General features: G+C 44.3%; 3 protein-coding genes and 1 non-coding gene across 4 annotated transcripts; 1 reads left to right on the forward strand and 3 right to left on the reverse strand.

Annotated features, from left to right (window-relative positions):
- Positions 1–11629: 11629 nt before the first annotated feature.
- ARNT2 (aryl hydrocarbon receptor nuclear translocator 2) lies at positions 11630–153168 on the reverse strand. Its single transcript, XM_033166824.1, has 19 exons — positions 152857–153168; positions 119621–119732; positions 114284–114331; positions 107711–107924; positions 104585–104798; positions 81818–81920; positions 77390–77455; positions 74975–75060; positions 56198–56274; positions 46648–46782; positions 45223–45297; positions 41149–41294; positions 34128–34200; positions 33000–33123; positions 25194–25293; positions 18136–18274; positions 16496–16661; positions 13128–13264; positions 11630–12551 (listed from the first exon to the last, which is right to left on the reverse strand). The coding sequence occupies exons 1-19, from the start codon at positions 152885–152887 to the stop codon at positions 12453–12455; spliced, it is 2145 nt and encodes a 714-aa protein (XP_033022715.1). The 5' UTR covers positions 152888–153168; the 3' UTR covers positions 11630–12452.
- TRNAA-UGC lies at positions 72028–72100 on the reverse strand. The gene has a single exon. It is a non-coding gene; the product is annotated as a tRNA-Ala (tRNA).
- Positions 153169–207350: 54182 nt separating the features above from the next.
- On the forward strand, positions 207351–209159 carry CTXND1 (cortexin domain containing 1). The gene is made up of 2 exons (XM_033167990.1): positions 207351–207452; positions 208394–209159. Exon 2 carries the CDS (start codon positions 208448–208450, stop codon positions 208625–208627), a length of 180 nt encoding a protein of 59 aa, XP_033023881.1. The 5' UTR covers positions 207351–207452; positions 208394–208447; the 3' UTR covers positions 208628–209159.
- An 8499-nt stretch (positions 209160–217658) lies between these two features.
- On the reverse strand, positions 217659–245911 carry FAH (fumarylacetoacetate hydrolase). Its single transcript, XM_033167333.1, has 14 exons — positions 245754–245911; positions 241153–241263; positions 240383–240504; positions 239122–239171; positions 235287–235377; positions 233986–234083; positions 233095–233147; positions 231403–231502; positions 229851–229981; positions 228741–228816; positions 226352–226398; positions 225613–225714; positions 222464–222581; positions 217659–217925 (listed from the first exon to the last, which is right to left on the reverse strand). Exons 1-14 carry the CDS (start codon positions 245832–245834, stop codon positions 217849–217851), a joined length of 1257 nt encoding a protein of 418 aa, XP_033023224.1. The 5' UTR covers positions 245835–245911; the 3' UTR covers positions 217659–217848.
- Between the last annotated feature and the right edge of the window lie 2160 nt (positions 245912–248071).

Below are 248071 nucleotides of genomic sequence, written 5' to 3' on the forward strand. Positions count from 1 at the left end.
ACAGTGCTCTCGGAAGAAGAGCCCTCTTGACGTCACAACGCGAGGAAATTACTCATCCTTTATTTTGCAGATTTTAGGCTTCGTTGATATTTTCTCCCCTTCCCTCCAAGAGCTTTGCCAATAGGACTCTGGGTAGGGCCACATACAGTAGGTCAACGTTATCTATGCTTATTTGTTCTGTTCAAATATGAACTGGGAAGGCAGGAACACCACCTGGTTGCAGCTCATAGTGGTTAATATTTTCATAGGTGCAGCCACACCAATCGCATCCTGATTATTCAATCTCGCCAGCAGCATCAGCATTCAGAGCAAAGAGAAAGGAGGTCATGAAAGCAGAAAGGAAAGGATGGGTGGAACTGGAAACAGGCATGCTTTATCTTTCCCAGTGGAGCAACTTCCTTTTAGCTATTTGGCAGGCCTTACAAGTGGGTTTCATACTATTTTCTCTGGTACATACCCTCCAACATTTCTCTGGTGAAAATAGGGATGCCCTATTCATAAATAAACAAATAAATATACCCCACCTTCCGACTGGGTTGCAACAGCTGCTCTCGGCAGCTTCCAACATATATAAAAACATAGCAAAACATTAACCATTGGAAAACTTCCCGATACGGGGCTGCCTTCAGATGTCTTCTAATGGATGTATAGTTACTTATCTCCTTGGTTAAGGGGTCTCATAACTCCATGCCCTCCAACATTTCAACAATGAAAATAGGGATTTCCTAAGGGAAAGACAGACATTCCAGGATCAAATCAAAACTGGGATGGCTTCTGTAAATCCGGGACTTTCCCTGGAAAATAGGGACACTTGGGAGGGTCTACTGGTATGGCCTCAGTGGCACAGCTTCTGCTTTGCATGCAGAATGTCCCAAGTTAAGTCTCTGGGATCTCCAGGTAGAGAGATCCCCTTGTCCAAAACGCCAGAGAGCCACCGAGCAAGATGAACCAATGTTCTGACTCAGTATAAGACAGCCTCCTGTGTTCTTGTTGTATTTCATACAGTTGTCCTACTCATGATTACTTTGTGATGTGACAAGGTCAGGCCAAGAGTTTTTGAGCCAAGCATTGGGTTTTCCTAATAAAGAGTCTTTTATGAAGGTGGATGAATGTACTGGTATATTGGAGCTCTACGTAAACATGGGAACAGAGTGCTTAAGAACATTATGACTATTGCTGTTTATTAATGTCTATTCATCTGTCTCCTTGCAAAAAGTGTCCCAAAGCAACTTACAAATGGGTAAGATGAAGCTAACATGAAAGGAACTAATACTACAGCCCGGGAGTCATTTTGGACTCACAGCTGTCCATGGAGGCACAAGTCAATGGGGTGGGAGCTCACCCCATTGCGCGGGTTCGAACCACCGACCTTCTGATCAGCAATCCCAAGGGGCTCAGTGGTTTAGACCCGTGTCCCTTTCGCTATCTGACATCAGGCAGGCCTGCTAAAAACATATTGTGCTGCAGGCCTGTATTTAGAAACCTGCTTTATAGAACTTTATAGAACACTGTTGGGTTACCAGGACCCCTGTGCAACCTGAATTCAATAGCATACCCTCCAACATCCCACTGATCAAAATCAGGACACTAATTTTTTTTGGTCCCGAACTCTCGCGGAAGCCAGCTGATGAGACACAAAAATGAGTGTCTTTTGGTCCAGTGCTCTGCTGCAAGGCAGCTGACTTGCGCTAGAGTGCCAGATCAAAAAATGGGACATTCCAGGATCTGGTCAGAAACTGGGATGGGTTCTGTAATTCTGGGGTGTCCTGCTCAAATCCGGACGCTTGAGGGGTAAGCAGTAGTCAAGGTTGAACAAACAGTGCAATGATCAGTTCTCCCTGGAAGACGTGGTTAGGATGGAATCATTACTGCTAACACTTTAGAAACTGGCCTCTCTTTAAAAAAAAATAATGAAAGAAAGCAAACTTCTATAGGCCACCCAAGTTTGGGAAAGTACAGAGTGGAGACAATGTGAGGTTTTCAGGGTTGTGTGATTTTGAACAATTAAAAAACACAATTGCTTCATTTGAAAAAGCAAAATGAACCTGGGAGGGAATTTCTGGAAAACTGTTTCTGCCCTAAATAAAAAGACACACTAACACAATAATTAAAGAAAGATGATGGCGGTCATGTGCCAGGAGCCAAGTGAAGAGACGTTCCAATTTACAGCAGCTCTTGGCTGAGGAACCTTCTCAGGCTCCAGGTTTTCTACTTTTGTTTTCTCGTTCAATCTGAATCATACAGTCTCTGCCTTACACTTCTCCGCTGATTGTTTGCTTATGTCATTTAATGCAGAAACTGAGTTAAGACAAATTTGCATGGACAATGATTTTGCCTGCTGTGAAATAATAATTGTGTTCCTATAACCTCCCTCTCCTGCAGCTTAGAAAAGCTACACCAGCTCAAAAGGGACTAAACTGAATGTTGGGGTCCCTCCAGAACCATGTCTTATTGCGGCCTTATTCTGCAATATGTTCTTGATGCAAGAATAGTGCATTAAAAAGGTAAAGGGACCCCTGACCATTAGGTCCAGTCGCGGACGACTCTGGGGTTGCGGCGCTCATCTCGCTTTATTGGCCGAGGGAGCCCGCGTTTGTCCACAGATAGCTTCCAGGTCATGTGGCCAGCATGACTAAGCCGCTTCTGGCGAACCAGAGCAGCGCACAGAAACGCCATTTACCTTCCCGCCAGAGCAGTACCTATTTATCTACTTGCACTTTGACGTGCTTTCAAACTGCTAGGTTGCCAGGAGCAGGGACTGAGCAACAGGAGCTCACTCCGTCACGGGGATTCGAACCGCCGGCCTTCTGATCGGCAAGCCCTAGGCTCTGTGGTTTAACCCACAGCGCCACCCACTGCATTAGCGATGGGTTTATTCTGCTTTAAGGCTATCTATACTTCCTTTTGTGCTGTGTTTTGCAGGCATAGGCCCACACTTTAAAGCTCCCTGTCCGAGCAGCATTTTGTTTTGTTTTGTCCTGGTGCTTTCCCTATATATATTCCCTACACTTAGAAAAATGTCATGCCGTGCATAAAATATAGAAACTTCCCAATGAAGGTTTTCACACATCTAGTTTTTTCTTTCCGTGGGGGAATCATTTAGATATGCAGCCTCCTTCCCTCCCAACATCTTGCTGCCAGAAATGGTTCTATACTCCAGAAATGTCTTACCACTCAAGCTGCTCCATGGGTAACTTGGCTTTGTTGAACTGCTCTTTAGTGACCCCAGAGCTCTCCTGCTTAGGAGGACTTTTGCCAGCGCCAGCTGCAATTGTTTCGGTCCAATACACTTGGGTCTAGACTGATTTGGCATTGATGCAATTTGGCTCCGTCTCAACATCGCCCGTCTCCTTTTATTTACACACCTGCCAGCTCAGAGCATCTTCCTTCTCTTCTGCGTTGTTTTCTTAATGAGTCAGTGTTGTTCGCACTCTTGCACCACTGATTGACCGGTCTCGCCCCTTGTGCAGTCTGATCTCACATGAGAGAAAGCATCTTGGTGACCATCCAAGATGAGCATGGGAACGGACTGATTCACTTGTAATACCCAACTCTGGGGGCAAGGATCACTGCCTTAGCCATCTCCAGGAAGAAAGTGGCTGCGTTTGGATGTCACAATAAAACATAGTGTTACGAGTTTGTGGGGTGCGAGACACCCTAAATTCCTGGGTCCAATAAAAGTTAGAATTAATCAAAGTTCATGGAGTTAAACTGTGCCAAGTTTAATGGAGTTAAACTTATTTTCTAAGCTGAAGGAGCGTCTCCACCCCCATCATTCAGCCCGGACACTGAGATCCAGCGCCGAGGGCCTTCTGTCGGTTCCTTCACTGCGAGAAGCAAAACTACAGGGAACCAGGCAGAGGGCCTTCTCGGTAGTGGCGCCCGCCCTGTGGAACGCCCTCCCATCAGAAGTCAAGGGAATAAACAACTACCTGACATTCAGAAAAAACCTGAAGGCAGCCCTGTTTAGGGAAGTTTTTAAACTGTGATATTTTAAATGTATTTTAATGTTTGATGGAAGCCGCCCAGAGTGGCTGGGGAGACCCAGCCAGATGGGTGGGGTACAGATAATAAAGTATTATTATTATTATTATTATTATTATTATTATTATTATTATTATTATTATTATTATTATTATTATTATTACTATTATAGAACTATAAGCCAGGCCAACCTGGTGATCCATTGCTGAGTGTGGATCATTAGGGGAGCAAAGCCTGAGAATGGCAGAGTCATTAACAGGATGCGGGTGGGACTGTGGTCTAAACCACTGAGCCTCTTGGGCTTGCCGATCAGAAGGTTGGCAGTTCGAATCCCTCCGACGGGGTGAGCTCCCGTTGCTCTGTCCCAGTTCCTGCCAACCTAGCAGTCCGAAAGCATGTCACTGTAAGTAGATAAGTAGGTACCGCTGTGACAGGAAGGTAAATGGTGTTTCCGTGCACTCTGGTTTCTGTCATGGTGTTCTGTTGCGCCAGAAGCGGTTTAGTCTTGCTGGCCACATGACCCGGAAAGCTGCGGACAAACGCCGGCTCCCTCGCCTGAAAGCGAGATGAGCACCGCAACCCCATTGTCTCCTTTGACTGGACTTAACCGTCCGGGGTCCTTTACCTTTTACCTATGCAATTAACAAAGCAATTACTCTGTGCCAGATAGCCATGGGGTGTGAGTCCTGTCTTTCTCTAGATAGGTAGTTAGAAGGAGACAAAAGGCCAGAGTTTTTGGGATAACAGTTGGCAGTGATATACTGGCAACAGCTGTAGCAGGCTGTAAAAAAAAAAAAGACGAGAGCATGGCCGATTTCTGTTTTGTATCCAAGGCAGCAGCACCTATGGGAGAATCAAGAGACGCTCTTGTAGTGCAATGCTAGGAACCTCTCCGTTGGGAGACTCAGGTTGTATATATGTGTAAATAAACCATTGATCATAAAGACATCACAATCTCCACTGTGCCTCATTTCCAAAAGGAAACACGAACCCCAGGTAAGCGTCTGGAACCCCTGGAATGTCACACTGATGTGGATATTGGTGTGGTGTGTAACAATAGTTTATCGCTGGGTAGCATTTATAAAATGGTATGTGCATCGTTACAACCACCGGCACCTGGGAGATACTTGCCTGCCACCAGTGTCAAAGCAAGGTTCAATTGTCAGTCTGGATGGCTTCTGCATGTGGAATTTGGGGAGCGCATGTCATCTTGTCCTTTGGCCAGCAAATTGTATTGGATGAGCCCTGGTTCCAGCTATGAAAAGACAAACCAAGCACATCTTCCAGGGAAACACAGCTGACATGAAATGACACAGGTGGCATGTTCTGGTCAGGGCAGATGAATGTAGGACAGCTATATTCCATTAATTGGAATAGATGTCCACAGTGTATTTAGCAAATGCTGCAGCACTCAGTGCAATGGATGCACAGCATTTAGGTCAAACCAAGATAAGTCAAAGGGCTTCTAAGGCTAAAGGGATTTGATGTGACCATGTTTTATTGCCTCCCTTAGATCATAGGGTGGTCATGAGAGGCCATTAAGAGGCAATTCTACTTCCGCCACAATGACCATTTTGGATTAGCTGCCGCTGCAAAATCTGATGCTACTTTTAACAACATTTATGTGATTTAATTTCTTCCCTACTCATATACATTACACCTTGCCCTCTCCTCCATTATATATATTCCTTCAGTGGGACACCACCCTCCCCCACACTGTATTTTGAGATTGGTGAGCGAGTTCCTGCTCCGATTTCCATCTTTTAATGCTGCTTTTGCTATTTATTAGCACAGCTTTCTCAGTGGTGACCCCATGTGGGAGGCATCACTGCCTGCCTTTAGGAAACACACATAAACTTACCCATGCCATCCAGCCTCTGAGGCAGTTGCTCAAAAAATTGTGAAATGTAGAATTAAAAAAACTCACAAGCAAATTACGGAATAGTAGAATCCTATGCATTTTTTACTTAGAGGTAGATCTCACTAAGATCAGTGGGCCATGCTAGTAAGCATATTTGAGATTGCAACCTAGATTGCTCAGTCAATAAAATTAATGGGTTGCTAGCGCTGTTCCGAGTACACCCATTAAAATTAACTAAAATGATGGAACTTAGGCCAATGGATTTTAATGGGTCTACTCTGAGGACAATGTAGATGGATACAACCCAAAGATCCCTTTCTTTGCATTAGAATCAAGAACATTCACTACATCGTGTAGAGGTGGTGCCCATAACTTTTTATGGAGAGACGACATGATAGCTCATACAATTACCGTATTTTTCGCTCCATAAGATGCACTTTTTTTCTCCTAAAAAGTAAGGGGAAATATCTGTGCGTCTTATGGAGCGAATGTTGGTCCCCCTGGAGCTGAATTGCCCAGGAGCCAAAAGAGGATCATGCTTTTTATTTTACAAAGAGAAAAGGGGGTGTTGAAAGGACCCCGCTCAGCAGCTGATCAGCAAGAGATCGGGAGAGAGATAAGAGTCCCCGGCTCCCTTTCAGCCCCGCCCTCCTTTGTTGAATGTGCTGCAGGGGGAGGTTGTTTGTTTCCCCAGCTACATGTGACTGGCTGATTAGATTATCTGTCTGGAAACTGTAGAAAAGGCTCCCTTTCCTTTAGAAGCTGCAGAAATGTGAGTTGAACCCCATAAAAACGGGGCTTTTCCTCTTTGCTTTTCCCCCTTTGCAAAAAAACTGCAAAACTTTTAGCTGATCCTCAAAAAACAGGGTTTTCCCCTTTACAAAAAAGCTGCAAAACTTTTAGCTGATCCTCAAAAAACCCAGGGCTTTTCCCTTTGCAAAAAAAGCTGCAAAACCTTTAGCTGATCCTCAAAAAAACGGGGCTTTTAGAGGAGGAAAACCAGAAAAATATTTTCCCCAGGCACCTAGTTGACCACAGTGAGAGCAGAATGTTGGACTACATGAGACTTTGGCCTGACCCAGCAGGCTCTTATGATGTTCTCAGGTATAGGAGAACACACAGTGTGAGGGACTTCACAGGGAGCCTTCTGGGAATCACATGACAGTGGTAGGTGGGCAAAAATGGGTGGATCAATAGATGCGAGTCTTACCTTTGTACAGTTGGCTACATTCCAGCCATGCGAAAGTCAGAAATTCCTACACTACACCCACCTCTCTCCACACTCCGTCAAGGCAGGCAAAGGGGCATCATCACATTTCAAGGGCACTGTCCAGCCCCACAAAGGCACTCAAGGAGGGTAGGAAGCAAGACTGCCAAGGAATGTGGCCTGGGGAAGAGACCTGTGGGATGGCTTGATGGTTGTGTTTAGCTCTCAGGATGGAGGTTCTCCACCCCTGCATTACACGACAGCAGCAGTTAACAACAGCTCGTGATGCTTTATTATTTTAATGAAAATTTAAAAGGCAGGTTATTAATTATACAGACACACAAAACTGGTCTTGCTATACAGAACACTTAGAAGTACAAAATACAGTTTTATCCACAACACAGTTCCACGTTGACACCAAAGGGCTCTAACAGATACGGATGCAAATGGTGGAAAAAGTCAATTAAAACACACGCACACACACACCCTTGGCATATATTTTTAAGGGGCAAAGGTATGGCACATAACCTGAAGCTCTGAACTGAGCACTTTCAGTTTTCAATGAAAGAGAGTTCCAAATGCCTGCTTACCTCTTCCCTGCTGAGGTCAATGAGGATGATCTTGCCATAGTTAAGCACATTGTTTTCAGTGGGGAAAATGCTGTTGATAATGCTTGGCGTTCGAAAAACGTTTCCTCCTTGCTCCCACCTAGAAAAGGGCCTGAGCTACACTTGGATGAATCTGTCCATCTTGGTTTCACTCAGGTTCTCATTTTTCCTATCTTAAAATCAGCGCAGATTCAGTTACAGTTTGAAAATTCTTTGTTTTAAAAAGTCCTTAGGAGAAACTTGCACTGAAATTGTGATGAAATTTCATAACATACACGTTTCTATGCAATGTACACACTTTTATTTTTGCAAAGCAATTTTCTTTAATATAAGGAATTTTTGAAGTAACTCTATTCTATGCATACTTTACCCTGGTATATGCATTTTTGTACGCACTATTTGTTTGGGGAACTGCACCACAAAATTTGGAGACATGAATTTCAAAGGATGGGTGTGTTTTGTTTTGCGTATTTTCAGAAAGTGTGAATTAGCTATGTCCACCTTTAAATGTGAACTGTGTTGAATTCTGCCCACCCCACAGGCAGAGCTGAAGGATCAATGGCTGAGCCAGGGTAGAAACCAATGTCTCGGGATGAATGGGCAGACAAAGGGGTGGAGTCAAGAGAAGGATGAGGCAAGAAGTCATGGAAGTCAGAGCCTGCCAGAATCTTGGGTTTGCTGGCTTGTCAGATCTCTGCACTGGTCACATGACAGGATGTGATCAGACCAGCAAATACATTTATTTAATATACTTAGAGGGCACTTTCCCAATGTTCAAAGCAGTATATGATAATAACAACAATTTAATGCAACAGCAGCAAATAATATTTACTGATGTAGTCCTCAACCAACAAATCCCTGCCCAAAAGTGTTTTTCAGGCCTTATGGAAAAAAGAGCACATCATATTTAAAAGCATGTTATCTGCAAGTCTTGAGGCCACTTTAGCAAAATGCCTCCTTTTCACTGTTGCAGTTTTAACTGCTTGTCATGTGGACAATTCAAGCAGGGCATGATCAGCTGACTGCAACTGACACATGGGTTGGATATAATTAGATAGCCCTAATGGGATGCTCGAAGTATTCGAAGGATGCGGGTGGCGCTGTGGGTTAAACCACAGAGCCTAGGGCTTGCTGATCAGAAGGTCGGCAGTTCGAATCCCCACGACGGGGTGAGCTCCCGTTGCTCGGTCCCTGCTACTGCCAACCTAGCAGTTCAAAAGCATGCAGTGCAAGTAGATAAATAGGTACCACTCTGGCGGGAAGGTAAACGGCATTTCCGTGTGCTGCTCTGGTTCACCCGAAGCGGCTTAGTCATGCTGGCCACGTGACTCGGAAGCTGTATCCCTCGGCCAGTAAAGCGAGATGAGCGCCGCAACCCCAAAGTCGTCTGCGACTGGACCTAACGGTCAGGGGTCCCTTTACCTTTTAACTAAGTATTCGCTTACCACTCTTTCCCCTTAAATCAATGGGGCTTTAGTGCTGGATTGGGTTCAATAGTATGAAAAGTGCTTAACTTTGGCTGGATCATGCCAGGAGTTACTATGAGCAGAATGGCCTGTGTCCATGCAGTTGTTAATCCAGAAAAACAGGTTTGACAATTTAGCTCATATTTTGCTCCCATGTTTATAGCAAAACATTACCATTCTACCCTTTGCCTACCCACATTTAGCAACACCTTCTGCCCCCTTCCCAGCCTAAAGAGCTAAGGGCCAGCCCTGCTATTTGATTTCTAAGTTGAACACAGCCACAAAAACAAACTCGCCAACTCTCAAACATCTTGCGAGGCTACAAATCAGACAGTATGACATTGATAAGGCAATGATGGCTGCATGGCCAAGTAACTTTTGGAAGGGAAAGGAAAAACAAGGACACAGGGTTGTATTCAATGTACCCCAATGCAAAATGTTCCATTAGCAGAAGGATTTCTTCTCGCACAATGGAATGTTCTCTCCTCCTCCTGTGCTCCCTAAATCGGTTCTGGGGTTTTCTCCAACCCTTCAGAGCAGATTTGGGGATGGCATGGGGAGGGGATGAGAGGAGAAAAAAATTCCCACTGCACTAGTGTTCATCCTTGAACCAGTGCAACTATTTAGTTGAGTGCTGTCCAGTGTGTAAAAATACACATTGTGGTAATAGGAGAAATCCAACATGGCGGTTATCACTGCACCAGAAATGAACTAGAAGCTTAAGTAACAATAGACTTGCTAAGAGGTACCTGTAATTACATACCGTGCTTTAATGCAAAGAAAGGAAATCAAACCAAATATGGAAACGGATGATTTAAATTATGGGTGGAACTACATGTTACACTCAATGTGAGACTTCTGTTGAAAATGGCACTGCTGCATCAGGCATATCAGGCTCATTTGTAGAGTTGGATGAGTTTGTCAGATTCTGGTTCTTCACGTTTCTCCTTTTCCTACTCTTAAGTTCATTTCTCCAGCAATTTGCAATGGGGGGGGCGTGGAATCCTCATTAAAATTTGTCAGCATTTTAGTGCTAATTTTTCCAAATATACACATTTCTATGTGCGTTTTCGAACAATATACAAATTATTGCTGTTAGGGAACTGCCCTCGGCAGGGTGGAAGGTCTTGTCGATGTACCGACAGCCCCAACACCTCCTCAATAGTGAAACCTCTTCGAGCGGGAAAAGCGGCACCTCCTCCAGCGGGGAGGGGCAGGCTGGAAACAGCCAGGCGAGACAAGGGCTTGGAGATGCTGCTGAGAGCCCCAGCACGCCTCATGAGTTTCGCTCCGAGGGGAGCACGCCACTTCCGTCACCCCAGTTGCGCAGAGGGGTCAAAAGGAGACTGGGGAGGCGGCGCTTTGGGGTGCCTAAATTCTTATGTTGGGGTCACAGCCGGAAACCGGCACTCCTGGATTCTGCAAGTGACTAGGACGGTCATGTTTTCACGTTCTCTGCACTGTCAATAGTCTGCACCAATAAACTGTTAAAAGACATGAGTAACTCATGCCTGGTTACTCATGAGCAACTGCAACGCAGATCTGACAATTGCAATTTCCCTTAACAAATTGCATGCTTATGTGTCATTTTCACTAATGCATGCATTTTTTATGCACACTTTCCAACAATTTATGCATTTTTGTACGCATTTTCTGTCTGGAGAAACTCCATTGCAAAATTCAGAGAAGTGTGAATTCCAAAGGATAGTTGTGTTTTGGCAGGCTTAATGGTACAGAAAGCATGAATTAGGTTGGTTTCTCATTTAAATTCAAATAAAATGGCTAATCCCCTTATTGTAATGCTGCTGCCTTTTTCTGCCCCAGCTAGCAGTAGCCAATGATGGGCAGGAAAGCATCCCATAATATGACCTCATGGCCATAGATAATTGATCCTACACATTACAGCTGAGCAGGGCTGGGGGTGAAATTTGATTCTAACAGTTGCAAGTGGGAGATTTGACAGCAGCTCCAAGTACAGAGTTAACATGTCTTTCCACCTTCCATTCGATAAGTATTTTGAACTAGCCTCTACAACAGAAGCAGCAGCACCATAATTTTGTTAGCTAAACATGGCTAGGAAGCAAGTTAGGCTCCACATTAGAACCTGCCCAATTCCAGAAAGCAATGGCCCAACACAGCTGCTGACTACAGCTATTGCTGCAATGTTACTTGCCAATTTCTTGCTTAGCTTAAAAAACAAACAACCCGCATGTTTTGTTTGTTTTCTAAACCACTTTCAAGTAGTATTATGGTCACAATCCAGCTGCAGGGTGCAAAGGAGCACTGCACAGAAATGTTATCATAATGGTTTGGGCTTAGTGTTACAAGCAGATGAAACCATACATTTCCAAAGCCACATTAATTTATATAGCCGATGGAGTGGTGTGCAGAGCCTCAACAGGCATATAGGGATTTCCCAGCGAAATAAATGTGCTTGGACTTGTAAGCCCTCCAAATATATTGCTACCTTCTTCCGGCACATTTGTCCCTTCTCATGGACTTCCCTTGTGTACGGCAAAATAAAAACCCAAGATCCGGTTTGTACAACACCAGATATACAGATAGTACTAAAATGTACATACATTCAAGCCTAGCTGTGTTAAAATAAGATAGTAAAGGCGCTGGAATCTCCTGCCAGAAAGGACTAGGTTATGGTTACACAACCTTACATTCAAACTGGCCTAAAATGACCATAAAAAGGATCAAAATGGCTTCAATCTCTGTTGTCATGGGGTGAGGGGACCATTTGCACAACCAGGTACAGACCTTCTCAGCTGTTCTGCTACCTTTCCAAGAACCACCAGAATGGAGCTCGCTGACTGCCCCGCCCCCCGTGGTCTATGGGCCACAGCTAGGGAGCCTCACAACTAGAGGTCTTATCTTCAAGTAGCCAGCAGAGGACTGGAGTGCTTATTTCATTATCTGTTCACACAAGCAGCTTTCTCTAAAGGGGGAAGTTAGAAATGGTTCACATTCAAATATTAAAGAGCCGAGAGAAAGTTAAAAATCAAAGTGCCTCCCCGCTCGTCCCCACCCCCCACCCCACCCCAAGCTCAAAACCCTACCACAAATGGGGATGAAGTACAAAATGAATCCTGGTGGCAAATGCCAACCAGGTGGCGTTAGGTTATTTCATTAGAACTTGCATGGTCAGCACTTGGAAGGAGAGCAAGTGATTATCTGAAGTATGAGAAGGGGGGGGGGGTTTCTTGTTTTATAGCTTCTATGATAATGTTAACACAGGGAAAGCAGATCCCAAACTACCCTGGTATGCTGATTTCCTTTCCCAGAATGTCCTTTTCAGAGGTTATCTGGCTAGGTAAAATTTACTCAGAAAATGGGGGGAACATGCCCAAATCAGCAAAATCTTCAATGTTGTAATTGCCGGTTCCTTGGGTTGGATCTCCTGGAATAGGCAGCATATCCTGGATGATAAAAGAAAATGAAAGGGGAACGTGATTTTTCTTGTATCCTTATCTAGGGCTAATCGCCTTTAGCATCTCCCCCCTTTGTTGCTTAACTGTACAGCAGGCTTCCTCAACCTCGGCCCTCCAGGTGTTTTTGGCCTACAACTCCCATGACCCCTAGCTAGCAGGACCAGTGTAGTCTCAAAACATGAGGAGGGCCGAGGTTGAGGAAGCCTGCTGTACAGCAACTAATGGCAAAAGCAGCAAGGAACAGTCAGCTTGCAATTTAAGGAAAGATGTGCCCTGTGCAAAATCTCAAGACTGGTGTAGCGCATTGCCAGCCCTGCCAGGTAAGGCTCACACCTGTGTAGGGCCACTTAAACCTGGAGCTGGCACCAAACTTCAGTTTCCGTAGCTCCACATACAGCATCCTGCCACTATCTAGCTTGGATGTGACCAGATGACCGACCATTTCTATCCATAAGGAATAAACGATATTTGTTGACAGTTCGCTGCCTTTTAACAGGACCCAAAAGGTCACCTGCAAGAGACGGATCACCTTGCCATTGCTGAATCACGGGTCCAGGGACTCACCTGGAACACTTCTGTCTGGCTGGTTTGCTGGTGAGGGTGCTGCTCGCTGTTTTGCTGGTTGTGATGTTGGCTTTGCCACTGGGACCACACCTCCGAAGGCCTCCCTTGGAACTGTCCACTGCTTTGGCTGCTTTCAGCTGAAAAATAAAATAAGGTTACAAGAGTGGGTCTTTTAAAATGTACTTCTGCATTTCTTTTCTTTTTCTGACTAAAATAATAATAATAATAATAATGAAGAAGAAGAGTTTGGATTTGATATCCCGCTTTATCACTACCCAAAGGCCTTTCCTGTGGTGGCTCCCCAGCCCTAGAATCCCCTTCCAAAAGAGATGTACTGAAGCAAGACTCTGCAATCATTTAGCAGGAATGTGATACCAGATTTAAAAAAAAGAAAGTTATGCAGGCATGACAGATTTTTAGGAACTTTGCTCTGTATTACTGTATCAACCAATGAGATGGGTCGGAAAGTACGCTTAAAGACTGTATTTCACTGGTTTCTGCTGCTTAAATCTGAAAGCTGCCATAAGCATCTTGATAAAGTAGGAAGGTTATGCTATATCTTTAAAAAGTTACAATAATTACATAAACATATAAATAATATTCATCACCTAATCCCACTAGTCTGAAATCAAGGATTGGGTCAAATGCGTAATTTTTTTTTTATAATTTTAAAAAAGAAAGCCAAATGTCACAGCTACAAACTGGTTCCGTATCTGTACTTTTGTGCAAGAGTTAAAATGACTCCTTTTTCTTAATCATAATAGTAATGCCCTGAATAAACAGAGCACATGCAGAGCAGCTGCATCTGGAATCCCAGCAGTCGTGCGTGGGGAGGGCAGGACTTTAGGGCAGAAGTCAAGGGCCTCACTTACTGGAATGAGCAGGAAGCCCCCTCCCCACAATGCAGGTGGGCTGACTTGACATATTTTAAAATGTGAAGTAATCATATGCATTATCTTCTGAAGAGCAACCCCCACAAGACCATTAGGGTAAAGGGGACCCCTGACCATCAGGTCCAGTCGCATCCGACTCTGGGGTTGCGGCGCTCATCTCGCTCTATAGGCCTAGGGAGCCGGCGTTTGTCCGCAGACAGCTTCCAGGTCATGTGGCCAGCATGACTAAGCTGCTTTTGGCGAACCAGAGCAGCGCACGGAAACGCCGTTTACCTTCCCACTGGAGCGGTCCCTATTTATCTACTTGCACTTTGACGTGCTTTCAAACTGCTAGGTTGGCAGGAGCTGGGACCGAGCAACGGGAGCTCACCCCGTGGCAGGGATTTGAACCGCTGACCTTCTGATCAGCAAGCCCTAGACTCTGTGGTTAGAACGCTGTGGAATCCCATAGGGAATGTAATTTGCCTGCCCAATCTCAAAACCTTGCAAAACCCACCCCTACCAATTGCATTGGTTAAATCAATCTCATCTGGCCCAACCTGGCCCCATCCCTGGACAGAACAGCCACTTTGAAGGAGAACATCCTCCACAGATTCTGGAAGGTGCAGAGACTCAGACTTTGGTGAATCTCCTGTAAAAGGGAAGAGAATTTCAAAGCTGAGAGGCACCCAGTGAGAAAGTCTCCCTGTGTCCCTTGAGCTCATGGATGGTAAGTTAAATAGAGAATTATGGCCATCTATTATTTGAAAGGACCCAATTCGTAATAACTGAATTAGGAAACTTGAACAAGGTCTGGTAAGGTCAAAGCAAAAGACCCTTCCTCAATGGGAATATTTTGGTCGAGTTTTGAGCTTCTCTGTGTGTGACTTAAAAAAACCAAAACAACAACAGTAATAATAACCCCCATGCTTACGGGAGGCTTTGGCATCTAAGTGATCCCTCTTCACCTTTTGTTCCTGGCACTCGCGTTCAAACCGCAGAAATTGATTCATAGCCTGTCCTGAATTATCTGCTACAAACTCCGGGCTTGAGAGATATGCTCCTCAGTTTGCTGACGCGAGAAAATATAAATTCAAGCTCTCCCCACTCAACACAACAGCATTTACTCCAAGTGCAAACAAACAAAACAAAAAAAAGACTGCCAGGTTTCAGGGCTCAAGGTGGATGGACTTTGTGATGACCAATGAGCACCATATATATCCTATAGACTGGGATAGTCAGCATCTCTCTCTTGCATATGTTGTTGCAACACAATGCTCATCATCCCTTTGCTCTGCTGGCTGGGACTGATGGGAGCTGGGGTGCAACAACATATGGAGGGAACCATGTTGGCTGCTGCCCCTGCTTTAGATGACTGCCTCTACATACACACACACACACACACACACACACACACACACACACGAAGAATGGATTTGACTATCATCTTTTAGGCTTGCAGATGTACAGTCGTGTCTCCTACTCATTTCTCTGCATTTATATCCCACCTTTCTTCCAAGGAGCTCATATGGTTCTCCCCCTTCTCATTTTATCCTCACAACAACCCCAGGTTAGGCTGGGAGAGAATGCCTGGCCACAGGTCACCCAGGAAGAGCTCCATGGCTGAGTGCTGGATCTGAACCCTGGTCCTTCAGCAATTATTCCTTCACTGCGAGAAGTGAGGTTACAGGGAACCAGGCAGAGGGCCTTCTCGGTAGTGGTGCCCACCTTGTAGAATGTCCTCCCATCAGATGTCAAGGAAATAAACAACTATCTTACTTTTAGAAGACACCTGAAGGCAGTCCCATGTAGGGAAATTTCTAATGTTTGATGTTTTATTGTGTTTTTAATATTCTGTTGGGAGCCAGATAGAGTGGCTGGGGAAGTCCAGCTAGATGGGTGGGGTATCAATAAATTATTATTATTATTATTATTATTATTATTATTATTATTATTATTATTATTATTATTATTATTATTATCATCCAAGTTGCTTTCTGGTTGTGCACCCTGGCTCCCCAGTTTAGTCAAGCAAGCTACATGCCCACACCGTACATATAAAGCACATGACCTTCCCCCAAAGAATTCTGGGAACTGTGGTTTTTAAGAGTTCCGGGAATTGTAGCTCTGCGAGGGGGTAAACTATGGTTTCCAGGATTCGTTTGTGGAGGGGAAAGGGAAATCATGACTGTTACAGTGGTACAAATGTGCTTTAAAAGTGCAGATACTGTCTAGCCTCCTTAACTGGCCTTTCTGCTTCCTGGGCCCTCAGATCACATGAATCGTGACAGCTTCACATCATAGTTACACTCAGGTCTTGCTTGTGGGCTTCCCATTGGAACATCTGGTTGGCCACTGTGAGAACAGGATGCTGGACTAGGTGGGCTATGGACATGGGCCTAATCCACAAGAGATACGTTCGTAGTAAGTCGAAGAGACCTCATTGTACCTCACCGTGCTTTTATTTTAGGCAAGGCAGCCGGGCTTGATACCTACCAAATCCTGCTGTCCTGTTAGCTAAGCTGGAGTAGGCATTCCCGCTTGGAGAGGAGGTAGCAGGACTGGACAGGGGGCTGTACGATGCTGGGTCAGCAGGGTAAGTGTGACTGGTTCCAATTGCAAAGGGAGAAGACTGAGCCTTGCCAGACTGCGAAGGAATTTGCTGAATGGGAGAGTGAAAGACAACAACATCGAGACGTTATCATCCTTCCCGCGGCATTTGACCCAAGAACAAAGTGGTGCAACAGACTTCAATCTTGGCACATCTATTTGCAAAACAAGTATCTTTACAGAGCTAGTTAGGTGGGTTGCTGTGCTCCAGCAACATGGGTACTGGGCGGTTTAATTTCAAGAAACCCAAAGCATAGCTCTGTGCTACAAACTGCTTGTTCCCTCTCTTCCCAGGCTGATGGTGGGGAACCCCTCTCAGTCCGAGGGCCACATTTCCCTCTTGGGTGGGAATGGGGGGGGGGGTGTCACATGCCATTGGCCAGCCAGACCAGAGGCAAAAGTGGATGCAGCAATGAATATAAATGTTACCTTTGTACAGCACACACACAATCACACCACATCCTCCATCCAGGGAAGGAAGAGGCATTATCAGAATTCAAGGACACATTCAGCCAGGCTTTTTAATTTTTTTTGCCAAATTGCTTTTATTGCTTTTCCAAATTTTACCTAAAAAGGTAAAGGTACCCCTGACCGTTAGGTCCAGTCACGGATGACTCTGGGGTTGCGCGCTCATCTCGCTCTATAGGCCGAGGAAGCCGGTGTTTGTCCGCGGACAGCTTCCGGGTCATGTGGCCAGCATGACCAAGCTGCTTCTGGAGAACCAGAGCAGCGCACGGAAACGCCGTTTACCTTCCCGCCTATTTATCTACTTGCACTTGACATGCTTTCGAACTGCTAGGTAGGCAGGAGCTGGGACCGAACAATGGGAGCTCACCCCGTCGCAGGGATTCGAACTGCTGACCTTCCGATCGGCAAGCCCTAGGCTCTGTGGTTTAGACCACAGCAACACCCGCTCTGTGGTTTAGACCACAGCACCACCCTAAATTTTACCTAATCAGCCACAAATTAAAATAAATTTAATATTTTTTTTTTTTTTTTGCAAAAAATGGTTTCCTACACTCTGTTCTTGATGCATCCAAATTTTCCTCTTGTTGTTGATTTATTTTCCTAGTTGCTTCTAATACACATTCCGTCAAACTTACCTATCCTTAACCATCAGTTATTCACTTGTCAATTGCTGCGTGTACAATATTTCAACAATTGCAGCACAGTAACCAAAAGTGAGGCTACTCCACAAATGATCAAATCCACAATAAATCAGTAATTAACACATCCAACCAGGCTAAAGCATTCTGTGTTACAAATAGGGCCAGTGAGAGATGGGGCTTGGGGTTTGTTTCAAGGACCAGATCGAGAGGCCTTGAGGACTGCCTCTGTTCTCTGCGCCTGAGGTTCCCTACTCCTCTCCTAGGTTAGCCAGTGCTGGCTCCAGGCTTTGCGAGAGTCTTTAGGAAATATGTATTCAGGAAGGCCCCTCTCAGAGTGAGACTCCTGTCTCTACTGCCTTCTCTCTTCGGGCCCAGGAAGTGAAACCTTTTCTATAACTTTTCCTATAACTCTCCTACCTGTCCTGGAAATGGAGGGCGACTTCCCGTCCAGGCAACTTGACTCTGATTTAGCTGGCGTGAGATCTGGGACAGGTTCTGACCAGCCGATGATGACGACTGGATGTCGTTGACGCCGGGCACGTGGACCACAGACGAGCTTCAAAGGGAGAGAACAGGAATGAGTTTGACGTTATAAGGATGCTCCACGGGGTTGCAGCCAATGTTACTCATAGAATAGACCTAACAAAGTCAACCATTACTTTTGGTTCATTAATTTCATGGCTCTGAGTAAAATGCTGTTGAATACAACCTGCTGTTTACAAGAACACCTGTAATTAGAGTTTGCAAACCTCCCAATCAACCAGTAAACCAGTTAAACAAATCACGTTTTGGGACTATAACTCAAATGCAAAAAATGCAGACTATTACTTTTGCTGCATTGAACATCTCAGAATAACCCTTTGATCTTAAGTAAACTTCTTCCTAGGACTCATGGCAATATTTTAAAAGTATACAGGGTTTTTTTAAATTGCCTGGTATTGGGTATCAACCAACAATGAAGATAGAAGAAGAAGAAGATATCTTTATTCGGCCATAAGCCCACAACAGAAGTAAAATAAATAAAATGAAATAAAATACATTCAGATTACAAAAGCAAACACATTATGAACATCGACACAGCAATTAAAAGAGTAATACACCCAGTCATCTCAATTTTACAGGTAAAATGATGACAATAATATTACAAGGCCATTTAAGCTGGAATTATTGAATAATATATATCAATATTCTTGGAGTGTTCCATGGCGTCTTTTATAAGAGATAGCTGAAATCAAGAATCTAGCAACCTGTAACGTTCTTTGGGGGATTGTATCTTGCAACAAGCAAGCCAATTGTGTTTCAGAAGGATTATCAGCAATTTCCAAAATAACTGGGTTCAAAATTCTGGTCCGGGGTAAGATATATAATGGGCATTTAAATAATATGTGATGGAGCGACTCTATTGATTTGTTATCGTACGTACGTAAGACTGAAATTTTGCCATTTGAAAACCTATGGCTCATAACATTTGATGGAAACGCGTTAAATCTTGCTTTAGCAAAAGCAAATCTATGTGATGCTACAGATAAAGTAGACAAATATGATGGAATCTGGAAGGTTGGCATAATGCCTAGATTCAATGGGGAACAAGTCCCACCACCTGTTGCGAGGTTTTGCTGTAAATCTACATCATCCAGTTGTTGCCTGACTACCCTTTCGGCTAAGGTGAGATCTAACTTCATGACCTCAGATGGCGAAATGCCATACTTCAAAAGTCTAGAGTGGATTATTTTTGCCCATGGGCTAGTGAACTCATCTCGCCAGAGACACTGAATAAGGTAATAATTTGGTAATTTGTGCCAGAGGGTTAGCCAGTAATTAAATACATGCCTCCATAATAGAGTGTCTAAAGAGGGGACCTTTAATTCAAGGCGGATGGAGGAATTACTTACACACGAGGGTAGTTTCAGAAGGCGCCTCAAGAAAGTGTTTTGCACTGTCTCCAGGGGCGTAAGATTTACAAGAGCACCCCATAACGGGACAGCATATGCCATTGTTGCTATCACTTTAGCATTGCACACTTTTAAAGCAGATGGCACATGTAATGCACCTTCAGAGAAGTAAAACCGCAATAACGCGTAAATGAGTGCTTTGGTCTTATTTTGTAAATATGCAATGTGCGCTTTCCTTCCCAAGTTATGTTGGAAATAAATTCCTAAGTATTTAAACTTAAAGACTTGCTCGATTTGTTTCCCCTCAAGCTCCCAATTATACAATTTGGGGCTTCTAGAAAAGATTAACACTTTAGATTTAGCATGGTTTATAGAAAGTAGATTAGTTTGGCAGTATAAAGTGAAGATCTTAAGGGCCCTCCTTAGACCTATTCTCGAGTATGAGAGAATCACCGCATCGTCCGCCTATAATAGTAACGGACAGCGATAGTCAGCAAGGCGAGGGGTGTGAATCGCTATTTGGGATTCGGCCAGAGGTGTTCTCATGTCGCTAATAAACAGGTTGAAAAGCAAAAGAATTAAAAAACGCCCCACAAGTTCATCTTCCTCAACTTTCCTGCCCTGCCAATGCACCTGTTGGCTGGCTCCAACCCTTGCTTCTCCCTGCTTGCAGAGCAGGCCCAGGGACCAGATGCATCCCTCCAGGCCTCCCTATCTGACTCCTAGAATTCATGGGAGCTGGAATGAGAGGCAGGACACAGCAAATGCGCTGAGCTGGAGCCACGTTGTAGTTAACTTACAAAGTCTGCCAAGGTAAATGTGGAGAGCCAACTTCACTAGGAAACTGCAGGCAGCTATCTTGGAGCTTGAAATGTGAAGATTGACTGTTTGTTTTGTATTGTATGATTGTATTGTATGATGGGCGCAAATGCCGAATAAATAAACCTGTGTGATGGAGGGCTAAAATGCACCCGTCTGCCTCCTTTGTTTATAGTAACAGGGTTTGTGAGATCTCCAGCCGAGGTTAGTCTCACTCTAGCGGTTTACCCTTGGTGTAATTTGGTTATCAGCCACAGCAGCCTTCTATCAATGCCCCAGCGTGCTAGCTTTTCCCATAATATTTCTCTTTCAAATCGATAAAAGCAGCACACAGTTGGCATCGGTTAGAGGTTGAATATTTCGGCACTAGGTGGTATAAAATTACAGTATGGTCGATGGTAGAACGATTTGGCCTAAACCCAGCTTGTTCATCACCTATCAGTTTGGAATCGTCAGACCATCGGGTCAGCCTGGATAACAGAAAACGGGCGTAAATTTTTCCAATAATCGATAATAGACTGATATTCCGATAATTCCCTGGGTCCTCTGGGGAGCCCTTTTTATATATTGGTATTATGATGGCCTCCTTCCATATTCTAGGTATAAGCCCAGTAGCATTTATTACATCAAAAGTTTTGGCTAGAATTTTGGCCCACCACTCAGGGTATAGTTTAATAGCCTCTGCCGGGACTAAATCGGGCCCGGGGGCTTTGCCTGGTTTCAGCTGTGAGATTAGTTCAACTATTTCTTCAGGATCGGTATTTGGCCAGATGGGTAGCTGTCTAAAGAGTATGAAGATATATAGAAAGCTGAAGAGGGACCCTGATAAGGAATTAACAAGAATCTAAGTACAGTGGTCCCTTCGGTTGCAAACAGGATCTGTTCCGGAGCTCTGGTCGCATCCTGAGGAATTTGCAACTGGAGGTGCTGCTTCTGTGCGTGGCAAAACCCAGAAAATACTTCCGGGTTTGCCACGTACGCATCCCGAAGGATACGTAACCGGAGGTGAACGCAAGTAGAAGTACCACTGTATGCACACAGATACTTTCAGAGTGTGCAAGAGGAAGGAATACCTGCCTTCAGAGATGCCCACTGCCCATTCTTTCTGCAGAAGTCACTAATCTGGATGTGCCTACCGGAAGGAAGTATTAAACCCGGAACAATTACTAGTGCAGAGATGCAACAGGCAAGTTCATCTGAGGATGAACCAATTCAGCAATGTTTCTGAACATTCTAGTCATATTTGATGGAGAATTGCAGCAGAATTCCCCACCCCCCCGGTTGGTTAAAGGGAGGCGTTGGCCGGGAGCAGGGAAATACACAAAAACAGACATTCTGGGCTTGCAAAACACTCTTAATTATTTAAATTATTTCTCATGGTATGCTACCACTGCACTCATGGCACACACAAATGTACCCTGGCAGCAATTTTGGGGAATTTCTCTAGTAACGGAGCCAGAAAATGCCAACCGAGGGAGAAGCATAAAGGAGCATAAAGGAGAAGATGAAAACAACTCTCCCCCCTGCCTTTTGCAGGTGTTTTTAAGCTCCAAGAGACCCTCCTCAGCCTACATGAGCACACACAATGGCTAACAGTCTTCTTAAGCAGAGCCGTGCAACCTCCATTCCTTCATTTTACATGGATCAGTCCAGATACAACCAAAGGCTGGTTGCAATTAATATATTTGCTATGGTTGATATTGCCTCCTCCTGCATTGGTTTCAAAAAGGATGCTATTCATAATTGCAGAATGCCCCCAAAGTATACTTTTTCTACAAAAGAGACACAAAACGTTTTGTTTTTTGGAAAAATAAACCCCACAAAAAGTGCTATGCAGCAGCCTAAAGGATAACTCCTTCCTCACTTCTCAATTCATGATATATTTTCCATTTCCACTTTATTCTCTGCAGAAAACAATAGTAGCAACATACAGCATTTCTTTAACAAAGGCCAAAGGTTCAGAGTGCTTTGCAGGCATTCTCTCTGTCGTACTTAAAACCTTTCTAGAGTGGCCATAGTTCAGTGGTAGAGCGCACACTTCATACAGGTCCAATTCCTGGCACCTCTAGGCAGGGCTGGGAAAGTCTCCTGCTTGAAAACTAAACATGTGCTCTGTTGCTGAGCTACGGACCCTCATTGGTGGGCAGTCAGATGATGTGGCAAAGTCATGTGCCCCAGGGCCCATGTGTAACATTTTGAGGGTCATGGGAGGCAGGAAAGACCCACCCAGCATGTTTCTCTGGACCAAGTCCGCACGCCAAGTAAATCAGATCACTGTAACAAAACAGTGAGAAGACGCAGACCACAGTTCTCACAGTGGTCAACTAAGATGCCTGTTGGAAATCCACAAACAGGACCTGAGCACAAGAGCACTTTCTTCCCTTCTGTGGTTTCCAGAAACCAGTATTCAAAAGCATACAGCCTTAAGACTGTGGAATCACAGAGTTGGAAGGGGCCACGAGGGTCCTCTAGTCCACCCCCTGCAACGCAGGAATCTTTTGCCCAAAGTGAGGCTCAAACCCACAAGCCTGAGATAAAGAGTTTCATGCTGTACCAATTGAGCTATCCCAAGTTGAGGGGTTGTAGAGTAATAATATCCAAGCAAACTCAGAAGTAAGCCCTACTCAGTTCAATGGGACTTACTCCCAAGTAGATGTGTGTAGGATTGCGGCCTTAGGAAGCCTCACCATTACAGACTTAGAATCTTTAGATCAAAGAACCTGGAAAAAATAAAATACACAACTACTTTGTACTGCATGATCGCTGTCTTGTTATGACTTCTATGACATGATGTACCTTTTTGGAATTTCCCTGAATGGAGGATTGAATCTCGTTCAAAATATACTAGCTGTGCAGTTATGTTATGTTATGTAATAAATTATGTTCTGTAATAAATTTGCCATGTACAGCTTACTAACACTACAGAAAAAGGAAATCAGAGATCTTCTGTGCTATGTCTGTTTTCATGATTATGTAACATTCAAAAGCAAATACGGTAAATGTTTATTAACGATACCGGCCTCACTTTTATGTTGCAGGAAACACCCAACATAATAGCATAGAAATATATACACAACTTTCAGAGAAGAGAGTTCAAGAATCCCAAACCTCAGAACAGCCATGGGAAATTAGTTGCACTGTAACGCAGCCCTAGCTTCACATATCGGATTTAATTAAAGCGTATTTTAATACTGGCAATATCCTCTAGGGCTACTTACTGGTTGCTTTTTCATTCAGGCAATAAACATCAAGTAAGGTTTTTTCTTTCCAAGAAAAGTGTTTCCTTCCCAACAACAACACTATCAATTATATGCTATAAACAAACCACACCACACTCATTTCTACAAAAACATAGCTGGCGTTTGATTTCTAATTCCCTCTCCTGTGCACCCAACTGGTGAATGGTGTGCTCCCGCACCCTCTCTCTTTCCTCACTCCCCTTTCTTGTTCATTGTTCAGCCTGCGTTACCTTTCTCGGCTCTGGAATTTAGGGTCACTGCACAATCCATTGAAATCCTACTTGAATAGCTGCATGAGTTACAGCTGTTTAATGTGCATTTAGACGATGCACATCTGTGTATAAGAACAGGCATTCCTTTTTTGGAAGAGGCATTTTATCCGAATGAGAGAGAGAAGGCGGTGGTGTCTGCCGCCTGCAGTTTTTAAAACCACGGTTCCCAACGTGGGACACACGCCCCACAGGGGGCAATTTGATTTTTAAGGGGGGGGGCAATTCGAGAATGAGTTAGACCAAGTTAATGGCCTTTTAGGCTTCCTCCATGTGAATAGAAGTTCACTTTTAGAATAATAAGAATTATATGTCATGGGGGGTGGCAATCAGGATTTCAGAGATGCTTAGGTGGGGCATGGCCCAAAAAAAGGTTGGGAACCACTGTTTTAAAACTAGTTGTATAAAAAATTATATCACACACACACATAAAAAATACAATCATTTTGATTATTATTCTGTGTTCCTTTTAATGTTTTTATATTGCTGAACGCTGCAATATATGAATATTTTTCTAAATAAAAAAGGGCACTTTTTTAATCAGGCAAAAAGTTTTTAATCAATTAATCTAACTAATAAATCTATTAAGCTGCATCAGACTTTACCTTGTATTTCAACCCCCCCCCCCCCCGGCTGTTGTTACTATTATAATACCCCTCTTTTGGTTTGCTTCCTTTTCTATCTTGCTCCTCCTCCTCTGCAGTCCCCTGTTAAGCTTCTTCTCATTTTGTCTTAATCCCACCCCCACCCCCCGCATTCTAATGGCTGTCTTTTCCAGGTGTATCCAGGTGTATCCAGGTGAGATCTTCACTTTTGCGCCCTGAGCCAAGTTTATTAGTCATTCTCTAAAAAGGCATTTACGAAATTATATTTTTAAATTTTTATTCCAAACTCAACCTTTCAGCAAAGACCCTCAAGAAATGGCAAAAAATGACTGTAAGCTATATACATCAGGGCAAGAGACCTAGACTGCGACTTAACTGTATTGTATCAACAGTCCCAGAAGGTGAGCACAAATCAACTACATTTGCAAAAACACCATGATGCGGCCCATATACAAAATTTCAGATCCCGAAAAATCCTATTTAGCAGATAATTCCAGGGCAAAGTGATTTCTGGAATGTGGCCACAGGGATTCTTTCCAATAGGGAGAATTAAGCCATGATGCTGTTAAGAATCAAGGGCCGTCATCATCTATAACACTTGCACAATTGTGTTTCCTTTCTTGTGATTCATTCTGCTGCCATGTACAATACCTGAACGACTTTCCAGAATGTCCCGGCTGGAAGGGGCTCCCTTGAGAGTAGATCTGCTGGTTACCGGCTGTGGATGCTGAAGGCATCATCTTTTTATCTGCTGCAAGAACAATCACAGAAAAAGCCATTTCAGGATAACGGGATGGGGACGCCCAGGAAATGCACATTGCACAGCAATGGGAAAATGGTCTCTTGTAGCAAAACAACAACTACAACAAAACGCACACAACCAAAACCAAAAGTTGGTAGGGCTCCCTTTCAATGATACCATTACAAACAATGTGGAAATTAACAACTTGCTTCAGGTCTGATGGGACAATCTTGCCCTCCTGTTATACCAGTTATATGTGCAAGGCTGCTACAGACAGGTCAATTTTTAACCACATTCCTTTAAGAATAACCCACCAGGAAGCTCTGTGCATCCCATCAAAACTTTGTGTGTGTGGGGAGGGACTATGACCAGCCAGGGGAGAAGCTGAAGAAGAGACGCTGGAGGTAGAAGAGGAGGTCTTGTCGCTGTGAGTCCAGGGCTGCCTCTGTAGGTGGGAGCAGTTGCACCCATCCTGGAGGAGCATGCAACTGCACATACAGCAGGCTCGTAGAGTCAGAGCCTCATGAGTGAGCACACCCTGCCTCATCTTTAAAAGCTTGGCGGGAGGTGCATGGCAGTTGTTGGGACATCTTTGTAACTTCTGTTTGGGTCTTGCCATTGTCATATCCCTTGCCTTCCCCACAGATCCTGAACTCTTGGCTCCTGGACCTTTTCTACTGAGCCTGTACTGCTATTAGCCTGAATAAAGATCTGAATAAAGGCTGCTGGCCTTGTGTTGCGGGGCAGGAGTCTGACAGTAAGACAGCTGTAACATCTTTTAAAAAGGTGTGGCGGTGGCGGGGGGTGGGAGCACCGCTGCAGCACACACTCAATTACCCACGTAGCACTATCTCTGTCTGTTGCTTCTCTGCTTTGGGGAGATGCTATAGTTCAGTGGTAGATCACATGCTTCTCATGCAAAAAGTTCCAGGTTTAATCCTTAGGCAGCCAGTGATGGAGAATACCTCTATCTGACTAAGACCCTGGGGTGTCCCTGCCAGTTGGAATGGTTAATCCTAGTGTAGACAGATGTACCCATATGTCTGACCTGGAAAAAGCTTCCTCTGTTCATTTTGGACCTTTAATGGGGAAGTAGAAACAGTGCCCTCTCCAGCTGCATCACTACAATACAAAACGTACAGTACATACAATTTGGCACCTTTAAATAACACTCAAAAGCTAACATCTACAGCAGCTGCTTTGTGGCGCGATGACTGAGCATGTTCCTTCTATGCACAGGGTTCTGGATTCTATCCCTGACACCTCCAGTTTAGAAGGGTGAGGCACGCAGGAGGTGATGGGAAAGACACCTCTATGCTGGAGGAGATTCTGGCAAGCTGCTGCCAGTCAGAACAGACAGGGATGGACTAGACAGAAAAGGCTTGAAGGGCCGTAGCAGAGTGGTAGAACTTGTGTTTTGCCAGCAGGTTAAATCCCTGGCATCTCCAGGCAGGGCTGGGAGAGAACCCTGTCTAGAAGCTGCTGCCAGTCAGTGTAAACAATACTGAGCTAGGTGGATCAATGGTCTGCCTTGGTACAAAACAAAATAAAAAATAATAAAAATCCTTCCAGTAGCACCTTAGAGACCAACTAAGTTTGTTCTTGGTATGAGCTTTCGTGTGCATGCACACGAAAGCTCATACCAAGAACAAACTTAGTTGGTCTCTAAGGTGCTACTGGAAGGATTTTTATTATTTTGTTTTGACTATGGCAGACCAACACGGCTACCTACCTGTAACTAACTTGGTACAAGACAGCTTCCGCTGTTCTTAAATAATCGGACCTGATATAAGCCTGTGTTGCTTTGCTCAGAAGCCGCAAACTATTCTCCAAACCCACGAGGTTCAAAATGTGAGTTTCTGTGCAAGAGTTGTGACACGGGCACAACAGAGCCAGCAGCTGAAGCATGTGAGGAGAGGTCTGGCCTGGCCACCAGCATGCGTATGCTAAAACAGCCATTTGCCTGGCTCCTGGAAGTGAGTCAGAGGCAGTTAAAGACTTAGTTGCTGAGCAGGGATGGATCTAGTTCAGTTCAGTTCAAGCTTATTTGTCTTCTTGGCCTTCGGCCATTAACAAATTTCTGGAATATAAAACGCACTGCAAACAACAACTGCAACGTTACATAGAGCCGCAAATTGACCTGAAGACATTGCACAACCATTAAAAAGCATTTCCTCAGAGCTTGATCTCAGATATTTGGAGATGAGTCGGTGGGCAGCTGGAAGGATTTAGCAGCTGTCAAAGCAAAACTGGTGACACTACAGCACCGTGTGGAGGTCAAGGTGTCAGGGCTGCAGTCCTTCACCCCTGGGTCCCCAGATGTTGGACTGCAACTCCCATCATCCCCAGCCAGCTTAGCTATTGGTAGGAATGATGGGAGTTGTGGTCCAATGACATCTGGGGAGCCAAGGTTGAAGACCAGTAGGTTAGAGACTAGGGAGACCCAGTGTCAAATCCCCACACGGCATGCAGCTCCCTAGCTGACCTGGGTCAGTCATTCTCTCTCAGGCCTAGCTACCTCACAGGGTTGTTGTGTAGATAAAATGGGAAGAGAGAATTCACTGTATCACCTTGAACTCCTTGGAGGAAAGATAAGGGGGAAAGCTTAATAAATACATATAATAATTTTTTAACATGACCTCTTTGTTTCTCAATGTCAACTTTGTCCATTAGACTCACATACATGCCAAGGCTTCACAAACTGCTAAACAACTTCTGTTTTAGATTTCCTAAAATTGGACACGAACACGTAGTAACATTTGTCGTCATTACTGCAGAAAGGAAATCCCCCGGAAACGATTGTATAAAAAACAAATGAATGTTTTGTGTTTGATCCAGAAACTACTCCAAGGTGCATGAAATGAAATACAAGTTGGGTAAAATGAAAACTACAGCATATAAGGCTCTCAAATTCAAATTATTATTTTTATTGTTGTTGTTGTTGGTTATTTTTCTCACAGGGTGACCCAACACAACTTACATAAAAACCAGTTCAGAACAGCCAATAAAAATCTAAAAACACAGCTAGAGAGATAAAACACCTCAGGGCTTATAAATTCCATCCCACAAAAGAAAAACCACAATGCCACCCTGAAACTAAAAGCCTGGGTAAAGAGTAAAGCCTTTGCCAGGCACATGAAAATAAATTAAGATATTGCCAGGCATGCCTGCCTAGGGAAAGCATTCCACAAGCGGGTGGGGGTCACCACCGAAAAGGCCTGCTCTCCTATTGCCACTATCCCTTGGAAGGGGCACACAGAGAAGAGCTTCAGATGATGATAGCAGGTTCGCTGAAATGAAGCGGAAAAAAATGGACGGAATGAACACACTGCGGACCCTCTTTTTGAAGCAGCATCATTCACTCTCTCTCTTGCGCTGATGTTCAGTGGTTGTGAGTGCTGCCACTTACGTTACCAAAATGACACTGCCTATGCCCAAGAGGGAGGCACCAGCAGGCCCAAGTGGTTTGCAGAAGAAGAACAAAAAAAAAATTAAGGGGGGGGAATACCTTAATGGGAAAAACTCAAAGACATCCCAGTAGGAAGTAAGCTAGGTCAGTGGCAGAGCACCTGTCTTGGATGCAGAGATGGTCCCAGGTCCAGGTAGGGGTGGGAATGCTGCCAGCTAGTGTAAGGAACTCTTGAGCCAGATGGACCAGTGACCTGACTCAATGCAGTATGTTGTTTGGCCATCCAATTGTTCATCATATGGAAAGGCAATGGCTCAGTGGTACAGTATCTGCTCTGTATGTTTAATCTCCAGGTAGGGCTAGGAATGTCCCTTTGCCTGAAATTCTGGAGAGCCACTGCAGGTCACTGCAGACGATATTGAGCTGGATGGGCCAATGGCCTGATTTGTTAGAAAGCACTTTCCTCTGTTCTAGTGGCAATGGAAGGTTGACTGGGCATGGGGAGGCAGAAACAGGGTTTTTTTGGGGGGGGATGGAGTGGCTTGAATCCAGAACAGAAACACTCTGCACTGCAACATCTGCTTGTAGGTCTCACTTGCTAGGCCAAGCTGTGTGCCTACGGAAAGCCATCTAGTGAGGCTTCCCCAGAAAATCTGATTTCTGGTATTCAGCTGTGTGTTTGCACAGAGGCAGGGGGTAGAGGGAGAGTTCCTTATTTTCGAATTTGGACTCTCAGCAAGTGCAGAACTTCTGACCTCAGCCCATGTCCTCAACAGTTTTATATATATAATCCGTCTCGTAAGACATGCTGCTTATAAACATATGGCTCTTTCTTCCTGCTAAGATACGTGCTCGACGGCTGCAGAGCAAACGTCCCCACCAAGATTGGCCCCTCTGCCTGAGCTTGGACTATTTGCACAAAACCAGTCCAAAATCAACACAATGCTAAATTGTGCAGGTTTGACTGTATATTTTTGATCACACCTAAGTGAAAAAGGCGACTTTTTATCATTTAAGGAAAAAGGGACACGGAATTATTAATGGTGCCTTACCTAGAGAAAGCCATAGGTAGAACTTATTAAACACACACACACACACACGAAAACATCTCTTGTGCCATTCATCTAAGTCTTGTAGCCAACCTCCAACCCTTGCATATTTCGCTTAATTAGTTCCTTCCTGGTATGCAAGACTCATACAAACAGCAAACTATAGTTTGCACTTGCCCTGGAAACTAGGATCGAATCCCAGTTTTGCAATCCTGTTTGCGGGAAAATGTAAATAATAAGAACACAGGAAGTTGCTTTCCACTGAGCCAGACCATTGGTCCATCTAGCTCAGTGCCTCTTCAGGGTTTCAGAGAGGAGTCTTTCTCTGCCCAGCTCAAGATACCAGAGATGGAACCTTTTGTATACAAAGCATGCACTAGGCCAGTGAGCTGTGCACTGTCTCTAAAAACAGGAAGCTGCCTTATACAGTCATACCTTGGTTTTCGAACAGCTTAGTTCTTGAACGTTTTGGCTCCCGAATGCCACAAACCCAGAAGTGAGTGTTCCGGCATGCAAGCTAATTTTGGAAGTCAAACATCCGACGGGGCTTCCGACTAGCTGCAGGAGCTCCCTGCAGCCAATCAGAAGCCGCACTTTGGTTTCCAAACTTTTTGGAAGTAGAACCGACTTCTGGAATGGATTCCGTTCGACTTCCGAGGTTCAACTGTATTGTTGTTTCCCCCCATTCAATCTAGCCCAGCATTGACTACTTGGACTCTCTGTGGTTTCAGGCAGAGATCGATGACATCCCCCGCTATCTGATCCACTGGGTAAAAGCGCCAAGGACTGAACTTCCTTCATGCAAAGCATCTGCTCTCCCACTGAGCTATGGCCCCTTCTCCAGAATTTGCCGTTTTGCCTCAAACCAGGAACGAACTAATTAGGCTAAGTGTGTAAGGAGAGGAGGAAGGTGGTGTTGGGAAGAGAGATAGCCTGAGAGCAGGGGGTTGTTAGGAGCACAGGAAGTGTATTGGGTCAGACCAGGCTTCCTCAACCTCGGCCCTCCAGATGTTTTGAGACTATAATTCCCATCATCCCTGACCACTGGTCCTGCTAGCTAGGGATCATGGGAATTGTAGGCCAAAAACATCTGGAGGGCCAAGGTTGAGGAAGCCTGTGTCAGACCATTGGTCCATCTAGCCCACAACTTGTCTATACTGACTGGCTATAGCTGTCCAGGCCCACTGCTACCATTCCCACAATTCCTCCGATATTTGGGAGCCTCCATGCAGCACGAGACAATAATTGCTTGGGATGACACAGACTGATGCTGTAGGTTGGAATCTTGTTGGTTGCTAATGGACCGTTCCTACGGTGTCCCAGATCGACTTTGAAAAGTCAAGGCAGGGTGAGATAAGCAGAACAACAAGTTCAGGGAGACCTAATGTTTTTCCCTGTTAGCAAAAGGTCGTTGTGTACCTAGAAAGGACCCCTGGCGGGTATCTCCTCATTTCTCTTTAGCTGCAAACAGTGGGGATGTTTTGGACTTAGCTGAGAGCTACTTGCACGGTGATTAATTCAAAACAAATGTAAAAACTTCATCCTCAGCAGGAACAATAAAAAGGGGAGAACATCACTTCTTTAAACTGTTAGTGAAAAAACACAGCACTCCTCCCGCCCAGGAAGAGACTAGGCTTGTTTATGGATGGAATTGCTACTTGCAGTACAGTTCTCAAAAAAAGCAGAGACATCACCTTGCCGACAAAGGTCCGTATAGTTAAAGCTATGGTTTTCCCAGTAGTAATGTACGGAAGTGAGAGCTGGACCATAAAGAAGGCTGATCTCCGAAGAATTGATGCTTTTGAATTATGGTGCTGGAGGAGACACTTGAGAGTCCCATGGACTGCAAAAAGATCAAACCTATCCATTCTCAAAGAAATCAGCCCTGAGTGCTCACTAGAAGGACAGATCCTGAAGTTGAGGCTCCAGTACTTTGGCCACCTCATGAGAAGAGAAGACTCCCTAGAAAAGACCCTGATGTTGGGAAAGATGGAGGGCACAAGGAGAAGGGGACGACAGAGGATGAGATGGTTGGACAGTGTTCTCGAAGCTACTAACATGAGTTTGGCCAAACTGCGAGAGGCAGTGAAGGATAGGCGTGCCTGGTGTGCTCTGGTCCATGGGGTCACGAAGAGTCGGGCACGACTGAACGACTGAACAACAATAAGTACAGTTCTCTAGCAGGCTGACAGGCACTATTTGAGAAGCAAGCCCCTTGGTTTTCCCTTTTATTAAACTTAACTTTCTTTATTAATCTGCTGCATTGTAAAGCTTACCTATGAGACCAGAGTTACATACTGGGAGACTTTTGCTGAAAGCAGCACAGAATGTGGTTGTAAGAACTTGGCTAAAATGATTGACGGACTGCATCTAACAGTGTTTTACTCAGAGCAGACCCATTGAAATTAATGGCTATGGCTAACATAGGTCCATTAAGTTCAACGAGCTTACTGTCAGCAGAACATTGCTGGATACATTCCTTTGTTACTGCCTAGGCAAGAGCCTGTGGCTCAGTTGCAGAGAATCTGCTTTGCATGCAAAAGGTCCATGGTTTAATCCCTAGGTAGGGCTTGGAGAGAACCTTGTCTGGGGCCCTGGAGAGGTGGTGAAGACTGTGCTACTTGATCATGGTGCCATCAGACTCAGATTTCCCCCTTCCTATAAGGAAACTGAATTGCTTGGGGCCTGGTAGCCATCCTCAGCAACTAGCCACTATAGGGACACGGGTGGTGCTGTGGTGTAAACCACTGAGCCTCTTGGGCTTGCTGATTGGAAGGTCGGCGGTTCAAATCCCTGCGATGGGGTGAGCTCCTGTTGCTCTGTCCCAGCTCCTGTCAACCTAGTCATTCAAAGGCACACTAGTGCAAGTAGATAAATAGGTACCACTGTGGCGGGAAGGCAAACGGTGTTTCTGTGCACTCTGGCTTCCATCACAGTATCCCGTTGCACCAGAAGTGGTTTAGTCATGCTAGCAACATGACCCGGAAAGCTGTCTGTGGACAAACGCTGATTCCCTCAGCCTGAAAGTGAGATGAGCGCCGCAACCCTATAGTCACCTTTGACTGGATTTAACTTCCAGGACTCCTTTACCTTTACCTTTTTTTTTTTACTAGCCACACCCCCTGTCCCACCAAGGTATGCACACTGGAAGGGAGTGTTTGGTTCAGTATCTATTCAAGATACAAGTATTTTGTCAGAACAGAGGATCATAAATAGCAGCGATACAAATAACAATCTTAAGAGAAGAGTTTACTTACTAGTAGTTATACCAGCGAACATCTCGGCAAACCTTGGATCCCTCTCTTGAGAGAAGATGGCATCAGGCTTCTCCACTGGCTTCCCACCCTCATGAACGTTAGACTGTATACTTGGAACAGGTACCTATTTGCAGCAGGCAGAGAGAAGAAGGAAGTCACATGCCCCTTTACGGCTAAGCTTCCACCTTTTCAAACAGCAGTAAGCTTCAAAATTCAATTTTTCCAATAAATGCACTTGATTTTTCTGTACTGCCACAGAGCAACTCTGGCCCATTTGAATGCTCTTCAGGATATGAACCAGGGGTCCTCTGTGTCAGGCATTCATTCCCAAACTACGGCTTATCATGTAGCAGCAAGTATTCCGGTGGACAGGGAGAAAGCAGTGGTTGATGTTGCTGCCATGTGACTGCAAACTAAGCCATGGTTTGGCTTAGTGCTGCATCAGAACTTGGGATAAATGATTTGTTTCTCCCAAACAAACCATGAGTGGCAGAGCCAAGAACAAACCTTGGTTACAGCTCATGGTTTATTTGGAGTGAGACAAACCACAAGCCTGTGTTCACTTGTAATGGCTAGATAAATCATGGTTTAGCTCTCATGACTGTGATTTTCTCCCTGTGCAACAACACAGTTGCTTGTTCCCAGTGGGGGAATCATATAGTGAACAGGATGACATCACTACACCACAAAGCCAATCAGATTGGGCTAGGGGATGAGCTCACTAAAGAAGAAGAAGAAAAAGGGTTTGGATTTGATATCCCGCTTTATCACTACCCATAGGAGTCTCAAAGCGGCTAACATTCTCCTTTCCCTTCCTCCCCCACAACAAACACTCTGTGAGGTGAGTGGGGCTGAGAGACTTCAGAGAAGTGTGACTAGCCCAAGGTCACCCAGCAGCTGCATGTGGAGGAGCGGAGACGCAAACCCGGTTCACCAGATTACAAGTCTACCACTCTTAACCACTACACCACACTGGCTCTAGTATTGCTTAGTATTATGGGTAGACAAGGCCAGTATGTGCTTGTTCTGTTGTTTAGATTTCCAATTCCTGCCTATTTTTATACATAAATCCACAAACAAACAAACAAACAAACAAAAAGGGAGTTCACCTTGCCAGGTATGTCTCACCTGAGATAAGTCGTATGATGATAGCCCATCTCTCTGGTGTACTTCAAGCTCTGCTTGTTGTTGCTGAAGCTGCCTGGAAGCAGGAAAGAGAAATTGTTGCTGCTGGTTCATTCGAGGCTGCAGGACTATATTTATCAGACAGGAAGATTGTCTGGCTGGCTGTGACTTGCCAGCTTAATACCCAGTGTGTGCCTCCTTGTCCTATACCCTCTTGGTCCAACCTGTTCACCTTCCCCAGTGATAAAGCAAGCATGGTTTTAAATTTTGCTCCAGCACAGGAGAGGAAAGATGGGTGACTGGTGGGACCAGGAAGGAACAAAGCAGGAGATGTCTGGGGTATGCAGAACCATAATTAGAGACATGCAGGTGTTTGTAACCTTCTCCCCCTGTAAGGTATTCCAGCAATAAATCATTTTCCAATTTAAAGAAAAGGGCATTTGGGACAGGAGCAGCAGAAAACCTGAGCTCCTGCTTCTTTCCGGCAGGCAATTTTAGAGTTTTTTTGAAGTTGTCAATTGCAACCTACTAAGATTGAAGGAAATAAAGCCATCTGAATGCATGAGGGGGCACCCTGTGGCTGATAGCCTTAATCCAATTAGGAAAACTTTGGAAGTAAATTAAAATGTGCAGTAGCAGGGTCCTCTACATCAAAGGAAACTGACACATTCAATACAGGGGAGGTGAAATGAATCAGAATGAGGAAGAGAAATATGTCAAAAATGCCTGTATAAATCTCTCGGATGCAGACATAATCTGTGCCCAGTGTCAGGTGCTTTTTAGGAAATGCCAAAAGTCAGTTTATTTGAAACCAATGAGGTTGGTTCATAAACCATACAATTTTCTCTCCACATGAATATTTCCAGTTGGCATGGGTCTGCCTTGGGTCTGTTACCCAATTAAAGAAATCTTAGTCCATTAATCGCATAAGTTTGAATTGACCAACTGATTCTTTAATCAATTAGATCTGCATAGATTTCTACGCTCATAAAATCAGCTCTAAAGATGATGGCATACAGTGCTCTCTCTCTCTCTCTTTTAAAGACCATCTTCAATAATATTTGTACTGCTCACAGAACCCCTTGCACGTTATCTATCAGGACAGAAAATAAGAAATTGGCTCCCTTCATACCCCCCTCTTATAATACTAAAACCCTGGTTTAGCCAATGAAGCTGAAAGGTGCATCATATCCAGGACAGACTTAACATGGCACACGTTATGGAATCTGCTACTACAAGATGTGGCAACAGCCACCAATTTAGATGGCTCTAAACAAGGATCTGAGGATTTCATGCAGGATAAGACTATCAATGGCTATTAGCAATCATCGATTAGCGATCAATGGTGGTATGCCTCCGAACACAAGTTGCTGAGGAGCCACAGTAGTGGAGGGGGCATCAATTCTGTGGGCTTCCTAGAAGCATCTGGATGAGTCATGGTGGAAAAAAGGATACTAGTCTGGATAGACTCCGCACAGTTCTTCTTATGGGTTCTTATCATATTACGAGGACACCTCTCTCATTCCACTTTAGTGTTTGTGGGAAAGGGGCATAAAGCCCACTCAACATCATCTGGTCTCCTATTTTGGATGAAACCAGTGCACTTGCCATGTTTTCTTCCGCCGAAAGTCAACACAGATGGGAATGTTGTGGGAAGGCAATTTTTTTACATGGGACTCTCCTTCGGAGCAAAACAAAGCACAAAGGACTAAACATTAAACTCTTTGCTTCTCCAGGAAGTTCATTTTGGATGGTTGTGCCCAAAATAATCTTTATTATTATTATTATTATTTTCTTTTGCAGGGAAATAAGTGAACATTTGAACCTAATGTTTAGTTGTCTTTCCACTCGGAAACCAGATCTGGAAAGCTGATGGCTTCCAGCCGGAAGGCAGTATCAAATAAACACAACCAACTAATGCAATCTTCAGCTCCCCCTACAGCTCTCTGTAAAAAAAATCAAATCAAATAAAAATCTATGCATTTGCTTTATTTTTTTATCTGTTGTTTATGGATAGCTTTTTCTCCCTGGTTTCTATACAGATGGTCTCTTGATTTTTGGTTAGGGATATATATATTTTTAAAAATTAATTCATTAATTCCTTCTTTTCTTTTTTGGGGTCTGAGTGTTCTTAACAGAAAACAGCACTCACTAAAGAGATTTATTATTGAAGTACATTTATATCCATCTGCCTCCATTAACAGCAAATCCCAGCCTACTGATATTTGCCAGGAAAATGTTATCGTTCACTCATTATTTCTTCCCTTTTCCAGTCTGAGTGTTCTTATCAGAAAATAGCAGTCACTACCAATATTTATTATTAAAGCAAAATTTTATTTATCTGCCTCTATTAATAACAAATACCATTCTAAGGGAGTATAATGGGTAACTGCACTTCGTATGTAAACAGTTCCTAGAAATGCTGTGTATCGAACTAAAATAACTGCACTTAAGGAGGCATCACATAGCTTCTGAGAAATGTTGAAATTCTGGTTAGTATTTAGCTAGGCCCAATGGCAGAGCCAGGGCTAACACCAGGTTTGAAGTGATCCTGGGTTTACCCAGCAGGGGCATTTCTATATTTATTTAATCAATCAATCAATCAATCAATTTTTTATTATTTATACCCCGCCCATCTGGCTGGGTTTCCCCAGCCACTGGGAGGCTCCCAACCGAATATTAAAAACACAACATAGCATTAAACATTAAAGACTTCCCCAAACAGGACTGCCTTCAGATGTCTTCTAAAAGTCAGATAATTGTTTATTTCCTTGACATCTGATGGGAGGGCATTCCCAAAGGGTGGGTGCCACTACCGAGAAGGCCCTCTGCCTGGTTCCCTGTAACCTCACTTCTCGCAGGGAGGGAACCGCCAGAAGGCCCTCGGCGCTGGACCTGAGTGCCCAGTCTGAACGATGGGGGTGGAGACACTTCTTTAGGTATACTGGGCTGAGGCAGTTTAGGGCTTTCTCTTCCCAACTGACACCAGGAAGCCACTATGCTGATTTCCCACTATACTCCAGATGCAGCATAATTTTATAAGGGGTCCCACCAGAGCGCTGAGGACTCGGCAGCTGCCCAAGGATGCTTGTGCAGCACCTGTTAGGTCACAGCAATTCAACCAATGACCACCTTAGGATAAGAGTAACCCCGCCAATTGCAGTCCGAGGCCCTGAGCCATCCATCACTGTCAGAAAACTGCTTGGCTCATTTCGACAGAGATGTGAGCAAATGCCAACCGGGTCAGGCTTTCCAAGGTTCATGGACGGAGCTCTCAAAAGAGGAACAATCTGTCAGAATTATCAACATGTGGAAAATCCTAGCTCCTTCTAATATTTATAATTCTACAGGCACATCTTTCCGAAAAGAAAAAGAAAAAGGAAGGGCTGCCACATCCTCTTTGACATTACCATTTCACTAGGAAAGAATAATAGCAATGCGTTAGCCGGAGACCTTGTTAGTAGCCAACCACCATATTTGGGCAACAAGTCGGGCTTGTTTTGCGAAGCCAACAGAGCATAGCTATTAACAGGATCCAAGGAAGGCCCCTGCGGCATCATTTCTCTCCGAATGCACTACCGTGCCTATGTATGCAGCCTTGAAAGGGAAACGCTGGCAGAACAGTCAACACCGGCTAATTTAAAGGCCAGATTCTTGAAGCCTTCTGGACGGTGCGGAAACAGAAACTTGTTTGTCAGAGCTGGCTCCTTCTGCTCCTCCAGTTCGCTGATGTGGAGGAGACATTGATTTATTGTCAAGTTCCTAACCAGTACTTGGACCCAAGTCAGGCCCCTCAATATGACTTAGCAATCAAAACAACATTAACGTTTAAAACCGCATTAAAGGAGAAGGGGGAAAAAACAACAACACACAATAAAAAAACAGCAGGCATTAAAAAAAATCGGGGGGGGGGGGGGTTGAACCAGCACAGAGATCTTGGAGGATTTTAAAAAAACAAAAACAGTGACACCACAAGCAGTTTAGCCACCCACCTCCAAAGTAAAACAGAAACATTTTCCCATCAGCCTTTTAAAAAGAACCACTAGCCTGGAAGGCTTCCATACAGACAAGATTTCCACAGTGAAGGCAATATCACTGAGAAAACTTTCCTCCTTGAGATCCACAGTCTGGTCTCAGGTGACAGAGAGGTCACATCCACAGTATATATTGGAAGCACATGACTTCCCCCCAAAGAATCCTGGGAACTATTGTTTACCCTCACAGAGCTACAATGCCTAGCACCCATTGCAAACTACAGCTCCCAGGATTCTTGCGCGCGGGGGGGGGGGGAGTCATGTGTTTTAATTGCACTTTAAATGCACAGTGTGGATTTAACATGAGAGCAGCTGTTCAGGCCTGCCATGAGGCCTCTCCATCTTCTTCCGCTCAGACTTGTCTCACCTTGCTCTGGGAAAAGGCCAAGGTGGTCCTTTCTCCAGAGCGAGGCATTCTGGGCAAGATGGCAAGGAGGATGTCTGCATTGCTGCAGCAGCTACAAATATTTTAAAGCTTATTTATTTTTAAAGCTATATATATATATATATATATATATATATATATTATATATATATATACACACACACACACACACACACACACACACTTATATACTCGAGTATAAGTCGACCCAAATATAAGCCGAGGCACCTAATTTCCCCACAAAAATGTGGGAAAGCTTATTGACTCAAGTATAAGCTGGTTCATCTTTGCCACTGTGGTAGAGGAGGAACGAGCAGCCCAAAGCAGCCCTCTGGGCTGCTCCTTCCTCTTCCTCCTTTGCTGCTGTGGAGCTCACCCTGTTGCAGGGTTTCGAACCGCCATTCTTCTGATCAGCAAGCCCTAGGACTCTGTGGTTTAACCCACAGCGCAATGTTCCCTTGTGTTATACAGAGAAGGCTGGGATCCTGTCCTGTTTAAGCAGGAGCCAGGGAAAGTGAGCACCTGTGGGGTTTTAATACTTCCTTAACTGATAGGCTTTCTGCCTTCTGGGGTCTAAAGTTTGCATTTATGTGAGCAGTTCAGGAATGGAACAAGCTGCCTGGGGAGAGTAAAGAACCACCGTTCTTGTACACTTCTTAAGGAATGGTTGACTTGAGTATAAGCCGAGGGCAGCTTTTAAAGCACAAAAAGTGTGCTGAAAAACTAGGCTTATACTCAAGTATATAGGTATATATAATCTGTTTCAAAAGCCTTCCTAGCTGCTTTGGCAAACCACCAGCATGCACACTGCCACCTCGCCAAGAATGCCTGACTCTTTTGAATTACAGTGGTGCCTCGCAAGACGAAATTAATTCGTTCCGCGAGTCGTTTCGTATTGCGAAAATTTCGTCTTGCGAAGCACGGTTTCCCATAGGAATGCATTGAAATTTAATTCCCATAGGAATGCATTGAAATTTTCGTCTTGCGAAGCATGACCATAGAAAAATTTGTCTTGCGAGTCACCTGAAAAATCGCGAAACCCTTTCGTCCAGCGAGTTTTCGTTGCGCGAGGCATTCGTCTTGCGGAGGTACCACTGTATATACCCAACACATGGAACCTAACAATGGGGAAATGTGAATGGACTCTCTGCACCCTTACTAGAGTAAAAAGTATTTTTACTTTTTGGTATTGATGAACTGGAAAAATAAAAATGCAGCTCCCTTTTATGACTGGATCAAAGATATGTGCAAAGTCGCTACACATGAACAGGACAAATTTAATGATATTTGCGATTCATTTTTATAAATGTCATATCAGGTTAAGGTCTAGTTAACTACAGTACCAATCCCCCCCCCCCTTTTGTAATGTACATGATATTTTTTTCTGGGTTTTCCCCCCTTCATGGATACTATTTCTTGCTGCTGCTTCTTTTTGTGTCTTATCTTACTCAGTGCACTTGTAATTTTGAACTTTTCTTTTTCAATAAAGAATATAAAACAAAAAAGAATGCCTGGCTCTGAAGGGGGATACCCTAGTCTCTTTCTCAGAGTGAGGCAATGAGAACCAGGGAAGAGAGGTGGAGATCTCATTCCTTATTAGGTTGGCTTGCAAGTGTTTCCATCATCCCATCCACTCCCTGCCTGCACTCATGATTTTTTTCTACCAACGGAGGACAATACTTGAAGGATCAGATAAAACTGTGCCATATGGTCCACTGAAAGCTTATGCCACAAATCTGCTAAGACTTTTTAAGGCACTGTATGTCCCTTTTTCAAGTTGCAGACCAGAAAACTTGGGAAATGGTTGCTGGATCTCCAAAAGCATACATGGGATTTCATAAACTTGGTAGAGTTGGGAGGGACCCCAAGGGTCATCTAGTCCAACGCCCTGCAATGCAGGAATCTCAGCTAAAGCATCCATAGCAGGTGGCCATTTGATTGTGCAAAGCAACCTTCCTTCCCAGTGTATCATTAAACAAACAAACCTCGCAGCAGGGATCAGCACCAATGGGGCTCGTTTGGACCATACGGCTTGCCTCTGGCCCTGCTGAACTCTGACACCCAGGAAAAGGAGGATCATTTCACACATTACGTTTTTTTCTAGGTGCATGTGTAACATGCCCGCCCGCCTGAGCGTACGCATTAAAATGTAAGCACGAATGGAAACACATGCATCATACAGGTACAACATGTCAGTTAAGATGGATTAGCTGAGCTGTCAAGGGAGGGACATAGCTTAGCGGTACAGCATCTCCAGTGTGCGTAGGAAGACTCATGATAAATCCTCAGCATCTCCTGGTAGGACCTAAAGAGGTCGACATCTGAAACCCCAGAGGACCACTGCCTGTCAGTTCAGACAATACTAAGCTAGTTGGACCAGTGGTCTGACTTGATATGAAAGAGTTTCCTATGTTCTTAACGACATTCAGTGAGAAGCTTGGGTTTACTGTGTCATAATACATGGAAAAGGCTTTAGCAAGGCCTAGTGCAGTCGGTATAACTTTCATCTTTAGAAAACCACAAGGAGCAGGACATAAAAGTGTTTTGGAGAGGGAAGGCAATGGGGAAAAGCTGTAAATTTAAGGGTGTGAAACACGTACTTTACTTAGTGTTGGTGCAGATGATGTACTCAATCTCGTCCGAATAAGGGTTCTGAAATGTGAAGCTGCTGGTCCGGATTAGCATCCATTCCCGGTTCTTGGTACGAAAGCGATACATCACAGACAGCACCTGTCCTTTCAGTTTAACAACTGCAGAGGCCATTGTAAAAGTCACGGAGAGAAGGTGGCAGGGGTGATATCAGTAACTGATATGGCTGTGCTCCAAGGAGCAATATATGTGATTGTAGGGGAGCCTATACAGCAAAACGGAAAGGTGCTTCTCTCCTTTTGCATAGTTTGTAGATCTTCCAGGTGATGAGGCAAGCTGCTTTTAACGCTGAAGGGTGGCTTGCCTCATCCAGGCAAAAACGGCAGAGAACATTTTGGTAGACAGATCCCTTAAGTACAGATAAGCACAAATGGCTCCTTTGTGGGCACTGGCATGGATGGGTGTTGGTACCACAGGCCCTTTTCGATATACAGTTCACAGTTCAACCTTAACACCTACTACTGTACTTATTTTTCACAGAAATAACAGACAGGGCCTATGAATCTTCAAGGCATGACCTGCCTTGGCGTAAGCCTCAGTTTCAAGATGGCCACCCACTGTGGAGTCCTTTCCTTTAGCCATTTGCATTGGGGTTTCCAAATAAGACTCATTCCATCTTGTTTACCTGAAGAGAATTCACATCCTCACAGCAAGTCATTATTATATATATTTGCATTTGTATCCTGTTCTTCCTCCCTGAAGTTCAAAGAGATTATCTGCTTCCCCCGCCCCCCTTTAAACAATCCTATGAGAGTGAGAATCGTGGCTGAATAGGAATTTTGAACCCAGGTTTCCCAGTTCCAAGTATGGAGATCTGTCTACCACACAACACTGCCTTTTTGGATTAATTGGTTGAGGGACCTGCTGTAAACTGGTTGGGGATCTATGGGTGAAGTGGAATCTTCAGTTCCAATAGAACAGGCAGAATTGGAAAGGAATTTCTTCTTCTTTTCTTTCCCAGTTCCCAGAAATTCAGGCCTGGGAGAAACACCCCCCCCCCAAGAGCTCATGCTTTATTTAAAATAAATCTCTAGCTTCAATCAGATGAGCCATATCCTTTGAACAACAACTTTCTACTGCCACACCCAACAATGGGATCGTAAAATGAAACAGAACAGTGTGCAAATGGCCAGCTGAACTGTTTCCTAACGGGTATTATTAGATAGCCATCCTCTCCAACTTTTGATACAAAATTCTCCTTGTTGTTTTTGGCCTTCAAGTGTCTCATTCAGACTTAATTTTTCCCACCCCTGACGAACAACTTTATCTTTGACAGGAAGTAAAAACCCTGAAACAGACACTGGCCAAACACTCCAAAATCCCTCACCGCACAGTCTTGCCTTAAACAGCTCCTGATAAGGCCAGCTATTCGAAAACATCTAATTTTCAGTGGCTTATTATACCCACTGTTAATCTTCTAACAACGTATTGATTGTCAGGGCCTTTGATGAGATAATCTCAGAGTTGTATCTTAAAAGGCTCCCTGCATAACAAATCACAGAAATTAAAACAAAATATTGGGAGATCAGTTGCTTTTCTGACTTTATTATTATCACCCCACTTTCATTTTTTTTTAAGCAAAAGTTGTAGCTATGGATAAATGTCCTTAATAGAACAAAACATTTCTGAGTTGTTGTTTTTTTGCAGATCTTCAGAATCAAAAGGGATGGGGAAAGGGTAGTGATCTGAGCAGAGTGGGAAAAGGTGTGCAATAGTGTGGACCCAACATGGGCTGAAAAAAGTAAGCTGGCCACCAATCTGAATGAGCAATGGTGATGTACATAGCTTGGCACTGGTAAGGAATAGCAGAACTGTTAGAATTTGAATGGTGAACAACGGCAAGAAATAGCCTGTAAAATAGCAAGCCAGCAGCAACATGAATGTGGAAAGGAAGGTGACTAAGCTATTGCACATTACCTAGGATTCAAAATACAATTGCAGTAACTATTCAAAAACTCAATCCTTGCAATAATTACACATCCCCTTTGGCTGATAAGATCCTGAATAAGCAGTGTCTCTCTTTCGCAAGGCAAAAATATTTTGGGAGAATAAACCAGGAATGGTTTTCACCCTTTATATATTGTTGGAAATACAACAGCAGGGGTTATTTAATAAGTAGCCTTGGGGTTAATTCTGCTAACTGTTTAAGTCACCAGCACCCTCTTGGTTGCCAGCGACCAGTCAGAATGCCATGGTTCTTGCTGGTGTAGCTCGCGCACTGATTGGCTGTGTAGTTCTGAGGGAGTTTCCTCCTGTATGTGCTGTTGAGTATCTTCCTGCTGTGAACTAGGCATGAATCCCTAAGAAATATAAAACCTCTCTGCTTAATGAATCCCTAAGAAATATAAAACCTCTCTGCTTATTCGTCCTCCTATTATTTACTCTACCCGGTTTACTTTATCCAGTTTCCTCTGAACTTCATTTGCGTTTTTCAAGCCACTCTGCTAACTTATATAACCCATTAAAATTAGCCGTCCACATTTCAACTGGAAAATTTGAATTCCAGTAACCGTCCGAAGTCAATACATAGTACTCGCTGTTAAATATGGCAAGAAAAGCATCTGGAAGGTGTGACTGGTAACATGCCAAACTGCTTGGCAAAACACATGCTGGATCAATCAGATTCAATTTGTCGTACAATGACATGAATTCTGATTATATATCACTGGTGCTCTAGAAACCCAAAACTAGGCTTGGAATTGCTTCCACATGTTTGTATGTTTCTGCTGGAGAATCTTTATGCTACATTTGAATTCTTTGTATTGAAAGCCAAAATATTCAGAAACTATACATTTATTCGTGGTGATTTTAAGTAAACAACTTTTAAAAAAAATCAATTATATCGTAGGGGTGGTATTTTCTAAACATGTTAATTGACAGCTTAAGTATGTTTGGCCCTGTTTAAATTGGCAGGGAAACACCCACTGACTCCTGCAACGAGAGTTGAGCCAACACAGCATTTATTTCAAAACGTTGCCTTTTATAAAATTTGGTCTACAGCCTCAAGTAGCAACAAGGGACAGTGACCTCTTCGTGGTGGCTCCAAAGCAATGGAACTCCTTCTGCAGGGATGCCCGCCTCAGTTCTCCCCTTATGGCCTTTAGGGATATTCTTACTGTTCTTTTATGGCAGGGGTGAGGAACCTGTGGCCCTCCAGAGGTTGTTGGACTCCAACACTCAATGGATTCAGCCAGCATGGCCAACGCTCAGGGATGATAGCAGTTGAATCCCAGTAACATTAGCAGAGTCACGGGTTCCTCCTCTTTGGTTTATTACAACTGCTTTTAGCCATTTCTGCCAATGGATTCCATTTGTTTTAGAAAATGTCTAAGGAAACACAATGTATGACATGACCTCAATATGTTGCGAGTTTCCTTGTCTCCATGGGCCAATGATGTGGGATGGGAAGGGGATAATTCAGAGCACAATGACATTGCATCACATGTTAAATTCCATCAGATGGTATTTGGTAGACCTACACTGTGGCTTGGCATGATGTAACCTAGACTATTGACTTGGCACAGGCCACTGGTCAATTTTCTTTTTTCTTTTTTTTTACAAATGAACATGGATTCATACTTGATTTTTCCACATGGAAGCCCAACACTGCAGTTGCTGCACCACACTGGTACTTAATATTCAAACTACAAGCCGGTGTTGTTGCTTCAATGTGATACCAACCCCTTAGTGCCACCACTGGTGTAAACACCACGTGTGTAATGTGATTGTACAATGATTGTTTAAGGTAGTAATCCAACAGCCATTTGTGTGTTTATAAAAGCTAATGTGATTCATGAGTGAGTCTGTTTTAGGATTTTAGCATTAACAGAGAGAGAGAGGACCCAGGCTACCTAATATACCCATTTTTCTTGTTATTATAACCAAGGGTTATATATTTGTCTGTCTATATTATAGTTATATATGTATAATGTATCTATACACTTGGATAACACAACACCAACAGTGCTGGTGTTAAAAGTAGTATAGAGCAGGATGGGGAATGAGGCTCAGTTTCTAGGTAAAACATTACCTGCTGGAAGCTCTCTCTTAAATGGCTTTGATCTTCTGGATGGCAGAATTCTATAATGTCTTTGCCCAAAAGGTCCTAGTAAAGCATCCACAAAAGGAGAAAAAAACAGCAATGTAAAAATGACAAACCAGTTTCCAGACTCCATAGGGCATCAGATAAGCTTCAGTATCAGTATAGCTACTATAGATAGACCCAGAGACAAAATGCAACAGTCACTCTAAGCAGGATTTGTATTCTTTCAGCCTTAAGACCTATGCAGTGAGAGTACTATTATTATTTTTACTTTACAGCTACTTTTCTTCCAAGTAGTTTAAGATGGCATACATGGTTCTTCCTTCTCCCCCATTTCATCCTCAGAACAACCATGTGGTGTAAGTTAGGCTGAGGGGAAAGTAACTGGCTCAAAGTCACCCAGTGAACTTCATGACTTGAGTCGGGATTTGAACTCTGGTCTCCCAAGGTCCTAGTCCAACACTCTAACCCAGGGGTTGTCAACCTGGTTCCTACCACCCACTAGAGGGCATTTCAGTTTTCTAGGTGGGCGGTAGGGGGTTCTACGGCACAAGCTGAATCCTCCTTCCATCGAGCACTGGTGGGCATTAAGGAAATTTTGCCATCAAGAAAGATGCATTAGTGGGCGGTAGGTATAAAAATGTTGACTCTCTAACCAATACTTCACACTGACTGTATTCTGCAGTAAATTGCACCAATACGCTAATTTATATGTATAGATGCCTCTGGGAAATCAAGATGGTGGGTGGCTGAGGTCTCATCAGAACTGTGCTTTATGGTGCACCCAAAAGCAGTTTTTAAAAAGTGGGGAAGGAGTAGGAATGTTGGGGGCCCCTGTAAAAGACCCAGGGTTTGGAAAGGCTTGCATTCAGTTAGGGTCCCATATGTCAGTCTGCATTTATTGGTGCAGAAAGTATTGATCTGATGTGTAGAGATCTTTCCTATTCTAATTAATTCAAGAGGGTTCTGGAAGTTTCTCTGTGTGAAAGAAAGAAGCAGAAGGTTCATGATGTTTGGGTTGTTCCTTCAGAGAAGCTGAGTACAGCTGGTTTAAAGATTCTAAGAGCTGTTATGTAGAGTTGTGATATTCCCTGAAGCGCAAATCCAGACAAAGTTGTTGAGGCCCCCCCCCCCCGCTTTATTTTTATATTTTCTTGAAGTTTTTGAACATGTTTTGGGAACATCTCCCTCCCAAATCTATGTTTTTGGCCTTTTAAAAAATTATTAGCCCCTCTTGCCATACATCCGGGTTTCCTCGGACATTTTGCTGATTTGCCGAAAATCCACCCAGACGCCATTTTCCTGCCCGATTCCCGGACATGTCTGGGAGGACCCGGATGTATAGCAGCCCTACATTAGGAGACCTCTACTTCTCCCGCAGAGCGACAGTTCCCACAAAGGTAATGAGCAGACCTGGGGTTGATAGCCAATGACACTAATGCATCTTGGATCCACAAAGGTGATGATTCCGTCTGAGTTGTGTCTGGACAAGAATTCCGTGGGGACAGACATTCCATTCATGTCCATGCACATCGGAGAGCTGGTAACCTGGGGGGAACAATATGAGAGGCTGAATTCCAGGGAAAAGGAAGAAGATCTCCAAGTAGAGTCTGATTTCTGCCTGCAATAATATCCCAGTTTTTAAACTTTCATCCCAGTCATGTGATTTCCCTCCTACAGCAGGTAACACCATTCAAACACATAAGCAAAAAAGTACAAGGGATATCTAGCTTCCAGCAGAATTAAGAAAGAATAATTCACAGGCCGTTTTCAAGTTGCACTGTTCCAAGTGTCTCACACAGTAAACAAATACCACACAGAAATAAATCTTAAGTCAACACACTTATTATAAGATGATTAGGACTCTCAGGATGTCAAGTGTTTATCTGAAACATCAAAGTAAAGTGGTTTTGTTTAAAATAATCAATGGTCTTTGAAAGCGATCTAAATAAACCCTGGAGTTGAATTTTAAAATAGTTTTATTACACTTTGAGCTATGCAAACTGTAATCAACCACATAAAATAAAAGTCAAAGAGTTTTTTTATATATAAAAACATTGTATGCAGTGTTTTCATGTTCACATTGCCTCACATTTACACACAATATTTCTTACTGTTTTAAAACCTGCAGGCAGAGGTGGAACTCTCACTCAGCTACTCTAGAGCAGGGGTTGCAAAAATGGCACCCACAGCGGGAAATTCATCTGCAGAAGCCTTCTCAGGTCCCCACAGGGTCCCTTCCCCTCAATGAAATTAGGCTTGAAAGAATCATTCTTTTGTAGCCAACATAATGGGTGGTGTTGGGGTATTTGGTTGTGAGAGGAGGAAGGTGTGGCGTCCACAGCAGTTTCTCCAGTTTGCAAATGTGCCCACAGGCCCCAAAAGCTTGGTGACCCCTGCTCTAGAGGACTGGGCCGTTGCTGGTGAGGACCTAACCCTTTGTGCTGTCCAAATGTACTTCACATTAACGGAGGCACTTTGAGCAGAACTTCCCAGGCTGAACACAACTTCTTCTCTGCCCCAAAGCAGCTCATGGGATAGAAGTGCGACTTCCTTCATCCATGCCTTCCTCCAAGGAATGCAAGGATCATGTTGCAACTAATGGCTGCAACTGAGGGTATAGCTACATTCAAACAATGCAAAAAACGAGCCAAGGTGAGACTTGAACTCATATGCTCTCCCCATCCTGCCTTCTGCATGCAATAACTATAGAGGGTCCCACTTCTGTTTTTAAACAATCTACAGTTCCATGTAACTTCCAAACTCAGGGAAGTGTGAGTTGTTTAAATTATGGTTAGTATTCATTAGCCACAACTGAACTGTGGTTACAGATCCTGGCTTGTTCTGACATCATGGTTTAAATAAACCACAGTCCCCAGAATTTGGGCATCATGCAGAACTGTGGACAGTTTAAAACTGAATGTGGGTGAAAGAGGAGAAGGAAGGAGGAAGCTCACCGTGGCCTGTGTGTATTTCATATTTAATTTTTTAAAAAAAGGACAAAGTATAGACAGCCCTGGCTGATAGCATATTTAAAGAGCAGTCCACTCTAACCCTTTCTTGTGGCAGCAACATGGCCACTCAAGAGTTCTGGGAGTGCAAAGGACTTTACGATGAAATCAGCAATTTGTTTTTCAAGCTGCAAGCAATATCTCTTTCCTATGACCGCTTCTCCATACCCCACAGTGCCAGATCGGTTTTTCAGGTACAGACAGCACGTACAATGTTCCTTTCCTTTCCTTAAAACTGTCCCCTAAACAGCAAGTGTCAGGATGTCAGTCTAAGGAAAAACAAGACTTCCAGCTGAATGATTTACTTCCTGGGGGAAAAGAGTTCATCATTTCTGCTCCCTCCAACTTCTCTGCAATTAAACCTGCCCTTATCCCATCGCATGCCATGATCTCCTCGGCTGCTCACAGTGAGCCTTATATAAGAGATGTTTGGTTGCTCCATATGGACAACAGTTTGTTTTGGCAGCTGTATCATCTGCAAAACACCCACAATGGCTCCCTTCATCTCCATTACTTTGGGATCTTCAAGTGTGATTAAGACCACAGTGCAAAGGTGCACTTCCTTGGAAGTACGAATGGGAGAGGAATTCGATTGTTTGCATTTCAGTGAGAAATCATCTATTTTGCACTTCTCAAACCAACATGTGAACTGAAACACAACTACCCTTAAAAATTTGCACTTAGAATCATAAGAATTGGAAGGGATCCCAAGGGGTTTCTGGTCCACCTCCAAGCAATGCAGGAATCTCAACTAAAGCATCCATAACAGATGACCATCTAATCTCTGCTTAAAAACCTCCAAGGAAGGTAGGAACTTCTCCAAGTTTTGCAATGCAGCTCTTCAGCTAAAAGGTGTGTACAAAAATACATGTATCAGTGAAAATATATATACTGTATATAAACACATTATATTTTGGTTAATTGCTTGAAAAATACATACGCCAGTCAAAACTGCATAGAAAAATATGCGCGATAAGAAAAAAGTGCACTAAAATCTCAAGATTTTAATGAGGTTTGATGAGGAAATGTGGAAAACTGAATTTAAGATTGGAAAATTTGGGAGAAGTGAAATTGACCTTCGTCCATTCCTACTTGGAAGTCAGCTCTTCCAAAACCAGTGGGTGCAATAACCGAACCAAGCCCTTTTCAGTTGCACGTCTAAGGTGCCACCCATACTGATGCTTTTTGAGGGATTGCTGTGTCGCGGGCCCTTCGCCCTGTACAGCCCACCCCCGGACGTTTTACGGTCTATGAGTGCTGCACCAACGACAAACAGTCCCCAGCTGCCGCCCTTCAGACTACTAGCTGGATCCTGCTTACTCCATTCACCACAGACGAGGATATTGTGAACTAAAAAGATGTTTATTGCGTACAAAGCTTGTGGTTGCTGATAAATAAAAGGTTGTTCAATAAGCTAAAAACAGTTGTCCTATACCGGCCTAATACCTCTAAATATTACCGGCCTAATACCTCTAATAGTAAACTAAATATCAATAACAACGCGTTTCACAATCTCTTTATCCTCTCTGCTAACATCCACCTAAGACTCTAAACTCCCAGCTCTATCTCTTGACTCACACTTCAACTCCAACTCTAACTCCCCGCACTTAACTACCTCCTCCTGCCCACACTTCAACTGCCTTACTGCCCACTGGGAGGGGTTTTATACCCAGGCTAAGCCCGCCCCTGAGGGTTCTAACTGTCAGAACATTTAACCCCTACCTGGCATGAGGCTAGTTCTCCACATACCTCCCCTTTTTAGGTTTGTATCAGAGGAGTTACTAGCCAAAGTATCCCTCTGATACAAACAACATTTTTAAACATCGCTATATACATTTCCTAAACAAACATTTTATAACTCTTACCTATATTACCTAACTATGGCATAATATTACATCTTCAGTAAAAGTACATATAGTTGTGAACATTATATACAATAGTTCATGCAGCATTAGGTCTTTATTGCAAGAAAAACCGTAACTGTCCATTTTAACCTTTGCCTTTGGGTCTTCATTATAAGGCGTCTGCGATGATGTTTAGGATCCTTTCACGCTCCTTATCGTCCTTAACCGTCGCAAGAAGTATCTTTCTCGGGGCACCAGTCTTTTCTCTGCCAAACGTGATGGGATGTAAGCTGTCTTCCCTGGCCAGATGACACAGTCCCATTCCAATCTCTGCACTCGAGGCGTCTGTAACGATTGTGGATCCCAAGCTGGGTAGAGTCCTTGTTTCTCAGGGCCAAAAGCGCTCTTAGTTCAACCCTCCCTCCTTCAGGATCTCTGTTAAATGTTTACGCTCGCGGACTTGTACACACATCTCCAGGTCATCATAAGCTGCATAAACACTGGTTGTCGGGCTTTTAAATGCACTGGGAACTATTTTCAGAAGTTTGTGTATATCTTCTTTTTTAGTCAGCTTGCTGAAGCTTTCTAGACAAGCGTGATCACCTAATAAAAATAGGCTAAAAAGCTCTGATTGCTTATTGCTCATAGCAATCCCTTGTTGTCAGTTCATCTTTGGTCTGTATTGATTTATCAGTTCCCACTTCGAGCAATTTGAAGACTATTTTTATGCCTTTGACGTGGTAGCCCTGTTAATGCTGTGTAACCACATTCATTTTGGACATTTATTTGCGTTGCATGAGCAGCAGGGTACCCATCCTCCCACCACACAATCTCTAGTGTAGGAAACACTTTCACTTTCATAGAAAGTCGATGGGACCCCATGCCAGCTATAACTTCCAGTACGTCTTTCTTTCTATCTTTCCAACTGATGAGTGGTTTATCATAAATTTGACTAGTTGTTCTAACTGATCTCACAGATAGGTCACTGGTCATATTGCAGGTAGACACTCCTTTACCAATATCACAGGCTTTTTCAACAACGTGACTATTGTAGTCTAGATTGGGTTCATGGTTTAGTGACTGGGTTGGGTTTATCATATTCACCTGCATGACCCGCCTCCCTTCACCATGCTGAATTATATTGTTTATATCATTCATTTTTGGAACGATCTTACAAGGACCTTCCCCTGTCAGTTGTAACTTGTCACTGTTTATTGGTCTGATTAATAAAATATCTTGTCCTGGCTCAAAAGATCTCTCAGGTGCTTTTTGTCATACCAAACTTTCTGTTTGTGTTGAGCAACCTTGCACTGTTCTTGTAATTGGCAAGTATGGCACGTTCGACAAAATAACCTTATTTGCTTGCCCATCCCAGGCCAAAAGAAATTTTGGGACACCCTTTGTTTGGTTCTGGTGATTCCCAAGTGACCTCCAAAGATACTGCCATGTGCATGTTGTATTATCTTGGTTCTGAATTCAGTAGGTACTATCAGTTGCCTGTGGATCTCATTACCCCCTCTATTAGGCTTTAAAAGAATCTCCCTGTATAGCAACCCATTGTTGACTATAAACCGCTCCGGGCTTTCAGGGGTTAATACTGTATTCACGGCTGTGGCTTGAAAATATTTCTGTAAATCTGTATCTAGTTTCTGCTTGGCTGCAAAACTAGCTGCTTGACTATTTGTAACTGGCATTATACTTGTATCTTGTGTCAGTTCAGCAATTGTATCAGGCCTTTCCTCCTGAGGTAACTGTCGCAGTTTTTGTGCCCTAGTTATTACAAATGCACTCTGTACATGGTCAAGGAGATCCCACCCGATTAACATTGGAGCTGGGATTTCTGGTGAAACTGCTACTTGCCATTTTCCAGACCATTGTTTATATGTCAGATTAACTAATGCGACTGGCAAGATTTCTGGCTGTTTTGATATTCCTTTTAAACTGATTGTTTTGCCTTTAATAAAGTCTTCTGGCTTTAACAAATCAGGATGTACAATACTAATCTGAGACCCTGTGTCTTTTAAGCCTTTATATTGTTTACCATTCACCCAAATTTCTTCTCCTGTTTTGTGTAATAGCATGTCATCTTGTTGAATTATATAGCACCTCACAACTTGGGCCACTGGTAACTCATCAGCCTCTGACTGGGCCTCGGTTGCCGTGGCAACCATGTTGGCAGTTGGCTCTGTCTCCACAGTTTGGACACAATATGTCTGCTTCTGAGGGATATTATTTGCACTCTTAGTTCTGATTTCAGTTCTACAGTCCAGTTGTCTATGGCCTTTTTTCCCACATTGCCAACAGATTAATTCAGGCCTTTTACCCTCACTATATTTATTTACTTTTCCCTCAGTCCCCCCCGTTGTCATAGGCGTGTTATGGGGAACATTTGCATTGGCGGGAAAAATTTTCTTGGCCGTTTCTGTGGTAAACTTTGTGGGCTGTTGCATTCTCTTAAATTTATTTGTTTCCCACTGTTTGTCCTTATATTTTGGGGCATCATAAGCGTGTTCTCGGATTTCATTTATTTCATCTGCCAGATTAGCAGCTTCCCGGATGGTTTTAGGTCGTCTTTCTTTAATTAAATACTTCAGATGGGTATTAATCGTGTCATAAAATTGTTCTAATGCGAACACCTCTTTTATTTTCGCCACAGAATCAGCACCCTCCTGTTCTAGCCACTTGTTTAAATAATTTGTAGTTTTAGCTCCTAGTTGAGCAAATGTTTCCTCACGCACTTTTGTTATTGTTCTAAATTTTTGTCTCAGTTGTTCTGCAGTAATTCCGAAGACATAAACCAACCGTTTAAATGCTTCAAAATCTTTAGATTGATCAGATGGCATTTGAGAATAAATCTCTGTTAATGTTCCACTAATACGCGCTCTCAGTATTTGCATTTTCCTCATCTTTTACTTCAAAATCTTCGCAAGCCCTCTCAAAAGAAATGATAAACGCTTCAGGATCGTCTTTATCTTTGAAGTCAGGGAATCTTTTTAAATCCACCCTGCTAGGATTTTGTGTGGAACTATTGTTGTTGTTTCTATTTTCTACAGCTGATAATTCAAGTCTTTTCATTTCTAATAAATATTCTCTTTCTTCCCGTTCTCTTTCTCTCTCAATAGCTAAGGTCATTTCTCTTCTCTTTCAGTTCTCTCTCTTTGCCTCAGCTTGGAACTTAATTCTAATTCCTTCAGTTTATATTCTTGTTCTAACTTCCATTTCTCAAATTCCTCTGAGGCTTTAAAACTAGTCCCCTCAGCAGGATTTTTGTTAACTGTTTCAGTACTGGTTTCTTCCATCTGGGAACCCCATTTTCGTCTTCAGAGCTTTCTACTTGTGAGTCCTAAGAGCTGTTTTTGTCTTCCTAGGTGGCATTTTCTATTTATTTGGTGGTATTATTTCTGTACTTAAAGCAAGGATGTTTCAGTTAAACTATTTCTTCAGGCTCAGTTTCCCCAGTTTAGGTCCAAAGTCACGCCTAAAGTTACCTCAGTGCACTTTATCCAGCATACTTTTCCGACCTCTCACTATAAACCTTTCTGCCTGAAAATAGTTTTCAAACGCAAAGTATCTTTGTAACTCTCTCACAATCTCACAGTCTTAGGCGCTATCACACCACACCCTAGGGCCAGGTAATTCCTCTCTGAATTCCCCTTCCTCCCTTTCCAGGTGTATGCGATCCCCTTCCTGACTAGATTGTAGAGTCTCACAGAAGTTTGCTTAAATCGTCTTTAAGCCTCACACTTTCACACAATGCGTCACCCTTAAATCTTTCTTGTACCTTGGCACTTCTTGCCAACACTTTAGATCTTTGATCTCAACGTGACCACCACTTTATGACTATCTTTCGTCCCGCCGCTGCCACCACTTTAATGTCGCGGGCCCTTCGCCCTGTACAGCCCACCCCCGGACGTTTTACGGTCTATGAGTGCTGCACCAACGACAAACAGTCCCCAGCTGCCGCCCTTCAGACTACTAGCTGGATCCTGCTTACTCCATTCACCACAGACGAGGATATTGTGAACTAAAAAGATGTTTATTGCGTACAAAGCTTGTGGTTGCTGATAAATAAAAGGTTGTTCAATAAGCTAAAAACAGTTGTCCTATACCGGCCTAATACCTCTAAATATTACCGGCCTAATACCTCTAATAGTAAACTAAATATCAATAACAACGCGTTTCACAATCTCTTTATCCTCTCTGCTAACATCCACCCTAAGACTCTAAACTCCCAGCTCTATCTCTTGACTCACACTTCAACTCCAACTCTAACTCCCCGCACTTAACTACCTCCTCCTGCCCACACTTCAACTGCCTTACTGCCCACTGGGAGGGGTGTTTTATACCCCAGGCTAAGCCCGCCCCTGAGGGTTCTAACTGTCAGAACATTTAACCCCTACCTGGCATGAGGCTAGTTCTCCACATGCTGTATTCATATTTTTCACAAATGCAACTGTCACTCAGGGGTAATTGTGCATTTCTTCATCATGCAACTGTGTGACACACATCGCTGACGGTTATAAAACCTGTGCGGGCAGTGGGTGGTGTTTGAAAGGTATTTTTTACGCAACACGGTCATTTGTGTATAGAATGTGCCAGCCTTTTCCTGCTTTCCCCGCTTAATGCATGTGCACTTCAACATAACTATTTAATATTAAATGAATATTGAGGTGATTCTCAGGCTGAGCCCCCTGCTTGTCCTCAATAAGGAGGATGTGATTTGGGTTAGGTTGCAGGAGTGTAGGAAGAGCATGGTGTACTTTTGTGTTCCTTGGCTTCATTTTTGCCGCTGGGAGAAGGACCTGCACATAGCTATTATCAATCCGTCCGTACGGACAATCGAAAAATTGGGTACGTAATGTATGGTACAATGCACTAATGAACACTCACCACAAACATAATCTGTAGCACCGGCAACATTTTCCATTTGTGATTTCTGACCGCAGAGAACTGTGCAATACAGAGTGTGTTGAAAAAAGACCCCCTGCCTGCCAAAAGGAGGAGGAACTTGGAATACAATCACAAACATCCCCCTCCTCTCCCCAGCGAACAGTGAAGGTTTAGGGAAATGGGCTTCAAATTAAGCACAGCTGCAGAGGTCCACACTGAGAAGCAGCATCCCCACCAAAAATTCAATAAAAAATACGGCCACCTTCAAGTTGTTAAGATCAAGAGAGATGATAAAACATCCATCCCATAGATTCACTCTCAGCCGCCTGAGCTTAAAGTTTAAAAGATGGGAGTGGAAAGGAAAGGGGTGGGAATGATGGCAAATCGGTTGGGCAGGACTGTGTGGTTGGTTCACGTGGAAGTACAACGAGAACACAAGTAAAACAGCCAGCATAAAACATCTTCTGAAGAATCCATGTAAAACAGGGGTCCCCAACCTACGGCCCATGGGCCAAAAGCGGCCCATGAATCACCCCGAACTGAGCCACCCGCTTGGTGCACCCCTGTGCGCTGCTCTAAACCAGTGTGGTGCGGGGACTCTCTTCCGCGGCTCCGGAAATCGCTTCTGCGCATGCCCAGCTGCCGGAAATCGCGTCTGCACATGTCCACGGCACCGGAAATCGCTTCTGTGCATGCTCAGAAGCCCAGAATCACACCTGCACAGGCGGGATTTCCAGCGTCTGGGAATGCGCAGATGCAATTTCCAGTGCCACTGACATGCACAGATGCGATTTCCGGCATCACACTGCGCCGGCCCATGGAGGATCTCCGCGGGAGTGATCCGGCCCATGTCCGGTAAGCCTTGCCGACCCCTGATGTGAAAAGTAGCTTCGTCTTACAATTAACTGCATCTCATGTGGAAGCACCAGTATAACAGTTCCACACACACAAGCTAAGGTGCTGCCCTCCAAGGATGAAGCCACCTGTTTTGTATAATCAGGGACAAGTTAACGACTGCTGCCAACGCAATGAGTATGAAAGCCTTTACTTTCAAACAGGCAGGATTAATGATCAGGGTATTTGAAAGGGCACTGTTGGATTTCGACAACCTCTTGTGAAGGCCTGTTGATCACATCATAGGTGAGATTTGATGTGGAGTTCCAGTGGTCCATGGCATAAACCATACAGACACCTTTGAAAACATTTTAAAGCATTTACCTGAAGCCTCCCAATTGCCACCAGGCAATATTTGCTGCCTTGTCCCACCTCGGCATCTTCTTCTGGTATAGTCATTCCTAACAACAACAACAACAAAATAATAATAATAATAATTTTACTGTTACACAGTTTTTTTAAAAAAAAACATTTGTACACTGTGAATAAGGTGATAAGAGGCTTTCAAGGTTTATTTTGGTTTAAGATAAGCACAGAGAAAGTCAGGGAACGAAGGAAATAATCCAGCAGAGGCTGGGTATTTCCTTTTCTTTTATGGGGTTCCCACTTCACGCTAGCAGTTTATATAGCAACACATTTTCGCAAAAATTATTTTCATTTTAATTAAGTGCTAGCTGTTGCATTTCAGCTGGTTTAATGTATTTTGTTGACGTCCGAAGTTTGCAAGCCAAACTGACGTGGTCAGAAATAAGCATCGCTGTGATCAATGAAGATTGCTCCCAGGGTGCATTCGTGTATCACACTTGCTTCATTAGGGCACTTTTGTTTTTGTTTTTTTGCTTTTACTGTAGAACAAGAACTCTGCATTTTCTTTAAAAAAAAAAAGAAAAAAAAAGGGATCACCAACATATTCTGTCATACCGAAAAGGAACCAGCAAACTGAAAAAATATGTGGGTGTTTCATTACGCTTTGTGTGTTTCCAACCTTTTAAACAGGATTTTATGTTCTAAACATGAAAAGAATTGAAAGGCATTCCAGAATACTATTTTTGGTGCCTCGGGGTTGCACAAACAGGCGATGTTGGGTACATTAGCTGCCCACTAGTTTTCTAAATCTTTAACTAATCAGATTACCCAAAATGTGTTTTGGGGCCATAAACTTCCTACAAATGCTTGAGTGATTCTAAGCTATTTAAAGCCCCATTCCCCAGAGTTTCTTAGATTCACGTCGCACAAGAGTTATGAATTGCTCAGAAACATGTTGTTGTTGTTCAGTCGTTCAGTCGTGTCCGACTCTTCGTGACCCCATGGACCAGAGCACGCCAGGCACGCCTATCCTTCACTGCCTCCCGCAGTTTGGCCAAACTCATGTTAGTAGCTTCGAGAATACTGTCCAACCATCTCATCCTCTGTCGTCCCCTTCTCCTTGTGCCCTCAATCTTTCCCAACATCAGGGTCTTTTCTAAGGAGTCTTCTCTTCTCATGAGGTGGCCAAAGTACTGGAGCCTCAACTTCAGGATCTGTCCTTCTAGTGAGCACTCAGGGCCGATTTCCTTGAGAATGGATAGGTTTGATCTTCTTGCAGTCCATGGGACTCTCAAGAGTCTCCTCCAGCACCATAATTCAAAAGCATCAATTCTTCGGCGATCAGCCTTCTTGATGGTCCAGCTCTCACTTCCGTACATTACTACTGGAAAAACCATAGCTTTAACTATACGGACCTTTGTCGGCAAGGTGATGTCTTTGCTTTTTAAGATGCTGTCTAGGTTTGTCATTGCTTTTCTCCCAAGAAGCAGGCGTCTTCTAATTTCGTGACTGCTGTCACCATCTGCAGTGATCATGGAACCCAAGAAAGTGAAATCTCTCACTGCCTCCATTTCTTCCCCTTCTATTTGCCAGGAGGTGATGGGACCAGTGGCCATGATCTTAGTTTTTTTGATGTTGAGCTTCAGACCATATTTTGCGCTTTCCTCTTTCACCCTCATTAAAAGGTTCTTCAATTCCTCCTCACTTTCTGCCATCAAGGTTGTATCATCAGCATATCTGAGGTTGTTGATATTTTTTCCGGCAATCTTAATTCCGGTTTGGGATTCATCCAGCCCAGCCTTTCGCATGATGAATTCTGCATATAAGTTAAATAAGCAGGGGGACAATATACAGCCTTGTCGTACTCCTTTCCCAATTTTGAACCAATCAGTTATTCCACATCCAGTTCTAACTGTAGCTTCTTGTCCCACATACAGATTTCTCAGGAGATGGATGAGGTGATCAGGCACTCCCATTTCTTTAAGAACTTGCCATAGTTTGCTGTGGTCGACACAGTCAAATGCTTTTGCGTAGTCAATGAAGCAGAAGTAGATGTTTTTCTGGAACTCTCTAGCTTTCTCCATAATCCAGTGCATGTTTGCAATTTGGTCTCTGGTTCCTCTGCCCCTTCGAAATCCAGCTTGCACTTCTGGGAGTTCTCGGTCCACGTACTGCTTAAGCCTGCCTTGTAGAATTTTAAGCATAACCTTGCTAGCGTGTGAAATGAGTGCAATTGTGCGGTAGTTAGAGCATTCTTTGGCACTGCCCTTCTTTGGGATTGGGATGTAAACTGATCTTCTCCAATCCTCTGGCCACTGCTGAGTTTTCCAAACTTGTTGGCATATTGAGTGTAGCACCTTAACAGCATCATCTTTTAGGATTTTAAATAGTTCAGCTGGAATATCATCACTTCCACTGGCCTTGTTGTTAGCAAGGCTTTCTAAGGCCCATTTGACTTCACTCTCCAGGATGTCTGGCTCAAGGTCAGCAACCACACTACCTGGGGTGTATGAGACCTCTATATCTTTCTGGTATAGTTCCTCTGTGTATTCTTGCCACCTCTTCTTGATGTCTTCTGCTTCTGTTAGGTCCTTTCCACTTTTGTCCTTAATTGTGGTAACATACTCAGAAACATACTTTGGCATATTAGTCAAGTGGATTAGAAAGCAAGCCAGTATTTTGAAAAGAAATTCAATTCAAAGTATTTTAATCTCTTCTATATGGGCAGTAGTGTATGTGTGTGTGTGTGTGTGTGTGTGTGTAATAGAGAGAGGAAGGGAAGGAGGGAGGGAGGATTTGGGGCCCCCATGTGCACAGCACCCTCACCTGGAAGAACCAGGCCATGCAAACAGAATTCTCTTGCATCTGAATTTTGAATATTCTGTGCAAAGTGGAAATTGGAGCACTATAAGTCTGGTGGCCCCTCTTGCTGGTTGTGGGGCCCTGGCATTGCCCAATGCTCTCCCTTAAATATCGGGCAACAACATACACGTTGGCAGATTTGGCATGGGTGGAGCTGGTTGAGAGGTAACAACAGCAGGTTCTACATGTGGGTTTCCGACAGGCATCTGGTTGGCTCCTATGAGAACAGGGTGCTGGACTAGTTGGGTCGTCGATCTGATCCAGCAGTGCCTTGGCAAACGTGTGAGCCTTTGGCATAAGTTGAAGAGCAAGAAGTAAAGGACAGTTATTCTTCAAAGTTACATGAATGTTTTGTGACCAGGTGGAATGGTTGCATGTCAAGGACCCGATCCCTCCCCCAGAGAAAGAAGACACAAGACACCATATGTAAGGTTCAAATTGGGCAAATAAACGACCACAACTTTATTGGTTATGGATGTTGAGCGGTATTGGCTTAGGCATTGGATCAGCCGACTCTATCCGACTCCAGTACGTCGTGCTGGCAGTCCGGGAAGGGTTAACCACAGATGGGTGAGCCCCTGCTGCTGCACATCAGCTAGGGACTCACCCTGCGATCACCGGCATGGGGCGTGCCTGGGGCCCTCACCTTCCACGGCTCCGGACAGTGGCCACGCCCCACCAAACTCCTTTACCGAAGTACCCTTCAGCCATTTGGGGGGAAGTGATGGCCAGTCCTCCCCCCCCCACCTTTCTAACCTACCCTAAAATCCAATGCCTAATCCGCCAAACCAGCAGTGCTCTTATACAGCTAGTGCCTTGGCAAACGTGTGAGCCTTTGGCATAAGTTGAAGAGCAAGAACTAAAGGACAGTTATTCTTCAAAGTTACATGAATGTTTTGTGACCAGGTGGAATGCTTGCTGAGGGTAGCAATTCTGGAAGAGGAGGAGCCATGTGGCGTAATGGTAAGTTTAGTGAGCTGGTGTGATATACAGTGGTACCTTGGTACTCAAACAAATCGGCTCCCGAATGCCGCAAACCCGGAAGTGAGTGTTCCGGTTTGCAAACATTTTTCAGAAGCTGAATGTCTGATGTGATTAAGTTCGAGAACCAAGGTACCACTGTAGTATTGTTTGGCATCAGAGATTTTCCTGCTGCTGTTGCTCATGCACTATTCTCATCACCACGGCCTTAGCGCAGCTGTCATCTTCCCGGTATAGTCACATGTATGCTCCCCAGCCAGTGGGGGAATCATATAGTGAACAGGATGACATCACTACACCACAAAGCCAATCAGATTGGGCTAGGGGATGAGCTCACTAAAGAAGAAGAAGAAGAAGAAGAGTTTGGATTTGATATCCCGCTTTATCACTACCCGAAGGAGACTCAAAGCGGCTAACATTCTCCTTTCCCTTCCTCCCCCACAACAAACACTCTGTGAGGTGAGTGGGGCTGAGAGACTTCAAAGAAGTGTGACTAGCCCAAGGTCACCCAGCAGCTGCATGTGGAGGAGAGGAGACGCAAACCTGGTTCACCTGATTACGAGTCTACCGCTCTTAACCACTACACCACACTGGCAAACAAAGTCCGTCGAACAGAGAGAGTGCAGTGCAAATGATCAGGCAGACATTTTCAAAACACAGTTTGCCTACTGTGAATGCAAAGAAACATAAATAAATGTCCAAAATTGAAACCTTGTTGAGAAATGAGGTTTTCGATAGATGGAGCTCTGGCGGGGGGTGGGGGTGGGGGAGTAGATTAAATCTAAGTAGCAGATACTATTAAAGCAACACCATGCTGGAAAATTTATTAGCTGTGCTATTCCATCATACGCACAACTCATAAGAAATCAAGTAATAATTGGTCTGGTATTAATCAATTCATGACTCAATAGACTCGCTAAACCTTTCAGAGCAAATATATATGCCAAAAAAATTAATCCAGTCACAACTCAAGTGCTACTATTGGTAAAAGTCCACCATTTACATTTCTGGCTTGGGGGGGGAAAGTCGTTATTCTCCTGGCTGATAGCTGTAAATAAGTAACTTTTGAACATTAACAAGGATTTAAGGTGGATTACCACTTTTGTAATGTTATGTATAATTTTGCATACATACATATATGGGTACACCAGGAAGACTGATGCCTGCCCATTATTTCATATTGGAAACAAGGTTGAACCCAAATGCCAGCCCCATACACCCCATTTCACAGCACTATATGGGTGTGGTATTTTGCATATCGTGCAATGGGCAGAATTTGTTGTCATTGTGGAAGGGGGCTTACTGTTTTGGGTATGTATGTAGTGCTTCTATTTAAATGGCAGTAGCTATTTCTAAATATGGATTAGTCCATGCAATTTTATTTTATTTTATTTTTGCAGACCTGTCTTCTTTTGCCATTTTTGGCCACTCAGTTCTTCCACAATCTCCTAATGTCCCCGTCCATTTGCAAATATTGAGATAATATCATTGAGCACATTTTCAGGGCTGTTGTAAAGATGGCTGGGCTAATGTAGATAATATACTTTGAGTAGTCAAAGGCTAGAGGCGACGAGTGTTTGTCTTTGAAGAGTATTGTGAGTGGCTAGCACATCAATCTGTTCCACGCTGTGCTAGTTTTCTGCTTACATGGAGGTGAAGAGGAGGGGTGTGGGTGGGTGGGTGAGTGTGTGAACATTAAATTTCCTACCCAAATTGGTTCAATTGTTTCCTCCATCTCCCGCTACTTAGGCTGTTTACACACCATACATTTAAAGCACAATACCCACCCAAAAAGAACCATGGGAACTGTTAATTTATTAAGGTCACAGGGAACTGTAGCTCTGTGTGGGGTAAAAAGTCACTGAAACAAAAATGGGAGATGCAGGTTGCTGGACTATAAGGCTCTCGAAAGAAACACTGGTTAAGCAGTAATGGTAAACAGGGCCAGCTCAAGACATCTTGCTGCTTGAGGCAAACGGGGCAGGGGACGCTCTGTCTATGACACAGATGTGCCACAAGTTCTGGAGCAAGGTGTCCATTTCTAAATTCAATAGATCCCACAAAATCCTAAGCAGCTTGGCTTTTAGTGGGGGAAAGCTGCTAGTCCTTACGATTTCACAGAACATCAGTACGTAATGGGACAAGATGGCACCCCTCAGTTGAATCTTACTTCAAAACAAGCAACGTCATAATAATGTTCTCCTAGTATGGGGATGGGGGTGAGGGTGATGGTTCTGTGGCACATACAATTCAAATCTCCAACGGAGGGGAATAGCCAGGGGGCATAGGAGGAACAGAGAAGGCTGCCACAGCTGCTTCCCAGTATCTGCCGCCTGAAGCAACTGCCTCACTCTAATAGTAGAGCCGGTCCTGATGGAAAACAGAACCTGGATGGCTAGACACAAAACAAAAAGTGACAATTTGGAGAGAATTAACTGAAAAAGAAATATGTGCTTTTATTTTATTGACACTTGGGTGGGTTGAGGGTCTTTCTGTGTGCGACGTGCACTTGGGAACTCTCCGGACGGGAACACTAGTCTTGGCTTCGCTTTAACACTTATAAGACTTCCTACACACACACTTTACAGTTTCTCTCAACCAAATATTTTCCATCAATTGTTATGCGATGAACAAAACCGATTAGGAAAAACATCATATGGACTGCATAAAAACTCATTTCCTTCTCAGAAATATGAGATCCCTTAATTGAGCGGGATGAAGGGGAAACAAAAACTTTTTAAAATTAAATTTAGAACGACAAATATTGAGGAATGGGGGCATTTCATTTCTGCACTTCGTGGGCAGGATTAATGCAACATTTTATACGAAGTTAGTATGTCCAGCCAAGCAGACAAAGCAAACGGATGATCAAAGGTCTGGACAAAGGGCTCATTTCATAGAAGGCGTCTCTTCCTACTAATGTCCCAGTGCTCAGTTTCACAATCTACCATAACATGCATTACGCATGTTATAATAACCTACTGAAATAGCCGGATAACAAGAGTATGGGTTTTCATGAGGCAATTTTAAACATTTCCCTCCTGGGGTGCAGAATTAACACTCACTTAAGTTTATTTTGTAGGGCAATGGGGTTAAAAACAAAACAAAACCCTACATTCAGCTAGAGGAAAAACCTTTCCACATAAACATGCTAGAGCTCCTTGGCAGCCAAGGCCACATTCACAACATACATTTAAAGCATGATAAACAGTCGTGACTTCTTGCAAAGCATCCTGGGAGCTGCAGTATGTTAAAGGTGCCGAGAGTTGTTAGGAGACGCCTTTTTAGGGTTGCCATGTGTCCTCTTTTTCCAGGACACGACCTCTTTTTCAGGTCTGGTTGGCACATGGTCCTCTTTTTCCTGGATACGACCTCTTTTTCAGGATAAAAATTTCTGTCTGGGCAGATTTTTAAAAATTGGCAAAATGTCCAGGTTTTTTCTTTTGTTTTGTTTACGGTAACCCAAGAATTTTTTTCTGGTGCATTAGACTCGGATCTAAGGCACCCGGCTAAGCTAGCCTGCAGCAGAGAATCACAGCAGAGTAGCATCTTAAACAGGCCACATACTGTGTAAATCCCTTCTCTTGTGGCTGAACTAAAAGGATGCTGGCTCAGCTACAAGAGGAGCCTGGGAGGGCAAGAGTTAACACCCCTCTGCCCTTAAGGAGAACCCATATGTACAGGTTAAACAGTTTAATAAATTGTTCAGTGCACACTTATGTTCACAAAGATGTGAACGTGAGCCCAAATACTTTCATGTGGCAAAATGTATTATTATTACAGTACTATTTTGTTGTTGTTGAAAGTTAAGAACATTGCTACTAGTGATATATCACAGCTTCTATAGCTTACATATACTAGGGGTATTTAAAATCATAGAGTCATCATAGAGATCCATAGTTCAAAGTCAAGAAATGTGTTCTCTTTTTTGCTCTTCAAAATATGGCATCCCTACTTTTCCCCTCACAGAGCTATAATTTCCAGAGTGGTTCAGCAATCAATCCCTTTTCACAGGGAACTCTGGGAATTGTAGTTCTGTGAAGGGAATATGGGGGGTCTCCTAACAACTCACAGGCGGAAGAGTCATGACTGTTTAAAATGGTACCATGCTGCTTTCAATGTTCGGTGGCCCAAGTCAATCACTGAAACTCATCATACTGTGAAAGGTTTTCAGGCATGCTACTAATTACATTTTTATCCTTGAGGAGTTCCAAGGAAACAGAGGTTATCCTTCCATTTTATCCCCGCAACAACCCTGTGAGGGAGGTTAGGATATCTTTTTTGGGGGTGGGGTAGGGAGAGGGTCAAGGTTATTTAATGAGCTTTAAATGTATGTGAGGATACTATGAAGATATTTCACCATAAGGAACTGGATGCTAGCAGCTGCCAGGATCTCTATAGCATAACAGTGGAAATAGTTATAAAATCTGACTATATCCTTATGGTATAAAAATCTCTGGAATTCAGTTATTGCAGAAAAAAGTGAGTTACGGGTCTCTAAGGGACAGGAAAATCCTGATCGTTTCTATTCAATATGGTGGGATTTTATTTCATATAGTTTAGTTTCAGATTTACAGATACTGTATCTCTCCCCGCGCCTCCATCTGGAGAAATATGGCTGTCATGGTTTAAGACTGGGTATTATTATTTAATATGTTTAGGTTTTGTATGCCTTGCCCTAATAATGGATGCATTATTAAATTTTTGTTATGGTTGACTTGTCTCTATGGTTCCATAATAATTTGAAAACTGGTAAAAAAAAAACATTGCAAAAAATAAAAGTTAAGTCCAAATTTGAACCCAGGTCTCTCCACTGGAGGCTGGTCCATTAGGGTGAAAGGGACACTGTCCCACCAACCTCCATCTGCCCTCAGCCAGCCCCCCACCTGTGTCCCTGTGCCAAGGCATAATGACTGACTGACTAGGTCATGCATGCCCAAAACATGACCCCCAAATTCCTTATATAAAGGGTTTGCGGGCTTTTCTCAAGAGAGGTGGCCACGGAGATTGAAGTAATTATCATGAGGTAGTTCTGGAAAAGAGCCGACGCTCTGCATCTCCTTCCACCCACGAGGAAGACTTCAAGGAGTGTGCCAGCCTTTTTCTCAAAATGGACGGAGGGAATCAAAGAGCCCCTCCCTAGCGTAATGACCTCCAGACAAAAGGAGGTGAAAGACTGTGAAATTAGGTCATCTGTTTGCTCGCTAGAACAAGCGTCCTTGTGACTCTGATCTCAGGCGCATTCAGCTTTGGGAAGAGGTTGGGGGGGGGAGAGATAAACCAACCCTCTACCTAACTCCCCCAAAACCTGCTGCTAAGTGTATTTTGCTGTGGGTGAGTTGGGGAATGTTTTCTTCTTCTTTCCCTGAAACTCTTATTAGCTGCCTCCCGTACTGCTGGAAAGCTGAGTGTGTATCTAGATGATTCTGAGACAAAGAAGTCTGGTTTCATTTAGCTTGGAGACATCTGTTTGGTACTATATAAATAAATAGCATAGGACCATGAGGAATGTTTGGCAGGCGAAACACGTAAAAAATAGATAGAGAGATGAGGATAGAGGAAAGGGTAGTCTCTGAGAGGTCAACGCCAGATCTGGGCACATGCAAGTACTTTGGTCATGAAAGGTCAGGATCTAGGCTTGGTCTACAAGGCAAACTCTAGGTTTGTGGGGGCCCTTAGCACAGCGTCCCCCTTAACAGAAGTCCCTTAAGAAGACAGCAGCCTGCTGATGAGTCCCAGGTGACTTGGAGTTACCATCTCAGCTTTTTACAGTGCCTCGCACTGATGTAGCATTGTTCCATTCCCTCCAACATTTCTCTGAGAAAAACAAAGACCTCCTATTCCACATCCTCCAACAATTCTCCGATGGAAATAGAGATGTCCCCTCCAACATTTCTTTGATGAAAATGGAGACATCCCCTCCAACATTTCTCAGATGAAAACAGGGATGTCCTATTCCAGACGCTCCAACACATCACCAATGAAAATAGGGACGTCCTAAGGAAAAGCGGGACATTCCAGGATCAAATCAGAAACCGAGACGGCTTCTGAAAATCCATGACTGTCCCTGGAAAATAGGGACACTAGGCGGGTTTGTTGTTCTGGGGCACTGTGGGAAACTTAAATGGCAACACTAAAGGAATCTATTTTAATGTCCCACAATGGTACATTGGGGTGCTCCTCCGCATTCTGGAAAATTAAAATGGCTGCTCATTGGAGCACCAGAAAAGAGGCGGCAGGGAAGCATCACCTCTGGCACATGCAGAGTACAGAGCTGAGATCCTGGTGCAGAATTAACAGTATAGTTTGGACTGAAGGTGGGGAGGACCACATATCTAAAAACGTTCTCTGGCTCTGATGCTACGATAAGGAAGTTAATGGAAGGGAAATCTGCTGCTTCCTTCTTAAAGAACACAAAAAGAGCTCTGCTGGATCAGCCCAAAGGCCTATCTAGTCTGCTATCCTGTTCTTACAGTAGCCAACCAGATGCCCCAATGGGAAACCCACAAGCAGAACCTGAGAGCAACTGCTCTCCCTGCTTGTGATTCCTAGTAGCTGGGATTCAGAGGCACAATGCCTCCAACAGTGGAGGTGGAACACAGCCATCATGGCAAGTAGCCATTGGCAGTTCCCCCCCTTGCAGCCAGCTGAGACTCTGAAAAAGCTCTCAAAAGCCTGAGATAGGCTTTGGAAAACTGCAGGCCAGTTTGCAGGGTATGCAAAAGGAGAACGTTTCAAATTAATTACTTGCGCTAAATACCTCAGAGACAAACGCTGTACATATTTAGCTTCCAAAGAACAGTAGCAACAGCTATTCAGATACGAGGAGCTTGCTTTGGATTCCTCGGTTTTCTGGTGTGAATCCAAGGAGAAGCAGCGAGGTGGGGCCATGTTGGGGCCTGCTTTCATGGTTACTGGCTCCAGCGTTCAGAACAGGTTGTTCTAAAGTTTCCCGCAAAGCAAGCCAAAGCCAGCCTTTTGCTGCTCTCCATACCTGAACTTAACAGCTGTAGTTTTATTACAAGGCAGAAGAAGATGAACAAATTCAATTTCCTCTGCGCTTAATTTTATTTTGTGTGCTGGGGGGGCAGGCTAGGGAATTAACACGTCACCACGGGACTCCTGGGCTGCATACGCACCATACATGTAAAGCACATGGTTTCCCACAAAGAATCTCTGGGGGCGTAGTTTGTTAAGGTGCTGGGAGCTGTAGCTCTGTGGTGGTAAACTACGGCTCCCAGGGTTCTTTGGGGGGGACGACTCACGTGCTTTAAATGTATGGTGTGCAGGCAACGTTGCTAAAAGCTACACAGTCAAAAAGGCCAGCTTCCTTCTTCTGAGCAATTTATGGCAGGGGTGGTGAACCTTGAGCCCAGGAGCCAAATGCAGCCCTGCAAGCCCCTCCGTCAGGCCCTTGGAAAACTCCAGGGCAGACCCTCCTCCTCACAGCTACACCATCTCTCCCCAAGCCACACACCTCAGCAGCCATGCTTCACACCTTCAAGTATTTTTGCCTGGCTGTAATGTGTCATTGAATTCTGATAATGCCTTTTGCTGCCTGTAAGGTAAAAAGGTAAAGGACCCCTGGGCAACAACTGGGTGTGGCACTCGTCTCGCTTTTCAGGCCGACGAGGGAGCCGGCGTTTGTCCACAGACAGCTTTCTGGGTCATGTGGCCAGCAGGACTAAACTGCTTCTGGCGCAAAGGAACACCATGACGGAAACCAGAGCGAATGAAAACGCTGTCTGCCTTCCCGCCACGGTGGCAACTATTTATCTACTCGCACTGGTGTGGTTTTGAACTGCTAGGTTGGCAGAAGCTGGGACAGAACAACAGGAGCTCCACCTGTTGCGGGGATTCGAACCGTCGACCTTCCGATCAGCAAGCCCAAGAGGCTCAGTGGTTTAGCCCACAGCACCACCCACTGCCTGCAAAGGTAAAATTTGCAAAGGTAAAATTTGCAATCTTTGCTACCCTCAATTTGCCTCTGGCCGTGCCCTCTACTGGCATGCGGTCACCAGAATGTTGCCCAGAAGTGAATGCAACTCTTGGTTGAAAAAGGCTCCCCACCCTCTGATTTACAGTAAAGTAAGGACCCACAGACTCTGATACATATACAAGGCAAAGTAGGGTTGTAAAGTTGCAAAGTTCAGCCCTGTTTTAAGTAACACCCAGTCCAAGGAAGCATTCAAAGTCTTGATTATTTTTGGACCTCTTGGACCTGGCCAAGATTCTCCACTCACCAGGGCGAAAGGGCCGAGATTCATCAAAGCACAGGAATAGAAACATGGCTTCCAGGCCTGTTAGGCATGGATAGCCTTTGTCCTTGCCTTAAGCTTGAAACCTGCCCGGGTTGCTAGGCATGAAAATACTGTAGGTCTGCGAGGAGCATATGCACAGTGTCATCAGGTTTCATAAAGGCCCCAATGGCTTCCCCTAAAGATGGAAAGCGCAAAAAAATATTCCCCAATGAAGTTCTTGGAGAGAAAGGGACTTTGGAGGCTCTCCCCCACCCAAAAGGCTGCATGCCCCCTGAAAACACGGCTTTTATTAGCCTTCACTTCATTTCATCTTCCCAGCCGTACATTTCTAGCCCACGCCAGCAGCGAAATGGTTCTGAGGCAAAAGGTGGGACAGAGAAGACTCACATTGGCATGGAACATCAGAAGTCAATATTTTTCTTGGCTGCTGCTGCTGGAGTGGCATAGTTGCCTGATAACTTTTTAAGTAAATGTAAGCACTTGCTCCCAAAACTACCCTCCTGCAACCAGGGGTGGGAGTATCCTTATGATAAGCAGGCAGAGCTACCCCCTTAATCTGGCCCAACTTCAACTCACCAGTAGCCGGACTGAAGGAAGTGGGATGAGGCTGTTGACAAGACGGTCAGCACTTGCAATTGATTGATTGCTAGCTAGCTAAGCTTCGAACCTAGGCTGCTTCTGTGGATTTAGCAACCAAATGGGCTTTTATTCCAATTTCTGCTTGTCCCTTTTGACGAGAACCAAGGGTTCCCAAACTATAGTCCACACAACACCAGTTGTCTGCAAGTTTCGTTTAGATCAGGGTTTCCCAAACCTGGCCCACCAGCTATTTTTGGACTACAACTCCCATCATCACTAGCTAGCAGGGCCAGCGGTCAGGGATGATGGGAATTGTAGTCCAAAACCAGCAGCAAACCCAAGTTTGGGAAACTCTGATTTAGGTGGACCTGGAGGGTCTGAGGATTTGTGGCTGAAGATGGGAGACGGCACAGGGAGCCAGTGTGGTGTAGTGGTTAAGAGCGGTAGACTCGTTATCTGGGGAACCGGGTTCGCGTCTCCGCTCCTCCACATGCAGCTGCTGGGTGACCTTGGGCTAGTCACACTTCTCTGAAGTCTCTCAGCCCCACTCACCTCACAGAGTGTTTGTTGTGGGGGAGGAAGGGAAAGGAGAATGTTAGCCGCTTTGAGACTCCTTCGGGTAGTGAAAAGTGGGATATCAAATCCAAACTCTTCTTCTTCTTCTTCTACAGCCCTCGCATTAAATATTCATAATGACTTTTTAATTGTATTTCATTGCTTTTATTCCTTCCATTGTATCACGGTTCGAATACAATGAAACACAATATATAAGAAATAAAGGAAGCAGAGGAAATATGATTAACTATCATACAGGATCACAACACATTCCAATTGAGGTAACAGGCAGAAAAAAACATTAAGTGTTCCACCAAGACCAGGGGCCGGCAACCTCCGGCCCATGGGCTGGATGCGGCCCACGAAGACCGTTTTAACGGCCCACAAGCTGCCCGCTTGGCAAGTCCGGCACAGCATTGGGACTCGCCAAGTGGTGCCAGAAATGGCATCTGCGCACACGCAGATACATGAAACCGTGTCTGCGCATGCCCAGACTCCGAAAACAGCTTCTGCGCATGCGCAATTTCCGGCGTCTGGGCATGCACAGAAGCGATTTCCGGCGGTGTGGACATGTGCAGACGCAATTTCCGGGATTGATATAAAGTTTCAGGTATGGTCCATGATTATTGGCTGAACACTGGTAAAAGACCACAGCATGCAGAATATCCCATATTCCACCCTGCTAAAAGGACCAAGGAAGAAAATATGGGAAAGACTGTCTGAAACCCCATGAAGCTGCTGCCAGTCAGTGCAGGCAATACTGAGCTAGGGGGATCACTGGTCTGACTTGGTATAAAGCAGCTTCTGGGAAAAGCTGTAGCTCAGTGGTTAGAACACCTGCTTGACATGCAGAAGGCTCCAGGTTCAACCCCTGACATCTCCTGGAAGGGCTGAGAGAGACCCCAGTCCTGAAACACAGAAGATCTGCTGCCAGCTGTAGTATGTAACACTGAGTTACATGGGCGACAGAACACCTGCTTTGAATACAGAAGGACCTGGGATCAATCCCCGGCATCTCAGTTAAAATGATCAGGTAGTAGGCCATGGGAAGGACCCCTGCCCTCTTATCCTGGACAGCTGCTGCCAGCCAGAGTAAAGAATAGTAGCTGGATAGACAAAAAGGCTTACTTGGTACAAAGGCTGCTTCCTGTGTGCCTATTGTTTTGCCGACCTTTTCTTTTAAAACCAGTTTAAATGGTGGGTGTTGTTGTTTTTTTTGTTATTTACAGTACTGTAATCCAAAAGCGAAATTGAAACGGTTTTGTGATTTACAATAACCCAACCATCTTCTTAAGTGCCAGCTGGAAGCACAAAGGAAGGGTTCTGACCTCCCCCTGCCCCACCGCACTTTCCATAGCTGCAGCACACACGGCAGCCATGTGATGTGAATTAGGTTCGTTTGGTTTAAGAGGCTTCTGAAATGCCAGAAGAACGTACTGTGTGTGCCATCTACGTGCATGCACACACAGTCACACACACACACACACACACACACACACACACACTAATCAAGCTATCTTTAAAACTGTCAAGAAGATGCAAAAGAGAATATAGCACTACCCACCAGAAATATGTACAGCCATAAGTTAAAATTGGCTAAGAGAGCCTATGGCTGTAGTGTGATTGGGATGAGGGCATTTGCATTCTTCGGGGAGGAGGGGGGGGCAGAGAAAAGAAAGCCGCCACCAGTTTGTGTTTGTGGTATGTTCAAACTCAGGCAACGAAAGGGCAAGATAACTCCAGTTCTGATTCATATCAGCAGGAGCTGTCAGAGGGAAGATGAGTTCCTCAGCTCATCCAAGTGGTAAGGTCAGCCAAACCACCCCTTAACAATGCTGGATTCTCCTCTTGGTCTCCTGTTGTTTTTCACATTTTCCCATATGGAAATATTCCCATGCGAGCGATTGAGTTACTGGTGTGTGTGTGTGTTTTGAACAGTGCAATGGACCAAGAAAGGGGAAAAGAAATGTCATTCCCAGAAGCCCTCATTCAAAACAGGATTGACTTACTGCAGAGGTTATAATGCCTAGGCTCCAAAAAGCTACTTTGGCTAACTGAACAATCCATGACCTTTTAAACTATTTCTGTCTTTGTCTCCTTATTGTTGTTTGTTTGTTACTGTGTTATGTGTTTTTGTGTTTGTACATTGTAAACCGCCTTGTGATCCTTGTTCAAAGGAAGGTATATAATTAATAATAATAATAATAATAATAATAATAATAATAATAATAATTGTTGTTGTCCTGAGACTCTTAATCTCAGGGTCATGGGTTTGAGCCCCACGTTGGGCAAAACATTCCTGAATTGCAAGGGGTTGGATGACCCTCATGGTCCCTTTCCAACTCTACAAATTATATTCTTCTGTTATTCTAAAATGTACATACACAGACACACAAAAGGGAAGCATCTGATGGGAAACAGAAAAAAGCAGAACTCATCTCAAGATGCTGAAGAGTACTGCATTCCTATTGATACCCAATGTGGTTCAGCCAGAACATTGGAAACTCCCTTATACCGAGTCATGCCATTGGCTCATCTAGCTCAGTGATGTCTACCCTGATTGGCAGTGGCTCTCCAGCGTTTCAGAGAGAGGATACTCCTAGCCCTATCTGGAAATGCCAGGGATTGAACCTGGGACCTTCTGCATGCAAGGCTGATGCTCTATCCACTGAGCTACAGCACCTTCCCTAGTGTGTTTCGGCCAGAACACAGGGCACTGTCTTGTACTGAGTCAGACTGAGAGGGAACAGGACGTCCTGGGGGGGGGGGGGTTTATGCTCAAAAGCAACAGTTCTGAAGCAAATTGCAAAGCAAAACTCTCACTGAATTTGAACTGGGTGCTTTTGAACTGTCTAGAAGGAGACACAGAAGTTACCTGTTCTGGCCAAATTGCAATGCTCTTCATCATCAGCACTGCCCCCCCCCCCCACAAATGCTGTTATCACAAGCTGCCTGTGAAGTGCCACTCAGTTCCAAAACTGGTTTGACATCAGAGATAAATGGCTGTTGTGTGTTGAAGAAACAAGGTCAACCACGACAAGCGAGAAGCTGAAGAAACAGCAGCCTTGTGTTTATTTACCTAAGTCCTCTCCCTCCAGAATGGTCTCATTAAGGAGTGGTCAGTGGGGTACCCCTCCAGAGATTGTGGACTACGACTCCCAACCAGCATACCTGACATTCAGGGATTCTGGGAAGTGCAGCCCCAAAAATCTACGACAGCAACCTGATGGCTATCCCTGAACTACTATAACTTAAGCCACATCTGCACCATACGTTTAAAACACTCCTATACCACAGAATCCTGGGAACTGTAGTTTATTACGGGTGATGGGAAATGCAGCTCAGTGTGTGGGAGTGCCCTTAACTACAGTTCCCAGGATTCTTTGGGGGGTGGCGAACCCATGACTGTTACAGGGCTTTGCATGGTGTGAATTGCGACCATAGCTAGATCCCAAACTTCTGCATTTCCACACCAGTTCAGCATCAGAGGTGGCTGCTGGCTGGGGACAGAGGGCCAAGGCATGGCTGTGCAGCTGGACTGCCTCTTTCCTTTGCATGCATTGCAATATCCCATTGGAATGCCAGATTTTTTCCAAAGAAAAACCCTACTGAGCCCATCTGAAAGCTTGGACCGGACTGCGGATGACGAGAGCTGACCTGCCCATAAGGATGGGTGAGCTGCAGGCTGTTTGCCCTGAAAAACGAGTCCTTCGTGGGGGCCCAATCAAACATCAAAAACCCTTTGGGGAGAGGGGTGTTCAATGTTTGATTGGGCCAATCGAGGGCCCCCACCCATCAGCTCAATTCCTTCTCCACTCTGGTCACGTTTCACTGTCCAAACTGATTTCCCATTGCCACCTCCAGGCCCAATTCTTTCCCCATTCACTTGCCTGCCAATACATCCCTGCTCAAAGGGTGTGTGTGTGTGTGTGTGTAACAGCTCAGATTCCAAAGTACAACTCCCATCACCCTTTGCCATTGGCATTTTCAGGCAGTGATATTGGGAGCTGAAGTTCACTCCCCACCAGTCCCAAGAGGAAGGAGATGTTGCAATGTTAAGACATTGCAAGAATCTATGGTTTTAATAGATTTAATGAGGGTGAAAGAGGAAAGCGCAAAATATGGTCTGAAGCTCAACATCAAAAAAACTAAGATCATGGCCACTGGTCCCATCACCTCCTGGCAAATAGAAGGGGAAGAAATGGAGGCAGTGAGAGATTTCACTTTCTTGGGTTCCATGATCACTGCAGATGGTGACAGCAGTCACGAAATTAGAAGACGCCTGCTTCTTGGGAGAAAAGCAATGACAAACCTAGACAGCATCTTAAAAAGCAAAGACATCACCTTGCTGACAAAGGTCCGTATAGTTAAAGCTATGGTTTTCCCAGTAGTAATGTACGGAAGTGAGAGCTGGACCATCAAGAAGGCTGATCGCCGAAGAATTGATGCTTTTGAATTATGGTGCTGGAGGAGACTCTTGAGAGTCCCATGGACTGCAAGAAGATCAAACCTATGCATTCTCAAGGAAATCGGCCCTGAGTGCTCACTAGAAGGACAGATCCTGAAGTTGAGGCTCCAGTACTTTGGCCACCTCATGAGAAGAGAAGACTCCCTAGAAAAGACCCTGATGCTGGGAAAGATGGAGGGCACAAGGAGAAGGGGACGACAGAGGATGAGATGGTTGGACAGTGTTCTCGAAGCTACTAACATGAGTTTGGCCAAACTGCGAGAGGCAGTGAAGGATAGGTGTGCCTGGCGTGCTCTGGTCCATGGGGTCACGAAGAGTCGGACACGACTGAACGACTGAACATGGTTTTGGAAGCAGCATGGGGGAAAGAGGCTACTTTCATCCCACAAGGAGATGCTGCGCTGCTGCTACTGCTTGCCTGGAGCCCCAGGTAAGCTCCCTCCACCTTGGGAACCAAAACAAGCTGGCAGCCTTGGGAATAAGCAGCATTGGGGTGGGTTACACTCTTAAGTTGGGCTGTAACACCTGCCTAGATTCAACCTGCAGAAATAAATTGGGGACATTTGGCTATGAAAGCCCTTGTACTTCCTGAGAACATCCCCTAGACCCAGGGGGCACCCAACCCTTTTGGGAGCCGTGGGGCACATCTGGAAATCTAATAAACTGTCGTGAGCACCAAGAAATTGCCATTTCACAGAAGGTGAAGCTTAGAACCCTCTCCCCAAAACACCTATAGTAATCCAAAACAAATATAACATAGACCCCAAAAAAGCAACACTCCCCACAAAAGTCAACTACCCCACCAAACAACATTATTATGATTAGCAGGGGCCCTTGATGGAAGCCAAAGTGGGATGTTATGGGCTGGTTGGGTACGGAGGAATGGTGGGAGGAACCAGCTGGGGAACCCGCAAGGGAAGAAGGCTCAGAGCCCAGGGAGTGGGAGTGGGACAATGATGAGTGGTCAGAGGGATAAGGCTGTCTAGGCATGGATATGCGCCCGTCCATTTCAGCAGAACATAAGGAGACACTCCCCAAACAAAAAAGATTCATATAGAAAGAATTAAATATGTGCCTTGCCTATTTTACCTGCCGGAGGCCAGGCTTTGATGTAACCAGTACAATGAACCACAGCATATTGGGCCTCTCCTTCTTTCACCGGGCCAAGGCCATTCCTAAATGGAAATAAACCACACTTGTATTATGTCATTAAGTTTGTGATTGACAGAGCTCAAAGGAAGCATTAAAAAAAAAACAACTCAAGAGGACTGTTGCTATTGCCACAGTAAGGCCAAACTACACCCATCTTCAAATTATGTTATCCCTTCCATGTATAAACCATTACGAACATCCAAATAATTTTTCATGCTCCTCAACATTGCCTCAGTTTGGAGTGGGAGGCTGAATTATGCCCCTCTCAATTTTGAGCCCAAAGTTCTCATTTAGAGACTTTTGTGGCAGCACTAGCTCAATTAAGTCGTCACACTGAACCACAGTTTGTGCTAACCATAGTTAAGCACCCTAAACATGGCTTACAACTGCTTGTCTGCTTCTGTTCTCTCTCTAATCAGCACTTGGTTCTCTAGGTTGCAGTGACATCTGGAAATGGAGCAACAGCCTTAACTATAGTTTGTTAATTCAGGAATCAAGCCAAACCATGGTTTGCAAACCTACTTCAAGCCACCATTTTCAATTTGAATTTGTTGGCCAACTGCAAACTGTGGTATTATTATTATTATTATTATTATTATTATTATTTATCATTTCTATATCAGGCATAATGCCAAACCTTAAAGCTTCCTTCACCATGGTTTGACGTGATGATTGAATTAAGCCACTAGTTCAATAACCAGTATACAATTAGAACAGACTCCCTAGGGCAGATGGTGGCATAGGATGGAGAAAGTGTGTTCATCTCCCTTCCTCCCAGTTCATTCACTGATTTCACTCAAAAGATGAACACCTGGATAGCGTATAAGATTAAATCTTAACTACCTAAATAGGGATGTAACACATTGGCATTTTAAAAATTATATTTCTAATTAAATATACTTAACTAAAGAAATGCGCAGGCAGAGCTGTGTAAATCAAAGGAACAGGCACACCCCACACTTGAAAGAACCACAGCCTTCACTCGAACGCAGAGTGAGAGCATGACATCAGTTCTTTGCTCATCGTAATTCCACCCTTTTGCCAATTTGTTAACTCAATTGCTCTGCTAAAATTAAATCAGCACGTTGGCAAAGTTACTGAATTCTTTAGCTTCCACATATCAAGCAATTAACACTCTTTTCCTCACCGTGCAAATATGACCACTGGCCAGCGGTAACAGCCCATATGAGCTTGTCTTCCTTATTGCAAATCACATCACTATGTAGTCTAAGGTTGGAAAACTGGATGTGGATTAAGTGGCAATGTGGACCCTTGAGACACATGCGCAGAAGAGTGCACAAGTGCAGGTGGCTGTTTGATGAATAGGAGTTCCACACGGGTTGCATGGATAGAAGAACCAAAATGTTAATGAGCATCAGGGGAAGGCACCTTGCCCCATCTCTGATCTGAACACTACCATGCATAAGCGGGTTCAAATCAGGGTGGATAAAAATCAATGTGTTTTTTTTTTTACAAAAAATAAAATAAAATCTGATTTTTTAAAAATTTAAACTGGATTTTTTAAAATAAAATGCTTTTGGAGGAACAATCTTTCTAAAGATAGATTTCTATTTAAGTTACATTATAGTCCAAAGGCTATTCATCAGGAAATAAGGATTTGTTTTAAGTTTTTCATGTGTACTAAACCTCAGTCTAAAGTTTTTTTTGTTTTTTAATTGTTTAACCACATCAGTTAACAAACATGGATACATATGCTACAATGTTATTGTTTTAGTTAAATAAATTGCTTAAATTGTTTTTAAGTAAATGATTATTTTTCTCCTTCCAGTATATTACAGCAGAAAAGTTGTCCCAATATCAACAGTTAACTTATTAAACCTCACAATAATTTCATAATTATCTGTCAATGTAGTTCTAATAGTATAACCAAATCAGTAATTTTGATATAACTGTAAAAACTACTCTGAAAACTTATAATTCCAAAAATGAAACCTTCATCTGGTTGTAAATATTAAGATTATACCAGCAAGAATGAGTCTCTCTGTTAAAAATTTGATTTAAATAAAGTCTTACTGACTAGTGATTTAAATTGTGATTTAAATCAAATCCACCCTGCTTCAAATGCAGGGGGTGGGAATGACCCCGCTGTGTCTTAAAGCTGCAAACGTAAATATACTCTGAGTCAACCTTAAGAGAAGGGAGCCCACTGAATTCAATGTGACTTAACTTACACACAAAGTCCCACTGATTCCAAGAGGACTACTCTAAGCGTGGCTAAGTCTGGATCTACCCCAATGTCTACTCTGAAAAGCAACAACTCTCCAGGGTCCCGATAGGAGAGCTAACAAAACGGGCAACTGGATGGTGAACAAGTGAAGGAAAAACACCTACCTGTATCTTTTTCGCATGGTAGTTATTCTGTTTAGGGGCAAGTGATCCAGTGGGGCATTTCCACACCTGCAAGCAAACCAGCACATCAACGAGTTGAGTAAAAACACTTGATTGAAGAGGGAAGGGGAGAGACAATACCGTATTGGCACGAATGTAAGCCGCACCCGAATATAAGCCACACCTTTAAAATTCGGGGGGGGGGGAATAGACAATACCCGAATATAAGCCACTCCCTTACAATTCCGCGGGCACTCACACCCGTACTATTTTACCGTATGTCTGTTTCAGCAGCGATATCGTAAAAGCCAATTTTTGTAAGGTCGCAAATTTAAGCTACACTTTAACTTTTTATGGTTGGAATTCGAGAAAAAAGTGAGGCTTATATTTAGGCCAATACGGTATGGGCCGTCAGGAACCTTTTGGGCTAGATGATTTTTAGCAAACCTAAACGGATTGAGAACTGTAGGCTATTTTTCTTGAAACCGTCTGTCCCTTGATCTGTTCCCCCCAATACACCTGCTGCCTTCCAGATGTTCTGGACTGCAGCTTCAGCCCCATTGCACTATACATTTAAAGCAGTATTGTTCCACTTAAAATAGCCATGGCTTCACCAAAGCATCCTGGGATCTGTAGTGTGTTAAAAGTACTGAGAGCTGCTAGGAGACCCCCTTTGCGCTCACGGACCTACAGTTCCCAGAGTGGTTTAACAACCAATCCCTCTTCCCAAGGAGCTCTGAGAATTGTAGCTCTGTGAGACTATTAGCAACCTGTAGTTAGGAAGCTATAGTTCCCACAATTCTTTGTGGGCGAACCATGACTTTTTAAATCAGTATAATAGTGCTTTGAAGGTATAGCGCACATGGGGACCTCTATCAATCCCAACCAGTATGTTTAGTTCAGAACAGTTCCTGGAGACACCAGGCTGCCCTAGATGTTCCAATTGTTCAAATTAGGGAGGGGTAGGGAAACACACACCAGAGAACCGTAACTCATAAAAGAAAAAGGGTGAAATACAAATTGCACAATCAACAGCAGTTTGGTAAAGGAGTTCCTAGCCCACGATTCTTTTTTACTAGCCCATAATCATTATTTTTACAAGCCCTATGCCTGTGTTAGTCATTTTGTGGTGAGCTGAACGAAAACAAAAGAATCTTCTGATCTGGAAACGTTCTCCCTCCCGAGTGGTCACCTGGAAGGGATCGATTTTATCTCCAGGTGGCTTGACTGTTTGGCAAGACTGACCAGTAAATATAACAACTCAAAGAAGTTCATTTCCAGTACTTGGAGAGTGCACACCACAAGCATTTTCAACTAGAGCTGAGCTGGAATTCATCTGAAGACATTTATTTCTGAGGAAATTTCTGAGATCTTTCTTTCTTTCTTTCTTTCTTTCTTTCTTTCTTTCTTTCTTTCTTTCTTTCTTTGCCTTCTCCCCTCAGCCCCGCAAAAGAATAAGGTGACTTTACAGAACTTTCTCCGAATATTTGTCACCTCTTCTTTCTCCTTTGTACTGTCCTAAACACCTTCCTAAATACTAGGAAGAACTTTCTGACAATAAGAGCTGTTTGGTAATGGAACAGACTCCAATGAGGTGGCAGACTCTCGTTCCTTGGAGGTTTTAAAGGAGAGGTTGGATGGTCATCTGTCATGTATGATCTAGTTGAGATTCCTACATTGCAGGGGGTTGGACTAGATGACTGTTGGGGTCCCTTCCAACTCTACAATTTTATGATTCTGGAAAGATACAAAATGGCTGCCAGCAGTTGTCATTGCAGGAAGAACCACCTCTCCCCATACAAACCAATCCAGACCCTGCACTTGTCACCCAAGGCCCTTCTCTATGTCCCCACTCCCCAAGAAGTTTGGAGTGACAACACAAGAACAGGTTCACCTGGTGCTACATGTCTTTAGGCACCAGGCAAAAACATTCCTCTTTACTCAAGCCTTTGGCCATTAAATAATCAATAGCCTGGAAGGGGGGGAGAGACTGTTATTATGATTATTTAATTATGCTGCCTAGTATTCTGCTCTGTGTTTTATATTATTACGCCCCCTAAATTATGTTCTTAATGGGTTTTTTTGTATATTGTGGATACCATCCCTTTGCCGTGTCCCTTTGTCGTTAGGATGAGGTTTTCGAAGGTTGTCAGGGGTCTAGTTGCTGCTGATTTTACTGCTGGGTTGTTTAAGAGGGTATGTAATTGGTGTTGTGCTAACCAGGGCATTTGGGTGTCTTCTAGTTTGTCCTGTATTTCCTGTGTTGACAGAGGTTTGTTGTTTTTTATAAAAGTCTATTAGGCGATATAAGCCTTTGGTTTGCCAGGTTTTTATTTGGAGGTTTTGTGCTGCATGGTGGAATAATGGGTGGTAGGCCAGGGGAGTTAGTGGGGATGGGGTTGGGGATAGTTTGTTTGCTTGTTTCTGTCTTCCATGTTTTGAACATGGTTTTTGTGTACCTGTTAAGTGTTGTGGGTATTTTTCTTAGTTTGTTTGGGAGGAGTGGGTATGCTGTGGTGCAGATATTTTCAACTGTGTCCCTCTCTAGGTGTATCCATTGTTTGGTCTCATCTTCTAGTATGTATGGGATTATGTGGCGTATTTGGTTGGCACTGTTGTACACCACCCTGAGATCATTAGGTAAAGGGTGGTATAGAAATCTAAGAAATATTAAATAATGACGACGACGATGTTCAGCACCTCAAACTGAAAAAACAATTTATGAGATAGAATGAGTAGAAGAATCCCAAATATATTCTGAGGCCAAAGAATGGCTATATCATAACCCACAGACCCATGGGATGTTTAATTGCTGCAAACGCAATTTGACCGAGACAACAAAACATTTAACGGGCAGTCACCTAAAATGTTTGAAAATTGCAAAATGAAGATGTTCTCGAGATTTGCTCATCTGCTAAAATTAGTTGGTGATTAATTCCTCTTGCCTTTCAACATGTTTTTAAATAATAACATTGGCTTGTTGTGAAACACAAACACAGCCCCCATTTCCATTCCATTCTGGAATGTTTGGGCCCTAAAGTGCTGGTTTCAATAGTCACACATTAGGATGACACAAAGGCTCACATTCCGGTGGTGGATTTGAATCATTTTTTTCCTCCTGAAGAAGTACAGGGGAAAATTAAGTTCTGGTAAACACAACTGTAGAAAGGATATGAGCTGTTGGTTCTTTTATACAGAGTATTCTTTTATTAATGGCAGAAAAATGCAAAATTCAGATTTATTGACGTAATGAAAGCAGGCACTAGAGAGTTCACTGAATAGCATATGCTACTCATGGGTTGGCAACAATCCACCTTCGTAAAATGATGTGTTTGTTGCACATTGAAAGCAACAATCGGACCTCTTTTTCATGGCCTGCTGAACCATCAATATGGAGACTTGTATTTGAATGGAAACTTGACATGCTACGGAGCCAGGCCACTTGTCCATCTAACTCAGCATTGGCTGTACTGTCTGGTAGTGGCTCTGCAAGGGAGGAGCAGGTAGTGGTTAGGGGTTGCTGCTGCAAGGCAGAGACAAGGTCGGGGCAGTGATAGTGCAGCAGTGGAGCCAACCCAGAGTTCCCTCCAATGTTCCTGAATTTTCCAGACCTTGCCATGCCCTCTCACTAGTCCAGTTTGCAGCTTGGAGATGCTGGGAGCTGATCCTTTGACCTTTTACATGCCAAACATGGAGATAAAATAGAACCCTTCCAGGTGGCCACTCAAGAGGGAGAACGTTTGCAGATCAGAAGGTCTATCACGGGGCCATAGACCCCTAACTTTGCCAAGCATTCATGTTCCCCATATTTTACTGCACAGGCTGAATTCAAGGGAAGATACCCATCAATGTATCTGGATGCTTTTCGGTTCCAAGGGTCTGCAGGAAAGTCCGTGGACTTTATCTGCTGTCCAATGAAACCCTATTAGAAGTTTATTTGTTTTTTTAGAGGAACAATTCATAGGAATCCTTGCTGGTTTAGGGAAACGCCCCTGCCCTCGCTATGTACAATGGACACCCACGTGTTTATGGGAATCCCATAGGAGGGAAATTAGGGTATTTGTTTTGCATGCAAAAGCTTCCATGTTCAGTCACAGACATCTCCAGTTAAAAACAGAGGTGGGGAACCCTTTTCAACCCAAGGGTTCCTCCTGGGTACCACACACAATTGGTGGGCATAGCAAGAGGCAAAAGTAGGCAGAACAACAAATCTAAATTTTACCACTGCAAATTGGCAACGCCACTCAATTTAACTCCACCAAATCCTTGCAGTACTTTCATCAAGTCTACCCCAATATTTTGCAGCTAGTCTCCACTGGAGGCTATTCCACCATATTGCTGCTTCTGGAGGCACACAGCAGCAGTTCAGGTCCAGATGCAACAGTAATGGAAAAGCAATGAAGCCCTGCATGTTTGAACAGAAGGGTATACCTCATTCTGCATATGAACGACCGCCTCGATCCCATGCACATTCTCATTGAAGACTGCTGGCCCTCTTTCTTCACTGTCCCAGTCTTCAAATCCAAAATCCTCCCTAAGAAGATCGAAGAGGAGGGGAGAAGGAGAAAACAGGGAGAAGAATGAGTCACAAGCCTACCATTTTCACTCACTCACCCACAATCCCCTTTTCTGTACCTGCTAATCTGCCATGGAGCCCAAGTTTGTAGTGAAAGATTCTGGGGGCATATATCTCCCATACATACTAGCAGGAGATAAAGGACTAAAATCAAAACAAGCGTGCGTTTTGTAGAACTGTAATTAACCAATGAACATGACTTCAACAAGACCATTATTCAAACCTTGATAATAGTAAAATGTATTTCAAATAAAGCAATTTAACTTTTTTTTTAAAATTATGATCAAGTCACATACTGGAAAACTTAGAAAAACCCCTCCCTTTCTGCTCCCAATGCTAGACAGTTATGAAAGTCGTAATTGCATCCATGTGACATTCTGGCATGAGACACCTTAATGAAGCATGCTACCCACAGTCATATTTTTGACAATTACATATTCACTTTGGAATGCATTTAGAAGATGCCTCAAAAGATTGCTGCACAAGCCAGATCTTGCCCTGAATTATACCCGTGCAACCCCGTGACCTAGTTTAGAGGTGTGACTCAGAAGACAAGGGAAAAGATGACAGTGATCTCAAACAATCCGGTTTTCGGTTGTTACATTTCTTCATCCAGAGGCGCAAAGGGCCAGTTCTCTCCCTGCAGCTGATGAAGGCAAGAGTCATTCAAATCAAATTCCGCAGGAATCCCTGAGGCATGAAGGTTAAACAACTGGTACATGTTTAGCTGAGTGCAGGATCCACTCTGACCCCCCTCCTCACAATTTTACAGCTATCGTTCATATCCCCAAAGGAGACTGCTAGGTTCAAATGGGGAATATACTCAACGGCGCAATGTCCTGCATTGGATTTGGACAACATGTTATTTCCTATCTCCACATTTCGTTGTCTCCTGCATAGAGACATCTGGGAAGGTGGCTTCATCAACTTCCTCATTATGCAAGCAGGATGTCAGGACTGGACTGTGGGCAGCTTTTTGGTGTGAGCCAAGGAGCCTATGCAAGCAGTAACTAAAAGCAAGTTAGAATCAGAGGACAAGCCAGAAGTTAAGATCCAAAAGAAACCCAAAAATATAAGGTCAAAGCATAGTTTAGAAAAACGTTGTTGCTCAAGAAAAGCTCAACTGTCTCCTCTCCTTGACCATCAACTCTTGGACAACATACTCAGCCAGTCATGGATTAACATCCTAATCATTTTAGATTTCAGCCTCCCTCAGCCTGCCATGATATGGGCCTCACTCCCACTGCATACAGAAGGATGCAGGAAAGAGCATCAGTCAAGTGAGTGCAATCTCAAAAAGTATCAGCTTCTCCCCAACTACTGAATCAAACGTTGTACCACAATGCTCTCTCCTCCCTTACTAATTCCACTCCCCACTCAATTCCATCTGTTTTCTCATCTCCCATTTTTAATTTCCAAGTCCTGTTCACTGGTGCATAGTGAACTGCAAATCAAGAACAAATAACAGCACAGCTGCGTTCCACATGAGAGGCTGAGCGCAGGGAGGCAGTAAACTTTGTTCTGATTACGATTCTGTCAAATGACCACAAAGCATTCATCTTTCTTGTGGGCTTCTACAACTGAAGCGCTACTTGTAACGGATGCAAATTCTAAGACCTCACATGAGCCGCATCGGTGCAAGATATGGATTAAAACCTGGTCACAATGCATCAAGGAAATATCAGTAAGGAAACACTGCAAAATGTAAATACAGATTCATCTGATTTGATTGTTGTTGTTCAATCGTTCAGTCGTGTCCGACTCTTCGTGACCCCATGGACCAGAGCACGCCAGGCACCCCTATCCTCCACTCCCTCTCGCAGTTTGGCCAAACTCATTCCAGTCGCTTCGAGAACACTGTCCAACCATCTCATCCTCTGTCGTCCCCTTGGAGTTTGCTTGGGGGCAGGAATTGCCTTAAAGCTGGGGGGGGGGTTGAAGATTCCCCTGTTAAAATGAAACTGTCGAAATCACAGTTCCTAAAACAATACACGAACCAAAGCAAAGCTAACATGTGAATTTTGCACTTCTCTGAAAGTTGTGGTGCTGTTCCAAAAACCAATTAACGTGGACAAAAATGCAGCATGTGTTAGTGGAAAGCGTGCATAAAAATACACTATTAGTGAAAAATAACATACTAAAATGCATTATTTTGGGAAATTAAAATGTAAAAAATGTGCATATTACGCAAAATTGAATGCAAAATGTGTACACTAGGAGAACGTTGCACTAAAATGTAGATGAATTTTCATGAGTACTTGTTTTTAAATTGCAAACTGATGTGAAAACGTAGAGTACTGAACTTAAGGTTGGAAAAATAAAAATGGAGAGATGGAAAGTGACAGATTCATCCACACCTGCTTCACCAACCTGGTGTCCATCCAGAAGTTTTGGACTACAACTCCCATTAGTGTCAGTCAGCATGGCTGTGAGGGCTAGGGGTGATGGGAATCATAGTCCAAAACATCTACAGGCAGGTTCCTGCAGGTTGCCTTTACAGTCTTTCTCAATAAGGGCCTCCTAAAGGTAAAGGTAAAGGACCCCTGGATGGTTAAGTCTATGGGGGGGGGGTTTGACACTCATCTTGCTTCAGGCCAAGGGAGCCGGCATTTGTCCATAGACAGCTTTCCGGGTCATGTGGCCAGCAGGGCTAAACCGCTACTGGTGCAACAGAACACCATGACGGAAACACTGTTTACCTTCCTGCTGCAGTGGAACCGATTTATCTAATTGCACTGGCATGCTTTCAAACTGCCAGGTTGGCAGGAGCTGGGACAGAGCAATGGAAGCTCACCCCATTGCGGGGATTTGAACCACCAACCTTCCAATCGGCAAGCCCAAGAGGCTCAGTGGTTTAGACCAGAGGCTCAGTGGTTTAGACCCGTGTCCCTCCTAGCAGCTGTGCTACAGTGTAAAAATAAAGACTCCTCTAAGGGTGAATTCATTCGTACTCTGGTCCACTTCAAAAGTACAGAGTAATCTTGCCTTTACAAGCAGTTCAGACCTTTTGCTCAGTACTGTCTATCTGGAATGTTACAATTGTTACATGCTCTCCAGCAGAGACAGGTCATTCCACAACCTGCTACCCAATCCACATAACTGGAAATGCCAAGGGGGTTGGTGGGTGGAAGTATTAGCCTTCTGGGTGATCAAACGAATTGCCCATCACCTATCCCATCACCTATCCAGAAGTATGAGAAAACACCAATTTAACCGCCTACCGTATGGTCCACTCTACTGAACAATGTAGCAGCGAGGAAGTGACATACAGAACTTGTCTTATCAGCTCCTGTGAGCAGGGATTTCCTCTCCCTCCAGCGCTGTTCCGCTCACACAAACAGATAATTTGCACGAGTGGCTAAACACTTGTACCGGCAGTTAAATGCTCATAGTTGACCAACAAATAGGTAAATCCAAACATGAGAAATTTGGATTTTAATAGACACATGTTGGCTGGCAGCTTCTGCCACAACGATTTCCTAGGACCTTAAACGTTTCTCCTAGATGGAAGGAGCACTGGGTCCATTTCCTGGTTTGGTACCTAGTCCAGCATGACAGCACTCGTTCCATCATCACAAGAGAGGCCCATAATCAATGCAGCAGCTGCACAGCCCAAATTATATTGCTCCTTGCATCATAGACAAACAGTGAGCAGATGGCTAATAAAGAAAAATAAAATACTGTCTTAATTTAGGTCTAATTTATAACAGTGAAAATTGTTTTTGAAAGCCCAGGACTGACATGCAGTCTGATATGAAATCAGCAATTAACCAGCTGTCCTCCCTGCACCCCAAAAGTGCCACTGTATGACAATGGCTGGCAAGGTGCAGGAAATATAGTCTGCACTCGATGCCCCTAAAGTGTTTAACGTGGCCTTTAATTGCTTTTTAGAATTCCAAGAATCCAGTTGTGATTCTGAAGTGTCTAGCCCTCAGGGGGTTTGGGGGGGGGCAGATAAAGCTGCTAAAAGGAAATTGCAGCCCAGTAAACTATTTGTGCGTTTGCATCAGTGGACTGCAGCGTTCCTATCAATCCAACATCATTCACAGGAGCATCTGCCCCCCATGTAATAAATATAATGCTGCTGCAATAATTTATATATCCATCTGGTGTTCAATGTATTTTACATCCATTGCCTCAGTTACAATGACCCTGTGAGGCAGGTTAATGTTACCCTCGTGCTGCAGATGGCACGAGGCCAAACTGGTAGAACAAAATGGAAGCCGCATGTTTTGTTCCCCAGTCTAATTTTGCAGAGTTTAGTCGCAATGCCTGGTCTTTTCCTGCGTCCACTCCACATAGCTGGCTGCAACTGAAGAGCAGGGGGAGGAGGAAAATGGATCTAGTTGATGGGCCAGATCCCTCAATCCCCCACTCTTCGTGGAGGCCAACTCTGACAAGTGGCCGAAACCACTGGCCTGTCAATCACCTGACATCACAACCAAGTCAGGCGATTAACACTTGCCAACGTTCACAGAGGATTTCTGTAATGGCTGCTCAGTTGATGGGCAGTGACAGAGGCCTCCTTTTAAGGACTGCGCTGTGAAAAACACATTAATAAGATGCGGTTAATGTTGCATCACTTTACGATATTTAATATGGTCAGTCTGATTAACACCTATGGATATTTTACACAACTTACCATATTTTCCTGTGTATAAGAAATTAAGTTGTCTTGCTTTTTTGGAGGGTGGGGGAGGTCACTTCCGCCAATCTCTCACCCGCCTGCCCGCCACTGCCAATCGCTTGCCACAGCCTCTGCCGACCGCACACCTTGCCACAGCCACCAATTGTCTGCCCGCTCGCCGCCACCAACAGCCCACCCACCTACTTGCCGCAGCTGCCAATCGCCTGCCCAATCGCCACAGCCAATCGCCAGCAGGCCTTGGCGCAGCCACCAATCACCCGCCCAATTGCAGCTGCCAATCTCCTGCATTAATCGCACGTTCCCCTCTCTGCATTCACTATCTGTGTATCAGACGACACCCCATTTTTTTAAGCAAAAAGCATCGTCTTACAAACGAAAAAATATGTTATGAATATGATTTTCTATGGTGATATGAATTAGTTTGTTGTTCTTCCAGTGTCCCTGAGGAAAGTTTAGAATGAAACACATTAGGCAATTTACCATTTTATTAAAATTCCCTACATTTTCCAGTATCCCTTTGATACTTCTTCTTCCCTTTCCCCACCTTATTCCCCCCCCCCCCCTATCAGCTAAGTTCGACCTGAGGGATATGGTGGCTCCCTGTTTATGGAATACTCTCTGTAGGGATGCATGTCTGGTGCCATTACTATCTGTTCTTAGGTGCCAGGCAAAATATGGTCTTATTTACCCTAGTCTTTGGATCTTAATCTTCTCATCATTTATTGTGGTGGAGCTGGACCTGGTTTTTTAAAAATATACAGGTGAAACTCGAAAAATTAGAATATCATGGGAAAGTCCATTTATGTAATCAATTGTTTTCATTAGCTGCTGGAGTTTAATATATGAGATAGACTCATGACATGCAAAGCGAGATATGTCAAGCCTTTGTTATAATTGTGATGATTATGCCGCACAGCTGATGAAAACCCCAAAGTTGAAATTGTTGATTTGGGGTTCTCATCAGCTGTACGCCATAATCATCACAATTATAACAAATGAAGGCTCGGCATATCTCGCTTTGCATGTCATGAGTCTATCTCATATATTAGTTTCACCTTTTGATTTGAAATACTGAAAGAAATTAACCTTTCCACGATATTCAAATTTTTCGAGTTTCACCTGTATTACTTGTGTATTTTAGGTTGTTTTACACTTATTTTTAATGTTCGTTTTTGTAAGTTGCTCTGAGTTTCCTGTTTTAAAAAATGACTAATAAATGTAATAAATAATAATAGTGGTTCTTTGCCTTACATACCCTAGTGAATTCATGGATAGGACAAGACCTGAAGCCAGGGATTCCTAAATTGCAGGTCACCTGCCAAACACTCTCCACTTGGCTCCTCGGAATAACCAAATAACATATATAAAAGAACACCCAATATATACCAATGTTCCTTTTATCGCTTTGCAACACTTGAGATGGAGTCCATCCATCAAGTGTTGGATTGCCCCCTTAATAGTGGGGGATTCTTCCCAATCTGGCTCCAGCCCATCTTGACACAATAGAAGCACATGTTAAACACAGCCATGTTGAAGTTTATAGGCCGATAATAAAATGCAGACCAGGTTTTATTGCCTAGGTTTCCATTCTCTTCTACAACCCCCACTGGGCATCTAAATCTAGCTCCTTTTCAAAGTCACCCTTCTCTCTAGGATTCCTAGATTCTATGACACTTCTTCCTAGCTCCAAAAGATAAAAGAAGAAAAAACAGGAGGGAATATAGAGCACACTTACAACAAGCCAGCTTTCATCAGGTGCTCTAAAATAGCACATTGTAATTTCCTGATCGTTGAAGAATTGATGCTTTTTAATTGTGGTGCTGGAGGAGACTCTTGAGAGTCCCATGGAATGCAAAAAGATCAAACATATCCATCCTTAAAGAAATCAGCCCTGAGTGCTCACTGGAAGGACAGATCCTGAAGTTGAGGCTCCAGTACTTTGGCCACCTCATGAGAAGAGAAGATTCCCTGGAAAAGACCCTGATGTTTGGAAAGATGGAGGGCACAAGAGAAGGGGACGACAGAGGATGAGATGGTTGGACAGTGTTCTCGAAGCAACTGGCATGAGTTTGGCCAAGCTGCGGGAGGCAGTGGAGGATAGGGGTGCCTGGCGTGCTCTGGTCCATGGGGTCATGAAGAGTCGGCCATGACTGAACGACTGAACAACAAATTTCCTGCTTCCCAAGGGGAAAAAAATATTGATTCCCAATTTTGGGGAAGGGCTGTACTTCAGTGGTAGAGCGCAGGCTTTGAATACACAAGTTCCCAGGTTTAATCCCCAGGTAGGGCTGGGAAAGTTCCTTGTGGAATACCTTGGGAGATGCTGGATGGACCAATCTGACTTTGAATAGAGCAGCTTTCTGTGTACGTTGCAGGTAGTACCACTGCAGAAAAACTGTGCATACCTCATGTTTTAAAATAAAGACTCTGTATCAAAGCAACCCAAATTTTGCAAACTAAGAAACTCTATAGCTTTCTCACCTTTTCCAGATTCACCCCACCCCCAAGATTTTAAGAAACTATTCTGCACAATGTGTTCTGCTTTGTTAGTAACGCGAGCCTCTGCAGGACACACACTTCTCGTTCCCAGCCACTGCAGATCTTACCCAGCCATCTCTCTGCCTTTACAAATTCTCACACACTTTCAAGCATGTCTTTGTGGCCACTAGGGATAGAAAGGTGCTTTTCAAAATAAAGAAAGTAGCAGGGGCAGTCTTTGGTCTTTCAAATTTCAGCGGCGCCCTGTACAAGGGCAAAATTCAGCATCCCCCCCAACCTCTCTGAGAGCCAGTGTGGTGTAGTGGTTCAGAGGGGTAGACTCGTAATCTGGGGAACTGGGTTCGCGTCTCCGCTCCTCCACATGCAGCTGCTGGGTGACCTTGGGCTAGTCATACTTCTTTGAAGTCTCTCAGCCCCACTCACCTCACAGAGTGTTTGTTGTGGGGGAGGAAGGGAAAGGAGAATGTTAGCCGCTTTGAGACTCCTTTGGGTAGTGATAAAGCAGGATATCAAATCCAAATTCCTCCTCCTCCTCCTCCTCCACTTCTTCTTCTTCTTCTTCTTCTTCTTCTTCTTCTTCTTCTTCTTCTTCTCTCACCTTCCATTCTGCTCAATTCACTACAGTGTATAATTTTTGTTTTATAAATAAATAAAGCAAATAAGCTTGCAGGAATCCTTTTGTTTCACAAACAGCCTTCTTAAATTCTCCACCTGGCAACATGCAAGCCAGGGACACATAGAATTGTAGAGTTGGAAAGGTCTGCAAGGGTCATCTAGTCTAACCCCCTGCAATGCAGGGATCTTTTGTCCAACGTGGGTCTCGAACCCACGACCCTGGGGATTAAGAGTCTTGTGCTCTACACCTGCTGCGATCGAACTGATAGCATAACACTTAATTATGTTTGGCTGTTTCAATTCTGGTCAAGATCCCAGACATACAGCAAAACCATGGTTTAGCTAGCCCTAGAGGGCATACAGAAGAATTCCAGCATGAGGTGGAGAACTGCCATAACCATGGTTTGCTGGCCACAGACATTAACACTTTGCCTCCATCAGCACAAATAGCTTTTGGCAAACCACCTTCAAGCCATGGTTCCACAGCCTAGTTTTCAGCCAACCTTTAGCAACAACAGAGGAAAACCAACTAGGGTTATACAGTATTTCTGTAAAACAGTCCTTAATTTGTGTAGAAAAATCACCCCACCTTCTGCAGCAGAACTCGGTGTCCTAGTACCTAACTATGAAGAAAGAAAAGGAAGCTCAATCTTCCATCAATTATACTGACGCACCTCAACCCTTGCACCCTCCTGATCTTCTGCCCTCCAGCTTTCCCTTCAGTTGATATAAGAAGACTGACAAATTAGTTTGGTTTGGACAAGATAACAAAAGATGGCTTTGTACTCCAAGAAAAATACTCCACAGACTGCTCTGAAAAGACAAACAGAAAACAGGAATGAAAGCTACCAGAAGAATCTTGGTAGGATCCAAAAACATCTTTCTCTTGGTGCAAGAAGAAAAGGTGGGGAAGTGGGAGAGGGGAACCCCCAAGACAGAGATGTAGCAAAACAAGAGGAAATGGTCAAAAACAGGAGCAAAATGTTCAGCAACAAATGTTATCTGATGTGGTTCCAATTAGAAGTGGACCTCTGGTTCAAAGGCTGGCTGGATCAAGTACTAATTGACATCTGTGCTTCTAAGAAACATTCTAGTAACCTTCAATGACACGTCTTGTTCTTAGTCCCTTGGACAATGTCTAGCAAGAGAGCAGGGCAGGAAAACAGGGGGTTTCCAAAGCAGAGGTGAGGGAACTTTTTTCCGCCTGAGACCACCTTCCTTCTGGACCACCTTCTGGAAGATACATTCATTGGTCAACCTAATCCAGAATCATCAACATGGTGTCCTCCAGATGATGGGAGGAGTCCCATCAGCCTCACCCAGAATGGTTGAGGGATGGTGGTTAGGGATGATGGAGGGCAACACAGCTGGAGGTCACCATGTTGGCTATCCCTGACCTAATCTCATGGGGCAGATACGTAGTTCCACATACAGGCTACTTTGGTGATAGTGGTGGAGATGTAAGGTTAATTCGCATCCTACTTATTTATTACTATATGCAAACATGCATGTCTTGTCTCTAATTTGATAGTTTATAAGCTTCTCTACAATCATAATGGCACGGGTGGCGCTGTGGGTTAAACCACAGAGCCTAGGGCTTGTTGATCAGAAGGTCGGTGGTTCGAATCCCTGCGACGGGGTGAGCTCCTGTTGCTCGGTCCCTGCTCCTGCCAACCTAGTAGTTCAAAAGCACGTCAAAGTGCAAGTAGATAAATAGGTACCACTCCGGTGGGAAGGTAAACGGCGTTTCCGAGCGCTGCTCTGGTCCGCCAGAAGCGGGTTTGTCATGCTGGACACATGACCTGGAAGCTGTACGTCAGCTCCCTCGGCCATTAACGTGAGATGAGCGCCGCAACCCCAGAGTCGGACATGACTGGACCTAATGGTCAGGGGTCCCTTTACCTTTACCATCATAATCATAATGAGCACCCCAAAGGATCATCCCAAAACAACTTTAGTTTTGAAGTAGATTAAAGCAGTTGCATGAGAAGAAAATGTAGACATTTGCATTTGCCTAGAAAAAAGGAGGAGGAATTCCCACCCAAGCTCTTCCAAGCTCTCCCAAAAGGAAGGATGGGAATGTATAGTATCCTTTATTGTAACAAACAGGAAAGGTTGCAGTGTGTGTGTGGTTCTTGTCAGTTTGCATTTCATAGTACAGAAAGTATTGCTCTGATGTGCAGAGATCTTTCCTATTCTACTTAATTCAAGAGTGTTCTAGGTGGTTTATTTCTATGTGAAAGAAACAGGCAGAAGGCTTCTGATGTTTGGGTTGTTCCTTCTGGGAAGCTGAGTACAACTGGTTTAAGCTGGTTCTGCTATCCTTTCTGTCAAGGTCATGCTGACTATAATAGTCAGGCCAGAAGGAGCCGGATTCCTCACTTTCTTTTTCTATCTCTTTGTTCTAGTGCTCTGTTCTGTGTGCTATAGTGTTAAGGTTTAGTCTTATTGTACATTCTTGTAAGTTTAGGTTATGTCTGTTGCAACAGGATTATGGACTGTGCCAATCCTGAATGTATTGGATTTGTGACCATTTATGCTCACTTGCCTTCAGTATCAGTAAAGCTCTGCTGGCCTATTTTGGGGGGAACTCTGCAATGTGTTTAAGTCTTCCTCAGCCTTGCTTGACAGTTCTCACAACACTTTCTCCAGTTTGCAAATGGCCGGTAGCCCCTGCAGTGTAGTCTGACCCTTACACATAACTGTAACATGGGCAGGTGCGGAGAAGACACACCTGTCCACACAAACATCCAACGGGGAGCTGGAGGCGCCAACATTTGCTCCTCCAATGAGAGCTGACACAATGGAACTTTATTTTACCTGCCCCATATCAGCCCTGTCAATGGACCAAGGATTATTCCTGCTTGTTTTCTGTATGAACCAAAACATTATCTGTGTCGTAGTCCTCTGTCCCTCCTTCTCAGTGCTTCCAAAACAAGGCAAACTGTAGCCAACCGCCATGGGACCCAACAATCCACCACCAACCCAGTTCTCAGTGGAACTGTCTGGCTCTCCATGTGTTCTGGTGTTATTTGCAGTGACCTCATTGGATTGCAAAGGAAAGAATGAGGGTGTGTGTGTGAATGGACATTGTATAACTTTTACTGGCATGGTGTCCCACTGCTCCGAGGAAGCATGGATCCTTATCAAGGGCAATAAAAGCAAAATGAAACATGACTGAAATGTAGCATAGTTCAGGGATATTTATAGCTGTTGCTGGCAGCCACTACAGCTGAACTGGAGCAAGGGAATTGTAAAGGAGCTTTTTATGTCAGGTTTTCCCCCACCTCTCCCTCAAGGATGCCCGTTCCAATGTTTTCTTCATCTTGCTCAGAAGGCTAAAGGGACTTTCCAAGTACATATGCCTTTTGACAAATGGACCAAGGTTGTGTCATTCCTCTAAACATTCAGAGCGAGCAAACATAATTCCTATGAAATTATGGAATAAAACATGGAACGTGATCCCACGGGAGGCAGTGATTAGAGGATTAGATACTTTCATGGAGGATAAAGCCATCAATGGATGATAGCCATGATGGCTATGCTCTGCCTCCATGGCTGGAGGCAGTAATGCTCCTGAATACCAGTTGCTGGAAACTGCAGGAGAAGAGAGTGCTTTTGTTCTTGAATGCTGCTGGCTAGTTTCCCATTGGGGCATCTGGTTGGCCACTGTGAGAACAGGATGCTGGACTAGATGGCCATTGGTCTGATCCGCCAGTCTCTTCTTACATTCTTAATTTAGAAAAAATATTATGGGTTCCTTTGGGGTCTTGCAGTAGAGCAGATTTTTCAGAAAAATACCCTCTCCTATCTTGTTGCATATATCGCACCCAAAAAGATACACAGTGCTGGAAAGAAGGAAAGCTCAGAATTCATATACTGAGTTTAAATGCCGTTGGGTCTGGGAAGAGAGAATTATTGCATCTCAATAAAGTGATCTAATTATCACAGATTTGGAACTTAATCTAGAACAGGTATGGGAAACCTTTGGCCCCCCAGACGTTGCTGAACTACAGCTCTCATCATTTCTGGCCATTGGGCATGTCTGCTGGGGCTGATGGGAGTTGCAGGTCCACAACATCTGGAGGACGAAAAGGTTCCTCACACTTGGCTTGGAACATAGTTGTTCCTACCTTCACGGTACCATTTCTCCATGTTTTGTTAAATAGACCCCCTGTGAGTTTCAGAAGGCTCTAAGGTGTCTACTATGTGCACAAAGGCCTTGTTCCATGAAAACCTCAATCAAAGCATGAGGGGGGAAATGGGAAGCTCTCGTGTAATTTAATTATAGATGGACAAGTGCTTTGAAGCTGAGCTCTAATCAAAGCTATAGGAGCTTAAATAGGATAATGGTAAGGATACTGGATTCCTCAAGCTGACCTGTTTGCAGGGGCGTCGCGGGGGGGCCCCGGGCAGCGCCCCTGCTGGGGGTGACACACCGGGGGGGCAGCCCCGTCCACTGGGCTTTAAAAAAACTTTTTAAACTTTTTTTTAAAATTCTTTTTAGGCTATTTTCAGCACTGCCGGGGTGGAGCCGCAGGGGCGGCCAGTGAGGAGGGGTGTCACCCCCCCTCGCTGGCCGCCCCTGCTGCTCCACCCCAGCAGCACCGAAAATAGCCCCCCTTCCAGCGGCGCAGCTCAGCATGGAGGCAAGGGGCGGGCCAGCGAGGTGGGGTGCCACCCCCTCCTGGCTGGCCCGCCCCTTGCCTCTTTGCCGAGCTCCGCTGCTGGCTGGCTTGCGGAGCCGGGGCAAGGAGAGGGGCCGTCCCTCTCCCTGCCCCGACTTGCGCTCCACCAAGGGAGCCCGGGCAGCGGATTTGGGAGTCTTTGCAGCCCGCAAAGACTCCCGAATCTGCCTCCCAGCACCCCTTTGTGTAGCGGCTGCTCACGCAGGCACAAGCAGCCGCAGCACGAAGGGGTGCTGCCACCGGGCGGCGGCTTCGGGAGTGTCCCAAAGCCGGCGCCCGGCGCCCCCGGGGGGCGGGGGGGCGCATGCGTCATGACGCACGCACGCACCGCAATGCCCCGCCCCCAGGGGTGCCTCTTGGCTTCCCGCCCCTGCCTGTTTGTGTGGTATTCAGGTCTGTTTTGCTTGCGCAAAGTTTACAGTGGTCAGATTATGCCCAGTCTTTCCTGATCATTTGTCCTGATTTATTTGCAGGGATCTTCTATGACAACAAGTATTCAATCCCCTTTGCTTGTGTAGTGCTTGTACTTAGAATCATAGAATCATAGAGTTGGAAGAGACCACAAGGGCCATCCAGTCCAACCCCCTGCCAAGCAGGAAACACCATCAAAGCATTCCTGACAGATGGCTGTCAAGCCTCTGCTTAAAGACCTCCAAAGAAGGAGACTCCGCCACACTCCCTGGCAGCAAATTCCACTGTCGAACAGCTCTTACTGTCAGGACGTTCTTCCTAATGTTTAGGTGGAATCTTCTTTCTTGTAGTATGAATCCATTGCTCCGTGTCCGCTTCTCTGGAGCAGCAGAAAACAACCTCTCTCCCTCCTCTATGTGACATCCTTTTTATATATTTGAACATGGCTATCATATCACCCCTTAACCTTCTCTTCTTCAGGCTAAACATACCCAGCTCCCTAAGCCGTTCCTCATAAGGCATCGTTTCCAGGCCTTTGACCATTTTGGTTGCACTCCTCTGGACACGTTCCAGCTTGTCAGTATCCTTCTTGAGCTGTGGTGCCCAGAACTGGACACAGTACTCCAGGTGAGGTCTGACCAGAGCGGAATACATTGGTACTATTACTTCCCTTCCCATTAAGTCAACTGTTCACCCCATGCTTTTCGATACCATTCCCCCATCACTTCTCCAACTGCAATAGGTCTACTTAGTTTTTGCTTTTGAAGTTGATTGGCTGTGCTAGGGTGACAGAGCGCTTTAATCCACTTTATTTGTGTTAACCCAAAGTTCTGGCTTGCACTGGAATCCCTCCTGCAAGAGCGTGACAGTCTGAAGGCACCCACTCTATAGACACATTCCTGCCTAGGAGGAACAAAATCTAGCAGCGCTGAGCTCCAAAACACTTTTCAGGCTGGAACAAGGGCAACTGGCCAGCGTATATGGAAACTGTTACTTTTTTATATATCTTTATAATTATTAACTATGCCAGAAAGCTCATAGAGGCTCATAACTCTGTTGAAAAACAGGTATCACGTGCTGATGTGGTAGTGTTGGGACAGCACTGGCCATTTCTACATCCAAAAGGCAACAACAAAGCTAGCCAGGCAAAAAGTTCTAAACTTGCCATTCTCGTCAGTATTTAAGCTATGTGTACTGTTAGTTCAAAACCTCTCTCTGCTATTAGCAAGTGGTAATTTTGGTCAGGCTCCACAGAAGCACACATGGGATTCACTGACATCCTAAGGAGAGCCCAACTGGAAGACAGCCCATCTAGTAGAGTAACTTTCTCCCAAAATTGGCCTATTGGGAAGGCAACAAACAAGACCATAAAGGCAAAGCTCCCTCCCGCATTGCTCTCTTTCCCTCCTTGAGAAACTGGCATTCAGAGGTACATTGGTTTTGAACACATAAGCTCTATTTCCATGCGTTGGCCGAATTATTTTTTTATTTTGTTTGTTTAATTTAAAAACACATACCCCACTTTTTGCCATCAAGGTCTCAAAGTGGTGTAAAGTGATTCAAAAATATACAACGTACAGAATTTCAAAAGACAAATTAAACCTCAGAAATTTGAACTAGAACACGAGAATTAAAACAAAACAAAAAGATGTAGTCACCTTGCAAATAGTCTGGCCAATTACAAGGCACCTTCCTATTCTATATACTAATGGCAATCTCATCTCCGAAATATGGATTCTGATGTAGCCAGAATCGCACCACACAAACACACACAATTAGTAATCAGTGGGCTGATCCCAAGGTTTGCACAAGTACAAAAGAAACTTTTAGAAAGCAAAGCATAATGGAGGGAAGGAGGAAGGGACAATGACGGCTGAGCAAGCTCAGTGGCCACAAAATGCTGTCTGTCTGTTGAGAGGAAATGGAGTTTCCTGGAAGAGCATATACAGGGGTACCGCGGTTTAATAACAGCCTTGTTTATGAACTATTCGGTTTACGAACTCCGCAAAACTGGAAGTAGTGTCACGGTTTGTAAACTTTACCTCGGTCTACGAATGGAAGCCAAATGATGGAAGGGCACCAGTGGCTGGAGGCCCCATTAGGGAAAGCGCACCTCGGTTTAAGAACGGACTTCCGGAACGGATTAAGTTCGTAAACCGAGGTACCACTGTAATTTGGTGTCAAACTTGTCAGGATACAGTGCTTACTTGTGTTCCCCTAAAATCAAACCAACCATCCTTCATTGCTATTGAACACAAAACAATTCCACCTTCGCGTACCTCACATGAAGATTCTTCCAGCAATCTTCTATTCAGAAGTTTGCATGTATCAATAAACTTCTAGTCCTGATCTTCCAAATAACGTTACAGATGAGATTTGTTTGATTAAAAGCACGTGTGTGCACACCCACACCCACACCATACTACAGGAATGTTTTAATGGCACACGGGCATGTGCATATACCAAGGATTTCCCCAGCTTTTGGATTGGCACGGGTCCTTCCTATATGCAAAGACTCTGCTCTGTCTCTAAAGATGTAGTTCCCATCCCTGCGGAAAAGGAAACTCACTGGGCATAGTCCTCTGAAGGTTGTATCATGTCCAAACCAGCCTTGCACATCAGGCAGCTGCTTGTATATCTTTATGACCACCTGGGACTGAAAATGGGAAAGCTCCAGTATCGCAAGTTCCCTCCCTGACACCATTGTTGCTGGAACTGGGAGTGATTCCGGAGCTGGTTTTTATCCGGCGGAGCTTTGATTTGGCGTTGACTTTCCTAGATACCGCTATGCTTCAAAACGCCGTAATCATATTGGGAAGTGCCTCCGGAATAACCAAGGCCTGTTTTGTTTTGATAAATGTGCTGCCCGTTGAGAATGGAAGACAATTGCCAAAATCAGGAGCTACCTTGGGAAATCTGCCACACTTTGCTACCTCAGCATCAGCGTCTAAGCCGGTGAAGTATTGGGGTGGTGGCTTGACAAACAGCAGCAATTATTTAATCTTATTCCTCTTAATTTTTCAAATCTGCAAAAGCCTGGACACTTCCTCGGGGAACTGCCTATATGATCTGAGAGCTCATAGAATATCCGTGCTGAGGGAAACCAAAAAGGTAGGAGGCTCCTGAGTTCAAGGGCATCCATACCTCTCTGTCCTGGACAAAGGTGCTGAATAACAGGCAAAAGAGGGCAGGGGGAGGGGTTCCCTTAACCCTAATAGCCAATACAGGGCTATATGGACCAATGGTTGGATCTGGTAAAAGACAACTTCTTTTGTAAATTATCGTTTTCCTCTACACCAAATGGCATTTGGGAAGAAAAAATCACAAGTGTAGAAACAGCATTGGAGTAAACAATATTTGCAGGAAAGGCCTTATTTGATCTTTAAAAGGACAACAACAAAACTATTTCCAAATTTCCATCTCTGGTGCTATTTATTCAACAATGACTAACAGCGTCCTGTAGAACCCCCTCTTTATAGCATCCTTTTTTTCTGGCCTGATGTTGCAAATTGCTTCAAAGTTGCTCCACTGATTAGTTAATCCTGCACCGCGCACAGACAATCTGACTCCACGGACAACATCTGGATTCTCTCTGGGTGCACAAACTTTGCTTTCTAACAGCATTCCTTGCAAGCTGGACATAAAACTGAACCCGGGTGCAGCTGCTGAAGCTATCAACATCTGCAGTTCTCATGGCTTCCAAATGGAAGGTTTCCCCCCGCCTCTTGTCCAGATCTCTGCAAACTCCCTACTGTTTTACAAGGCTCGGATTCCAATATTACAGTCTAATGCTTTTTGTGCAAAGTCACTGCAGAACTTATGCTCTTTAATTCAATAAAAGGCGTCTAATCAAAACAAGCCAGTCTTCACCCTCTATCACTGTTTCCATTATAAAAGCTTATTTCCTGCTATAGCTCCTCACAAAATAACTGTGAATGGGGAGCGCAATCAGGCTCGTGCCAAGCAAAATAAGATTGGTTAAATCTGCTTAGTCATGCTTTTCAGTTGCACAATAGGAAAAAGGAGCAGATACTTTACGTCTTTCATCAACTGTTTTCCTGAAACTTAAACCTATCGAAATGTCTCCAAGGAGACACTACAAAGCCACAAGCTTGATTAGGGGAAGAGTTCACAAAAAACCACATTATTCTCCTCCAAAATTAATCCAGATGGCATAAATCATACACACTAATATGGATTAGAATTATTCCCCCCCCCCAATCAGTCCTTGAAAACCAGCAACTGACACTAGGTAAAGGTAAAGGGACCCCTGACCATCAGGTCCAGTCGCGGACGACTCTGGGGTTGCACGCTCATCCTGCTCTATAGGCCGAGGGAACCGGCATTTGTCCACAGCTTCCGGGTCATGTGGCCAGCATGACAAAGCCGCTACTGGCGAACCAGAGCAGCGCACGGAAACGCCGTTTACCTTCCCGCTGGAGCGGTCCCTATTTATCTACTTGCACTTTGACGTGCTTTCGAACTGCTAGGTGGGCAGGAGCTGGGACCGAGCAACGGGAGCTCACCCCGTGGCAGGGATTCGAACCGCCGACCTTCTGATCAGCAAGCCCTAGGCTCTGTGGTTTAACCCACAGCCTGTTATGAAAGAACACTCAACATGGTATATCTTAGAAGACCATGGAAGTAGCTGTCTTGCACAGGCGGATGAATTGTCATTTAGCCTAGTAAGGGACAGGGAACCTGTGGACCTCCAGATTTTTGTTAAACTCACAATTCCCATCAGCTCCAGGGATGATGGGGAGTTTTAGTCTGGCAACATCTGGACGGCCACAAATTCCCCAGCCTAGCCTACTAGAATCACCTCTTTCTCATGAAACTCCTTTACATATTCAAATCTTCTGAGTCTCTGCTCTACATTCCCACCACCAGCTGTGGTAAAGGAAGCAGGTAGTTGAGACAGGACATTCTTAGTGGTGGCACCCATTGTTTGTTTTTAACTTCACCATAAGCTGCCTTTGGATTTTTTTGTGAATGAAAGAGATTGAAGGTAAGAATTCCTTAAATAAACACATCCGGAAAACACACACAAACATGTTTCACTTCTGAGCTATGCTACCTGCCTTAACGTGCTTCACATATATTCTCTCTCCAAGCCTTACAAACTGTTCTCCCCTTGCTGAAGATCTGAAAAAGGCTCAGGGAAGCACCATTGTTGAGGGGCAGGATACCTTCATTGCATGCAAAATGTCTAAAGTTCAGGAGAAGGGCCATAGCAAAGTGGTAGGGCAAGACTGTACAGTTATACCTCGGTCTAAGAACAGTCCTGTTAATGAATGATTCGGGCAATGCACTCCACAAAACCGGAAGTAGGTGTTCCGGCTAGCGAACTTTGCCTTGAAAGACAAATGGAAGCTGACTGGTGGAAGGGCACCAGCGGCGGGGAGCCTCATTGGGGAAAGCGTGCCTCGGCTTAAGAACGTTTTCGGTGTAAGAACGGGCTTCCGGAACGAATTAAGTTCGTAAACGGAGGTACCACTGTAAATAAAATAACCAGCAGTTCCATTCTCTACAGCACTTGGGACATGCATTTTCAGGTTCCACGTCAAAGCACTGCTGCAGGCAGAAGAAAACAAAAAACTGAACCCAGTTGGTTCCCTGAATGGCCTTTATATCCTGAATAGCTGCCAGTCATGGAGAACCCTTTGAGCACATTCAAGTTTCCGGCAGCCTGTGGAGAACGGGACGTTTGTGTGTGTGTGTGTGTGTGTGTGTGTGTGTGTGTGTAAGAAAAGAAAAAAGCCAAAAGCAAAACAAAACAGCTGGCTACACAACAACATGCTCTTCTTTCAAGGATTCTGCTGACCTTTTCTTCAGTACAAAACTGGTTTCCCTGGGAAGAAAAAAAAGTATGAGAAAGGCCCAGGGGCTGCCCAAATGGTTTGCCAAAGTTCCGAGTTCAGGCATCCATGTAGCTCTCCCTTCCGTTCCTCCCCAATCCATTTTATTTGATATCGTTAACCCCACTGCTCTCCCACAGCTTGCCAAACCATAGAAGTAGAAAATGAAACAGTTGCTTATACTACCCATTTAAATGTTTCAGCAGTTCCCCCAAACCAGCTGCTTTAGCCCACGAGAGCATGCTGGAACATGGTTTCATTCTCTCTGGACAACTGCAATGCCAGGCTTAAGTGGACATCATGTGTGATGGACAGGGCCCCAAAGGACAAGTAGGTCTTTTCCACTGTGCTCCCGACAAAACCTACTTCCTGAGTAGATGGAGTCTAAAGGGAACGGGCCATAGCTTAGTGGCAGAGCATCTGCTTTGCATGCAGAAGGTCCTGGGTTCAATCCCAGGCATCTCCAGGTAGGGCTTGGAGAGACGCATCTCTGAAACCCTGGAGAGCTGCTGCCAGCAAGCTGTAGACCACAGTGAGCTAGATGGTCCAGTGACCTGACTCAGTGTAAGGTCAGATTTCTTCGTCCATGAAGCACAATTTGACCGTAAGTGAGGAGATGGTTGTGATGTTCCACTACAAGGTGTGGTGATGGGCACGGGCTTTGAAAGGGGATTTTAGAAACTCTAATTTAGGAGTGGGGAACCTGTCATCCTCCAGTTGTTGTTAAAACGACCATTCCCTTCAGCTCCAGCCAGCATGCCAAAGATCAGGGATGATGCAGTAAGGGACCAGCACAATCTGCAACATGGATGGGAAACCTCAGTCCTGGGGGGGGGGGGGATGTGGCCCTCCAGGTCTCTCTCATAGAATCACAGAGTTGGAAGGGGACCCCGAGGATTATCTAGTCCAAACCCCTGCAATGCAGGAATATGCTAGGGCTGGGCGATATATCGTCCAAAACCCATTTGAAGTCCATTATCATGATATCAATTTCATAGTTTTTGACCTGGCAGTATTTCGCGAATCATGAAGTGTGTGTGTTATGCAAAAATCGCAATGTGGGACAAACCATCAAGCCAGCCAACACCTCGACATAGCTCCGTCTATATTTCAGACATTGTGATATATCAGTATATTGCGATGTTTAGCTGGTGACATATCATTGTAGACAGCCTGTGGTACACAACATGGATGGGGAGTCAGTGTGGTGCAATGGTTAGAGTGAAGGCTTAGGACTGGGCAGACCCAGGTTTCAAACCCTGCCATGAAGGATGACCCTGGGCCAAGCCATTCTCTCTCTCAGCCTACCCTACCTGGAAGGATTGTTGCAAAGACAACATAAGAATGATGAGGACCACATAAACGGCTTTAAGCTCTCTGGAGGAAATAATGTAATAAATAAAATGAACAGAAGCACAGAAGAAAACCAAAGGCTGTGTTAAGATATACAGCATAGCGAAGAGCAGGAACGCTTACACTGCCAAACAGCCACATTGCCAAGAATTAGATCTTTTCAAGCCCTTTTATAACTGCCCGAAAGAATATTTTTACAGCATATATATATATATATGAGAAAAAACAGACTAAGTTCAAGGTCACAATCATAAGGAAAAGGAAGTTAAACCCATAAACAGAATATGGAATCATAAAACAGAAACAAAAAACATGTACACGAATCTAGAAAGACAAAAACTCTCTCTCACACACACACACACACACAAACACAATTAGATGGAAATTCAGTCACGGAGCCAAGTCGATGGGAAGGCAGCCGCCAAAATAAACTTGAGACAGTGGCTAAGATAAAAAGGATAACCATTATAAAGCACCTACATCAGCATTAAACCACCAGAAAGAAAATGTCAGACTGCCCCTTTGTCCTCCTTGACCTGAATTTCCCATTAAAACCACAGAAGAAAAGGCCAATTTGAACGGGCCTATCTTGTCCCCCTTCTTAAGGGCAAACAATACATTAGATTATTCACACTTCAATAGAAAAAAAAACAATCCCACAAAACAACTTGCTTATTTAGAAATAAAATGTAGTTATATCAGCAAAGATGGAGACTCATCGTAGCCAGAGAGAGAGGGGCAGGGGAGGGAGATGAGAAGCCCAAGTAGCCAATTATCTAAATTTTCACAATGAGGAAGACAGCAGAGAGATGCAGGCAAGAAGCATGGGCATAGCCATGATTTATTGGGGGGTGGGGTGGGGCAGGATTCATATTAGGAGGGGAAGAACCTTAGTTAAGTATTAGTTAAGTATTTAGTTAAGTTGATTTATTTGATTGAGGTGGGAGCAGATACCCCCCAGCCAACGCCCATAGTGAGAAGCAACAGTGGCCAAAAAGGGTAGGAAGGATATGTTCAATTTACAGTCACACCTTGAAACAGGCATGCTCTGGATCAGGGCCCTGCACCTGCACTTTTCTTCCAAAGAAAAGTAGCATTTTTGAGCATTTTCTTTCTCTAAAAGTGTGAACAAGCTGGTTCAGATGATAATAGCTCAGCTTAATAACTAGAGATACTGCACAAACCTTTTGTTTACACACAGAGTGCCTGTACACATGCAGCAATTAAATCAGGAAGCCTCAACCACAGTTTTCCATTTTAGCCTAACTAAGAAATGGTGATCATCAGCTTTGGTTACCAACCACAGTTGGCTGCAGAAACCACTAGGAGGAAACCTTGATGGCCTTGTATAACAACTATCCCAAGATTGTTTCCTTGGCTTGAGCAACTTGACAATGAGATAAGGTGACTAGCAGACTCGCCTCACCTACTCAAGAACCTGACCATCAGGCGTGTTTGGACCATGTACCTTAAGGTTGGATTACTGGTTGGGGCATTTGATGTGGAGGGGGGATGACCATACCATTTTTCTGACCCGGTCTTCTTTTCTGCTATGTGGCAGCCTCTTTGTACTAGGCCACAGCCTCACGGCCGCCATTTTGTGAATAGTGCCCATGTAACGTTTGAAAATTCCCTTCAAAAATCGGCAACATTCAAAGCAAAGATGCCAGAGCACGCTGGAATATCACACAGAAAACAGCCAAAAACTTTATACTGCTTGAAAAGAAAGAAGAGAACCATCTATCTATGGCATATTACCCCAGTTAAACTAGCAAAGATGTATAAGTCTGATAATAAGTGTTGGAAATGTAAGGAAAGTGTCGGTACCTTTTATCATATGTGGTAGGAGTGTAAGAAGGTGAGGGCATATTGGGATATGATATATCATGAATTGAGAAAAATGTTGAAGTATAACTTTGCTAAAAAACCTGAAGCCTTTTTACTAGCTATTATAGGTACAGACATTTTAAAAACAGGATGTTAAACTTTTCCAATACGCAGTGACTGCAGCTAGGATTTTGCTAGCACAAAGGTGGAAACAAGAAGAAATGCCAACAAAAGAAGATTGGACAGTGAAATTAATGGAATATGCAGAATTGGACAAAATGACGGGAAGGATCCGGGAACAGCGGGACCAGAAATTCATCAAAGACTGGTTAAAGTTTACGAACTATTTGACAAACAATTCGCAGTTGAAAACGCTAGTAGGACTTCAAGAAGCTTTGTAGTTAATGTGTAGAAATATTATTGTAATTATGGCAGATAGAGTGAGTAAGAGATTTATGATAATGTAAGCAATGGTAGATCAAAGAAGTATAATATTAAGATATAATTCTGAATGCCATGTGGAAGGTCTGAGGGAAGTCATGGCTATGATAGCCAAAACTGAAATGAATGTGAATGTATATTTTATTTTTTGTAGCAATTTAGTATAAAATAATAAAAAATTATATGCAAAAAAGAAAAGAAAAGAAAGAAGAGAAGAGAAAAGAAAGTAAGTTCTGTCCTGAATGCCAAGCGATAGGTGCGCAGCTCAAGGAAACAGCTGACCTGTCATTGAGTTCTCGGATGTGCAGAGCTGCTCCCTCAGCTTTTCCACGTCATCGGGGTGAACCTGTTCATACAGAGTGCTTCCAAACCACTCTGACTGGGGCTGGTTGAGAACAGGAGTGACAGAATCAGACACGTAGATCACCCGGCCTGTCTCAGCAGCAACAACGAAGAGGAAGCCATCTGCAGCTTCAAGGATGAGGTGTTTCAGTTCCTTGCCAAGAAAAGGAGAAGAAACAAGTAATTTAGGGAGCAAGCCTAAATAAATGAAAAGCAGTTTTTTTTTACCAGGAGTACATAATTATTTTTGTGTTACTTCTTTTCAACACTGAATTCATTTCCATTAGCAAAGGCCGGCTTTTGTCGGACAACGTACTTGGATAAAACTGCAGTAGTTTAGTAAATTGCTTTGTTTTATTCTCATTCAGTCTGCCATTCCTGCTCACTGGGCTGCATTCAATATTCCCTGTCCACTTTCGCAAGGACAAGTACTAATGTGGATAAACAGAGGAACCCAACACAGCAGCTGTGCTCATGGAAATTTACTGTGTTGTAAACAGCTTTGAGATTTTTTCTTTAAAATGTAAAGCTGTATAGAAATGAAGTTAATAATAATACTAACAACAACAACAACAACAACAACAACAACAATAGCAAGTCAGGATATCAAGTTACATTTCAAATGTAAGCCAATAGCTATAGTTTCTGGTTGCACATGTAACAGGAAACTGTGGTTAAGAGCAGAATCCTGGCTTGTTCACTTGAAGAAAAGAGCACTCTTTGGGCATGGGTATGTAGCTGCATGTAGCTGAACACTATTCATTTATACCATGGCTTATTAAGTCAGGATTTGATTGTGTGAATTTGCCCGGCATCTTGGTTTGGTCATAGTGCTAACTCGCTGATAGGTGGAATCTGTGGCCCTCCAGATGTGATTAGAAACCAACTTGCTTTAGCCCCAACCAAGATAGCTTATGATGGATCCCTGGCCTCACGAAAGTCAAAGGCTACAAAATAAGCAACATCTGGTGGGCCATGGGTTCCCCATCCCTATGCTAAACCATGGTTTAGTGTTCCATGTATGAGCTCCCCCTCCCCTCCCCTTCTGTAAGGAAGTCATAAGCTTTTGTCTCCAGCTAACCAGAGTTTGCTATTATGTGCAAATCTGGAACTGGGATTAGGCTTACCTGTGGCACCCCCAACCCCCACTCTTTTACACATATACAATCTTCTCATTTAGATCAAATGCAGGGGAGATAACTCTGGGCCACAGATGAAGTCACATATATGTTTGGCTTACCTTACTGGTCTCCACGGATGAAGAAGTATACCAGTGGTTTTCAACGAGTGTGCTGTGGCACCCTGGGGTGCCTTGAATGATGGTCTGGGGTGTTGCAGTTAACACCAGCCTCTGTCCCTCTTTCCTTCCTTCCCTCCCTCCTCTGATACCCTCTTGTGTCTTTGATTCCCAAAGGTTTGCACAGCTGTTTGTTGCAGCAGCCCTGGCTACAAGCTACCAAGGAATGGTGCCTCTGGGGATGGTCAGGTGGTGCTTCCCAGGCCCTGTGGGGCAGTGTAAGGAGGCACTCTCTTTGGGGTGGGGCAGGTCAGAGACTGGGGTGGCAGCTGTGGCTGCCCAGAGGACTCCCAAGGAGGGGGAAGAGGAGGCTGAGGGAACCCTCCATAAGGGAGGGTGTTTGAAAAAGGCTGCCAGCTCAGCAGGCAAGGGGTAACATAACTGGGCTTCTGAGCCCCACAGGCTTGCCACAGAAAGCTGGTCAAGGGAGCCATGGACTCCAAAAGGTTGAAAACCTCTGAAGTATACAACCAAAGACTTAACTACGCAGAAGCCATTTCCCCAAACTAGTGATAACACAGAAACACTAACAAAACTAAAACTAATACGAAAAGGGTGACACTCATTCGAGCTCAACCCACAGCAACCAAAAGCTCACCGCAACGGCAAATATTTTTTTATGGTGCTTCTGAAAATGCTGACATGTGTCTGCAGAGGAAGGGAGTATTCCACAACTGTGGAGCAGGTGTAGTGAGTCCCATGTGCACATGAAGTCCCCTTCATTTTATCTTATGTTTTTAATGCAGACTAAGATGTTTTATGCATATGCCGCCAAACCAGGAAGTGCAAGTCTGGGGCTACACATTCTCATGACCCTTGCAGCACTCTGATGAGGTTCAGGCAACTTCCTTGCGGGGGGGACTGCCAAGTACCTTATTCAGAATCCATCCTGGCACCATCCTCTGACTCAAGAGAAGGAGTCCCTCACATCCAGCCTCACAGAAGTCTACAACACAAGGCAATGGCCCTATAACCAGCCAGTCAGCTCTCCCAGGAGCTGGAACCTACTATACTCCCCCTTTATCCTTTGTCAATTTGTACAAATCGCCTCGCAATGCAACATCGCAGTGATGTAGACTTCTCTCCCCCCGCTCCCTCAAATACAATTCCATGGAGCAAGGAAACCAAGACATGCCATGTCACGAATAATGCTATACAGAAGAGGGTCGGGGGCATATGGGTCTGTATCTAAATGTTCTCTGCTAGTGCAAGGGCTCATTCACAAGCAGACGGGTGAATTTCAACACTGAGCAACAGGGGAACCAAATGCAACAGGTGCACACAGAGAAACCTGCTGTGCAACTGATTGCACAATCTATTTCCCCAACAAAACTACCGGCATTCTCTTGCACAACGACGTCCTGCTAGCTTAAAACATTTCACACCAGCAGAGGTAAACCGCTAAGTTACTTGAACTTAGCGCTACACCAGATACAGTCCATGGCTGACAATTTCAGCGGCAGCTGTGTGTTTCGTATCACACCACCCCCAAGCATGGCGAACATCTGCATCACACTAGTAGACGGAAAGACTAGTAGACTGGAGACTGAAAGGCGCAGGGGTCCCAAAGGCCGTTTCCACCCACTGCACAACAACAAGTCTAGATCTGCCATCCCATCAGGGAAGTGCAGTGAAAGTGGGGCAACCTTTGACTGCGCTTCTCCGTTGCTGGCAAACAGATGCTTGCTGCCGTGAGTGTGAAACTGCACTGAAGGCTCCCACCCCTTCGTTCAGGGCCACGGCCTTCCCCCCACCAAAAAGCCACCCACCTGCTCAGTGAGGAAGGAAGGCTTATATGCTCCATCGGTAGATTTGTTCCCAGTGCCCCTCATGGACTTCATGTGTGACACTGCCATGCGGAGAATGGTCAGCTTGTCAGGTTTGCGCGCCAAGGCGCTGCAGGTGGGCACCATGTCAGAGAGCTCGGTGATGTACTGGGTCATCTTGTTCCTCCTGCGTCTCTCGATCTCACTATGGTTCTCCCTAAACGCACATAAGAAGGAGCAAACCGAGAGAGAAAGCGAGATGCTGTCGGTAAAAGATGCAGTGCTTGGAAATCGTTACAATAGTCAGAGCATGTAGGAGGGTTGCGTCACACTCTAGCATGGCCAAGAGACGGAGAACCAAAAGGACAAGGCTACGCAGAGTGTCGGGAGGTCCATTCTTAGGGGTTCCAAATATGTTCTATGGGCCAGTTATTCCCATTGTCCCTGGCCACTGTTCCTGCTAGCTAGGGATGATGAGAGTTGTAGTCCAAAAACAGCTGGAGACCCAAGTTTGGGGAACCCTAAGCTAGGGCAACTTTTCCCAACCAGGTGCACTGCAGATGTTGGTAGACTACAGATCCCAAACCCTTCTTACCATTGGCCATGCTGGCTGGGCTGGTTGGAATCCAACAACATCTGGAAGACACCATGTTGAGGCAGCTTTAGCACCACCCCAGTGATGGCCCTGCATTTATCCTGGTACAGCAGGGATGGGATACCTGTGGTCCTCCAGGTGGTTCTGGATTTCAGCTCCCATGAGCCTCAAACAGTATGAACAGTGGTCGAGGATGATGGAAGCTGTGGAGGGTCATAGGTCCACCACCACTGTGTTATAGCCTTCTTATGGCTGCCATCCTTTCTTACAAAAATAAGCAATGGTTTGGCAATGGGTGGTCCAATTTCCACCAAGAGGGAGAGATTCATTGCACCTCCCTCCCCACATCACACGTCAATGTCCCAGCCTGTCCAAGCCATGCCATGTTGGTAGAAAACAAAAACTTATTGGGGCACTTTTCACTCAGGGACTTTCGAAGTGCATAGCAAGGTAAAGCATTTTTTGTCTTCGATTTTGCATTTTGGGAAAACTAAGGCAAGCAACCCCAAGCCTAGTGATTTCTGACAGGCACAGGAGCACGGATGGAGACCCCCTGTCCACAAAGCCTGGTTTTTTAAATGGAGGAAGTAGATCCACGTTCACATTTATTTGCATGGGCAGATCTTCCTCCTCCACTGAAGTGAATGGTGCGGGTCTCTGCAGGCCGGGGAGCTCCATGCGTGCCTTGAAGTAAACACGGAGCTCGACATTGAGACAATAAATTGGTGAACACTTGGGTCACGTAACCACTTCAAGTCCAATCTGAGTTGGTGGGGAGAGAAGGGAACCAATGGTTTCAAAGAGAGCTGTAGCTTTACAAAGCTTGAAAATGAAGTTTTGAAACACTTATAAATAGGACTCCCCAAGCTTGAGCCAATCTGTCCAGCAAAAGCTTATACCAGTTCAAAGAAATACTATGTTCAAAGCAAAGTGAACTCCATGCTATTTTTAACTGCCCCCAGATAACCCAGATAAGAAATTCAGCGATTAAGCAGTATCAAAATAGCTCAAATGAAAAATAAATTATGCAATATGAAAAGTCAAATTCTGCAACATGCATAAATTATACAACTGAGCAGATTTTATTTATATTTTAGTTGCATAATCCATTCTAGTTTGGCAGATCACAGGGAGGGGACAGGAAATTATGGAAAGTGGTGAAACTCCAGGCAATCTAAGCAGGACTGGAAATCTTTATCTCATCACCCCTTCCTTCAGCTTGCAAGGTTTATTCAGGCGTTGCCCTTTCTCAGGAAGCACAATTCTGCACCTAATCACACATTTTGTGCTTTTTGTGCCCAGAGCCATGCAGGTTATGATGTTCAAACTTGTATCTTGTTAGTAAATGCGTTGGATTGTAAGTTCTTTGCAGGAGAGAGGCAGGACCAATAATATTGGGGTGGGGGGAGTCACTCTAAAATTGCTAAAAAAAACATTTTGCATTTTGTTCCAAGAACTTAAGTGAGGGGCAGCTATAAAATGAGGAGGAAAGGATAAAATGCATCCCAGAATTTCTGCCAGATTTTAAACATAGAATCCCTCCAGGGAGAACAAGAGAGTTCAAACAGAAATTTTCTATAAATATATGTTCTGAAGGCATTAAAAACATATATCACAGAGGGCATTAGTGCATTACGCTGAAAGGGTACCTGTGGTGTGTGGAGATGTGAGCTGAGTATGGGAGAGACAGAGTTGTGAGAGGTATACCTTGGTATACCTCAATTTAAATGCCCAGCATGCATGATAGTTACCTCTCACCAAAACCCTTCTGCAGAACAAGACTGCTTAATTGCATTGATGGCATCCAAGCATTGGATGATGCCTCAACAAAGGAACAAGGCATTGAGCACCATACTATCTAAAATGAGTGATAAAGCCAGTGTGGTGTAGTGGTTAAGAGTGGTAGACTCGTAATCTGGGGAACCGGGTTCGTGTCTCCACTCCTCCACATGCAGCTGCTGGGTGACCTTGGGCTAGTCACACTTCTTTGAAGTCTCTCAGCCCCACTCACCTAACAGAGTGTTTGTTGTGGGGGAGGAAGGGAAAGGAGAATGTTAGCCGCTTTGAGACTCCTTCGGGTAGTGAAAAGCGGGATATCAAATCCAAACTCTTCTTCTTCTTCTTCTTCTTCTTCTTCTTCTTCTTCTTCTTCTTCTTCTTCTTCTTCTTCTTCCAGGGTTCCAAACAGAGATCTCTCAGAATCCAACCCATTGGGGATTGAACCTGGGATTTTCTGCATGCAAACAAGCGCTCTGCCACTTTACCCTTCCCTCGATAGCAGAGATCTCCCAGAGCCCACCTTCTGAAAGCACAGACACATTTAGATACTGCAGTGACGTCTTTGCTGCATATCCCAGACACCACTGCCCATGGTTTCATACACAGCTTCCTACGCATTTCCTTTAGCGTTAAAAATCATTTTGCCTCCCAAAAATTGCTTATCCAGGTCTAGACAGTGGCGGGAAAGTGATTTGCAAGATGCAAGCAAGGAGCTAGGCCAGCTATTCACTCACTGGGTGGCAGTAAGTGAGATCCTGGCCAGCATAGAACACAACTGGTGCATCTAGCTCAGCATTGTCTACACTGACTGGTAGCAGCTCTCCAGGATTTCAGACAGGGTTCACTCCCAGCCATACCAGGAGAATCATAAAACTGCAGAGTTGGATGGGACCCTGAGGATCATCTAGTCCAACCCCCTGCTATGCAGGAATATGCAGCTGTCCTGTATGGGGATTGAACTTGCAACCTTGGCATTATCAGCACCACGCTCTAACCAACTGAGCTACCAAGAACTGAACATGGGACCTTCTGCATGCATAGCAATTGTTCTACAACTGAGCTTCAGACCTTTCCCAACTGCCTCCCTATTTATCCCAGCTTTTTTACATCCGTTATTTTCTGACTGTATATTATAATTGTTAACGTTCCAATATATGCTCTGGCAGTTATCCGTTTTGCTTGATGAGTTTTTAGCTTGTTTTTGTTCACAACTTTATTTTTCATTGAAAAGCTTGATTCTGTTATAAGACAGGGTTATCCCTCACTGTTCTCTCAACGCCTACCTTGAGTATTTTTCCTTATCCCCAGAGATTTGATCATCATACCTATAAAAGAAAAAAAAACAATAATAAATAGGATTACAGAGGACAAGCATGACAAAGATATCACCATGTACTCACGTTCAGCCAGATGGGCAGAGTATAAATCATAAATTTATTATTATTATTATTATTATTATTATTATTATTATTATTATTATTATTTACACATCTGGCAATCTTACAATTGTCTTGATTCAAAATGCAATGGCAAACCATAGTTTAGTGTTATGTGCACAGTCTCAGATTCACACATTCCTTCCTCTAGTGCAACCATGAAATGTAAATTAGCAGATTCGTTTCCACTTTTAAACTAACCACAGTTCCCTGTTACATCAAAACTCGGAGAACTGTGGTTAATTTAAACCAGAGGTAGCCAACATAGTGCTATGTTGGACCACCATAGGCATTAGCCCCAGCCAGCATGAGCCAAAGGTTGAAGGTGATGGTAATTGTAGTTTAACAACATCTGGATGGCACAAATTGGATTCTCTTAGTTTAAACTATGGTGAGTGAATAGGCTAGGGCTATCAGCCAGTTTGCTTGAATGAGCCACAGTTTAAATCAACCACAGCTTTGATGTAATAGGGAACTGTGGTTAGCTTAAAAGTAGTTGTGGTTGCTTTTCATCTCCACCTTGCAGCTGTATCAAGGGGAATGTGGCAGCATTTGGTTTGCCGTGGCTTGTGCAAGCAACACTGAAACTATGTTAGAATATTTCATCTGAAAAGGCCCAGGTGCCATTTTAGGACACTTTCCGTTGTCACACACACCTGACTGTGGTTCACATTAAATAACACCATATATGTGATTTTTTTTCAACGTACAAAAGTTATCTTTTATTAAAAAGAAAAGCCATAGGGCTTTAAATACATTTCAAATTTTGCCATGATGCTGCAATTAGATTCACTGAGCAATGCAAAAATGTGAGCCTAAAAAATAGCAGTGAAGAGGTTGTTAACTCTGCATGCAGCTGATGGATCTAAGAGCTCCCGGGAAGCTGTTAAGATAAATGCTACTTTGTCATTCCATTCATTTCAAGAGAAACTGCTGTCTCAGGCTGTGCGATGACAGTGCAGTAAAATTGCAGTTATAAAAGCTTACAAAGTTTGACATATTACAGAAGACAACCCCTGGTCATTCTGATTTACTTTCAATACACTGCAGCACTGTAGGTTGCCAAAGCATAGGAAAATTATTCTAGCATCCAAATAAACCTACTACATTGAACTCTTCTGTCTTGAAATTGGAGAGGCATAAAATTCTCTAATGGAATAACAATAGGGCTGCAATGCTGAATATATTATTACAGTGGTACCTCGGTTTACGAACTTAATCCGTTCTGGAAGTCCGTTCTTAAATCGAAGCCATTCTTAAACCGAGGCGCGCTTTCCCTAATGAGGCCTCCTGCTGCCGGTGCCCTTCCACCGTTCAGATTCCATTCTTAGACCGAGGTAAAGTTCTCAAACTGGTTTTGCAGAGTTTGTAAACTGCATTGTTCTTAAACCAGTGACTGTTCTTAAACCAAGGTACCACTGAAATTGTTTTTACTAGTAAGTTTTTTAAAAATGATTTGAAAGATGAAAACATTGCCAGGGGAAATTAACAATGAGAATACTCCATTAATTCTAATTCAAAAATATAGATTGATATAAGCAGTCCTTATGTCCAAAGAGGTGCCTAAATGAGATTGACGATTATAAGCTGTGTAATTATTATTATTATTATTATTATTATTATTATTATTATTATTAACAACAACAACAACAACAACTATTGTTGTTGTTGTTGTTGTTGTTGTTGTTGTTGTTGTTGTTGTTATTTACCCTGCCCATCTGGCTGGATTTCCCCAGCCACTCTGGGCGGCTTCCAACAAAAGATTAAAATACAATAATTCATCAAATATTAAAAACTTCCCTAAACAGGGCTGCCTTCAGATGCCTTCTAAAAATCAGATAGATATCTATTTCTTACTGACATCTGATGGAAGGGCAGTGAGATCATTTGACCACTGAGTGGGTGGTGTTTGATCTCCAAGCCTTGTAAAATAAGGCCACATTTACACCATAAATTTAAAGAGTGTTGATACTGCTTTAAACAGTCATGGCCTCCCTGAAAGAATTATGTGAGCTATAATTTGTTAAGGATGCTGAGAGGTGTCAATCCCCCTCACAGAGCTACAATTCCCTGAGAGGGGTTGATTGTTAAACTACCCTGGGAACCGTAGCTCTTTGTTAGGAATAGAGATTTCTTAACAACCCTAACAACAAACTACTTCTCCCATAATTCCTTGGGGGGGGGAGCCATGGTTGTTTAAAGTGGTATCATAGCCGCCATAAGGTTCACAGAGTTAAAAATAATTTATAAAAAGTACTCCCTCAGAAGAGGCACATCCTGGGCCTATGTATGAGGAAAATGGGAATGTCACTTTTAAGGGAATGTCTGCCATAAAACTTGAGTGCATCATCTCAAAATCTTTAGCCTGTGCTCAGAATCTGTGTTAATTTTTAAAAGTTGCAAAACCCCAAGCGGTGTTTCAATTACAATACTACAGGGCACACTTTTGGCTTCAGAATTATCTGGAATATAGGGAGACTCGGACAGACTATTCGTTCATTCAGCTAGGATCATCCGCATGCACAACAGGTGATCTATCACTGAAGCATGGCCCTGGTTGCATTGTTTTCTCACAGGCAAATTTATGTAGAACTGATGGATTAAAACTCGTATGCCTGACTGGCGATGGCATCTTCAACTGGCAGCCCTATTATTAAGTGTAATAAATTTCAGCAACAACCCTGACAGACCAATAATTCAAATTTGTATGCTACCTCCATTAACACGTCCCTTTTTGGAACCCTTTAAAAAAACAAAAAACCTCACCTTGAAAATTTGCTGGGTCCTTCACCATCTTCATCATCAAACTCCATCCTGGTGGGAAAGAAAAAATGGTAAGTTTTCTGAATGAGTCATTCTGATTCAAAGAAACAACAGCTTCAATGTGGCCTGTTTCTGGTTTTTGATATTGAAAACCCTTCTTCCCCTTTTTCTGTTTGCTAGTGCTGCTTCCAAAAGAAAAGAAAAGAAAAGAAAAGAAAAAAAGACTGGGCTAGATTTGATTAGCAGCCCTATCCAAATGCCACATTTTAATGAACTAATTCAAAACAGATACTGCATGGCCATGTAAAGGATTCATTCTACCTCAGCCCAGTCCAGTTTCCAAAAACAGGATTCTAAGACCTCCTATGACCTTCCCATGTTTCTTTAGTTCCTGCTTCCCACTTCCAACTTCCCAGAAGGAAGGAGGAAGAAACTGATGGAAAGCTGGTCAGCAGCTCCCACCTAGAGTTTGGCTCTACCTAGACTCTTGGTATGTCCAAGGAGCTCTGGGCAGGAGCACATGACCAGTGCGGTCCCCAGAGCATCCTTCTCAGGGAGTTGTGGGCCCAACTCTCCTCAAATCCCAGACCAGTGTCTTTGCCCACATGATCTAGTCAATGAACTCTTGTTCTGCTCTCTAGTCACCATCCGGAATATCTTAACTTTTCATGGAAGAACTCCAAGAACCCAAAATAAAACTCTTGACATCCATGTACCCTTTTTTTGGCTGATGTCGCCTCCTATGAATTCTAAAGGGTTTAAGAACAGACATAACTCCCAGAATGCTGTGCGGTTTTATAACTGTAGGGAAACATTTGCAGCCATGTGGAGATCAGAAGCCAAAACCCACAAGATATGAGGAATGCTTAGACCAGCCTTCGCTGACCTGGTGCCCTCCAGGTGCTTGAGAACTATAACTCCTTCCCATCAGCCCCAGTCAGTATAGCTGATAAGAGTCGCAGCCCAAAAGGTCTGAGGGCACCAGGTTGGTGAAGGCTGTCTTAAGACTTATGCTACCCTGGTTTATTTTTTAAATTCACCATTCATTTTAAATTCATATTCTCCTTCCACCCATTTCATCCTAACAACCACCCACTGAGGTAGGGTAGGCTAAGAGAAAGTAATTGGCCCCAGGTCACCCAGTAAGCTTCATGGCTGAGCTGGGATTTGCACCCTGGTCTCCTGGTCTTTGTCCAACACTCTAACCGTTACCACACAATGATTTACCGGTATATTGCCTTTAAGTACTTGAAACTTCAACTAGATCATGCTCACAGTTTGCAATTCCATCATTTATATTTTCCTTGAAAAGAGAGAGAAAATGACACTCTCTGCATCAAATCAAATTCTTTCAAAAAAACGCCTTTTAATTCCTCGGCAGGGCCTGTGACTGTACGTATATTGGTGAAGAAACAGTGACATCCCGTGGCCAGTTTGGCAAACTGAAAAGTGGAATTTGTTTCGCACGTGAGCCAACCCAATATAATCTTAAATCAAACTGAGGCAGCATGTCTGCTTCTCTGAAGGTCTTCAACTATCATATTCACAGTATCGTTTATTTTCCTCTTCAATATCCTCCTTACATCAATTATATTTCACTGTATGTCATTTATTTACCATGAAGAATCTAGATCTATCCATTTATATTTCCTCAACAAAACACAAGATGGGAAAGTTTAGTGCAATATATATATATATATATATATATATATATATATGCAGGTATGATGCATTTTAAGGCTGACTGAGATATTTGATTCTTCCTCCATAAAGAACAAGCACAGAGAATGGTGGGCAAATGGCCTCTTGAAATTCAGTATTCTAATTGGGGAAATGTGCAGTTCTCTACATTTCGTGATGCAATTCTCCAGCCATAAAATGTGTGTAAAAAAAATGTGTGTGTATGCCGGGGGGTGTGTGTGCCCAAGATTTATTTTTTACCAAGAAAAACCAAAACAAAAATTCATTAAATTGGGAGAAACTGCTTGCAATAAAGGGTATGTTCAGCAAAACTGCATACAAGAACGTGTGTTTTAGGAGAAATGTTAGAAATTAGGAGACAATTATTTGTAAGGGGTTTTCTCTATATATTATATTTTTTTTTAAGTGTCATCACAATGTAGTTCACATGGCTGCCAATAGGCGGCTATCCCAAACTACAGGGTGAAGACAGAACAGCAGCCTGGTGAGTGGGAAAGTGGTGTGGGTGGCAGGTAGTCCAGGCGACCTGCTGGGGAAGAAGCGATGTTTAGAAATCGGAACTGTTGAGTTGGAAGGGACCACAAGGGTCATCTAGTCCAACTCCCTGCAATGCAGAAATATTTTGCCCAACATGGGGCTTGGACCCATAACCCTGAGATTAAGGGTCTACCGACTGCACTATCCCAGCACTTTAAATTAGGGTAGAAGGAGAGTTGTTCAGCAACCTGCTCTCTGAGCTCCCCTCCCTCAATTAAATGTTGCTAGAGCGGGTGGCCCTGTGGGTTAAACCACAGAGTCTAGGGCTTGCTGATCAGAAGGTCGGCGGTTCGAATCCCCGCAACGGGGTGAGCTCCCGTTGCTCAGTCCCAGCTCCTGCCCACCTAGCAGTTCGAAAGCACGTCAAAGTGCAAGTAGATAAATAGGGAAGGTAAACAGCATTTCTGTGCGCTGCTCTGGTTCACCAGAAGCGGCTTTGTTATGCTGGCTACATGACCCAGAAGCTGTACGCCGACTTCCTTGGCCAATAACACAAGATGAGCGCAGCAACCCCAGAGTTGGACACGACTGGGCCTAATGGTCAGGGGTCCCTTTACCTTTTAGAGCGGCAACTAAAGGAGGGTGGGAAGCACTTCAGAGAGTGTTTTAGCAAACTGCCACCCTCCCAACCCCCTCAGGGTTGTAAGTCGCTTTGTGTTGCCTTTGGCAAGAAAAAGCAACTAATAAATTTTATAAATAAATAAAAACGAATAAGCAGTTCATACGGATTACAATCATGCAATCGCAAACTAAAAACCAAATGAATATAACATCAAAACACAATAAAATCCCAACAGTGTGCTAGAACAAATCACTGAAACAGAATACTGAGCAGGGAAATCTAAAAGCTTTTAAAAGTCGTATTTACATACAGTGGTACCTTGGTTTAAGAACAGCTTAGTTTATGAACAACTTGGATTATGGACGCTGCAAACCCGGAAGTAGGTGTTTTGGTTTGTGAACTTTGCCTTGGAAGAAGACCATGTTCCGCTTCCTGTTGAGTGTGTTCCATTCGTAAATTGAGTCCCCCGCTGCTATGGGAAAGCACGCCTCGGTTTAAGAACGCTTTGGTTTAAGAACGGACTTCCGGAACAGATTAAGTTTGTAAACCAAGGCACCACTTGAGGAACACTTGTAACAAGGCATAGCAAAGGTTTTGAGGCGAGTGGGAAATGAATCAAGACGCATTATCAGAGGCTGTGCATGTCTTTGAGGAGGTGGAGTTAACAAGCTCTACACCTCATTTTTGCCCTGCGGGAAACTGAGTCACACCCCAGAACATACCAAATCTCTAATCCAGATAGATTCTCAAAATTCCATCCCAACAGAAGCTATGTTCGCATCATTGGGGAGCTTTCCATTATGTTTTGAAGACTGGGCTATTAACCTTTAGGATCGTAGTACATGGTGTGTGAAATGCAATTCCTATCTCACTTGACCACATCAGATGAGATCCCCTAGCCAGAGTGAGTAAATTGCACATCACACAACAGTGGCAGAAGTAATTCTAAGAAGACAAATGGTATCACTGCAGAGAAAGACATTTCTTTCGTTTTCCAAAGTACAAAAGAGAGAGAGAGGGAGAGAGAGAGAGAGGCAGGTCCTTTTTTTAAAATGGAACTGTTCAAAATGAAAGAATAATTCTCACTTTCCCATTTCATACATTAATTGCCCATTGCGAAAGGACTGACCAAAAACCAGAGAAATAATTATATTAATTTGAATTTTCAGTTCCAAGCTGCTAGATGTCTTAAATATAAGAACAAAAATGCATGCTAAAATTTTAAAAAGAAAGCAAACAAAGCCTTTTGGATTGCAGTAATATATACTTACTTACCTGGGAGCAAACCCCGTTGAACTCAATGGAACCTACTTCTAAGTAAGCATGTACAGGATTAACAGTAAACTGATGCAAGGATGTATTATAAAGTTCTCTTCGATACCATGTGAGAGGGCAGGAAAAACTTGTTTAAAATGTCACTAGAGTGATATTTAAAGACATTTAAGGAAAGAGTTCCATCTCTTAGTACACAGTCAAGAGATGAAAGCTTTGTTCGGGCCAGTTCCATCGCTAGGCTGCAGGTGGAGACTTGCACATTTGAAAGCTTCCCCATGAAAAACGCACTTCCTACAGATAAGATTGGGAGGAGAGAGGGGGAGGCCAGAACTGCCTGAATGATGTCATGTCTCTGAGTGAATGTACAGAATAAGATGAGAACCTAAGCAATGATTTAAAACACACAGAGACACCAGGTACCTAGCCCTTATGCCATAAGGATGCATCCTTCAATTAGTATGGGAGGTCCCTGGTGTAAAGTTCAAAAGCCACAGCATTTTCCCATCAGGACTTCAAAGCCTTACATAGCATCTTGCCCCTTTCCTAAGAGTGGTAAAACCAGCATAAATGATGCAAATTTCTTTCACCTGCATAGTTTCTCTGTGTTATAGAATGAACACGTTTTAAAACATTAAAGAATTGTTTGTTTTTGTTAACCCAAGTCTGAGTTATACATGCCGCACACTATCAGAGTTTTATTCTGGACAGATTGGCATTTTAGCAACAACGACAACCAGGCCAGGGAGGCTGCCCAGCACCCCCAGATTCTGAAATACAGCTGGCAAAGCAGAGCGGACAAGGGCTTTGATGTCACTAGCCCTCCTCCTCCTCCTGTATATCTTCCTCTACTTCCAAATCTCCTCCTACCACCAGCGGCGGAGCATATGCCCGCGCTGCCGAGGGGGGCGTGGTGCGGAGGGTGCCCTCCCAGGCGCGGGATAGCCACTCGGGAGTCCAGAGCAGCATGTGTGCCCTGCAGCCGGGGGTGGAGCGAGCCGCCCATGGCGGACATTCGGGGCGCCGCCAGACGGCAACTCCCAAGCCTCCCCCAAGCTGTCAAAACAAAGGGGGAAGGGGGGAATGCCGTCAGCAAAGTGACGCAGCTCCCCCCCTTACCCCGATGGTCCAGGGTAGGCTTGGGAGTCGTGGGCGCGTGGTGCGCAGAATGTCAACCTCCCCCCCCCCCAGGGATAGTTCCTGCCGAACATCAATTGGTGGGTAGTCCCACAGGGAAGGGAAGGGCCTGCCACGCTAAATCAACTTACCCAGAGCGTCTCTTTCCTCCTCTAGCAGGCATGGGCCCGGTCATTCTCACTTGACCAGCTGCCATCGGCGCCACCGGCAACGTCACTGACCCAGGTATGTCCGACGCCATCTCTGCAAGGGAGACGACAAAGAAAGACCTGACTTAGCAAAATGAGTTTGACGCAGGGGGAGGAGAGTCAAACTCCCAACCCAGCAGCTCCCCATTTTACCCTTAAGCCAACATGTAAGGTCCGCTGGATGGTTGCTCGCGGGTAACCAGGCAAGACTCCAAACCGTCTTTTAACAGGTTTATTTTGCATGCTATTTACAGTGCAGAGCTACAAGTTCATGTCTGTATCAGTCACTCACAGAATCCGGGAGTGGCCCCTTCCGGCTGTGACTCCAACATAAGAGTTTCGGTATCCCAAATCTCCGCCTCCCCTCCTTATGTTTCACCCCTCTGCGCACTTGGGGCGCCCGGAAATGGCGTGTCTCTCTCCTCGCCCGCTGAGCGAGAGGAGTGCAGGGTCTCTCCAACATCCCCAGAGCCTCTGCTCTCAAGACCAGAAACTGCCTGCCGCTCCCCACTGGAGACATCGCTATTTCCTCCGCTGGAAGAGGAGGTGCTGCTGGTCAGGTGGGGCCGGGGCTCTCTGTAGCATCCCGAGAGCCCTTCCACCACCCTGCGCTGAGCCGGGGACAGTTCCCTGACACAGCAATATGGTTCTCCTCCCATACAGCCAAGTAAGGTTGTGTTGGTGGTTAACTGTCCTGAGCCATTTACAGACACAGGAGCCTCCTTTATAGAGAGTGTCAGACTCTTGGTTCATTTAGTGCAGTACTGTCTATGCAAAATTGAGCTTTGCTACCCTCGGAACAGTGTTAGAAATTAGCCAGGCGCCAGGTGCGTTTTTGCAACTGGCTCAGCTCCAATTGCGACCAGGTGGAGACCTCTGGATGCCAGGTGGAACAAAGTGGTTTTCAAGAGCCAACAGAAAATTGCAAAGAAAAGTAGCAAGATACTAACTGCATCTGTGGTAAGACCATTAAAGTGGTCATGTTTGTCACTGAACCACCCAAACATGCATACAGACAACAACGGATTTATGTACGTCCAACTGATACTTGATTGTGCATGGCGCCAAACCTGGAAGTGACCTGAAAACATCACTAATAGGGCAGAACAGGGACCCCACAGATGCACATGGGGGTCTTGAACGTTACCCCCACGCAAAATGAGGATTGCCTGTATTATGGTATAGTGGGTAATGTAGCAGAGTCGGTGAGGTTTAGTGGTTAGAGTGTCAGGCTACAGCCCAATGTTATCTTTGCTCTGCAGGCCAAATGCAAGCCATGGTTTATCAATCCAGGCATCACATCAAACCACAGTTAAGCTTAACCATGATCTGGTGCAATGTCTGAACTAAGGAAAAGAAGTGTAATATTTCAACACATATCTATGGCAGTTCCACTGAGTCTGGAGAACTCCTTAAAGTCAACTTATATTGTACCCAGTCACCATGCAATGATGGGCATTTTATGTAGTATCATTGCTACTGAGTATTACTTTGAGGAAATTTGCCTGGTACATTAGGTTTTATTAGGGGAACTCTTTCATCAGCCAAAAGTGCTACAGAGCAGAAAGACTGAAACAATGCATTTTAAGAGGAAATGCAGGTGAGAAACATCTCCCTTTTATGCCCAGGAGGTGCAGTCAAGCTGCAACTGAAGTCTTTGATAAGTCAAATATTTGCAATGTCCTCTATGAGCACAATTCTGAACCAATTACATTGGGTGGAACATTTTCTGCTATTATATTTTTTCCACTTTTAGAAATGCGTTATTTCATAAAGCTCAAATCAAGTCAAATTGAGCAACTGGAATGGATATATCATACGAGTCAAATAAAAAAAACAAAAACACCAAAGTTGTAACTAACTTTCCCCCCAGGTGATTCCACACAGGAAACATGTTTCTTTATGCACTTGTCTAGGAAGCAGCTCATCTATGCTAAAATTGGCATAGTAACAATTTTTGATGCTTTCATTTTAAACCTTAAAATCTGAAGTCAAGGAAGTGCTCGCTACTGAGCTGTCACGCTTTCATTAATATTTACAAGCATTCAAACGAAGTTAATTTAAAAAACAAAGCTTTGCATTCGTTTAAACTGAAGCCATACTGTGGCTGCAAGCCTACAGCCACTTCTTCCCAGGTAGCAGCACAATCCAAACCCAAGATCCTCCAAGATGAGATAGTTTGGATCTGGTGGATATTGGGATGTCCCAGCTGAACTAGGGCTTAACTGGCATATGTCCCTCACCCCAGATCAGCAGGGGCTCAGCCAGGGAAAGCAGGTGCGACTTATTCTGTTGTAAGTACCAAAAAAAAAAAAAGGAATGCGAGGGGGAGAGAGATGGAAGGTATGGGGGAAAGAGAGAGACTTACACGTATTTTAAACCCTTTTCAGCAACCTAGCAGAACGTAGCCAGCAAAAAGGGTAGCGTATATCAAATTCCTCCCAAAACCTACCGCAGAGTTCACAGCAGGAGGAACTTACGCCAGTGTAACTTACACCAGCTCTTTATAGTTGGGATCGTTCTGTTAGTCTCACTATATTCAATGCCTTCATATATTGATTCAATATACTATTTTATATAAGCCGCTTAGGGTTCTTTTCTATAAAGCAGCATATAAATATTGCCGAATAAATAATATAAACAAAGATGCTGCGATATGGAAAATCCTTGAGACAACACACACAGTCCGCTCCCTTCTCTCTTCTTGGTGCACCACAATAAAATTCGGAGGTCTTTGATTAATCATGCTTGCCTGCTTCTTCCAAACTAAAAAGAAAAGAAAAGAAGACCCTGGTTATCAGAGTCAGAACAAGAAAATATTTTACACCAACTTCAAACAATTGTTTGAGGTGCTGGCTCGTTCTGAAGCTTTTAACCTTGGATAAAATGGGAAACCGAGATTAATTGGAGATTTCTGGGTTTGGCTTTTTAAAAAATGGGAGGGAGGAGAGAATAGCTTCCTTTTTAGTAAATTATATATGGTGCTATGGTAGGCAATATTGCCAGCTGCTCTTAATTTTCAAAGAAAAAAGATGACAGAGGTTAAGGTATGTATGTCAGCTGCCACACCACCTTTCCTAGATCCTGGGAGGAGATAGGTGGAAATAATTCAGTATGAAAAGGGTACCTTCTCATGACTTTGTTATGTTCTAATACTAAATCTATAAGAACTGAAAGCAGTGTTAGAATAACAATAATAATAATTTTTTATTTGTATACCACCTTTCTATCTTACGATACACAAGGCGGTTTACAAGCAGAAGAAACAAAAAATGTACACCTTATAACAATCTAATGCAATACAAAAATGTGATAATAAAACAAAACTTTAAAATAAGCAACCTACATCAAAAAGTAACATTCAACAATTATTAGAGTAATATAAAATAATATCAACATATAAAAGTTAAACAGAAATCCACTCAACATTTACAATAAACAATTTCTAAACTAATCAATAAAACAATGGTAAGCCACAGTACATAAAATAATACAATACAAATTGAGAACCAAAGACTAGTGGGTGGAGCAAGGCAGGTGGAAGGAGGCCTTGCCTGATGGAGTCTCTCCCCTCACAGTTCTTCCTTCAGGAACAGCTCCCTTATGAAGAATCCCAGGGCCAAGGGTGGGGAAAGGCAGGTGGAAGGAGGCCTTGCCTGATGGAGTCTCTCCCCTAACTTTGCTAGGCACCAAATAGTTCTTTAAACAGGGTTACAGTTGCCAAAACGGAATGCCTTGCTGCCATTTGGGGGCCAGACAGCTCGAAAGTCATATATTTCAATGCAACTTTTTGGTTCCTGAAATTCATTCCAATTGTGCAGATAAAATATCTACAGGATGTGTTGCTAGTGTGTGAACACAAGCAAGATCCAAGGATCTCCAGGCATGCACCTCCAGATGGTGGAGACGTCAGGCCCCCATCCTGGCGTCCCAGCATCTTCACTTGGTTGCAAGTGGCCGATAGCCAGGTGCAAAATGGGCCTGGTGAATTTCAAACCCTGGGATGAAAGATCCCAGTGCTGCATGCCAAGAGCTGAGGCACAAAATTAAACTTTGCAATTAGGTCCGTAATAGTTACTAGGCTAGAAACAGCCTTAAGTATCCCATTTGCCTCGATGCCTCTACTTCTCTCATTTGTGGCACATCGGCGGCCTTAAGAGCAAAAACTCTCTTACCATTTATGTTCTGGCCTGGTCACCTGGAAATGAGTTTCTATTCACCTCAGGTAATCAGGTGTTACAGTACAGAGGCATCAGTGAAATAAAAAAGCTGGATCTTCGATGCGCCCCAGGAAGAATCTTAGGTCTTTGTGGATGACTGCCTACAAGCCTAAATTAACCAGGTTATCAACCCGATTCTGTATGTCTTTATGTGGAAGTTCAATGGAATTTCCAGACATGCATGAGATTGCAGCATATAAATCGGGGGTGTATTTAAAAATAAATAAGTACAAGTTTTAACATTTCTGGCTGTGTGTCCTGAATTACCTATTCCTTCCAAACAAGTCTCCATTTTACATGAATGCCAAGGAGATAATACTTCTTAACTAGAATCAGCAGGACATGAAATTATCCTTTTAAAAAAAAAAGTCAGACTAATAATACTGGGTTTTGAGCCTTGCAAATTAAAGGCCTTTTGCCACCAGCCAGCAGTTTATGAAAGAGTTTAACACACAAAGATTTAAAGAGGGTGGGAGAGAGAGAGAGAGGAGTCTCTCAAGCCACCTCAGAACTTGGCAGCAAAGAATTCACTGAAATAAAAGCCTCAAGAGAACATCCACTGTAAAAGATTGCTCCAAAAAGGATGTTGCTCAGCGATAGAGAATCTGCCTTGCATATCGAAGATCAGAGGTTCAACCTCTGCCTGAAACCCAGGAGAGCCACTGGCAGTCACAGTACAGAGCATGATGCATCCATGGTCTGACTCAGCAGAAGGCTCTGTTGCAATTACATCCCACCTTTCATTGCATAGCACTTACCGGCACAATATAAAAACGAATCCTGCAAGCGCAATGGAACGACGAACAGACACAGAATATTTTTGCATATACCTTTAAAGAAAACTTCAAACCAACAAACAGGTTATATAGCAAATTACATCTCTCACACACACACACACCACAAATAAAACAGACAAATTAATAAGCAAATTCCCTCAAATCCAGACTCAGCAACGCTATGCAATAGATCAGATCCCACCCATCCTAATGTCTCCCACCTTTGTAAGACAAGACGTCCTGCAAAAACTGCTGTTTTCTTCTTGGAGCCAAACCCTCCTTTCAAAAGGAATTCGTAAGAAATGTCAGAAAACCTCTGGGAAGAAATGCAACCGCATTGGTATTCTGCTCAGAAAGTGTCATCACAGATCTGTTTACCTTAACTGTGGACCATGATTCAGCTGGTGACAAGCGTCTTGCATACTGATCAATTTATTTGCAAGGCAAAATTAATACCATTTTCTGCATTAACCACTTGCATTCTGGCGGTGAAAAAAGGGGGGGGGGCTTAAGTATATCCGGTGCCATGGTGCAAAGATCCCTCCAGCGCCGCCGCCACCACCCCGTTTCCCAGAGTTGCCGACCTTTTTTTGGCGCTGCTGGCAGCTTTGCAGGGCTGGGGGAGGCAGACAGCGACTGGAGGGCGGCTCCTCTGGCGGGGAAGAGGCGGAGGCTCCGGGCGCAGCGCTGCTTCAGCGAGGCGGGTGAGGGCGACAAGCTGATGCAGGGAGGTGCCATGCCCAGCCTCCGCCTCTTCCCTGGCACCCTCCAGAACTTGGTGCTCTGGCGCCCCGCGCCACTTGCCTCTATGGGCAAGATGCCCCTGGGGTTTTCAGTGTGCATCAAGCCAGTTTTCTGAAAATGCAGGGACTCACAAATCCAGTTGCCAGTGTAAATGCACTGAGCCCTCTGGCAAGCGGAACACCCGGTGTCCTACAGTTCTCTATTCAATGGTGCCAACTTAAAGATATATATAAGGGGGGGCAAGTAAGCCCCACCCCACACAATCTATCACAAGATGCAATGCATGCACATCAAATGAATTGCAATGCTTATCAGCTTTTGGGGGCCTTGGTCCCCTCAAATGTTTTATGGGGCGGCCAAGGGACCTTGGCCCCTAGGAGCTGGCTCCTTTGTCATATCCAGAAGTCTTTACCGAACAGCACAAGAGAGCTCCCCTGGCTTCTTACTTTCTCCAGACCTTGCACAAATCAGAAATCAGAAATGACCTTGCCTAACCCACAAATCTTTGCTGGATGCCAGAGGAGTCAAAGCCAGAAAGGAGTTTGGCGGTGACCACAGATAATGGCTGTCTAGTAAGCCAAGCCAGCATTTGCGGGGGTCCTGCCAAAACTCCAGAAAGAACAGTGGTTTTCCTAATAAGAAAATAAACGCCACCGCGCGCGCGCCCCCCCCCCACTCACACACCTGTGCGCCTGGTATTCTGAGGAAGTTTGTGTATTCTTCTATTGAGAATGCCAACTGTAACGGGTCCTAGACACGTCTGTGGTTTCAAGTGAGTGTCTTGGGCACCACCCCTGCTTGTCATTTCTCTCTCCCCTCCTCTAGATCAGTCCCTGTACTGCCCAGGAGAAAGAGAGAGAGAGAGATGGACTTCACTTTCCTAAGCGATCTGGGTAAAAGTTGTATGCAGCAGATTTGATCTGAACCTTGAAAATGCACATCCTTGCTAAGCATTGGCCGTACTGGCCAGGGCTGATAGGAGGTGCATTACAGCCATATGTTCAAGTGTCCCTATTTTCCAGGGACAGTCCTGGTATTACCAAAGTCGTCCCAGTTTCTGATTTGATCCTGGGATGTCCCACATTTCCTTAGGATGACCTTATTTTCATCAGAGAAATGTTGGAGGGTATGGCAGGCGGCGCTGTGGGTTAAACCACAGAGCCTAGCTTACTCTTTTGATGCTGGAGCTGATAAATCGTAAACTACAAGCTTTGTGTGGAATTATAAGTGAAAAGAATTTACTTTCCACAGAGGAGGCTTGGAAAAAGATTGATGGAATGGAATCAAGCCTGTGCAAAGGGCTGGAAGGGGTGATTGGAAAATTCTTTGAAGAGCTTGTGCAACTCCGGAAACAGGAACCGATTTCTGGGGGTGGCAGCCCCAAATCGGGGAAATTTATAATATCCAGACGCCGAGGTGGCAGCTTGGTGTCGAGGGACATGGAATTTAGATTTTTACAAGAACAAGAATGGCAAGAAGGAACGGAGGAGCACAGAAGGAAAAAGTTGAACACCCTGGGGCTCGATGCAAGGTTTGTTGCGAATGCAGCCTGGATCTATGGTCGTTTGGAAGAAGATCTTTGGAGAGCCAGCTCTGGCGCAAGACAGGAAAAGGCGATGGACAGAAGGGGAGTGGGTTGAAGTATTAAATCTATAATTTAAATGGTCTGTCATGGTATCCGAAATCGGTGTGCGAAGTCTGTTAATTTTAAGTTTATTTTAAGTAAGAAAGGAGATATTGAATTTTAAGTTAAAAGCAGCATGTTAAAGGATAGAAGAAATAAGTTTAGTTATAAGAATATTTGATTATGATTAAAGTTATAATAGTAAGATCAAGATATTTGTGTTATTTTTGAGTAAAACTAAATTTTTATAGAGTGAAATGGTTAAGGAATTAAGTATACTGATTTAAAACCGAAGGTGAAAAGGCGGGGGAAGTCAAGCGTCAAGATTTGAAACTAGAATTTTTTTTTTTTTTTGTAAGGTATACTGCTAAGAAGGAAAATCCTGACATTTTATGTATTTGTATTTGTTTTTATATTTGTAGGTGTGGGGTCGGGTATGTGTTTTTTTTTTTTCTGTGTGTGTGAAAAAGCTAATAAATTCTCTTAAAAAAAAAAAATAAACCACAGAGCCTAGGGCTTGCCGATCAGAAGGTCAGCGGTTTGAATCCCCGCAACTGGGTGAGCTCCCATTGCTCGGTCCCAGCTCCTCCCCACCTAGCAGTTTGGAAGCACATCAAAGTGCAAGGAGATAAATAGGTACCGCTCTGGCGGGAAGGTAAACGATGTTGCCGTGCGCTGCTCTGGTTCACCAGAAGCGGCTTAGTCATGCTGGCCACATGACCAGGAAGCTGTCTGTGGACAAACGCCAGCTCCCTCGGCCTATAGAGAGATGAGCGCTGCAACCCCAGAGTCGTCTGGACCAAACAGTCAGGGGTACCTTTACCTTTATGGTTGGACAGTCCCTATTTTCATCCGAACCCCGAGCCCAGGAGATAAGTAACTATACAACCTTTAGAAGACATCTGAAGGCATCCCTGTAGAGGGAAGTTTTTTTTAATGTTTACTGTTTTGCTATGTTTTTATATATGCTGGAAGCCACCCAGAGTGGCTGGGTCAACCCAGTCAGATGGGCGTGATTGTTGTTGTTGTTGTTGTTGTTGTTGTTGTTGTTGTTGTTGTTATTATTATTATTATTATTATTATTATTATATAATTATTATTATTATTAATAAAGGATGTCCCTATTTTCATCAGAAAAATGTTGGGAGGGTATGATGTGGGGGTGGTAGCCAACTGAGCTGTACTCCAGAGTAGACCTACTAAGTTAATGGATCTATCCAAGTCATGTTCCTCAATTTCAATGGGTCTACTCTGAGTAATATAGTTGATCACCACCCACAAGCCAGAATGACCGTACCATGTATTATGTATCGTCATACATTTAGCAGCATATCTGTTCCCTGCTCCACAGCTTTCCATGATGTAATAAAGTATTTACTGTTTCATTCATACCCCAAAGAAACTCTTTGTGTGTGGCTCTCCTCCTCTCCATATTATATTCACAACAATGAGAGAGGTAAGTTAAGTTTCAAGGCCAAGTGGGGAGTTGAACCCTTAGCCTCTGAGGTCCTTGCCCAACACTAGCTGCTACACCACACTGGCTCTCGTATGCCAATTTAGCCTCTTGTTTGCGACACAACCTTCATTGCATTTGGGGAGAGCACATTGTTGTTACACTACACATTTTAAAAAATAAAGAACAATGCTCTTAAAGAGAGAACAATATTGGGACGCACATGAATATTTTATGGAAAGCTCTAGCTGTCTTGCTGGGTCAGCAAGCCAAGTGTATCTTGCTTGACACTAGAATAAATGAATCGGCCTTTTATCTGCATCTAAGGCCCTATTCATCAACATAAACAAGCTGAATCAAACTTCTGAAGTGGAATCTTTGACTGTGTGTGTATGTGTGTAAATGATGATGTAGTATTCCTTACATAGCTTCATTTTGTGATGTGCATATCAAGGCATTCTAGTTCACAAATGCGCACACAGAGGGGTTCTCCTGCCCTACAGGAAGTTGAGCATGAGCCTGTTGCTTTGCCCGTACATCACTTCTTTCCATTTAAATTAACAGGGAGATTCCAAAGGCTCTGCACACAGGAACCACCAGAGCAACGGTGCTCTTTCCTATGCAAAGAGGTTTCCCTTTTCTGTGCCTCAATTCATGGGGCACCTCAGAATTTCTCTAGAATTTCAGTTGGCACAGAGTTTTTGAGCAGAGTTTTTCTTTGAAAAACATTTCACTTTCTTGGGTTCCATGATCACTGCAGATGGCGACAGCAGTCACGAAATTAGAAAACGCCTGCTTCTTGGGAGAAAAGCAATGACAAACCTAGACAGCATCTTAAAAAGCAAAGACATCACCTTGCCGATAAAGATCCGTATAGTTAAAGCTATGGTTTTCCCAGTAGTAATGTACGGAAGTGAGAGCTGGACCATCAAGAAGGCTGGTCGCCGAAGAATGGATGCTTTTGAATTATGGTGCTGGAAGAGACTCTTGAGAGTCCCATGGACTGCAAGAAGATCAAACCTATCCATTCTCAAGGAAATCGGCCCTGAGTGCTCACTAGAAGGACAGATCCTGAAGTTGAGGCTCCAGTACTTTGGCCACCTCATGAGAAGAGAAGACTCCCTGGAAAAGACCCTGATGTTGGGAAAGATGGAGGGCACAAGGAGAAGGGGACGACAGAGGATGAGATGCTTGGACAGTGTTCTCGAAGCTACTAACATGAGTTTGGCCAAACTGCGGGAGGCAGTGAAGGATAGGCGTGCCTGGCGTGCTCTGGTCCATGGGGTCACGAAGAGTCGGACACGACTGAACGACTGAACAACAACAACAACATCTCTGAGAGTGTGGGGTGGATTTTATTTCCCTTTTTTCCTCCTTTGCCTTGTGATTTAGTTTCCCCCTCTTCCATAATACTCAAAACCATATAGAAATTCAATTAATTATGTCACACTTAACCCATCCATAACTATCACATTGTTTTGCATGGATTCCATTGCCGCAAAAAATGGTCACCAATCTTTTCTTTGAAAATCTGCGCTGATCCCTCCCACCCATAACTGCTTATATCTTATGTTAATCAAAAACATAATCCTTTCCCCCTTTATATTAAACATTTGTTCAACACTCTAAAGTTTCCAGTGTAGGCTTACCTACCACACATCTCTTAACCATGGCCTTTGACCAGGGATATTTGTTTTCAGGGTCCACCCTATTCCTGGGGCTGCAATTTGTTTCAATTATGTTTAATGTTGAATTTTAATTGTCATAACCATCCCTCGGATCTGATGATAATGGGCAGGTAATAAATTGAAATGATTATGACGACAACAATGGTGATGTCTTCACAAAATTGCGGGGGAGCGTGAGATTGCAGTGCCCACAATAGCCGCCATGGAAAAAAACAGGATGTCCCGGTTTTCCCAGGACAGTTGAAGGTTATGACATTTCAACTGCAAGGCCCCCAAGGCAGCTTACAACTCCTAACTAAGATCAATTATCTACATAAGATAACCAAGATGGAGCATAGGAAAAGACAGAGCTGAGTTTACAACAAGCATATATTTCAATTTAAGTTGCCTCAGCAAAAAACAAAACAAAACCCCCAAAAGCAAAAGAAGCCACACTAGTCCTTAGGAACCAAAAATTACCCGACAGGCAATAAATGCCTTTAGTACTAATCCAATTGTCATGCACTTCTCCACAATCTTTCCTGAGGCTTGATGTTAAACTAAGTTTTGTGAGTGCGGGAGAGAACTGGCTTGATGCTGAACCCACAGAGCTTGCATTTAGTCAGTCTTAAGTTGGAGACAGGGAGGAGGAGATAGCGGACCTTAAAACCTAGCAGGCAGGCAGACATGGCGGAGGGGTTTCAGAAAAGGCGGTGCCACCACCAAACAGGTCTTTCTGTGGTAGCCACCCAACCTATTTCCAAAGGTGGGCCGACTGCTATGCAGATTTTCCAGGACATTTAAGCAATTTCTACCCGGACACTGCTTATGAGGGCTGAATACTGGCTGTATGGCAACCATGCTTTACACATCTAGCCTGAAGACATCCTCTGCTGATCCTGCAAGCCTGCATTCTAATTTGCAGGCCTTTAGCTAATTCTGATCATGGTATATGATACTACAGTTGCTGCCAAGGTTCCGTACCTCTCCCCGCCACCCCACACCTGAATAGATCAACTTTTTTTCCTACTGAGAAAAAATTAAAGGCAGGGACTCAATTCCCCCCCCCCCCGCCTCCTTAATCTGAAATTGAATCTTTCCTTCGTGGATAACACATGCAACAAACCTAATCTGGGAAGGGGGAGAAAATTGGCATGCTGTTTCCGAGAGCACAGAGAGAGTGTTTGTGCTCTTTGCAGGAGAAACCTCGCATTGCATGCCAGGACCCTGGAGGAGTGCAGCCTGCCAAATCAAGTGTATACGAAGCATGAGAGGGTCTCTTATTTTCAAGCATCATTTTGCAGCCTGCACAGCAGGAACCCGCCTGGCTGGGGACAAGTGATGGAGGGGAAAGGGCTCAACAGAAACCCAGAGGAATCCACTCTGCATAGAGCTCTGTTACGTAGGAACTCAGCCCACGGAGGATGAGGTAGATGGGGAGTGGGGAACCTCTGGCCCTCCAGATGTTGCTGAACCACAACTCTCATCAGCCCTAGCAAGCATGGCCAATGGCCAAGAGTGATGGGAGTTGTAGCTCAGCAACATCTGCAGGAGCAAAGGTGCTCCACACCTGGAAGGCACCGTAACCTTTATACTTAGGTAAGAAAATTTTAAAAAGAGCCCTGCTGGGCCAGGCCAATGGCCGATCTAGTCCAGGATCCTGTTCTCACAGTGGTCAATCAAATGTCTATGGGAATTCTACAAGCAGGACCTGAGTGAAAACAGCTCTCCTCACCTGCAATTCACAGCAACTGGCATACTTTCTCCAAGAGTAGGGGTTGAACATACCGTAAGCATTGTGGCTAGTAGCCATTGAGAGCCTGAACCTCCATCTTAAAAACAATTCCAGCAAAGATGGATACTCAGATATATGCCTTTGCAGTAGCTTCAATACTTGGATGGCATTTCTCGTTCCATTAAGGGAGCCCATATTTGCTTTCAAATTTGCTTTTCACGCCCACTGGTCATGGCCGTCTGGGTGGAAATGGAGAACAGCACTTTTCAGACTCTTTTATTACACTTTCAGAAGCTTCACTCCACTCTTTGCTCAAAGGGAACAACCTTCAGAATATGACTTCAGGGAAGGCTCTCTAGATGTCCAGTAAACGCACGACACGGCCATCTAATGAAAGACATTTATTGTTTGTAGTGTTGCAGGAGAATCCCCAGAGCCACTTGAGCCTTTCATTATTCAGCAAGGAATTTGTCATAAAGGTTAATAATAGGACTGCCAGGCAATTAAATAAGTCTTGTCAAATCAATAATAAAAGAGTTTAAATTGGTCAATTAAATCTGCATAAGCTAGCATAAGGGGGGAATTGTTCTGAAGCGGGCGGGGGGGGGAGGGGGCTGGAGACACACACAGAGACTTTCCAAATTCTTAATGCACATGTATCTGTTGAGGAAGAAGTGGCGCTACCCCTGGGATGAATGCCTCTTCCGAGGGTCACATTAAACCAGGGTAGATTTGATTTAAATCAAATTGCTTTAAATCACGATTTAAATCACTAGTCAGTAGGACTTGATTTAAATCATTTTTCACAGACAGACTCATTCTTGCTGGTATAATCTTAATATTTACAACCAGACGAAGGTTTCATTTTTGGAATAATAAATTTTCAGAGTAGTTTTTACAGTCGTTTCAAAAATTACTGATTTGGTAAATATTAGAATAGACAGATAATCATGAAATTATTGTGAGGTTTAATTAATTAACTGTTTATATTTGGACAACTTTTCTGCTGCTCTTTATTGGAAGGAGAAAAACAATCATTTCCTTAATAACAATTGACAAGATTTATTTAACTAAAACAATAACATTACAGCATATGTATCCATGTTTGTTAACTGATGTGGTTAAACAATTTTAAAAAAAACAAAAAACCTTAGACTGAGTTTTAGCACACATGAAAAACTTAAAACAAATCCTTGTTTCTTGATGAACAGCCTTTGGACTACAATGCAACTAAAATAGAAAACTATATTTAGAAAGATTTTTCCTCCAAAAGCATTTTATTTTAGAAATCCGATTTAAATTTTTAAAAACTGATATTATTATTATTATTATTATTATTATTATTATTATTATTATTAAAAACATTTATTTTTAACCACCCTGCACTAAACATGATGTTGCTTGTGTAGTTTGTCTTTGTATAGAAAAATCGTTTTTAAAGTAAGTATCTGAGGGAGAGCCGGAACAAGCTGGATCAGGACTGCTGCATGCTGGGAGAGAGAGGCTCTAACTACACTCTCAAAATCAGAATCATCCCACACCATAGGCGCCAACCCTATGGGCCATCCCCAAAATATGTGGCCGAGCTCACCCAATCATGAGGGGCCAGACGTCCCTGAGCCTCCCCCCGACATTGGCAGGCCTTGCAGCCTTTTCCTGATGTGTGACATCACATGTGTGTGTTGCGCATGTGATGTCACACACACATGACGAGCCCCCCCCCCAATGTCAAGTGGAACTCGGCGGCTCTGTCCCACACATTAAGAGGAAAGGTCCCATTAGCAGCAATGGGAAAGGAGGCAAGCAGAGGGGGGAGATTTCAGTCAGGACCACAGTGATGTCCAAGGTTTAAAGTGTCCCTCCCGTTTGGTCCCAATCCAGTTTCCCAAACTATTTCTCTTTTGGAAAAAATAACTGCACAAGGGCAAACTACCGGTTGTACCAGTGCTAGTTATACTCAGTGTAGACCCATTGAAATTAATGATCTCAAGGTTGTTGTGTTGATTTACCTCAATGGATCTACTATGAGTAGGATTAGCGTTGGATACAGTCCTCTGTGAGAAACGTCACATATAGCTTTGCCATCAGCTGGTGTCTTCCAACTGACACTCTGGTGCCTATCCTGTTCTCACATATTCAGCCTTCAGTTTTGAGGACCTAAATATTTTCAAACATAAAGACAAAATCGCTCTCCTTCCAATGTGGCTGCCTGAATGTCTTAATCCTGTGCTGCCAGCCACGGCAGAGCAGAGTGGAGAGAGAAACCAGCCCACCAGCCAAATATCAGGAGGGTACTTTCCTGGAGGCAGAGTCCATATACAAGGTCCAGTCCAGTGCTAAGGTCAGGGGAGTATCTCAGTTCACATAGTCAGATGATCCAGGGATCAATAAAGCCAAGGCTCCAAGGTCACACGAATCAAGGAGCAGCAAGGTCTTGGTCAGGAACGACAAATGTCGTTTCCAGCAACTCACTGAGGCTGAAGAAGGCTGAAGCCAGCTGGTTCTCATCATGAGCAAGAAGGCTGATCAGCAGCAGGTGGAATCACTTTGCCTTCTGCTCCGTCAGGCTGCTGTTCAACGGGTGAAGCCAACTCTTGGCCCCTGAAACTGAATATTTTGCAACACAGCGGTACCTCGGTTTTCGAACGTCTCAGAAGTCGAACGTTTCGGTTTCCGAATGACGAAAACCCAGAAGTAACTGCTTTGGTTTTCAAACGCTTTTTGGAAGTCGAACGTGCCACCTGGCTTCCGTATGGAGTTTTCTGGAAATAAATGCTTTGGTTTTTGAACGTTTTGGAAGTCAAGCCGTCTTCCAGAATGGATTATACAGTCATACCTCAAGTTGTGTACGCTCCATGTTCCGTACGTTCGACTTACGGACCTCCATGACCCAGAAGTCCTCCCCGGAGCGTGCGCAACGCGCGGGTGCGCAAAAGCATTCTGTGCACTTCGTGCATGCGCAGAAGCACAAAAACGTGTGAACTTTCGGGTTTTTTGTTTTGGTGGGGGGGCATTCGTGTTAAGCACGCCGGTGTTATGTAGCGTGATCGGGAACGGATCGCGTGCGTAACACGGGGTACCACTGTATTCGAAAACCGAGGTACCACTGTACTGATTCCAATTGCTGAAACAGGGCGCTTTTGTCAAGACTGCCCATTCATTCCAGTAAAAATAATTGTGTTGCTAGGATAGGTATTTTGTCTAATTGTGATCCAACGCATGTGAACACCGCATCGCAGGAGGCTGTCTTGAAACGAATCTAACCACTTGGCCACGTAAGCCTGTATTACCTGCTCTGACTAGAAGGAGCAATCTACCGGTAGGTTTCTCATGCTGAAGTTTCCCACTGTACCTGCTACCTAAGCATTTTCGCTGGAAATGCCCTGAGTTATGGCTCCCAAAATTTATATTCTACCCCAATTTTCTGGAAATGATTCTGGCTGCATTCAAAAAGAGGCTTTCCCTTTCCAAAAGGCATAAAGAGAGCACTTTTATAGAGGCCTTAAAAGCATCCGAGTGTAAATAAGGCAAGCTACAGGCAAGCTAAATACTCATCTATAAATCAACAGAACAGGCCCTCCCCTCCCCCATTTCTGTTTGCAGAATGGACAAAAAAAAAAAGCAAACCAGCCTTTTCACATGCAAAACGAGAGCAAAGGACAAAAAAAAACCAACCCAAAAAAACACACAGGCTGTCAGATTTGACAATTTCATTCTTCTAACTACCACTCCACAAAAAAGAATCCTAGATAATGACATGCCGAAAGAACTCGTTTTCAAGTGAGCTTTGGCAAAAAGATGCAAAAAGAGTTGTGTGCAAAGAATGAAATAAACGCTAGTTCCAGTGAAAGAAAGAAGATTCGACAGGGAAATAGGAGGAATTAGGCAGAATTATATTACACCGTAACTTGTTTTGGGGTACCTCATGGGAAGATATTCATAAATAAATTTAATTTGCATACCTTCGGTTGTATACATATAAGTCTTACCCAGAGTATTTTATTTTATTTTATTTCTTGCATTTCTATCCCACCTTTTTCTTCCAGGGAGCTCAAGGTGGATACAAGGTTCTTCCCCTCATTTAATCCCCATAACGGCCCTGTGAGGTAGGTCAGGCTGAGAGTGAGGCCCAAGGGTACCCAGCGAGCATCATGGCTAAGTGGGGATTTGAACCCTGGTCTCCCAGGGTCCAGTCTGACACTCTAACCACTATACCACACTGGCTCAGTGTACACCCATTGAAATAAATGAACCTAAATTGGCCACGTCCGTTCACTTTAATGGGCATATTCTGAGTAGAACTAGCACTGAATACCACCCCATTATAAAAACAAAACATTATTTGACACAAACTTTAAAACACATTTGGATGCTATTATTTTAGTTCTGTCTTGAATCCCACCTCAGCCTACCACATACCAGCTGACATTTTGAGGCGAGGAGGCCTAAGATTGGTTTTTCTTCTTTTTGCAAGAGTAGCATTTGTGGCTACTGAGTATTTGTGAGGTGACAAACTTTGCCTCGAGGGTCAAACCCTATCTGCTGACTTCGGTGATTACTGTTACATGAGTTGTGTATCCACGAAACAGAGAGGTAAAAGCATTTTCACAAGCTGAACAAGTTATTCATAGTCAGCAGCGCTTTTACGGTCAACCAACTTTGACCTTAAATCGAGGAACGCTCTCACATTAGCATCGCCAATAATGGTTCTGGAATCCTAAATGAGGATCTAACAGAAAACAGAATTAATCCTGGGACCACAGAACATGCCTTTTTCAATAAACCCCACAAAATGTGACTCATTTGTGGGGCCATTAGTCTGTAGCAGGCAGGTGCTCCTTCTATTGTGCGCTCTGGAACCATTTTCCAGTGGCTAAATGGCCATGCTGATTGGTCACAAGTAAAAACATGTGGAAAGGACTATAATGCCATGGCTGAGCATGATTTTTTGTTTTTTTGCAGGCAGAAGGACCCAAGTTCAATACCTGAGTTAAAAGTCTGCCAGGAAAAACTTTTTCTTGCCTGCAACCCTAGAGAGCCACTGCCAGTCAAGAGTATACAATACTAATCTAGATTAAGAGAGCGTCCGGCCTAATACCAGGTTGGACTCCCTAACTGCAGAAAATTACTGCAACATACCACGTTGATGAGCTGGGCAAGGGTCTCAGCCCTATATCCCTATGCAGACGTCCAGACGACGCACACCAAATGCGTAGCAGAAGAGAGAGGAAGGAAGAGTAGAATCATGGCAGCGAGCCCTAAAACCTGACCGACTCCTGCACAGCTGGATGTCTACACTAGGGAAAGCTAACCTGTGAAGTAACAAAAAGGTCAAGTCCAGTCAAAGGCGACTATGGGGTTCCAGCGCTCATCTCGCTTTCAGGCCGAGGGAGCCACCGTTTGTCCACAGACAGCTTTCCGGGTCATGGCCAGCATGACTAAACCGCTTCTGGCACAACAGAACACCATGACAGAAACCAGAGTGCATGAAAAATGCCATTTACCTTCCCGCCACAGGGGTACCTATTTATCTACTCACATTAGCATGCTTTCAAACTGCTAGGTTGGCAGGAGCTGGCACAGAGCAACAGGAGCTCACTCCGTCGTGGGGATTCGAACCGCTGACCTTCTGATTGGCAAGCCCAAGAGGCTCAGTTGTTTTGACCGCAGCGCCACCCCTGTCCCCCTGGATGCTGACGGACGACAACTCCCATCATCCTCAGCTAGCATGGCCAACTAGTCAAGGCGGGCATTTCATTTATTTTATTTTATTGCGTTTGTAGATTGCCTTTCCGATTTTAAAGTACTAAAACAAATGCATGATATAAAATGTAAAATTGGCCCTGGGACACTGTCTGTCTGTCTGTCTGTAGGCATCTGTGCTGCCTTTGCCCACCTCCATTGCTCTGTTTTTCCTTCCAACAGGGCAGATGGTGACAGTTAGCACTGGGGCTGAGGTGGGGAAGAACCTGACTGGACCAGGCCTCCGTGTTGTCACTGCCTGCTTCCCTTGCTCTCATCTTCCTACAGGCACTAAGATGTGATGCCCAGTGGCCCTGTGGTGGAAGGAGAAAGCCAAGCATGAGCAGGCCTCAATGTTGCCTTTGTCTAACCTTCCTTCCTTCCTTCCTTCTTTCCTTCCTTCCACATATTCACCATTGGGCCTGTGGTGCTGGAGCAGTTCCTGGTGTTGTCCCTTGTCCATCTCTCTTGCTCGTTTCTTCTAGAAACATCTGAAGGGCCACAGGTTAGCCATGCCTGCTCTACCTCGAAGCTACACATGTACACTTGCATTTGGAGACCCACCTGTTGCTTCCTTAGACAAATGGGGGCCAGGAGCCCTTGCTGATCTACTGCAAATCACCCAGAGATCTACCAATAGATCCCAACCTGCCATCTGTCCTGCCCACCCTCGCTCTAAACAGACCAAAAAGGCAAACAGGCTTTCTTTGCGGGGGCTCTTTGCTCTTACCGATTGGCGTGAGGGAAAGATTTCAGAACTTCATCTTTCCAACAGTGAGAAACCGCCTCTTCAAATCAAGCCTAAATGAAAGCAAACACCCCGAGGCTGCAGCTCTACGGGCACCAAGATGGGATGGAATAAGCTCCATTGAACCCAGCAAGATATTTTTTGAGCCAATATACCTACGACTGGGCTGGGAAGAAGCAGAGCAGTTAAACCAGAAGAAGAAGAAGAAGCAGCAGCAGCAGCAACGAACAATAAAAATAAAAAGTCAAGCTAGAATATTTAATTAAAAACAATGGTACAAAGAAGGTTGTTAAATAGTGTGCCACTCTGGGCACCAAGGGGGGACACCATAAATGTTTCAAAGCGTCTGCTAGGAAACCATGTAATTAAACATTTCCTCCTCTCTGCTGGTTTTAGTGGAGTAAGTGACGTAAGTGTTTGGTACACTATCAGGTGGATAGTCTGCAGAACCCTGCAGCATGTTCTTAAGCAAAATTGTAATTGTTTTTTTCCCTAAACATGGGCCACATCTGTACTATACATTTAACATACTATGATACCTCTGTAACACTCATGGCTTCCCTCAAAAGAAACCTGGGAAATGTAGTTTTTAAGGGTGCTGTTAGGAGATCCCTGTTCCCCGAGTTCCCGGGAAAGAGGGATTGATTGTTAAACCACTCAGGGAATTGCAGCTCTGTAAGAGGAATAGGAATAGGAGAAGCCCCTCTTGACTTCGGGGAGGATGGGCTTCTTCCAATCCCAGGAGACCATTGTGGTTTAAACTCAACATACGCTAATAGAATTCAGTATTTCTCACCAGCATACAGTGATGTGTAGTGGTTAGAGTGCCTGGCCTGGGTTTGAAAACCCCACTTAGCCACGACACTCACTGGGTACCCTTGGGCCTGTCCCTCACTCTCAGCCTAACCTACCTCACAGGAAAAACAAAATTTAAAAAATTCCTTCCAGTAGCACCTTAGAGACCAACTAAGTTTGTTCTTGGTATGAGCTTTCGTGTGCATGTATCTGAAGAAGTGTGCATGCGCACGAAAGCTCATACCAAGAACAAACTTAGTTGGTCTCTAAGGTGCTACTGGAAGGAATGTTTTTATTTTTTATTTTGTTTTGACTATGGCAGACCAACACGGCTACCTACCTATAACTACCTCACAGGGTTGTTGTGATGACAAAGTGGGGGAGGGAAGAACCATGTACTCCTGAGAGTAGTGGTCCCCTAATTTTTTCAGCCCACTGCCTCATTGGTTCCATAAACTCATATCCAGTGCCCCCTAACCTACGCTATAAAAAGCATTCAGAACAGCAGTTTTCATAACCCACTAAGGAATATAATGACACAATAAAATTCAAAACAGCAACAATTAATTGCACTTTTATTCGAAACCTAGTTAAAACTGTTTGGTTCAACAAAATGGTTGAACTCGATCCACAGATGCCAGCTTTTCAAAACCTGATAGTAATTTACTCGGGCAGAGCCCCTCTGCTGCTTCCTTACCTCTTAGTGCTCTCCTAGATAATCCCGCCGCCCGCCGACCTGGGCAGTAACACCCACTTTGGAAACTACAGTCATACCTTGGTTTTCGAACAGCTTAGTTCTCGAACGTTTTGGCTCCCGAACGCCGCAAACCTGGAAGTGAGTGTTCCGGTTTGCGAATTATTTTTGGAAGCCGAACGTCTGACGGGGCTTCCAGTTGGCTGCAGGAGCTTCCTGCAGCCAATCAGAAGCCGCGCTTTGGTTTCCGAACGTTTTGGAAATCGAACGGACTTCCGGAACAGATTCCTTTCGACTTCCGAGGCCCGACTGTACTGCCTTAGAGAAAAAGGTGAGATATAAATGCAACAAAATGAGCAAATAAATACATCTGAGGAGTGCAGATCTAGGCCGGGAGGCCTTTCCTGATCTCGGGCCAACAGTTAATAAAAACTTTGCACAAAATGTCATCTATTTCAAAAGGAGGGGATGAGAGAAGTTGGTGTTCAGGAACAACTTTCTCCTTTCCCTTGGGAGAAAGCTGGCTGGCCTTCTCTCCCTGCTGATCAGAACTGGGACTTCCTTAAGTGCTGTTTAAGCACTCCAGAGGGCCTGTAGTACAAGGCGAGCATTCATTTATATTTAAACAATGGTAACAGAGAAGAGAGAAGATTGCTGAGCTTGGCGCTGCTGCAATCGCTGCAAGAAATTCTGGCAGGTAGCTACAGTAGCTGTAAAAGGATTTGGATAAGGAGCTGGGGGGGGTAGGGATTGAGCGGAAAAAGCAGGGAGAATGTTGGAGAAAGGAAACAGCAAGGAGATTGTAGCAAAGGAGAACTGTAAGGGGGGGAAGGAAATGGGAACAGAGAAAAAGAGGGGCAAGTTAAAGTAAGGTAGCATTGCAGAACTGGGCAAAAGTTGAAAGAATGAAGAAAAGCCTCTGTGTTTCCCAAGGATGCATTAAGGCCTACAATATCCTTGTATTTGAACTCAGAGGCCTTCCATTTTCCTGGGGGTTGGGGTGGGTGATTTGCTATTGCACCAACTAATCCGCTTTTTAAAAATAAAAAAAATGTTTTCATAATTTTGCAAAAGGCAAATGTATACATCCTAACACATGAGGGAAATCCCCAGAATTACAACGAAGGTAAATAAAATAGAACAAAAGTCAGCATCAGTTTCTGATTATTTACAGCCAAATAATTAGAGAGAGGTATCTATATAAGTAAAGAAGACTGATCGCCGAAGAATTGATGCTTTTGAATTATGGTGCTGGAGGAGACTCTTGAGAGTCCCATGGACTGCAAAAAGATCAAACTTATCCATCCTTAAAGAAATCAGCCCTGAGTGCTCAATGGAAGGGCAGATCCTGAAGTTGAGGCTCCAGTATTTTGGCCACCTCATGAGAAGAGAAGACTCCCTGGAAAAGACTCTGATGTTGGGAAAGATGGAGGGCACAAGGAGAAGGGGACGACAGAGGATGAGATGGTTGGACAGTGTTCTCGAAGCTACTAACATGAGTTTGGCCAAACTGCGGGAGGCAGTGGAGGATAGGGGTGCCTGGCGTGCTCTGGTCCATGGGGTCACGAAGAGTCGGACACGACTGAACGACTGAACAACAACAATCTATATAAGACATGCTTCAGGTGGGGTGGGGATTCCTAATATCAAACTTACTTATGAGGCTAATTGTACAATTTCTCAAAAGAAAATGATCTAAATCTTGGCTCCCTGTTGTGTTAAAACTGATCCCTTTAAACAGCTGCATGATACTGGAACAACACGGTATTTATTTATTTATTTATTTAAAGAAAATGTACATACCACGTGGTTGTAAGAAAACCTCTTAACTGGTGTGCAAAAATATAAAATAAAAGCATTAATAGGCATTTAAAAATATTTTGAAATGATTAAAATCAACAGTAGCTTCATGAAAAGCATACATACAATTTTTATGTTTCTGTACAACCTTGCCTAAACAAAAACATTTTAAGCAGCATCAAATATATACAGTGAAGATGCCCCCACGAATTAGGAATACAGCTTCAAAGATGGCTGGAAAACCAGAACCTCCTGAGGCAGCCTTTTAACAAACCTACTAATCAGCAAGTCTCTCAACCACAGTCTGCTCCCTAAAAGAAAGGGATAGTGCTAGGTAAATTTACAATCTTGGCTACAGTGTGGTGTTATAGAGTGTGGCACCAGAACCTGAGAGACCAGAGTTCAAATCCCCCACTAAGCCATGAAGCTCGTGGGTGACCTTGGACCAGTGCCGGATTTACGTATTAGCTAAACAAACTATAACTTAGGGAGTGGGGCCCCCCAAAAAAAAATTAAAGAGAAAAAAAACAAGATTTCCAAAACATAATATAAAAAACAAATAAAATAAAATCTACATACAGCAACAGTGTTTTGTGTTGTGTAGGCTCCTAAGTACTGGGCCCTGTCTGCTAGCCTGCTCCCTAAAATATCACTGGTTTGCTCATTTCTTTATATAGGGTGCCTACATTCTGCATGGACTGGTTGCATGGCAACATGCGCAAATGGCTTTAGGTCCATAAATTACCATATAGCATATACTCAACACAAAAAAACAGCGACAATTTGTTGTTGACGAAGGACCGCTGGACATATAAAGGGCCCCCTTACCTTCGGTAGCTTAGGGCCTCATCAAACCTAAATCCGGCCCTGCCTTGGACTAATCACAGCTGAACTACCTCACAGGGCTGTTGAGAGGATGAAATGGGATGAAAAGGAATCATGCACACCACCTTCATGTGGGATATAAAGGAAGTGATATTTTGTGTTTGTGGTGGTATAGAGTACCACCACCTCCTGTTTTGCTGCTCATGGCAGCCATAGCGTGCTGACACCCGCAGCACATAGATTAAGAATACTGACGCCTCATTTTAAAGCATAATAAACCATGCTGTGCAAACCTACAGCTCAGTTGGCAGCGCATGAGACTCTTAACCTCGGGGTTGTGTGGGTTCGAGTCCAGCATTGGGTGAAAAGGGGGTTGGACTAGATGTCCCTTGTGGTCCCTTCCAACTCTACAATTCTATGATTCTGTGATAAGATCAATGTATGCTGCCTTGGGTTCCTTGATGGAAGAAATATGGGCTATAAATGTAAGATACCTAAGTACACTATATATATTATGGCAAAAATTTGCCACCTTAAAACAACTGACTGTCTAAATTAGTGGCATAATTTTGATGTGCAGTACAATTCTGCTACGGATTTACTCAGACCTTACTACGGGTTTACTCAGACCTTTGTGGCCTTACCCCACAAGGCCATTTGTGTAGGCTATTCAAACATGGTTAAGGAATCGCCATTGTTAACATCTGCACCGCTCCTCAAAAACTGAGCCTAATTTAGGCCTCTGTAATAAAAATTATACGCCCAGATTTAAGAATCGTTCTCAGCGGCTATAAAGCTTTAAAAATGGGCCATGTATCAAGAAGGTTCTGGAGCCTGTGTCTCCTTTAAAAAAAGGAAAAAGCTGTAAACCCCCCCCCCCCACTTCACTCTCCTACCCTGTAAATCAAAAATGTCAGTAGAAATTGCTGCCCTTTATCACAAGTTATGGTTTTGCTGACAGTTTTAAAATTAAAAGCTATATCACTGGATGACTTGGAGTAACGCATGGCTGGCCTCAACACACACACACACACACACACAGGGGCAGTTATGATGTTCCTAGGCAGAAAATATTTTTGTTCACAGCCTCTTCACTTGCTCATGCTAAGTTGGCAAGATCTCAGCAAAAATATTATTTCGCAAACTGGCAAGTCTTTTTGCTCGCAACTGAGCCGCATCACAGCTCATATTTCACGTGATAGAGCACCCTGTTTGAGCCCCAAGGATGAAGTTCAGTGGATTTCGGGACGTTGTTGGATGGTTTGTGCTAAAAGCCAAGTCACAACGCTACAACAACAGCAATACAATAAATCCGTATTTGAGCTTCTTGTGGACAATCCCATGCAGAGATGGAAACTGTGTGATTCCTAGATGAGACATGTCAGGTCTCATCCAACTGCTCCTAAGATTTTTTTTAACTAAGAAGATCTCATACTGTTGTGTATTGATTCAATGGTTTTTATATCTGTATTACTATTGTAAAGTAACTGCCTTTCTGTTCCAGAAGGAACAGCTACGATTGGTTCATTTAAGCTGCTGTATTTGGATCCTCAGTCTTATTGGTTCCCACCAAAAGGCAGCTTTGTGACTGCTTGAGATTGTTCCCTCCGAAATGTATCCTTTCTAGCCAGTCTTCTGTCCCTATAAATGTAGCTTCCCTCTCCTCAGTCTCCAGTCTTGTTTGCCTAAATAAAGAGTGTTACATGAAGAAGATGTCTCCTGCCTGCTATGTCAGAAAGCGGAAATCACTTACTGAAATCACTAACCCCATGCTACAACACATACTGCCTTTCAATATGAAACTGCAACAATGGCATCTGAAAACACAGCAGGATATTTCCCGACAACATTTTAAAAATTGAATAGGAACATAGGAAGCTGCCTTATTCCATGTCAGACAACTGGGTCCATCTAGCTCACTACTGTCCACACTGGCTGGCAGCAGTACTTCGGGGTTTCCAGCAGTGGACATTCCCAGTTCTACCTGGAGGTGGCAGGAATTGAATCTGGTACCTTATACACGCAATTGCAGGTGCTCTACCACTGAGCAATGGTGTGCAAAACACAAAACCAGTAACCGTAGAGGAGGAGGGGAGAAATGTGCTAACAAATTCTACAAAAGCCTAATTAAGTGAAGAATGGTTTAACCTGCTTCTGGAAGGACCATGTTGTCTTCTAAAAGTGAGCATATCAAAGTTCTAAGGCCGGTCCTAGACTTCATGGAAGCTGACCTAGGCTCCATGTAATTCATTTAATTTAATGTATTAGTTTTACACACCACCCTTCATCATAACATCTCAGGGTGGTTGACAGAATACAGGATAAAAACAAGTAAATAATTATAAACAAAACAGCAAAACAGTAGCTTTTGGAGTGGCTGGTTAGTATATTTGGGTGTTTCTGGTGCTGTTAAATCGGCATTTTCTGAATTATTTAAATTCTGTTTTAAACTATTAACTCAATACACCTTAAACCTTGGAAAACCAGCTAATAAATGCCTTTCATAATACTTCCTTGATTATATTCAGCACAAAAGGCATCAGTTTAAAGCAGTGTTTTTCAACCACTGTTCCGCGGCACACTAGTGTGCCACGAGATGTTGCCTGGTGTGCCGTGGGGAAAATTGAAAAATTACTTTATATATAGTCAATATAGGCACAGAGTTAATTTTTTTTAACATTTTCTAATGGTGGTGTGCCTCGTGATTTTTTTCATGAAACAAGTGTGCCTTTGCCCAAAAAAGGTTGAAAAACACTGGTTTAAATTATCCTACCATTGGGTGTGGACAGTAATAGAAGCATGATTGAAGACTGATATATAAACATATGTTGAAATCAAGCATGTAAGGCATAGCGAGTTCTGATGAGTTGGGTCTTAAATTTGGGGAAGATGGTGTCATTCGGGATGGTGCCAAACTGTTCCTCCCAAGCTACCCAGAATCACAGGAAGCTTCCCATTACCAAGTCAGACCATTGGTCCATATAACTCAGTATTGTCTACTCTGTCAGCAGCTTTCCATGATTCCAGATTAGGGTCTTCCCCCAACCCTATCTGGAGATGCTGAGGATTGAACAGGGGACCTTCTGCATCCAAAGCAGACACTCTTCCACTGAGCTACAGGCCTTGCCCATTCATTCTCGACAGATCTGAATCAACTACTTGCAGAGAGCTTTTGGTATTAGGCTAAGGGCCACATGGAATGAGGCTGAAGGCCGCATGTGGTCCCTGGGGGGGGTACCCTGGTCCCACCCTTGTGCCCAAATAACAGTCCTATGTAGCCCAAAAATTCACCTGGAAGCCTAATGGGTATATTATCTCACTTTTTATTGCTCTGAGTTGTAGCCAACTAAGTCTTACTTGGAGCAGACCGACTGAACATGACAGAGCTAAGTGAGCTGCACCCATTACTTCCAATGGGTCTACGTTTCTTGTTTCATAAGACCAGGGGCCAGCAAACTTTTTCAGCAGGGGGCCAGTCCACTGTCCCTCAGACCTTGTGGGGGGCCGGACTATATTTTTTTGGGGGGGGGATGAACGAATTCCTATGCCCCACAAATAACCCAGAGATGCATTTAAAATAAAAGCACACATTCTACTCATGTAAAAACACGCTGATTCCTGGACCGTCTGCGGGCCGGATTTAGAAGGTGATTGGGCCGGATCCAGCCCCCGGGCCTTAGTTTGCCTACCCATGCATAGGACCAAGGAAGATACAAAAGATGGTAGCCGATCTTAGTCCTACTCAGAGTAGACCTGCTGAAATGAATGGGCATGGCTAACTTACATCTGTTAATTTCAATGGCTCTATTCTGAGCAGAACTAACAATGGATGATCCAACCCTAAGGCTGGAATCCTACACACACTTACTTCAGAGTAAGTTCTGTTGAACTCAGTGGGGCATACTTCTGAGTAGACATGCATAGGCTTGCACCTTAGATTGCCATTTGCAACCCATCACATTTTGCTTGATTGCCAAAACGTGACTCATAATTGAGAGGAATTATGGCCTGAACAAAATTATACTGAACCACATAACCCAGTGAAAATTCAAATAATTGCACAATTTCTCGAAAAAAGCAGCTACACCTTCGTGAGTTTCTTGTGTAGGCTGAATTTAACGTGTCTTTCATTTCATGTCTCACATTTAATGAGAGAGAAATCCTAGTCTTTACAAGAACACATATTTAGGCTTCCTACACACTTTAAAATTTCATTACCAACTTCAGCATAACTTCCGAGATGAAGGAAAGTCTGTTGTACCCAATACTTCTACTGTTCTGTTGTTAAACCTACCGGTACACGGATTCCATTTTTAGTAATGCACTAATCATTTCATTAAATTAATCAATAAAACAATGGATGCAATTGTAGTCAAATCTATAATTATTCAGTTTTCCTATCCCTCAGAAGTCACTAAAATTAGTATGTTGTCAGTTTTCATGGCCTTTCACCCCTTAAAAACTGAACAAGGGAAATTTGTATTATTAAGTTGGAAAGTCTTTAGATATTTTAAGAATCATTCCAATAAATTTCCAAGTAGGGTTTTGAATTTGTTTCAGTATAAAACATTTAAACCACACTAAGGCTGTAACCTAAGTAAAGTGAATCAGTGGGGCTTACTTCTGAGTAGTCAACATGCATAGGATTGTACTATAAATGCATTTTATTTTATTTTTCAATCACAACCATGTATTTCGCACAACTACTTTGGCCGCTGGGAAAGCAAAATACTTATCATACAGCACGGGAAAATTAATGTGATGTGCTTTCTTTTTAGTTCTGTTTTCTGAATAATAGTCAAATGAACATGCTAAATTGGTGGAGACAATGCAAAACTTTCCCATTTCAATCCGCAGCTCCCCTGAAAACCCACTGGACACAGTGGGACTTACTCCAGAGTAAACACGCATACAGTAGGTTTGTGTTGTATGCCAGATCACAGCATCTGATTCTGGAGTCGTCCTTTCCAACTTTAGAATCTTTGATAACTGGTTAAAATTAAGCCAACTATGCTCCTAAGCTCAATTTGAGAACTCTCATTTAAAAACCCATAGAAAAGTGTAAAGATCAGCTGCTGGAACAACAAGATCTCTGATCCTGTGAGGTCTACTACTTGCAATTAAGAATAGGAAAAACAAAAGCGTTCACCGTTTTGCTTTTCTGCATCTACTCACTTGGCTTTTATGGAGATAAAACGAATTCCACCTTTTAAATATTCTTTAAAAAAACAAGACATGAAAACATACGCTTGGAAATATCCATTTCATCATCTTTTCATCAAATATTGATTTTAATTAAAGATTTAAAGCTTTCCAATTAAAAATGGATCTCCAGGCCAGTGATCTGTTTTGGACTAGTCGTCATGGCGCAGGACTCCTCACCAAGAGAACTGGCTCCACTTCCACCTTGGCAGATTTTTAAGGGTCATAAAACGGGCGAATACCAAGATTCTTCCTTGATTAACAGCCTGATCCTAAGTGTGTTTACTCAGAAGTAAGTCCCAATGTGTTCAGCTAGTAACACAGCATTAGGATTGCAGTTCTGAAGACCAATACAGTCTTCACTTTTACACAGAACTAAGTCCTTCCACAGAATTCAAGAGGATTTGACCCCAACAATGATAGCTCTAAGGTAAAGGTAGAGGGACCCCTGACATTAGGTCCAGTCATGTCCAACTCTGGGGTTGCAGCGCTCATCTCGCTTTTCTGGCCGAGGGAGCCGGCGTACAGCTTCCGGGTCATGTGGCCAGCATGACAAAGCCGCTTCTGGCGAACCAGAGCAGCACACGGAAACGCCATTTACCTTCCCGCCGGAGTGGTACCTATTTATCTACTTGCACTTGGACGTGCTTTCAAACTGCTAGGTGGGCAGAAGCTGGGACCAAGCAACGGGAGCTCACCCCGTTGCGGGGATTCGAACCACCAACCTTCTGATCAGCAAGCCGTAGGCTCTGTAGTTTAACCCACAGCACCACACCGCATCCATGATAGCCCTAAAGGTAAAGGGACCCCTGACCATCAGGTCCAGTCGTGTCCAACTCTGGGGTTGCGGTGCTCATCTCGCTCTATAGGCCAAGGGAGCCGGTGTTTGTCCGCAGACAGCTTCCAGGTCATGTGGCCAGCATAACAAATCCGCTTCTGGTGAACCAGAGCAGCGCACGGAAACACTGTTTACCTTCCCGCTGGAGCGGTCCCTATTTATCTACTTGCACTTTGACGTGCTTTCGAACTGCTAGGTGGGCAGGAGCTGGGACCGAGCAACGGGAGCTCACCCTGTCGCAGGGATTCGAACCGCCGACCTTCTGATCAGCAAGCCCTAGACTCTGTGGTTTAACCCACAGCGCCACCTGGGTCAATCGTTGAGGCTTTTGTCCTATTAGAGACCCTTTAGAGACCCTTTAATTAGGCTGCTTGTTCCTGAACTTTCAGAGGAAAGAATGCTGGACTCCATCATGGCCAACGGACTCAGGGATGATGGGAGTCATAATCCAACAACATCTGGAGAGAATCAGCTGGCCACACCTAGGGATGTTGGGAGAATTCCATCAGAAATGGGAGAGAAAAACCACTATAATCTACACGATAGCCCATAGTCTGGAACCCAAATCATACAACCCAATGCAAACTACTGTTGTGGTTTTAGTCCATAAATAATTTTGTTGTCTTGTGCATAGTTTTCATGTTTTCCTTCCAATGAAATCCACTGAATTACAAAATTAATTGAAGGCAGCAACAAGAGGAAATCTTGGACACATCAAGAACCAAGTGTGGGAAACCAATTTTGGGGGAAACTGTCTTAAAAATTGTCTCAATTTGTGGCTGATTTCGTAAAAATTTGGAAAATCGAAAAAAAACAATGTGGCAAGAAATAAAATTAATTACATAATTAATTACATTAGTTTTGGCCAGTGTAATGGCAAGCTGAAGGATGAAGGTTTCAGTAGAATCTGAACTGTGGTGCCTGCTGCTTCCTGGCTAATACCTCATTTGCCTGAATGGAGGATAAAAGGGGTGGGTTGGTGGGTGTAGAATCTAGCCTACTGTACAAACAGTGTTAGAAACTCAAATACTTAAGTTAGTCACCAAATGGCTCCTTAAAGCAATGTTACAGTCGCCAAAACGGAATGTCTAGTTGCCATTTTGGGGCAAGACAGCTCTAAAGCCTTATTTTTCAAATGATGAACTGACTGTGATTGATTCTCAGTTAAACATCTGGCTAGTTCAGATGACAACCTTAAGCTAGGTTAAGAGCTTTGAGAACTTAAAAGAAGAAAAGTCACTTAAATCCAGTGACAGTCCACATATATACCGTATTTTCCGGTGTATAAGACGACTGGGCGTATAAGACGACCCCCAACTTTTCCAGTTAAAATATAGAGTTTGAGATATACCCGACCGCAGATTCTCCACCCGGCGTATAAGACGACCCCTGACTTTTGAGATGATTTTCCTGGATTAAAAAGTAGTCTTATACGCCAGAATATACAGTATATTGGCCTATTCCAACCTCTTTTTCTTAATGATGACACAGACCATTCACAACAAAAGAATATTCTTCACAACTGGGTGCCAAGATGGAGCAGGGGTGGTGGTGGCCCCGGGCACAATTTTGAGAGGGGGTGCAAACAGGTGCTCCCACAGCAAGCACCTTCATTGGAACCTGGCTCCACACCAGAAGGAGCTGTGCCTTGGCTGTGGCGCTTGTCCCTGGCTAAGCTCCGCCCATCGGGTCAGGCTTGACCCGAGGAAGGAGAGCGGGTGAGTGGGTGGCAGCGCTGCTGCCCACCCTCCTTCTTGGCCACAGCACACTTCTGACCCAGTGGCAAAGAGCAGGGGGAGAGTGGGCAGCAGCTTCACCGCCCCTCTCCTTGGGTGGGGTAAGTGAAGACAAGCTACAACAGCTAACTATGAAATTATTCACTGCTCCTGCTCAGGCTGCACAGGGGGGGGGGGAAGCATTTTGGTTCCTGAAATTCATTCTGATTGTGCAGATAAAATATAGCGGATAGAATTCTACAGGATGGGGGATTAGTGCGGGAAAACAGTCAAAATCCAACAATCCCCAGATGGTGGAGATGTCAGGTGCCATGCTGGTGCCCAGGTATCTTCACTTGGTTGCAAGTGGCAGATAGTGAAGTGCCAAAGGCGCCTGGCACCTGGCTAATTTCGAACACTGTGCACAAAGGTAAAAAAAATGTACATCATTGCTCCACCCACATTTGCTTCTAGCCCCACTCCCACTGGGTTGTGGCCCCTGAAAGGTTGCCTAGAAGAGAGCGTGGCCCTCGGGCTGAAAAAGGGATTCCCACCCCTGGCTTGAATGGGGGGGGGTGTTAAAGAGAAGCTTGATAGGTTATGGATGGGCAACCTGTGTCAAGGACAGAGGGAGGCAATGGCACTCCTAGGCTACAGCATGAGGGAACATAGGCTATGCTGAAGCATAGAGCTGCAGTTGCACTGCTGGTGACATTTTCCAGGCTACACTGCTGCCAACTGGCTCAATAGCCAAGGCACTGAAAGGCACCGAAACTTGGAAGAACCACAGAAGAAGAGGCTGGCTGCTGGATCAGGCCAATGGCCCATCTAGTCCAGCATCCTGTTCTCAAAACCAGATGGCTGTGGGAAACCAGGGAGAAGGACATGAGCAGAACAGCTCTCTTCCCACTTGTGGTCCACAGTAAAAAAAAAGGTAAAGGACCCCTGGATGGTTAAATCCAGTCAAAGGCAGCTATGGGGTTGCGGCGCTCATCTTGCTTTCAGGCTGAGGGAGCCGGCGTTTGTCCACAGACAGTTTTCCAGGTCATGTGACCAGTATGACTAAACTGCTTCTGGCGCAATGGAACACCGTGATGGAAGCCAGAGCACATGGAAACGCTCTTTACCTTCCCGCCACAGTGGTACCTACCTATCTACTTGTACTGGCGTGCTTTCAAACTGCTAGGTTGGCAGAAGCCGGGAGCTCACTCCGTCGCGGGAATTCAAACCACCGACCTTCTGATCGGTAAGCCCAACAGCCTCAGTGGTTTAGACCACAGCGCCACCAGCGTCCCTGGTACCCAGTAATTAGCATTGCCTCTGTTCCGGAGGTAACACACAGCCATCATGGCTAGTAGTCAACCAATAGGCTTCTCCTTCACGCCTTTGTCCAATCCTCTCTTAAAACCAAAGTGCCATCACCCTAGGCTTTGGGAAACATGTGACACACTTGGCATAAAAGCTGGCCCATATTGCAGTAACAGTTTTCAAACACACACACACACGTGTCACAAGTACTCTCTCCCTGCCCCCAAAATAATTATCATTAGAATCCAGAAGCATAAAAGTTATGGCAGAATTGATTTCTAAAAAATGCATGAAACTATTGATGAAGTTAGTGCAGAAATTGCATCCCATCGAAGGAGGACAGGAAGGTCTGAGAGGGTTTCTTGGTCAACGGTTTCAGAACATAATCACAAAAGGCCAACATTTCTTCCAGGGCTCATACAAATGTAAAGGCCGGTGCCTACATTTCTCAATAGCTGCAGGAGGCTGGCTCCTACAGATTTTGTTCTGGACTCAGTGCCAGTACTGTGGATCAGTTTTGTCCAAAACAATGGAGGAAGAAGTGGAATGCAAAGTTGCCAACTTTCTAAGCATCCCCAGTTCTTCTGCCTTCTACAGAAGCCTGATCTGCAGAGATTAGCAGCGGACAACTTTCATCCTTTCCCAGCACTAGAAAGCTCCACCTGCTAGTTCCTGCATTTCAAGCACATGCAAGAAAGGAACAGGATTGCAGATTTGTTTTTAACTTATTAGTTGGCACCCGTAAGGGGATGGGCCTATTATCTCAGATGGCAGAGCACATGTTTCCCATGCTGAATATCCCAGGTTCCATCTCCCTCACCTTCAGGTTTCCAGAAAGAGATCAGATTGTGTGAAAGGTGACACCCAAAGGGCCAATCAGAACAGACAAAAGAACTGGATATGTCAAGGAAGGATTCTGGCAGGGCTGCCTGCTGCCTGGGTCTCCGCTAAAGCATTATAAATGTCCCCCTGTGGATGCATCCCTGGAAACATCAGCATGCCTACTCAGAAGCAAGCCCCACTGAGTCCAGCGGGGCTTTCTCCCGAGGAAGCCTGCAGGCGCCTGAAACCTTAGTAACAGCAACGGGGGACAGTAACCAAGGGGGGCAGATGGCGAGGGCCGATGACACGGCGGCGCTTTCCCCCCAGGGGCCATCCCTCGGGGTGGGGGTGGGTGGACACCCCTGCAGGGTGGCTGGTGTGCGTGTGTATGTGCGAGATCGCACCGGTACCTTCCGAGCCAAGGCGTTTCTGTCAGCAGCAGGAGCAGCAGCAGCGCCCACAGCTACTCACCGGGTGGATTAACAGCCGCCGGCGTTGCCATCTTGTCTCTGGAAGAACTAAGATAAATTGCGAGCTGGGGGCAGCTGGAGGGGGCTGGCTATAAGGTGGACCGAGGAGGAGGAGGAGGAGGAGGGCTGGTGCTCTGCTGCGCAGCCCAAGGAAGATGGGGAGGGACGGGTCGGAGCCGCCTCCCCGCCCGCAGTCACACAAAGGCAGGCGTCCGCGCAAGGGGATCCGCGCGCGCAGCGAGGCTGGGAAATGCAGCTCGGGGCGCTCGGGCTGCTTGCGCGCGGCTGGCCAAGATGTCTGATCTAATGAGAATCCCTTTTTTCCCCTCTTTTTTTTTGCAATCGCTTCTGCACATGCTCAGCGCGCGCACACCCCTCCCCTCGTTGCCCACCTCAGTCCGAAGAGAGCATGTGCCAAGGAGCTGCACATGTGCGCTAGCCAAGTGAAGCTGCTGCCCTCACTTTGCGCCCTCAGCCTCGCTCGCTTGGGTACCTCTCCCTCTCCATCAAGGGCGCACGCTGCCGCTGCGAGTCATATGCCGATAATACGCAATAGAAAAAAATAACCTCAAACGCTGTAACATTTAGTGTCATTACATACTGCTAAAGTCCTGCTGAGTTTTTTTTAAAACCCCCTCTTTTAAAAAAGTATCAAATGCAGAAAACATAAATACAGACGGTTGTGCCCGAGCGCTACATTCTTCCCCGCAAAGAATTCTGGGCACTGTAGTTTACCCCTTATGGAGTTGCAATTGCCCTTAACCCTCAACAAACTACGAGGCACAGAATTCCTTGAGGGGATGAATGTGCTTTGAATATAATATGCAAACAAGTAAATTTATATTTCATTATAGTACTTAACGTTGTGAGTTTGAGAAGTAAGGTTAGGCTATATGCCTGAGTCCCTTTTCTAATTCCTGGATCCAACAAGAATTCAATTGCTGGAATAGCCAGGGCAGTTTCTTGTTGAGGTAATGGCCCCTTAAGTATGGCAAATGTTATGTACTGAGTTGAATAGGATCCAAAATGCAGCAGTCTGATTGGTCCTAGAACAATAGGATTGAGATTGCAGCAGTCTGATTGGTCCCAGAACAATAGGATTGAGATTGCAGCAGTCTGATTGGTCCCAGAACAATAGGATTGAGATTGCAGCAGTCTGATTGGTCCGCAGGAGCCACCCAATCCAGCTCCAGGTGGAAGTGAATCTGCACTCCGATTGGCATACAGGAGTATCCCGGAATTAGCCAATCACGTGGGGCCCATTGTGTAAATAGCGTATATAGGGCAAACGTTTTGGAGAAACTGCATTCCTCACTACTATGAGCTGAATAAAGAGCATGAAATTCACACTGGACTAAAAGTATATTTCAGCAAAGGAAGTGACTCTGCCAGAAGCGAAATAGATGTCTCTTAGAAGACAAAGGCAAAAGTTGGTTTTGTGAACTAGAAGTGTGAAGCTGGACAACTGGAGCGACAGAGCCATCCCTGATCTCAGCTGGGATCCGCGGCTGTGGCTATCGGAGAAGCAAGACTCCCTTGGGGTGTTAATCCTGTGAGCCCCTCCAGCATAGGCTCACATTGTATATATGGGCAAATATCCTGCATTTCTGAATCTATTCTGAGTGCACTATGTTTATGATTTGATAAACAACACAAAAAACTTCATTGATTGGTGGAAAAGTAATGTAAATAATAAAATGGGCGCCGTTCATTATCCTAGGACAGGGGTTCCCAAACTGTGGTCCGTGAAACATAGTAGCCAGTGAGCTCCATTCAGGTGGTCTGCGGCATGTTTTCATTAAATGAGAGTAGCAGTGTGGTGCAGTGGTTAGAGTGTTGGACTAGGACCAGGTGGGAGACCAGGGTTCAAATCCCCACTCTGACATGAAGCTCTCACAGGGTGACTTTGGGCCAGTCACTGCCTCTCAGCCTAACCTACTTTGCAGGATTGTTCTGAGTTATAAAAATCAGAGGAGGTGAAATTTGTAGGCCACCTTGAGCTTCTTGGAGGAAAAGTGGAATATAAAATCAATATGTTTTTTTTTAATTAAAAAAAACACATATTGATTTTAAATTGTATTTTATGGCTTCTTGTATTTTTATTGTATTAAAATGCAAATTGTAAGACAAGGTAACAAACAAAAGAAGCAATAAAAATATAATTTAAAACCATGCAGCACCCTAGCATGGCACATTACAAGTGCTACAATAGGCAGAAAATTCATTAAATAGTTCTCAAAGATCATCAGTCATTTTCATGTAGTCCAGCAGGGCAGACATAGTTTGGGAATTGCTGTTTTAGGCTGTGCCAGAAGCCCCCTCCCAAACAGGTAGCTTATCCCACCCTCTCCCTTGCAGGAGCACCAGTATTTAACTGAAGGAAGGGCACTATTCAGAGACCTTATGCAACTGAAAAATACAAACGAGGCTGCAATCCTAAACTTGCTTACTTGAAAATGTATCCCATTATCAAAAGCAATGCTCACTGTTTAACTACCGGTACATATTGATCTGTTAAATTTATTGCTCTGTTGAGAGTATTTACTTTTAAGTTAAATTCTAACAGAGAAAAGTGTGAAATGTGCTATTATTATTATTTATGCTCTAGAAAGCTACAATTCCTGGAGTGGTTTAACAACCAATCCCTCTTCCCAGGGAACTCTGGGAATTGTAGTTCTGTGAGGGGCATAGGTGTTCTGCTAACAACTCTCCGCATCCTTAACGAACTACAGTTCCCAGGATTCTTTGCAGGAAGCCGCGGCTGTTTAAAGTGGGCTACTTTAAACATATGGTGGAGACAGGGCATAAGGGATGCAGTTTAGTGGGTGCTGCTAAAAGAAGTGAACCAACTCACAGAAGTAAGGAGCAATGCAAGGCAGGGCAGGCCTTTCATTTACTGGATGAGCAACCTACACTCTCCTAGTCATTAAGATGCAAATTGGTATAGAGAGCTATATTTCATCACGCACACTAGGTCAGCTTTGGCAGAACAATAATGAGCTGCACCATCCTGAGAAAGTGCTTAAACTCTAGCCCCTCGATGGTTTATTGGTTTTATATATAATTTTAGGAAAATGCTTAATTAAAAAACAATTGAATATAGCACAATATATTTTCTGCACCGCTCTCTTTGGGAGGTTAATGAAAACTCATGGGACTTCCTTCTTTTGAGAAGGAATGAGGAGAAATGAATATATTTCCTTTAAGCTAGGGGGTTTGCCTTAGAAACAGCCAGACAAAATTAGATGTGGGTGATATGTGATCAATGCCCCCGATCCCCTAGAGCTACAAATCTATTGCAGTTTTGGAGCAGGAGGCAGAAAGACTCCCATGACTGTTCCACCAAACAAAACATCTCCAAAGACTCACAGATCCAGGTTCCAGGTATATTTCCAAAGGATTTACATGTGTACAGCAAAGGTGGTCTTTGTAGTTGGACTACAAGTCCCATCATCCACAGCCAGCATGGCTAGCAGGCAAGAATGATACGCACTGTAGTCCAACAACAGGTTACCCTCCCTGCCAGCTTGGATCCAGAATATTGTGAGGGATAACAACAACAACAACAACAACAACAACAACAACAACAATAACAATTTGTACCCAGTCCATCTGACTGGATTGCCCCAGCCACTCTGGGCAGCTTCCAAAATATATAAAAACATAATAAACACCTCTTTCCCCCTTTTCTTCCTAATGTCTCAACAAATGAAACTGATTTGTAAAAATGTTACATCGAAAAAATACGAGAGAGACGTTACACATACCTTTGTAAATCAAGAAAATATTTAATAAAAATACTTTAAAAAATAAAATAAAAACATAATAAAACATTAAACATTTTTTAAAATCCCTATACAGGGCTGCCTTCAGATGTCTTCTAAAGGTTGTATAGTTATCTATCTCCTAAATCAGGCATCTCCAAACTCGGCCCTCCAGCTGTTTTGGGACTACAACTCCCATCATCCCTGACCACCGGTCCTGTTAGCTAGGGATGATGGTAGTTGTAGTCCCAAAACAGCTGGTGGGCCAAGTTTGGGGATGCCTGTCCTAAAGTGATGATTCCCCCCCCCCGCCCCTTCTTAGCAGCACTGTAAACAAGTCCCTTTCAAGATGTAAACATTTGGAAATCTGGTTTTAAATGAGACTTGGCCTCTCCATCTTTCTAACAGCAACTCTTATTATGATGCCAATGACATTTCATGCGTAATTCAATTTAGCCTTGTAGATGAAAGGAAAGAGGGAAAACTCTCAGCAACACTCCAGTCCTAATCAAACCCCTCAGTTGTATTGTTTTATCTTGAGCAGACTGTGTAGCAATAGAGTTCTTTATTTATAACCCAACTGGAAAACACGCATGAGATACAGATTACCTCCCCCAACTAAAAAAAAAGTGTAAATTAAAATTGCATACTATATACGTTGAGAAATTCTGCAGTGCAGAGTTAGCCTCTGAATCAAATATATGGAACAAAGGGGTCTTTGAGTACAGTAACTGCTAGAAAGAAAATAATCATTGACCTGCACAGCATTTCCATCTTTTTACAGAAGGTGGATCGACCCACTGCAGACATAATTTATGTTGACCAAGACACCCCAATATATGGCAATATATTCAGTATACCCAGGGACAGATTCTAATCACACCAAACAGACTCCTTACTCAATGTGTGATGATGTTCAATACTAATAATTCTAGGACATAGTAGCAACTTTGCAAAACTGCATAGGCGCCTCAATGGACATATGGGGATTCCTTGCAAAAGGCTCATTTGTGCACATCAACAAAACGCATTGAGCTCTCCTCCTCTATGTACTGTTTCAGTTGTGTGCAGCATTAGTGTAGGTAAAGGAAAAGGAGCCGTGCACAGTTAAGTCCAGTCAAAGGCGACTATGGGGTTGCAGCGCTCATCTTGCTTTCAGGCCAAGGGAGTCGGCGTTTGTCCACAGACAGCTTTCCGGGTCACGTTGCCAGCATGACTAAACCGCTTCTGGTGCAACGGAACACCGAGACGGAAATCAGAGCAAACGGAAATGCTGTTTTACCTTCCCACCGCAGCAGTACCCATTTATCTACTTGCACTTGTGTGCTTTCGAACTGCTAGGTTGGCAGGAGCTGGGACAGAGCAACAGGAGCTCTCCCCGTCGCAGGGATTCGAACCGCTGACTTTCTGATCAACAAGCCCAAGAGGTTCAGTGGCTTAGATCACAGCACCACCATCGGATATCCACCTTTGGCAATGGCATGCAACTGAGCCAGCACTCGTGGGACAGGAATGCTCAAACATTAGCCCTGTGAATGGACATAGGCTTGGGCTTCCACCTAGGGCAGTTGCAAGACATTTCTGTGTCTCTGCAGGACAATCTAAAAGGCACCTCCTTCCTGTTACATGGGGCACAAACCCCTGTGAAGTTCTTCTGTGCAACCCTCGTTGAAAGGAATGGGTGACAGGGAAGCCGTTTTGCAGTGAATAGGATAAGCCAGCAGGTGATTGGGAAAGTAACATCAATGCTCCAACATAGGGGATAAAACGTGAATTTAAATAAAAAGTTTAAAATAACTTTTATGTCTTACAAAAAACCCAGAAGCTTTTGTATTAGGAATTGTACGTACCGATATTCCAAAGGAGCAGAAAATACTTTTTGCGTACGCAACGACAGCCGTACGGTTGCTATCAGCCCAGAGATGGAAAGAATATAAAGCCCCTACGAGAGAAGAATGGCAAATTAAACTGTTGGACTATGCTGAAATGGCAAAACTGATCAGAAAGCTCGGGAACTAGGAAGACCAGAACTTTAACCAAGAATTTATCTTGGAGACCACTGTAAGCAGATGAAAACATTAGCAGGATTGCAAGAACACTCATAATGTAGCAAGTACTATGGAGATAATGGATTTATATAAAATATGGACTATTGAAAAAGATGCAGTAGAAAAGGTTTAATAATAGGACCCCCGGAGGGGAAGGCTGGAAGTCCAGAGTTTCGGAGGAATCTCCAAATGTGTATGGTTGCATTGTTATAATTTTATACTTTTAAAATCAAATAAAAATTATTTCAAAAAAATAAAAATAAACGTGGAGATGCCGGGGATTGAGCCTGGAACCTTCCACACCCAAAGCTGATGCTCTACCTCTGAGCTGTGGCCCTTCCCCAAGAGATAGGTGCTATGGTCTCTAGACATACAGGCCTGGAAGGAAACCTCTTGAAAATCCCCTTCATGGGATTTTCTTCTGGGCACACACACAGATGATTGGGCTGAGAAAGGTGGTGTAAGAAATGATAACTGTGCACATAAATAAAATAGCCAGGCAGTTTTGTATTGCCAGTTGGCAACCCTACCCACACTCAACCTTGGCCAACAGCCAAGAGGCAAAGGCTGCCTACTCCGGTGACCACGATGAATAATTTGCCTTTTTATTGCCCATGATTAAATATGAATCCAGGTTCTTTTGAGAGCTTCCTGATCATCTAACTGTGTAACAACATAAACAGTTACATGGGCCTTAATATGTTTTCTCCCCGGGGAAAAAAAACCACAACCTGTGTTGCTCTAATGGAATAATTTAACTGAGCTCTGCATGACCAGAAGCAGTCGCATCAAGAAAACAAACTGTGTGTGTGTGTGTGTGTGTGTGTGTGTGTGTGAGAGAGAGAGAGAGAGAGAGAGAGAGAGAGAGAGAGAGAGAGAGAGAGAGAGAGAGAGAGAACGTAGTGTGCTGAATACTATGGCTAAGCACTTATTTGCCCATTTACTCTCTTAAAAAATAAATAAATATGTGGACATTAAAAATTGAAACTATAATCCAAGTCTCCATTCCCCCTGGGAGAGGAGAGAGCCCATTGCTATTAGGTCCTATCATTGGTATATAAAGCCCTCAACAGCTTGGGGTATCTGTACTTGAAGGATCACCTCACTGCATCTGTGACCACACAAGTACTTTGGTCTGTGGAATCAGCAGGGCTCTTTTTAAGATGGAACTCGCTGCACCTCAGTTCCGGCAGCTCTCAGGTGGGCACCATTGCCATTTTAAGAGAACAAGGGAGGCACTGGCTCCCTCGGCCTGAAAGCGAGATGAGCGCCGCAACCCGTCACCTTTGACTGGATTTAACCGTCCAGGGGTCCTTTACCTCTTTTTTTTTTTTTAAACCTTACTTTGGAACTCCCTGCCTGTTTTGGTCACCTGCTAAAACCATTTTTGTGTGTGTGGTAAACCCAGGGATACAAATTTGGTGCGCATTCTAGTACATACTTTTTTTATTTGTTCTTTTCGTTGGTTTTTGGGCGGTGGTGTGGCGGTGGGATATATAATCTTGTCTTATAACGCATTTTTTTTAAAAAAATATTTTTTTTAAAAAAAACCCTGCTAACTCTATTTAGAAAAGAAAATTAGGCACCCTTTCACCTGGGAGGGAAAATGTTAGGCTTGTTTCCGACATTTGATTTTTATCGGCAATTGGAGTGCATATTTTATATCAGCTGTGTAATGGGTTTTGATGCTCAAGCAGCAGGTATATAAATCCTGGTAAATCAATCAATCAATCAATCAATCAATCAATCCCACGTTATGGGAGACTGATGAGGAGACAGATGTTTCATTTAAATTTCGTAGAATATTTAGAAACGAAAGTCTGTTGCTTGACTGATCTCCCAGCGTCTCTACATTCATTGGCCAGAATTGTTTCAAAAGACCAGAGTAGCTTTACTTCTTAAGTACCGTATTTTCCGGCGTATAAGACAACTGGGCGTATAAGACAACCCCCAACTTTTCCAGTTAAAATATAGAGTTTGAGATATACTCAACCGCAGATTCTCCACCTGGCGTATAAGACGACCCCCCGACTTTTGAGAAGATTTTCCTGGATTAAAAAGTAGTCTTATACGCCAGAATATACAGTATGTTTATTTCATCACATGGTATCATTGAGACATCGGGTAACAGACGGGACCTTCTGACCTGCTTTGCACAGGACAGCCCACTGTTTGAAGGCCTCTCTACAGGCAAAGAGATAAAAAAAAATGAATAAGAAGGAAGAGCAGGGGCCTCACACCTTCCCAACGGAAGTGAGCAGTTGCAAGACAGCGGAATGAGCAGGCAGTTCCAGTTTCTCCATGTTTCTCGTCTTTCCAACCATAAATTAAATTCTCCATGCTTTCACATCAGTTTGGGATTTTTTTAATAAACAACATGCCCATGTGAAAATTCATCGGTGCTTTAGTGTGAATTTATCCTTACAGACGTGCTTGTATGCAATTTTGACTAAAATGTACACATTTTTTTGCAAATAAATTTCCCCTAATTGAATGTATTTCTGTGTCATTTTCACTAATGAGAGTGTTTTTATGCATGTTTTACCACAGGCATATGAATTTTTGTAACACATTACTTGACTTGAGAACTGCATTGCAGAACCCAGAGAAGTGTAAATTTCAAAAGGTGTTTCAGTTTGTGTAAGGTATCAGAAATGCATATTAGATAGATTTGTCTTTAAATGTGAAGGGAATCACATCCCTAGCAGGGACACAAGTCACCTGGTCACTACTCTGGTGAGATGTCTTGTAAGGTAAAGGGACCCCTGACCATTAGGTCCAGTCATGTCCGACTCTGGGGTTGCGGTGCTCATCTCGCGTTACTGGCCGAGGGAGCCGGCGTACAGCTTCCGGGTCATGTGGCCAGCAGGACTAAGCTGCTTCTGGTGAACCAGAGCAGTGCACTGAAACACCGTTTACCTTCCCGCCGGAGCGGTACCTATTTATCTACTTGCACTTGGACGTGCTTTCGAACTGCTAGGTGGGCAGGAGCTGGGACCGAGCAACAGGAGCTCACCCTGTCGCAGGGATTCGAACCACCGACCTTCTGATCAGCAAGCCCTAGGCTCAGTGGTTTAACCCACAGCGCCACCCACGTCCCTGTGAGATGTCTTGTATTTCTATTTAAATTATAGTAACTTATAGATTTGCATCTATTCAAACAAATTAGCATATGAAAATCAGTGTCCTCTTTTTCATTCTTTGCGTAGGCATAAGTGGCTACCCTATTGGATAGTTTGTTGTCGTCTCTTCTACCTCCTCATTTCACAGGCATTAACTTGGTTTACTTTGTCTTCAATTAAAACAAACCCTGTTACAAAGCTACAAGCTGAAACCTATCTGCTCTGCAGAGCTTAGAATCCAATATCTTTAAAACTCAGATAGGCAATCTTTACAGAAAGTGGCTCTTGGAGATCTGTGCCTTCTGGGCATTCTGTTCTTCGGCCTCTGATTTCCACCCATCCCTTTGGTTATTTTTCTCAGCGAATGCAGGTAACGGCAAACCTTTTGCTCAGTATACCCCAAACAGTTTTTTTTTTTCAAATTCCAGAAAGCCAATGGCTACCCGGATGGCTGTTACCTGTTTCCAATGTTGGAGGCATTGGCCACTGTGAGAACAGAATGCTGGACAAAATGGGCCGCTGCCCTGATCCTACACTATTGCAGGGAAATTGCCCTAATCAGGGTCAGGTCAAAAGCAAGGGGCAAAGATTTAATGTCCTCTACCACTCGCCTGCCCCTATCCCAGGGTCACAAACTCTATTGGATAGATCTATCGTTGCCAATTAGTCATGACTGGTAAATGGAACATCCATGGTCAGAAGCAGTATACCTTAGCAAAATGGGAGGGCGGTTGCTTTCTCATCCTCCTCTGGTGCCATCTGCTAGGCCAGTGTTGGAAACAAAATGCTGATCCAGCAGGGCATTACATATGTTCTTCATTTTTAAGGTAGGAAAGTATTTAGTTATTAAATTTATACCGGTATCTCACCTCCTTCCTCCCAAAGGAGCCTAGGAAGGCTAAGCACACAGATGGGGAAAATCGCTTGTACAGATAAGATAAACTTAAATAAGCTTGCTCAGTTTTCCTCTTTATTTTCTAGCATTTTTAGCCTGTGGCAAGTCTTTCCCAGTTTCCTTGGTGAACAAAGTAATTTCATTTACTCAGGTTATCCTATTAAGGACTAGTCTCTCAGCTGACCACAGGATTCTCCATCCACAGCCTGCGCTTCCTGAGCAATTTCCCTGTAGCCTGACATTTTTGGGAAGTGGCCAGAGGGAGCCACAATCACTTCAGAACATATGCAAATATAGATCTCACACATCAAAACGTTCCAGAGAGTTCATTTTGGTCTGTGCGGGGGGTGGGGGGTGGGAGAGAGAAGCAATTTATCTCGCAGACATCCCTTTGGGACTAGATACCAAATATAAATTTCTCATTAATTATAAGCCTTTCATTAGACAATATCCATTAAAGAAGAGGCTTTTGACATTTACTGCCTTTTCTACCCTGCCTTGTTATGTAGCTGAGTGCAGCAAAGATCAAACGAGAGGACTTTTCAGCTTTGGAGAACAAATAGGTTGATCAAAGCGGAGAGGTTTGGTTTTATTTGTAAGTGCTGGGTTGGAAACATAAAAGCTGCCTTCTATCAGCCTCCTCCCCAGTCTAGCCCAGTGTTGTCTACTCAAGCAGCACCTGTCCAGGCTCTCAGTCAGAAGTCTTTCCATTGGTTTTTTTGGGGGGGGGTCTTATAAACTGTAAACCACCTAGGGCACCTTATCAGAAAGTGTTAGGAGACCTTGCAGCTTAGGTGAATTAGGTCAGAATAATCACATAATAGCTTCTGTAGACCAAAGGCTTTATTCATGCAGGAAATATTTACAGGGTAAGTGGAGACAGTAGGAGAGAAATAGCAGACATCTTGTCTGGAGAGAACAGCAAACGAAAAATGGTTCAACTTTTAGAGGTGGGGCTAACTTAAGACATAGAGGCTTACAAACAAGCGCTGGTTAGCTTGCTAGACAAAACCATGTGCTTGTGTGATTTAAACTAACACGTTTTAACTAGAATCTCAAAACAAAAGGAAATGTATTTGCTTTCCTCCAATAGAAAGGTGGTTTATAAATGCAATAGGCAAACCATAAATGTTATTTGCTCCTTTATCTTTTAAAGTGGAGACACCACGGACTGAACCTGGAACCTCTGGCATGCAAAGCATTGAATGTTCTACCACTGAGCTGTGCTTCCTTCTACATTAGGTTTGGGAGATGGGAGTCTCCAGGTGTGTCATGTGGACTGTTCAGGATAGCTTAAGGACTGCTTGATGCCTTATATCTCTGCCTGATCACCGAGGTCTTGGGTGAGGGGCACTGTTAGTGGTCCCTCATGGCTTGTAGGTATGCCTTGCATCCACCAGAAGCATTCTGTGCTGTGGGTCCAGTTCTGCACAATGTAGGAACTGTGGCTTTAGCATAGCGGCACCTGCACTTTGGAATTCCCTCCCTTTGAATATTAGGGGCCATCTCACTTCTTGGCACCTACTGAAAGCCTTCCTCTTCCAGAAAACCTTTTTAGCTGAATTATTTCCCCATCTGCATATGTACTGGAATTGTTTTAAATATGTTGTTATTGCATTATCACTTGTCGTTTGCCAACAAGTGCAAGATATAAATTTCATTAATGAATTCTGTGGAACTCCCTTCCGGCTGAGATCAGACAAGCCAACTTCCTGTTGACCTTCAGGTGTTTGGTGAATAGATAGATACACACACACACACACACACACACACACACACACACCCTGCCTTTCCCCCTGACAGGGACTCAAGGCGGTTTACAGGTAAAAATAAGAACAGTTAAAAACATAGAAAAACAATAATTAAAAACAAATATTGATAGAATTAAATCTCTCTCTCTCTCTCTCTCTCTCTCTCTCTCTCTCTTCTAAGAAAACTATACAAATACAATAAAAACAGCATAGCGCCAACCCTTTCATTAAAAGCAATCAGGTCTCCAAAGTATTCACCTGCCAGCAGTGGCGTCGCTAGCCTCTGCGCTGCTGGGGGCGGCGGCAGCGCAGAGGCACCCCCTGGGGGAGGGGCACGACGCGCGCGCCGTGACGTCATCATGACGTCACGACGCACGTGTATACAGAAAGGGGGGATTTCCCCCTTTCCGAGGCTTTTTTTTCGGCGGGGGGGTGGTGGTGACCAGCGAGGAGGGGGTGACGGGTGACCCCCACCTCGCTGGTCGCCCCCCCCCGCCGAAAAAAAGCGGCGGAAAGCGGAAAAAGAAGTAGAGCGGCGCTTAAACGCGCCTGCTCTGCTTCCTTTCCAGGCTTTCCCCGCCCCCCCCCCGCGGTTTTTTCGGCGGGGGTGGTGGTGACCAGCGAGGAGGGAGTGACGGGTGACCCCCACCTCGCTGGTCGCCCCCCCCCCCGCCGAAAAAAAGCGGCGGAAAGCGGAAAAAGAAGCAGAGCGGCGCTTAAACGCGCCTGCTCTGCTTCCTTTCCAGGCTTTCCCCGCCCCCCCCCGCGGTTTTTTTCGGCGGGGGGGGGTGACCAGCGAGGAGGGAGTGACGGGTGACCCCCACCTCGCTGGTCGCCCCCCCCCCCGCCGAAAAAAAGCGGCGGAAAGCGGAAAAAGAAGCAGAGCGGCGCTTAAACACGCCTGCTCTGCTTCCTTTCCAGGCTTTCCCCGCCCGCCCTCCCGCGGTTTTTTCGGCGCGGGGGGGGGGTGACCAGCGAGGAGGGGGTGACAACCCCCCTCGCGGGTCGCCCCCCCCCCGCCGAAAAAAAAGCGGCAGAAGCACCCCATCCATGTGCTGCTGCTCCGGGGGTGACGGAGGGAGCGGCGGCGCGTGGGAGTGGCGGGAGGGGCCGCCGCTTGACACCCCCACCCGCCGCTGCTCACCCTGTCACTGGGGGCGTCCCGCCCCCACCGCCCCTCCCCAGCGACGCCCCTGCCTGCCAGCAAAAGGACAACAAGGAGGGAGCCAGTCTATCTTCTTCAGGGACTGAGTTCCAAAGTCTGGGAGCAGCTTTTTAAATGTCAACAGGCATTTTAAGTAAACTTTTCCGATTTCATGGTTATTCACACATACACACCGCGCTCTAGATCATCAGTAGAATAAGTTGACTCTGCAGACTGAAGAAATAAAGATTCTCTCCGTTTGAATTTCCTTACCCTGTGATGAATCTTAGCAATCTCTTGCAAAGGCCAGTGTCTGTCAGGTCCAAGCCACTTCGCAATAAGAAAATAGTGTTTCCTCTCTCTCTCTCTTTCTCTCTCTCTGAGTGTGTGAATATATTCAACCTGTATCAAGTTGAAGAGGTAATTCCCTACCTGACAACTCACTGATAATGCAGCTCACACAACCTGGCACAGTATTTACTGATCCACATCCCTAACAGGAATGAAATGCTATGATTCATTTCAGCTTTTCCATGTGGCATTCGCAAACGGGGCGGATTATAGAAATTGGAAGTTCTTAAGCTCGGCACTTTGAATGGAAATGAGCCTGTATCTGCTTATACCTTCTAATACAGAGATGGCAGGATATAAGGCTTTTCCAGTCAGCAGAGAGACTGCTGTGGATCCAAGGGAAGGGAGAACAGGACCGAGAAACAGGAGGGATGGTGCAGCGTAGGAATCTTAAACCTATAGGATAGTGGTTAGAGATGAGGGAACCCTGACATTTTTGAGCCCAGAGGGCCCATTTAGAAATCGGGGTGGGGTGGAGAATTGTCATGGGCAACCATAAAATACCCATTTTATAGAAAATGTTTGGACATCTACACGCACAGACACACCAGGCAGAATAATCTCCCTCCCAAAAGACATAGACATATAAAACAAAACAGTCATACCCCCAACCAAATAATAACAACAAAGCCACTTTCCCAAACTTTGTTAAAAACACGCTGGGAGGGGGGAGTAGGTGTACTTGATGAGGGAACAGCAGCACCTTAGGTTGCTATAGTGCCTGTGAGTGCGTGTTGAAGACTCTGTGAGAGGATCGAACTAGGACTGGGGAGACCAGGGTTCAAATCCCCACATGGCCATGAAGTTCACTTCACTGGGTGACCTTGGGCCAGTTACTGTCCTACCTCACAGGGTTGTTGTGTGGGTGAAATGGGAGAGGGAGGACGGTGCGCCAGCGGCGTAGCTAGCCGCTTGGGTGCCTGGTGCGGGAGCATGTCCTGCAGCCAGGGGCTGGGCGAGCCGCCCATGGGGGGCGGGACAAGCCTCCCCGACGCTTGGAGCCTCCCCGCTGCCTCCCCCTCAGTTGTAGGGTGGCTGAGGGAGAGGCAGTAGGTAGACGCATGTCCCACACTGCCGTTTCAGGCAAAGCGGAACCTGCAGGCACCTAAGCTACCACATCACTCCTAAAAAGTTTCGTGAGCCCAGTTTTTTATTCTTTAAAAAAACTCATTTTGTCACACACACACCCTCAGTGATGACACCTGGGGCGGACCGCACCCCCCACCCCCTTCCTCCGCCACTGTGGTGTGATTTGAACTCCTTGGAGACAGAGGCAGTATACAGATGCAGCAAAACAAGTAATGAATGAAACCGAAAGAAGAATTGCTCATATGGAACTTACAAAGCTTATCTTACACCACCAGACCAGACCGTTAGTCCATCCAGCCCTGTATTGACCACTCAAACTGGCAGAAGCATCAGGCAAAGGTATTTCCCAGTTCTGCTATCCAAGATCACCTTTTGACATGGCGCTTTCTGAATGCAAAACAAGTGCTTTATCACTGACATGCGGCCCCTCTGCAAATATTGATTCAGAATAAACGGCCTGTAGGTCCCTGGTGGCACAGAATTTGTAAAGTCTCCTGCCTACGGTGTAAAAATGCAATGCATCAAGACCTCATTTCGATAATTAAGAAAGATGGAGCCTTCAGTTCTTGTAACATCTACACCTTTTCAGCATGAGGGTTCCCTCGAGGCCAGGTTTCCAGGGTCCACATGCCAAGGGTGGGCAGGGCCAGAGGCAAAGACAGGTGGGACAACCGAGTGACTCTTACCTTTGTACAGTAGGTGACATTCCAGCCCCATAGAAGTCAGCAGCTTCTATGCCCAGCTCACCTCATCACTCGCAATTTCCATCCAGGCAAGCAAGAGGCATGGACTGGTTGGACGCAGAGGAATGGTGGGAGGAACCAGCTGGGGAACCCCCAAGGGAAGAAGGCTCAGAGCCTGGGGAGTTGTGGTGGGTCAATGATGAGTGGGCAGAGGAAAGAGAGGGAGAAGATGGGGAAGAGGAAGTGCTGGAAGCTGAAGAGGTAACAAGGCTTAGTGAGCTGGGAGAGTCTGTGGCAGAGAGAAGTCCAGAATCAGAGGCAGAAGCTGAAGCAAGAGAGGAGGGAGACGAAGAGGCAGAGATGAGTCAGGATGGTGAAGAGTCACAGATGTCTACCCCTCCTGCTGCAGCAAGCTCCCCTCCTCCCAGTCTTCCAGAACCAGAAGAGGCGTGAAATGAGAGGAGCAAATACAGACATGCAGGCGCAGTCTCTGATTGCTTGGGGGGGGGACCCTGGAGAGTAGGAGACTTAGGCAGCTGTGGGGAGGCAGTCTCAGCACCTGCTTCATGGGGGAGACCTACCAGAGATGGATAGCTGCGCTCGTGTGCAGATTGCTTTTTTGCTAATAAAGAGTTAACTCCAGCTTACTTGGTGTGATTTACTGCTGGCTTGGGTCCTGTCACTTTGCTTGTCTTGACCTGACTCTGCCAGACTGTGTCCACCACCCCGAGGACCTCAAGACCCAACAGAACAGGATACCTGCCGCTTTTAAAGGTAGGACACTGTCAGCCAGACACTGGCTCCTTGTGGTACCAACTGATGTTGAGAGAAGGATCAGGAGGTATATGTGAGTGTGCCTAGCAACTAACCTAACGCAGGAAGGCAAATCTTACATTGTTTGCCCCTGGCCCTGCGCAGCACTGGCATGTGGCCCTAGAGGAGAATGCGGCCCTCAGGCTCAACAAGCTTCCATACTACGGGCGCAAAGTTAAGTCCCAAGGCACAAATTGAGAAATCAGAGCTTGTTTCAGCTGTAGTTTGTTTTTCAGATCACCCCTAAAGCTAAATCCCACTAATAGGCCGGGGGCTACTATTGAATTAATGTCGTGCTGACCCCATGTGCCAAGGCATCCATTAGCCGATCATGAGAAGCAAGTGAGCGAAATAATAAAAGAAGAAGAAAAATAGATGCGAAATACAGATCTCTTCCCCTTCAAATAGTTCCTGTCAAGGTCAGAGTTATCGGCAGGTAAGAGTAGTAATAATAACAATAATAATGCAACACTTACTAGAAGGCTCAGGATTCTCCCTACCCTTTGCAACTGCTGCCAAGATATGAGAAACACTCTATCGGCAACACAAAAGGCTACTTTCCCTTAATAAAAGGAGCTCTCTCCGCATTCTGGCAGTCTGAGGCTTCTCCGTTGCTTTCCCCAGGCAGGAAAGATTTCTGTGCCACCAATAAGGTAGCTGTGGGTCCTACTTCACAGAGGACAGCTCTGTGGGGAACCTGAGGGCCGCATTCCCTTCTGGGCAACGTCCTGGTGGGCCACGTGCCATTTGTGAGCAGGGCTGGAGGTAAACGAGGCAAAGCCACAGATGCTGATCTTACCTTCGTTCATTAGGCCAGCATCTTTATACCCCACACATCTCTCTCCATCAACGCAGGCAAGAAGCATCATCAGATCTCAAGGACATGTTCCAGCCGGACAAAAACACCCAACGAGGAGGCAAAGCAGGTCTGGGGAAGAGGCATACTCCAGGGAGAGTCCATGGGCCAAACAGAAAGTCCCATTTGGCCCCCGGTTGCCCATCCATACACTTCTTGACAGAGTCTGTTTGAGGAATTGTCCCCAGTCTAAGTCTGGTTTAAAGATCAAGAACCATAAGAAAGGACATCAGAGTAATTGGCATGGCCCATTAACAGCTGGCGCAACATCTGGACCCAGGTCACCTAATCACTCTTACCCACCGTGGTGACAGGCTTTGCATTTTTACCTAAATTACAGTAATTATTGCAAAATGCGCATCTATTCATATCAATTAGCACATGCCACTTTTATGCAAATTTGCTTTGTTTTGGGGTTTTGGGCAATAACGTTATGCTGAGTCATACTATGGTATATAGTGGACTGGAATAGGTTCATCTAGATCAGTGCTGTCTACACTGGCTGGCAGTGACTCTCCAAAATTTCAGAAAGGGGAAATTCACAGGGGATTGAACCTAAGGGCTTCTGCATGCGAGGCAGATGCCCTGTCAGCCCTCCCCCCCCCTCTCTCTCTCCCTCTCCCTCTGTGTGTGTGTGCTTTATATGCTTTTCTGTTCTTCCTTCATTCCACCATTTACAATGCATTTCCCTGTCACATTCTCAGCCGCAGAAAGCATGTTCCTTTTCTGAAGTTGATTTGTTGCACCAGGGTAACAGAGCTCTTCGATTCCCTTTAATTGCATAAGCCAACATTTCTGGGATGTGTTTAGATCCCTCCTGCAAAATGCTGACCGTCTGGTAGCAACCCAACTCTTGAAACACAGTGAGCCAGAGAAGTTTTGAGCTGAAGGCACCTAGCCAGGGGCAGAATCTTTCCCCTGTATCTTAGATCTGCTATACTGCTTGCCCCTGTATGCTCTGCTTTGTAATACAGTGGTACCTCGGGTTACAAACACTTCGGGTTACAGACTCCGCTAACACGGAAATAGTACCTCAGGTTAAGAACTTTTCCCCAGGATGAGAACAGAAATCGTGCAGCGGTGTGGCAGCAGCGGGAGGCCACATTAGCTAAAGTGGTACCTCAGGTAATGAACGGTTTCAGGTTAAGAACGAATTAAGTTCCTAACAAGAGGTACCACTGTACTGGGTTCATGTTGTGATCTCTCCTTGGAAAAGGATGCCAAAAGGTGGTCCTGGAACATCTCCCCACTCAAGGAAGTGGGGAGGACAAAACACAGTTTACTATTCAAGCTAGGGGCCCTCCAGGTATCCTTTCTACTGTGCATCCATGAATATTTGTGCTCACGACGGTATCTGTGCAGTTATACGTCATCACACTATTGCAGTTTGTTCCTGCAAAAGTTTCGGGGTGGACACACTTGTGGGTTTTCAATCAGTGCATGTCCCATAACATCCTGTTGAAATCCTGTAACTTTTTATGCCACAATTTTGTACTGGGTTGTTGGTTGGTTGGTTGGTTGGTTGGTTGGTTTTGGTTGGTTGGCTGGTTGGTTTTTTGCCCCATCTTCTTTTGCAATATAGTACAAGACTGCCCTTCCAGATGGCAATAATGGCAATGTTGCAGCAACACTGGGGAAGCATCACAGAGCCAACAAATAAAGCGAAATGATGTGTGAACAGTCCCGTTTAACTCCGGCACGAATGCACCATGATTGTGTCCGTGACACATTGCACAAGACACCAGTCTGGAGGGGCCCTTGAACAATAAAGCTGCAATCCTAAGCATGCTTACTAGGAATGAACACAGAGGGACTTACAAGGAAAAAACATGTGCATAGAATTGCAGTGTAAATCCACAACTGATGCTACATGATTCACAGCAGCTGTTAAAAGCAGGGTCTGGATCAGGGACCTGCAGCTGCTGCTTCAAGGGACAAGTCGCCAGCTTTCAAGAATGTATTAAAGAGTGCAAAATGGTAATTTGGTCCTTGGATTTCAATTTCGATTTTGTCTGATGTGCTTTCTCCTCTTGACCCTTCCACTCCTGTACCCTTCCACCCCTGGACGAAGAAATAACTTCTAATTCCTTCTCCTCACTCAAAATACAAATGCATTACAAGACTTACCCGGTAACCCTCCTCCTTTGCTCTCTATTGTTTGTTATGCTGTGAGGAGGGGGAAGTGCTGGAAAACTGGGCTTTCTGGAGCTGCATGCAAATTATAAGGGGGTGGGGAGAGGGATAAAGGTATAAAGCAGGCAAAGGGTCTTTTTCAAATGGTACCACGCAATGCCATTTGGCTGATGCAAAACTAAAAATCTACCCATCTTTCTTATCTGGTCCTCATTGCTGTGCATCTAGCTCCTTTCCCCTCAATGGGCTGTTTGCACAGCACACACCAGAGCCTCTGGCTAGGGCAAGCAAGGAACTGCAGACGGCAAAGCCCCGGACAGTGGCGTGGATGTGATGATCAGGAACGCGCAGCCCCCCAGGAGCTGAATTGTGCCGAACAGAAGAGGAGGAGGAGGAGGAGGGAGAGCCCCTCTGGCTTGACACAAGCAGGTGTCGCTCGGAAGATCAGCCCCGCTCCATCCACCGCGAGCCCAATGCAGCAAGCGATTCTGATATTGCAGCAGAGACGGTTTCCTGCAATTAGTTAGCAACTGGGAAAACCTGGCTGCTTTGTGGCAACAAAGGGAGTGGGGAGGCACCTTCCAGACGTGGGCTGGTGTCAAGAGGAGAAGGGGAATCTCTCATTGGTCCTCTGGGGTTTCTTGGATCAGCTGGAGGAATTTCACCGCTATGCAAGGATGCTCAAAGATTCTGTGTCGTGCCGACGCGTCGCAGGGAAGAGCTCGCTGTTTGGTACTCCTGGATTGAACAAGTTCCGAGAGGTTGGTAACTCTTATTTTTCCCCAGTTGTTTCTTAGAGAAAAGGGTTGCTTTGTAGCCTGCTAGCTCTGCTCACCTGTATGCTGCATTTTGCAAACAGCGAAAGCCGTTGACTGTGAGACAAAACTGTGTGTATGGATTGGCACTGAAGCTCCCAGACGGTACAAGGACTTTCCCACTGAAAAACAGGCAATCGCCGAGTTCCATTTGTCAATATCCGGGAATGGCTCCTTTGATGGAGAATGAGATTCTGTATTTGACTACAGTGCCTGTGATCAGTTTCCAGTTTGTTCTACCTGAGGGTGTGTGTTGCAGGTGAATTTTGTTATAAGCTTTCACGCAAAGGATTCTTCAAGCAGATGCATGTTTGTGTACTGAAGCAGATGTTCAGAAATGGCATTACCAATGTTTTGACAGAGAGTGGGTCATGGTGTGATGTGAAGTTTGTAATGGAGCAAAGAATGTGTTTATTTTCAATGAAGTGGGAGTTGCAGAGAAGATAAGAGTTTGGATTCTAAAAGTAGGCCTGCCACAATATCTCAGCCTCGATGATTTTGGGCGTGTGTGTGTTTGTGTGTTTCTAACTCTGAAACTATAGAACCCATTTTGAATTATTTTATTATGAATTCAAGATATTCATTATTACATCACTAAAGAGACCAACATCAGGATTTCTTTTTTAAAAAACAACAGCAACATCTTACTGCTATTTTGAAATATGTTCATCTTTTAAAACCACACATAGCCATTAAAAAAAATGTATAGAGGAAATCTTAATGTTAAAGTCTCAACACAATGAAAGTGAATATCTGTATTTATTCCAGTTACACAAATGTATTTGTTTTTGCTGTCAAAATTCAACAAGGATCATTAAATGTAACAATAACTTTAGTCTTTTGAATCTATTTTTGTGAAGGGAATGATATTTAAAACTTCTCATGAGCTTTGCAGCCTGAGTCTGTGTCTGTTTATTGGAATACAAATGCCTCTGTTTTCTGCAAAGCTTATTCCAAAGTAAATATTCACACGATTGCAGATGGATTCTCTCAAAAGGTAATTGTAGTGAGAAATTACACCACCGAGGGCTGATAGCTGTTTCTTTTCATATACCGTGTGTATAACTGGTTTCTTTTTTTTACTTAAGTGGTTATAAGGAAGTTTTTAATAGCTTTTCTCCTGTGATGGAGAAATAAGAAAATGTTTCCCTTTCAAATGGGACTTTGCATATAGGTAGCCCAGTCTGACAAAACCCATTAAACTGCAGAAAAAGAAAAACTCAAGGCATTAGTTATTCCACTGTAACAGTGAAAGTAACAACGAATGTGAGAAATTAGAAAGGGTGATCATCTGAATCTCAATGGAGCGCCTCATCATCTGTTGCAAAGGGATATGTTAATTTTCCCTAGTCCAAATTTACTGAGTTTATTCCACATAATCTAGAGACATTTTGTATAGCCCTGTGGAACCACAAGTTTAGTTGCAATGCACTTTTGGTTAGAGCTGCAGCCTTGCTTGCAAGAAGTCCCAGATTGAATCCCTGGCATCTCCAGGTAAGGTGGAGAAAGTCATCTCCTAGAAACCCCCGAGAAACGTTGCCAGCCTGTATAGAGAATATTGAACCAGGTGGACGAATGGTCTGAGTATAAGGCACTTTCTTATGTTCCTTTCATTTGGAGGGGGGAGTGATTTGCTCAGTGGTAGGGCATCTGCACTGCATGCAAAAGGTCCCAGCGTCAATCTCCAGGTAGGACCACATAGGCAGAGCTTTGGCCAGTTGGTGTAGGCAATGATGGAGCTAGAGAGATCCACTGCTTGGCATAGTATAAGGTGACTTTCTATGTTCTTAGCTACCCATACAGTGCATACTCAACACGTGTCGTTAATTCATTTAAGAGGTAGCAATGGATGACCATGAGTTAAATGGATTCATGGTCTATGAGGAACATGGTACCCACATTAGACTTTCATGTTCAGAGGCAGGGAACCTATGAACAGTGGGCATTGGGATGAGAAGCGGAAGAAGACGCCCAATTGATCGATGCCCTTAGCTTCTCAGAGACACCAGGATGGCCAAGGTTTGGATGCTGCTCAGATGCAGGATAACAATATACGGCAAAATTTTATGCATGCCTAGCCAGAAGTTAATCACATTGCCTTCAATGGGGTTTACTCCCAGTTAGGCATGCAGGAGAAATTCGATTGAAAATGCATTTCAAGCCGAACCCATCAAATCCACACTTTCCAAAACTATTTATGAACCAAAACACAGCTATCCTTCAAAATTCGCCCTTATTCGAATTTGCGATGCAGTTTCCTAGCCAATGTTTACAAAAATGCATATATTGAGGGAAGGTGTGCGTAACAAATGAATATATTAGTGAAAATAACCTACAAGAGCCATTCTATTAGGGAAGGTTGCTTGCCAAAACCAGGTACATTGCTCAAAACTGCATTTAAAAAGTGTTTGTTTTGGAAAATTCACACTAAAAGGCTGATGAATTTTCATTGAGATAGATAGATAGATAGATAGATGATAGATATATCACAAAGGGCTGCAACATGTGGAGAAATTAATTTAAAATTGGAAAAACGAGAAACCTAGTGAACCAAAATGGACAGATCTTTCCATCCGTACTCCCATTTTTGCAGACATGGGATTGCAACTTATCGTACTGCAGCATTAACATGCACAAAGGTCTCTGAATGTGCTTTATACATTCAGCAGTGTATAACCATTTAATATACAATTTATCAATGGGATTTATTGATTACGGCAGGGAGGAGAAATGTGTAGCCCTCCCTCTCCCATCATTCATAGGTCTTTTTTTTTTTGGTAATAGTTTTGTAAGGTGGCGCTGTGGTCTAAACCACTGAGCCTAGGGCTTGCCGATCAGAAGGTTGGCGGTTCGAATCCCCGCAACGGGGTGAGCTCCCATTGCTCGGTCCCAGCTTCTGCCAACCTAGCAGTTCAAAAGCACATCAAAATGCAAGTAGATAAATAGGTACCACTCTGGCGGGAAGGTAAACTGCATTTCCGTGCGCTGTTCTGATTTTGCCAGAAGCGGCTTAGTCATGCTGGCCACATGACCTGGAAGCTGTACATCAGTTCTCTCGGCCTATAGAGCGAGATGAGCGCCACAACCCCAGAGTCGTCCGCGACTGGACCTAATAGTCAGGGGTCCCTTTACCTTTACCTTTAAGGTGCTTAGAGGTTTTATTACAAGCAAGCGAAATATGAAATTTGTTAAATAAATAAATAGCTTGCTGGGGGCTGGAGGGATTCCCAAAAAAAGTTGAGGGTCCCCCTCCCTGAGTTGCAAGTGGATCTGACTCAACATTTCTCAGAGGTCTTTTTACGGAGATATAGTTTTTTCTCTCTCCCCCCTCCCCACTCCAGAAAAAAGGTGGTGACTGGACAGAATATTCTCCACCATGTTTTGTGGTGGTGACCATTTCATGCAAACGATACCCCCAAAATGATGCAAGGTCTGGGGAGTTTGTGGAGGAAGCAAAATAGCTGCCAGGCTGCCAACACGGTTGCTGATTCTCTCCTTCATTGAAGTGGCAGCAAAAACAAGTGTTAGTTTTGTTTTATTTTTAGAAAAAACAGCAATAACTGTCACTGCTAATGATGAGCCTCCATCTTTGAGAAAGTGCTAGAGAGTTCCTCCTTCCCCTGGAGAAGTTCTGTGAAATGGCACCCCCAATTTCTCCACCCACAAATAGGTTGGAAATTTTTGACAGAAAGGGCCATAGCTCAGTGTTGGAGCATCTGCCTTACCTGCAAGGAGTCCCAGGTTCAGTTCTCAGCATCTCCAGGTAAAGTTGGGAGAGAACCCTGCCTGAAACCTTGGAGCAGGCTTCCTTAAACTCTGCCCTCCAGATGTTTTGAGACTACAACTCCCATGATCCCTAGCTAGCAGGGCCAGTGGTCAGGGATGATGGGAATTGTAGTCTCAAAACATCTGGAGGGCCGAGTTTGAGGAAGCCTACGGGAGAGCTGTTGCCAGTCAATACAGAACTTGCTATGTTCATGAGTCCATTTGTCCACAGCTCCGATAACAAGGCAGGTGTTCATGGTACACCTTTAGGTGCCAGGCAAAAACATTTCTTTTCAACCAGGCCTTCCCTTGACCTGATCAACATCCAGGGCCGGATTTTGGTTCGATTTAGGTTGGTTTTTTCCTTTAAATTTTTTGAGGGCCCCCAATAGAGTGGGGCCCTAAGCTATAGCTTGTTTAGCTTACACGTAAATCTGGCACTGTCAACACTCTATACCCTTTAAAAGGTGGCTCTTTTGGGGGGGGTGTTATTGGATTATTGTTTTTATTTTGTTGTTATATATTGTGATCTTCTTTGTGAACCGCCCAGAGACCTCTGGGTATATGGCGGTATATAAATTCAATGAATGAATGAATGGATGGTGAGCTCTGGCACCTCTCTTTTGAGAAGAATAGCACTGGGTGTAAGTGATGATCTGGTGGATTCAAAACTTTAATGGAAAATAACAGGATTGTACAAAAGATTATGCCATGTATCACTTACCTCTGGAAAGCATTTTTCTAGAAGTCCAATCTGTTGTGACCTGAGGAAACAGAAGGAGAGTTAGGAAAGACAAGTAAAACTGTTTATACGGTTGAAAGTCTCCAGATGGGGGAAATGAAATGTGAATCATTAAAGTGATTGGGAGTGCGGGGGAACCAAAGCAAAAAAAAAATAAAAAAATATGGGGTGTCAAATCTGCATGCAATTTGAACTGAGAGAACTTGCAACCATTTGTTTTTTTCAGAAGTGACTCTTTGTTGCCATTATGCTACAACTTACTCTCTTTTCCTGGACCTGACCTATTAGACAAGCGCAAGCGCTTAAATGTCTGTTGCCTTCTCAAAACTAGAGAAGCAACATAACATCTGTCTCTCTGTGTGTATGTGGTGCTATTTTTCTAGAAAAATGAGGTGTCAGAACTCGCCACGAACACCCCTCTCGTTCTCTCAGAATGGCAATGGCGCCCACCTGAGAGGTGCCAGAACTGCATTCTGCCGAGTTCTGGCTAAAAAAAACCTGGGCCTGTGTATAAGTATTTTCTTTAGAAATAAATAGATAAAATAAATGGCTCACCAAAAAAGAAAAGCTTTACACCAGTTGGAAACCTGAGCCAGGGCTGGCATTACTGTTAGGTAGAGTGAGGCGATTGCCTCAGTTGGCAGAGGCTGAGGGGGGCAGCAAAATATGGGGAAACAGAGCTGTGTGTATGCCTTGTGGCCAGTCCTGTGCCCTGAATGCCTGCCCCATCACTAATGAGTAAGACTGAACTGCCATTGAAATTTGTTTTCAGCATATGGAACGGTATAGAAATGTATGGTGTGGAATAATGTAATGACAGTGTCACTGATCTAATTTACGTTATTTGTTGTTGTTGTTGTTCAGTCGTTCAGTCATGTCCGACTCTTCGTGACCCCATGGACCAGAGCACGCCAGGCACGCCTATCCTTCACTGCCTCCTGCAGTTTGGCCAAACTCATGTTAGTAGCTTCGAGAACACTGTCCAACCATCTCATCCTCTGTCGTCCCCTTCTCCTTGTGCCCTCCATCTTTCCCAACATCAGGGTCTTTTCTAGGGAGTCTTCTCTTCTCATGAGGTGGCCAAAGTACTGGAGCCTCAACTTCAGGATCTGTCCTTCTAGTGAGCACTCAGGGCTGATTACCTTGAGAATGGATAGGTTTGATCTTCTTGCAGTCCATGGGACTCTCAAGAGTCTCCTCCAGCACCATAATTCAAAAGCATCAATTCTTTGGTGATCAGTCTTCTTTATGGTCCAGCTCTCACTTCCGTACATTACTACTGGGAAAACCATAGCTTTAACTATACGGACCTTTGTCGGCAAGGTGATGTCTTTGCTTTTTAAGATGCTGTCTAGGTTTGTCATTGCTTTTCTCCCAAGAAGCAGGCGTCTTTTAATTTCGTGACTGCTGTCACCATCTGCAGTTATTTAGGTACATAACTCATGTGAGCTGTGTAAGTTCACCCCAGCAGACAGAACAAGATCACAAGCAGCAGCCAAACCGTCTTTCAATGAAACTTGCCTGCTGTCGAAACTTCCTTAATACTGCATCCTGTTTAAGGCACCAGCCAGCCATGCCTTTTTCCAGGATACTGCATTCCAGGGTAGTTCTCTTCCACCTCCCCACAACAGACACCCAGCATTCTGTGGTCACTGAGAATTCTCAGCCCTCATTGCACTATTTCTTTTTTTCTTTTCTTTTCAGTAGCCCCCTTATGTTTCCCCGCTGTTTTTTTCCCCTACTTGCAGAAATCTAGGGTCTCCACCTTCAGGGATGCCAACACTCCCTTATTGTCTTAGCAGCCCTAATTTGGCTACATAGCCATTGTAACTCAACACTGGAGATCTCAATTTGTATACCATACAGGCACCTCCCCACTTACACACAACTGAAGCATGCAATATTTAGCAAAGTGCAAGCTTCCAAGTATGGCTGTTTTTCGCTTGTTTTGTTCTTTTGTGAAAGTGTGGATTATGAACGTTCTACTTAAAATGCAAACTTTCCTCCCAATCCCTATTCGCTGGCCTAGGCCCGGGAAAACCTCAAGATCCACCATTTCTCCATATAAAAATTCCTGATCATCAGGAATCCTGCTCTGATTCCCATCATCATGAGTGGCAGGATAGATGGGCAGAGGAGATGGGGTCTTTTTGTGGTGGCCCCAAGATTGTAGAACACTTTTGAGGGGAGATCCACCAGGTGTCATCTTTGCTTGCTTTTTAATGGACAGTTAAGACATACCTATCATTTTCTAGCAGGTTCTGGGCCTGTGATCGCTTACTCCCTTTATCTGGTTACAAACAAACTTGTTGCTGGTGTTACTTGTTTTTGTTATGGCATCTTAAATGTTTCGGCTATATGTTTGGTGTGTGGAATGAGATTCTTAGCTGCTTTGTCTTTTCCAGGCAGAAAAAAAATAGCTATAAATCTACTGAAAGAAAATTAAAATAAATAATGCAGGCAGAGGGAAAGAAAATTGGTGAGATTGTAGACTAATGATTTATTGCTATAGATAAGTGAAAAGCATTTAATGGATTACTGAGTGGGGGGGGTTTCCCCCCACCAAACAGAGGATTTTCCAGTTCAAAGCTCTGCCTTCTAGCCAGGAAATCATCATTATTTATTATGCTCACATCACATCCTCCTTCAAAAAGCTTGGAATGGTAAACAATGAGGTTTTCCTTCCATTTTATCTTCACAACAACCCTTCAAGGTAGATTAGACTGAGAAATAATGTATGGCCCAAGGTGAACCTCTGGGTCATGCCCCTCTCTGCCTCTTTCACTCCAGATAACAAAATTAAAGCTTCCACTTTTAAGCTAGCCACTATTGACTGTAGTGTCAGAATCCAAGGAACTATGGTTTGTTTAAACCAGTGATGAGAAATCTATGGCCCTCCAGGTATTGCTGGACTACAGTTCCCATCATTCCTGGCTGTTGGCCATGTTGGCTGGGGATGGTGGAAGTTGGAGTCCAACAACATCAGGGGGGCACTGTGTTGGCTGCTCCAGGTTTCATATCTTGGGTTTAACCATGGTTTACAAACCACCAAGTTCAGATATATATATGGTATCCTATAGGTCAGAGCTTTCCATGTTGGTGGCTTTTCATGTTGGTGACACACTTTTTAGACATGCATCATTTCGCGACGCAGTAATTCAGTTTTACTAGCAAACCAGAGGTTAAACTAACCCCTTTCCAGCCCTGGGGAAAGTGTCAGGTGTGTTCACAAGACACACTTACATACTGCAGCTGACACACTAATGCATGGGTAGGCAAACTAAGGCCCAGGGGCCAGATCCGGCCCGCAGATGGTCCGGGAATCAGCATGTTTTTACATAAGTAGACTGTATCCTTTTATTTAAAATGCATCTCTGGCTGGGTTATTTGTGGGGCATAGGAATTCATTCGTTATTATTCTTTTTCAAAATATAGCCTGGCCCCCTGCAAGATCTGAGGGACAGTGAACCGGCCCCCTGCTGAAAAAGTTTGATGACCCCTGCGCACTAACGTGTCGCGACACATGGTTTGGAAAGCTCTGCTGTAAGTAGTTTAAAAGTGGAAGCTTCCAATCTTTTCCTCCAGTGTGTGAAAGAGGAAGAAAGCAAGGAGAGGAATATGCAAGCCCAAGACTCGGGCAGGCTACCGTAATTCATTTGCTGGGGCAAAACTTTTGGTTTCCTAACAAAATAGAAAATTCTTTCCAGTAGCACCTTATAGACCAACTGAGTTTGTTCTTGGTATGAGCTTTCGTGTGCATGCACACTTTTTCAGATACACACTGAGGAAAAGATTTGGTTTCCTGTTAGGTCTGAACAGAGATTAGCTACCTGAAAGTTGCAGTCATACACACATACATATAACAATTTGCGGTCTTTGGGGAAGGGAGTGTGACGTAATAATCGTTTTTCATTCCAATTCTGTTACTGAACGTTAGGGAACTTCTGGGTGATTTTACAACCATCTGGAGTCTTTGGCTCCCAAGAGATGTTTTAGCAATTCTTCTTTAGCTAATTAAACCTGCGTGCATCTATTATCATTGCTTTTCCTCCACGATTGCAAAGTTTGCTGTTCCATTCTTTCTGATGGGGCAACTCACTTCAACCCCCTACAACTGCCTTTAATGCTACAGCTCCCCCCCACCACCTTTAAAAACAAACAAACAAATAAAAATAAAATCTCTAGACAGGGTGTGTATCAAACAGCAGTGCAGTAATGTTCAAGGAGCATTAAAGGGCTCCTGCTGAACACTTTCCAAATGTTGCTGACTGAGCAGTTTCCCCTAAAGGGAAGCAAAAAATAATTTACTCTCCATTTTCTAAGCGAAAATTGTAGCATCGCTCAGAATAACAGTTCATGTACAAAAAGAAGGGTGGGGGGAATTAGGGAGAGTCTAGAGGAGTGATTGCTAATGATTCCTGAGCTGAATGCCTCACACGACCATGAACTGACCTTCAGGCAACTGAGGAAAAACCGCCTGTATTTCCTATGGGTGCTTCCAGTGTGAATCCCGCCCGACAACAATGGCAGTCACATGCTGGCAAACTCACGCTGTCCAATTATAGTTGACTGGGAGGTTTTTGCACAACAAACCTGCTTCACCAAAAAAAAAAAAAATGCATTTCTTATGTTAAGGAAAGTGACTGGGAAATGCACCGGAAGGTGTGGGATAACACTTGCTACGATGTAACGTTGCATAATTTCCCTACGAATGTAACAGGATGAATGCTCAGCAAATAGGCCGCCTAGAAGCCCCTGGACTCTGGTTCTTTCAAGCCACAATGGTCTCTTCGTGCAAAGTGAATTCACCTGCACATTTTACCTGTTGGTGTGCAGCAAGAGCAGAGGCAGGCAACAGAGGCATGTGTGCCGGTGATCAAGGCCCGGGGCAGTGGCGTAGCAAGGTCAGGTGGTACCCGTGAGAAAAATTTCTTGACACCCCCCCCCACACACATTGAAATTATTAGAAGAAGGAAAAATATGTCTCTCGAGTACAAACTGCAGAGACAGACTTTGGCGGAAAGAAACACCCCCTCCCCTTCCTTATCCATACGCTCTCCACTACACGGTGTCGAGTTCAGTCGTGTCTCGTTGCGTTTGTTGACTGAACTAAAAAGTTTCAATACATATTATGTTGATTTGTTGAGGTTAATTAATTGTCAGACGAAGTTATTAAACTCATTTTAAATTATATTATTTTTTTCAAAAAAAGTGCAGCGAGCCCAATTTTTTAATTATTATTTTAAAAACACATATTTTTGCCATTATGCCACCCCCTCAGTGATGACACCCGGGGCGGATCGCACCCACCGCACTCCCCTTCCTACATTACCGAGCCCAGAGTTAGGCTGAAATGGGAGGAGCCTGTTTTGGTAACACCTCTAAAATCTCAACCCTGGGCTTCTCCCCAGGTTTTCTACTCAGCATGGGATATGAACAGGCCAAAGCTCTCATAAAACAACGTGTTGCATACACTGAGTGCCAATTGGATCTACCCAGGACCCCAACTTTTATTGCCAATGAATCCACCAGGTACTCTGCCTCCCCCCCCTTAAGGCATATCTAGCTAAACTTGAAGTCCCTAAGCACCGGAGGGCCTTTACCTTGGCCTGATGTCACGCCTTCCCCTTGGCTGTCCTTGAAGGCAGATACAGGAGGATTGCTTACCTGGAGAGACAATGCCCCTGTGACTCTGGACAAACAGGAAAAAGAGAATGTACTTCTCCAGTGTCTTTATTATAGAGACATTCATACTAGCTTTATCTTACCATTACTTGCATACTTATGCAGTGGTACCTTGGTTTAAGAACAGCTTAGTTTATGAACAACTTGGATTAAGAACGCTGCAAACCCTGAAGTAGGCGTTTTGGTTTGTGAACTGTGCCTTGGAAGCAGAAGATGTTCCGCTTCCTGTTGAGTGTGTTCCATTTGTAAATCGAGTCCCCCACTGCTATGGGAAAGCACGCCTTGGTTTAAGAATGCTTTGGTTTAAGAACGGACTTCCGGAACGGATTAAGTTCGTAAACCGAGGTACCACTGTACCCAGGGTGACCAGGACCATCTATACCTTCTTGCTGCTTTCAGATATCAACCCTGAAACAACATGCAACATTGCCAGATTCTGCACAACAGCGCTCAAAATTCGTCAGATGATGACCTGTGCTACAAACTAGATATAATGAGCATTCATATTAGAGTGCTCTGTAGACTGATAGCTATATGTAAAGGTAAAGGAACCCCTGACCATTAGGTCCAGTCGTGTCCGACTCTGGGGTTGCGGCGCTCATCTCGCGTTACTGGCCGAGGGAGCTGGCGTTCAGCTTCCGGGTCATGTGGCCGGCATGACGAAGCCGCTTCTGGCGAACCAGAGCAGCACACGGAAACACCGTTTACCTTTCCACTGGAGCAGTACCTATTTATCTACTTGCACTTTGACGTGCTTTCAAACTGCTAGGTTGGCAGGAGCAGGGACTGAGCAGCGGGAGCTCACCCTGTCGCAGGGATTCAAACCGCTGACCTGATCGGCAAGCCCTAGGCTCTGTGGTTTAAACCCACAGCGCCACTAACCTTTTACGCTCTTCCACTCTTGTCTAATGTTCTTAACCCTTCTTTTAGACTCTCTTAGCTTCTTTTGGATCATTATAGACTTTTATATATACTTTCTGTTTTAACTCCTTTTAGTTTTTAAAACATTTCCCCCCCAGATTTTAAATGATTCTACCCCTCTCTCCTTATGCTGATCGTAATAAAGATTTGTAGTAGTATTAGTACCCATCAAAGGGTATTCAGATCCATCCATTTCGGTTTCTCTTAGGGAGCATCCACACCATAGATATAGAGTGCTACATCACTACTTTAAACAGCCATGGCTTCTCCTCAAGAATCCTGGGAGCTGCAGTTTGTTAAGGGTGCTGAGAGTTGTTAGGAGATTCCTAGTCCCCGCCCAAAACTACAATTCCCAGAGTTCCCTAGGAAGAGGTATGGCATTTAAACCACTCAGCTTCTCAGGTTTCCCAATCTTAAATTCAGTTCTCAACATTTCCACAACTGTTTATTTTTTTAAATTAAAAAAGTCCTCCAAGCATTATTAGCAGTGCTTTTTTCTGAGGGTACGCAGGGGTATGCATACCCCTAAACATTTTGTGAATCTTTGTAATTTTGTCCATTTACTGTATTTAGTTTCCCCGATTTGAACTTTAAAATGGTGATTTTCTCAAGTGAAAAGGAGAGTATTCCTTGACATTTTTTAAAAAAAGAAAAAAGCACTGATTATTGTTGCAAACTTCTAATATATACTCTTGTATGTAATGGTGCCGAATAAACACATTTTTGAAAAACAATTCCCCACTCATATCTGCATTTTTCTGTACACTTTACCCCAGTACTGTATGTACTTTGTCTACACATTACTTGAGTGGAGAACTTTATTGCAAAATTAGGAGAATCTTCTAGGGTGGCTGTGTTTCAACGGATGTATTGTTTCAGGGAATGTGAATTACTGTAGATAGGTTTGCCTTTAAGTGCAGTTTAAATGCATCATAGCAGTTTCCAAAATAATACACGAACCAAAGGACAGAAAACTTTTGAAATTCGCACTTCTTTGAATTTTGCAGTGCATTTCTCCAACCAAACAATCTGCACAAAAAGGCAAATACTGGGGGAATGTGCACATCAAAATGTGCACATTTGTAAGGACAACATATATATACTTTTAGTAGTTATTAGATTTGTATACTGCCCATCATCCACAGGTCTCAGGATGGTTCAAAGCATAAAATGCAAGATAAAAATACACAACAACAACAACAACAACAATAATAAACCCCCGACAAACCAATAACCTCCTCCCACCCGCTTTTGAAAACAAAACGTGTACACTAGGAGAAAACTGCACTAAAGTGCTGACAATTTACATGAGAACTTTAAAAAACAAAACTGCAATGTGATGTAGAAATGTGGGGAGCTGAACCAAGAGATGGAAATTTGCCCGTTGTTATAATGTTGGCTATTCAAAATTTAGGAGTTCTGCTCTTAATAGACAAGAGGGATAAATATCGCAAGTACCTATCTTGTTAGTGCAGTGAGTTGAATTAAACTTTGCTATGGGCAGATAGAGGCACAGCTGCAGGAAGGGAGAGCCTCGGAGCTGACCCTTTAGCTTCTGTAAATTACAAACCATTCAAAAGGGGATCTTTGCAGAATGGAAAAATCAATGGTGCCAAGCTTCACACTCAGAACAGTGCCTCGGGGTACTTGGAGTGAAATACGGCTCTATTAACATTCTTGCCATAGGAATAGGAGTTTGGTTTCTCCATGAACCAGCTCACAGCAGGTTCATAGAAATACCCCCCCCCTTTTTTGTAATAATGGCATCTCCCGGTTGTCATTGTCAGCAAAGTTGGAATGCCTACCGCTGCTGACAATTAATGGCTGAGCCAGAGATGGCATTGCCTTTTTCTGAACAAGGAGGCGAAACAAAATTCCTGTCTCCTTTAATGAGGAAGGACCTATACAATCAAAGTCTCCGTTGTTGCGAGGTCTGCATTTCACAGCCCATTGGCTTTGCGGTTGCCTGGCAGTTTGCATCCCCAATCGAACCCCATTCATGTTTCAACAGGCAAGGGCAATCGATAGCCAGCAACTCCACTGCAGCATGATAGCAACTCAAAAGTTTTTGAACTCCGCTTTCCACTTTCCAAGCACCAGCCGTCCGCCTGATGTGTGTGCCTTTGCCAGGACTGCGATATCAGGTTTCCAGGGAGAGGGAAAGTTCTCTACAAGGTCCAGAAACACCACATTGCAAGAGCAATGGGGGGGGGCAACATCGCGTGCATGGTGTCCGGAAGAGCCAGGGTGTCAGGCTTCAGGGAATCGACTTCCTCCCCAGTGGCAGTAGATAAGCAGAACAAAGGAAAAGGAGTCTTCTTACCACTTAGAATATTTAATAATCACAGCAAGAGACAACAGAACGCATCTCTCTAGAATGGCGGTGCTCCCAATTAAGGTTCACCCCTCCTCCATTCCTATTAATCTATGTCACTCCTACGTTTTGTAATCTGAGTTTGTAGCCTCTGCACTTTCTCTTCTGACACTTTCTGAGCTCTCTGTGACTTTGGGGAAGGGGGGCGGTTACTATCCAAAGACTGTGAACCTATTAACTCTCTCTCTGCTAGCGTTTCTTCTCCTAGCTCAGGAGTAGGCAACCTAAGGCCGGGGGCTGGATGCGGCCCAATCGCCTTCTAAATCTGGCCCGTGGACGGTCCGGGACTCAGCAGGTTTTTACATGAGTAGAATGTGTGCTTTTATTTAAAATGCATCTCTGGGTTATTTGTGGGGCGTAGGAATTCGTTCATTATTATTTTTTCAAAATATAGTCCGGCCTACCACATGGTCTGAGGGACAGTGGACTGGCCCACGGCTGAAAAAGCTTGCTGACCCCTGTCCTAGCTGTTCCCCCTCCAGTATTTCCCAGCTTCTGCCTTCTGAACTATGCCCCTCTGCAAACCACTGTTCCAAATCTATACTGTCCTCCTGCTCCTGGGAAGATTCAGAATCAGGTGGAGGTGGTGGCTCCAACCATTCTTCCTCAGTGTAGCCCTCCTCAGCACAGTCCCTGACACAGGGGCGGAGCCAAACATGGCAGCCACACGGCTTCAATGACTGGTGGCTCCTCCTCCTCCTGGTGACTCCTCTAATGCTCTTTCACACACACACTCAGGCCCCATCTGTCCAATACACTAAAGCATTAGCATACTACTTTAAACAGTCATGGTTCACGAGAAATAATCCTTGGAACTCTAGTTTGTTAAGGTATCAAGACCCTTATTCACCTCACAGAGAACAACAGTTCCCATACTTCTTTGGGAAGAGAGCCTGATTGTTAAACCCTTTGGGAATTTAACAATCCTGAAACTGTGCACTGGTGGGCTTTGGGCTTTCAAATTGCAGTGGTGCCCTGGGCAATGCCAAAAATTTGGTGCCCCCCCAACTTCCGCCTTCTGTTCTAAGTCACTGCTGTGACACCCCTTGTGTGGACAAACCAGTTGTGCTCCCCTAAGTCCACCTCTGCTCTGTGAGGGGAATAAGGGTCTCCTATGAGGAAACTGTGGTTCTCCATATAGATTATGGTCAGAGATTATGGTAGTTGTGGTCCAACAAGGGATGCAAGGAGGCAGTAAATTCCATCCCATCCCATCCTCGGTTTGTCGCAATCAACACCATTTTTGTTCTGCTGCAGTTTAGCTTCTGCTGAAACTAACAGTGTTTGTCGCTCTGTCCGCTCTATTTGACACTTACGTAATTAATTTCAGTGAAAGGGAAATAGCAAATGACAATGCAAAAAATAATGTCGCTATTTACCCAATGTTCACAGAATAAAGATTGATAGCTAATACTGCTTGTATTTCTTGATTGCTTTCCATTCCTGACTTTGGATGAACATGCAAATTGTGGGAATTCCCATTCCCATTTCTGAAAGTCCAACACCTTTCAGAGGGCCACAAGCTCTGTGCCCTAGCGACTGGTACACCCAGCGAGAAAATCTATGCCAGAAATATTGAAAGTTAAAGTTGGAGGCTATTTGCGCCGAGTCTTATTTTCAATTGCTTTCTTCCTGTGATCAATGACTTAATCTTCCCACGTTAATTGATAACATCGAAGAGAATCCGTCTGCATCCTCGTGATTTGTTTCCCCTTCCCAAGCCACTTGCAACTCTCCTCCTGTAATTGATTTGGCACGTTGCAAATGTGACATTAAGGAGGCAGCCCATAAAACAAGACGGGCAGAACGGGTCTCCCCCTTTGATGGCACAAACCCCGAAAGCAAGGGGCTTCCAGCTGGACTACAATAGTTATTTCTTACTGCAGAACCAGGAGCTGATTTAGGAAGGAATTATTCCATCAAGTAGCTGCAGAATACTTCTCATAGGAACGTGGAAATCTGCTCAGTAGCTATGGTATGTTGAGCATCAGTTGGGAATGGAAAGGTGGTGGTGGAATGGAGTATTCTGGAAGAGGGCAAGAACCCTGGCTAGAACCCAGAAGAGGAAGTACTGCAGCATTTTATTGCAGGTTCCACTTTGCTTGTATTATCATAAAGCAGGTCTGGAATAAACTCTTCTTAAAAGCCACTCTAAGAGCAAAACCACAGGAGGGTCAGATTTAGGAGTAGGCAATTGCCCGGGGCACTGGGCTTGAGGACAAAGCCTCGCTTTTACAAAAATCCCAGTAATCAGGATGGGATGGGTGGTCTCTTCTGAATTAATTCCTGTCTCGTTCTGGAGTTAAACATTAAACTTTCTCCAAAGCATCATCTCCCACACAAGTCAACCCTGCTAACTTCCATCACGTGAATTATAGTTTTTATTGAGATTTGACGCACACCAGGCAAATGGAGTTTTATCCTACTCTGAAACGAAGCCAGATTTAATGTTTGGAACTGCAGCCTTCCTTGTGCATTTCCGTTCAACTAACCGGTTCCAAACACTGAACCAGACTGGTAATTAAAGCCATTATGAAATGTTTCCATCCGCAAAGTCATTTAAAACAGTTAATGCGCCGGGAGTTATTTGATGAGCAGAACTTTTGATACAGCAAATAGTGTGTGCTCTGTCGACAGCATCACATCTGAATTCATAATAAGCTCCTAAGGCTATGAGCTGGAGCTGCAGCAAGGCTCAATCTAGGGCAAGCATGGGGAGTCTCACCTTCCTACCTGGCCATTGTGAGCTGAGAATGTGCCCAAGACATGCCCCCCTCCCCAAGTGGCAGCGGCCTTGCTCTGCAGCCCCTCTCAAGTGCTTTTGCCTGGCTGGAATGCATTATTGAGCAGTGATATTAGGAATTAGGGAGAAATTAACTTCCGCTCGTGTTTAAAGGTGGCCTTCTCTAAACTTGCACCTCTGAAACAAAACACAGCCATCCTTCAAAACTGGAACTTCTCTGATTTTTGCGACGCAGGACTGTACAAAAATGCACACGCTAGGGATCAAGGGTGCATAAAAACACACACATTAGTGAAAACAGCATACAAAACGTTAGGGGGAATTGCACGTGCAAAATGTGTTCATAATAATAGAAATGCACACTCAGATTAAAAAAGTTGTCAAACTGATGCAGAAATGTGGAGAACTGAATGGAAAAATGAGGAACGGAGAGGAACTGGAACTGACAGCTTTGCCCATCCTTCCCGGTTATGCCTCCATCTGGATGGAGAGATTGGGGAGGTGTGCAAAAACGGCATTTGCATCGCAGTGAATGCTTCAGGGGATGTTGCAGCGGCGACACTGCTTTGCTAAGCCACAGAGTTGGACGACTGATGGATGGCTCCACCTCCTCCTTTGACAGTTCTAAGGTTTCTGCAGGAGATATCCCACCTGGGTGGCCCTCTAGGGGATGTGGGGCACCAGTTCCCCCCCTGCTCCTCAAGGTCCTTGATCTATGGAGCATCTGGTTCATTTTCTGAGGACGCAGCATCTGGCAGCAGGATTCCAGACACACCATCACTGTAACACCTGGACTGTATTCAGAGCCCCCAACCGGCTAATTCCACAGGAAGCGCCTCTTCTTCAGCAAACGGCCATGGAGCAGATGACTGGACGCCCTTTTCGTTATTGCTGCCGAGACTGGCATATCATGGGTTAAAGAGATGCTTTGTCCATACGAGGTCGTTTTTGTTTCATTTGGCATCTTCTCTGCCCCAAACCGTTTAATTATTTGGATTACGAGCCACTTGAGAGATGGGAGGATTTGCCTTTGGAAAAATTGCTATGAGCCAATGTGAGTCCACACGGTACGGAATATTTAAGGAATTCCCTCCTCTAATCATCAACTCAGGTGCTGAGTGCTGAGTAGCGATGAGCAAATCTGTCAATTTTGGTTTCTCCGCACATCCTCATTTCCCCTATCCTAAATTTGGTTCTGCACATTTCCAGATCGGTTTGAAAATTTGTTCATTTTTTAAAGTCCTCATTAAAATTCACCAGCAGTTTAGTGCCAATTTCTCGCAATACTTTCCCCTTAATATAATGTGCCTTTGTATGTTCTTTTCACAAATACATGCATTGATACACATTGTATACCCATCAGTTGGCCATAGAACTGCACAGCAAAACATGGAGAAGGAATTCCCATGGATAGCTGTGTTTTGGTTCATTTATTGTTTCAGAAAAAAATATCAATTATATAGGACTGTCATTAAATGTAAACTGAATAATTTCCTGGGTATTGACAGATATGCAGGTGATATCTGGCCACTGAGAAATGAGGACACATGACCAGCATTCTTAAGAAACCCTGAAGGAGAGAGAGAGAGAGAGAGCACCACAGCCTGTCAGGCTTATCAATAATGGCTATAGATTATCAATGTTATATACACAGACACAAACACAGGGACTCCCCCCCCCAATACAGTCCAATAACCACCGAGGAGACTTAGTAGCTACAGAGTGTTGTGCGGCTATTGGAAAACAAAAGCATATTCTTAGAGGGAGGGAATGAAATGATCTGGTGGAGGACAACACAATTGAGTGGTTGACAAGCTAGAAGGCTGAAGAGGAGCTTTGTGTTAGGAGGCGAGAATTTATTTTGTTGCCAGTTTCTCTCATACGGAAATAATTACTCCCATTTACCACAACTGCACTCTGTACCCTGAAAGCAGAGAGTTGGTATGGTTAGAGTGGTGGTTTAGGATCTGGGAGAGACCAGGGTTTAAATTCCTGATCAGCCATGAAGCTCACTGAGTGACCTTGGTCTGGTCATAGACTCTCAGCCTAACCTCTACCTGACAGGGTTATTTTGAGGATAAAATGGGGGAGAAGAGGACCACATATGCCCCCTTGAGCTCCCTGGAGGAAAGGTGAGGTGTAAATGTGGTAAGATAATAGAGCCTGACCCTTCTCTTATTCACCAGCTTTAAGTCTGGAATAATCCCATGAAATGCTGCCGTAATATATTCCCCAGCAGGCTAATGGAGAAGCATTTGAGCAAAGTTGTTTTGACAAAGGTTTAAAGTTAAGACGCAGCAGAGCCAAACTGCACACTTAGGTTAATATCTTTTACTTCTTTTGTTTTATATAAAGGATTGCTCTGTTGTTGTTTTTTAAGGTGCTGTGGGATGCTTTTCCAGATGAGACAGATTTTGGGTTTGCTGACTGAATGTCAGCCCTTTTAGATCTGTGCAATTAGGGCAGCTGCTATGATGCCCTCCCTGGAATTGCATTATTAAATCCATGATTGATTCAATTAGCTTAGGGGAAGGGGAAATTAAAGACGGCATTAGTGCTGCTAGCACATCACCACCATCATCATCGCCCTGAAGTCCGTCTTGTGCCAATGGACCGCAAAGCATGTGGGTTACCTGTTGGATTGCGTGTAAAATGTGTTCCTGCTTGTCTCAGGTAGGGTTGCCAGTTTAGGAGTATTCCAGACCCTGAGACTTCAGAGCCCAAACCTGAGACATAAGGGCCGACATGGTAATATCCTGGAGAACTCCTGAATGGACCAGGTGTGCAGCCTGGGAGTAATCTTGGACTCACAGCTGTCCATGGAGGTGCAGCTCAATTCTGTGTCCAGGGCAGCTGTCTACCAGCTCCATCTGGTACGCAGGCTGAGACCCTACCTGCCCATGGACTGTCTCACCAGAGTGGTGCATGCTCTAGTTATCTCCCGCTTGGACTACTGCAATGTGCTCTATATGGGGCTACCTTTGAAGGTGATCCAGAAACTACAATTAAACCAGAATGCGGCAGCTAGACTGGTAAATGGGAGTGGCCGCCGAGACCACATAATTCCATTCCTAAAGGATCTTCACTGGCTCCCAGTATGTTTCCGAGCACAATTCAAAGTGTTGGTGCTGACCTTTAAAGCCCTAAACGGCCTCGGCCCAGTATCCCTGAAGGAGCGTCTCCACTCCCATCATTCAGCCCAGACACTGAGGTCCAGCTCCAAGGGCCTTCTGGCGGTTCCCTCCCTGCGAGAAGTGAGGTTGCAGGGAACCAGGCAGATGGCCTTCTCAGTAGTGGTGCCCATCCTGTGGAACGCCCTCCCACCAGATGTCAAGGAAATAAACCACTATCTGATGTTTAGAAGACACCTGGAGGCAGCCCTGTTTAGGGAGGTTTTTGATGTTTGATGTTTTATCGTGTTTTTAATATTCGGTTGTGAGCCGCCCAGAGTAGCTGGGGAAACCCAGCCAGATGGACGGGGAATAAATAACAATTGTTGTTGTTGTTGTTGTTGTTGTTGTATCATGGGGGTGGGCCCCAGTGATGTCATGAATCATGTTGCATTAAACATTAACCACAGTTGCTAAGAGCTTGCCATTCAGATAAAAAACTCAAGCTAACAAATGAGAAAATATGTCCCTGGTTGGAAATTAAGATAAGAAACCTTAGCAGAAGCGGGTGTTTCTAGGTCCAGCTGAAGTGAGGGGAAGATTCCTTCTCACCTGCTTAGGGAGCCAGGGTAAGGAAGGCGCTCTAAACCACTTGGAAATTTAAGTCCTGCCCTGCCATTTGAGGGGGGGGGCAGGCAAACCTGTAGGCTTCCGGTCAGACCCTGTGGGGTCTGGCAACCCTAGTTTCATACAGAGGCACCAACTTCTAAAATAGATCGCGGGGGTCTGACGCAACGTTCTGATGTCACACGCATGACATTGCAAGGAGCAAGGGGTTGGAGCCAAACATGGCGGCAGTATGGCCCCAGAGGCCAGCGCCCCGCATCCCCCCCCCAATGCCACGCAAGGGAAAGATGGGGGAAGCCATCCCCCGGCCAGTGGTGGTGGTGGTGGCAGTGGCAGTGGCGGCAGCAGCAGGAGGAGGAGCCACTGGCCCCCAAAGCTGTGCCGCGCATGATTCCACATTTGCCCTCCTCCACCCTTTGAACAATGAGGGGCCCAGGCCCCCTAAAAATGGAGGGCCCAAAGAGCCCCGGCCCCTAGGAGCAGGCGCCTATGGGCTCATATGTAAAGAATAGATCAGAGATGGGCTGTATTAGCACAGTATGGCTCCCCCATGCACACACACACACACACACACACACACACACACACTTTTCATGCTCCCTGCAAAAGAGGGTGGCAGGCCCTGGACTGGGCTGAAACCTGCTTAACTCTGAACAGTCTTCATGGCAGAATGTGCCTCTAGAATAACAGTGAGGATTCAGAGGAGAATATGCACACAATCTAGGTGGTTCATGTAAGGTAAAGGGACCCCTGACCATTAGCTCCAGTAGCAGACGACTCTGGAGTTGTTGCACTCATCTCGCTTTACTGGCCGAGGGAGATGGCGTTTGTCCACATACAGCTTCCTGGTGATGTGGCCAGCATGACTAAGCCGCTTCTGGCGAACCAGAGCAGCGCACGGAAATGCCGTTTACCTTCCCGCCTACTTATCTACTTGCACTTTGACGTGCTTTCGCACTGCTAGGTTGGCAGGAGCTGGGACTGAGCAACGGGAGCTCACCCCGTCACAGGGATTCAAACTGCCGACCTTCTGATCGGCAAGCCCTAGGCTCTGTGGTTTAGACCACAGTGCCACCTGCGTCCGGTGGTTCATGTGCCGTACTTTAAAAAGGACAGCTCGCTTTGACTGAAGGACTGCCCAGCCCACATCTTATTTAAAGATAAAGACTCTTAAGAAGCAAGATTAGCTGGGGCCTTGAAGTTGCCCACCCACAGTTAGCACTCCCTGGATAGCAGAACGGGCAGACCCAGAAGTCACTGTCTTTTCCCCATATTGTATTTCTATTTTAAATTATTGTAATCATTTCTAAACGTGCATCTAGATTAAATCTTGCGTTTCCTCTTTTTGGTGATCCATAAATTGCCACCCCATCTGCAGGCGAGGCTTTTTCGGACACAGAAATGAATAGAACATACTGATGATGTCTGCTGGCCAAGATGTTGTTAAAAGCGCATGAGCCAGGCTGCTGCTTTTTTAAAAAGTCATTTGGTAACCTTACACGGAAAACAAATTGCCACAATTACATTTATATATCACTGTGCAGTGAAGTACTGGTGTTGTTGCAGGTGTCATACCAAAGCTTTGAGTTAATCATTCATGGTGATTAGATCAGTGAAAGCAGCCCAAACAAAAATAGAAACTTCTGTGGAATAAACGGGGGAAAGCTTGTGTACACAGGTCATTTTTTATTCCCCACATTGCTTTGAAACCTGTAGTTCCCCAGATGAATTAAATACTTTTGCCCTATGTCCATTTCTCAAAGGCGGTCTCTAGCGCCCGCTAATTATACAGAGCCTCCAAAGTTTCCCAGGCAGGTAACCTTGAAACACTATTAGCAACTTAATGTAGAATTAGTCACGGCAGCTGTAAATCTGTTTATCAGCTTGCAGCAGAAGTCAAATGCTCTGCAACATATATAAAGGTGAGCTCCAGAAAAATAAGGGGGGATATTCGGGGTTCTGACCAGCTATTCCCTGCAAGCAGGGCATTCCACTCTCTTCATTCCCTGAATTTCATTTTTCTTTGCCAGCTTTCACATTACAATTCATTGGTCGCTGGGTATGGGCAAATTAGTCCATTTTCATTTCTCTCTGCTTCTAATTTTCCCCATCTTCTGTTCTCCATGCTTTTTAAAAAACTTCTCACAAAAATTTATCAGCATTTTAGCGCTAACTTCTCCTAATGATACATTTTGCATGCAATCTCTCCAGTCAAGTAATGTGTACAAAGATGTATCTACTAGGTGAAAAGTGTGCATTAAAAATTCCTGTTATTAGTGTAAATAACATACTAAATGCATTCTATTAGGGGAAATTGCTTTGCAAAAATTTGAGTCTTTTGGTTTTGTTAATTGATGTTTCAGGAGAAGAGATTCATAAATGGCAACTTGCAGTGAGTACATTTTCATCTTAGATAACACGTAACACTTAGATAGTTATGTTCTTTATTGTAAACCTATAGCCAAAAAGCCACCCACCCTCTTGGTTTTCAATCCATGCAGGGCTAGGCATAAATATGCTTGTAAAACCGTATCACCTGCTTCAAGGGTGAAGAATGTCCCCTGTCAACACATGCGTTGATGAAATGTACAAGGACAATGTTTCAGCCCGTGATGCCTCTGGGCACTCTGAACACAAACACTTACCCTTTCGCCACATGAGCCCCTAACCTTGGAAAGAAGTTAAGTGGGTCATGTTTTGTGCTCAAGATTAATGGCTTTTTGCTGGTTTCGCCCAGTCTATTAAACATACCCGGGGTCTGCTAAGCGCACTTACTCTCTGCATATAAAGGTGAGCTTCTAATGTTCAATCACGCTTGGGTGTGACACCTAGCAATGGGGACGTACGGTGGGGTTATGCAACGGAGGGCAGATTCTGCTCAACACGGCTTGCACTGAAACCAGGAAGGACATAAGAAGAGGTCTGCTGGATCAGGCCAATGATCCACCTAGTTCAGCATCTACCAACCGGTTATCTATGGGAAGTGCCAACACTCGCGATTCCCAGCAACTGGTACCAAACAAAAGCAGGAGGTGCGCCTTGCAATTCCTGGCACTATTGACTCTTGTGTAATGAGAAAGGCTTATCCCATACCCCCACCCAAGGTTGAAAAGCTTCAGGACTGGATGCCACCCTATATGGCCCTCAAGGCTAGAACATTCTTTATGTATGCCACAACAGCTGCTAGGATTTTAATAGCTAAAAACTGGAAAACTGAAGAATTACCAACAGTGGAAGAATGGCAGATGAAGTTGGTTGAATACATGGAACTCGCAGAACTGACCACGAAACTCCAAAACCAGAGGGAAGAAACGGTGCAGGAGGATTGGAAGAAATTCAAAGACTATTTGAAACGACGTGAAAAGATAGACATTTGGAATAAAAATCAGAGGATATATAAGGCTACAGTAATGCCAGAAGTTAGATTAAGATAGGATATAATAAGTAGTTAGAAATATGTTATGTTTATTTTTATTAGGATTAAGATTAGAGTTAAATGATGACTATTGTTTATAAAGATTAAGATTAGATGAGAAAGAAGATTTTACAATGTTATAAAGTTACTAAAGAAGATTAGAAATGAACGCAGAAGAGAGGATGCGAGGAGCTCCCCAAACAATGTTAGGAATAAGATAAGGACAGTTAAATAAGTGTTTGTTTGTTAAGATTTTTGTATTTTTTGTAGTTTTGTAGGTTTTTTTGTTGTATTTTGTATTTTGTGTGTGCTTTATTGCTAAAATTTAATAAATTTCTTATAAAAAAATATGGCCCTCAAGGCAACACAAATGCCTCCAATCAACAATAACCCTGTGAGGTAGGTTAGGCTGAGAGATAGTAGCTAGGGTAGAAGGACACTCTTAAGTTTCATGGTTTGAGTGGATATTTGTCCCTTGTCCTGGAATGACACTTTCAGCGCTACATCCGACCGGCCCATTATAATGTAATAGCGTAGTTGATCATTCATGCACTGTTCTAGAAAGGCACTGACATTGGTGCCTTTTCACTAAATAAATAAATAAATAAATTTATTATTTATACCCCAACCATCAGGCTGGGTTTCCCCAACCACTCTGGGCAGCTCACAACAGAATTAAAAGCACAATAAAATATCAAACATTAAAAACCTCCCTAAACAGTACTGCCTCCAGATGTCTTCTAAACGTCAGATAGTGGTTTATTTCCTAGGCATCTGATGGGAGGGTGTTTCCACAGGGCCGGTGCCACTACTGAGAAGGCCCTCTGCCCAGTTCCCTGTAACCTCACTTCTCGCAGGGAGGGAACCGCCAGAAGGCCCTCGGAGCTGGACCTCAGTGTCCGGGCTGAACGATGGGGGTGGAGACTGTGATTGTTTTTACATAGAGAGGCATGCAGTGTTGCACAATCAATCATGGAATCATAGAACCATAGAGTTGGAAGGGACCCCAAAGGGTCATCTATTCCAGCCCCCTACAACTCATGAATCTCAGCTAATTTACTGGTATATGTATGCACAGCCAACTGAAATCATCAATAAGCATTCACCCACAAATGCTGTAGATTTGGTGCTTTTGTAAACAAACACACACACATTTTATGAGAGTCACCATATTACAGTGGTACCTCGGGTTACAGACACCTCAAGTTACAAACACTTTGGGTTACAGACTCCGCTAACCCGGAAGTGGTACCTCGGGTTGAGAACTTTACCTCAGGATGAGAACGGAAATTGTGCAGTGGCGGCGGGAGGCCCCGTTAGCTAAAGTGGTACCTCAGGTTAAGAACAGTTTCAGGTTAAGAACGGACCTCCGGAACGAATTACGTAAGTTCTTAACCAGAGGTACCACTGTATAACTGTGCTCAATTTCTTTTCATGAAGTGCATGATTGTTGTTTTAAAAAAAATGGGATAAGCTGCCATTCTTCCATGCCAGTGATTGGCATGGAATGGATATGGGATGGATGAAACTGTAAATTATCGCTTCTGTCAGTTGCTCATTTTTCCACACTTACAATTCACTTGGCCCATTCCACATAAGTGTGAGACTATACACACACACACACACACACACACACTTAAATGGCCAAGTGGGGATTTGAACCTTGGTCTCCCAGTTCTTAATCTAACACTCTAACCACTGCAGCCCAATGACGCTCCATGTTTTTGTGGATATCATTTACCTTTTTGTATTTTATCAGTATTGTACTGGCATACAAATTCTTTGCCTCTTCTAACAAAGGCATAATAAATAACTTAGAACCAAGGAACACCCAGATTTCTTTTTTTAAAGTACCGGTATATTTATTCCCTAGCATATATCAAACAAGTTTTTCCCACAGCTTTATTGACCAGTTTGGATTTGCAACTAGTTTGGCTCCCATTAATCAGCTGTTTGGCATCATTTATTGTAAATGGTGCATCAATGGACACCAAAAAGTGAAGGTAACCTGACAAGCTTTACATATCACAGGTGCCAACTTGGCTTTGCAGCATGTATCGTTTAAGCAAGTCAAGGCGGAATTCTCCTCCTCCTCCTCCTCCTCTTTTTATATACTGTATATTCTGGCATATAAGACTACTTTTTAATCCAGGAAAATCTTCTCAAAAGTCGGGGGTCGTCTTATACGCTGGGTGGAGAATCTGCAGTTGAGTATATCTCAAACTTTATATTTTCACTGGCAAAGTTGGGGGGTCATCTTATACACCCAGTCGTCTTATACGCCAGAAAATACGGTAATAAGAAATTGGGACCAACATATTTTGTCCTGAGAAATGTAGTGCCGCTAGATGCCAGTCTGCCCAACACGCTGTGCAAAAGGGACAACCGGAGGGATTGCCCATTAAAAGAACATTAACCTTGCCTCTATAGCTGTGCTCAGTTTGTTTTGACAAAGAGGCTCTCTGCAATTGACCAGCAATTAACCTTTTTACCTACGTTTGCTCACCTAAGCACAGATTACTCATGCACAAGTTACTTTAAAGTATGATAGAGTTTGCCCATGTCTAATTGATGGACAAGATGGCTGGATGTCCATGTTACTTTGCCCATTTGACCTTCTGAGGCAAAAGTTTCTGAGTGCATCTTTTATTTCATACCATTCATATTGTCTTCCCCGAATACGTTTGTTGATAAGGAAAGTACGAAATTGCAGTTTGTTGGCACAGGTTGACATTAAATGCATTTTAAACCGAAAAAAACCTAATCATGACATTTAGAGTTTGGAAAGAACCACCAGTGGAGCTTGGAGCAATTTGTGAAGGGAGTGTAATATTCTGCAAAACAAAACAAACAAACCCAAACAAACTAAGAACATAGAGATGGGTGAATCTGTCGTTTTGGTTTCTCATTTTCCCAGTCTAATGTTCAATTCTCCACATTTGCACATAAGTTTGTGGGATTTTTAAATGATTTCTCATCTCACCCAGCGTTTTCGTACAAATTTATTCTAATATGTACATCTGCGTATACAACTTTGCCTAAGAGACACCTTTTGGCTAAGCAATTTCCCCTATACAAAGCTGTGTATGCAATTTCCGCTATACAAAAGCTGTGTATCTGAAGAAGTGTGCATGCACACAAAAGCTCATACCAAGAACAAACTTAGTTGGTCTCTAAGGTGCTACTGGAAAGAATTTTTTATTTTATTTTGTTTATACAAAAGCATTTTAGCGTTTTTTTCACCAATACATGCATTTTTTTTAAGAATGCACACTGTATCTTAGTATATGCATTATTGTACACAATACTTGATTTTTGCAATGAAAAAAAGTGAGAGAAATGTGGCTTTTGAAGGATGGCTGCATTTTATTTCTTGTACGGTATCTAGAAAGTAGGTTGGCCTGTCGATAGGAACTGAATGAAACCAAATGCAAGGCAAAAAAATTACCGGATAGCCAGCAGGTAGATTTTCCAACAATGAGCCTTCCCTATTTATAACAGGGGATCAGCCAAAGTTGCTCTAGTTGGGCTGCAATGTGTCAATGGACTTGGGATGCTGTCCATATAACAGAATTATACAGAGTAAACAAACCGTACATCAAGAAGAGAGAAGGTTAATCTTGGCAAGTTGTATAATGCTGTGGACTAAAGTAATGGCCTGAATGGCTCAATGCTTGGATGGTTTTTAAATGCTGGAGAATGGGAAACATATTATGAATCACCCCCAAGGATTATTAAAATGCAAGCACCAGATTGATTGTGATGTATGAACCATAGCGCATAACTGACATGAATAATTGTGTCAGGCCGGAGACTGACAGCGCTCCAGACTGTGCCAGACAAAAGCAGGCCATCACTCAAAGGGGGTTTTTATGAGCACCCTAGCACAGAGGCGTTGACATTTCCTCATTTTAAAAATGGCGAATCAAAGGTCCATTTCCTAAATCCATGGACAGTTCTTTGTTTAATGGCAAAATTAAGATGGATGTGCCGTCTTCCATGAGGAGTATTTTAAAGGAGCGTTAAAGATTTGTTTTTAGTCTTATTAATTTGAGCATGACAGATGTTACCTACATCTGATCTCATTAACTACCAACGCCAACCCGATCCATTGTGTTAGGAACCAAGAAAGGAACCAGAGTGACCACAAAACAGTTGTCCTGGATGAGCGTGGTTAAAAGTGGTACTGCACTCAAAGTAAGCTCCTAGAGACACATGAATCTTTGGGCCTCATCTGCACTATACATTTAAAGCATTACCATACCACTTAAAAAAGTTGTGGCTTCCTTCCCAGGGCTATTTTTCTAGAAAAAGAGGTCACCATGAACACCTCCCTTGTTCTCTTATAATGGCGCCCACCTGAGAGGGGCCAGAACTGAGTTCCAGCTGAAAAATAAGCCCGGCTTCCCCCAAAGAATTATGGAGACTGTAGTTAAGGGTGCTGACGGAGCTCTGGGAACTGTAGTTCTCTGGGAGGAACAGAGGTCTCCTAACAACTTTTAGCACCTTTAACAATTTGCAGTGCTGAGGGTGCAAATGGGACCTTGGTTTCTCTCCATTTATTGTTTTTTTCCCTCTTCAATCTTACGTTCAGTTGGCCCCACTGTGAATTCCACACCCCCACCCAGCAAAAAATGTGGACTAAAAATGCTGACAATTTTTTTGCGAGGCCCTTTTAAGAAAACCCACACCAGCTGATGTTGAAATGTGGAGAACTCAACTTGAGATTGGAGGGGAAATGAGAAACTGAGAAAAACTAAAATTGACAGATTTGCCGCCCCATCCTCACTTAGAGGGCACCAGCAAACAGGCACAAACAACGAGGAGGAGGAGGAGGAGCAGGAAGAGGAGGAACAGGGCCAGGAATCAGAGGTTAGCAGTGGACCTTCACAGTTGCAGAAATACCAACTTCTGATGCCGAGGCAACAGGAAGAATGGCACTTGTTGTTCCTCCACACCAGCCATCTTGAAATAACACTTTTGCATTCTCTGCAGCCCCGATTCCCTGGCCCAGGGCCAATTTCTGAATCTCCAGGCCAGTCTGGTTGAGGTAGAGAAGCAAAAAAATTCAGATCAGAAGTAGATGGGAAATGCAGATGAAAAGGCAAGATTTCACATCAATGTTTATGGCCCAAATCTGCTCATGCCTCTTATCGGCTGTTTACCCTGAAAGGCTTCCTAAAGATCTTGGAAGTTCGAGCTTTGGAAAGGTAGAGTCATCGCAAGGAAGTTCAAGGTAAAAATAGCCGCTGATGATTCCTCTAAGCAGCACTTGCTTAGCTGATGTTTGGCCTATAAGCAAATTTAGCAGGGCATTCTTAATAATTGTCTGAAGTACACATTTTATTTTATGGAATCTTTTTTTAAAAAAATACTATTTCCGTGTTTATACCGAGTCTAACCATTGGTCCATCTAGCTCACTATTGTCTACCCTGACTGGCAGCAGCAAGGGACATTTTCAACCATACTTGGAAATGCCAATGATTGAACCTGGGGGACTGCTGCCTATGGTGAGATGCTAAATTGGTTTTCTGGTCCATTCCAGTACTGTCACTGGTTAAGCCCACTTGCACGCAACGACAGTGTGGTGTAGCGGCCCCCAGCAGCCCCTCCTAACAAAGCAGTATTATAATGTTAGAGAAAGAGGTTTGGAAAAGAGATTCCTACTCTTTTGTAGCAGAGGTAGCACAATGGTGATTGCTTCAAGCACGTTAAAACTTGATATGATTTGCATCTGCCCTCACCCACCTCTAAACAAATGTTCCCCACAAAAAATACTTAGGCTAGAATAAATCACAAACATTTAACTATGCAAATAAGTGAAGATTTTACTCACAGGCTTTCAGGAGTTACAGCAAGCAAGTCTTCATCGGTTGGCGTTGAAATGAAGAAGAAGGGTTCCAAATGACTTAAAAGAAAGAACTTTGTTTCCTTACAAAAGAATCAGGCAATAAAAATCTCTTGTTAAAGAGGTTTTCCCATCCACTTGGTTTTTTCTTCAGCTGCAATTCTGGCTTCTTTGATGAAGCAAAGCAAATAGAAAAGGGAGGAAGCAAAGGCTGCTGGGAGCCTGCTAAGCTCCACCCACTGGCACCTGCAGCTCAGGTTAACCCTTTCATGTGCACAAGTGTGAGTCGGTAACTGTATATTACAACATAATATGGGTTGCTTGGCTCCTGGCCCTTTACGGTGCTACGCCAGGTAAGCCTGGAGAAACTGGCAGCTGGAAGAAGGGGGCCACAAAGGTGGTAGACACTGGGACTGGGCATAGAGTTGGTCCTTGTTGGCCCAGCTAAGGTGCATGGCCCCATAGCAAGTGCCCCAGTATGCCAGGTTGTCATTCCTGGAGCATCATTTTGTCTTGGACCAAGGCCTGTTCATCAAGAATGAAGCAAAGGAGGAAATACATAAGTCCCTTCCCGCAAGACCTCCTCCGATCTGGATATTTGTCAGTTGTAAACATCTTCCCCCCGAAAAAGGCATTTTTAAGAACAGACATATTCAATGCAACTATGCATTTTACATCATGTCTAGCTTGGTGTTTAAAAACCCGTATTTACAGAGAGAGGAAACAGAGCCCACCCTCATTTGAATTACAGGAGGAAATCCTAATAGTTAGCTTTATTGTTTTGATCATACAAAGCAAACAACAACAATTCTCTCCCCCTCTCCCACACACACACACACACACACACACACACAGCCACCCTCAACTGGAGCGGTTTTATATCTATCAATCCTAGAATCCATTTTGTTGCTGGGGAACATCAATTCAATTATCAAGTTAAGTCAATTGCTGAAAAAGCAATTAAAAAAACCCCCAAACACTATTAGAACTATTGAAGGGGATCCTGATTTAGCAAATTACTAGGAAATGGTTTAAAGGATACTGGTGGTGGTGGTGATTTTGTAATATGATGACTGAAACTTGAGCCCGACGCATGTAACTTTCCGAAAACATTCATTTGATATTGTTTCCAGTGCTTCAGTGCAAAAGAAGCGGCATCTCTCTCCCCCTAATTCTAAATCCGTCTTGTAATTAACCTAGCAAACTACACTTCCCAAGGCTCTTTGGGGGAAGCCATGATTTTAAAGTGGCATGATGCTGCTTTAAATATGTAGTGCGGATGGAGCTTTAGAAGCAACAAGCTTCCTTTTGCATGGATTGCCTGAAGGGCATCACACGAAGGAATGTCCTCTAGTCTACTGATTTGTGAAATTCCCAATTTCAAACTACTCTATAAATACTCTTTCATTTCCAGAAGGAGAAGGGGGGGGAACCTCACAGGTTGTAGGGGAAACACTATTTAAAGTCTCCAGGCCTCAGAGATAGAATGAGCTAGAGAATTGTCATGAATTAAATGAGGCATATAAGAGCTGATGCAGCTCTGCAAATTACACAGCTAATAGAAGAAGCCGAACAGAAGAATTGAAAATGCCCAAAAGGGGCTACAGATAAAGGAACCCCACAGCTGCCGTCAGCTTTGCTGATGTAACAATATAATAGACTGATTTCTTTCCTGAAAGAAATTTAGCGGGAGAAAAAAAAAACACAATTATGTTTGCTGGGGAATGTTGCAGATCAAACATATTGCTCTCTCTAGGCAGTGGAAGTCACTACCCTGTCTATATCAATCAACAGGATTTCGCTTCATAATCAGAGAAGCCTAAGATTTTTTTTTTTTTAATAAGTGGGATGATTACAGACACTGAAATATGATTAAACCATCCAGCCTGCAGTTTAATGGACCTGGAACTGAAATTAGAAGCAGATTCATTGGTATAATTTTGAATACGTGGCAGATAATTAAGTGGCTCTTCTACTGACTCATGAGAACATTCATTTCACATTAAAGTCTGCATGGGGTGAGAGTTGCCAATGTTGGGATGGAATTTGTATAAACCTGTGATGGATATGGAAATTTGGCTTCTGAAGTTCCAATGAGATACCCGGTAAATGGTTTGCACACGGTGTTCTTCCTCAAAATCTTAGCTTAGCATGTGTTCCTCCTCAATGAGAAGATATGTGATGATGTAGCAGTTCGTCAGAAAGACAGCTTACCTCCCACTTCCGATCATCTCTCACAATGCATGGCTACTAGTGTTAGATTGGGGCCTCCTAAACAGTCATGGCTTCTGCCACAGAATCCTGGGACCTGTACTTTGTTATTGGTAGGACATTCCCAGTCCTACCTGGAGAGGTCAGGAATTGAACCCGGGACCTTCTGCATGCAAAGGACATGCTCTACCGCTAATTCTCTCTGTCACCAAGATGTTTGTCAGTCACCCCTTAATTACTCTCATCATCATCATTCTTTATTCGACCGTCAGTCAGAAAAAAATACATTTATCCGTACAAAATTAAAACATCTAAAACATCTAGAGGAACTTTAGAACAGAACGTAGCCAACACTAAACCCATGTCAAGGCAACCAATTTTAGTCTTACGACGCTTAAGAGCTAGAAAAAGAAATTTGGCCACCAAGGAAGCTGTTTTCCCTGTAACATTATTCAACAAATATAAAACCTGTCTTTCTCTGGATAGTGAGCTAAGCTGAGATAAAAGTGGGGCTATAAGATTTTGCCTGGAATCTGTATAGAAAGGGCAGCTCTGGAGAATATGTTCAGTGGACTCTACCTCTCCCAGGGCACAATGACAAGTTCTCTGGGCGTATGGGACTCCCTACTCTCATAATTGAATGCAATTTATCATACTTTTAAGTGCACGTACAAATGACACCTACATGGTATTACCATTCTTCCAGGTCTCGGCCTGAACGAATCTTTGTGAAGTCTCGATGTTACGAAGCTGAGAAGCAAAGGCACCAAGCATTAGAGTAAGTAAGCGCCAGAACTTGCTCAGATGCCCACCTCCAACATGCGAGAGTTTGTTTGTTTGAATGATTGTACAGTGGTACCTCGACTTACGAATTTAATCCATTCCGAATGCACATTCGTAGGTCGAAAAATTCGTAAGTCGAAAAAAGCGATTTCCCCATAGGAATGCATTGGAAACGAAAAATTCAGAAAAATTCGTAAGTCGAGTAAACTGCATCTAAAATTCGTAAGTCAAGTAAACCCCATCTAAAACCGCCAACGGATGTCCTTCGGATGTTGAAAAATTCATAGGAGTGCGGGCACTTTTTTTATTCGTAAGTCGAAAAATTCGTATGTCAAGTAATTCGTAAGTCAAATGTGTAAGACTGGATTTGCTCAGTGCTTTTTTCTGAAGGTACTCAAGAATACACAGTCCTGGCACCATTTTTCTAGGGGGGGAAAGCACTGGTTAAAAATGTAACACAGTAATGACTTCATGGTGAGTACCGGCACCTCTTTTTCTAGAAGAAAAGCACTGAGTTTACTGTATTAAATCAAAAGGGAAAATTGAAGTGTAGGTGGGTTCCCACATGGCAAGACACAGTGGTAACAGCAAGAACCTTTATTGAACTAGCAGAACTCAACAACAGGGTCAAAGCAACTGCTTATATACATTTCTGAAGGCTTGGGCCACTCCCACTTCCAACGTGATTGGCTGTCTAAACTTCCAAACTGCGAATCATGACTCAGAGTTTAAGGGCCTATGGCAGAGGTCCAAATCCTGAAATGTTCTGTGATTGGATATCATGTATCGAATCAGAACACAGGGGCTCAGAATCCTTGGTCCAGATTCAAGCTCAAGCAAACACAGACCCCTGAATACCTAACAAAAATTACACTTCCTCTGTAGTCACCAGTTTGGGGCCAGGAAATCTCCACAGACTGGCAGGCCTGTGCGGATCTTCTTTGAAGGTGTTTTGTTAGAATAAAGTTACAAACCCCTGGCTGGCTTAGCCCTCTGAAGTCTGGATAATAATAATAATAATAATAATAATAATAATAATAATAATAATTATTATTATTATTATTATTATTATTTTATTTATACCCCGCCCTTCCCAGCCAAAAACCGGGCTCAGGGCGGCTAGCACTAATTAAAATCACAGCAAAAACATAAAAACAATCAATTTGAAATACATACAGTGGTGCCCCGCTAGACGAAAATAATTCATCCTGCGAAAATTTTCGTCTAGCGGGTTTTTCGTCTAGCGAAGCGGCAATGATAGCCGCACTTTCGCTAAACAAACAAAAAAAGACAGAAATTTTTCGTCTTGCGAAGCAGCCCCATTGACTTTTTCGTCTTGCGGGGCAGCTTCCACTAGATTAATGCCGTTCGTCTAGCGAGGCATTCGTCTAGCGGGGCACCACTGTATTAAAATACAAATTCAAAATTCAAAATTAAAACTGCAGTCTCATTTTCAAATAGCCCACCAATAAAACAATGAAGCATAAGTATCAAACAGAAACGAACCCAAAGGCCAGGTGGAACAGCTCCATTTTGCAGGCCCTGCGGAAAGATGCCAAATCCCGCAGGGCCCTGGTCTCTTGTGATAGACTGTTCTACCAAGTCAGGGCCAATACTGAGAAAGCCCTGGCCCTAGTTGAGGCCAACGTAGTATCTTTGTTGCTTGGGACCTCCAAAAGATTATTATTTGAGGACCTTAAGGTCCTACACGGGACATACCAGGACCAGTGCCCCCACCCCTGCAAACTGAGGAAGGAAATGCACATTGGTTGCTGGGGACAAAGGACGGATTACAGAAACAGCAGGAGGAGTGGTGCATGACAGATTGCTATTGTTTCTTGGGGATTACAGCAAAGCGAGTCTCCCTCTGCACGACTGCATTTCCACATAATTGTGTGGGTAGGGTTGCCATAGTTCAAAAAGTGAGAATCTGGACATTTGCCGAATTCCACCTGGACACTGCTTGCAGCTGCAGTATTCTGGATATGTCTGGAAAATTCTGGACGTATGGCAACCCTATGGGGGGGGGGGACGGGGGGACTTTAAATCAGTGGAGCAGGAGTGATGACATCATCTACTAGTGCAGTATCTGCCAATGCTGTAAGCTTAGGGGTGTGCATTGCTGCATGGTGCCCATTGGGTAGGCTGCAAGCCAGGGAGGCCAACAGTAGGTGGCACTAGAGCCAATGGCAGGTGTGGTCTCATCCCTGTTGAGCTGTACAAAGGCAACACTGAGGCCACATTCCCACCATCCATTTGAAGCACAATGATACCACTTTTTTTTAATAGTTATGGCTTCCTCCAAAGAGCTACAATTCCCAGAGTTCCGTGGGAAGATGGACTGATTGTTAAACACTCTGGTATCATAGTGCTCTAGTGTCTGGTGGGAATGTGGGCCCAGCTAGAACATATTGATAGGATCCTAGAATTTGCAAAATAAATCAGGGTGTGTAAAGAGAAGTTATTATATTAATATGAAAAACACGGAATAAGCCTCTTGGTGTCTTTTGGACTTTGATTGATGGCTAAAGTTATGATTTAACTGGAACACTTTCTGTTTGACCTTTGTCTGTTTTTAAATTCTTTGCACCGGTTGTCCCTCATATCTTACTGACAGACATATCCTTGAGGCTGACATGGTTTTAATACCGTGTTTCTGCGCCTCACAGATGTATCCAATGCCAGCCCTATTTATGTGATGTGAACAAGAGATTCATAATTTTCAGGATAGCAGCCCAACAGATTTAAAATAGAGAAATAAATGTTCATTTTTAAGGCCACAGGAGAGTGAAATTAACATTTTTTGTCCCTTTTGCCATAGGGGCCATACCCACCGCCTTTCAGCCTGATCCGGAGTGTATGACAAAGAAACATTCCTTACACAGCAGTGGCCCATCTTGTATATCAGGTCAGTTTCCTCGTGTAGCCCCTTTAATAACTCTGTGAGGGGACTAGGGAACCTTGTGGGAGGGAAGCCATGACTGTTTGAAGTGGTATGATTTAAAGGCACAGTTCAGATGGGGCCTTGGTTTCTGCTGGAAAAAATAGGTATAAAAGGAGAATTCCTGGATACCAAGATCCAAGTTTGCAGCAAGTACTCTTTGGTGAGCGAAATCTCTCCCAGCAGAGATTTAAAGTCACAAAATATGCAGCAAAGTAAAGCATGAAAATATGGGCTGTTCAACCTTTAAAATATGCCCTTTAAAGTGAGATCCAAAATGTCCCCTTACAAGTTTATTTTCAGAGTTTCCCTCTTCCTGCAGCATAGGAAAAAGACCACGTGCTCGGTGACTTCAAAAAATCATTTACTTACAAATTCTTCAAAGGTCAGATTAATGAATTGGGGGGGGGGGGATGCACAGGCAGTAAAACTTGTCTTAGTTGCAAAAGTGGTGAAAGTTCCTAAATTATTGGTATAGGGACTCAAGAGTGGCTGGTTAGAGCCATGCGGCTGAGCTGGAGCAGCAAAACCTCCTCACATGCAGAGCTTCTCAGGTAGAGTTACCGTGGGGGACAGGTGGGAGACAATAGGCTTTATTGCCTGTTTCTTCCCAAGGTGAGGGAAGTGGACATATCTAAGTTTGGTGGAACAGCTTACTCTATGGTATTAACCCCTTTGTGCATTAATTAGACTTGAGCATGTTGGTTATATGAGGCTGCTTATCCCACACTTTGGTGTCCTGACACAAAGATGGAGCCTCTGAAGTCAGTCCCAAGTCTAGGCAGGTTTCTTTAGGTGCATAAGCACCTTAACTTGCTTCCTTAAAAACAACAACCAGCCAAGGACATGGGCTATAGATTTCATGACACTTTACTCAGTCAGTCCCCTCTCCTTGTCATCTTTCACAGGTGTACAATGAGGGTAGCAGTGGGAATCAACTCTGATGTGGAGAGACATAAACCATGGAAGGACCAACACCCGAACCCGTCTTCGTCGACGTGGACAAAGGACTAACGCTAGCATGCTTCGTCTTCCTTTGCCTCTTCCTGATCGTCATGATTATCCGCTGCGCAAAAGTCATCATGGACCCATACAGCGCCATCCCGACGTCTACGTGGGAGGAGCAGCACCTGGATGACTGACAGGGGAGAGAGGGGAGGAGGCGGACAACAATCATGAAGCCACATGGACCAACCAAAAGCTTGCGTGAGAGAGCACAACATGGACAGCTGCTTTGCCTGGAGGAGGGCACAAAATATTATACAACTTTTCCGAGATGCAAAGGGCAATGTAGTTCCCTCTGAGAGCACACTGGTGATAGCTTCCTGCCTATCAGCCTCGATACATCGCCCTGTCGTTTCTCCTTCCGAAGGAGTGACCTCCAGGTTTTAATGAGGAAATGATTATGATTGTATATCAAGTAGCACAAAAGCTCTCTAGGCACTAGAAAATCCCTTCCAAGCTTTTTTTTCTAGTATAATCTCTATTAAGCACCTTCTCTCTGTTTTAAATCGTTATTTGTAATTGAAATGGGCAAATACATGCTATAAATACAGGCAGATGCTGTGCAGAGATACCAGGGTGGTATGAGGGTCAAAGACGAGGGGGCTGGCATTTTAAAATGAGGGCACTCTTTACGAGATTGGCAATAATAATAAAGAAACCTTAAGGTTTGTTGTTTTTCTCTGTGTCGTAACTGGAGTAGGTTGCAAGGTTGATTAAAAACCAGTGTCGTAACAGATGTGCAGAATACAGACATCTGCTCGATGACTTTTAAAGCACAGGGCTTCTCCCAAAGAACCTGGGAACTGTAGTCAAAACAAAATAAAATAAAAAATTCCTTCCAGTAGCACCTTAGAGACCAACTAAGTTTGTTCTCTAAGGTGCTACTGGAAGGATTTTTTTATTTTATTTATCCTGAAGTTGAGGCTCCAGTACTTTGGCCACCTCATGAGAAGAGAAGACTCCCTAGAAAAGACCCTGATGTTGGGAAAGATGGGGGGGGGCACAAGGAGAAGGGGATGACAGAGGATGAGATGGTTGGACAGTGTTCTCAAAGCGACTGGCATGAGTTTGGCCAAACTGCGAGAGGCAGTGAAAGATAGGCGTGCCTGGCGTGCTCTGGTCCATGGGGTCACGAAGAGTCGGACACGACTGAACAACAACATGGCAGACCAACACAGCTACCTACCTGTAACTGGGAACTGTAGTTTGTTAAGGGCACAGGAAACAGTAGCTGTGTGGGGAGTAAACTGCAGTTCCCAAGATTTATTGTTTCCCCAGGAAGCCATCTGTTTAAATGCCTGGTTTGGATCTCTGATAGCATTTAGGTGAGCTTTCCTTGGAGCCTCTGTTAATAGTGGGTGACCTCTAAAGAAGAGTCTGCTGCTTGGCTACTTCTTTTAATAGTGAACTCAGTAGATCCATGCAAATGGATCTGGAGTCAATACAGGAAGCATCTCTATATATCCACACAAACCAAAAGGGGGGCAAGCCCATGGCAGGCCCAGCACCAATGGTCAGAGGATTGTGCCCTATGCTAGTCCTACTCAAGAGTAGACCCATTTAAATTAATGAACCTGAGATTCATTAATCTAAGTGGGTCTACTCTGAGTGGCTACAACCCAAAGACACACTGCATTTCCCCTCCACTTCCCCTGGGTCCAAGCAATAAATAAGTCCGTCCTTCATATATATCCTGCTTTTCATAGAGATGGGCATTGGTTAGTTATAAAATATAGGCCACCAAACATGCGCTGATCTTAAAATGAATGACTCCCCTCTTGTTCCCAGTTTCACAGGAGGTATTTTTAGCCGAGTCTAGACAGTCATCTGTCAGGGATTCTGTAGCTGCGAGAATCATACCTTGAACAAGGAGTTGAACTAGATTGGGGTGGTGAGCAGGCATCATCATCAACATCATCATCATCATCATCATCATCATCATCATCATCATCATATCCCCAAGATCCACCAACTGGAGCCAGATGCAAATGATGCACAATTAGAATGCAAGGTTATTTTGAGCACATTTGGAGCCAATGAATGTGTTTTTCTGTACCAGAACTGAACTGAGAGTCCCCTCACACAAAAGTCCTCTCCTGGTTTACTTTCTTCATTTCAGCAGCCTAAGAACAAGGCTCCACCTGCACTATACAGTTAAAGAAGTATTATATAACTTTAAACAGACATGGCTTCCCCCAAGGAATCCTGGGAAGTGTAGTTTGTTAAGGGTGTTGAGAGGTAATAGGTTACCCCCCCTTTCCCCCTGAGACCTACAATTCCTAGAGTTCCATGTAAATAAGGATTTATTGTTAAACCACTCTGTTGCCCCGTGAAGGAAATAGGGGGTCTCCTAACAACGCTCAGCGCCCTTATCGAACTCCACTGTTTAAAGTGCTATGATACTGCTTTCAGTGTGTAGGTGCAGATGGGGCCCAAGTCATTTTGTCACTGCTATTTGTGAACATCTGAGAGTCGGAAGCCCTTGCAAAGCTTCCCCATCTGCCTTCTGCCTACATCTGGACAAGATGACCTCTGCCAAACTTGCCAAAGTACAGGAAGGAGGCCTAATGTCTGACAACTATGAAAGCCAGCTTCTTGGGGGGGGGGGCAGTGGGCACATTTGCAGTGTTACAGGGTGCCGGCACTGGCAGAGGAAGAGGAGTGCGCGGGGAGCACCCCGGCCCCGGCAGAGAGATCCTGGTGGGGTGCCATCGTGGCTGCCCCCCCCGTGCTGGGTGCCACACCCCCACAGGTGGCATGCCATGCCCCCGTGACGCCCGCAAGCCCCCCGGTGCCAGAGAATGAAGCTCTGTCACTGGGTGCCGGTAACAAAATGGCTGCCATGGCAGGGTGTGACATATCACAAAATGGCTGCCACATCTAAACGAGCATTAAAAGATACGGGACCACAAATTGGTGTGGACACAGCCCATCAACGAGGAAAAAAGAACCAACAACATCTGCCACAGCACTCTGTCACAGAGAAAAACTCTTCGCGCCTCTGTGGGCAGGTTTAAGGGAGCATGTTCAGTGCAGGAGGGGCTAAGCTACTGCATACACACCTACGTTCCTTCCAACTACATACAGTGGTACTTTGGTTCTCAAACTTAATCCGTTCCAGAAGTCTGTTCCAAAACCATAGAAAGTAATAATGCAAAATGGATTAATCCGTTCCAGACTTTTAAAAAACAACTGCTTAAAAACAGCAATATAACATGAATTTTACTATCTAACGAGACCATTGATCCATAAAATGAAAGCAATAATCAATGTTCTGTACTATAAAATAAGTAAGACAGTATTTCAGATGATAAAAATTAAAATTAATTTCTTTTCTTACCTGCACTGATGATAGTCATGATTTGGATGGGAGGCTTTTATCCATTTCTGCAGTCACACAATCAATCAATCAATCAATCAATCAATCAGTAGCTGAACTGGGTTCCACACAGTCACAAAAACAAGTTAACTGAAAAAACCTCAAAAACCAAAACGCAAATCAAATCGCAAAAAACAAAAGAGCCAAACTTAACCCGTTCTGGAAGTCTGTTTGGCTTCCAAAACATTCACATACCAAGGTGCAGCTTCTGATTGGTGCAGGTGCCCTGGAAACAATAGCCGACGGCTGCATCGGACATTTGGCTTCCGAAAAACGCTTGAAAACCGGAACACTTACTTCCAGGTTTTCAGCGTTTGAGAACCAAAGCGTTTGAGAACCAAGGTACCGCTGTAATTCTAAGAAGTTGAAAAGAGAGGGCACCCTGCGCCCTCTAGATCAGCGTTTCCCAAACCTGGGTGTCCAAGCTGTTTGGGGACTACAATTCCCATTATCCCTTACCTGCTAGCCAGGGATGCTGGGAGTTGTAGTCTAAAAAAACTTGGGAAACCTGGCTCTAGATATTACTGGACTTCAACTTCCACCATTCCCACCCCTTGAGAACAGCCAATGGTCAGAGATGATGGGAACTGTAGTCCAGCAACATTTGGAGGGCCACAGGTTAGGTACTCTTTGTTATGTAGGCTGGATGTCATTTTCTACCAGGAGAAGCCCAGAGAGAGTAGGGGAATTAAGTAATCCTATTTCACCTAAGACTTGAATCAGGCCAACTCAGGCTTATCCAGAACTGCAGCCAGACACATGCCTACTAAATGAGGATTCCTACCCTAGCAGGTAAAGGTAAAGGTAAAGGGACCCCTGACCATCAGGTCCAGTCGTGTCCGACTCTGGGGTTGCGGCACTCATCTCGCTTTATAGGCCAAGGGAGCCGGCGTTTGTCCGCAGACAGCTTCCGGGTCATGTGGCCAGCATGACAAAGCCGCTTCTGGCGAACCAGAGCAGCGCACGGAAATGCCGTTTACCTTCCCACTGGAGCGGTACCTATTTATCTACTTGCACTTTGATGTGCTTTCGAACTGCTAGGTGGGCAGGAGCTGGGACCGAGCAACGGGAGCTCACCCCGTGGCAGGGATTCGAACCACCGACCTTCTGATCAGCAAGCCCTAGACTCTGTGGTTTAACCCACAGCGCCACCTGGGTCCACCCTAGCAGGTAGGAGTTGCCAATTTTTTTTCCTGGTAGGGCCCCTCTGCCTTTAACTGTAGCCTGACAGAAATTTAGCAGGTGGATTTTTTTCTCCATCGGTTCCATCTCCAGGCTGTTTTGCTTGCTAATTTTTTGCCTGCAAAGCTGCTGTTAAACGCAGACTAAAGCTGGCAACCTTCTTCAGCAGCTGAAGAAGAAAACAGTGGCTGCTGATGAGGGTTGCCAACTTTTTTCTAGCAGTGGGCTCCTTTGCCTTTAACAGCTGTCAGACAGGTTTTTCTCTCACGGGGGGGGGGGGCAAAACACAAAGGAGACCAGTAGGAAAGGAGGAAAGCAAATTTTGGACATTCGAAATACCTCATCTGCTGATGTTTCTGGTTATGCTCCTGCATAAAATGCCTTGTTCAACGCACAGACAAGTCCCAAAGACAGCCCTCTCGTCGGTGCAAATGTCCCTTGAAGAAATATATATATATCAATGGACGTTTCACATGCAGAAAGGGCTGAAGCTTTGGGTGACAAGGTAGTGATTCTGAACTGCATGAGACAAAGTGCCTCTGCTAATTTTATTTTAAAGTAAAATAAAATGAATTTTAAGTCTTAAATAATTCTTCCATACTGGGGACAGTTGCACTCAGAGAAAGAACACCTAGCAGAAACCTTGTAGTGGATGTATTATCTAATAAATGGCTCCCAACAGCAAAAGTGCTTTGTCATCCATTTATCAAAATTCTTAAAAAAAAAAAAAGCCTCGGCTCATACACACCTTTCTTTCTTCATTGCATATCAATGCATCTTCTCCTATACACACAGTGAACGTGGTGCAGTGTGTTTCCCCTCGATTCTGATGTTGTTGTTTTTTTGGTCCCTATTACTTGATAAAAGGTGGGGGGGACGTGTGATAAGTAGAGAGACAAAGTGCAGGACAGAAGAGAAATTGCTGCCTTCTTGCATTCCTAGATACAATATATATTTTTCATGCTACTGTTATAAGAAAAACCTGCTCCTTTTGGGATACCCAAGAGCCCGTATAGAGTCCTTAAGAAGGTCCCTTATCGGAAGGAGAAAATAACAGAGGCCAACCAGAGAATATTGAGAAGCAAGGCGGCTAGTAAGCCTGATCTTTATTAACTGGTGCAACAGGGTGCTCATTACCACACAGGAGGGACCCAGAACAATGGTGCGCAAGCCCTTATATAAACTTTTGAAATTGCCCAAGACCACCCCCCAATACATCATACATACATCACAGGAGGCGATCTATAGCAGAAATCCTGTTTGCCAGGATATCTGTTAATGATCACTGATTGCTTTACCTGGGCAGCTTGGCCATTCTTTTGTGATGGTAAATACTTTAATTGCGGACACACACACAAAATCCTGTCTGTGGTGCCTACCCCTTCCCCAAAGAACCAGACTAGAGACCAAAGTATGGGTTCAAATTGGCCACAACTTTATTGAGCATCAGAAGTGGGAAACATGGCACAGGCCTTGGCAGGCAACCCTCTCAGCCCGTCTGGCTGAGGATATGCAGGTTGAAGAGGTACAGTGGGAGGGGACTGTAAAGCGCAAACCTACACATCATGCCCTCCCACTAACCTCGGTCTGGGAGTTTGACCTACATGCCGCCGCTCTAGGGCCAGGGACTCCCGGTTTGCCCTTTAACGGGTCCTGCAAGCGCCACCACATGGGAAGAGAGCATGAATGCATCCCCCCACAACTGACTAAAGGCCAGGGACTCCCGGCTTAGTCATGCTGGCCACATAACCCAGAAGCGGTCTGCGGACAAACGGTGGATCCCTCGGCCAGTAAAGCGAGATGAGCGCCACAACCCCAGAGTCATCCGCGATTGGACCTAACGGTGAGGGGTCCCTTTACCTTTACCTTACACCCTTAAGAAAGGATTTGTAAGCAAAAAGGCAAAGGGAAGGCTTTCCCATTTCCTTCCTCCTTGCAGAGAAATATTTGAGGTCAATTTGGGAGAGTCAAAATGGTTTCAGGACTGCTCTCCTGTACTATTTCAGACACGTGGTTTATATACTTATGTGTTTGCCTTGTGCATTTATGAACATTTATTTATTTTATATTTGGGGACCTTAGAATTCTTATAACACTACACAAATGGAGCTCCTGAAGAATGCTATCATTCTTGTGAGCATAAAAAGCATGTGTCGTGGTGACGGGAAGAGATGTTTTTAAACTGAGGCATGGTGTAAACGTGCAAAACTTGTTTTCTTTCCAGGCTTCTCTTGGAATAAGGAAAAGGTAAATTTGCACTGAATGGAGTAAAGCTCCTTCCAATTCTATCCCACTGCTCTAAAAACATTACATCTATCTTGCCTTCAACAAAAAAACTGCCTGCATCTCTGTACATGGTCAAGGAGGAACTGCAATAATCCATCACCTAAGCATGAATGCCGCACACCACATTTCCAATACCGAGGGCAAGGTCTGCTTTCTCGCTGCAATTCCAAAATGTAAAGATATTGCTAATGTACTGTTAGCACAATTTCCATGCCCTACAGGGGATGCCGTGTTGCATAAACTGGCCGGACGTATGCCCTTGCAAGTACTGAAGCTTCGAGCTATCTGGCCCTTGATACTATCATTAGATGCAGCTTTAATGCTATTTGCTTAACAGATGTTTGTGCCTGCACTTCTCACATGCTGTGAAATTATCCCAGGTGGGGCTTTCAGGGAGCCTGTGCATCATCTAAATGAACACTCCGGTCGAGGGAGATTCATTCTGTTCCTTTGGCACCGTTTAAAAAAATCAATTTGGTGCCAGTAGAAATCTGCAAACTTGACAGCTGCAGGCCTGAAGCTTTATTTTGATCCGGGCGGCTCTTTTCCAAAATTCCCCTCTGTAAAGCATCATGTTCCTGTTTCAATGCACTGGCAATAAATAGGAGGTTTTATGATATCCAACAAACAGCTACAATTCCTCACTTTTGAAATGATACCAAAGAGTTTTCGGGGACTCCTCTTCTCTCTCTCTTTTTTTAAGAATAGGCACAGATGGAACAGTGTTCTCGAAGCTACTAACATGAGTTTGGCCAAACTGCGAGAGGCAGTGAAGGATAGGCGTGCCTGGCATGCTCTAGTCCATGGGGTCACGAAGTGTCGGACACAACTGAACGACTGAACAACAACAAAAGAACAATTCTGCAAAGTACTGAGGACTGGGGGAGCCATTTCAACAGGGAAAATCATTCAGACAAAGTTAACTAGATGGTAAGCTAGTCTTCCAGGTAAATGCAGTTAACCATGGCAATTACCATAGCTCCTTTAGCAGATGACCTGGGATGTACAGACTTTCTGATACGTGATTAATAAACATCAGGGGAAGAATTCAAGGTACTACATTGGCATTACACCAGTCAACAACTGACACCACCAAGTTGGATGACCTTAAAACAAATCTCTCCATCTCTTGGGGCAGCACTTCATCAAATAACCAGCAAAGAAAATAGCTTTCCGCAGAGACTGGGAGCCAGAAAGCTGTCCATCTTGTAGCACTGGCACCTGCCATATGCACAAGCTGGCAGAGTTAAATCGATCAGCTCCCCCTTCTGAAGGGAACTTTTATCACTGCAGTTTTTAGGCTTTTTGCTGAGACAGAACTAATTTTGTGGGCAGTGTTCAGCTATGACTGATTTATCTCTTTCGTCGCATTTTCTTCCCATTTGTCTTCATCGTAAATACTTTGCTTGCCTTTATAAGACACATTCGATAGTGAGAGCTCAGGAACACACAAAAATCCACCACAGCTTGGAGGACCATGTTGGTCCCAGCCCAAACAGGAAGCTTTTTATAGTCCTTTCTGAGCAGGAGTGCCAATGATCAGCTTAGGTGGTTGGCATGATCGAGCCAGTCCACAACCTGAGAATACTTCACTAAATGAGCATACAGTACCAGATTTCTGGCAGTCCACAAATTTCTTGCCACTTCTCCTCTGTTCAGTATAGATGGGATGGTGGGTGTCCGATCCTGATATCCTGTGAAATGTGGGTATGCTTCAACGTAGGAGAGGCTGAGCCAGTAACATCAGGTACTGAGCCGGAAAAGCAAACAATCTCTGTGTACTGTAGATTTCTGAGGGCACCACAGGAGGTCCTGGTGAACACCTTGGTGCCCAGGAGTGCCATGTTGGCAACCCCTGTACTCGGAAAACTAAAGCAGACACCCAATTTATACATGGGTTTGAGGGAAATCACTCAATTCGTACAACAAAAGCCCATGGGATTTGAGCAGCTCCCTAAACTCAGGTGAACAGAGTTGGGGGGGGAAAAGGATTCTTCTTGTGGTAATTTAAAAACATAACAGATTACTGGTAGCATAAACTAGTAGTTTAAACTTGAAGAGTAAACATTCATCAGATGTATGAAATGCTATCCACCTCTGGTATACATGGATATAAAAGAGGGAAACATGTTTTAAAAAAAAATTAGCGTCCTTGTTTACAGAGGCAGTAATTGCTCAGAAGCACCACATCTTCTAGCCAGTTTACGGATAAAAATGGTCACTGGAACTATGTGGTAATTTGTGGTACAAAAAATGCCACTCTCTGTAACATAAATAGCCTTTCGAATAGATTCACGTTGATATTAATGGAATGCAGCATAGAAGACAACTAGATTCACTGTTTATTGTTTAAAAAATACTGTTAATAAAAGTGCCAACAATTAAGCATTCTCCATAGATTTTGAAACCTCCACAGCATTTTAGAAATATGGAGAGAGATCCCCAACAGTGTTATCTTCAGGGTCCCTCCTTCCTCTTTCTCCCCTCTGGGATATCCTCCAAAGAAAACGATCAGACAGGTCTGGCTGGGAGCACTTTTCCGGAACATTCGCCAAAGCCAACACGATAACCGTTTCCCTGACAGTAGCCTGTGGGATGAGAAAGCACATACACAGGAAACGATAATTGTTAAAAGCGGATTGAGGAAAATGAACTAAAAGGATTGAGGAAAACTGCAGGACATATGACACACAAAAGCTCCCTCGCTTGTTAAGATCAGTAGCCCAATGATGGAAAGAAGTCATCCAAAGGCAGGAGCAGGGCCTTTGTGATCGTGGCTCCACAGCCGAGGAAGGAATTCCCCAAGGTTGTTTGCCAGAGTGCTTATTTTGTTTTTGTTTTTCTCAGAAAGGCTCTTCTGGCAACAATTCTATTTTATTGCTAACTGACTTAAGCAATGCATTACTCCTTATCTGGGCACCAACTGTGTTCCATATGTGCTTATGGGCAATTTCCCTTACACCAGGGGCAGGCAATCTCAGGCCTGGAGGCTGCATGTAGCTCTCCCGCCTTCTCTGAGCACAAACTTGAGTTAGCATTTTCTTGCCGCATTCAGAATTGCCAAAGTGTTTCCTCCTGGCCAGACATGTGCCCGTGCTAGTTGGCACCAGCCATCAAGGCCATTAATCAAACCATCATATGTGCAAAAGCCAGTAGGAGTGGAAAATACCAAACTAGCTGGGCAAAGAGTCAGGCCTGGCTGAAGGCAATTCTCATGTTCCTACTGTCCTTGTTGTGTCCTTTTTTTGGAAAGTTAAAGAATGCCTTTTAAAAACTTTTAGGAACTCAGGAACCTGCCTCACAGGGCTATCTAGCACTGTATTGTTTAACCTGTGGCCAGTGGTGGACTTACATTTTGGGGGCCCTGAACTGTCCTTCGCAACCAGGTCAGGGTAATCACACTTATCTTTTTCAATGAGGTTGTTTCACGACAGATCACCCCATTTTATTTTATTTTATTAACCACTGCATCTCAGATTTTGATTAAAATTGCTGTACTGGATTTGTCTCGCATGTCAAAGTCACTGGTGTGCACAAATATTTCCTATGCCTTATGGTTTTCAAGTTATGGTGTGTGTGTGTGTAATTAGGGGTCTAGAAGCTTAAACTTCATTCGTTTCATAGTAGATTCGTTCCTGCCTGTGGCCAATACTTTGGGGTGACCTGTAGGGACTTGCAGCATGTCCATGGCAAATCCTGACCCCTGGGATTTTTTTTAACCCTTCCCCAGCCTCTTCCAGTTATATTCAAATGTTTCCTATGCGCCAGGGCTTCAGAGCGCTCCCGAAAACGTCCTGTTCGCCTCCTCCATCAATGCTTCCAGGTGTGCTAAAAATAGCACCAGCAGGAAACAGACTGTGATGCTTTTGGCAGCCAAGGAGCAAAGGATCACTCTTGGTTGTGCCAGAGGCATCACAGATATCACAGCAAGCGATGGACTGAAGGAGATTGCAGGACGAATTCACATAAGCAGGTCGGCAGCCATCAGCCTGAGATTAAGTGGCATCGCTTACAGTAGCCGTGTCCGCTATTTGGCTCTACATCTCAGATATGGAACATTTTTTTATTTTTTATTTAATATTTTTTATTAAAGATTTCTTAGTTTGCAAAGATACGTGCGTTGTCTCTTTTCAAGTTGCATTTTCTACAGATCAGTTTCATTTGTTGTGAGACATTAGTGTTGCACAAAGTGTTAGGTTAGGAAGAAAAGAGGGGGGGAGGAGGGGAATGGTGAGTGGGGTGGGGTCCGGTGGCCATGCTTCTACTGCAGGGGTGGCCAACTCCCAAGAGACTGCGATCTACTCACAGAGTTAAAAACTGGCAGTGATCAGGTCAAAGTTGTTGAGCTTTTTCAGGGAGGAGGTAAAATGTTGAGCTTTTTTAAGGGGGGGCCACAGTTGTTCAGCTTCTTTGGGGGGACCCAATGATCTACTGTGATCTGCCGCAGACGTCCAGTGATCTACCAGTAGATCACAATCTACCTGTTGGACATGCCTATTCTACTGTATTCTTCTACTCATAAACCAGCACCTGAAGAATATCGAACAGCAAAATAACCTGGCCATCATTAAGAAATTCAGTGCATGGTACATTCATCTTCCCCCCTCCTACCTGGACTCCCAGGCGGCATACCTGTCCAATTTAACTATTCCAAAATATAGACGAGCTTTTACGTTGGCCAAATTAGATATGCTACCTTCCGCTGTTCTTGAAGGCCAATTCTCAAAAACACCATTCCAGAATCGACTCTGCCCCTGTGGAGTCGGTAATGTGGAGACTGTATCACATGTACTCCTGTCTTGCCCCTTATATAAAGACTTGAGGGAAGAGATCATCATGCTGCTTATACTCACCATTCCGGGCCGCTCGTCCGAGGACATACTGTTTTCCCTCCTGGCAGACCAGAATACCCAGAGAAGGTAGCCAGATTTGTTGAGAGGGCCATGAAATTGAGGGCTGCCAGCTGAATGATAACAGCGCCCCCTCATAATTAAGATCTCATTTATTCTTGTTTTAATTGTGCCGAATCCCGATTCAGCTCATTTTATTGGTTTATATAGGGTTTTTTTATCAGTATCTGTAATATGTGTCTTTTTGATGCAATGGCCTGTAGGCTATGCAAATAAAGTTTGTTGTTCTTGTTCTTCTACTTAGTGTATGTGTGGGATTTTGTGTCAGCGTCACTTGTGTGTATTCTCTTACTATTCGCTTGTTGTATTTCCTTAGTGGTGAGAGAGGTTGGGGGTGGGCCTAGGGTGTGGTTGGTTGTCTTTGATTGTGAGGTGCGTGTGTGTGTGTGTGTGTGTGTTTGAATCAGGTTAGCCAGATTGATTTGAATGCTGTTGGCAGGTTCTTGTTGTTGTCTTGTTGGGCTGTGTATGTGATAAAGGGGAGCCATACCAGGGTGAAGGTGTCTTCTTCTATTTGTCTCCGTGTCAGTTTCAGTTTATTAGTTAGTTTTTCTAATAGGGCTGTTTCCCATACTATTTGATACCACTGGTCCATGCTTATTCCTGACAGGTCTCTCCAGTGTCTGCCTATGTTGCTTCTGGTTGCTGAGAGTAGGTGGGTTATGAGCTCTTTAAAATGTGAGTGGCCATTCTTATCTTGGAATATATTTAGAAGGGCCAGTTCTGGGGTGACTTCCAATACTTGCTTAGTTATGTTGCATATTTCTTGCATGATTGATGTCCAGAAGAATTAGATTTGGGGACATTCCCACCACATGCGGAGGTATGAGATATGGAACATTTTCCAAAGTTACGTATGAACCTCAAAAGAACCTGCTTGGTGGCCAATTTAGCTCAGAATCCTGTTCTCAACAGAGCTCTCTCCACAAGCATTACTGCCTCTGACCATGCAGGCAGAGCAGAGTCATCATGGCTAACAGACACTGGTAGTCCTCTCTTCCATGAATTTGTCCAATCCTCTTTTTAAAGCCATTCAAGTTGGAGACCACCACCAACTCCTGTGGCGGTGAGTTCCATAGTTCAACTGTGCTCTTTCTTCTATCTGTTCCGAATTTTCCAACATTCAGCTTCGTTGCATGACCATGAGTTCCAGCTCTATGCTTGAGGGATCCAATTTCTCCCTACCTTGCATAATTTTGTCGCCTCTTACTCACATTCTCTGAAGAAAAAAGTCTCAAATGATGCAGCCTGTTCTTAAAGGGGAGTGGCCTTTTCTTTTTCTTCAGCTATTTACTCAGGAGTAAGTCCTTCTGCCTAAGATTGCCAGTCCCCCGCCTTTAAATCAACCAGGGCTCCAGTCCTATTCTTAGCACTAAGCTCCAGTGAAAAGAATGGAATTTACTTCTGAACAGATATGATGAGGATTGCTCTTAAGAGCTCTTATTGGTCTGTGCATTTGGTCTCTAGGCAGGAGGTGACTGTGTGCACTGCAAAAATAAAGCAGTATTGTCATAGAATCATAGAATCATATTGTACTACTTTAAACAGTCAATGTCATTTTCGCTACAACTAGAGCTCAGGCTCTCCTTACTGAATGGCTGCTGGGCTGCAGGCACCTAGAGGACCAGATGAAATCTGGCTATAGATTGCATGCAGACCCAGGCTGTGTGTTTCCTGCCCTTGCTGTAGGACCTGCCTTCATGAAAACAAGGAGAGGGGCAAATGTGTCTATCTGAGGACAGACCTTGCTTAAGCCAAGATTCCCAAAAGAGTGGTATAAGTCACACATGGAGGGAGCTCCTTATTTCTCCAAGGGTTTGGGGCCAGAACACATGGGAGATCTTTAGCAGAACACATACTACAGCTCATAGAATCATAGGGTTGGAAGGGCTGTCTGAAGGATTGATGGGGGCTTTCAGAAAAGTGGCCTTTGCTGGGTTCCCTTACTCATCAGTAACACACCAAGCAATATGGCTGTGCAGCCCCATCTTCTGAGTTCCCACAATGCCTTGTTATGTTGGGGGAATTCTGGGAAATTAAATGGTGGACTGGCCCTGGAAAAAATATTTTGATTGGTGGTGGAGGAGGAGGAGGAGTCAAGAGCAGGCATCATTGATGGGCCCTGCTGGGGTCCCCAACAAATGATGAAGGATTTGGGGTGTCAAGGCTGACCCTGACATGTACTCTTGCTCATCCAACCCCGCAAACGCGCTCACCTGTTATAACGACTTCATCTCCATCCTGCAGAAATTTACGAGACTGGCCGTGACCAAGGTCAATGGCTTTTGTCCCTTTCCACGACAATTCCAACATGGAACCAAAGTTCTCGGGATCCTTCAAGCAGAAATTGAAAACAGGTACTTAGAATCAGCTCTCTGTGCGGATGTCCTGCTGCTGTACATCTTGGACCCACTGGTTGAAGGAGGGGTGGGGAACTAATTTCAGATCTATGGCTGCAATCCTTTGGGGGCAACCTTCCAAGAGCCACATGTCAAGAGTTGACAGGCCTAGAGAGAGAAAGGGTCGGAGCAACGAATGCAAGTTCTACCTAGGTGTAGTAGTAGTAAGTGTCAGAGACCAGGCTGAGGAGTACTGCTCTGATGAGGAATGGTGGGAGCCTCCCCTTCTCCCTTCTCCTGACCAGGATCCTGAAGCTGCCCAGGAGCAGTGGAGCAGTATAGATTTGGAACAGTGGCTTGCAGAGGGGCATAGTTCCGAAGGCAAAAGTTGGGAAGAACTGAGGGGTGAACAGCAAAGTGAAGAAGAACTGGGAGAGAGAGAGAGAGTGCTAACAGACTCTCTCTTCCTGGAAAGTGCCCAGCCTATTAGTCCAAGGTCACATAGAGCTGATAAGGTGGCTATACAAAAAGCACAGTGGTTGCGAGATCAGGTTGCAAGGCGCGGAAGTGACTAGGGGGAAAGGGGGTGGAAACCTTAATGGGGAGCACCTTCCTTCCGATAACAGTTGCTTTGTTCTTTTGCTGTGATCATTAAAGTCTCTTTAAATAGTAAGTGACTCTTTTTGCTTTGTCCTGCTTATCTACGGCCAAAAGGGGGGGGGGGGAGAGGAAGCTGAGTCCCTGGAGCCTGACAGTAAGCTAGTTTCTACACACTCACAAACACCCACCCACACACCTATCCTTCATTCAGGCAAGGAAGATCCATTACCAATATATTCCAACCAGGCAAAATACTCCAGGATAATGCAAAGTAAGGCTGGCAAGGGATGTGGCCTGGAAAGGGGATCCCAGAGGGCTGCATTTGCCCATCAGATATGAGGTTCCCCAAACTTGGGCTAAAGGAAATCAAGGATATTCTTGGATCCTGAAGAGTGGATCTCTGCCAGAAACAGCGATTGATCCAGTCCGCTGACGTGCTACGGCTTAGTCACTTGGCTATAATGTAATCCTTTATTCTCTGAGAGATGCAATTGCTTACAGAGTGTTTGTGGGGGTGTTTTTTTTTTAAATAGCTAATGCCTTTAAAATCTCTGAACAGTCTGTTTAAACAAAACAGAGCAAAGCCCTCCACAAAGGCGCCTAATCAAGTACAAAACAGGAGACAAACCTATTTCAGCACTTTTCTCTCAGTGTGCAAGGAAAACAGCTACCACCCTTTCCCCTCTCCCACTAGAGGCAGGTGGTGGTGGGCAGCAAGGAGGGATCTGTTTTTGATTATGACACCTACAGCCTGGATTACACAAACACTGCATCCAGGGGCACTGGGAAACATGAAAACTGCCTTTCCCATGGCTCCCAGCTTTCCTGATGTGCTATGCATGTGCAGCAATCTATGGCTTTGGTACCTGCTACAGCCATCACCCAGCTGCCCTACTTCCAGTAACTCATACTGGATGGGCCAGCAGGGAGGAAGCTGTTTCTAATATTGAAGGGGGCACCTCCAAACCCTGGTGTACCTATGTCATCCCTGGGCATGGAAACATCAGAAGGTCTTATCTGGATCCGTTTCGGATCAGGCATGGCCTGGGGCCCAGTGGATCCACAGGTACTGGACTCCCTATATCTGGATTTATAATCTAGATTTGGTGGAGCTTCCCATCATCTCTACTGCAAATGCGATGCATTACAATTAGGGTATGGTTAATTAAATGCTTAATTAAGTAAGTGGCTTAAGCAGTATGTGGACCGAGAACTCCCAGAAGTGCAAGCTGGATTTCGAAGGGGCAGAGGAACCAGAGACCAAATTGCAAACATGCGCTGGATTATGGAGAAAGCCAGAGAGTTCCAGAAAAACATCTACTTCTGCTTCATTGACTACGCAAAAGCATTTGACTGTGTCGACCACAGCAAACTATGGCAAGTTCTTAAAGAAATGGGAGTGCCGAATCACCTCATTTGTCTCCTGAGAAATCTCTATGTGGGACAAGAAGCTACAGTTAGAACTGGATATGGAACAACTGATTGGTTCAAAATTGGGAAAGGAGTACGACAAGGCTGTATATTGTCTCCCTGCTTATTTAACTTATATGCAGAATTCATCATGCGAAAGGCTGGACTGGATGAATCCCAAACCGGAATTAAGATTGCCGGAAAAAATATCAACAACCTCAGATATGCTGATGATACTACCTTGATGGCAGAAAGTGAGGAAGAATTAAAGAACCTTTTAATGAGGGTGAAAGAAGAGAGCGCAAAATATGGTCTGAAGCTCAACATCAAAAAAACTAAGATCATGGCCACTGGTCCCATCACCTCCTGGCAAATAGAAGGGGAAGAAATGGAGGCAGTGAGAGATTTCACTTTCTTGGGTTCCATGATCACTGCAGATGGTGACAGCAGTCACAAAATTAAAAGACACCTGCTTCTTGGGAGGAAAGCAATGACAAACCTAGACAGCATCTTAAAAAGCAGAGACATCACCTTGCCGACAAAGGTCCGTATAGTTAAAGCTATGGTTTTCCCAGTAGTAATGTACGGAAGTGAGAGCTGGACCATAAAGAAGGCTGATCGCTGAAGAATTGATGCTTTTGAATTATGGTGCTGGAGGAGACTCTTGAGAGTCCCATGGACTGCAAGAAGATCAAACCTATCCATTCTCAAAGAAATCAGCCCTGAGTACTCACTAGAAGGACAGATCCTGAGGTTGAGGCTCCAGTACTTTGGCCACCTCATGAGAAGAGAAGAATCCCTAGAAAAGACCCTGATGTTGGGAAAGATGGAGGGCACAAGGAGAAGGGGACGACAGAGGATGAGATGGTTGGACAGTGTTCTCGAAGCTACTAACATGAGTTTGGCCAAACTGCGAGAGGCAGTGAAGGATAGGCGTGCCTGGCGTGCTCTGGTCCATGGGGTCACGAAGAGTCGGACACGACTGAACGACTGAACAACAACAATTAAATGCTTACAGGCCCGCTAATAGTTCCAGAGGCCAGGAGGTCTCCAGGTCTGAGGTTGCATCCGTTGATGGTATGGTGAGCCAGTTGCTGTTTCATGGTCCAGTACATGTGCTGCAAGGTAAAAGATAAGAGAGGAGAGGGTTTTAGAGTGTTGGAGATACATGGGGTGTTGCCCTATACAAGGTCAAGCTGTTTCTCCATCTAGCCCATGACTGCCTCTTATTGTCAGCAGCTCTCTCCGGGGTCTCAGCCAGAGATCTTCCCCACCACTGGGTCCTGTTAAAATAGAGATGTCTTGGATTGGACCAGAAAACCTTTTGCATGCAAACCACCTGTTCTGATAGTGAGCTCCTCCTATGTACAAAAACGCTTATAACTGGGGTAAAGTGTGCATATAATGCATATGTTTATGAAAATAACAAGTAATATAATATAATATAATATAATATAATATAATATAATATAATATAATATAATATAATATAATATAATATGCACACATAACATACATGCATACCTAACATTTGTGAAAACACACACACAGAAAACAGAATTTTACTTCCACTAACTAACTGAGATTCTCAGAAGCCTCCCCTTTCTGCTTTTACGTCATTCATACCATATGTACGTATGCACCCAATAGGTGACAATGCGGCTCAATGGTTGGTGTGAGGTTTGTAGCAGTGCCCACTTCAAATCCTGTCTCAGCTGAAAACACCATGAACACGGGAGAGAAAACATTTCTTACCTTAAAGTTTGAGTGGCAAACATTAGCAGGCTTGCTCATTCCATCTCCTGAAAACAAATCAATAAGTTTGCAGTAAGGAGGATTGTGAGGACTCAATATTTTAAATACCATCACCTGTGTCCAAGTAACTGCAGTCAACATAAATATAGATTCAGCAAATGTGTGAGAGTTGTTCTGTGTCTGATATTCGTAGGGATTAGCAATCCCTAGGTTTGGATGGCAGCTTTCTGGACAATACACTTTAGGTGTAACTTTATACTGTTCCAATCTCAGTATTATAGAGGGGGACGCGGGTGGCACTGTGGTCTAAACCACTGAGCCTCTTGGGCTTGCCCATCTGAAGGTTGGCAGTTCAAATCCCCACGACGGGGTGAGCTCCCTTTGCTCTGTCCCAGCTGCTGCCAACCTAGCAGTTCAAAAGCACACCAGAGCGAGTAGATAAATAGGTACTGCTGTGGCAGGAAGGTAAACGACATTTCCGTGCGCTCCGATTTCCGTCACGGTGTTCTGTTGCGCCAGAAGCGGTGTAGTCATGCTGGCCACATGACCCGGAAAGCTGTCTGTGGACAAACGCCGGCTCCCTCGGCCTGAAAGCGAGATGAGCGCCGCAACCCCATAGTCGCTTTTGACTGGACTCAACCGTCCAGGGGTCCTTTACTTTACCTTATAGAGGAGGTTTCACTTGTTCATTTTGTCCATAATCTTTTCACCATGGTGGAAGTATGAGAGCAAGAATCCAACTTTACAGTAAGGCAATGTGCAACTCTGGCAGAATACAGACTGAGGTGTTTACAGTTCCTGTCATAAAACTGCTCAGGCAAGGGAGTTTGAGTCCTTTTACAGAGAGAGAGAGTCTTGCACATTTCGACAAAACCATAAACCTTTTCCTCTGGGGTTTGCCATTGAATTTACTCCCTATTTCTGTTCCAAGGTAGAAATTGTCCTTGCAGAGATATCTTAGGAGTGTGTACTGAGAAGGGAGATCTAAAAAAGCCCCTCAGCCGGTGTGTGTGTTTAATGTAGCTTTAATTGGTAGCTCTTCTTAGCTTTTTATCGCTCTCTGGTTCAAATACCTGATCTAATATTCTTGCTTGTTTTAACTCTGTTAACGTCATGCGTTATCTTCTGTTCATCAGCTGCTTTGGATACTTCTTGCAGGGGGAAAAAGCAGGGTGAAAGTAATAAACCCAGCTGGGAGGGAAAAACTGGAGAGTGCAAATTGGAAAGCTGCATATAACAGGCTTTTGCACAAAACACTGAACATCACAGGTGGCTTGGATAAAGGATGGGGAGCCTGTGGCTTTCCAGATATTCTTGGACTCCAACTCCCATCAGCTCCAGTTGGCACGCATGGCTAATGTTCAGGGATGATGGGAGTTGTAGTCCCAACATCTATTTGGTGTTCTGGAGGGCTTAATGTCTGCTGTTGCTCCACCACCACAAACAGCGATTGCACAGGGATATACACAAAGAGTCGGACACGACTGAACGACTAAACAACAACAACATACAGATTGAAAAACTGATGGATGCAATCGCCATGTGGAAGTTTTACGTATCAACTGCATGTTATTTCCTGCAGGGGAGTTTTGTTCATGTAGGAATTTTATGATGGTGAAATAAGAATTAAATGAAGAAACCTTTGTGCAAGGAGTGCACTTCTCGTATTAGGACTCTAATATGCAAGAGTTGCCATTCGTTTCTTATTTCAAGGAAGACTTCCTTATTTATTTGCGAGATGTAGCATAACGGTTAAAGGCAGGCATAGGCAAACTCAGCCCTCCAGATGTTTTGGGACTACAAGTCCCATCATCCCTAGCTAACAGGACCAGTGATCAGGAATGATGGGAGTTGTAGTCCCAAAACATCTGGAGGGCCGAGTTTGCCTATGCCTGGTTAAAGGAAACTTTAATCTAAAGTATTATAAAGATACTATCTTCTGCTATATATTTTTGAGAGTTTTTCTTCACTGCATTTGGGCACCTCAAGGACCTCCTGAGACCAAGGAGCAGATTTTCACCTATGTTTGAATATCATTGGATACCATTTTGAATCAAAATGGAGGACTGAACCGTTCCAAAACTGCGCTGATTTACCACGTTTTGCCTGACGGTTCCAAAAATCAAGGAGAAGATTTTTGTCTATGTTCGGATACAGTTAGACACCATTTTGAATCAAAATAGAGACTGAACCTTACAAAATTGCAGTGTTCTTTTTTTTTGTTTCTTAGAATTATCAAACAAGGCTGAGTAGAAGGGCATTAGTAGCTTCATAAAGTACTGTTGGCGTTTTGACTCTTTTGATTATGGTCTCCCAATGTTTTTTTCTTATTTTGGAGCTCCGCAGGCCTGAGTGAAATTAAAATGCACCATAGGACGGAGAACTGTACCTTTAATAGCAACGAAAAGGTTGATGTCAAAAGTATAAGGCTGATCATCGCAGAGGTAGGGCAGTGGCCTTGGATCCTTGAAGAAGCAAAAGAAGAATCATATACAGCATCCCTCTATAATAGCAGACTCAAGTGGTTGGGTTTCTATCAGTTTTCAAGTGAAAACAGAGAGCTGCGTCCAACGTACTGCTAAATTACAGTCCCTTAGCGGTATACCTGTTGCGCTGGCAGGATGATGTTGTGCAAGCTGTTTCACAACTAAATCCACTGTTGCACAAGAACCAGCTTTTGTGCAACAAGCTTCTGCTAGCACGAAAGTTGCACTGGATTCCTTCATTGCTCAATCCTTAAATTCAGCCATCCATTACCCCAAGGTAGTGGAGCCAGGATCTCAGTCGGGTTGTCCCCAGGTCAGGTCAAAGCCTCTCCCAGTGCTGGATTAAGACCTTTAGAGATCCCAAGCACTTAAAAAGATTTTGGTCCCCCCATATTTACAGTGAGGGGGGAAAGTATTTGATCCCCTGCTAAATTTGCCTGTTTTCCCTCTGTCTTCTGGGTTTCTGGGGTTTTTCCTGTTGTTATTCTGTCTCTCACAGCTACAATAAACCTACCATTTCTTCGTCAGAGGGCAAACGGGCAAATTTAGCAGGGGATCAAATACTTTCCCCCCTCACTGTATATATAATTCAAAATATAAACCATAATAAACCATAAAATATTGCCTTCTGCAATTATTTTATAAAGTTCAGAATGACTGAATCTTGTTTTTACATTTTGTTCTTGTTGCACTGAACTTAAAATGCACATATTGTGGGGTCCTTTTTTGTAGAAACTGGTTCAACTGCACCATAGAAAATTTGGCAAAGGAAAATTTCTGTGTTGCCTCCCCCCCCCCCCGATGCCCTAAGCATGTGCTCATTTTGCTCAATCCAGCCCTGGGTGCTCTGAAGTGCTGGATCGGGACATAATTTGGATTGGGGGTGGGGATCATGCACATATATCTGTTATTTATGTACGCCCCACCCACCTGACAGGTTTTTTCCACATAAGTCATGTAGAATATATTTTCCCATAAGTCACATGGGATACACCTGATCACTTTTTGCTAACCTGGATAGGATTCGGCAGTGCAAACGGCATCAGAGCTTCCATAGTCACCACCCACGGCGAGATGGTGGTGCCAAAACTCTTGCCCAGAAATGGACCCAGGGGGACATATTCCCATTTCTGAATGTCACGTGCTAGGAGGCAAGGAAAGAGAGAGAGAGAGATGTAGGTTTTAGGCTCTGCTTCTCAGGGGAGGGGCTGTAGCTTAGTGGAAGAGAATCTGCTTTGCATGCAGGAGGACCAAGGTTCAATCCCTGCCATGTCCAGGTAGGACTGGGAACTATGTTGGATTTAGGGCAGTTCAACTGCACAGGATGCTCAAATGTAGGGGCACAAAATTGAGAAGATCCATAATCGGGAATATTAATTTTTAATTATTACGAAATATTACTCAAGTCAGGCATAGGCAAACTCTGGCCCTCCAGATGTTTGGACATACAATTCCCATCATCTCTGACCACTGGTTCTGTTAGCTAGGGATGATGGGAATTGTAGTCCCAAACATGTGGAGGGCCGAAGTTTGCCTATGCCTGACCCAAGTCCTCCCCTGCTGAGAAAGACCTAGAGAGCTGCTACCAGTTGGTGCATACAATACTGTGCATACAATACTCAGAAAATTTTTACACATCACTTGGGAAGACAGGCAAACTAATGCCAGTGTACTAGAAGCAGCAAAGATCACCAGTGTCAAAGTGATGACTCTTCGACATCAACTTCGTTGGACTGGTCATGTTGTGTGGATGCCTGATTATCGCCTTCCAAAGCAACTACTCTATTCCGAGCTTAAAAATGGAAAGCTTAATGCCGGTGATCAACAAATGAGGTTCAAATACTCTCTCAAGGCAAATCTTTAAAAAATGTACTATAAACACTGACAACTGGGAAACACTGGCCTGCGAGTGCTCCAGTTGGAGAACTGCCTTTACTAAAGGGGTCATGGGTTTTGAAGATGTTCGAGCTCAGGACGAAAGGGAGAAACGTGCTAAGAGGAAAGCACGCTTAGCAAACCTTCACCATGATGAACTCCTACCCTTCCACTGTGGAAGGATGTGTGGATCCAGAATTGGCCTCCACAGTCACCTAGGGACTCACTGTTAAAACCGTGTTCATGGAAGACAATCTTACTCGGCTATGAGTGGTCACTGCTGAAGAAGAAGAAGAAGAAGAAGAAGAAGAAGAAGAAGAAGAAGAAGAAGAAGAAAATGCTGCGCTAGACAGATCAATGGTCTGACATGATATATGACAGGTTCCAATGTTTAACTGGAGAAGAGCACTAGCTCAGAGGCAGAGCATCTGCTTTGTGTACAGGAGGTCACAGGTTCGATCCCTGACATCTCTAATTATGGCTGGGAGAGGCTGCTGTAGGAAATCCTGAAGAGCCACTGGCAGGCAGTGAGCTCAATTGGCCAATGGTCTGATTCAGCATAAGGCCGCTTCCTATACCTTTGCTCTCCTGAAGGAATCTTCAAAAGACTGCCTCGTTTCACTACATTGTCTAATATAAAAGCATAGCAAGAGGTTTCCTGCCGCGGGGAACAGCAGCAGGGCTCATTACCGCTCCAGTCATTCATCAGGACCATCCCAAAGATGTGCTTGTGAGCTTCGCTGATGGGAACCGCCTCCCCGGGTTTGTTTCCGGGGCCTACAAAGAAAGCCTGGGAAAATACGGGAGGAGGTTTTGTTAGGGTATATGCTCCAAAAATGGAAAGATGCCGTTTCATACAAAAGAACCAACACGGTAAAGCACACACACTCATCTCAGCTTATCCCATCCAATTCCTCGATTCTTACATGACACTTTCTGTGCAAACAGGACAAATACAGCAGCCAGGATTTGGAGCTCAATGCAAGTTTGTTTGTTTTATTGCTGAGCTTATTTTGAACTGTGGTTTTAACTCCGCTTAAATGGTTGCGTTTTCATTGATGAGTTGCTCGGGGCTCTTATGAGAGGAAATCAAATCATTATGTAGTTCCCATCATAATGCTCCTCTTTCCCTGAACTTTGACACCTGAGATGGTGTTTGTGTGACCTACCCTACTCTTGTGAGTGCCATTTGTTTTAAACTGTTTTAATAATGTATTTTAAATGGTCGTTAACTCACCCTGGGACCTTTATGGTGAAGGGTTCATAAAAAACTGAATTAATAGTAGTTGCAGTAAAAACAACAACGACAACATTGTAGTATTTATTTTCCTAGATCCTTCCTAACATTAACTTGCTCCTAGATATATGTCCTATTTTCCTGCTGCTTTAATTTTTAATTGTGGTTTTATTGTTATGTTTTCCCCCACCCCCATTCCTTTAATTGGGCCAATCCAATTGAGGTGTTGGTCCTACGCTGAAACTGATGGATATGGCTAATTTGGGCTTATTAATTTCAGTAGGTTTATTCTGAATATAATGAAGTTGTAAACAACTCAATGGTTTTTGATTTGATCACGCACTGGCCTCAGAGGTTTGTTGTTGTTTAAAGATAGATAGAAATTCACTAGATTAAAAAAACAAAACAAAAGCATTTTTAAGTGAAGAGAATTTGAAAATTGTTTCCTCACCAATTAATTTCATCTTTCTCCTTATAGACAAGTTTGTTGCTTTATAAGCACTAGTAGAGAGAAAATTGCAGAATCCAATAAAAATCCAAAATGGTGTCAACTAGTTAGGGCTGTGGGTTTTTTTTTTCTTTTGTGAAAAAATCTAAATGGTTTGGGGGAGTTCTGACCATTTCAATTTCATACCTCTCCTCCCTTTCGACTGTTGTCCATAGACTGGCCTTCACCAAAGCGAGGTTCAACGGTTTTCCCTCCAATGTCCTGAGACATAGATTCTCAAAGGGCCAAGCCTCTGCCATGTGCGAATGTGATAAGGAGACACTGGAGTCTCTCCAGAACATTATGTTTGCTTGCCCCTTGTTCAACGTGCCACGGGCAAATTTGTTGGGATCAATCATACAGAAACTAGAGGGCACCCCACCAGAATTCCACCTCGCCCAAATCTTGCAGGATAAGGATACTCATACGACCCTGAAAGTGGCAAGGTTCCTGGTCGCTGTCCTTACCCAAAAGCGACGCCAAGGAGCACTACAAGCTAGCTAAGGCTTAGTATGCCATTCTATTTTATTGTATTTTATTGTTACTGTGGTGTTTTAGCAGCTGTTGTTCCCACTTGCACAAGTTGTTATCTATGTGTTTTTTACTTGTATGGGCCTATGGCCGTAAATAAAATTCTAAAATTCTAAAAAATTCCTACCATTTCCAGTTCAATATCCAAAAGTTTGCAAGCACCGAACACCGGGGGTTTTGCTGTGATTTAAATAGAACAAACACACACAAAAAGTAAACATGCTGTTTCTTTTAATAGGGAAAGCGATGGTGTTTGCAAGCTTGACAAGGCCACCTTGCTATGCATGCATGGATCAACTGCTTTTTTTTTTAAAAAAAGAGAAGACTTTTATTTAAACAAGTCAGGAAAAGGGATAAAGACTATTCTGCAGTACAGAATATCAGACAAAGCCTCTCACCACGAAGGGGCTAAGAAACAATAAAGAAACAACCAAATCAGTCCAGAGATGTAGAAACAAGATGAATGTACTTGCAGAAGAAAAAGGAGGGGAGTAATAATAACCAAAACTATTTACATTAACCTCACTATGTAAATAATACAATATATGTGTACCCCTCACTTGTTCAGGGGAGAGAGACAAAGGAAACTCTGAGTTATTGTATCAACTGAAATCTTTGGAACTGACCATGTTCATCATGGCTGACAAATACATCCGTACCTTGGAAGTCGAATGGAATCTGTTCCGAAAGTCCATTCGACTTACAAAACGTTCGGAAACCAAAGTGCGGTTTCTGATTGGCTGCAGGAAGCGCCTGCAGCCAATCGGAAGCCGCGGAAGCCGCGTCGGACGTTTGGCTTCCAAAAATAGTTTGCAAACCGGAACACCGGTTTGCGGCGTTCGGGAGCTAAAACATACGAGAACTAAGCTGTTCAAAAACCAAGGTACGACTGTATATTAAAACCGTACCAAACGGAAAGGAATCTCTCTCTTTTAATTTGACACCACAAGACTCTTTGCTTATTTATTAATTCCATTTATAAATGTGAAAGATTTGAGCGGAAGGCCAAAAGGCTTACCATCATCAGGTCGCATTTGTCCCACTGGCCTCCTGATCGGCGTCCCAGATACGACGACGGAAGAGGCGCGTCCGTGGTACCCAACTGGCAGGTGCAGCCTTGGAAAAGAGAAATAATCATTGGGGGTGGGTGGGTTGTGGTCATTAACTAAAAGGAGAACGTGGTCAATGAATAAGAACACAAGAAGGCTCTTGGATTAGGCCAGTGGCCCATCTAGTCCAGCATCCTGTTCTCACAGTGGCCAATGAGATGCCTATGAAAGGACACAAGGGTTCAAATTGCTTCATGAGTTTCCTCTCACTCATCACATCCAGATAATGCTTTATCCTCGAATGGACGCCCAAATGATGCTTCTCCCCACTCAACCCATCCCAAACGTTGTTGGGGAAGCAACTGTTATAAGAAAAACTGCTCCCTTTCCCTTATGGGGTATTCCAGCGCCCGTATAGAGTCCATAAGAGGGTTCCCTATTGGCAGCGGAAAATAACAGAGGTCAACAAAGAGTTTGGATTTGATATCCCGTTTTATCACTACCCGAAGGAGTCTCAAAGCGGCTAACATTCTCCTTTCCCTTCCTCCCCCACAACAAACACTCTGTGAGGTGAGTGGGGCTGAGAGACTTCAGAGAAGTGTGACTAGCCCAAGGTCACCCAGCAGCTGCATGTGGAGGAGCGGAGACGCGAACCCGGTTCCCCAGATAACGAGTCTACCGCTCTTAACCACTACACCACACTGGCTCCATACACCATACAAGAGTATATTGCTATTAGCCACTCTGAGTTCGGCCTCGGCTGGGGAGGGGGGGGGGGAAACAAATATTATTATTATTATTATTAGAAGCAAAGCAGCTAGTAAGCCTGATCTTTATTAACTGTTGCAAAAGGGTCCCCACTCACCACACGCAGGAGGGAGGAGAACCCCGAACAATGGTGCTCAAGCCCCTATATAGACTTTTGAAATTGCCCACCCTCTAGCCCGAGACCACCACCCCAAACAGCATGCATACAAGCACAAGAAGGAGGCGGTCTTCAGCAGAAATTTGAGAGTGCGCTCAGCTTAACAGATACTTGCCAGACTGTATTTGAAATGGGAGGTGTAAGCCCCAACAGTCAAAAGGAAATCAGAAAGCTTTCCCCATTTCCTTCTTCCTTGCAGAGAAATATTTGAGGACAATTTGGGAGAGTCAAAATGGCTTCTCCCGTACTATTTCAGAAACATGGTTTATATACTTATGTATGTGTTTGCCTAGTACATTTATTTTATATCTGAGATCTTAGAATTCTTAGAACACAACTACTGACCAGTTGGGCATCAGAGCATTTTCCTTTCCTCGGAACATCACCCCAACATTTGTAGCATGCTGTCGGGAGGAATAGAAATCCGTGTAGTCTCCTGTAGGGGTGAGAATTTGGGAAAGAGCGGTGTTAGAGAAATGAACTGAAGGAGGCTGCAGAACTTGGCAATGACTTTGGAGACCAGTGGCAATGTTTTATTGCCTTCATGATGATGACAGACCTGTGGTGCCACCAACCATGAATGGCATTTAATTGGGGGGGGGGGGGCTTTTCTTATTTGAGGGAACGTTGAAGGAATTGCTTTGTTAAACCTAAAAGTTTTTTTCACTACAAATATGTTTTTACCTTTTTACTCTGTGTTAGTTTTATGTTGGTTTTAATCTTTTTTAATAGAAAAAAGAGGTGCCAGAATTCACCATGAACGCCTTGTTCTCTTATACAGTAATGGCAATGGAGCTCACCTGAGAGGTGCCGGAAAAAAGCCTTGCCTTGGTTTTAATGCATGTTCTTTTTGGTAAGTCACTTTGAGTTTTTACACACACACACACACACACACACACACACAAACTCAAAGCAACTTAATAATTAAGTACAATAAATAATAAATGATATTTTATTTTAATAAATTTTAAAATAGGGATGATTTTTTTACCCTTTTAATGGGGCATTTTGTGAACTTCCAAGGAAATCTGTGGTCATTTTAAGCTTGCCTGTGTTGCGGTTTTATCTGGGTGTGAGATAACCTCTGTTGAGGTTGCCATACTGTTAACATTTTGTTTTGTGATAATCTGATCTACTCTCCCATGACACATTTGGTCTAATCCTGCCTTCAGGGGCAGAAGCGGAAAAGGCTGCATGTAAACATTTAAAGCGCATATTTGAGGCACACAACCCTGGGAACTGTAGTCTGTTAAGGGTGCTGGGAATGTTAGCTCTGTGAGGAGAAAAGTTCCTGGCATTCTTGGGGTGGGAATCATGTGGTTCAACTGTGAATGCAGCTTTTGCCTTCTCCTCAATGACAACTTGTTCTCTATATACCATCTTCATTGCCTGACTCTGAACCTATTCCAATTTTACATCTTTCTTCCTTAATATTATTTATTATCATTACATTTATATTCCAGCTTTCCTTTAAGGAGTTCACTATGTATCTCCCCACCCCCCTTCCCAGCCTGACCTACCTCATGACAACCCAAAGAAGAAGAAGAAGAAGAGGAGGAGGAGGAGGAGGAGGAGGTGGAGGAGGAGGAGTTTGGATTTGATATCCCGCTTTATCACTACCCGAAGGAGTCTCAAAGCGGCTAACATTCTCCTTTCCCTTCCTCCCCCACAACAAACACTCTGTGAGGTGAGTGGGGCCGAGAGACTTCAGAGAAGTGTGACTAGCCCAAGGTCACCCAGCAGCTGCATGTGGAGGAGCGGGGATGCAAACCCGGTTCACCAGATTATGAGTCCACTGCTCTTAACCACTACACCACACTGGCTCCCTCACTACACTGTGAGGTAGGGTCAGGCTGAGAGACTGGCCCAAAGTCACCCGGTGAACTTCATGGCTGAGTAAGGGATTGGAACCTGAGTCTCTGAGGTCCTAGTTCAACTCTCTAACCATTACACCATACTGCCTTAAAAAAATTGGACACAGTACTGGAGAGTAGATGAGCTTTGACTAGTGCAGAATGAAATGGAGCTCTTGCTTCTCACGACTTGGAAACTATTGTTTGACTTTCATCCGCTTGCCCTCGAAAACACAGAAAGCAAAATCTCACTCCCTACAAGTCTAGTTCTTTTCTGTTAAAAAAAACAACAACACAAGTACAACGCAGTGAATGATTTCATATACAATTCACTTACTGCCCTCTGGTGTCTATCATAGGAAACAGCATGGCTAAACTTTCCATTCACTTTACTCTGACTTTCCTCCTTTCGTGTCCACATTTGTGGGCATGTCAGTTGTGCAGGAAGCGGAGGGACAACACAGTCAGTAGAGCATGAGATGCTTAATCTCAGGGTTGTGGGTTCAAGTACCACTCTGGGCAAAGGTTTCCTGCATTGCAAGGGGGTTGAGCTAGATGACCCTCGTGGCCCCTTCCAACTCTACAATTCTATGATTCTAACACAGCTGACGGGACTAGTTTGTGACGGAAAAGTTGGTTCCACAAGCATTTCTTTTTTACTTTTATCTCCTGCCAGCAAATGGTTAAAGAACGGCAGCCTCTGATTGGCTGAGGTTCCAGGAGGGAGAATTTAAAAGGAGAGGCTTTGGAGGGAGAGAGTTAGTTAGGCTGGTTTTGAGTTGGGGCCACGGGTGGATCAGTCTACTTAGGTCTCTAACTAGTCTGGAGGGGAGAGACTCTTCTGAGGAAGGAAGAGTCTCCCAAAACCCAGTTAAGGAAGGGGGGTTGTGAGCCCTTAAGACTATTACTGAAAGTACCTCAGGAGCTGGAATTGTTAAAGGGGTGGGTACCTGAAGGAAAGTGCCGCCTCAGAAAGGAACCAAACTAAAAAGCCGAAACCTCTGTGAAACGATTTCAGCAAACTAGCTTATTAATTCCGAAGTAACCCAAGTTCCTCCACTTGTATTATAATACCTTGTTTTAAAATAAATCTGTATTGTTATTTTAAAAACTTCCGCTTGAGACTCCAGCTTGTTGGTTATCCCCCACACCAAGGTCCCCCACAGGATACTCTGGGATAGTTAGCATTTGTTTTAAGGGAGGTGGGGGGAAATACCGTATTTTTCCGTCTATAAGAAGCCCCCATGCATAAGACGTCCCCTATTTTGGGGGACTCAGATTTAAGAAAATGGGGGAAGAAGTAATCATGTATAAGACACCCCCTAATTTTTGACATTATTTTTTAGGGGGGGGGACCTAGTCTTATACACGGGTAAATATGGTATGTGTAAGAGAGAGCGGGCAAGTCAGCACGAGTGGTAACTGAGGCGTCAGGCCCATCGCACTATTCTCTTCTTATAAGAGGACTAGTCGAATTCAGAAAGGATAAGGCTATCCACAGTTACTGTTTTACCTTCACCGCTGGGGGCACAAATGCTTCTGACAACTTTATACGCACCTTCGTACACATTACTAAAAGCGGGGCTATTGGGTTGAATTATGGTGCTGGAGGAGACTCTTGAGGGTCCCATGGACTGCAAGAAGATCAAACTTATCCATCCTTAAAGAAATCAGCCCTGCGTGCTCACTGGAAGGACAGATCCTGAAGTTGAGGCTCCAGTACTTTGGCCACCTCACGAGAAGAGAAGACTCCCTAGAAAAGACCCTGGTGTTGGGAAAGATGGAGGGCACAAGGAGAAGGGGACGACAGAGGACGAGATGGTTGGACAATGTTCTCAAAGCGACTGGCATGAGTTTGACCAAACTGCGGGAGGCAGTGGAGGATAGGCGTGCCTGGCGTACTCTGGTCCATGGGGTCACGAAGAGTCGGACACGACTGAACGACTGAACAACAACAACATTGGGTTGTTCTTGTTTTTTTTTTAATTTCAATTATGTATTTTGTGATATAGGGTGGTATAGGGTGGTACACAAATTTAATAAAAATGAATGAATAAATAACTTGAGCTGGAGAAAGGCACTGAAAAATTGGGAGAAGTGTGGATTTTGAAAGGCAGCTGTGTGTTGGTTTGGAAAGCGAGGACTAGGAGGTGGATTCGCCTTTAACTGTCAACGGAATCAAATTTCTCCCCATATTTCTAGCATAAGACTACACCTAAATCAAGAGCCGTGATCTGACATTCCCAGTAATTCGGAGAATATAACTCTGCTTCTGGAGGAAATGAACAAGGGTTAAGTGGATCTTGTTGACGGCAAAAGGAACTTACCAATTTCAGCAGGAAGGTGCATTATTGCCGAAGCCTGTGGTACAAATGCTCTAGAAGGCAGACGGGGAAACAAACAGAAATAATGCTTAGTTCTCAAACACTAAGGAAACTTGGTTCCGTTCACTCAAGGTGAATTTATTTTCCTTTAAAAATAAATTATATTTTTGCATTTTCTATTTTACATAAACAAATGAATTAAATACATACTGTAAACATATAATCCCTTTTTACTCCCCCCCCCAATTGTGGATCTTAATATAATGATTTCCCCTGTTATGTATTGAAGTCCACAACTTAACATCCCCCTCTGTGTCTCTTTCATATCTCTATTCTTATAAATCCTTTGTCAGTCCATGGGTCAAATTTTTACTACAAGTGTTCCGTCAATCCTGCCAATGCATGTAATTCACTCAAGGTGTATTTTCTGACATTTCTCTCTCTCTCTCTGGCTTCTTACAATATTACGACTGGCCAATGTCAGCATTTGCCAGTCTTTGAATGTTTACTGCAGCACACTTAAAAGAACACCTCCCCCAGTACCAACTGTCTTAGGCCTGTGTACATTACAATCTGATCAATGTCTTGTATGCAGGCACACATTGCTATAAATTGTTAGTAGAGCAAATATTCTTTTGGGCATCCTTCCAATATAATAATAATAAAAAATAATAATTCTTACTCACTTACCAAATCCTGTAAGTGACTAAGAATTTGCTGTTTTTGTCATGTCGATTGTTTCTCCTTCAGAAGTGCTAACCTTGAATTGTATTGTTTGTCTGTTTGCACATTGTGATGTCATATTTTTAAGAAGGCCTGCCCAGAAAACAGCTGATCAGAGCTGAAAGCAAGCCCTGCTTTGGACAGGGACTGTCAACATTATGGAGCTCCCAGCTGAGAACTCTCTAGCACAGCCTGCCTCAGAAGACTGGGAATCCCAGAGGATCAATAATATTATTCAGTAATCTCTTTGGCACGACATTCCAAACAAGCATTTGCCCACAAGCTTAGCTTTTCAATTTAACTGCCTTCGACATCACTGTGTGGCACAAAGATAGCACACAATTATTTTAGGGTGGGGGGAGAAACCTCAGGGACTACAAACTTACATTAAAAAAAAAAAACTTGGAATCTTTGGAAATGGAATCTGTTGTCCACTACCACATTCTGCAGCTTTTCTGTGCTCCCATAAAATAGCAGCATGCACACCTACAGAGTCCTAGCCACTTATTCTCTCCCCAGTTTTTAGTTATTTTTTATTTACCTTTTGCGTAATTCCACGTTATCTCTCAGCATCGGCTCTTTGCGAGACAGCAGCTTTTGGAGAAGCGCTCTGGCTTCTGTCCATGCTTCCCAGCCCAATGCCATGAAACGGTTAAGGGTTGACTGCAAAGGAGGGCAAACATGTTTTTCTGTGCAAATGCTCCCTGAGCACACAGCACACACGAGGCATATTGTGACATTGAATGAAGAGCACATGGATGCACAACAAAGCCCAAGTCATCTTCTGCCCACCTCCAAATGCAATGGCAAATTGTAATGGCAAGGCACTGAATTACAGGCAATCTCGCAAAATGTCATACTGACATCGTGCCGCCTCCAAGCTTTTGGCAGGTCATTAGGTATTAAGTAGTGGGTGGACATTGCAGAAGATACAATGATTCTCCAAGCAGCTTTCTTTATTCTCAGGCTGGAACAGAACTGAACTGAAGGGCTGAGCCAGCCTGCTTATATAGTACTCAGTAGCATGCAACAGTAACAACTCTCTCTAGCTACCCAATCTGTGAACGGCACTCTCAATCCTTCATTTGCATGTTGTGGACCTGAGTGAGAACTGCAATCACGGTGGGCAGAGTGAAACTATATACACAACACCCCTAGTGGCCTAGGGTGAGAACTTCAGTACATAACATTAGGAACATAGGAATCAGCATCATAAGGAGTCAGTCCATTGCTTCGTCCAGCTCAGTACCGTTTACATCGGGGGTGGAGAACCTCAGGTTTGGGGGCCCCAAGGTCACCTTGGCAAAGTACCTGATCAAAGACATGATGGTGCTTAGAAAGGATAGGCCCATCAAACAGATGCTTAATGGCACTGAGGTCCAACACTTGGTCACCAATGGCAACACCAATTCTGGGTCTGGGCTGCAAGAGAAGACAGAATGAGATAAGCATCTATACTTTCCGGATGTGACATTAGCCAGCGGTAAACGCAGAGCAAAGAATAGGGCTGGAACCAGTTGTGTAGCAGTAAATTCAGAAGCTGGGGGTCTCTTCATGATAGCCACAACCACACACTGTCACAGCTTAACCCTTCTAAGATTACATGGTAATCTGATAATTGTGCAATAATTTTAATAATAAGGGATGCATTGAAATGATCAATACAGAACTCCCATGTGCTGCCTTTATGTTAAATCTACTTTTTTCTGTGCACGTACAGGGGCCAATGGTTTTGGAGCGACTTAAGTAATAATAATAATTTATTATTTATACCCCGCCCATCTGGCTGGGTTTCAGCAGCCACTCTGGGCAGCTCCCAACGGAATATTAAAAACACAATAAAACATCAAACATAAAAAAAACTTCTCTAAACAGGGCTGCCTTCAGATGTCTTCTAAAAGTCACATAGTTGTTTATTTCCTTGACATCTGACGGGAGGGCGTTCCACAGGGCAGGCATCACTGCTGCGAAGGCCCTCTGCCTGGTTCCCTGTAACCTCACTTCTCACAGGGAAGGAACCATCAGAAGGCCCTCAGAATTGGACCTCAGTGTCCGGGCTAAACGATGGGGGTGGAGACGCTCCTTCAGGTTTACTGGCCTGTGGTATGAATGCCAAGGCTTTTCTCTTGTACATAATAGAACTTGCACCCCATTCTCTTGAAACGAAGCACCTTGTTGTTTTCAGTGTTCCTAAATGCTTAGCATACAGAGCAGCTCTTCAGTGTTCTCCCACAAGCCTTCTCCAGAGTGACCCTAAGAGCCAATCCTCTGTCGCTGACACACCTCCTTTCACTTTGATTGGCTCCAGTCAGCACAAAGGGGGAGAAAGGCTTCTTCTCAGTGCCTAAAAAAGATCCCCTTTCCTGCTGATTGGGTGGCTCTAGTAGGGGGGTGTTTGGTACTATGGCACCCTGAGCTAAGCCAAAATTTGGCACACACCCCACAGCCCTTGCCCCACAGCTTTGAGGAGCAGGGATGGCTCTGGTATGGTCCTAGACCCCTCTCACCTGCTTCCCAAAGCAGGGCAAGAGCTAACTAGGCTTTGGGAAGGAGGCTGCCAGTCAGCGTCAGCAATAATGAGCTAGATTTCAGACAGGGGTCATTCCCAGTCCTATTTGGTAATTGAACCCAGATTGGATGCTCTATGGGAAGCTGGCTTCCAGCTCCAGGCCTGTCAGTGCTACAAAGATGTCTGCAATTGTGACAGGAAGGCTGGCAACATTAGCCCTGCTATGTGGGAATCCCTTGCAGATGACCGCAGTGTCTGGAGGCAGTCAGTCAGGTTGTGCATTCATAGCAGTGACCAGAGGAGGGGTGGCTGTTGGGAGGAGTATAGAAAGAAGAAACACCAAGGGGCATCTGCAACAAAACAACCAGATGATTTCGTCTGCCCCAGCTGCAACAAAACATGCATCTACAGCATCTACAGCCACAGCAGGTGCTGTAACCTTCCAACAGTTTATTTTTATTTATTAGATTTATATACAGCCCTTCATCATAAGGTCTCAGGGTGATTCTCAGAATTTAATAAATAATAATAATAATAATAATAATAATAATAATAATAATAATAATAATAATAATAATAATACTTATACCCTGCCCATCTGGCTGGGCCTCCCCATACACACGATAAAACATCAAACATTAACAACTTCCCAAAACAGGGCTGCCTCCAGATGTCTTCTAAAAGTCAGATAGTTGTTCATTTCCTTGATGGGAGGGCATTCCACAGGGCGGGTGCCACTACCGAGAAGGCCCTCTGCCTGGTTCCCTGTAGCTTCACTTCTCACAGGGAGGGAACCGCCAGAAGGCCCTCAGAGCTGGAGCTCAGTGTCCGGGCTGAGTAATGAGGGTGGAGACGCTCCTTCAGGTAGACTGGGCCGAGGCCGTTTAGGGCTTTAAATGTCAGCACCAACACTTTGAATTGTGCTCAGAAATGTACTGGGAGCCAGTGTAGGTCTTTCAGGACTGGTGTTATATGTTCTCGGCGGCCACTCCCAGTCACCAGTCCATCTGTCTGGTAGTTTCTGGATCACCTTCAAAGGTAGCCCCATGTAGAGCACATTTCAGTAGTCTAAGCGGGAGATAACCAGAGCATGCACCACTCTGACGAGACACTCTGCGGGCAGGTAAGCTACAGCCCTTTCCCCCAAATATGCATAGGACAGGGGAGAGCAGGAGACAAGTCTAGCTCTATCTACCGTGTTTCTCCTAAAATAAGATACCGTCTTGTATTTTTTTCCCCCTCAACAAAACACAGTATGGCTTATTTTCAGGGGATGTCGCATCAGTACGCTGTATAGCCACGCCTCTCCAGGCTGTTTTAATGGGAGATGCCACGTCACTATGGCTTATTTTCGGGGTATGGCTTATTTTTGGGGAACGGCTTATAATTTTGCAAATGCTTAGAAATCCTGCTATGGCTTATTTTATGGCTATGTCTTATTTTAGGAGAAACACGGTAAATACAGTGGTGCCTCGGGTTACAGACGCTTCAGGTTAGACTCCGCTAACCCAGAAATAGTACCTCGGGTTAAGAACTTTGCTTCAGGATGATAACAGAAATCGCACGGCAGCAGCGGGAGGCCCCATTAGCTAAAGTGGTACCTCGGGTTAAGAACAGTTTCAGGTTAAGAACGGACGTCCAGAACGAATTAAGTTCTTAACCCGAGGTACCACTGTATTTACAAACGCATCCCAAAATGTTTGCTTAGCAGGACTTTCTGCAAACGGACAAGTTAATGCATGACCTGAAGCTTAGAGGGTTAAGCCATACATGCCAACTGCCCTGGTTTCCCCCCTGATAGCTGCCTTCTGGGTAACCACAGTCCCTACGTTGTCTTTTGAGTAAACTTAAAAATGCTATGTTAACCTGAAAAGAGCCTCTCCCCCCCCCCATGAATTTGTCTAATCATCCTGCCTCTAGTGGGAGCGAGTTCCATGGTTTAACTCTGCCCTGCATGAAGAAGTATTTTCTTTTGTCTTACCCAAATCTCCCAACACTCTAAACTCTGTGGAAATGTTTCTCTTGCAAGTTCCAAAGTTCTCAGAAGCCTGCTCTGCAATAATTCGGAGCAGGGTTTTTAGTTTGGCTGCCTCTGAAACGGCATTCCTGTCAAGATACAAAAGGCATCTGTTCTCTGGAAACACTTGAAGACATATTTGTTGTGACAGGCTTTCCCAGCCAGACAAATGCTTCCCCCAAAAGTTAAGACATTTTGCAAAAAGGAAAGTGACAAGAAAATGTGCCCTGGAAAGTGTGGGATAACAATAGAGTTGATGCATCGTCATCTAACCTCCCCACAAACAAATCAGAATAAAAATGTTCGTGAAATAAACTTACATTGTCTAACATCCTGCAAACAGTTCAGGGTGAATGCTCAATAAATTTCTCTTCTGGAAATGCTCCCAGTTTTTCCCAACAGTGTTTGAAAGTTCAGAAAATTAGGAATCAATTAAGATAAAAATGAGGCACCGATCTTTGCCAAAAAGTCAGGAAGGAAAGGTTAATTTCAGAAAGAATGTTTGGAAAGCAGCAGGAAGGAAGAGCAAGAAAATCAGAGCATCTATTAGTTGGCACAAAATGAAGTCTTTCTTGATAAAATCACCGCCTGCACAGAGTGTCTCTTGGTAACATTACATACTACTTGGGTTGTTGCTCAGCTTATAATTGAAGCTACCACCACACATCCGTTGACATATGACCAGTGATAGCTCAGTTGGTAGAGTGTCAGACTCTTAATCTCAGGGTCATGGGTTTGAGCCCCATGTTGGGCAAGATTCCTGCAGCAGGATTGCAGGGGGTTGGACTAGATGACCCACAGGGACCCTTCCAACTCTGCGATTCTGTGATTCTTTTAAAGGTGTATGCACAGAGAAGAGTCAAAATAAAACAGCCTTTGCTTATCAGCATCCCTCAAGGGGTTGTTGTGAGGCTAAAACAGGAAGAACAATATATCTCTCTCCTTGGATATAAATGTAGCAATATAGACATAAACAGTGTTAATAAGTTCTCAACAACAAAAACTGATTTGTAAAAATGTTATATGGAAAAATACGAGAGAGACATTGCACTACCTTTGTAAATCAAGAAAATTTTTAATAAAAATATTTTAAAAAACAACAACAGTGTTATAACTTTCTAAAGCAATCATCAAGCAAAGTTCCTAGCCTTGCTATGGTCACATCTAAGCACATATTTAGCAGTTTTCCCTAAAGTACCCTGGGAACTGTAGTTTATCCCTCACAGAACGACTTCTAGAACCCTTAACCAAGCTATAGTTCCAAAGATTCCTTGGGGAAGCCGTGTGCTTTAACTTTATGATGTCTCTCTCACACACAGATCTTTGTTTCCTCAGAGCAGAGACAAATAGCCCAAAATGTACACACGAAGCCAGCCTCCTCCTTACCTGCTCCTTGGTGGAGAAGACCCCGTAAGGCAGGTTCTGAATGGGGAAATCCGAATCTTCGTCCACAGGGATAAACGACATTTCACCTCCTTCTTGCAGACACAGAAAGTCGAAAGAGGCTTTTCAGCTGTGGCATTCGCCTCTATACTTCTGACAAGTCCCTCCCTTCCCTGTACGAAAGAGCCAATCAGAGCCCTTCCCTGCAGACCACCCCTTCCGAGGTTGCTGCCTGCAGCCCAGGAAAGTAATGAATCCCAGAGTTTGGCGTGACTCGACAGCAACCTTCATCCCCTTTGCCCACCCTCCCCACCAGCCCAGCCCTTTCCAAACATTTGCTAACCAGATCCAGGCTGGAGAAAATATAACAAAAGCAGTTGAGGGAGGGCAGGCACACTTCCCCCAAACTTCATGAACCTTGGACTGTGCCTCCCTCAACCGGGTGTCTCCCAGATGTTTTGCACTACAACTCCCATCAGCCAGCAGCTTCCAAAACATCTGGAAGGCACCAGGTTGAGGGAAGGCTGCTGGCATGAGATGTGGAATCACAGACAAAAAGAGACTCTCTTTCCCAATCATCTTTGATGCAGCCTGAAATTCCTTTGCACCATGCAGGACCTAGCTAATCCAGGACTGGGGGAAGCTGTAGCCCTCCAGTGGCCTGTAGCCCTCCAGTGGCCTTGAACGTTGCCTATATTGGCTGGGCAAAGCCCAAAGTCTCAGCGTGACTCTTTCTCAATTGCAGCTCAGAAAGAATTCCTTAGAAACGCACAGTTCCTTCAAGTTAGAAAGCTCCTTCAAGCAAATTAGTTCTTGGGGGGGGGGAGGCACAAAAAACATTAGGTTGCAGTAGGCAAGGCACTCCAGGCGTCAGTCTTCCTATCTGCAATATGGGGGCAATACTGCACTGCCTTACAGGCAGGGTTGTACGGATAACTGATAAACATATTTGGAACAGCTTGGCCACTCTGGCCCCCTTCCTGGAAGCTCTATTTAGCTCAGTGGGACCGGCTTCTGAATGAACATGCATAGGCTCGCACCACATTTAAATGCTACAATCGCTTTTAGGTAAAGGTCAAGGTCAAGGGACCCCGACCATCAGGTCCAGTCGTGTCCGACTCTGGGGTTGCGGCGCTCATCTCGCTCTATAGGCCGAGGGAGCCGGCGTTTGTCCGCAGACAGCTTCCGGGTCATGTGGCCAGCATGACAAAGCCGCTTCTGGCGAACCAGAGCAGCGCACGGAAACGCCGTTTACCTTACCACTGGAGCGGTCCCTATTTATCTACTTGCAACTTTTGGGGTGCTTTCGAACTGCTAGGTGGGCAGGAGCTGGGACTGAGCAACGGGAGCTCACCCCGTGGCAGGGGTTCGAACCGCCGACCTTCTGATCAGCAAGCCCTAGACTCTGTGATTTAACCCACAGTGCCACCTGGGTCCCTTTACAATTGCGCTTTTAACAGTCTTTTAATACTGAAGAATTAAACTGAATAATGGCAGTGTGGCAATTTCACTGGAGTTTTCCATGAATGCTGAAGATGCACCTCAGCCTCTAACCCTAGCCTTGAAAACCTGAGATTAGGACCCACCCTAATCTTGCAAGTTGTTTTAGTTTTTCATGGTGTGTTTTAAAACGCTGCCACCCGCCACGAGACCATGCGGGAGGCACGCGGAGTAACACACTTATTCCACACCCACTTATATAAAACTTCCCCGCTCCGCTCCCCAGAGCATCAGTTCAGCAAGATTGTGGACCCTAAGCTGCTTCGCGGTCTTGAGAACAGTGACATTTTCCGTATCATCCAAGTGACAGCCGATCAGCTGGGCATGGCAGGGAAAGCATTAGGCGCCGCAGGGGTCAGCAAACCTTTTCAGCAGGGGGCCGGTCCACTGTCCCTCAGACCTTGCGGGGGGGCCAGACTATATTTTGAAAAAAAAAAATGAACGAATTCCTATGTCCCACAGATAACCCAGAGATGCATTTTAAATAAAAGGACACATTCTACTCATGCAAAAACACCAGGCAGGCCCCACAAATAACCCAGAGATGCATTTTAAATAAAAGGACACATTCTATTCATTTAAAAACATGCTGATTCCTGGACCATCCACAGGCTGGATTTAGAAGGAGATTGGGCCAGATCTGGCCCCCGGGCCTTAGCTTGCCTACCCATGCATTAGGGCTAGGCAGGTCAAAGGGAGAGTGGCTGAGGACCACACACGGTCTGGGTCCATCCACCTGTGCTCCTGGACTAATGCTCCACCCCATACATTTGAAACACATGGCTTCTCTTGTTGACCTCCTAAACAGAGCTACGATTCCC

Source organism: Lacerta agilis, chromosome 13 (assembly GCF_009819535.1).
Source record: "Lacerta agilis isolate rLacAgi1 chromosome 13, rLacAgi1.pri, whole genome shotgun sequence".
Classification (NCBI taxonomy): Eukaryota; Metazoa; Chordata; class Lepidosauria; order Squamata; family Lacertidae; genus Lacerta; species Lacerta agilis.

Excerpts from the sequence above, each read along its gene's own strand:
- ARNT2 (XM_033166824.1), bottom strand. The coding sequence starts at position 152,887 with ATGGCAACGCCGGCGGCTGTTAATCCACCCG. Across the intron at positions 34,201-41,148 it reads ATCATCTGCACCAACACTAA|GCAGCTTCAGCAACAACAAG; the intron begins GTAAAGTACGTG and ends TCCTGCTTCCAG. Across the intron at positions 33,124-34,127 it reads CATCATACGACTTATCTCAG|GTACCTGTTCCAAGTATACA; the intron begins GTGAGACATACC and ends TGCTGCAAATAG.
- CTXND1 (XM_033167990.1), top strand. The coding sequence starts at position 208,448 with ATGGAAGGACCAACACCCGAACCCGTCTTCGTCGACGTGGACAAAGGA.
- FAH (XM_033167333.1), bottom strand. The coding sequence starts at position 245,834 with ATGTCGTTTATCCCTGTGGACGAAGATTCGGATTTCCCCATTCAGAAC. Across the intron at positions 241,264-245,753 it reads TCTTCTCCACCAAGGAGCAG|CCCAGACCCAGAATTGGTGT; the intron begins GTAAGGAGGAGG and ends CTTCTCTTGCAG. Across the intron at positions 239,172-240,382 it reads AACGTGGAATTACGCAAAAG|AGCATTTGTACCACAGGCTT; the intron begins GTAAATAAAAAA and ends TCTGCCTTCTAG.